The 243,793-nt window shown below is 45.1% G+C and overlaps 3 protein-coding genes and 2 long non-coding RNA genes across 32 annotated transcripts; 2 read left to right on the top strand and 3 right to left on the bottom strand.

Moving 5' to 3' along the window:
- Window positions 1-8,977: 8,977 nt before the first annotated feature.
- On the top strand, window positions 8,978-22,728 carry CEP15 (centrosomal protein 15). The gene is made up of 5 exons (XM_015875157.3): window positions 8,978-9,065; window positions 10,154-10,233; window positions 10,922-11,045; window positions 15,779-15,853; window positions 18,519-22,728. Exons 2-5 carry the CDS (start codon window positions 10,181-10,183, stop codon window positions 18,669-18,671), a joined length of 405 nt encoding a protein of 134 aa, XP_015730643.1. The 5' UTR covers window positions 8,978-9,065; window positions 10,154-10,180; the 3' UTR covers window positions 18,672-22,728.
- Window positions 22,729-28,847: 6,119 nt separating this feature from the next.
- FEZF2 (FEZ family zinc finger 2) lies at window positions 28,848-31,677 on the bottom strand. Of its 2 annotated transcripts, none has more exons than XM_015875156.3 (5): window positions 31,447-31,677; window positions 30,272-31,122; window positions 30,057-30,191; window positions 29,821-29,953; window positions 28,848-29,440 (listed from the first exon to the last, which is right to left on the bottom strand). In XM_015875156.3, the coding sequence occupies exons 2-5, from the start codon at window positions 31,064-31,066 to the stop codon at window positions 29,172-29,174; spliced, it is 1,332 nt and encodes a 443-aa protein (XP_015730642.2). In that variant the 5' UTR covers window positions 31,067-31,122; window positions 31,447-31,677; the 3' UTR covers window positions 28,848-29,171. The 2 variants fall into 2 exon arrangements, with proteins under 2 accessions (XP_015730642.2, XP_085372451.1); XM_085516325.1 differs by lacking the exon at window positions 31,447-31,677 and adding an exon at window positions 31,236-31,348.
- A 3,323-nt stretch (window positions 31,678-35,000) lies between these two features.
- On the top strand, window positions 35,001-43,119 carry LOC116654027 (uncharacterized). Its single transcript, XR_004308838.2, has 3 exons — window positions 35,001-35,127; window positions 41,580-41,679; window positions 42,996-43,119. It is a non-coding gene; the product is annotated as an uncharacterized LOC116654027 (long non-coding RNA).
- Window positions 41,918-210,975, bottom strand: CADPS (calcium dependent secretion activator). Of its 27 annotated transcripts, XM_085516302.1 has the most exons (32): window positions 210,505-210,975; window positions 184,135-184,248; window positions 181,875-182,207; window positions 158,783-158,863; window positions 155,370-155,606; window positions 153,584-153,705; window positions 140,322-140,433; window positions 136,256-136,395; window positions 133,963-134,029; window positions 126,476-126,584; window positions 125,728-125,940; window positions 115,825-115,961; window positions 110,413-110,600; window positions 109,206-109,370; window positions 100,929-101,030; window positions 100,077-100,140; window positions 99,330-99,453; window positions 96,843-96,911; window positions 95,969-95,986; window positions 87,808-87,914; window positions 83,112-83,268; window positions 82,090-82,231; window positions 75,971-76,117; window positions 72,732-72,887; window positions 69,372-69,519; window positions 66,531-66,545; window positions 65,372-65,446; window positions 64,375-64,458; window positions 60,728-60,760; window positions 58,337-58,444; window positions 44,735-44,839; window positions 41,918-43,250 (listed from the first exon to the last, which is right to left on the bottom strand). In XM_085516302.1, the coding sequence occupies exons 1-32, from the start codon at window positions 210,874-210,876 to the stop codon at window positions 43,071-43,073; spliced, it is 4,224 nt and encodes a 1,407-aa protein (XP_085372428.1). In that variant the 5' UTR covers window positions 210,877-210,975; the 3' UTR covers window positions 41,918-43,070. The 27 variants fall into 27 exon arrangements, 24 of the variants coding, with proteins under 24 accessions (XP_085372428.1, XP_085372429.1, XP_085372435.1 ...); XM_085516303.1 differs by lacking the exon at window positions 66,531-66,545; XM_085516309.1 differs by lacking the exon at window positions 75,971-76,117.
- Window positions 210,976-226,993: 16,018 nt separating this feature from the next.
- Window positions 226,994-231,048, bottom strand: LOC107319732 (uncharacterized). The gene is made up of 2 exons (XR_001557907.2): window positions 230,983-231,048; window positions 226,994-227,392 (listed from the first exon to the last, which is right to left on the bottom strand). It is a non-coding gene; the product is annotated as an uncharacterized LOC107319732 (long non-coding RNA).
- Between the last annotated feature and the right edge of the window lie 12,745 nt (window positions 231,049-243,793).

Here is a 243,793-nt window from a genome sequence, read left to right as displayed (position 1 = left end):
GGCAGAGCCATTCGTGGCATACACAGGCTTGTTAAAATTCAGTTTTCTGAATTCATGACAATAGCTTTTCTTGGAGCCTCTTCAGGCAGGAAGGTCTCTCAGGACATCCAGGTAGAGCAGCTGGTCTGGGCAGGTTCTAAGGCAAAAATCTGGACTTTGCTGAAGCCACTGGCAAAGTTCATACCGAGTTTAGTGGAGCCAAGATTTTACTGTCACCTTATCACTAAATCTCTTGGCTTTCAGCATTACTGCATTTATTTTTTCCTGAGCAATTTTAGGCATATCATTTCCAGTCTTCTGACAAAGATATTTATGATGAACAGTAATTATTCTGTTGTAGTTGGCATCTTGGGACCTTTGCTGTGGGCCCATGTGCATCATTAGAAGCAGTGTGTGGATGCATAATGAAGAGACAGGTTTGCTGTTTATTTATGTGTGATGCTCTTTACCTTATCCTCAGACGTTTACACAAATGAGTTCAAGCTGAGGAATAAACACAGAGATGTGGCCATAATGTCTGGTTTAGGATGTGCCTCATCTGCAGACTGTCAGAAATCAGTACGAATTTATGTGTGCTGCTCTTTACCATGTCCCCTGGATACCCTCTATTGTCTGCTCTTCAAAAAAATAAATAAATAAAGGATGGATATTCTCATGCTGTTGATAATGCAGATCCGATCTGTTGTGTTATATCGAGAAGATCTGTCTGGAACTTCCAGTGGTGCCATGGCAAGCAGGCCTGGATTCCACACCCTGATGGCAAATGGCTGCCTCTTTCTATAACACTTCTATAACGTGTGTTTTTTCGGTGCCTTTGCAGAGCATTTTGTCAGTTTGAAAAGAATGAAGTCATCTCTAACCGTAGTGCTTCCCATGAGGTTAATCCAGTTTTTGGGCATGTGTTTGGGCCTACAACATAGCTAGAAAACCAAATGCCTCTGTAGAAGTTTCAGTCAAAAAGTTAACAAATGATTTTCTCCAGCCTCACATGTTGTCTATCAGTTTTGTGGCTGAAACCTTTTGTTGTCTCTGTCTCTCTTCACTCCCATCTCATGCTGAGTTATTTTCTAAAACTAATCCAATTACTTTTCTAAATGCAAATAAATGAAATCTAAACACATACTACACCAGAAAGACGATGAGAAGGAAGGCGCGTTATCATATCCTCTCAGCCTTCCAAGAGTTGTATTTCTTCATGGGACTTGCAAGCATCGGCAATGAGAATAAACAACCAAAAAAAACCCCTCTCAGTAAACTACTGGGGGGGGGGGGAGGGAAAGAAAACCTTTTTTTTTCTCTCTGAACTTGTGTAGGTTTTGCAAACGCGTGATTCGTTTGAAAGTAATTCCTTCTGGGGTGTTGTGTGTCAGGCTGAGGCAGGAGCACTACTGAGGTTTGGAGGTAAAAGCAACTCCACCAGGCAGGGGGGTCAAAACAAGGTAGAGAGCACATCATTAGCTGCATCTTTCTTTTCTGCCCTGTTGTGAACACTGGCAATTAATGTTTTCTTATCTAAAAGGAGCAAATTCTGTAGTAGTTGCTGGTTCCTGTGCATGGTGAGAGCTGCTCCTCCTCCTGCAGAGCACAAAACCAGATGAAGATTAAGGGCAATACATTGCTTTTATCACACACACGCACACACCAGTGTGAGATGGTGTGGGATAAGGAAGTGTATCCACATTGCAGCTCCTGGTCAGCATGGGCAGGCCCTGGTAGGAGCATCCAGTGCTGTGTGCTTGTTCTTATCTGCTCCTACCACCCACCAGCTACGCCTGGGGGCACACGGAAAGGAGCAGTTTGCTGAAGAGCTAAAAGCAATGGAGGAGTGCTGACATCCTTCAAAAGCTGTCTCTGCCGATTCGCTTTGGTTCTCTCTCATAGTGCATCTTTAGAAAGACTCAGTGATGGAATAGCTCTTGACTTGTATGATTCCAAAGTTACCGTTCCAAACTAAATGAGTTGGTTCTTTCTTTATTAAAAATACTCACTTCTCTTACTGAACACATTTCTATAGTTTCTTTCCTTCATTTGGTCCTTTATTTTAAATGAATTCTGCTCCTAATTCTGTGCTGTATCTTCAGCAGGAGATGTGACCCAGAAAGCCCAGGAGGGCTAGATACAAAATAATCAAGATACACTGCAAATGATCCCCTGCTGCCAGGATTACATTTCAAAATACATTTTTAACCAGAGCACTTTACTAAAAAACTATGATTACACAAACAAGTAGATAACAATTGAGGATAGATTTTTGGGAGGGACCTTCAGCACTTGCTGTGCCAGCTTTGGGTCGGATCCTAACATTGTTTCTGTGATGCTTTCTCCAAGTAACATGCACAGTCTCATGCACAGACTAAAAGCCGTTTTCTTCCTTTGTGCTTCCCCTAGTGCAGAGACAGAAGTTGCTTCTAGAAATCTACAACAGTCTAAGCCAAAGTATATAAAACTTATGAACTGCATGTTTTAAGTGGAACTTGGGAAGCATAATTTTAATCAGCCCGGTTTGACTATTCCAGTTGGCACAGTGTATTAAAAGGTACCACAAATTATTTTGAGAGATTGGCCAATTATGGAGAGCCATTCCCAGAGAAGAAACTGAGGGCATCTCACTAACTGCTGGATTTATATGACAGTCCATATTTTAGCACAAGTTTGCTTGATGGCCTATATAAGCTTGTTTCATATCAGTTGCTCTAAATACAATAAGATTTTAAGTAAACATGCAGCTCTATGAATAACAGAATCTGGTTTGGTGGAGGTTTGTGTTGTTAGGAGAAATCCTACATGGAGCATTTGACATCTGTTAAGTGATAAGCTCCCTTTATGGCCTTTCTTCCTTTCTGCATAGCCATCTATTTTCACGGAACTTTTTGAACCGTGATGTCTTTGAGGCTGGTAACTCTAGAGTCCAATTTGGCTGCAGGTGATCAACTTCCAAAATTACTTAAGGAGAAGTTAAAGATGTGCACACGTGCAAAGGTATATACACATGCACAGGGAGTGAAATTTACACAGAAAAACATTTTCTTGAAAAAAACTGGTTAAAAAATGGTTATTTTCAGTAATTGAAGATCTAGCCATCAGCTGATACTCTTCTGTGATATGGTTTAATGAAGAAAATAAATGATATTCCCTAAGGAAAGTAATTTTCTCATTCCCTAGACTGCATTTCTTTTCTCATATTTCACATCAAGTTTACTGCTTCAGTTTTCCAAAGAAAATCTCCTATACTGCTTTAAGCCAAAGCACAAATGCCAGAAAACCAAACATTGACCCTTTCCATGTCAGTGGCAGCAATGACATTTTTATCCAGTTATTTTTAAGCTTGAACTCTACAGCGCTGTCCATAATTCGGATCACAAATAGAGCCCTGTTCAGCAATGCCAAAGATACTCAACTGCATAAGAAAATCTGAGAACATTGTTAGAACTTGCTGTTAATATTTTAAACTGAAACGCATTTGAAAACCAACCTGAAAGCTCAGATTTAAATTCACCTGTCTTTCTGTGCCTCAGGCTATGAAATAGGTTCAGACAAACAGCCAACGTCATGTAGGACTTTGTAATGTAAAGCTCACATTGAGATCACAGCAAATAGAAGTTTACATTAGGAAGCCTATGCAGGAAGAAAGATCTTCACAGAGATTTTAAAAAAACATTAACCTTCCAATGTCTGAATGGCAAAGCAATACTTTACACACTTATATAGCTTGGGTGAGAACTGCAAGGAGGCTGCCTTGGCAGGCAAATGAAGGCAGACTGTAAAGTTCTGCACCGCGTGGTTTCTTGCTGCTCTTCCCTCCACAATACTATTCATAGCTAGAGGCATAGCAGCAGGTGATTTGGAATTTTAGCTTCCAGATTTTCTCTCAAAACCTGCTTTCAGGTTATCATGCTGGTGACATCAGTGATGTCATCCTTGAAGGTTCACCAACACAACTCAGCATAACATTGCCACTGGAAAAGCTCTGCCGGTTGGACTTCTCTTTGGAGGCACAAGTCTCGCAGGAAGCCATGTCACAGTCTGCCAGTCACAGGTCAGTTGAGGTCCATGTTAAAATGAATCTGTTTTCCTGCACTGCATTGTTCCTCTGTAGTAGAAGTTAACTTGTCTGATGTTTAGGTGCTTTTCTCAAACTTTCAAGAGTGTGTTTACTAATTCCATTCATTTGTTCTCCTGCTAGTTCAGTATTTTTCCTAAGAAAGCTTTAGTTTGATTCTGATGTCCACTACTCATGTGTGAGTAGATGCTCTTCCTGCTTTTGTACTGATAAATAAGCCAGACTTCTTAAGCTGTTCTCACAAAGCGAACCTTCTCCGCTATCTTCATCACTGGGTTGAATTCATTTTTCTTGAACTCGGATGACCAGAAACACAGCACAACAGTTACATTTGTTCAAACAAGTAGAATGAACTCTAACTGGCCTGCAAGGAGCTCAGCTAGGAGATTCTCTCCAAAGGAAAGACAAGAGAAGCAGTCCATCTTCTCCTTCATGTGCTGATAATGGGTAGGCATGACAAGGGGGTTTGAATTGAAGGACAGAGTATATGTTGTAATTTGGGATTAGTACTGATTATTTGCGTCCCTTGGAATTTTTCATTAATTCAACTTTAATACTACTTAGATAACACTTATCTCTCTCTACTTCCTATTCACTCATACAAAGCAAATATGATGCATTCCTGTCCATTTGTTATACAGTCTTATAAAGCAAAGTTGATTCATTTTATGATACAGGGATTCAGTTATTTACATTCATTCTGCTTTTATTAGATTTGCACGATGGTGCTGCTTGCATTTCTGCTTGCAGTGTGGTTATTAACATTCTGAAGGTTTTGTTATACCTTGTTTTCATTAATATAAACTTTAAAACATGCCCTGAAGAAAAGTGTTTATCAAAATAGTATTTTATTTTCTAAAAAAAAAAAAAAATAACTTCTTTCTCCATCAACAAGACAAAAGAATGGAAAGGGAAAAGGGAAGGGAGGGAAGGAAAGAGAAAAAAAAAGGAGACTATAGAAGCAAATTAGAAGAAAGAGATTAGTCAAACCAAGGATATTTGTCTCTTTAAAAAATCTGTTATAAAAGCTACATTTGAGGATTTTCCATTCTGGTTACCTAACAAAATGCCTTTGGGCATGATTTTTTTTAGCAGTGCTAAGGAGCACCACTCAAAATGATTTAAATTGCAGTTCTGAGCACTCAGCTGCTCTGAAAATCAGGCCCTATATGGGTCAAGTTGGTCATTTCCTCTAAATCAACACCTAAGGAAACTTTAAGTGAGATGGTTCCAACTCTGAATCCACAGTGGCAGAGATGGGAGCAGAACTTGGGCTTTCTGACTGACTGATCAAATGACTAGACTGTGCCATCACCAAAAAGGAGAGTTTAAAGAATGACTCTGAAAGGTTATTTTCCCTGAATTGCTGAGTACATAAAATGAGTTGAAAGAAAGGGTAAAACTTCTTGAAAGGGTTTAGAAATGGTTATATTTATAATCTGTTGTGGTAGGATTTAGGAGTCCGGTGTTCAGCGAAGCTAGACTGACAAATGTATTACAGTTAGAAGGCTGGGAAACCTATTAGAAGAAACATAATAGAAAGCACATTTTTGTGAAGGTTTAATAGGAACTGAAACAATTCAACAAAAGACTAAATTTAGTAAAGGAGGAAAAGCCATTTAATACATCTTTCCAAAAAGATTGAGTGACCTTTCTTTAAAAAGAAGAATTTATTTCCTATGAAAAATGAAAAATTCAACTTCTGTAACAACAATCTAGTAAAAGGGTTTATTAGAAACCAGCTTTTTGTGCTATTTTCATTGTCAGTAACTGTTGGTGTTATGCAATAAGACAAGCATTGTTGCCTCTCTAATTTCTCTCAAGGGTTGAAGAAATTCACAATAAAAGCATTCAAAATCTAGACTGAAATTAAAAAATAGAACACCCTTATTCAGGTTTGCATGGCAAAAAAAATGGGAACAGCCACTAAATAGTGCAGTCAGCTGGAAGCAGTTGGACAAGTGTTTAAATAGCTGGTGCTTGCATGAGATGGCATTCACATGAACATTAGCAGGTGTTGGCTTGCTCCATGGCAATCTTGTGATGGTCTTGTTGCTCACGGGAGGAGAACACTTTCAGTGCTAAGGGAAGGAAGATGTAGTTTATATGGGTAAGTGAAGTGCTGCTTGCAAGATCAAAGCGAGCAAAGCATCTCCATTCAAAGAGGAACTGAGAACTGTGGTTCTCCAAGTGTTTGTTTTCATTGGGTTTCCTGTGTTCAGCTTAGGAAAAACAGACAACAGGAGTTGTTTGAAATAAAGCTGTAATTTACGATCCTAACATGCTGAGAAGCAATTAAATTCAAGCTAATTACTGTAAATAGTTTTTATAATTACGTGTAAAACATTCTACTACCTGTACATCTGTTAAAGTCAGTTGAGGCCCGTTGATTTCTCTTTTTCTACAGAGAAGGCTTAGTGTTATTACTCAAGAACCAAACTATTTTCTTGGAATCTTTAAAAAAAAAATAGTAGCTATACCATAAAAACTAAAGATGAAAAGTATCTGTCAGGACATGGGTTGTATCCCCTTAATAATTCTGAATGTGTACATCAGTAAATCGTCTCAGGTATTCTCTAAGCTATTTCCTATTTCATAGCTGTGTCAAGTGCTGCTGGAGATACAGTTCCAGAACCTAAAAGCTTAAAATATGTAAATAAAGAAATCAATCAATAAAATTTCAGCTGAGGGCTGATTATCTTCATTCTATATATCAGAAATCAACTGAGCTACCAAATAACAAAATGCAAGTACCGGAAGATGATGTTAGTTCTCCTACCATTTACAACATAGGAATTCTCCTACCATTTACAACATAGGAGTTTCATCGCAGCTCAAGTCTTAGTAGCGCAATGAAGCCAACTAACTAACCCTGAACAGAGAATGGTGTGGATGTGCCAAAAGTACAGTTGAGGCCAACCCCCCAAATACTGGGACATGAGAAGAGAGAGGAACTAGAAGGCACTTTAACATCTGATGCATTATTAGCTTTCTCCCTGACTGGGAGGACATATCCTTGAACACCTTTGCCTTTTTAGCTTGTTGTAACTTCAAGTAGCTTAGCAAAGGGGTTGTGCAGTTGCTTGAAATGCTGCCAACTGTCTTCCACTTTGTAGGTGATAGGAAAAAGTATCAGAACCCAAGGTGACGGCCACAAGCTACTCTGATGGGATTTCAGGGCTCTTAGGTTGTTCTGTAGGCCTGGAATATCTTGGTATCACATAAGAAATGTTTCTGAACAGATATACTTGGGACCTTCAAGCAGCTGTTAAACTATTACAGCAGTAGAGACGTGAGCAAAGAAAGAAGAGGAAAGCAAAGCAATCATAAAAAAAATTAAGTGTATGCATTTTGAAACAAGTTATTGACTCGTTTTTAAATAAAAAAGCTCTTTTCTTGTGGTTTCCCTTTTGAAATGTTCCAGTTTTAAAATCCAAATACATAAAAACATTTGTTTTTGTTTTTCTTTAAACTGACATATGGCACAAATTGGAACCAGTAAATAAAAGCACATAAAGCTAAACTATGCCCTTCTAAATGCTAGCAAAAATGACAACATAAAATACTAGCCATAAAAACTACGCACAGGTGTGTAGCGTATCACAAGCAAAAAAAACCCCACATCTTGCAATTATAAGCCTACAGTATTTATTTCACTTGTCTGTAATTACATTTCATACATGTTTGTTTAGTAATATCAATCCAAGACATCATTTTGAGGATATAATTAACTGCATGTTGTAACAGAATGTGTTTTGTCTGGTTTTCGGGCGCTGCAAGATTTAAGAGCTTTCGTTAGCTGTGTTTAAGTGCCACCTAGCGTTATAATTCACAACTTTCTCTCTGAAAACCCTTTTCCCTACATTTTCAGTCAATCCAAAGTGCGTGGGCTAAGTAAAAAAACACAGGGTCATAATGCCTCCACTTCAGTACTAACAGTATGTCCTCAATCCATATTTAGTCACTATATGGAGAAAAGCTCTTATTCATAACACTGCTGCAAAAGACTGCAGACAAGCAAGAACGAAACTGATATCAAACTACACTCTGCCCATCTGCACAGCTGGGCAGGGAAAAGCAGATCTCAGGGCCTCAGCTACAGCTAACTGGTTCTTTGCAACAGTAAATTCACACAAAGATAGGTGTATTTAATGGAGAGATGATTGTTTCTGGGGGAAAAATATATATTTTAGTAAATATATAGAGATAGATTTTGTAAGATGTGATGTGTGACTGGAAACTGAGAGGTATGGAAGCATAATAATCTGCAGAGCACATTTCAATTAGGTGCCAGCATAATGTCTTCTGTCGTGTGTGTCTGCCCTGTCCATAAATCCTTATTTCTGCAATGGAAATGGTGTCCCATTAAGTCCATTAAGACTGCTTAAGTCCATTAACTGCTCAACCCATCAGAAGTGGGGTAAATATATTTCCCTATCTCTTTTAGTCTTGTTTTCCAATCGCAACCACAAAAAGAATAAAATGAAGGTTTTATGGACTATTTATCCCGAGTGCCACAATAAGGTGGGGCGAGTTCACAAGCACCTTATATTATTTCTACATAATTACGTGTTGTATAGTGAAGAAAAAATGACTTGTATTGAACAACTGCATGGTACTTTGATGTACCGTTTCCTGGCTCGTGTTTTCTGCAGGGGTAAAACACAAAAATCGGATTAATTGTGCCTCTTTAAGAAACCTGAAGAGAAGAAATCAGCCCCAATAGCTCTTTAAACTTAGAGGCGCTGAAGCGCACCCTGAGGTGACTCCACTCCCACTGAGGGGTAACGGTCACTGCGAGACGCCACTCTGCTCGTCCCCGGATCTGATTGGCTCCTGCTTCCTCCCATCCTCCAATCACAGCTGAGGGGGCGGGCCTTATCGAGTTGACAGTTAGGCCCCGCCCTTCCGGCCGTCGCCATGGCAGCGGGCAGGGGGAGGCCGCGGCGTCGCGGAGGCCTTGGTGAGAGGTGGCTTTGGTTTTGCTAAGCCGAAAAAGCTGAAGGTAAATTAGGTTTATTTAGGGAAAATACCCATGGAGGGGATGGGGGAGATCCCGAGGGGGGAGAGGAAAGAGCTGGAAGGGTGGGGAATGTGCTGGGTGAGGTGAGAACGCGTCAGTTTCTTGCCTAAGTCACATGTATCCTGCTGCAAAGTTACGTGTGAAACTCGGGTTTCATCGTGTTTTATTTCTCCTGCCTTAAGTGTGATGGTTTGTGGTGTTGAGGCCAGTTTCTGGGATGGTTCTGAGGTGCAAATGGTGAATTGACTGCAAAACAACTCCGTGCTTCTGAGTTGTGCTGGGGGACCCTGATCTCAGCACAGCTAAAAGACCCCAAAGCCATTAAGGTGTAAATGTAACCCCCTGTTCGGTTATCTACTGAAGTGCCCCCAAATTGAAGCTGCTTCACTGACTAAATCATGTCTGTATTCACCCTTATATCTGCAATAGTGTAGGGAACCTGCTTTAGCAATCAATGGTCCTCCAAGGTCCCTTTTATGGTTAAGAGGCACCATGAGATGTAGTATAAGCTCTAATTGCAAGTGTAACTTTGTGTTGGTAGTACCATGAGGAAACCAGAAGTCACTGCTGTGAATGGTCATACACAAACTATGTGAGCCCATCTTAGAATCCTTAGAGCTGGAAGGGATGTCTGAGGGCCTTTGTGTGTGTGGCTGGAAGCAGGTGAAGCTTGAGAAAACTTTGTTAAATCTGAAGGCCTGGAAGTCAGAATCACAGAGTTATCAAGGTTGGAAAAGACCTAGAAGATCATCTAGTCCAACCATTACCCAGCTAAATCAAAGTCAAGTTCTCATTTCCAAGTAGACTGTTAGAATTCAATACGTGGAATTCATTAAGGTTTTCCTAGTGTGTATTGTGGGCACTTGTGGTCTGTGTGTGTGTGTATTCAAACCATCATGTAACAATATCTTATGGTATTAAAATTATGAGCAGGTTTGATTTACACAGCTGATAAATGATATAAATATAATGCATGCAACCATTAACTTGGAATGCTTTGCTACTGACAATTAAGCATTTTTGTATGTCTTTGGAAGACTGTAATTTCACTTGGTTTTGCTTTAATGCAGTGACAAAACCTGGACAAACAACAGAAGATGTCGTCCTATTTGGCTCAGGAAGTTCATCTGGCTAAGAGACACGAGGAGATGTAAGTAACTTCTTCAGCAGCAAGGCCTCCCCCACAGCAGTTTGTGCTGTGGTCCAGGGGGGTCTCGCCTATCCATCCTTTGAACAGTTAATCAGACCTTTAGAGAACACAGTATTTCATCGAGGGGCCTGTGATCCAGGAGGTGGCACTCTTCCTTCATGAACTGCTGAAATTAGTGTCATTGCTGGTGAGAGTATTTAGGCTGATGTGGTTTTTGACTTGTGATGATGGTACTGGTTTAAGATCTCCGTTGTTAACCTCCTGTCACATTGAACTCCTTGTTGGGAAAGGTGCCTCAGTTACTGAGCTGCATTATGGCTCAGGTTGTGAAGCAAATACAGTAATATTCAGGAAACTCTGCTTTTCTTATAACAGCTAGTTATAACAACTTGTCGGTGCGCAGGAGTAGTACTGATCAAGTCACCCCAGCCCACCCTGTCTTTCCTCTTCTGGGAGATTCAGTGCTTCTAAGCACCTTAGCATATGAGGACTGCTGATGCAATATTATAGCTTCGTTCAATCGCAGCAGGTGGTGTCTGCCTGTACCTTTTCCCTCCCCCAGCACACCCACCCTACAGCCGGCTTAATTAGCCCCATGGTTTTGAGAAAACTGGGTAAGGTAAAAAGGTTATTTTCTAGCTCCTGAGCAAAATGTTCTACCCACTTAGCAAAATGTTTTCCTTTGTAGACTGTCTCAGAGATCAGCGCTGCTACAGCAGATGGAGACTTATCTAGGAGACAAAAAGACTAAAAAGACGTGGCAAACTCAAGCAGCTGATGCAGCTCGTAGAAGGAATGCAGCACTTTTAAATGTAAGTTTCTGCAACTACCAGGAACTGAGTTGAAATGTCATGATTATGTAGCTAAGATATTTTTTTCTTTTTTAATGTTACTATCATTAGAGTTCTCCTATACTCTCTTTTCTCTTCTGGAACTTGACCAAGAGTATTGAATGACAAGTCTTTATTATCAGATGGCACTAGTACCTATTTTACGTGCCCTTCTTATTTGAGCCTTGTGGTGGCAGCTGCTGTCTCTTTTTTTTTTTCCTTTTTTCCTGAAGTACTTGTAGAGATGCAACACGTGCTATTACACGTCTGCCTAAGACAGCCTCAGTCTAACGAGACTCCAAATAACTTCACACCTTGATTCAAGAGTTGGGTGTATGTTTGGGAATAGGGGCTGCCCAGGTTATGATGCTTTTAGGCCAGGGTAAGAACTGTTGTCCAGGTATGATTGTATGAAGTTATGGAAGAAGTCCTCTGTTATTTTTCTTTAAGGAGAGGTAGAATAACTTCAAGAATATTACTTGCAAGTACTGTAAAAGCAGTGCTTGGTGTTTCTGGATCTTCTCAGTGGAAGAAGTAACAGTGCTGTTAATGTTAATAGCTGTTCTATATATCTGTAGTCATGTTTAGGTACAGCTTATGTTTCCTAGGTTAATTAAGTTTGAGAACTGGAAATTAAGATCTGAGTTTGATGACTGGAACCAGAATGCTAGAATCTCTTCTCCACCTTTAGTTTAGGCATCTGAATTTGAAAAGATGGCACTTGACCAATGGTGTGAGCATGCATTTAAAAAATGGTCATCTGTTTCTCACAGGCATTTTCTTCAACTCTTAGTTATTAAGATCCCATATTGTGTGTATTGTATCTTTTGAAATTATACATTTTTCTCTAGAAAATCAAGTTTTATTTTTACCATCAAATATTTTTTGTTTCTTCATTCAGCACCTGATTGAGGTTTAAAAACATTCACATTTTAGATGGGTATGATTCTGAAGCAAGCTCTCTTTGAATTTAAATGGAAGCTCTATTTAGGGAGTGGCAGATATGGCAGAACAGTTAATGTGTGATGCCTTCTTAATTATTGTGTAATGAAGGAGGACTTTAACTGAGACTCCGGTCAGCTGCTGCATACTGGGCTGGGGCAATCAAACGCCTCTGCAGTGGGTATGGGCTGTGTAGGCGCTTCAGTGTGAGGTTGATAGAAAGGGATGAGTTGTTTGTTTCCTTGCGTCATAGTTCATAATAGATTTATATTTCATATAGATAGTTGTCTTTTATATGTATATACATATATATATATACATATATATATATATATATACACACACACACACATACACACACACACACACACACACACCTATATATATACACACACATATATATATAACCTTTATTTTACCATGGCATTCTCGGCTAATGTACACAAGCAAGCACAAGAAATGCAGGATATATTTTCTGCATGTTGAAAACTTGCTGTATTGGAAATGTTAACAATAAGTTAGACACATACAGAGTGTAAATATTTTTGCAGCCACACAGATATTTGCTATCTTCTGTCACATCCTCAAAATTGTTCCTTTCAAGTGTCAAAAATGTTGGTGTTTGTACCAAAAAAAAAAGCAAAAACATATGTATCTAAACAAATTCTGTGGCACGATAAAGTAGCATAAATCAGTTTAAATCTATTTATTTTATACTGATTTTAACAGACGTGCACTCCTGCAGATGCTTTCTGATAACAGAATAGAAAAGAACAAAAAAAATCTCTGTAGAATAATATATGAGACGCTTGAAAACAAGACTGATTAATGTGCCAGCTTCAGAATATTGTTCCTGATACCAGGCACTGTACATTTCACAGTTACCATGTGGAGAGTTGTTGATTTGGCCTACTAAAAAATACATGGACATGATGAAGTGTTATTTTTTTTATTTGCATTTCTGTTTTTCTGCATGTAAGCAAAATCAGTTGTTTTCAGTGTGTTCACAGGGAGAGACATCTTTCTTTCTCAATGCTAGTTGATATTTATGCACAGGAAAGCATTTCAAGATTAATTTATTTTCTAATCAGCAGGAAGCAGGGAACTAAAAATGTTTTAATTGAAATTTTAGCATTATAAGCACTTGTTCAGCATTTTAACATAATTGTCAGAGTATTTTACTTAATGTCTTTAGAGGGATACTACAGATTAGAGAAATCTGTATCATCTGGTGCTTATATAATGTTTTCATAACAAAAGCAGAAATTAGACCAGTATTTACAATCTAATTTATGAGACTTGTTTGTCAGTAACATTTCTGGTTTATCAGTTCTGTTGTTATTTTGGTGCAACGTCTTAAATCATGAAAATAGGGAATATGCTCTTCAGTTTTTAGCACTGACTGTGTAAGTAATTTAGACTGAATTTGCTTTCCTGTACAGGCATGTAATTGCAGAATTACTGAAGTGGGATTCTGCCAGACTCTTATCAATAGAAGTGACAGTTGAATTTGGTCCCCTAAAAGCAATGCGTGTGTCATGCATTCCATTTTACCTCTGGGGAAGGGCCTTGAATTGTTTTTGTTCCAGTCCTTGTAGTTTCAGGGTAAAGTGCTGCAAGATGCTCTCTTTTTTTTAATCCTTTTTTTTTTTCCCCTATACTGTGACATATTAAATTTTTGGATATATTTTTTTTTTTCCCAAAGAAGCTTAAACCAATGTATTTATTTTTATATTGATGATGGAGATTTCTCTTCCCTACAAAGTTTACCGGTTGCATAGACATGAAAGAAATGCCATCTAATCTTAGTTATTTTTCTAAAGCATACTACACCTTCCAGCAAAAATTTTGTTCACTGTCTGTCATTAAATCAGTATTCTGACAATAGACTGCACAACACAAACTCGAGTGAGCAACAAAAAGACACATCCAATATCTAGGCTATGCCAAAGTGACCTTCTCCACTGAACATATATGCACAACTGCTCTCTCTTTTTTTTGCCTGGAATACATAAATTTCCTATCACCATAAACATTCTGGTGCCCTTAACTGAGTAGATAAAGAAATGATTTTTTGATGCTCTTCCTCCTTGTGAAAATTCCTATTGGAAGGGGAGAAATCCTGTAGGAAAATATGAAACAAACTTTAGTGATTGATACTTCTTCTCAATGTGGTGATATCTTCTCCAGACTTCATCAGAGCCATACTGAAATGAGCTTCATTCAGTGCGATTGATGATCTGTTCTAAGCACATGCAACAAATTGCATACTTAGTTTAGTGAATTTTTTATGTCTTCTATTGTTTTTGACATTGTGACTTCAGGTGGCTTCTGATTTTGCTCACACTCCCCCTGTGTGTTTATTCTCTTTACTCTTTTCTCACCTGAGAAGAGGCAGCCACTTGCTGCTTCCCAAGATTTGGATAAATCCAGGACTTAAGTTTGTTCTTTCTTAGGTGTCCCTTAGCTTCTAAGAGAATGTACCCTCCCTTGTATTTAGGGGGAGTTTTACTTAGATTAGATTTCTAAGAATGTGCGAGAGAATATAGTCATGGTGTAAAAGGAATTAATGAAATAGAATAAGGTTAACGCTGTGGAGTGAATGAACTGAGTGTGTTACTAAGTTGAACTCGAGCTAACAAGTTTCTGTTTTTATTAATCATACCAGCTGAATTTGAGCCATATTTCTCAAACTGAACTTAAGTTGAGCGCTGTTTATTGTTGATGTATTCAGATTGGCTATTATTCAACACGAGTAATCATGTTTGGTCTCTCTTGGGGATAGGCTTCTCCAGAATCTCACTCTTGTTTCAGCAGCAGTGATGGTGAATATTTGGGAAGTCCCTTTGGGGAATTTCCTCTCTCATTTAGTTTTTCTGTTGTACTCTTCACACCCGCTCTCTGCTCCCAACTCTGCCATCTGCTATACTTTCTTTCCCCCTCCACTCTGTTCAGCTTTGGCTTCTTCACACCCCACTCCCACGTCCCTTTCTGTCTCTCTTCATCTGCCCACCACTCAATCTCTTCAATGTTTGGGTATGGAACTAAGCCCACAAGAATGGGTCAGAACTTTAAAGGGGGAGAGGGGCCGATTTGGGGTGATGGGTTTTATTTGTTTGTCACTGCTGTTTCTGTTTTTAAAATGTATTTAGGCCTTTGTGAATCCACCACACATCCACTGGGCAAGCAGAAACCCAAATACTGTTTTTTGTAAGAAAGCTATGTGAGGTGCATTGTCATCCAAGTTTGTCTGGTGAACAGCTTGCTGCAGCTCTACATTTTTGTGCACATGTTATGCATGCATATTAGCAAGTCATCTTTGTCTTAAGAAGTAAAGATCTTGCACATAATTTGCCTAGTTACTTTACAGTTACAGTTACAGTAGCTAGAATGCATACTTCAGTTTTCATGCAGCACAGAACAAACCATTCTATTCTTCTCTATTGCTGTAAATTATAGAGAATGGAATTTAATTGTAATTTACCTTGGTGTTCAAAGAGAACAGTGGTCTTTTACAGCAACAGACCTATGCAGTAATAACATTTATTCCTCTTTCAGAAAGTTACAGTAAACATTTAGGAACTGTGGGTTCCTAGTCTTACAAGTTAGATTTCAGAATGGTTACGGAGAAAGATTTGAACCTCCAGTGTTGTTATTTGAATGCTGTTTAGGCTTAATGAGTTCATTTAATTAGTCTAAATGTCTTTATGTGAGTATATTTTCCTTTTAATATTCCCACTGTGTTTTTAAAATGTGCTTTGCCTGTGTTCTAGGACATAGAAGCAGCAGAAAAAAAGCTGCAAGAAAGAATGTATTTACTTCCACATCCCGATACTGTTAAGCTAGAAGTAAGTCCTAGAACTCTGTCTTTTTGTTTGCTGTTTACCAAATATTTTGCTCCCCATCCCCCCCAAGCATGTTCTTAAAGTGAAAATAATTGATTTTAAAATCCAGTGACTGGTATAGCCAAAGGCCTGTGTGCTGTGCAGCAAGCTGAACCGAACTTCTAGGGCAAGGTCCCTAGATTCTGGAGCATTCTGGTGGAAATGTTTTGCAGCTTTCAGATCTTTACAAACTTGTATTTAAAAATGTAAACGGATGATATTCACAATATTCAGCTTTTATAATGACTACTGTGGCTGTTATGTCAGAGCTACTTTGTTTTACACGGTCATCCTGTTTTCAGTGTGCTGCAGATTGTCATCTATACATTACAGAGTCAACGGTTTATCAACTTGAACAGAGAAGATTTCACTTCTCACAGTTATTTTATCAGGTTGTACAGGATCTCAGGAAAAGTAGTGCTAAACCTGGGATTTTTCTTCTCACTCACAGTCCCTGAAGCATTATTTAAAGATGGCAATTTTGAGGAAGTTGCTACTCTGAGAACTAAATATTGTTCTGATAAAACACACCAATTTCAGTTCCCTAATCTCAAGACCGTTTTCTCAGTATTATGCTGTGATGAATGAATAAGGACAGGAGTGTTCTTAGGAACAGAAATAGGGACACAGCTTATTCCTGATACAAACTAAACATCTAACCAACGCAGACACTAAATCATATTTCCGCTTTTGTTTCTTGGACCAGTGATTTGTGGGTTCATTATTGTGCAGTGACTTATTTTCCACAGACATAGCATGTCCCACACTATTCTGTGCCTTGTCAAAGGAGAGAAAAGGTATGAACTGTAGTGTTTTCATCTGATGGCGAGGTGTATTGTATGTTGATTTCACACCTGCTGGGCAAGTGTTGTAATACTTAGGCTGCTTCTTAAATGAGAAGCATCATTTCTTGTTTTAGTTACTGTTCAAAGATTTTGTCTGTCTTTGTAGTTCATAGATGGCTGACTCCCATCACAGTTACGAGGTACTTGCTCACAGTGCCATTTCAGTGGTGTTTTAAGGGATTTTTAGGATAAATCAAACATTCTTCATAGATCCCTATATATCTTGAATGACGCTGAGAACACTGCCAAGGTGTTTGTTTGAGCCCATTCTGACAGTGCTCAGAAGTAAGAGTTTTAGACTCTTGGAAGACTTCAAGGCACCTTTAGTTTGTCCAGACTCTCTGTTTGGATCAGTTTTGGACTAGGCGGTTTGGCTTCTGTCTTTGTCCTGAGGTGCTTAAGCTGCTTATGGGATGTAGACTGAAGTCCACGTGTACTGAAGGGTACAGAGCTGATAGCTGCAGAGATCTTTGTGCTCTTTAGCATAGTGGTTTAGTTGTAGAATTTTTGAGAGAACGATGTTACTATTTGAAGCAGAAGATCCTATTTCAGCCTTTTTTATACTTCTAAAGAAGAGCACTATAAATAGTAGAAAAAGAAAACTTTTTCGTGGTACAAAATTCTGGTGTGTGCTCTGCTCCAAAACACTTCTGAGCATATTTCACTCAGCCATATATGTGTCTGTATTAATATACTTTGAAAGTTATGGCTGTAATGGATCCCCAGCTTGCTAAGTCAGAGTAGTTTTGTGTGACAGCACATATGCTTGTCAAAGAAGATTCTTTGAGTAAATCTGTTGAAGAAAATATTTTTGTAAATCTGCAAGTGCTGTAGTTATATCTGAGTTACATGTAAGGATCAGGATGATTAGCCAGGAATCTAATACTCTGTAGAGAGATGTAGAAGAGTACCACAAAGTGAACGTTATATATTTAAACAAGTAGAGGGGGGGAAAAAAGTACGTTTGGTACAATACATGTTTTCTGCTCCAAAATTACTTCTCTACCTTGGAGAATTGGATGTGTGAGTTTCATCTGGCTCTAGATCACATTATCTTGTGGAGAAAAAAGGATGGGCATCACTAAGAATTTCATCTTCAAAGTTCTAGAAGAAGCAAAGTTCTCCTGAGAGTATTAACACCAAAAATGATGAATAATATGCCTATTCTATGAGTAGAATGGAACTTTCTTACTGAGCACTGAGTAATGATCAGAATTAGATAATCCAGTGTTCTTTTCTGACCACAACACAACTAGATGGCCTTTTTCTTTCATGATGCAAATACTGAAGCCAATCACTGTGTCACTGATTTGTCACATCTGAAATTTTACTCAAATATTCTGAACTGCATTGCTGCAAACTTTTCTAAGGAAAGCAATTTATATTGCACTTTTTGTTTATAGCATTAAACAGATTTTTTTATTATTATTTAGAATTTAAATGCTATTAATTCATGCATTTAAATACAGAAGATGCTTTAAAGAAGCTAGGATCACAGAAAATATTTTATTGAAGGGATGTTGAGGGTCTGAATTAATCTGTAGTTTACCACAAGAGGGCAGGTTCAGTCACTTCATTGCTCATGCTACAAGATGCAATCCTTCCAGCCTGGTGTTTTGTGTCCTATGAGAGACTGATAACTTTGTATGCAACTGCATTGTTCTTTTCTGAATTGCTTCCCTCGTAGGCTTTGAAAATTCATTGCGTATCTGTATTGTTTGTAAACATGCTGATTCAGTTTTTGAAATAAAGCTGATGATTATTTATTTTTATGTCTTTCTCAGACTCTCTATTGGGCCTCAGTAAAAGAATCTCTTCCTAATTGGGAAGAGTTTCTTTTAGGAAGAGCAGAATATCCCATTGGTTTTAAGAAACAGAAAACTACAAAACAGAACATAAGCAACCCAGAAGAAGATTCACAAAAACAAATACTCTGATTTTTTTTGTTTTGTAACTCTGGTTTGAGCAGAAAATATCATCCAGGTTATAGAATGTAATATTATTATATTAAATGATAATGTAAATCGTTTGAAATGAAAATGAACTGTATTGGATAATTTGTTTCCATTGTCTCAGTGTGTAAACCTTCAGTTTGAATGGTGGCATCTGCTTTTGGAGAGCTTAGGCGACAATTCCTTGCAATGAGAGAAGCAGTGCTGCTTAGAAGGAGGCTTTTTGGATCAAAAGTCAACTCACTCACCAAGGTGATTACTACTTTAGTATAACAGGAGTCTTAGGTTATTTGCAATCCTCTGCTTTTCTGTGCAAGTGTGATAACTAAAGATAGATTCATACATAATCTTTCTGCACTGTATTCATTTGTGTTGCATGCATCTCTGTGGATGAAGGAGAAGGGAAGAATTTGCCATTAGTGGGAAAGGCAGGCTCTTTGCATCAGTCTTAGTTCAGCAGCATTATCTGTGTAAAAACCATCATGATAGCAGATGTAGGGAGAACACCTTGAATTTGCACAGCTTGCTTTCCTTGATTTTTCTTTTTATTTACTTATTTATTTTGCATTGCCACTTCGTTGCTTCTACACTTCTCTCCTTTAACTGCTGCTGCTTTTCCCAGCTTCATCTTATCTAACATGTGAGTAAAGACCAGAAAATACAAACAAAACCATAGGAACTTCCTGCTACTCTTAGGCTTAATGCTATCTTCCTTATGGTGGCATCCTATAAATGAGGTCTTTAACTTTATCATGAGGAGTTTGATAAGAACAAGCAGGAAGGTCATCTGCAGCAGCTGTCATACAACCAAGAACATAGAAGCTGCAGAGATTATACATTTTGTCTCAGCCACTGAACTATTCCTCCACATCTTCTTACAGAGTTCATTGGAAAAGCCTTCTGGATTTCTAACTTCACATCCTATGTGAAGGATGCTTTTAAAGAAAGGAAGGGAGAACCTGGGCTGGAGTCAATATATTGTTAAAATCTAATCTTACATGCTACAGCGTTCTTCAGCTCCTGATCTGGAACAGGAGTAAAAAAGGTTGATTTCTACCAGTGCCTGAGGGTTTGGAAAAATTGTGATTACTGATTTTTGCTGATCTATTAATGAACTGATCTATGTATCTCCACATTACTTAGAGTTACAAATTATTTTCATGCTAGACAAGGGAAGTACTACTTATTGAAAACCAGATAGCCTCTAGTTATATTATTGATAAATATCTGCATTGGCTCAGACCCGTGGACTGAAGAACACGTGTTCTTTTCATTAAACTTAGCTCAGATGTTCACAGGTTGATTCGCTGTTCGTGGTTCAGTCTGAACGAGAGAATGGAGTAATAGCTGGGAACTGTAGGAAGCCTGGGTGAACTTGAAGGACCAACATCCGTGAGTGCTCCTTCCTGAAATTAGGCACTTGGTTTTGTCTGGATTTAAATTAGCCAAAGTATCATTTACACCCCCCCAAAAAAAAAATAAAATAAAAATTCAAACTTCACTTTTAAAAATGTATATTTCCAATGGGAATGCCAGGAGTTCATTGCAAACTTTTTTCTTTTAAAGTGTCCATTAAACTGATAAGTTTTTACAGAAACTGCCATCTTAGAAATATCCTGTTGAGTGGGTGTTGGTGTTTGTAACAATAACGTTGTTTTCATAATATGTGATGGCAGATTAGCACGCTTCTCCGCAGTGTTGTTAACAGTTGTAATTAAGGAATAAACAGTAAAGGGTGTCAGTCCGATGACAATTTCATCTATAGTGTCACAATACAAAATGTCACAAAATATTAGAACTGTTATATAACTACAAAAATATCAAATTAGGCTTTCATCTTACTAGCAGAGAGCTTAAAAAAACCTGGCAGAGAGACCATTGCAATTTTATACCTACTCAGTGTTCTGTCACAAAGACAACTTGGTAATATTTTCTTCTGTGCGATCGCAACGTGGTTCTCAGTCTGATTTAGTGGGGATGTGTCCGGATCTTAGAATCACTGAGCTCCGATTTAAAAAAGCAAATAATTGGAATCAGTTGAACACACAAGAAGGGAAAAGCTATTACATGCAATGCCTCTCTCCCAGAGAAAGGGGTGGGTGAGCTGTTGCTAACAAAGACTAGGACTCATCCTGGTCTTTGCATCCAAAGGGAAATCACTTAAACTAAAATCTGGGCCCCTAAGTACTTTATACGTGTGAATAATCTGGGTCTTTATCTCTTTGGACTCCGCCTAAACACTGGGACACAATGCAGATGCTCACCATTTCCTTGCTGCTTTTGATTTCTCATGGAAGGAAAGCTGGGTGTGCTGTGAGGGCAGAGCAGCTGGAGAGAAAAGGGTTCTGTGCCGCTGCTTAACTGCTGTAAAAATAAAGACAAAAACAATTCCCTTGGTAACAAATATAGTCTGAACTGTCATGTATTATTAGATAGTTCATTAGATACTTGGATGCTGTCTTTCTTATATTTTTCCCCCTCTTTTATCGGGCTACGAGGTGAAGATTAAAATTTGTCTTATTTTCAGAGAAGGAAATTACATTTGTTTCTGTGCTGTAGCTTCAGGAGCAACGGGACAGCTAGCGGATGGAATGGTATATAGGAACAGGTCCAGAAAATTGATTAAAATAAAAACAGAGAGGAAACTTGAATGTGTACAGGCATCTTCTGTGACAGACAGGAGCCTTTTTGTTGGCCTATGGTCTGGAAGGCAAAAATGCAGTTGCGTATGAGTGAAACAGCAAAGCAGAAGGTGCAAGGAGGCACATAGCAGGGCTGCTAGGGTAGAAGCCAAGTGTGTTCTGATATGTCACAGTGCAAGCAAGCAGTGGCAGAGCACGATTTTATGTTATCTCTCGTTATACCTGGCACCCTTTCTATATGGCTGAGCTAGATTGCCACCTGCCTTTGTGTAGATCCATGTTTGAGAAAGCACCTCTGTAATTGCTTAAGTGTATTTAAATAAAACCCAAAGCAAACTATAAACTGATTTATACTGCCGTGATTTAATACTGGCATTAAATGAGGTCTTGAATGAGTATTCTTCTCTGTCTCAAGGCTGATGCTTCAGGAAGATGAATTCAGTGTAGTCATCCCACTGTTTCATCCCAGGCTTGTTACCTGTTCTAGGGTAAATGACTTTTTTACTCTGAAAATAACCTGTTTCTCTGCATTCTTGACTTGCTGCTTGCCCCTTTGTGCTAAAGCATATGTATGTATAAGCTGCAGTGATCCTGCTTCTTGCTTCTTCTGCTTTCCTGGTGGGAACACAAGGGAGAGAAAAGCAGTAGAGAAAATAAATGGTTTTGCCTGTTTTTAAGTTGATGATCAAGAATCTTATAAGAAGAAATAATTAATCAGCCTTTTGGGGTTTGTGCCTGGATGAGTAAGTGCAGGACTAGCTTAGGAGCACAGCCTGCTCACCCATCTTGTCACCTCTACCCTCACATTCCCAAGGATTTTATTGTCTCATCCCTTCTGGCAGTGGGGGCAGTAGCAGAAGGTACATTAGTTTACCTTGGGATAGGAAGTTTCTTACTCCACAGAGTCCTTCTCAAGCTTATTGATTTCATTTGAGGGTATATATGAGATAACAGAAGGGCTTGGAGACATGATACTTGACACTGTGCTGTCCTCTCAAGTTACGTTTCTTTGGGGTCATGTTTTCATAGAAGTTGGGAGCTGGGCTCTAAGCAGAGCTTATAGTTCCTCCTCTCTATTTCATTCACATTGTGCAGTCAGGGTTATAGGTGCTCATTTTGAGTTTGCTGATAGGGAAAAATAAGGGGGAAAAAATGGAATGTAGTTTTAGAGGGTTACGTCTGAAAGAAAACATTACTTACTCCATAATGCTAAGTTTCATAATATTTTAATAGTTGTGTTCAGATACAACTTGACCTTAAATATCACCCCACATGCAAGCTGTTTTAACATATTTGTAATGCTCAGATCGTCATTACTGTAATATTCTGTTTGCTGGAGGATTGTAATCCATTGATACAATATGATACAGTTGAAATAAAGCTTTTCTCTTGTATTCACAGACTGGTGGACTTTGGTGTTGTATTGCATGGACAAACCGTGTCAGTCGGTGCCCGCTGTAGTGATGTGTCTGCAGGTGATGGATGCTTTGCTTAGGTGTGCTGCTTATTTGCCTTAATATCCCTTTAAGTCCCATCAGAAATGTTTATCTGCTGAATGAAGGTTGGAATCTCAGAAGTTTAGTGATGAAAAATCAAAATGTAATAATATCCAGGGTAGATTATTCACTCTCCCTATTGTTTCATAGAAAAGCGTGCGCTTAATTACTTCAAATATGTGATTATTTGCAAGGTGGGGATAAATTTTAAGCTCTTCCAAAGGAAATAGGTGGGAAAAGGAAGTTCTGTGGGTTTTCCTGCAGTAAATAGCGTGATTTAATTTGGGAATTTGCTGCTGCTTTTAAACATAGCTGAAATGGCTCTTCAGAACGCCTGAACTGTGTCCACTGTGCGTGTGTATGCATAGATATATCCCTGCAATTGCATCTTTTTCATCTGAGTTACTTTGCATACGTTTGTCATTGCTGCATACAAATGGGAAGTATGATCGCTTCTTCCCATAAGTTTTATCACTAGTGATGATGATCTTAAAAATAAATGTGTGGTGTTCTTTCTCCTCTCAGTCGTATCACCTACCAGCAAGCCCTAATAGGCTGCAGAATAGTGTGAGACGGTATTTACATCACACTTTTGAAACAGATTCAAGCAGAGCCAGCTGCCGTAAGATTATTTTACAAATATATTGCAAATTAATAAAAGGAAAAATTCGGTGTCCTTTAAGTAAATTACAGCCTCCTTGCCTAATGCCTAGCTTGAAGCGGCAGTAATTAGTACCTGCCTCACAGCGGGGCTGGAAACGTAATTTCAGTTTCCAGCCTTGTTTCTTTACCCGTTTAGTTTGTGTGCGTCCCCAGTAGCTTCGTGGCTGGTGCTTTAACTTGCTTAAACAGAAGCTCCGGAGGACGGTGCCGTGGAAGCCTTGCACCTGCAGCTTTGTCCCGGGCACGGAGCTGCTCGGGGTGCGGGAAGCCCAAGCTTAGACAAGGAAGAAAAGAGGGGAGACAAAGAGCTTTCCAGTTTGAAGTGAGCGCGCAGAAAGCACAACCTGGGGCGCAGACGGGCGCGGTGCGTCGTACCGGGTCGCTCGGGCTGCGCTGCGGCAGATCAGCGCGCTGCTAAGTGCGCCCGAAGCGCCGACTGCAGTGCCGGCATCCCCGAGGCAGCTCGGGGCGGCTGCTGTGATCACCGGTAACACCCGTAGTGTGAGCCGTGACGGTGGGAGCCGTGTCCGCTAATGTGCAGGGGGGAGATTTGCGTGGGAACAGACGATCTCAGCCCCCCGTCAGCTGTTTGCAGTGTTTGGGGTGAGCTGAAACAACTTGAGCTGCTTTACCCCATTGCTCGGGCGTTTCTTTTTATTTAGTTTGTGGGCACAATTGGCTTTTCCCTTATAATCAGCTTTCTTTTGCTGGATTCATTCAGTTATGCGCTAATCCAATGTTGGTAACATCTCAATTCATTAACGTAATGAATCAGAAGGAAGAGGCTGGTTATAAATCAGAAAGCTTCTATTTATGTGAAAGAGCTTGGCAACTGGCAGCACTGAGGAAGACAGTAGAAGGAGTAACAGACAGATAACGGGACGTGGGGAACGCGGTCGCAGCAGGGCTCAGGTGCTCTCTGTGTGCTCCAAAACGCCCGCTTGCTTTACACGACAAACGTACCCATTGCAGGGGGCGGCGGCGCTGATTTGGGGGCACACTCGGCTGCTACGGGCTCGGTCCTTCCGAGCGGCTGCGAGCGCTTCGCTCCGTGGGATTTAGTGGCCGGGCTTTGCCTCCCCTGTGGGTACCGGGGCTCTCGGTGGGGACGGGGCCCGGCTGCTCTGGGGCTCGGGGTGGGGACGGGCCACGGGGGCGGGGCTGCGGCGCTGCCCCACGGATGACCATGGGTACCCTCTGCGGGCCCAGCGAGGTGCTGAGTCCTTCTGCCTGCAGATCACTTCGAACGTTTCTCGCTGCCACAGCCCTGTGTGAGCACGCGAGACGGCAAAATTGCCGAAGTTGTAGGAAAAGTTTTGCGCTGTTTCGGATTTATAAGCTTGATTCTGAACTTCGGGCCCGTTTTTCTGTGCTCCACATCTGACAGCACTTTTGTCCTCATTCCTACTGGGGATAATGAAGCTTCCCCAGAACAAAACATGCTGTAATACACTTCAAAGCAGATCTTAAAGAGTGTTGGTGACTCTCAGTACCTGCACGTGTTTCCCCAGCCACAGGTGCAGAAGAGAGCAGAGGGAATCGCAGCTGTTTGGGTTTTGTTTTTTTATTGTTGTTGTTTTGTTTTTCCTACTTGAGGACACGTGTTGGGCTCACCTTTCCCTGATTAAATCAGTTAAGCACGTGCAAGCGATAAGCACGGGAATGGGAGTAATACCCGGGCAGGGTCGGACATCTGGGGAGTTGGGGTGGATGGCAGCAGCTGCTAAAGGGGTAAGTGAGGGGCTTTTCCTTTCCTCTTTATCAAATAATTCTGCGGTGGTGCTTTGCCTGTGGGATGGCTTCACCCCAAATAACCAGAGCGGGCAGGTGAATGACACGGGTTAAAACCAACTGCAGTGTGAGATCTACAACGTAGGTCTGAGCCCTCGGGAGAGGGTGTGGGGTGAGCACGTCAACCCCAGCCTGTCCCCACCGCCGTGATATACATGACATTGTGCCTGCAGGATTCCAGGGTCTACCTGTCCCTCCCCCCGGAGGAAAAGGGGGGAAGCTGAAGTTCTCGGGGTGCAAATCTGGAGAGAAAGAGATGTCAAGGAGCCGGTTCTGACTACGCCGTCGGGGAAAGCAGTGCCCTGCGGGGTGGTGGGGCTCTGCCGAGCCCCTGCCCGTGGGGACCCTCGTGGTTGACACGCAGGAGTCGCTCTCTCGGTGCTCCGCCGTCTTACTTAGAATGGTAGTAATGCTGCTCCGGGGGCTTAAAGCAGGAGGGCAGAGCTCGGCGGGCACCTGGGCGCCCGCAGGGCTCAGCAGGCTGGGCAAAGCATGTGTCAATTCAGCGGTCGTGTTGACTTAAGCGAAAGTGTTAAGCCATTCCTAAACCTAAGTCAATACAGACTTAAGCCAAAATTGTTATTAACGAGCTCTAATCTGATTTAAGAGCCTCCGAACGAATTTTGTCTACACGGGAGGAGATGAGGTGCGGGGCCCTCGGGTGCTTCGGAGGCACCGGCACCCTCAGAAAGGGCCGGGACAACATCCCGCACCGTGCCCGGCCCTGCGGCCGCCATCCCCGGGGCGTGCGGGAGGTGCCAGGATGCGAGAACAGCGCTTCGGCCGTGGCGTATCCGCCCGGGCTGTGCCGAAGCCCGGCTGTGCCGAGGCCGGGCAGCCCATCTAGCTGGGACCTGGACATGCCAGAGCATTTTTTTTTCCCGTCCCGATGGGGCAGTTGAGCCCTCCACTCCACCCCCCAGTGGGGGCCTTTCTTTTCTTCCCCACCAGCTTTGAGCAGCCCTGTTTCAGATTGGCCTTTTTATGTTTGATATAAAGAATAGTTGTTGGCCAATTCCATCTTTTCATCGCTGCTCTCCAGGCCCGGGTCCAAGCGGCTTGTCAGATGCTCATTAACTCCCCCTTTGGCTCTTTCCAGTGTGTCTCCTAAGCTCATTGTGCCAAGAACTAGCGCTTCTTTCTCTTTACACGGCTCCCTTTCTCTGCTCCATCAGGGAGACAAATTACTTTCCAAAAGGGATCGCCAGGGATGGTTTAATGAGAATTTCTCTAGGGCTGGCCGTGGAAATCAATGTAGTTAACATTCGGTGCACTTAATTGGACTTTTCTCTTCTGCCTCCTTCAAAAAAACTCTGAAGCTATCCTGTTAATCTCTCATTTGTAATCAATTGTGTTGACTAAACAAAAGTCTAGGTCGTCCTTTCTTCCTGTCCCAGACAATCCTTTGTTGCCTCTAAATGCCTCATTCTTGAGTGCTCCTGGTCTTGTAGATGGGTTCGATTGTTGACAGTTCATTATTGCGCTTTTGTCCATTTAATCTCCCTCGCTGTGTTTTGCATGTGCATGCCTTAATGAGCTCCGTTGGCAATTAACATGTTTCTAGCAGCAAACTGGTTGCTCAGACGTTTGGAGAGCGGAGTGCAGGGAAAAGGGCAACGCGGCTGCCTTTGGCTCGAGCGCTTCCCGGTGCCCGACGCGACGCACCCGGCCCGGGAGTCCGCTTTGGGCCGGGCCGGGCCGAGAGGGGAACCCGGCAGCTCCTCGTGCCGCTCCCCGCCCGGAGCCACTTCTAACCCTCCCCCCGAGGCACCGGCACCGCTCAATCTGTTGTGTGCGCGGCTGCGGCGTCGGGAGAAGGGGTTGTGTGCGGGTTTTGTGTTACCATTGAGGCTTGCTGGCAAGAGCGCTGAAGTGTGAGCAGTCGTGGACAGCAGAAACATCTTGTGAGGGAGAAGATAATTGGAGTCTCTGGCGTGTGTGCGTCTGACAGAGCCGCCCCTCCCCCGCCACCCGCCGCCTGTGTGTGCCGGGATGGGGGCGAGAGCCCGGCCGGGGGCGAGCAGCGCTCCCGGGGCTCCGCTCCTCGCCATCCGTTTCTCGGTGCGGCCGGAGCGAGGACGGGCTGGGAGCGCTGCCCGCCGCCCCCGGGAGGGACGACGTGACAAAACCCCCCCAAGGGGCGACCGGCGCGGCTCTTTGAGGTGTCCCGAGGACGTTCCGAGCCGCGACGAGGCTGCCGCTCCGACAGCTCTGCAGGCAGCGCTGCGTGTTAGCAAAACGAGGAAAAGAGCGTTTTTGCAGCCCCCTTAGCTGGGAGCGGCTCCTCGCACTGCCCTCACCCACCGGGCTTCGGGAAGAGCGCGGGGCCGAGCCCAGTTCCGGCTGTCGACGCCCCCCGGCCCCGAGGTGCGGCTTCCCCGGCACCGGCGGCAGGACCGGCTCGGGGCTGCGGGATGCCCGGCCTCGTCCCGCTGCGGTTCCTCGTCCCGCCGCCCTTCCCGGGACCCTCCTTGCCGCTCCCGTCCCGTCCCATCTGGCTGCCGAGGTGTGCTCTGCAGCCGCGATCCGCTTGCGGGGGGTTGAGCCTACAGCCCCTTCGCCTGGGGATGGATTCCCTCTCTCCTAAGGTTTCAAACAGCCGTGACTTACAGCGACGGGGATCCCAATTATTAGTAGTAATTTCTTTCTAACCCGAAACTCTCCCCAAAAGTCTTTTAAATCAAATTCTCCCCCGATCTTTTCCCCGCTACCATCATCAATGCTCATCTCTCTCCGCGCCTCACTCTCTCCAAACCATCAAAGCGATCGTTTTGGCATCGAAAAAAAAACCCCAAAATTCGAGTGAGGATGAGCTCAGTCCCGGGGGCTCAGAGCGCCGCTCCCGGCACCGCATCCCGCAAAGGCGCAGCACGGGGTCACCTCCCGGCCCCGCTCTCGGCGCAGAGCTGTGCTCGCCTTCGCCTCCCTCCTTTTAATCGCTCCATTAAGCGGGGAAAGGTGAACTCCCCATCGCGGCGTCCCCAGGCATTCGGGTGTCGCGCTCGTTCCCCGCTTCATTGGCGAACCCGGCCCGAGCGGCACGCAGAGATCAGCCTCGTTTCTCCGCTAGAATAATATTGTTCCTAACGACGTGGCCGGAATAGACACTCGCATATTAAAAGTAGGGAAAGGGGGGAGCTGAGAAAGGAATATTTAGTGTAATCCAAGTGCTTGATTATCCGTATTCTGATCAAAAAGAGTTTCTGAGGCCTGCTGGGAGTGATTAGATTAATGTAATGCGGTTTGAAGGGTCTGTGTTTTCTCTCTTAATTTGGGTCATTACTCGGAAAGCGAGCGTGAGATCACTTCATCTGCATGCGGGGAGCGGCACCGAGGAGCGGCCGAATAGCGCCGGAACGAGAGCGGCACCGGAAAGCTGCGGGCACCGGAAAACTGCGGGCCCCCTCCGAGCCCCTCTCCCGGGGGCGGCCCCGCCCGGCCCCCTCCTGCCCTGCAGCCCTCACTCGGGCTCCTCCGGGCCCCGCACACCGCATCCCTATGGGGCCGGGCAGTGCCGCTCCGCCCGGCTCAGGGCCGGAGTGGGAAATGAGACACCTACGAAGGGCCGGTTTATTGTCCCATGATAGATTATATATATATAATATATATATATTCCTCACTTATTCGAGCGTACATTTAAAATGGAGATTTACAGACACGTATAAAGAGCGCTGTCCTGGCTGGAGGGGGGGGGGAAGGGAGGGGGGCAGCCGGCCCGGCCCCTCTTGGCCCGCAGCACCGTTAAATAGGATTCCTCTTATATACAGCTGCAGCTCGGGGTCGCTTGCTACCGACGGCTGAGCTCGTTGGGGAAGAGACAGAGAAGCGAAGGCTGCAGTTGGGATGGATAGCGGCGGTCCGGGAGCCGTGCCGGCCATTAGCTGTGCTGGCCCTTAGCTCTGCCCGCTGCGCGTTGGGTCCCGGGGCGGTGGAGGAGGAGGAGGAGCACTGGAAACGCTGTCGTGCAACTTTCGGACGTGCTTCTTTAAATCAAAGTTTCTGCAAAATCCTTTGCCGCAAGTGACGCACGTGAAGGGCTTCTTGTCGTTGTGGGTGTGCATGTGGAAAGTCAAGTTATAGATCTGGTGGAAGGCTTTGTTGCAAATGGTGCACTTGTACTGCTTCTCTCCGCTGTGGGTCAGCTTGTGGTTCTTGTAGTTGCCTGCGAGGGAGGAGGAAGGTGGGAAGGGGGGTTACCGAGGGTGCCAGGTGAGGGGGGCAGGAAGTGAACCCCTGAGCCCCGTCCTGCTGTCAGAGCTGCTCCGCGTCATCGCCGGGGCACAAATGAGGGCAGGGTCAGCCCGGTGACCCGCGACAAATGAAGAGCGCCCGGGATTAGGCCCGCGGCCCCGCACCTCTCATTTAAAAAGCATTTCGGGAGCCCCGGCAGCGGTCCCCGCGCTGCGGCCGGGCTTAGGAGAGTAATTGGGAGAGGCGGCGGTGGGTCGGCCCCGCACCCCCCGTTCCCGCAGCCGGGCAGGGCCCGTTAAATCCCCGCTAATGATGACGGAGCCCCCCCCGACCCGGCCCGGCCCTGCTCACCTTTCTGGTGGAAGCCCTTGCCGCAGAACTCGCAGACGAAGGGTTTGTAGCCGGCGTGGATGCGGATGTGGGTGTTGAGCGTGGAGCTCCTGTTGAACGCCTTCCCACACTGGTTGCACTTGTGGGGCTTCTCCTGCGCGGGGAAGGGGGGGGGTGGAGGGGAAACGAGAGGCCCGTTAGGGGCTGCGGGAAGAAGCCGCCCCCTACCCCATAACGCCCCTCACCTTCCCACCTACCTGCGTGTGAATGATTTTGTGCCGGCACAGGGTGCTGGCTTGGCGGAAGCCCTTCCCGCAGACCTTACACACGAACGGCCGAGCCCCCGTGTGCACCGGCATGTGCCGGGTGAGGTTGTAGTGCGCGTTGAACACCTGCGAGGAAGCAGCGGTGAGACGCGGCGGGGCCGCTCCCGCACGCTCCGGCCCGTCCCGCAGCCCCGTTCCCCCCTTACCTTGCCGCACACCTCGCAGGTGAAGTTCTTGGGTTTGCCCTCCGCCGTTCCGCCGCCGCCCCCCCCCAGCTTCGCGTGGCCCTTGGGGGGGCCGCCGCGCTCCGCTGCCGCCGCCTCCTTCATCACCTGGTCCAGGTGACCCGGTAGCCGCTCCTTGTGCGCGAAGGGCGGCGGCGGGGGCAGCTTCTCGGCCGCCAGCCCCGCCAGCTTGGCGTTCTCCAGCAGGAAAAGCTTCTGGTGAGCCGAGAGTCCCCCCGGCGGCGGGGGACCCAGGAGGCCGGCGGGGAAGAGCTGTCCGTGCAGCAGGTCGGCCGGGTGGTAGGCGGCATCCAGGTAGTTGAAGTAATAGAGGGAGCGGGGGGCTGCCGGCACCGCTCCCGCCTGGTGGATGACCTGCGGCTTGATGAGCCGCCCGCTGGGCTGGCCCAGGGCGAGCTCTGCCTTGCAGCACACGCCACAGTTGGCTTTGCAGAGCCCCCCGGCGCCCCGCAGGCCGCTCTTCCACAGCTCCGAGTAGTTGAGGAGAGTCTTGGAGGGCACCTCGTAGCCCAGCGGAGGGATGGGGATCACGCAGGGCAGCGGCGAGCACAGGCTGAGCGGCTTCTTGCCCGCCTCCGGCTCCGGCCCCGGGCCGCTGTGCCGCTGCTCGAAGGCTGCTTTGGGCTCCGACGTCTTGGCCATGATGCGCTCGATGGAGAAGGCCAGGCTCTTGGACGGGTTAGCGGCGGCGGCCCGGCCGTCGTGCCGGGGGCAGGGGGAAGGCATGACCGTCTCCAGCGACCCCGAGCTCGCCATGGCTCTGCGCCGTGCGGGAACTTGGGCTGAGCGGCCGCTCGCTCCTGCGCTCGGCTCTGCATTCCAGAAAAGCCAGGAGACAAATCAATTTAATAAGCACCTTGTTCTCTTCCCCCCCCACACACTTACCCCCCCTCCCCCCCCCCACCGGCACCCCCTCCCTATTTACATTCAAATGAACATATCCAAGAACAATGGCACGTAGGGTACCAGATTACTGCTCATTAAGCGGAACACGCTAAAGTAACATGCGAGCTAGACCTTGTTAGTATTTAATAGGGGGGTGTAGGGGGGGGGGAAAGACAGAAGAAGCTCCCCCAGCCCCTGCCGCCCTGCCCAGCCACACCGACGGGGCGCGGAGCTGCCTCGGTACCCCTTACCTTAGCCCGGTTCCGACGAGACGCATCCAAGCAGCGCGGTGCGGCCGCAGTCACATTTTGATAGCAAACATCTTCCCGAGCGTCAGCTCACCGCCTCGTACATTTAAAGCTGACATCACATGAAGTCACTTGGAGCACGATGACATGGGGATGCCACCATGGATCTTCCCCGAGCCCAGGCGCCGGGCTGGAGCGCGGTGGGTTGGGGCAGGGAGAGGAAGAGAACCCCCCCCCCTCCTCCACGCACGATTTCCTTCCAGTTTAAGACGCTCAAATCGCTCGTGTGCGAGCTGGGTTTTTTTTCCCCCTCTCTCTCTCTCTCTCCCTTCTTAAAAAGCAACTTGCAAAGCAGAGGAATCGTTTTGCATGTGGCAAATTAGAAGGCAAGTGCGATTCACAAGTTGGGTGGAAAAGAGTGCTCCAGTTCTCGCTGGGGTTATAGAGGAGCCGCTCGGAGTGAGCGTGAGGATTTTTTGCTTTTCATTTTATTTATTTATTTTTTTAAAGAAGGGGGAGAATGATTTTTTTTTTCCCCTACAGCGACTACCACGCAACCGTGCTCGAGTTATTTTGGCAACCCATCTGCAATCAGCTCCGTTGCAACCGAGCTGGAAGATAATTAATAAATTGTCACTTATCTGCGAGCCTCCCCAGCATGTATAAATTAATAGCCAACCCATTAATTAGGACGGTGTATTAATGTTAATTAAACTAAGTTTAATTCCACTCCCCCCCCCCCCCCCACCTCCTCGCAGAGTGGCTGGTGATTAGCCTTAAATAAACGCGGAGGGGGTCGACTCCGGGGTTGGGTTTGTGCTGCTTTAAGAAAAAAAAAGAGAGAAGAAAAAAAGGGAAAAGTAAAAAGGGGCAAAAAGAGAAAAGCGGCCAAGCGCTGCGAACGGGAGCTTTGCAAACGCTCACTCCGAGAGACGCCCGCATCCCTGGGCGTGCAAGCGGGTGCATCTCCCTTTCCCTTTTAATCATTTTCTTGCCCCCCTCCCGCTCCCCCCTTTCCAAATGCACGACATTATTGCGGCCGGGTGCCGGGCTTCCTTCCTTCCCTTCTTCTCTAATTAGAAGGAGTTGGGGGCGGGAGGGGAGGGTTTGCAGAACGCCGCGGTGTGAGGAGCGGAGCTGGGGAGCCCACCTGGGGGAAGGGGCCCGGCCCTGGCGGACCCTCTCGGGGCCATTCAGCCCGAGCGATTCTCCCCCAGCGATTCACAGCGCTCCATTCTCTTTCACTGGGAGCCACTATAGCGCTGCGTGGAACCTGGTTTTGTGTGTTTCTAAAATAAAGGGGAGGATTAGCCGGGGGGAGGGATGGGGAGGGGGGGAGGTTGAGCGAGGGGTTTAGATTGAGCCTGGCTAAGGGTAAAGCAAGCAATGAAAAGACTCATATATATATATAAACTTATACATATATAAATATATATATATAATTATTTTTTTTTTCCGCCTCCCTCGCACTCCTAAGAAAGTTTGGAGGGATTCGGCAGTTTCGTGCGGCTCTGACAAAGCCGCGCCTCCTCTCCCCTCCGGGGCAGCTCGCTGGCGGCTGTTTGCAGTCGGCTTTTTCACCTGCGAACCACAACTCGCTGCAGAAACAAACTTTGAAAGCGGAGGCGGCCCGTAGGCTCCCGGCGGGTGGAGCGGAGCGTTGTGCCCCGGGCTGGGGGGGGGACCGCCGGCATCGAGGGGTCATCCCGCATCTGCAGCATCGGTTGTCTGCGTCCCCGGAGCCGACGTCCCAGCCCTAGCGGTTGTTGTAAGGGATGGAGAGAACCATCCCGCTTCTTGGGACGATCCACTCCCGATGTTTGGCTGCGGGCGAGCCCCGAGCCGGGCGGCGGGCAGGAGGCGGCGGGGCTCCGCTCGCTGCCGGGGCTCGTCGGCTTCAGCAAAGTATTTAATTAGCCTCCACAAACTTCTTTTCCTCGCCTGCAGATTATACTGAGTGGAGGGTTGGGAACTATTTTACACCTTGCCACTCACATGTTAATTAATCTCTATCTAACCCTAATTGCAGTTTATTCAAGCACCGCTCAACAGCTCACCCACACAATAAACACTGGGGCTGCTTTTATCCATATTACTCCCCGCTCACACGTTGAGTAATTAACTCCAGTACCAACTAATAGTGCAAACAAATATTTTCTGTAAACGAGATGATTTCGGGCAGGATAAAAGAGGGCTGCGGAGCCGAGGCCGGGAGCTCTCTGCCAGCTTCCCCTCGCCGCCCTCGCCCTTCCCGGGCCGTCGTTCCCCGGTGCTCTCCGGTCCGTCCCCCCGGTTCTCCGCTACGCACCCCGCCCTGCCCGGGGCAGCGGGACCCGCAGGCCTCGGGGCTCCCCGGGAGCGAGGAGCCGCGGCGGGGACCCTGAGCGGCAGCCCCGGGGCCGCCTCCTTCCCACGGCCCCGGAGGAAGCCCCAACGGAGCCCCCGCCGAGCCCGGGGCCGGCCCGGGCCGTACCTCTGCGACGTGCCCGGGTGCCGCATGCCTTGTGCGGCCGGGCTTTGGGATCGCGGTTAAGACCCAAGCATCGAAGCTCAGTATTTTAATTGAAATCGCGGGTTTAGGCACAGCTGGAGGCTGTCTCTATCGATTCGACTTCTGCTGTTCCGGCAAGCGTATTAAAAATGACTGACTTTGATACAGCTGCCCCAGTCACGGTGCCCTGCCCACCGCCGCGCCTTCGTCCTCTGCACGGCGAGCTCCGGCCGGTGTCAGCGGCTCTGGGGGGCCGGGAAGGGCCGCACGGTGGCTGGGATGCGGGGTTCAAACCTCGTTCTGCCTCTCCGTGCCGGCTGCTCCACGTCGGAGGCTTCATCCCTCACCCCGACGTTAGGAGGAGAGAAATGGTTTGAGGGGGTTTGTTTGTTGTTGTTGTTGTTGTTTTCCCTCTGGGAATGCGCCCCGCAAAGCCGTTCACAACGCACGTATTTATTTACAGTTATTATTTACGTTTATTATTGTTATTATTATTATTTTTATTTCTGTGTTTGCCTCTCGAGAAAAAACGACTCCCGGTGCCCGGCCAGACAGAGCGGCCCGACTCCGTGCCCAAACCTCTAAGCCTTTCCTTCCCTTTTTAACCCAACGCCAGTTTTCACGCTGGGAGCAGCCTCACCCCGCAGCCCCGGCCCCAAAAGCTCCTCGGGCTCTGACATCGAAATCCACCAGCCGTGTCCCCACCGCCTTCAGCAACCGAACGAAGGGATCGCGTCCCACCGCCCCCGACGGCCGCCCGGCATCCCGCGGTCCGACCCCTCCTGTACGGCCGCGTTCTGCTCCACTGGGAGATAACCTGGGATCCTCCTCGTTATTTAACGTGGCAGCTGCTTAAACTCCGCAGCGGAAGCTGCCCGAAGTTGTTAGTGTTACGTTTTGATGGCTTTCAGAAATGGTGGCTTTGATTCCTGCTCTGCATTGCTTTAGGTGTGTATATACACATAAGTGTACGTATGTTTTCAATGCTTCTTTCTTTTTTGACTTTTCTTTTTTTAATAGCAGAAGGTGAAAGGCACCCCTCTGAGATGCCAGCCCAGGCAATTAGAACAGAATCATCGGATCCTAGATTACCCCGAGGTGCAAGGAGCACTGAGTCCAACTCCAGGCCCTACATGGGATTGCCCCAGTCGCCGTGGCTGAGCACCGTGCCCAACCTCCCTGAACTCCAGCATGTTGGTGCTGTGCCCAGTGCTCTGGGAAGCCCCTTTCATGCCCACTGCCCTCTGGTGAACAACCTTTCCCTAGCCCTCACTTTACCCTCCCCTGATGCAGCTCCATGCTGTTCCCTTTGCTCTGCTGCTGTCTCCAGAGAGCAGAGCCCAGCTCCAGCTCTCCCTGCAGCCATGAGGGGGCTGCAGGCTGCCACAAGACCCCCCCCCTCAGCCCCTTCTTCTCTGGGCTGAGTGAACCAAAGGACCTCAGCCACTCATACAGTCTTACCTCCAGGCCCTTCTCCATCTCTGTAGCCCTCCACTGGGCTTTCTGTGATTGTTTGATGTTCTTATTTTGTGGTGCCCAAATGATGCATGGTGATCAAGGTGAGGCCACTCCATGCAGAGCAGTCTTTTAAAACCCACTCAGGGTCCAAATCTGCTCCTGCTGTCATCACCTTATTTTCGCTACCAGGTGAAGCCCATGTTGTGCACACAGGGCCATATTCCTACTCAAGAGTCACCTTGCCCATGTAGGTTAGATTTATAGTCACTTTGTTGTTGTTTTTTTTACGTATCTTTGCCTATTAAATGTATTGATCCTTGATCTTTTCTTCCTCTTTATCCATCTATAGAACCTTTGCTTTTTTACATCATCATTTTGCGGTACAATGGATAAAGATTACCATGTGGATCACTCCGAATTACTTTTGCTCTTTTTCTTCATTCCAATCAGGGTAGAAAATGTTCCTACTGTGGTATAGTTGTGCTCTGACAAAGTTGGTCAGTTTTCAGCTTTTCACAGCTAAGTTTTGGGATTATTCCTGTACTCTCTCTGCAAAATGCAGTCTGTCAGGGAAGATCTTTGGAAAGGTAAATTTATCTGTAGTTTCAGATCTATGGCACATCTTTGCTGTCAGTGCAAGATGTGAAGCTCAAGGAAAAGCTGAGGAGTAGCTAGTAAAAGATCCTTGAATATGAGGATTTATGGAAAATTAGTCCAAGCATTCATTCTGTGAAATCATACGGCCAGCTCTTGGTTCTCAATTAGGATGGGGCTACCTTTGCCAGTCAAGAGGCAGCTTCTGAAGTGGCTCCATGGCTTTGTAGTTCCATATCTCTGCATCTTTGTGGCTTTGAGACTTTGTGGCTTTGAGACTTGGTGGCTTTGTGCCAGGTGTAGCAGTGCAGGGCCAAGGGTGGTGCTGGGCTGCAGGGGAGCAGGGCTGTGGTGCTGCTCTCTGAGCAGTGCAGCAGCTGTAGCCTCCAGGCGCTGCCCAGGGATGGCCCAAGGTGTTTATCTGGAGTTCCTTTTGCAGTGCTTGGAGACAGACTCTTTTCGGACAAATTAGTGAGACACCAATGGGGATATGCAGAGAACAAAGGCTGAGATGGGTGTGGATGCACTTTTACCTGTTTGACTGCTTGCCCCTTTGCAACTCAGCATAGTGTAACTGGGTTTTGGGGCTTGAGTGGGTCCCAGAGCAAGCAGAATGGGATTTTGGGAGCACAGCGGCTGGTTGCCTTTGGCAGTGATGGCACAGAAGCACTGGTATTTTTAACCTGTATCTAATTGGAGGAGCTGGTACCTGACCTGCTCCTCAATCTGCGGCAGCCCCAGTGCAGAGTGATTGGTAAGACACCATGGCACCAACTGCATGTAGACTACCCTGATGGCAATCAGAGCGGCTTATGTAATTCTAAAAATGGCACCTCCCCACTTGCCACATCCCTTTCTGTGCATGCTGAGAGTCCTGCAGAGCTGCCAAACAGAAGCAGTTGAATGAACTCCTTTCTCTGCTCATTCCTCCTTCCGTAGCTCAGGGAGTGTGAGCCAGAACCTATTCTAGTTTGCTGTCAACAGGAATGGTTACGAACGGCTCAATCCTGACCGGGCTCTGTGCCCCAAACGCTGCTGTGAGGAGTGGTAGCACCGTGGGTGAAGGTCCCTCTGCTGGACTGCTGTGCTCAAGGAGTCAGTGGCATCTTCCCCATGCCAGGAGCTCACCTGGCCAACGAGGGAAGGAACAAGATGCCGTAGGGTGGTGGCCACCCTTACTGCTCCAAAGAGTCATTCCCACATTTGCAGTAGTGGGTCAATGCTCTATTTCATCTCTGAAAACTGAAACTGAAACATGTCCCTTCCCAGTGTTTTGAAATGTGGTACTTTTTCATTCTGAAAGAGTGGGAGCTTTAAAATTTTCTTTTTCTTCTTTTTTTTTTTTTCTTTTTTTTTTTCCCCCTTATTTGCTATTTAGGATAAAAGGTGGGAGGAAGTAGAGAAGAAGAATATAATGGGGGGATGGCCTTGTTCTCACTTTCCTACTGAAAACATCTCAGGAAAAAGGAGCAAGAAGCAGCGAGAATGGGTAGAAGCCCACTCCTGTTTTGTGTTTCCATTCCTTCCCCTTTTCACTTGAAAGAAGGATGGCCAAAAAAAAAAGAGATAAGTGGGACAACCCCCACGTGTTCTGAATGATTCCCTTCTTAATGAGGGAGAAAAACATCTCATTTTCAAAATTCCGTGCTTTTCAAAGGCAAAAAAAAACCCAAAGCAATTGGAGGGAGAACCTTTCCAAAGCCAATTACAGCTGCCATTCCTGCAGTCATTTTTCAGCTCCCCACTCAGTGTTGTCCAACTGGCTGTACTATGGGTCATGTTGGTCAATATCTACATTTGCCTTTGCTTAGGCTGATGGTAGCTGGGAGGTGGAGCTGTTGCTTTGCAACCCTTTGCATCAAGGATCTCTTTTTGTGTCTGTGTGATTTCAGCCCTGCAGGATGTGAGCTGAAAGAACCACTGAAATGTCCCCCCAGCAGCTCAAAATGGAGCTCCAGACCTGCTCATTGCAGGGAAGAACTTCAGCGTGTGGCCTGAGTATTTCCCAAATGCTCAAGAACACCCACAAATTCCATGAAAATGCCCAGTAGTTTATTTGTTTGATTTAATTATGAGCCAAGGTTGTGATTATGGAGTTGGGGGTGGCGGTGGGGCTAGTGATGCTGAATGTAGAGGAACATGGGTGAGCCATCAGCTGTGTGGCACCGAGAGCTGCTCCAGCTCCTAGCACAATGCAGAGCATCACAGTGCCCGGGGGGGATCTCGGACTTCTGGTGCCCACATCCCACAGCCAGAATGGCTCATCCCTCCCTACTGGCTGGTTCCACTGAAGGCAGGTGTGTCACAGTGAGCTTTAGCCACCCATCAGCGGTTCCTTCCCATTCTCTTTGGGCTGTGTGCTGGCTGGCTGTGTCCCTGTTGAAGGTGGCTGTGGCTCTTGTGCCCTATGGGAGGCTCTGACAGCCTGGACCGTACCCCTGGGATCAGCTGAACACAGTCCTAAGCAGGACAGCTTTTGTTCCCCCCCAGCTGTCGCGTCCTCCAGGATCTGCAACAAGTCCTCTCTGCTCAGACCCCTCTTGTCGGTCCCCAATCTGATCTGACCACCTGGTTTGTTTTTGAATCGAGCACTCGAGTCATAACATTTCTGTTTATTTCAACAACTGTATTCCTTGCATAGGAAATGAGCCAAGATGGTCTAAGGCGGGGAGAGCAAAGCATGTCGTGGTTGTAATTGCTTTTGCTCTCCCAATATCAAATTTTACAGTATAATCAAAATCTTTTTTTTTTTTACTGCTGGACTCTGTTATTGACTTAATCTTCTTAAGTGCTCCTATTATTCCAGTGATTTCATCGTTGCATGTTGATTTTAATCTTTTGATCTCCATATTAGCTACCGCCTGCAACTAATTTGTTGCTCAGTGTTTTTCTTTGTTTTGACCTGTGAGGCATTTTCCTCATGGCACACAACTCTGCTGGCAGATTGCATATAATCTCTGCACTTTTTTTCTCCCATATTTTGCATAGTTACAACAAATGCAGATTTACAACTTGCAATGGAATATATATCTTGTAGAACAGCTGAAGAAAATAGCACTCTGTGTTCAGCTCAGGAACCTCCGTGCACTTGGATAAAGGGAACACCGCTGAATGCAGCTCAATGGAGAGAGGTGACACACCGGCTTTATAGCCACACAAGTTCACAGTTGTAATCATAACTACTCTTGTAATTCAGTAATTGTAACTTATGCAGAGTCAGGCATCAGAAAGGTCCTGAAGGCATTAAGAGGAAGGAGGCTGAGCTTTGTGGGTGGTGTGGGGGACTCTCCTCAGCTTGACATGGAGGTGGCCGTGTTGGATCGTGGCACCATGGAGAAGTTTTCTGAGCAAAAACTGGTGATGACAGTCATAGTGTTGAACTTCACTAAGTGTGGAGGGTGGAATGTAGCTGCGTAGCGTTCTGTTTGGCCATTCTATCAGTGCTTTTATCCTTTGTGGTTTAACCTGTGCTGATTTACTGAGGGCTTTGTTTGCTTTGGCATTTTTTTTTTTCCTTAAAGCTTAGAGGAGCAATTTTTGCCTTAGGTTTGCTGTGACTTTTTAAAAAAGAACCCAGACTGAACACTGACAAAATCATCCTTGCTTTGCTGCGTGCCTATTTCTGCTTCTGAAACCAAATTGTCTTCTAATATTTTTGACGTTTTGGTCACTGGAGAGGCAGGAAAGCAATTTCTAAGATGCCTTTGGGCCAAGAGACATGCTTTACAGCAGAGGGGAAAGAATCTGTTAGTTGCTGAAATATAAAACAAATTGGATGAACAGCTGCTGACACTTGTCAGTCAAATAGTTGATAGCATTTTCAGTCTCCATGCCACATGCTTTGAGTAAGTCTGTCAAAGGATATTTTCGCTGGACTTCTCTGTAAATATGAGAGAAGTTTTGGCCTGATCTATCATTTAAAATTTTGCTGGCAGAGGAATGAAGTTTTCCTCTTTCCCCAAAACTGATTGACATAACTGTACTGGCAGATTCTTCATCGAGGTGCAGTTGTACTGGCAGAAAGTCCTTTGACTGTTGGATCTTGTTCTGTCGCAGCGATGGGTTGAAGTGAAACAAGCAGCAGACCTTTGCATTTCCTAGCTGGGTTTGCCAGAGCGCTCCCATCCATCAGCAAAGCCTTATTAGGTGCTGCCCAAGCTGCAGATTTGCCTTACAGAAGCCAGAGGCCAAACCAAAGCATAGTGATGGCCATGGGGGGCTTTAAGCCCAGGCTTACATTGTTCAGACAACACCAACCCGGTTTGGATGCTTCCTTGTTGTGGCCGTGTGATTAAGCCTCCCATATTCTCAGGGTTATTGCAGAGTCTCTGAGCTGTTGTGCTGGGGTTTGAGGACATGTGAAAAGCTGTCACAGGATCCTTTCTGATGACAGAAACCCAGAGACGTGTCCATCACCGCCGTCTCCGGGAAGCACCTATGTGGAGTGATGCACAGCAGGGAGCAGCTCCTGAAGGCTGCACCCACGCTCTTCATTCAAAAAACTGAGCAGGGCTCACTGTTTTTAAAGGTGGCAGGTGGAAGTGGGCTGTGTTTTCACCCAGTGAATATTTCATGTATTAAAAAAATGGGGGGGGGGACCTGTTCCAGAGCAGAACCAAGCTGCTTCTCTCACTCTGCTCTGTGTGACTGGGAGTGGAGCTGCAAGTTTGGATCTTCCCTGGTGCTTTTTGCTACTGCTCTGTTGACCACCCCAAGTAAGGTCTTCCCATTGCCTCCTCTTGGAGCTGAAGCCATTCATAGTATTATCTGGGGCAGGAGAAGAAAAGAAAGAGGAGGACATGAGTGTGCATACGCAAAAGGAACTTGGCTTGAGGCAGGTTTCAGAGCGTGCTTCAAGGCTCTGAGCATAGAGAGGTCAGGACAGAATCTTAGAATAATTAAGGTTGGGAAAGACCTCTAAGATCACATAGTCCAACCACCAAGTCATCACTACTGTGTCCACTAAATCATGTCCCTAACAATAGATAGATAGATATGTCTATAAGGCTGTAGTCCCCAAGGTACTTCTCCCCTCTGTCTGCACTGTGGGCAAAAATCATTAAGTGATCTGTTGGGTCACAGTAGGGGTTCATAGCTTCTCTACAATAGTGCATCACATGGCTTATCACGTGCAAGTGCTGCTAACTGTGCATGGCCAACATCCACTAGGAGCGAAGAGCCCACTGATGTCCCTGTCCCAAGGAGGTGATGCACACAGCTCACCGTGGGCAGGTGGGTGTTGGATGTGTCAGGCATGGTGATCCAGGTAGGGCAGCAGATAACCTCCAGAGCTTTGGGTAAACTCTACTACTGGAGAAGAAGGACCCAAAACCCAGCACTGTAAGGCACCGCGGCCTCAATTGGGACCCAGCAACATCCATCTCTTCGCATTGTCTGGGGTGTGTCTGTGACTCCTGGGCACTGGAAGATGCTTTGGTTTGATGCTTCCTTATGCCAGGCAGGATGCTCTCCAGCATATTCCCACTGTTTATTTGTGGGTGGTGAATTAGTGTCCTCATTCCCCAGGTTGTCACCTTTGAGGGTGAAGGACATCAGCTCTATTGCTTCTCTCTTGTCTGCTTTTCAATTCCAGCTGGGAGTCTGCCTGTGTGTCCTGTGTTTGTAAATGCCCTGCAGGCTGCTGCCATTGGCTTCTTTAGGAGAAGATACAGACTGAAGCCTATTTGTGTGAGGTAAGTGTTGGGCAAGGCTAATGACCGTGTAATTGTGTGGGCTGTACCACAGCAGACCATCAATTAGACATCCAAAGACAGGTGACAGGGTGCAGTGTGCAGATAATGGTGGAAACAACCGGGGTGGTGACAGCCAAAATGCCCGCGTACCTTGGGAATACACAGCGTGGTCCCACCCTGACCTGTGGGAATAAACTGGGAAACCATCTTCTAAATTAATAAACTGTAAAAACACCCATGAGAAAAGAAAACGCCTTTATTCTGAGAGGTGGGGGCTCTTACATCTCAGCTTATGTTATTTCTTTTTTATTTCTTTTCTAAGGCAGACATAAAAAGACTCCATAATTTATTCTTAGGACATCTGAATAGTTATTTATTGAGAAGCCACAGTTCTCACACTTTTACAACTGTCGGCTTGTATAAGGCAAAAAAAGCAAGATGGATTATCACTATTTTACACAGAAAGAAAAGCTCTGGAAGGGGGGACTGATGGACATGCAGTTACTGCTCAAAATGCAATGTACATGACATATATAAAACCCATTGTTAAACAGAGGAGTTGTAAATTATGGTTACAACCTACTGAAATAAATATTCAATATATTGTTATAAACACATTTGTATAGTCTAAGGTTGTAATTAAAGTTGTCTTTGTACATAGACGGTTATTTGAGATTTAAACAAAAGTGTAACATTTAGAGGAGCAAATGTCAACATAAAGGAACTGCTTTGGACTTGTAATGTGGCATGATATATCCATAATGATAGGATTAATCTGGTGTGGCAATTAGAATGACTAATCCTTTGGGATGTAGCCTTCATGGAGTTAACTGCATATTGAAGGGAAGAGCCTGGGATATTAACAAGGATGCAGAATGATTCAAACGGCTGTCGGGGTTTGTTTGTTTTCTGGTTTTTAAACGAACAGAGAGAACAAAAAAAAAAATCATTCGTAATCGCCTCATTTTTCTTTTAAAAACAAAGCTGGTTTTGTAATTTATTTATTAATTTTAAGCAGTTGGCATCCACAGAAGAGAAACAAAGAAATGAAAGGACTCGATTCACTCATCTTCACAACAATTTACCATCAATGTATATACAGTACGTTAATGAAGCATTGTTTAATTATAACAGGGACACACCTAGTATGTTTTCTATGTAGTTTTCCATTAACAGTATTAAACAATGGTGCTCCATATTGCTTATGAACATACAGATATGAAATCAGGAAACCAATGAATCGAAGAGAGGTGCTAACCTTATTACCACACAGCTAACATGGCATTTGTATTGGTAAACTTCTCATGGGCATTTAGAGCTGACAGAAGAATTCCTAATGTGGCTAACTGAGTTATGGACGAGGTACATGCACGGACGTCGGGACAGCTGCCCTAGTCGTCCTCTTCGTCCTCCTCATCGCTGTCCTTCATGGTGATCCCCTGCAGCCCTCCGCCCTCGCTGACCGACGCCGTGGCCTCCTCTACTGTCAGCCGGTTTCGAATGGTCTCATAGGTTTTGCTGTTCAAGGTGGAGTCCAGCACGCCTTGCAATCGGAAATCCCGGTATGTTTTCTGAAGAGGAGAGAGGTGTGAGGGGAGGAGGAGACAGCACAGAGCTCAGGCTGCCCTTGGCTCCCCAGCTTTGCCACAGGAGTGAGCCCCCCATGTCCCCGTGTCCCCATGCTTTGGGGCCACCTGTCTAAGAGGCTGGGATGGAGGTTTCCATAAGGCACATCTAAAAGCATGTAGAAGCAGTACAGTGCTACTCAGAGCAACTGTCCTGGCTTCCAGATGCATTCAGCTGCCCATAATTATTATAAAGTTATTTTTCTTCACAACACTTACTGCCCACAGCTGCAGATGTGATTACATGTTCCTGGATTGCTCTGCATTAAGTAATCTTGCCTACAATACTGAGTTTAAATAAGCTAAGTCCAGGATACCAGAGAAAACTGTTCATACACAAAGATAAGCACACGGCACGCATTCCTCAATCTCTCTTCACCTTATCCCGAAGCTGGAGTTGCATTTCCACAGTCAGCTGTACTTCCCTCATTACTGTGGTTAATTTCCTTGCATTTCTATCTATGTTTTAAAACTTCTTGACCCTGTGAGATAAAACTCTGGCCCCTGAGTGCCATTCATTATGCTCTGTGCTCTGCGTGGAAACTATTTCCTACTATGCACTTAAGTTCTTGGATGTGTTGTAGCTGCTTCTGAGAGCAATACTGGTATAAATAAAGCACAAGGAAGAAAGCCTTCCTCAGCCAGCTGACAAGGAGAAGTCATTTGCCTGTGCTGTTGTTTTCAGTTACGAAAAGCACACTAATACTGCTCAGTTTGAATTTATTCATGCCTTCAATGTGTTCACTGCACACAAGACCATAAACATTATAAAATACTAGACAAAAAAAAAAGCATTAGACAGAACCTAAAATGATCAAAAATATATTTACCCCCTTCTGTGATCTTATTATTTTATGTAAACCACTGTGATTTCACACTGAAATAATTATCCTTAGCCCAAGACACACACGTACACACACACGTGCACTCCAAGAAAAACAACGTTACTTTCAGGGTATGTTATCTCACCTTTGGGATCTCTTAAGAGTTGATTATGTACACCCATTGTAAAAGAAACAGCTTCAATTAGCTATGAGAACAATCCTCATTTGCATTCTGACGATAATCACAAGCCATAGGCGGGCTTGTGTGTTTCTAGGAAAACAGTGTTAAAAGAGGTTGGGTTGGATTTAACCCATGAGAGCACCAGAGAGCAGCGGCGTCAGTGTGCTTTTTGTACAGGTAGGGCTGAATTGCACTGTTTTCCCTCTTCTCATGCAAGCGGCTACTCTGAGCTTACTTCCACTCAAGTTGTGCATGCATGTGCACTTCAAGCTCCTGCTTATTCATCTGATAAACTTCTTCATTTTATGCATCTGAACGAAGGGCTGCATTTTCTACCTGCCACCGCTTCCCTATCAGAACTCACTGCGTACACACACGCGTCCCTTTCAGCAGCAAGGCGCTCACGAAAGCACAGCAGGTGTTACCTTCACTATCCTAATGAGTGTTTTCAGCTGGTAGATGTGCAGCTGCAGGTCCATGCGGTCCGTCAGCCAGGTGCAGACGACGTTCATGGAGCTGGTGTACCATTGCTGCAAGAGAGACAGCATTTCTCCAGCACCCGCGCCCTGCAAGCGAGCACGCAGCGGGACCAACCTTCCCCACCGCCAGCCCGTTAATGGGATGTGACAGACTTCTGGGGGAGACAGGCACCCTCTTTTACACAGATTTTCCATGCACGAGCTTTTAACTTGGAGTAACAACCACAGCAAATCTCACTTGCGGGGGCAGCGGCCACCAGCAACGCCGTGCGGTTTCTGTAATCCTATTTTGCCATTGACTTGACTTGGCAGCAGTGGTGGGAGTTTGGCCCGGTCCAGTTTTTAACCCGTTCCCTGCCCCAGCGAGCACAGCCCTGCCTTTAGGACCACACTCAGGTACTTACCGCTCACATGTCGCCTTGAGCAGCCCTGGGGAGCTGCAGGGCAAGGGTGGGATGGTGCAGCGCAGGAAATGCTTTGGTTTTGGCCTCACAGTTAAGAAAGATGGCAAAGCAGCAAGCAAATGAGCTTGCTTCAAGCTGCTGAGCTTGCAGGGCCCCTCCAAGGGCTGAAATTTTGCTGCCTGCCTGTGAGAAAGGCTTGCGGCTGCGTGGCAGCAGCCTGCCAGCCCTGCAGTGCAGGATGCAGCTCAGTGCCCCACACAGCAGGGCTGGCACAGCCCTTGAGAGGCACAGAAGCTGGGCCAGGTGTGATGGGGACCACAGCACCTCTCTGTGTGCTCATCACCACAGATGGTTCCCAAATGGGCTGCACCCAGGGACCATCACAGCTCTGTGTGCACAGCAGCCGTCCTCTTGTTTACTCTTAGACACGCATGGATCAAAACCCTGTACTGCAGCACTGTGGGAATTTATCGAGAACCAGCTAAAGAGGGAAAAAAAACATAGATCAAATTATAAAAATCCCAATCGATCCCCATTCAAGTTAGTTGGCAACGAAGCCTCTTCCTAACTAACCTAAAGCCTCACACCAGTTTGACTCAGGCATTATTTCCTCCCATCACTGCACCTTTTCCTCACTGTCAGTGTCTGCATGCCACGTGCACGAGCTGATGCAAGGCTGAGCACAGCAAATAAAAGCTAGAAGAGCACAATGCAGCCAAAATGAGGGCTTGGGTTATCAAACCAGAAGACAACACACTCAGTAGCTGCCATCCCCCACCAGGACCCGGCATCCTGCATGGGGAAGAGATTTCCCTCTTTATGGTATTTCTTGAGTTGGACTCGTTGATCCTTAATGGGTCCCTTCCAACTTGGGCTATTCTATGATTGATGGCATAGCGCTTAGACTGTGCCTCATCAGCTCAGAGCTGTACAGTGTAGGAACTGTTGCCTTGTCTGTACACGGAGCTGAATATATCGTAATAGTGAAAAAAAACAAAAAACAGCATTAACCTCCTGTTGCCACAAACACTGTTCTAACAGTACTTCTATTTCTACAGCATCCCTTAATAAAAGGGAGGAAATAAAGGGATGGAAGAGCCACCAAAGATATGCCAAGTAGTGATTTCCTGCTGGGCCAGCTTGGGGCTGAGACTTCTGTTGGCTCTTCATCTCCAGGATGGGGACCTGGCAAGCGCTGAGAGCACGAATGAAGCTAATTTGGAGAGGAAAGAGGGAGCTCTGTCGGCTGTGGCTGGCTGTCCCTAAGGTCCCGGTGCCAGATGGGGCCTCAGTTGTGACATGCAGCTCCGTGCAGCCCTGGAACGGGACAGAGGCAGGTCCTGCCACGTCTGTCCTGTGCCACACACACCTGCACAGATGGGGAACAGAACTGAATCCCACCCCATGGGGGCTCAGCCTCGCACACTGCTCAGCGGCATGAAAGGAGCTCTCCTCAGAGCTGAGTTACTCCAAAGATTTTCTGCCTTGTGAAAAAAAGACAAAGTGTAATTCATTGATCTTGATACACAAAACCGTCACGTCACTTCATAGAGCACGCACCAACTGCTGAATTTAAGCCCTGCATATTCATAAAAATAAGTTAGCCCATAAATTAAATGTTCCCTTTAGCTATCACTAGTGTTAATGCGCTACAAGAAGCACAAGCCCTCTGATTCATGACTAACCCTCCAAAGAGGATAACATTTGCATATGATTATATTATTAGAAAAAACACAACAACAACAAAGCCAAATGCTCCAGAATGGGAACGAGATCATTTCAGACAAAAGAGTGCAACACCGGGGGGCTCTGATGTCCTCCTGGACATGGGGCTCCTTGGGGCTTGTCCCTATGCATGAGGTGCAGAAGGCACAGCCCAAACGTGCCCTTCCCAGGGGGCTGCAATGCGTTCCCAGGCACCAAAGTATAAACGAGTTTCTCAGAACTCATTGTGGCTTTTAAAAAGTGATGCTTCTATGAGTCCACAGAGCCCAACTTCAACCCACAGCCACCCGCCTTGTTACAGATGGTATCTGCCATCCCTACAGATACCTGCACTCAGCCCAAGGGGCACAGGGTGAGGGATGGCTCCTGGGTAACAGCAGAGGAAATGCAAACAAATGCCCTTAGGATGGCACCAGAGCCTGGTCACAGCCAGCAGATGTCCCATTTGCACAGCCAGGAACGTAACCCTGCTTTGGGGTTGGCCCCTCCTGTTCACAGCAGCCCTTACAGCCAGGTGCATCACAGCAGCTGGGACGCTCCAGGCCAACAGCAGAAGCAGTGCAGGGCTGTGAGCTCTGCCTGTGCATCCCAACCTGCCCCAGCCATCGGATCGCTGGTTTTTTTTCTCCTTCTTTTTGGAATGCAAATGCATGATCAATAAGTTGCCGAAATAGCGAGCTTGTCTCTGAATATATAAATGGCAAAAATTGATATGAATAAATCTGCAAGTAGCACACTGAGTGTGGCACATTTCATCAAGGAAAGGAAAAAAAAGAACCCCGTGCTGGGCTCCTGCTTTCCGGGAGGTGGTGTCATTACACATAGCCGGGAACATCTGCAAACCCCCGTTCTCTTTGGTGTGAGCTGAATGGAAGCATGACCTCCTGTTCCTTGCCATGAACCTTGAGTTCACACTCATATTTTACATGTTACAGGAAGCCGCAGCTCACCCCAGGGGTGCGGCAAACAGAATCTCGTAAGCCAGATGCAACACTGCTTCTTAAGGCACCTGAAGGAGCTGTATTCTTCATTCAAAAGCTTACATACTAGTAGCTTAAGGTCACTTCAGCTTTTGTAAAGAGCGGGACAAAACCAGGAATGCTTATAGGGCTGGGCTGTCAGCAGGGTAGCAGAGGGATTACAAGGAACCTGTGACTCTGCCTCTTTCTGCCTTTACTGGTAGTTTTTTTGTGTGTGAACAAGTGCCATACAACAGATTGAGGCTGGTATAAAGGCCTGGGACTGTGCAAGAGCACCCCGCTGAGCCTCAGCTGTGCTTGCAATTAGCAATAGGCATGAAATGATTATTGTTGTGGTGGCTGATGGCAATCTGAAGTGACAAGTTTTATGGGGGAAGTTGTAGTGGGGATGTTCAGCAAGTTTCTGCAAACCATTAATCGAAGGCTGCAACACAGCGTAGTCAAAGCTATTTTATGTCATTGCAAAGGTCTCACAAGGATGCTGAAAGAATATTTTTCTGCTCCCAGTGCCTCGGAATGGAGTTTTTCTAGGTCAGGGATTCTTTACTGCCCTATTTAGTGTCAAAAATACCCATTTGCCTCAAATTAGCAGAAAGCTTGTAGTTAAGGGCTAGAGATTAGGCATACAAAATTACTCAGCAGGTGACTGCTGGGTGGATTTGGGGGTTGAGAAGTCTTTAAAACTGACTACGAGACATTATATACTTCCGACAAAAGAACATAGTAATCCTACCTGCTTGCTTTAACCACTGTTGTTTGTCTATTATTATGTGCTTTAATGCTCATAAGAGCAAAACTACTGGTGATACTACTCAATTACCATAGTAACTCTCCCCTATGACCTCTCATTTCAGTACTTGCTTTCCAACCAGAACCAATCCAAGCAGGGCAAATCTATTTAAAACTGTGACACACACAGCACAAGGAAACCCCGAACGCCGGCTGGCTCCTCTCTTTGTCTGAGACACCGGCTTGTTTTGCAATGCTGAAAGGCAGCTTTGAAATGAAGCCTTGAATTCAAGGTGTTCCAGGGGTACGGCAAGGGGAGGAGAGAGCGATGCTGGGTCTTATTTCCCCAAGGAAGAACAATTCTGCTCTCAAAGCAACTGGATCAGCCAGGAAAAAATAATATATAGATTAGAAATTCCCAACTCCTTCCCCTTGTGCCTTCTCCTTCATCCATCCCATAGGCCAGCAGCTCAGCTGACTTACAGCTGACAGTTCATGACAGCTGATCAACTGTGTGCACCCACAGCCCAGGCTGCTCAATGGCAGCAGTGGAAGGACCACACATGTCCCTCTGGGCTTGTATGACTACTGGGCCATTCCTCTCCATCCTTCTTCAGTGGCTTTTTGGCTGTTGGTCCCACTCAGTCACTGCAATGCTAAAAACTTGGTGATGACAGCAAGCAAGAAGTGCAGAGACTCACAGCCAACAGAGTTTCCTACTCTTTTCTTTATAAAAGGAAAGTTTCTGGGAAGCTGTAACACACACTGCAGTGAAGACAACCTGGGTTTGAGAACCTGCTCCAAAACCTGCTGCGATGCTGCCAGGATGGAGCGGTGGCTGGTCCAACACTCTGCCCTGTCCCAGCCCTGCACTAACAGGGTTGGAGAGCTGGTGCCACCAGCATGGCCCCACGCACATAGCCGTCATCCTTCCATATTGGCTCAAGGATGGCACAGATAGAACACAGACCTGCCCACACAGCAGTCTCCAATACATTTGTTCATAAACTTCTCTGTCCCATCCCTGGAGGTGCTCAAGGCCATGGATGGGGTCCTAGGCAGCCTAAGCTGGTGAGGGGCAGCCAGCCCATGGCACGGGGTTGGAGCTGGGTGGGTTTTAATTTCCCTTCCAACCCAATCCATTCCATGATCCTGTGATTCTCTTCTCTCTACTCAACAAAAGTCATTCTCTGTGCATCGTCGCATGCTGCTGGCAAGGGGACCCCTCTACCCACTCCTCCAGGCCAACATTTTGCCCACAGACCCTCCTCCAGCACAGAGAATCAAATTCACCCTGTCTCAGAGCATCCTGGCTTTGAGGCCACAGGCAGCACCACAAACAAAGGGGTGGCAGTGCTGCCACGCAGTTCCACCACGTCATGCAAGACGAAGGCTTGGGGACCCTGCAGGATGCTGTGGGTGCACCCAGAACCCCAGAGCAGAGCTGTTGGCTTGGCACGGCCGTGGGGCCACGAGCACACAGCCAACAGAAACCACGCAATGAGTTAATATCGCAGGCATTGATCAGCTAGTCTTACAATTAATGCTTCCAATAAAAAAAAAAAAAAAGAAAGAAAAAAAAAGCTCCCCCTTTTTTATTCAACAGAATAAGAAATTAAACACTTGTGGGCTCATTCTAAAGAATGAATGAAATTGAATAAGCTACCTAGCACTTGAGATTCCCAGCGAGTGCTTGAATAGAGCAAACCTCCTGAGTTGAATGGATTGCCTTTTGGGACCAATTTGTCTCTTTTCACTCTTTATTCCTCCTTTTTTGCTGACAGATGTACAAAGGCGGAACTGCGCTGTGCAGCTTAGCTACATGCACCCACAGCAGCTGTCACTTTTGTCGAGCAAGTTAATCAAGCAAATGCCACCATATCCCACTTTCTATAAGGAACAACATGTTATAGACAGTAGTCTTGGGAGACGGGGAGGGAGAGAGACTTTATTTTAACTTTGAGGAGCTGGGATTTTTTTTTTCCCCCTCTGTGTTAAAAAAGGGAAGAAGGGGGGGAAAAAAAAAAGCAGCCAAAGCCGGCAGCACAAGCTGACACTTTTGTTTCCCTGCAGAACAAATATTTAATATGATTTTAGCTCTAATTTGTACGGCAAGGAGGGCTGTCCGCTTTTAATTAAATTTAAGGGACCGATGGGACGCGGTTAGAAAAGGAATGGAAGCTTTTTGTTTGCGTTAGCGCTTGTTGATAATCATATATTGATTGTCAATTGCTAAGCCAAAAAGATTAGTGTAGTAAATACTATTATCTGAATGCCACAAGTGAAGTGCTCGCTTCCCTTCCCCGCTACTCCCTTTGTGAGGCGGTTTGAATCACTGGTTGTTATTTATACATTTTCTTTGATAAAACCAACTTGTGTGGCTGATTTTTTTAAGCCCTGCCTCATTAAGTGCATAATGGCATTTACGTGTGGGGCTCGCCGCTTTTTAGCCTTTCAGGCTTTAAGCTGATATTTCTCTCTCACAACCGTGTTTCAAAACTTCTGATGTTCACCAACAATTGGATACGCACCAATATTGTATAGATCAGATGCTCTCTCGCTATTGCCAAAGACCATGAAACAACACAACGGGATCTGCAAAGAGGAACCCGAGAGCTCCCTTCCTGCTGCTCAACCAGGCAGATCCTTGGGTTGCTCTTCCATCACACGGGATTCCTTATGTACACACACTATTTAGGTATGTGAAACCACACCGAAGGGCACATATTTCATATAGCTCTACAGAACACAAATGCAAAGCTCTGAGGGGTCTCTGGGCAGCCCTCTTTTTGGCATTAGAAAGGTAATTTTCCCTCAAATTCATCTGTCTTTTCTTTGAGGAGATAAATCTACATTTTGGCAACAGGCGGTGTTGTGCAAATTGAACTTCTCTGCACAGGTGAGACTTTGGGATGTGAGAATCCCCTGGGCCCCATCCGCTGCTCTCACAGTGCTCAGTAGTATTGGGGCAGTCGGTCCCCATGGGAGCATCAGCCAAAGCTCTATTAATCTCCACATTCAATCCACAGAGCTCAAGTAAAGAAGTGCCAACCAGTTGATATAAATCCCCAGAAACCTCAAAATCTTTTTTTTTTTTTTTCCCTTTTAAAAATAGTATTTCTTCTCTAAAAACCTCACTCCTGTGCGTGGGGTCCCCCCATCACAAACTCACTAAATAAGCAGCTATACACCTTTTCCAGCCCTACAGACCCCCCCTCTGCCCCAACACCCCATGACACCGCCGCTGTGGGTGCAGGGCTGCAGTTCCCACTGCCTTTCCCTCTACGCCCTATCCTTTAACAGGGAGATTTCATTCACACTGACTACGCAGCTATATGAGAGAGTTATTATTTGATTAATTAGTATTATTTAATAATGTCACAGTCCCAGCATTGCATAATAGGGTTAAGCTGCTAGCCAGAGCAACTCATCATCTGTCTAGGATGCAAATGGCATCACCGAATTTCATTACTATTATTTTTTTTCCTTCCCAAAAATAAACCACGCACATACACACACACACACACACAGAAAGAAACACACTTTGCATGATGTAAGAACTCTGCCTTCATCAGAGAGAGATTCAGAATGAAAGCAGAGCCGGGCACCCGGACTGGCACTGACCCTGGATGGGCTCTGGGTCAGACCCATGGTGGTTTCTGAGGATGGGGCATCTTTAGGGTGGGTGCTCAACACACAGCTCCTAAATGAAGGAGCATGGAAGCAGCTAAAGCAACACACAACCACTTCTGTACTGATCGCCTGTTCTCAAACACTTTTTTTTTTTTAACCTCTAAAATATTCCCTGCTTATTTCCATTTTTTTTTTTTTTCCTTTTCAAAAAAGAAATGAAGTTGACATGCTAAAATCTGAGCTCCTATATACGGAAGCTGGGTATAACGCCGTATCCACACAGTGCACTGCTTTTTTCCTGTCCCGATCGCAGCGCCTCACTGACGCAATGCAATCCTGATGCAAGGCTGATCGATGAGGTGCAGCCCAGCAATGCATGCTAAGGAATGTTTTAATTACACTTGATATTAGATTGAATTGGAAACCATCCCAAAATGGGCTGTGGGGAAATGAAGCTGAGTCCACTGCAGCCTACACAGTCTCCCTGGCAGCTCTGGGCTCCTTGTCTTTCATGCACCTCTTGCCCTATTCCTGTTAGGGCCACTCACTGCTATGGGGGAGCACACAATCCCACACCCTGAAACAAATGCTGCCCTCAAAGTGCCGCACAGATCAGGGCAGCACTGACCTTGGAGCAACAGAGCAATCAGGCTGCCTGCTTAGAATGATTAATGGAAAATCTCCTCTGGAAAAGAAATCAAATTAACTGTCTTCAACCAAATGTCTACTGGAACATGAAAAGCTGTTCTGATAAAGACATTTAGGAGGAAAAAAAACCCTTATGAGCATGTAAAATCCAGTGACAGATCTAGGACTTATTTTATTAAGAGTCTCCCTAAAATAAATTAAACATAGCCTACTTAAATGAACACTCCATGGGAGGACAAGGGCTGTCGGTGCAAGCAGATGCAAGGCCGCTCTCTGCACGTGCCCATACAGCTCAGGGGTGGGAATGGGATGGGACAGGAATCAGCTCCTCTCATCCAGGTGCATGGGATGAAAAGGGCTCCTGAAGGAAAGGGCCCATCCATTATCCATCCACATGGATAATGGGCATCACCATTTTGTCCCTTTCACTCCCAGAGGTGCAGGTATGGGTCCAAGGCTCTGCAGATCCACAGGGGACAAAAAGCACTCCTGGGGGTAGAGATGCCCAATCACCTTCATGGCACAACTCGTCCTTGGGGGAAAAAAAGACAGGCAAAAAGCAATGCAGAAGAAACAGCTCAGTGGGGGCCATATCAGGACAGGAGTGGGAGAGAGTCTGTGCCCTAATGAGCAGTCTTGCTGTGTGGGAGAGAGCGGGATGCTGTCTGTCCTGGGGAACACACTGCGTGCAGCTGCAGGCAGAGATGGGATGAGAGCTGAGCCCTGCATCCGTTCTTCCCTGATCCCGCAACCCAAACTCCTATGAGTAATTTAACGCACTGCGAGTAGCGGCACTGACTCATGGCCTGACTGCTGGGTGAGAGATGGGGAGGGAAACGGGGGGGTGAGGAGGGCTCTGTTCTGGCATTTGGTTGCACTGCGTAAGGCTGACTGGGAAGAAATGCCACGGTCCTGCAAGCGCTGCTCGAAGGAGCTGCCAGCATCCAAGAAGGAACTGCTGAAGTCCAGAGCTCTGATTTTAGGAAGACTCGCACAGTTCCCTGCATCCTTCCTGTTCACCACCCCTGGCACTCAGCAGCCAGCTCCCAGCAGACAGTCCTGAGCTGTGGCGTCAGCCTGGTGCTACTGCTGCACTCTTGGCTGGGAAAGCAAGTGTTCTTCCCCAGAAGATGTGACACCAGGACAGCACTGCTGCCTGCGGAACCAAAGAGCAAAGCTCTGCTCCTGCCTAAGCCCTGGGGATGGACCCTGGCCTAAGCCTGAGGCTGCTCCCCTGCTGGCCCTGCCTGGTCCCTCCTTTGTTGCTGCAGAGGACTCTGGTGACTGTCCCTTCTACGCTGTGCTGGGCAGAGGGCTGAGCAAGGCCCAGACCCTGCTGATGCAGAGGGAGGCTCATACTCATGTTTCAAGGGAAATGCTCTGTCTGGTGCCACAGACCTTCCAGCAAGCAGAACACGGTGACAGTGAAGTGGTAGAAGTGCCTCTGCACAGGGCAGCGCTGCCGCCTCCCGCACAGTATCACTACGTGATTAAGTGCTTACCAGACTTTTTGGTAAAGGCAACCTTCCTGATCTGATAACTGCCAAGGACAAGCCAAATATGCGGGGTCAATCCATGCACACTTAATCCCCAGAAGGCAGATTAAGTGTATAATTGACCCATATAATCCATGTATCATCTCCAGTGAAATGTTTTCCATGTCCGGTTTAGGCAGACGTGGGACCCATAAGAAAGCTATCAGAGGCACAGAATTACCATGGCAGTGGATTTCATCAAAGTCAGAGATGGCTTTTTAATCACTGATCTCAGGGACTGCTAGATTTAAGCAGATGAAGCGACGCTAAGCATATCTGCCTTAATCCTTATCTTCTACTCAGGCTGGTGTCTTCAAGAAGTACAAGGAGGAAAAAAATAAATTAATTTTTTTTTTTAGGTCCTTGCAATCTTAGAGGAGCTTCTCTGGGTGTTTTGATCTCTCATATCAAAAGCATGTTTTTGTTGGTGGGGTTTGTTGTTTTTTTTTTTTTTTGGTAAGATATTGCATTAATCATCAGAGAGAAAAATGCCATCTGCGCTATTCAGAGACTGCGGCGGGATGCTGGAAGTGGAGGATGGCGGGCGGCTCGCCGGCACTCGGAGCCTTTTGTCTATGTGATGCTCACCCGCGGCCGGGCAGGGAGTGCTCCTGCTCTGTGTCACAGCTGTGTGTACCAACTGATGAGGTTGGCACCCACACTGTCTACTTTTCAGCCATTCACCCTCTGCGTCACTTACGCTCTGGCGGGTTGAAATCTGTGTTGTGTGCACCTAAGGGCGCACAGACATGCATGCGTATAAGCAACTTCCACTGCAGCACAGCCCTTGCAAGCACAGCTCCAGCTGCCTTCAGAGAAAACCATGGGTGCATGAACTCCAGTCCTACAGAACATGAGTGCCCAGAGCCAAAGGGGAGCTGAATTCTGTGACTGGTCGAAGAATCCAAATCACCCTTAAATGCCCCCATTCTGCAGCTTCATCCCCATCTCTCTGGAAAAAAGGATGTGGTTTTGGTGCTCCATCAGCACCAAACAGAGTTTGAGATCCCCCTGTGCTGCTACAAAGCATCGCAGCGGCTCAGTCCCAAAGCACCCAGAACCTCGTGGAAGGGCTGCATGCCACAGTTCTATTCTTAAACTCCTCAGCTACCAGTGCTCTGTACCAACGGGGCCTTATTACTGTGTTTTAGCTTTAAATGTTATCAAATTAGTGAGCCAGGCCAAGTAAATAAGTCATGTTACTCTGCAGTAAACAGCACTGCCAAAAAGCTAGTTAGGTTTTGATTACCAGCAGAACTCCACGATCAATCTGTTCGTTCAATGATCCCAAGAATACAGATTTTTTAAAATTAAGACGATGACTCTATTTTGGGGGAAAAAAAAACACACCACCCAACCCTGACTAATTTGCAGAATGAAGAGGATTACTGCACAGACCACACAGAAATATTGCAATAATCTCCCACAAACACCAACATCAATATCCCCCAAACAGTACAGTCCCATACTGCAGTACAGAAGGAGTGGTGAAGGGAGAGCTGGCTTTGGAGCTAAGAAATAGTATAAAATGCCCAAAGCCATGAATAAACTCAGCTTGTGGTGGGAGATGGCACCCTGCAGCCTCTGCTAAGGGGAGAAAACAAAGAGGAAAATGAATGGAAACACTGGGCAGAGCTGCAAGGAGATGGGGCAACTGGGAACAACACAGGGTTGCAAACCCCACTGAGTGTGCAGGAGTCAACCTCACACCATGCAATGCTGCTCTTCCACTGCTCAAAGCCAAAAAAAACCCACCCAAAAGACATAGGTCTTTTCTTTAATGGCACAGACAAGCAACTGAGCCCTATACTGCAGTCAGAGGGGTCTACCCACCACTGGCACCTCACTGTTGCCTGGGAGCCCAAAGTAGGGCTCACCTGGTTGGTGCAAGCACTGAGCTCACTGAGGAGACAGCTTCCAAAGTGCTAATAATCTCACTGCTCAGAGGAACCCCCACACCAAGCATTGCTCCACAACTGCATCGGAGGGAGCAAGAACAAAACCCGGCCCAAGTCCAATTCAGCACCACAAAGACCATTTGTGGCTATCCCTCTATCTTAAGAAAAAAGACAGCTCACACCTACCACTGCTTTGGGAAACAGGACCAGCAGAACCTGAGGACCCTTTGTTTCTGCTGGGCTCCTTACTAGCTCTGTCCCTTCCCTCCGTGCCAACCTCAGCCCAAAGCACATCGCGTGGGTGTCCCACCTTGAGGTTACCACCCTCCAAAGGGAGCAGGGAGACTCGTGGGAAGAAGAGAAGGAAGGAAAGATTCTGCACTTCTTGCTTTCCACCAAGGTAGCTGCTCTTTTTAGTTGTTGTCACTGTTAATTTGTTTAAAACGCGGCTTGGTAAAACTAAGTACGAACGGATCAAACTGAAATCAATATTTGTGCTAATTACAGCTTTTGGAAAATTGGAAATAATGGCCCAAAGGGTATAAACACACCAACTGTGAATCATAGGGAAACGATGAGGGAAAAGGCAGTGTGGGCATTGAAAAGAACAGTCCAGATGAGCTCTGGAAATCTAACTGCTCGTGGAATGCATTTCCCCACAAGCGAGCAGTGCACTCGCAAGGCCTGCTGCAGATGGAAGCGACAGGCTTTTGTTTTTGTGGCTTGTTTTTTATCCTCCCCGTGCCTGCTCGATGGGCTGTGCTCTGCGCGGGGCCGGCAGCAGCGGTGTGCTCCGTGCATGAATGAGGCGTTCTCAGTGGATATGGGTCATGCTAGTAGATGTACACAGTAAGATTATTTGACTCTAATTCATGCCACTTGATATAATGTGATAAAACATTTGACATGAGAGATAAGTTCCATTTTAATCCGGGAGGGCACAGGGGAAAGAAAGAGGGGGAATTAAGAAGGAGGAAGAGGTTTCCAAGGGAAAGAAAATGCGCAGAAAGAGAGAAATCGAGTAAAGGAGGAGGTTGGCTGGAAGGAAAGCAGCTTTCCCTACACATTGAGGAAGCAAACGAGCGAGTAGAGAAAGCAAGTCAGATTGTTACAGTGCCAGAGCTGGGAGCTGGAGATGGCACTGCTGAGAGAGGGGAGGGAGGAGAGGGGAACAGAAGCTGCTTCAAACAGAAATCGCTGTATGGACAAATACCCTAGAGGAGACTGAGACACTAATGCTACAGGCTGGCCATTAGCAGAAAACCTTTGCTATAGAACAGCTAGGAGGACAGAAAGGCTGTAACACAACAGTAGCAGCAGAAACATACATTGGTTAACATGCATCCAAACCCAAAACAAATGAGCACCACAGGTCACTGTTCTCTCACAGGCCAATGCATTTATCCCGTGCAATAAGAGAAAATCCCAAACATCTGGGTCAGCCTCCTGCTATGCTGCTGAGACCACAGAAACTATGTCTGAACCTGATCTCTGTGTCAGGCACCATATAATGGAGCTTCGCAATGTCCACTCCAAACCAGCAGTGTGCTGGTTACCCTTATAAATGAAAATCTGGTACACACGATTTGCTGCCAGTTTTGGAGAGCTCGTCAGTGACAGACACTGTGAGTTGTGCACAGGAGATATAGATGGCCCTCAGCAAATGAGCTCCAATTTTCACACTGAGAACAATGACCGAAATGTGCCGTTACAGAGAGATTTTCCACAAGCTTAAATATAGTCAGGGCTCTCTTAGAAGATGCTGTTCCCTTGAAATCCAGGCACAGACAGACCAAGACACAGTACATTAGAGTAGAGATTTAAAGCAGGCAGAGAGCAGATATGAGCCTTAGTCAGAAAGAAAGGAAGGATTTATTTATTTTTTAAAGCTATAACCAATAAATTTTCTCAAAATGTGACTTATCCTCCTGTCTTATTTTGTCACATTTTGGGTCTCTCCTGCTTGGTGTCCAAGGAGGAGAAGGCATTTACTTACATCAAATAACCTTTCTATATACATCTCCTCATTGACCTTATCACGCAGGACATCCTGAGAGTGGCGGACAAATGTCACATAGGCATCAGCAACATCCATCCCCGGCTTCTGCATGGGGAGAGAAGAGAGAGAGAGAAAACCATGAATACAGCACAGGAGCCGCTCCTCCACGTACCCTCAGCACTGCCTCTCTTCCTCTGTCTCTCTCCTGCCGTCCTCGTGCAATTCACCCCTTCCTTACCTGCTGTGATGGGGATGGGGACAGCGTGCCCATGCCAGCACAGAGCCGTGCAATGACACCAGACAGGGATAAGAGCATTTCCCTAAGGAAAATGGGAACTGAGGCCAGTGGTGGGGAAAATACTTTAAGAAACAATAATCCTGAGTTCACATCGCTTGATAGATTGAAATCCAACTTACCTCAAAGGAAAGCCATTAAAATGCTGTAACACGACTCATTACAAGAGCTGCCACAAAATCTTAAATTTCCATGGCACACTGTAAGTTTGTTAATAAGTAGTGTCATTAGTTGCCATTACTGTGATTTACCTCAGATCACAGAGTATCATTTCTCTGCAAGATACGATTGTCAGCCGCTGCAAATTGAAGTTAGTTAACACATCTGTGTAATTTCCAGGGTGAAAATGAGGACAGTTTGGAAAGCAGTAGGAAGGGAGTTTTTCAATACAAAGCAAACAATTATCAAGCGAAGGGCCAGCGCTGGGCCCTTGGGAAGCTGGTAACATTTCTTAACACCTACTGAAACAATGACAAGGTATTAATTTGAAAAACAATGAGGACAAACAAATGTGGCAGTAGTCAAGTGTTACACTTTCAAGCAATTTTCAGCGGGCTGATCGTGGAAGGTGGCACTGAAGGCATTGCCTTGTGTCCAGCAATAGCAGCAGTGCCTGCCAAGCTAGATTTAACTGGAAGGTATCTGTTCAACCACGCCGTTTCCCCTCTTTCCCCTACAACAGGGACCTGAAGCAGCATGGCGGTGCTGGCTGGCAATGGGGTGGGAGTTGTGTGGGGCTGGCTGCTGATTTTGTCAGAACCAGTGTAAACATTCGAGTGAGCAAGTGGGAGAGAACCGCCGTCGGTGTGGGAGAGACCACATGGACTTGACATCATCTCCTATGTTGGGTGCCCCAGGGGAACAGTTCTATGCTCAGACTCGTGGTGACTAATATTAAAATGCGCCTGAGTGACAAGGAGTGTCAAATAAAGGATCTCCACATTTGCTAGGATATGAACAACATATTCTGGGTCCCTCCCTCCAATGCTCACAGTAACTTGTTTCTACTGCTCAAAGAGAACAAGATGCAGATGTCTGTGCTGGGACATCTCAAAGCAAACAAGAGCTCTTGGTGTTCCAGAGCTTGTCTTCTCCATGCTGGACTAAAGGTGCAGTCACTTCACTGGAAAAGACTATCTATCTTGGGAGAGAGAGCTCAAAAGATGCAGCCCAAGATGCAAAATAGATTTGTCACCTTGTCATATGAGAAATGCAGCCCAACTGCATCCACACGAGACCCCTGCCCACTACACGTGCAGGTCACCAAACTCAACCGAATCACTCCTGACATGTGCCAACCAGACGGACCGAAGCAGGATTTATGTGCTCTATTAAGGACTGATCTTCATTTGTAATCACCCCTCTGCCTATAACATACCAGTAACTCCCTATTCCATCCAACATTCACAAATGTTACTTCAACTCCAATTCAATGTTTGTTTCTGGCAAGTTAAGTGCTCCAAGAACACCAAGGTCTCTTTGCCTTACGAATCAAAGTCTAATCAGAGCTGATGATACAGAATTTTTCTATACCAATCACAGAAAAAAAAAGTAATAAATGATTTTCATTAACAATTTCCCAAACACATGTTGTTAGATCACCACCATTTCCCAAAATTAATAATAGAGTCATTTCCTTTTCTAATAGAGAGAAATAAACCAACCATTAGAAGAATACAAATAAAATAGATTAGCTAATGTGTTAGACATGTGTTGGCTCAGTTCTAACATGTCTGGACCTTTTTGTTTGGAAATTGTTCTGTATTTGCACAAGTCCAAATGAAGAATTAACAGAATGCACTGCTCCAGTTTATATTTTCTACTATTTTCTTTTTCTTTTTTTAATTATTAATGTGATTCAAGCCAATTGCATAATGGTGGTACCTTTTGGACACCACCTGCAAAGGAGCGCCTAAAGAGCCTCACAGGTCTCTGTAAGAGGGTAAGTGGAGACATTCTTTCCAGTTCAAATGTTAGAAGTGTGAGGGCCAATGGTTCAACCCTGGCTGTTAATGTGCCACATGGATTGCTACACACGCCATAAAACAAAGCACAAAGCAAATTACTATACAAGTTGTTTAAATTGTGCTTACGGGTACATCCACGTATTTGGAAGCAGCCTTCACCTGTAAAAGGAACAAGAACAGAGTCACTATTGGTACGCTTTCAGGCTTTTCCTTTGAACTGCTGCAACATGATGCAGTGCTGAGCAGGGGGAAAAGGATGACAAAAATTATGTTTCCCACCTAAAATAACAGGGAAGAGTGGTGTTTTTGTCACTGTTTGGGGCATGCACCTTCCCTGCTCTACAGGCTCTAATAGCAACAGATGAGTGTGGGCACTGTGCTTCTCCCTCCTTAAGCGAGCAGCAGAAGATGGGGTTCACCAGAACACACTGTTACTGCCCTGGGGTGGCCTTGTTCCACACTCAGCGCCATGTATCACTATGACTGTCCCCATGGGAGCTGTGCCTAAGGGTGCAGGGGTGGCCCCAATGAGCACCACATCTCTTTTGCAGGATGGCACAGCCATGGGCTCCAACACAAGCACTGTGCCCTCATGCATCCCACCTTGCAACTGGGGTGCTCTGGCACCAGAACAGCACCCTAAAGCCTCTCAGCCTCCTGATCATTGTCAGCAGCATGAGGATACCTGATGACCTTTTTTCTCCCCTTTTTAAAGATGCTATTTTCTGGAGGGTACTGCAGGGAGGACCCTGCACTCTGAGGTGTCCTTGTGAGCCTTTCAGACCCCAAATGCGGTTGCCTGTTGCCTGGCACACGTGGCAGGGTGTCCCCAAAGGTCGGGTCCAACTTTTCCAACTGAGCAGCTCCCAGCTGGCCAGAGAGACCCTTTCACCACTGCAGCATAAGGCACCGTGTCTAGAAAGTGTCTAGCTGGGATTTTCCACAACACTTCTGCTTTTAATTAGGGTAAGCGTTGCCGGCCATCTTTGTTTGGGTGTAAAAGCTCACCTGCTTTTAAATATTTCTAAAGCTACCATTAAAACAGCCTAAATATAACACGCACACAGTTGCATCTTGGGATGAATAAATTATGTGTCCCGAATGAGAGAATGAATGTATGTGTGAGACAGAATGTGAGAGTGGGTGGAAGTACTCATATGGTGTGTGTGGGGGGTGCATAATTAAGCACAATGAGGCGATACAAAAGACCAGACTGGTGGTAATTACTGAGGTGAACGCTGCAAGCACTCGCAGTGCCTGGGCAGCAGGTGCAGGGAGGGCAGGAGGGGCTATGGGGCCATCCCCAGTGCTGGCTCCTGGGGGCAGAGAGGGCTGGAGGGGCATGGGGTAAAGTCCCAGCCATGTGTTGCCAAGCAAGTGGCAAAACAGGGAGCTGGTGGTTTTCAAGTGGCACGAGGGATATGGTTTAGTGGACACGGCAGTGATGGGTTGATGGTTGAACTATCTGATCTTAGAGGTCTTTTCCAACCTAAATGATTCTATGACTCTATACAACTTGTGCCAAGCACTGGCTCCCTGAGAAGAGGTGATGCTCATCTCACTCACAGGTATGCCTGCTCCCAGCAGCTGCCTGGGCACTTCATCCTAGAGCTGCTTTTATCCCCACTGCTCCTTCCTGGGGCAGCCAGGGGAAACCTGGATCGAAGCGCTGCTGGGCCCAGTCCAGTGCCACCGCCTCTCCTTCCCCCAAGCCAAGAGGCAGCAAGAATAGCTCAGGCAGCTTCCTGCCATCCCCCCCCTCCACCCACAACAAAACTGAGCTTCTTCTCCTGCCCACTCCCCTTTAATCAGAATAATTACTTGTTTTTCTTTGAACTCAGATTTGGCTACATTCAGTGAGATTTCCAAACTGCCGGATGTTGTGTGATTTTTGCTAGGCTGCCGTTTTTCACAAATGATGTGACTTTGCCATGAAACGTCTCAGTTTACCATACAATTTTTGTGCAGAACAAAAATAAGATCTTTTACTTCTGTCTCCCTCGGGTAATATGCAGTCTTTAGTTTTAATTACCGTAGGTGTAATTCTCCGCCTACGGAGGCCATCCAGATTAAAGGGAATTTTAGCAGCTGTCATTCCTGTGACTCAGTGGAGCTTCACATGCAGACACCCATCCAGGGCCTGGGCTGCTGCTGAGATGCACTTGAATGTAGCAACACACAGAAATAAAATTAAAAAGAAAAAAAAAAGTCTGGCCAAATTTAGAAGGGTATTTTCCCCTCAAAGTGCTCCGTGAGGGGAAGTGGCTACTGAGAATTTATTAGGACAACAGATGCATTAATTTTATCTCGAATTTCGAGGCAAGAATTGGAAATGAGGAGAGCCTACTAGGTGATAAAACTGTCTGTCACAAGACCCCTGGTTACATGCCACTTGCCGAGAGCCTGGAAAACACGCGCTGAAAGAAGTCAGGAGAAGGGGGTGGGAGTCTAATGCTTCCTAGATCTCAGCGGCTTGGACCATAACACTTTGTTGTATTTGTTCAGACAGGGAAAACGTGGGAGGTGGTGCAATCATGCTGTAACAAGAGAGAATTTCTGTATTTAGCCCTGCAAAAGCTAAACACAGAGAGTTGCAGGGAGTGGAGATGCTCCGCACAGGCTTCCCAAGCACAGTGCTGAAGAGGTCAAGGCTGTCCCTCAGCCTCTCCTTAACCAGCACACACAGCAAACACTGGGACCAAGTGAGAGCTGTTCCCTGCCCAGTTGCCCTGCCCCTCTGCAGTGTCTCTTGCTCCTTGCTGGGACCCAGGGGAGACATTATGGCTCTCTACAACTCCCTTAAAGGAAGTGAAGGAGAGGTGGGGTTCAGCCTCTTCTCTCAGGTAGCTACAGAATGTGAGGTGATGGCCTTCAGTTGTGCCACGAGATGTTTCAGTTGGATATGAAGAAAAAATCAGTCTCATAAAGAGTGGTGAGACATTGGAACAGGCTGCCCAGGGAGGTGGTGGACTCACAATATAGACCTGGGGGTATATGGGAATTTCAATGCAACTTTCCAAGCAACCCCACACACTCTCCATTATCAGCCCAGATGAGAGAAAAAAAGTGCTGTTGTAAATTCTGTAGCCCTGCACTTTCAGAAGACCTTTGGAAATCAGCTACTATCTGTTTGCCTTAAAAAGCTGTCCCAAACCCTTTCTGGAATGCAGTTCAGATTGTTAAATACTTGAGGATACTGAGGCCAGTTTTGCCTAGATTCTTGTCCAGTATATTTCTAGTAAATACACAATGTGATGAGCTGTGGATTGCATCTGCAGTGCTGGGGTGAAACATGATATCAGAGGCTCCTTATCCATAACCTTATGGGTAGGGTATTTCCCCCTATCTCTTCTAGAAAGAAAAATGGCACTCCCTAAAATTCCTTTATTTAGTTTCTTAAAATGCTCACTGTTATGTATAGAAGAATAAAAGCCACAAACCTATCACATGAGATGGCAATGAAGCAACTTCTTTAACTAGGGAACTTGGATTTACAGTGCAGCTTCATATGCTTCCTCAACAGAATGAATTCCACCAACCTGAATGATAACTGATCGTATCTTTACACGATGCTACAAATGATGACCTATGCATCCAAGTACTGAACATAAGGTTTGTCTGCTCATGGGGAAATTTCAAGAGTCCAAGTATCACAGAATGGCACAATTATTATGTAGCTGACCTTGTCCTGGGAGAGCAGGAGATTAAGGAAAAAACCCTCAAAAACAACAACAAGTAAACAACAAAGAATGGAAGATACAGTCTGTACTTACAGTAAATGACAGGAAAGAAGAAAACAAAGTTCCTTCATCGTATCTAGACAGTTTGGCCAAGACTCCTTCCAAAATGGTGACAAACTACAAACACAAAAAACACAGTGATTATTTTCAATAATTGAACAAGGGTGTACAAATCAGGTTTGGCTTTAGAGAAGCCACTGGAGCTCTCAGCATTGCCAAAGGGATGGACAACGTGGCCTCGCACATGGGGCCATGGGACGTGGGGATGGGATGTGGGCACAGTGTGGCATGTGGCAACCAGCACAGCCTCTACTAGGGAAGAAGCTGGTGGTCCTTGCTCCAGTACACAGTGTCAAGCATGCAGCTAGATGGCTGTTCTTGTGGAAGAATCCAACTGGCATATGTTTAAAGGTCTCCACTGTATAATAGGGATGACTTGTTCTCAGAAAGTTTGAAACTACAGGAAAAAACACCCTGCCATCTTCCTCCCTACCTCCCAGCACCCCGTGTGTTAGCACGGCACACCAGACCTACACAACACTCCTTGGGAAATGCTGGCAGCCGATCTAGAGGAGCTGAGTCTGATAAAAAACACAATTTCCAAACAATGAAACCTGACATTTGGGAATGCATTTCCCACTACTGTTGCCTCTAAATTACTTTCTTAGGAAAGCATATGGTGATCTTGGGTCCCTATGGTGATCACAGGGGCGGTGACCAGCCTGAGTGACACCCAATGTCTACACAGCTGTGCCACCCAACTGCATGGGCTGATGCTGGTACCCCACAGATAGAAATTCCATTATTTAAGACCACTTCTGGGCTAGTACGCCAATCCTGCTAACAGTGTAATGCAACTCATGCAGTTCCTAATCATCAAAGAGTCACTATGAAAGGCTGGGGAGATTTATGATCTTTCCTGTGAAAAACAAGAAGCCAATTCAACATCTTAATGTGTTATATTTTAATGGAAACACATATTAAAAAGCATTGTTAGCAGCGAATCACTTCACCTGAAGCTGAAGGTTACCTTTGCCACTAGGAGTGTTATCATTTCTTTGACAGTTTCCTCAATTAGTTCATCTATTTTTGAATGGTACTGGTGCTAAAGAAAAATAAAAGAAAAGGTGGAGGAAAATATTAGCATTGATCATAGGCAAGAGCTTTATGGTCACCAGTCTCTTCCTGAGATAAACATTGCAGCAGTATTAGCCTGAAGAACTATGCAGCTGATTCTCATGTGCCCTACTACAGTGGCCTGTGATTATTTACAATTAGAGACCATTAGTTTGTGGAATATGGGCAACCCTTCCCTCCTCTGCATGTCTGCAGTTCCAGGAGCCACAGCCACACAAGGGAGGGGAGGCTTTGCCATGACTGGGAGTTTTCAATGGGCTGAACCACCGAGGTGGTGCTCTGCAGTCTACTTCAGCAAAGCACTCAAAGGTGTGTGATGTGTCAGGTTGAGAAGGTACGAAGTTAAAACAAAGCACTTGTCCAAATGCTGTTCTCAGTGACTCTAAACAGATTTTAAAGAAACCCAGCAAATGGAGACCATTTTTTTTTTCTCATGCAAAAGATGGCACCAAGTGCAGAGCTCTGTGCATTAGCAGCCCTGCAGCTCACCTCGGCGCTGGTGACCACAGCCACTGCTTGCAGCAGCTCTGTGTCTGTCTGCAGCCCAAATTCTGCACATGCCAAACCTTCCTCAGCTTGGGAGCTCTGCTGCAATCAGCTGCAATATGGCTAGAATAGGTACTAAAATACAGTCTTCCACTAATTTAGAAAAGACCTGTTTCCAATACAAGATTTAATTAGTGAAAACATACAGTATATTCTTATTTTCAATGGACTGAGAAAATGCTGATTATGACTGCTTTCCAACACAAAACATTTGATTTTTCAGTCAAACATTTCAAGCATTGGTGCTAGTCACTATATTCATTACCACTTGGCATTAATATTGTTTTAAAATGTTAACATCAAATCACATTGAAAGAGACAAATCTGCTTTAAATACTAATCAGACTTTGGGAACGAAGACTGTGAGGGCTTTACAAATGCTAGATGCTGGTCTCAATGTCTGTCAGCAGTCTGAACTGCTCTACTGTTCCTTTTTTTTCCTGTCTGTGACAACAACATATTAACATGGGAATTTAGAACGAAGAAAAGAAGTCGGACACACTTACCCACTCTTTAGCAAACTTTTCAGATGGTTGGGGACAGAAATAAGGAGAAAAGTGCAAAAAGACAGGAAAAAGAAAATATGAAGATAAATGACAAATAAAAATCAAATCAACAAAAAACAACAAAGGACCTTTTAGATGTGGTTATGATAACAGCGTCATGCACAGCAACAGAAACAGTTAGTGGGGAAAACAAAATGTGAACAAACCCTTCCACTGCAATGTCAGAGATTCCTGCCTGTAGTGTTTGCAGCAAGTACAACAGGACATGAACTATCTGCTGACAGTCCTCTATGGGCTGTCCAACACCAGGGCAGGGGTCTGCATTGCTGCCTACATGCCCACTGGGGCAGGGCAGGCTGCTCCCACCTAAACAGAAACCAACAAGCAGTGTTTGCATTTGGAGATTCCATTTCTACGTCGAGACATATAACGAGTCCCTTGTAGCAGTCCCAGTTGCCTATGATTCAAGTATTTAATGCAGTTAGGCCCTATCAGCTTGAAGATGGACCTGGCACAGCTGACACAGCTGGAGACCTGGCTGTAGGCTGAGAGGGACTGGTAAGAGCTGGATATGGGTGAGAGCTGCTGATGTCCTCAACACACAAGGTCAGGACTTGCTAAGGAAGATGCTAAAGGAGCTTAGTGTATATTGGGCTTATCTTCCTCACCATGTTTTCTTTCTGGAACTGTATTTTGTGTGTGTGTGGAAGACCTTTGGCTGACTTCTCAAGAAGGAAACTGCAGGTGGTCAGATTGGGAAGGTGAGCAGGAGAGAAAGAAAAGAACAAGAACAGCTGGAGGGCTGCCAGGGCTCTGGGGATGGAGGAGAAATGAAGGAGGTGTGGGAGATGGCTGGTGGAAGAAGGGCTCAGCACCAAGGTGGTCAGATGAAATGTGATGGCACCAGCCTGCACCTCTCCATCCCCAGAAAAGGATGCTTAAAAAAGCAAATAAGAGCACTGATGGAACAGAAATGCAGCTCTGAGAGCTGGAGTGGGCCCTAGGCAAATCCAGAGGCAGTGTCCAAAGGGGTTGGACCACACCTTCCCATTAGGACGCAAAATCTGGATCAGCCCCTGTGCTGGCAACTGATAAGTGACACCCAGAACAGTGTTCAGAGATAGCTGGCTCCTAAACCAGCCTTCCTAACAGCTCCCTCTGCATTACCTAGGAAAACACCTGAGGTTAAAGATCACCCAACTGGTTTGCTTTGCTCAGCTCAGCCACTGCTGCTGGCGGAGTTCACTGAGGCTTTCTATTAGCTCTATTATTACAATCCGTAATCAGTGCACTACAATGATTCAACTTGACTTTATGTGATGAGTATCTTGCCTTGTCATGTAACAGATTGTGTGTACGTTGTATTTCTCTAAGGACCATCTGACCTTAGATATTAAATAGAAACATACTAGACCAACTGAGAAACATTTAATACATACATTTATCCCCTTAGATGTATTAAAAATTCAGAGGAAAAATAAATATTTAAGATGGTAAAGTATGTTTACCAAATGTTTTAACAGCTGCCTTTAGAGACAAGGAAATGGAAATGAAATGATGGGTGTTTGTTTCACAGGGTAATGCTCTCAAAATGCATTCAAGTATCTGATAAAGTGAGCGGAATTGAAGGTGAGCTTCGGAGAAAGGCCATGGAGTGGGAGGAAGCCCCAGAATGAGGGCATAAAGTGCACCAAGTCTGCCTGCCCATGTACAGTACTAACAAGGAAAAACCAGAAGGCTGTTCCACGCCAAAATGTCATCCCGATAAAGACCCTAAAACATCTGTTCCATTGTTACCACTGAGACTGGGAGAGCAGTGGAAGCATTTTGCCCCTTTGCCCAAAAGCAGAGCTCTGTTCCTTAACCATGATCCCTGCCTTGTAGAAGCACCTCAACCTGCAGCTTCAGGAAGGGGAGGTAGCGGTAGCCAAAATGAAAAGCAAACTGATGGGGTGTAGAAACACACATTAAAAGGAAGAAAAGAAAAAGGGAGAGTGTACACCATCCTGCAGCCCTACATGGCAACTTATGCACTGCTAATTTACATCTGCTTTGCAGGTCTCTTAATTCTGCTGTTAAAACCTCTTACCCCTGCAAGTGCTGCTTGCCACAGGTTCAGTGCTGCCATGCCCAACACCTCCTGCAGCAGCTCAGGCAGATCTGTAATTACTGAGCATTACATGTGAGCAGGGGAAGATGCAGATTAAGTCCTGGTCATGCTATAATAAAGAGGCAGTTGTGCCATGCAAAAACTTCACCTGGAGATTTTATGAATGCAAGGAGCTTGCATTCAAGCTATTGGAATTAGTTTGATCTCCAAAACGTCCCCATTAACAACCAGTCATGAAAAAAAATAGAAATCCAGGATCTTGCTGGTTACAGCCTGTATTCAAGAAAGTTACAACCAATGGAATTTCAGTCTACTTAAGTAAGTTCTTATTTCTTTTTCCATTCAAGAGTCTCAGCAATGACTTGGCACTGTTGTTTTCCGTGTGTTTGTGTCCAGAAAACAGCCATACACAGAAGTCTGTTGCTGATACCTGACTCCAAAATGGGGTTAATCATTTAATACATATGGTCGTCTCACATTAAGCAAGCTTCAGAGGTACCTTATGCCCACCACAGTCCTTTCAAAAAAATCATTCCGAAGAGACTGGGATTCTGAGTGTATAAATTTATCAGATTTATCTGGTAGCAACGCCCTGCATATTCATCTGCGCCCTCTATACGGAAGGCTAAATCCACAACTGATAACACATCTCTGAACCCAGCACAACAGGAGACAGGAAATTTCATTACGTTGCCTTTAAAAGCTGTGAAAAGAAGAACCTGCATTTTTACCTCCTGGCCCATTTCCATGCTGCAAAGCTTTGTTGACTGAGCTTTGGCATCTACCATGACATTAAACATGGTGCATATTGATTGAGGGACTCGGAAATCTGTTGATCGGCTGGTTTTCTGCAGTTTTACTTCAAATGCAATCCTGGTTCTGTTAAGGAAAGCAGAAAAAGATGCTTCAGTTTCTTTTTAAAATCCTGAAGCTGGTAACAATGTGAAACACAAGGCTTAGAAGAGTTCAACAAAACAGAAAGCTGAGTGCTACTGGGAGCGTTACAGTACAATCCTTACAAATGTGCTTTTACTAAAAGTGATTTTCCAGTTTAAAAAGAAACACACTCCCCAGAATACACACTATTTATAAAGTGTGCAACGGTTTCAGAGACACCATGACTTTCTCATGCTTGATAAACAGTGTGATGATGCTACAAGCAGCAGTGTCAGCGTACACCTATCATTTGGATGCATTAGCTGATTTACAACCACAAATAGCAAGCCTGCTGCATTAAAGGAAGCTACTATTGCTTGATGATATCTACTACAATATATCTACTATCTTCTTCATTGCTTGACTGAAAGTACACTGTCGGATCATTACGGTTTTGGGTCTACATGACTTTCATTGCTTACCAAAACTTCCTAGGCAACTCAAAGTTCATCAAAGTGATCAACCCGAGAACAGAATCATAGAATCACAGAATGGGCTGGGTTGAAAAGAACCACAATGATCATCCAGTTCCAACCCCCTGCTACGTGCAGGGTCACCAACCACCAGACCAGGCTGCCCAGAGCCACATCCAGCCTGGCCTTGAATGCCTCCAGGGATGGGGCATCCACAGCCTCCTTGGGCAACCTGTTCCAATGCATCACCACCCTCTGTGTGAAAAACAGCCTCCTAATATCTACCCTGAACCTCCCCTGTCTCAGTTAACAGGCACAGCTATGTATGTATGAACATACATGAGCCCACACAGAGCTTTTTAGAAGTAAAGACTACAGAATTTGATCTGCGCTGTGTATGAAAATACCAAGTTGTTTTTGACCAGCATCGGGAAGCTCCACAGTATGGTGGGCATTGCCTCATCTTTCTCTTGAGCCCCTCTGCAGATTCCAGGGGTACTTCACTACTCTAACCTAGCACAGAACAATTATCACATCAAACAGCATCTGCCAACAAATTAACATAGGAACTTCTATTTAGAAATAACAAATAGTATCAGCTGCAGCTCAGGAATAGCTCCGATCTTGAAAGATCCCCCAAGGTTTATGCAAATGAAAACTAATTTACAAATGTGAAACTCCTGTTTCGATTCAGTATTCAGTATTCCTGAACTGGTATGGAGGTCCTGCTGCCTGGATGCATTAGCAGAAGAGCCCTGCCTTGCAAGGGCTGCTTTCCTGACAGCCCCGAAATACAACCGAGCGTGGAAGGCGGGGTGGCTCTTCCATGGCATTCAACAGTTCAGAGACAGACGCGAAGAAAAATGTTGTGTCAAACTGAAATTGCTAAAGAAACCTTAGCCAGGCCCTGTTTGCAGGTGATATAAATAGGGAAAGCAGCATATTGGTTTACATCAGCAGTGGCATTTGAACTGATTTAATTACCAGTGCCAGATTTAGCCTGGACTCGGGGACTAGAATCTTGATAATTACTGAAAGGACCAAAAGTGACTGGGATTTTCCATCTCCTCTCAGAGATGAGCGTGTTCCTACTTACTTATGCTTAGAACCATTATATATAGTTATATCATTACAAGCTGGGACAGGTTTTCACAGAGGGGCAATGTATTTGTAGAAGGGCTGGAGCAGTTGGGAAGAAAAGGCCAGCTCTCGTCCTCAGATGGACCTGGAAACGTGCTTATTTTTCCCAGTTATCTCAGTCAACCTCACCTGATCTTATTTCTGTAGATCATTACAGCTGCAACTGCACTGCAGATGCAGCAAAGTTGCCCATTGAATCACAGAATCATAGAATGACTTGGGCTGGAAACAATCTAAAATATCATCTGGTTCCAACCCTCTATCATGGGCAGGGCAGACAACCAGCAGAGTAGGCACCAGATCACATTGTCCACGACCACATCCAGCCTGGCCTTGAAGACTCCTGGGATGGGTCAAAGTCCAGTTTCAAAGGGAACAGAGACCAGGAACTGCCTTATGCTGTCTCCAGCAAAGCATTTGCTGTTTACAGGAACGAACAGCACTGTATTCACTCTTAAATAACTACCTGACAACTGAAGATCAGCTTCCATACCAGCCAAAGGACCAAAACCAGCTGCTGCAATGTAGGGTGACTTGCTCCAATCAAAAGACACCACGGCCACCTCATTGCTTTCAGAAGGGTGAGAGCAGGCCCCGAGCTGCCTGCTGCCAGCAGGCGAGCCTCCTGCCTCCATCTCAGGGACCAACCGTGCCTTCTCCTATGGTGACGTTGGATATCCAGACTGTGAGAACGTGTGAACAACAAACCCCATGCTCGCGCTTGTGGAGTGGCCAGGAAACTGTGGTACAGAACAGCCACATCACACATTGCATCTATTATTAGCAGTACCAGCTGTATTTGGCACTCGTTTTGCCTTTGGTCTGTCTCTTTGTCTATTAATTTTTGCGCGATGGAATGCAAAGTTCATTTCTTCCTCCTGCCTAATCAGCTCTGACACCAAATGAACATAAATTACTGTGGGAAGTTTGACAATTTAAGGGTAACATTTTGTTTTCAGAATGACAGCTGCCTGTGTGTTTGAAAGTTTTTAAAGAAACCTCTCTCTTTTGGAAGATCTGCAGGTGAGCATCCTGCATTGTGCTGATGATGCACTGCCTTTACTCTTTCAACAGCAGATGTGAAGCCTGTGTGCCAAGCTACGCTATCTTTTTTTTTATTATTATTATTATTTTCTTTCTTTTTTCTTTTTTTCCCCCATGGATCTGTGTTTTCTAGCTGGGATCTTACTTGGGGCTATGCCTTCAGCATTCAGCCCTGCTGACAGCAAACTGCACTGATAAAGACTCAACCCCTCGTGAGGTGCCAACAAGTTAACAGCCCATAAAGCTTGAAACTGTGGGTGATTCATTTCCTTCCTGCCTTCTTGTGAATACAGAATCATAGAATAATTAAGGTTGGAAAAGACCCCTAAGATCATCCAGTCCAATGATCTTAGGGGATCATTGATGGGATGGGATGCAACCCATCACTGCCATATGAATACACTCTCTCCAGAGTCTCAACAAGCAAACAAGTGTTTGCGGAGCCCATGGCTCACAGCAGTGGGTGCCTCTGTGCTCAGTGAGCTGGGAACACTGATAGTGAGACAAAACCAAGTGCTGCTCCCTGTGAGCTCCTGTCTAGCTCATGTGCACACGTACCTCTTCACACAGGACTCGATCATGTCACTCGCCATAAGCTTCAAACGCTGCTCCAAGTGTTTCCCAAACTCCTCCTCAGGCCAGTGCAAATCCCGGATGAAGGTCTGTAGGGCATCCAGCTTCCAGAACAGATCTTCTGAGGTGCCTGATCCATTGCTGACAGGGCAAAAGGAGAAAAAAAGTCATAGGTGGCATCGGGCTCCTTGTAACCTGATGTGGAGACCATTCCTGCAACAAGTGTGGAGCAGACAGTAGTTTCATACACAGGACAACGCTGGCAATCTCCACCATCAGGATTTTGAGTTTTACCATACAGTTGCCTAATCTACCTTGCTGTCATAACCCACAAAACTCTCCAGACCAGATGAGTGAGACAACACCGAGTTACACATATTAACAGGAAGAATGTGTGTATGGTAAAAATCAGCCTTAGTTAATAACCACATTAACATATGCGATTATTAAGAATTAAGGCCAGAAACTGTGGTAGAAAAATCCTCGGTCAATAATAACTACCATACCGGAATGTATGCAGTTATTAAGATGTGGGGTCTCATGCAATCCTCCCCCCTCCAAACCGTATCTTTAGGTGGCCTCGTCCCGCCCGCTGAGGGCCCGGCTCTTGGGATGGGGCAGTGCTAACAAGTGGTGCGCGAGGACACGCGTTAGCTCTTAACAGCTGGAGAAAAACAGGGGGTAAGTCCATTGAGCTGAGGGCACTGGGCATCTCATAGCCAGGTCTTCTGGCTGGATTGACTGCTGCAGCTCTCCACAGATCTGCCTCTTGCAAAGGCATCTAAAGGACAACAGATTTTTCTTTTTTTTTTAGTTTTCAAATTTCTTTTGCAACATCTTTGGCCTGTCACAAAACTCTACATTTCTCTCCATAGCTTGTATTCTCGAACCCCACCCTTGCCCAGATGGAAGTCTTTGGTCCTGCAGCTACACCGGCTCTTTTCACAGTATAATTATATCTCCCAAACCTCCACTGACAGAACAAAAATATAGAACTCGATGGTGCTCTGTTTGTGCAGAGGAATTTATGCATCCATAGCCCTTCTCCCTCCCTCTCTTCGTCTCCCTCACTTTTTTTCAGAGCAATTACCAAGGGAGCTTCAAGAGTTTCGACCCCCTCCTCGCATACCACTAATGCTAACACAGTAATTTATAAGATATTTAGCACACCATGCATCACCACTTGTGCTGACATCATCTATAGAAACAGATGAGGGAGGGTGTTTCTATTGTGACAGATGCCAGCTGCATTGAGTTAATGCCAGAGGAAATCGGAGCCAATGCATACATGGCTACCACCAGGTGAAAACCATGATCCCAACATGCGGGGCCCTGTGGTCCCGTTAGCACAGGGAGAACGATAGAGAGCATGGGTCATCTCCATGGCAAGAGAAACAGATCTGACACTAAGCAACAGGTAACACATCCTTGATGGAGGGGATGGGTGAGTAAAAGGAAACCAGGAAAGTGAAAAGATAAAGAATCAGGCATTTCTTTAACCAGGGGACAAGTGTGCAGAAGGCTCCAGTGCTGATCTAGCCACCGATTTTTGGATTCTCCTGGTTCATACCTCTGCCCGGGTGTAAGAAAGCTTTAACAGTCTAAATCCAGTTTTGGAAATGCATGGATTTGGATTTCTGTCTGAAATAATTAAGTATGTGCAAATGCAGTAATTGGTATTTACCACAGCAACATTATCACACCCATTTGGTCTCAGAATTTTAGAATTAGTATTTTTGGTCTTTTTCTCACTTTTGATTAGGACTACATGCGAGTTAACAATATATTAGATTTACTTCCAAGCTGCACTGTTAATATTTTGCTCGTGAGCACCGCAATTACTCCAGTCACACAGGCAGCTTGCAATATACCATTAACGTTCACATTTTCAGAGGGATTATCCAATATTCTGTCATGACATGATTCTTATCTTTTCAAGGCAATACCACACAGCATGCACAGAGAAAAAGATTAAAACTTTCAAGTACTCTTTACAGGCAACTGCCTAATCTAGCCTTTAATACAGCTCTCTTAGCATGAATATGAGTTGTATCGCTTTGAAACAAAAAATTGAAAAATCTAATAAAAAATTAAACACCAGTGTTTGCTTTACTTACGGTTCATTACCACTGCTCTGCAGCAAAGCCTGTGCATGGCAGAGGCATTTGGTGGACCCCAGGTGTAGATGTAACCTAGGGTGTTCCACTGACAGAGATGGGGGAGAACCTGGGAAGCTTCTTTGGTTTTATTCTTTAAGATTAAGGAGATGGTAGGGAAAAAGCAACTCATCTGTGTAGAGCTGGCTGAGACCATCTCATATTAGCATAACCATAGATAGCCCAGGAGAAATGGGGTGATCCAAGATCCTATGTTAGGACATCTTGAGACACCAACTGCTTCCAATGCTGAGGTCTGGGCTTAGCCCGCTTGTACTCCTCTCTGCACTGGTTGGTGGCTGGGAACTTTAGGGGAAAACTGGAGTAAGAGCAGAAGTTGCCTGATGTGTGCTCAGGTGGGGATAACCAGAGCTGCCCTCCTGAGCACCTTGAGCTCACACAGGGAGCCAGAGTAGAGCCCGAGGCTCCTGGGGAGCAACTGCATTAACACAGTGCCCATTTTCTCCATCCAAAGACAAAGGTTCATTCTGAAAATATCTCTTTAGTTGGCCAAAGGATTACCCAGGCTACCGCGGCGGACATGGAATTTCAATTGCCCTCTGGGCCCTCTCACAACCTGAATAAGAGTTGTTCCTCTATGTTAAACTGTTTCATCAAAATCAAGACAGTAATTATCATCTGGGGAATGTGGAACTTGCATTAAATAAAATTCAGTGTTAGATCTACATCTGGTCCACAGAAATTGGTTGACTGGCATTGAAGTTGGCTCATCTTATCTTTTGGACAAAACTCTTTTCTGAGACACATCATTTCCCATTATGCACTCCGTGTTTCATATGTTGGCCAGAACTTGTCCCATTGGTGACAGCTGTTTTGTAAAGCAAGATACTCGCTCAAACTCTCAGTGGGAGTAAGAAAATTTTCAAGATTTATACAAAAAACCCTCAAAATACACATGCCAGAAATTCATCAGTGTCTCATTCAGAAAACGTCTAATTAACTGTATCACTCTTTAAAGTTTTATATAATGCACAGAAACAAACAATACATATCCATGCCAAGATGACTTTAAATTTAAATGAGATCTAATTTGAACTGAATACACACTCAGAATCATAAATAGCAGCCATCCATGACGGTGCAGAAAAGCTAGGCATTTGTGGGATGCCTAGCGGGATGTTAACTGGTAGATTTGGTACTTTAGGGAGATTCACATTTGGTAGATTCACATTGGGCAGATTACTTGTTAAACTCCTGTGGAAGAAACAGACAGAAAGAAAAAATACCATAACAGTGACAATGCAGATGTAGCAGAAGCACGTGACACTTATAAACAAATCTGCAGAATTCACAGCACGACGACAGTTAGGAAACTAAAGCAAAACATTTCAGAAAGAAGCATGGGTATGGAAGCTTAACTGTACTGATTTTGCAGTCTGCAATCAAATGGAAGTTACTTAAAAAAAAAAAGAATGAAAGAAGAAGGGGAATCACAAAGTAGCAGATTAACAGAGTACTCAAACACCCACACAAAATAACTTAACCTTCAATTCCTGATACCGTTTCAAAGTGCAGGGAGCAGCCTTTACTTGGAAAAACCTATCTCGTCAGGAAGTGAGTCTCGGTTCAAGATACTCAGGTTGGATGGATACATGAAATAGCTGAAGGAAGCAAGCTCCCAGAAAAGTCAGGGTGCTTTTCTTGGCATCAGGACTCAAAATAATAAACACAGTTTGAAATTCTAACTCTGCTGAAGTTCTTCAGAGTTTTTCTTGCCACCAAATTCAACGAAGCCAGGATTCACTCCAAAAAACACTTGTTTTTCTTGTACTCTAAAAATAACAAAGCTATGCTAAAATCTGGACTAATCACTTCCTAAAGGAAGACTTGTGCCCTAAATTCAACCTTGCATTTCTGCGTCTCACAAATTGCCCAGGTCCACATATGTGCACTTTGAATGAATTGCATTTAATACATTTGGGGCTGGTATACGAACATTCCTTGGCTGGAAATGGGCCAGGGAGTGATTAAGGCAATCAAAAGTTAATTTATGAACCAAGTGTACTTGAGCATCACGACTTCAACAAGCATTTTCAGATATGCAACTGTTATGCAAAAAGAGATCTTTTAAAAATGGGCTAATGTATTAATTTAATCTGAAACATTGTTTTTCCTGAAACAATGTGTGGTATAGCAACACCACATGCCTGAAGTTTGCAAAACACCATCTTTTCTGGATCATTATTTGAGCTCGGTAAAAGTGGAATCAGGACTTCAGGCTTTCAGCTTCGTGTTGCACTGCTGAAGCTTCTCTGTTGATGTGCATGGACCCAACTTTGGCGCTCAGGCTTCCGTTGGTGGAAAAAACACAATCCAAAACCTTCTTCCAGTGGAAAAAGAATACGTCTGTTCTGGTTTTCTTATGTTTCTATGCTTCTTAGTAGATTGGATTTCACTTTATCTGCTTGCTCTCTTTGTTAGACAGTAAGCAGATAGGAGAATTCACTGATGTAACAAAGCCACCCATTGTTTCCATTCATCCTGTATCTGCCTATTAAGATGATATGATTACTGAATGAGACACAGACTTCACAGTGATTGAGAGTGTGTTGAATCTTCAGAAATGGCACTGCATGTGGTTAAATACTGCTGCGGAATAAAGAAATAGCAAGAGGTGGACAACATATAAATGTATAAGGAAAAGCAACTTAAATAACTTAGCCAGATGGTAAATACATAAATCAGAGGACCTTTGGTTTTAATATTAAAATTCAAGAAGTGACAGTGTTATATTAATAAAAACACTGTATTAATAAAATGTGACTTCTAGAGTAAACAGTATACTATATTCACACGGAAACATATTTCTTTTATACAACACATTATTTTGCTGATGCAAGGATATGCTGTGAGAATAAGTTAGTATTCCTAAAAGGAAACAGAACAGCAAAATAATGCCGTGTATTACGTTAACATACAGTAACTAATTTTAAAAATATTCTCCTGAATTGACATGCACAATTTTGCAGGTTCAACTCATCTAATTATCTGACTAACAGTTGCAGTGAGACCTGTAAAAAATGATTAATATTACCAACAAATGTTCCAGCCCGCAGTTGCTCAGACCATAAAAACCACAGGTCCAAGAAGAGAAACCATATCTAAAAGCTAGCAATGCCTATTTAATATAGATGGCTAAATATAACCTCAGCCATCAGGCAGGGAATGTGGGCATTTGGATCAACAAGATGAGTTCTGTCTCATTTAAGAAGCTTTGGGACTGGATCCTGATACGTTTGAGAAGAGACGTGCACTCTGGAGCTGTACTGCTTGTTATCCTGGTTTCTTCTGCTTCACCCCATTTGCTGGCGATGGAAATGGCTTTCACCTGTGCTGCCAGTGAGGGAATTCTCAGTGCAGACAGACTGGCAGCACACCGTGCCAGCATCCCCACGCTCGCACCGCACCGTGTGGTGGTGCTGATGGCAGGAAACACGTTGCAATGCACAGGGGACACTCCTGCAGGGCTGCCCCAGGACAGGAAGGAGGGCAGGATATCACTGTGTTTTTACCGAGGGGTCTCCTGGTTTCAGAGCAGAGCTAAATGAGAGCCCTGACCCTGTGGCAATGCTGAGGTCCTGCGTGATGGTTTATGGATTGAAGAGGCAGATTCCTGTCTCTTCCATCACCAGAAATGCTCACTACCTTCCTGTCTAGGCTGAGCAAATGCTCGAGAGCAAATCTTTTCACAAAAGCCTTGATGTGAAGCAAAGAGCTTATAGTGAAGTAAGCAGTCAGATCTGTGCTCTTCCTCTCTCTGACTGACACCCAGAATAGTAACAAAAATACTCCTTTTCACTACAGCAGTGCTTTCTTTGAAGGGGAAACATTTTTCACTAGCTCTATAGCTTTACTGTACACCCTCTTCCAATGATTAGTATAATCACACAGTTCAATTTCTTACATTTTACATGAAAGATAAATCCATAAAGTTTGCAAAGGGTCAGTAGATGTTAAAGGTAGGATGAGAGTGCAGCAAGGACAGCCTCAGGTCAGTCAGTAACCTCCTCATCAAGCAGCTCAAACTGGCTGTCCCTGCACCAGTTTTAGCATTTGCTCAGAAAGATCTTCTAACACAGACACACACACACAGAGACACACACACACACATACGTGTCTGCTGGCTGCAGATCAATCAGTGTTCCCTGGGAAGCTAGCACGAAAAACCCATTGCACAACCCTACTTTTCCAAGACCTCTCAACTCACCAGAGAACAGACCTGCTCTGTATCCTCCGTATTTGGATGACTGTGCTAGGGACAAGTGTTCCACGCTTCTCTGTGTGGATTCATACGAGCACACCAGCTGCTCTAGCTATAGGGCAAGGACCCCCTGCAAATTCAGCAGCTCTGCAGAGGCAGCTTACAGAGCCCTTATGAGCACATTACATCGATGCTTTTTCCCCCGTGTTTTCAGTACTTCACAGTATCTCCCTCACTGTTTGTGATTTCTGTACCTAACTCTTTGTAGCATAAGGTGCAGAGTATTCAGCAATGAAAATAGAAGAAATACATGCCTGCAAACTGCCATCTGGTCAGGTTATGGTGGGCTACATATTTCAGCCTTGACTGCAAGCATGAGTGTAGAGATACCCTTTCAAAAGCCTCTGTGCTGTGGAATAGTTTCCTGGCTCAGAGGAGATAATGATACTTCCTTCTTGCATTTCACTGCAGAGATCTGAAGTGGGACTGCAGGAGGCTCAGTGCAGAGGGCATTTATAACGACCTGCTTTTCCTGGCCAACCTGAAGGCCTTTCTTCAAAGCAGAGCAAAGCCATGGAGCCACATTCTCACAGCGTACCCAGTTCCAGAAAGTTTCTGCTGGACAGTCTGCAGCAGAGGGCTGAGACTTGGATGGGAATTGGCTGGCGTGAAATACTGGAGAATCACTAGCCTGAAAACTCAACTGTGCTTCAGTGGATACGTAAGGTAAAAAGGAAGTAGATACAAGAAGGCAAATGAAATCAACTTTATCTCTGATCTCAGTTTTTCCTGCAAGTTCACTGTAGATCCGCCAAAGAAGAGCAGTTGGTCTGCCCAGGAGGCAAACGATGAAGATCCTCAACAATTAGTTCTGAACGGCGCCTCAAAGCTGTCATAAGGTCTTAGGAACAGCACCCCCCTTTGCCTTCACACAGCATGTGTCACCCTCTGTTGCTTGCCGGTTCCTCTCCTTGCTGGGTCTGATTGAACAAAGGCAGCATTTGCAACTCACACCTCTGTGTGCGAGACACAAGAACAAATAGCAACTAGTGAAAAAAAAACCAACCCAGAGTTCATCCTTTCACCAGAAGGACATGAGCTTCTTGTGAAAAGCACCCACTTTCCTGCTGGAACAAAGCATTTTAATACTCAAGGCTGCACGACATGTAGATAATCCATCCCGGGCTTCTGCTCAGAACTGTGATGCTCAAAGCATTCTGCAGTTGAAGCTCCCCAAAGGGCAAAGCCGCTACAAGATAGCGAAGAAAAGACCTTTGAAAAAGTGTCAAAGATAACTTGAAAATGATAGATATTGGCATAGCCAGGGACAAAGCGTTTTGACAGGCAAGTACCACAGCCAAGTACTCATGTACATCCACAGTTATGCCACAAGTCAGAGAATGCCAAAATAATATCATCTTCTGAAAAAAAAGGAAAAAGCAGAATGAATTGCTTGTGACCACTCAAACGAGGTGGACACAGTTACACTGAATTAACTTCCTCTGTTTCATAACAGACAGGAGATACAAACAGATTCATTGCTAAAGCAGAACTCTGAAATTAAAGTTAATGCTAACTTCGAAGTGCAATTCTGCTTGAAGGAGTGGCTGTAAAAATGGCATTCTCCTACTCGAAAGATCTATTTCTTCTATGTTTTCTGGGTCACATCTGCTTATTTGAAACAAGATTTTTTAGGATTTTTAATCTTGTTAGCCTGCAGACCAAAGACGGCAAATGGAAAGTGAGAGAGACTCCTGAACGCCAGCCACTTAACCCCACTCAAAACACAGGAGATGATCAGGTGTCAAGAAAAGGCCTGTGATTTGGCAGGCAGAATCCTTATGGATGCTGAGGATGCTCACGAAAGAAAGGAAAAAACCTGGGTAATCAGATTCCAGGTTGCATATGGGAGGCTGGCTGCTGAACAAAATCTCTTTTCCTTGTAAACCGAACATATTTGGTGTGAAAAGCCCTGAAAGACCACACGTTCTTTTACACAGCAACCTCTGAGAGCACAGTGCGACTTAACTTTGCCTAGAGAATCACAAAGAAGCAGGGAAAATATGTCTGCAGAAGTCAGCTGGTCTGAGTCCCCAGCCTGGGACACTGTCAGCTTCTTGGTACTTGCACAGGGTCAATCTTTCCCTTTTAAGTCTGTTAACAGAAGGAAAAGTCCATTCTTTTCCGTCACAGGACCCAATATGAGTTTTTAGAGCAAGCACAGCAGGGTTCAGCAGTGCTTCAAAACCTGTGAAATAACAGCAGCAATCTCAAGCAAATGCCACGTTTTTACATTCACCAGCTCCTGAGTTCCATTTGGATTTCTCTCAGGCCATTCATTTTTTGCTGGCCAACTCCTACCCCTCCACATCCAATAAGTGGTTCTGCTCAATGGCTCATCACATTGCATCCCCTCTGGGCTGGTCCCTCCTGCACCCCTGCAGCTGCCTGGGGCTGGGACAAGCTGAGCTGATGGGGATGCTGCCCACAACCACTCACTATAGGGGTGATGTGCTTTACCTCCATGGGGTGGGTGGAAAAAATGAGTATTGGGAAAAATCAGTTCAGCAGTGACTCACTCAGGTTCTAGGGCTGTACTGAACATGTCAAAGCAAGGTTTTTTGTTCTGAAAAGGAGCTATCTGAGTTCCAAAGCAGCGCTGGGACAGGCATCTTAGGAAGGGATCCAAAAAGCCATGCCAGCTAAGAAAGTTTTCACATTTTCATGCTTCCAGGTCCAAAAGTACACGGTTTGAACTGAGGCAGCAATGCATTTCAAACAGCAAATATAATTTCCTTCATTAACTTCAAAACCTTGAAGAGTTCAGGCCTTCTATTCTTAGCATTCAACTAGAAAACATCAAGCACTTTCTGCATGTCCAATCTAATATTTGCTAATTCATCTCTGTATGAATCTCCATCCATTTGCACCCAAATTCCGATTGTATCAAAGGAGGTTTCCTTACTTTACTGGCTCCCATGACTCCCGCTCAAAGCCCCTGTGAATTGACTGTGCAATTGAGGACTCCATCAGATCGACATATCTAACAACAAGTGGAGCAAACAGGTCTTGGAGGTGTTTGTGGAACTTTCCATTGCACAAATTATCTAGAATAGATAAATAAAAGTATAGTAAGAAACTACTGTTACTAAAAGCTCTGTAACAAACCACAGCGTGGCACTTCATTACAACAACAAGTTTGTCAGCAAACAGAAAGAAACTCTGAGAACAGAACAGGAGCTGGCATCGAGCACCAACGCTCACGACACAGACAGCAGGAATGGCACCTTCATCAAAACAGACAGACAGACAACAAATCTTCTTTCCCATTAATGTCAAACTTACAGGTTACAAATACATTGTTATCTCCTGGGAATAAAATGGGTGTAAGAAATACCGCATGGCAAACATTATGGCTTTTGCAGGTAGGAGGATTGTTTCTTATTCAGTTACTCACTACCATGGCACTCTCAGAGGATGAGTCCCTGCTTCGTGAGTGGTGGGGTTTGAAGGCGTGAGCCTTCTCCATGCCTTGGAGAAGTGCCTTATTTCACAGAGCACCATGCTCTGTGAATTCCTCTTACTCTCATTTAATTTAAATCTTTTCCTTCCTTCAGTGAAGTGTTTTAAAGTAGGGACTGGTTAGCTCCAAGCTAAAAAAAAAATGCAGCACCCACATATAAAACAACACACACATTTAATGACGGTGTACATAATTCCCTGCTTGTCAGGCAGCCATTACAAAAGACTTGAGAAGATGAAACAAAATAGAAGTTCAACTTCTCACCTTCATCTGAGGCATTTGACTTAAGGGGTGTCTGTGTGTGCACCACAGAATTGCTTTTTTCTAGTGGAAGTGGAACCAAACCAAGCCGAGAGTCTGCACTGTGCCTCTCTACCCAGCTCAGCTCTCTGTGCAGCACAGAGAAGTATTAGCAGTAACCTGAGCCGCCCACTGAAAAGAAATGACCAAAATACAATACATACAGTCACTACGGAGGAAATCGTTTAGAAGTTGAAAGAGTGGAAAGCTGTCCCACGTGTCGGGGGGTTGCACCTCTAACGCCGCATCCATATCCACCGCAAACAGCGACAGGAAGGTCTCCGCGTGCTCAACCATTAAGTCTGACCACCAAGCAAAGGCCTTGGTAGAAAAAGATAACAGAGCAGTATGTTAGTTCCAATAAAGCACAGTCACAGATGCCAGGCCACAGATCTCCAAAAAATGTGCACCCCGTGGAAACTACCTTTATTGTAAAGAGAACAGTGCTTTCCAGTGCTGGCCTGCACGTACAGCGCTAATCACGGGAATTAGGCACTGCTGTTGTCATACAAAGGTTTCCTGCAGAAGATCTATTCAGGGCTCCACCATAAAGGCAGGCAGGTGTAACACAGCAGAGAAGGTTCTGTCTGTTCAATTTACAATAAATTACTTGATTCATCTTTAGTTATGCTAATTGTCAGAAAACAACTAATTCTTCTTCCAAATGATAGAAATCGGGGAGTTTCTTCACTGTGGGTGGGTTTTATGCTGTTTTTCAGCAGTTCAGATTTTATTCGGCTTCACTACTTCTATTTCTCTTTAAAAAACTGCCTAAGACATTAAAATCTGCCCTAAGTCCCTCTCATTCTTATTTAGAAATGATTCAAGCATCACCTGTAGAAGTTACTACAGCACTGTTCATTTTACACAGCCAGCTATACACATCATCTAAATACACTACCACCTTCATTAACGCTACTTATCAGGAATCAAAGCTCTATTATCAACATGCCAAGATTTTAAAAAATAAGAAAAAAAATAGCTCTACAAGCCTGTATTTTCAAAGAGGCAGGGAAAAAAAAAATATATATATATATATGCATATGTAATCTATCTTGAAAACCAAGAAAGATCAGTGAAGTAACTCATTCTCATGCACATGGGTCCTTCAGACTGACCGGACGGGCCCTCTGACGTGACATTCACATCATACATGGCTCAGATGTGAATGTTCCAAACGCATGCATGCGTGTTTAGTAATCACTTCTGGCTGGGAACATGCAATATGAGAAAGGCTGTCGTTAGGACCATGTGCCATAATTTGTAAGTGACAGAAAATTACTCAGTGACTTAAAGGATCTGAGAAATGGCTTTCCAGCACTTTGCAAGAGAAAGAAACCTCTAGCATAGGCAGAAGGCTAGAGATAGAGCAGAAAAGACTGGGCGTAAGGCATTCAGTTCAGAGGAACTGCCACTTAGGAAGGGGTATTTTTTGCCACCAGGTCAGTGCCATGGACCCCTATAATAGTTCCTATTTTGGACTGACTTTTCAGCAGGCAGCGACACTGTCAGGAGGTCTTTGGGACTATTTCCATTCCTTTCCTCCCTCAAAACAGTCATTCTGCTGTTATTCCATGAGTTGATATAAACTGGTGTTAAGATATGTGTAGGTTGGATGTGACATGGGGCATTATGCACCCTGAGCACATTTCAGATGTAAAATAGCCAAAATAACCAAATAAACCCCAAGCTAATCTTAGTACTGGGCCAGCCCCATGGTGGGAGCATGGGAGAGATGAACTGTGCTATGAAGTAACTCCGTCCCTGGGATGTCTGGGCAGCCCAATGTCTGCTACAGTGAAGAATCCAAGCTGGCCCCAAAGACCAGTGGCAACCACGGTCTGGGGGGTGGAAGAGAGGGGAGGCGAGAGAGCATCTTCTGCAACAAGTCCGACATAATCGCTGCAGAGTCCTGCAATATAACCTGCTTCCACAAAAAAAAAAAAAAAAAAGAAAAAAAATTGCTATTTTAAAAGAATGAGGAAGAAAAGCACATCATTTGTGGGGGGAAAAAAATAATGCCCAAACCAGTCACTGTTTCCCTTCTGCTGGAAAAGTCAACTGTTATCTCTACATGTCTCTGACTTATGTCAGGTTCCTCAACCTCCTTCTCCCTACTCTCAGAGGACAGGCCCTTTTGCAGTGGGAGCAAAACCACCATATTTTGAAGAGCTCCTTCAAGATGGTAACATTTTCTGTATTTACCATCCACTTACCTGCTTTACTCGAATGTAAAGGCAAAAAAAAAAAGAGTGTTCCTTCTAGCCAAACACACCTATTATTGTATGTTTTACACATGGATACACATGTATATATGTATGACCTCAAGGGCTTAAAATACATATATACATATACACATATGTATACATAGAGAGAGAACATGAGTTCAGAAATACGTGAAGATCACGGTCTCTGGCATGTGCCATCAGTCATCCAGGGAGACAAAAACGGAGCTGGAAGACATCTGGTGAGAGAGATGTTGCAATGGCAGAGACCTCCAGCTCTTACCCAGGACAAAGGCACCACTGTTTCTTTTGCATTTTTGTCTGTGCTTCTTTGAGATGGGTAGGACTAACCCCAATGATAAGACGTGACGCTTTTGGTCTAATGGCTTTTGAATATATTCCATGCTCTGAGTTTTCCTTTCTGGGTTCTCACTAGCATGTCTGCCTGGATGTCCATGCTTAGAAATAAAAAAAGGGGTGTATTTTAATGGAAAAAAATCATGATTATCAGAAAAGAAGGCATTCCTTCAGCAATGCCATTGATTCATGATGCCACTGAATTCTGCTGAACATCCAAAGCAGACCAAGAAATCTCACCTTGCAGGTTGAACCTTCTCACCTTCAGACAGAAGGACAAGATGGGGGGAAAAAAAACAACCTTCTCATCTGGAATAATTTGAAAAAAAACATGCAATACCTCAGCACTTCTCACTGCACAGGAACAGAATAATGGGGCTGTAACGCATAATAAAGATGGTGTGATAAATCAGCCAGCCTCTCGTCTCTCTGTTCCTTTGGGTGCAATTCCAAGTGTGCAGAGAGCTGGCCCACTGCCTGAACACCACTGAAATGCCACAGAAACCCTCGGGACAGGGATTCAATAACATACCAACAGAGTGCTGGGCTTCTGGACAGAGATAAATGTCAGTCTTTCAGGTCACCATTCAGAACAAGGGGCCAGGATGCCTCCTATCCGTGTTGGCGTTAACCTTCTGTCTCTAATCAAAGCCTTGTGACACAGAAGATGCTGAAGAGCAGTTTTGAATCTTCCTCCATGTGAGGATCAGAGCAGTGCAGCTGGCTGAACACCACGGGCCCTCTTGTTGCCTGCTGCAAAAGTCCACTATTTCCTAAACAACTGGTGCTTTAAAATCAGCTCTTTCCAGGCTGGTTGCACACACAGCCTAAGCTGGTGATGAGTGGAATAAAGCACTCATCATCCTCGGGTAAGCTCCTGCAGTTCATGTGTAAGTGCAGAGCTCTCAGGCAACCCCCTGCTTTGCAGAAGTGAAGTTCATTTCACTCTTCACCATGTATATTCTCTCTCTACATATAAATACTGTATATCCAGTACAAGGCACATACAGACAAAACCAGAGGAAGAACACTACCATTCTAGTCACTTGTGTAGAACTCAGTCCACCTCCACCACAGTGTACTATAGATCAGGTGAATGCAAAACAACAGAGGTAACAACAGGCTGAGGAGAGATTCCAGGCGGGTAGGGTTGTGTTGGGATGTAACTGCAGCGCTCGTAAAATAGACCCATTGCTACATGCATGGACTGGACTGCTACGCCACACTGACCCTCTGTGTAAGGCTACCAGCTCCACAAGCAGCCGACTGGGAGTTGCTGTTACATTCCTTGGTCAAAGTTACGGAAGCGAGGGCAAACCAGGTAAAATCCCAGTAGGAAACATGGCACTGAGAGGGCATGCACGAAATATGACAGGAGTGACTCGTGTCATTCGGTTTAGTCACATACCTCTTTCCCCTGCCAGGATCATCCAAGATTGAATGAACAGTAGAAAAACAGGGAGGAAATTTAAATATGCAAGCAGGCATTAGTTGGGTGTTGTGGATTGTTGTGTATTATCAATAAGTTAAGTTATATTGCAAATGTAATATACCCCGGAATGATTTTTAGGTGATTGTGAAATTATTTACCAAATGCTCTTAACGCAAAATATAGTCAGTATATACAAAAATGGGAAGGAAGGAAGGAAGGAAGAGTGAATGAGTGTTACAATACCTACAGTCATACACAATAACTGTTCGCTCTGATTTTCAGAATCATCAATTTCCAACACTTAGCCAAGAGCCCCAGATTTACAGCCAACACGGGGCTCGATCCTGCAGATACTTACATGGGTGGGCAACGTCGCTGCCTGGGGCAGTCCCTGTGAGCTGGCACTGTCCTGGCAGCGCTGCTGGCTGCCTCGGGGCTCAGGGTTTCCAGGGTCGAGCCTCGGGGTCCTATAACATCTATTTGCCCCTGACACGGTTACAGTGTTTTTAAAACATGAATCTTTCCATTAAAGCACTTTGAAGAGTTAAGAGGATGGGACCGCTCTGGTATGGAGCTGGTGGTGGACATATGTGGCTCTTGCTGGTGCTGCGGACTGATGTACCGGACAGCAGGATTTAATCAATTCCCCTTTTGGCCCTCCCTGCCCTATGAAAAGCAGTCTTCCCAACCTGTCCCATGTGCCTTCATCACACTTCATCCCCATTACTGCCTTCTATAAAAGATAACCCGGCACCTGTTCAGGAGACATCCCATAAGCACTCAAAGCCACCAGCAACCGACCGGACCCTGCTCAAGACCTGCAGGACACAGGGCAGCGCTGCTCACCTCTGCGTGGTGCTCTTCGTTTTGTTGGAGGACTTCAATTACCAATTCTGCCAGACGTATTGTGTCTTCTAACTTTTTAGCTGGTGTGACTAACCGGCCTACATTTTCTGTAGTACAAGAAGTTGAGTTAAAAGGCAGGCAGAGCGAAAAGCTCAATGTAAAGCAAGTAATTTTAGAGGTTTAAAAAATCCCATAATATTCTACAGCTTTAAAGATCTTTTCATGCATATGTTAAATGCTTGTATAATTAGTACTGTGCAAACCAGAAAGCCACATTCGTTATTCTACTATGAAAATACAGTGCTCCAGCTCCAAATTTCACAATATAGTCAGAGTTGTTTTGCTTTATGGTGAGGCAGTGGCACTTTAATAGCTCAAATAAGAACATTGCATTCCCTTAAAGACAGCATCTGGCCACTAATATATGAACAATATGTATCCTACAGAGTAGATGATGCACTGCGGATCATGTCTGTGCGATTTAACACACTTTTAAGATCAATTGAAACAAATCTCTCTGTACTTTTAACAAATCGTCAAACTCGAGCAATTTAAATGCCACCTGCTACTGAAAGCAAAAGCTGCAGGTCTGGCTTGCTCCAGGATTTAACTCCACAAAGGTCGAGGAGTTACGCATGCTGGAGGGAGTGGAAAGTGGTAACGCCCACCTGGCGCTCATACGTAAGATTGATATGGGAAAAGAGATGCAACTTTACAGCAAAAACCCCGCAAACAAACCAAGGAGTTTAAATCCTGGAGCCTGTGCTTTAGCTCTATTGAGTTCTTTTGCAGTATTTTCTAAAAACATTTATTAAAATAATCAAATCACATTCTCCCAGGTAACTGGTATTAACGCATTACAAATCTGAGGTGCTAACAACCTGGAACGTTTAAGGTTTTCAACTTAGAGTACTTTAACAGGACTAACAGGAAAAATAAAATCGTGACCTGTTCATCAAACAACAGCTTCCACAGGACTGGCTGAGTGCAACCAATGGGGCTTCTGTGACCTGACATGATGGTTCACCAGCACTCTTAGCTCCAAGGAGAAGAGCAGGAGCGCTGCTCCCTGTAGACATGCCTGTGCTGCTGTGGATCCCTGCAGAGGTGTTCCTCCTGCTAATGACGGGCTGCAAACCCAGCTCTGCTGTACTAACTACAGCAAGGAGCAGGATGATGCTTTGGGAGCTACATCAACCAGCTCATACCTATCCACCTACATACATTTTGGTCTCTCTGTGAGCACAACAAAGCCAAATGCTAGAGGTGTGTGAATTACAGCCCCTCCACCAGCAAGATATTCATCTTGGGGTGTCCAACATTAAGCCAGCAGATTGGGTTATGCCTAAGTGCATAAGGCAGTTGAGCATCTTGCTCCAGACCCCTGCATGCATCAGCAGTTTGCAAATACCTTACAGCTTAGATTTTCTTTGCTGACAGAACAGCAACTTGTGGTTGCACACAGGTGTCCCACTTTGCTCTGATGAGCCCCAGGTCACAAAACCCAGCCTGCTGAAGGCCTGGTGAGTTTTGAGGACACAAATCTCTACCTTAGCATCTCACCTGCTCCTTCTTTGGATTTATTCTTATGGGCAACAAATCTCCCATGAAAAGGAGAGGAATATTTCTCAGAAGGGGGCTAAGAGGGGCACATAGTACTGCTGTCAGAGGAGCTGAGCAACAAGCACTGCAGGTGCTTGGTTCAGCTGAGAGATGCATCAAGGCAAATTAATGCTACACTTTTGCTGATGGATACCACAGATAGGGGCCTTGGGGTTTCCTCTCTGGTTTTCCTTTCATTTCTTGTATCTCTGGAAACAATAACAAAAGAAACGCTCCCAGACCATCCTTAAAATACTCCATTGGGCAAACACTGAAATTGGAGAACTAGTGGTTAACTCATTGTCCTTCTTCCTATGCAATCCAACACCTCACTAGTTACAAGAAGAAAAAACTCTTCCTTTTAAGCAAAGAGAACCCAAAGAAATGTCCCTGTGGTTGCTTCTACACCTTTAAAACCAGGGAGAAGCTTTTCCATCGATCAGAGCAGCATCAGACCCATTCTCATTTGCAACACTGATCTGCTCTCAAATACAACTAAAAGACAAAAGTGTTAATAAGAACAACTGCTCAGAGATGCTGTCTTTAAAGAAAATATTGATGCTTATACAACTTTGGCAGCCAGCAGATGTCAATCTTAATTTTTTTTTCCTCTTATTTTAAATATTTCCCTGGTTAAGTTACTATACATCAGAATATTCCGCTAAGATAGCTGGAGCACTGACAGTTACATGAAACATATACGATATACTTATCAAACATTTCATCCAACATCATGTAAAGCTCATACATATTTATAGTTTTCATGCAAAATGTTATGCAACAACAATGTTATTTTGTGCTGACGTTGATATTTGAAAATGTTGCATATGTCAGACATTGCTAGACAAAAAAATGTGGACATTTTGAAATAAACGCTACCTCTAAGTCTCTACAAACCTACCACATCGCACTAGGTGGCTTATAAAGCTGCACATGACAACTAGCTTGCTAAGGCTAAACAAGCAACTGCCAGGCTAGAAAACCACTGAATAAATGGAAGGAAGACTATTACAGTACTTGGCGTCTGTTTGGCCATGCCTTTGAGCATATGATTAATCATGTTAGTCTGCGTTTGAGGAGATGCCGGTGGCCCAGCCGGTGGCTTAGGCTTGGATGGACGGGCTGCTGGTGCGTGACGGAGGGACGCCAAAAGTAAAGAGACAATGACGTCATAACAGTGACAAAAGGATGGAAACTTTGAAAGGAACATAAGCAGAAATGATCAAATAGACATGGAAAAAGCTGCAGGGTTTTGCTTCTTGGTGCTTAAGGTATTAACACGGGAACGACACCATCTGACAACAAGAATTCTAGGAGTCAGCAGATTCTAACATCCTACGGCACTGTGCAATCAGAAAGCCAAGCATCCAACACAAGTGTGGGGCTGCACCTCATGTGGAACCTCAATTTGGGAAACAGAGCTAAAACTCTGCAATTCACAGAAGGTGACCAAAAACGACCACCTTAAGGCAGTGCCCCCATACTTAGGTACATTTAGCAATAGAATAATGAGCCGCAGGAATTAATTGCTTTGTAAATATCAATTACACATTTTAGAATTAAACGTCACTGTTGGTTAAAGGGAGCTATAAAATATTCTTGTGCAATTTAAACATGTAAAAAAATCTGTCACTTAAAAATGTGTGGTTCCTGATCGTTTCCAGCTCATTTAATTATTTTCAACTTGGAATTCTAGTGGCTTTTATATTCTGGGTTGAATCATATATAAAAACTTGCCAGCTCTATCAAATATGTTACTTGCTATTCCAAATGTTAGAATACTGCAATCAGGACTTGACCCATCTGTCATATAGTTTACAATATCAGCATAGGAAAAATTCAAAGAAAATAGCCTTTCCTTTTACATGCACTCAGAGAGTGAATTATGTACCGTGAATATATTAACACAATAGTTTCTATTACATTTAATAACAGTTTTTAGCAGCACAGTGACTATTTTTAATAATTCCACTTGCAAAGGATCTGGCATATTTATCTGGACATTCTATTGCCAAAAGTCCTTGCCATTTTGATTGCATTTTCCAGCGGGAGAAAAAAAAAAAGGGTTGGCTTGTGCAAAGTAGATTTCTGATTGCTTTGAAATCTCACAGAATTACAACACTTATCAGAGCATAATAAAGAATATTTGAGTCAACCATTACTTAAAGAGTACAAGTTAGGTTTGATCCTTCTCCCCATACACAGAGGTACACACGTACATGAACACACATACAGTGCACACGTGCACACGTGCACACACACACACACGCTTTTAGTCTTTTTAGAGATGTAATTATTTAATTCAGACTCTTAGATTTGAGCTTCTGGTTTGGGGTTTTTGTTGCTGTTGTTTTTTATAGCAAGAAAAGTAAATCTATTTCCTTATCACTGGAGTCACCCTGATCTATGCTCAGTGTTTACCCAGGGTGGCTTTGTCCCTAGAAATAATACCTCCCAGCCTCATGTGACAGAAACAACTGTTCTTTGGGCACTGGCCTAATGACTTTCAGCCTAATTTAAAAGATAAGCAAGAAATCAATTTGATTACTCACTTATGGCTGCTGAGCAAACCACATAATGCTCAGGAAGGAGATTTTACTGCTGGCCTCCTGGAACTCCACACCCCATTGCACCTCTGTGCACCACAACTTGAAATTGTCCCTAAACATGAGCCCACCTCTGTGCCACCAACCACCAAAACACACATGCCGAAAAAGAGAGGTGCTACCATGGGCCCCAGTGGTGAACACATTTCAGCCCTCACTGACATCCAGGCCCCACAGTGTCAAACTGACCTGACTTGTGCAAGTGTTTTCTGCAAAAGGGAATAGTCAAGAGCAGAGAAGGATGAGGAGGAAGCAGCAAGAGCTGCTGGTGAGATCTGAATGCATCAGTCACTAAGATTAAAGGCAGGACAGGCTTATTCCTCCCTAACAGCCTGGCCAAGGGGTCCTCTAAAGCACTCCTCTGGACAAAGTCATGCATGAGACTGCATTATACACCTCTGCCTGATACTTGCAAATAAAACACTTGCAGAAACCAGAATTACTTGGCAAGTAAGAGTTTTGGGGTTGTATGTTGCGCTTCAGAGTGCAGTGAGCGTAACAGGTGTATTGTAAAATCAGTGCTACTTTGGGAAAGTGTGTTGCATAAAATTCACTGTATGCAGAGCAGAATATATTCCAGTTATGTATTATTATGTATTTCTCACTTAGTATCACAGTCTGTGTGAAGTGGAAGGACTAACACAACCACACCACTGAGAATTAAGCCTCAATAAGCAAGGACCAGTGTTGACTTTCCGCATTTCTCGCAAGCACAGCTACCAACTCTGTGATTTCCTTGTAATAATTAAAAACATGAGCCCTGCCAAAGGCTTTGGTGTGTAAGTATTGTGTGCATCCATTTGTGAGCCAATCATGGCAATGACAGAGTTGCTGTTCTCAAGATAACGATAAAGAATAATGGACACAGCCCAAAGAGAAGGCAAAACAGCCTTTCTTATCCTCATGAAATGACTTATGTGTGCCTGGAAAGGACTTCATCGATGATAACTTTTTCTCTCAAACCAAGATTCACAATTAAGAAAAACTCATCAAAAAGGTTTTTCAACTTAGAAGGAGACTCAGCTCTCAAAATTCAACATACTGAAATGAGAACTGACCTCCTGACTTTCTGGTGATTATTCAGCCTAGTCAGGAGTTCCTGCACATCCGAATTCTATCTCATGCCTCAGGCATCAAGTTGCTCTGTGGCTGGTAAGAGCCTTGAAGAAAGAATGCTGCAGAGCAGATCACTGCGACCCCTGAAGCTCTAGTAACAACTCTGATGCTGCTCCAAACAGTGTTTTATAAAGGGCAAGAGAAAAGCTAGCAATTTGCCTAACAGCTCTCTGCTAAACCCAGATAAATGCCACTTCAACAAACCAAACAAAGCAGCAGTTCAGTAAGCAGACAAATACAGGTTGCAGTTATGTCTGGACTACACGAATGGTCTATTAACAACTTCAGTCTCCATTCCTGCCTCAAAGACCAATATCTTCCTACATTTTGCATCCATATTTATTTGGGGAACTTCGTTTGGTTTCCTTGTTGAGCTTTGTGCTTTATCACAGTTGCTGGGGTGACTGCTGAGTGGTGGATGAACTGATAAATCCTATGGCACCTCCTCTTATCCCAGGTTACCTTAACAAACAGGCAGCTCAGCCCCTACAGCACCAGCACACTTGCTAAATATTGCGGGTATGTGCAGGGAGCTCCCCAGGCTGAGATCCAGAAATAGGAAACACGAGTGATGTGAAGAGAGCACGGGGACTGTGACAAGGGCCAGTGAGAGCGTTGTGACAAATACCACTGCTTGGCAGCAACCTGCTGTGTTGTGAAGTCAAATACTGGCCCCTTCTGCATGCAATTCCTCAGCCCAGGACCCTCCTGTGCCTGCTGGGCATGCATGACGCACAAGACACTCTGCAGCCAGTGCCAGTTGCTGCTGACATGGTCAGGGAACTGCATCCTTGGACTGAGGATGTTGGGAGACAAGCAAAAAAATTGCAATTTTGGCCCCCAATTGACCCCAGAGAAGCTGACTTCCCCCGAGGACAAAGTAATGAATATCACAGGTCTATCCGTTCCCAAGTCTCTTTCTCTGCCTGTAGAGCTGCCCAGATGGCAGTTCTGCCCCATGCACAAAGGCAACAACCATCCTGGCCCCACATCTCCTTTGTTTTTCATCCCCAGGGGTACAGAGGCCAAAACCAAGCCGCTAAGAGAGAAGTAGTCAAAACCTAAAAACCCAAGTCTTACACTAAACACAACAAATGGTCAAGCTGACAACTGCCACTGTGGCTGGCACCAGCTAAGGCTGCCTGCACCCAGCTCCAGCAGGGTGAAGTGGCATTCACGGAAATGGGATCCCTCACTGCCAATGAACTCCAATGCAATGCAGTGCATTCCTCAGTTCCTGTGCTTCTCCTGATGGAGAAGTCATGTTTTTTCTAAAAGAAAAATGGATTCCCATCTGACATGAATATGTGGACTAAGCACTTACTACAAGGTTGTTAGTTTTGTCTGATTAGTAGTTAAAACAAGCCATTAATCTTCAATTATTTCAGAATTATGTTCTGTTTAGTGTTCTATTTTAAATCTACATTTTTAGGTGAGGCATGAGACTACATTTTATTTCAGGTGAAAGAAGAATGAAAGGTGACATTTGTGCGTTTAAGTTGTGTTCACTACCTTATTTCTCATTCTTGCTTCTGGCAAAACAAGTAAAAAAATCAGACCGAAACCTACTCACTTTTGACTCCAGTTAATCTGAGGAACTGGTTTCAAGTTGAATCCTGCTGACAATGCCCCAGAATATTTCATTTAAGACACTGGGAGAGTTGTGGGTACAAAGCAGGGCAGCCACAACCATCTGTGTCCCTCCACTCACTCTGAGCTCCAGGAAGCAGCTGCATTTTAAACCAAACTGGGCCTAGACATGTCCTTCTCAGTTCCTAAACCTGACACATGTGACAAGCCTTAGCCATCAAGAGGGAAGCCCAGTGCAAGAATTGTGCTTAACGCACAACAGCCCACTGTGGCCACCGGAAATAGCTGTGTTTGCAATGGTTGTATTTGCAACTTGTGTACCTGTACCTCACTTAGTTGCAGAGAAGAATTAATCTTCATTTCCCAAATTGGTTTTAGTGCCATGCTCTAGATCCAGAGCCAAATTTGAGCTGCAGGGGCCTGGGGAAACTGGGGTAGAACAAACTTAGCCCCTTGTGCAGCCTTTTAAAAGCAATTTCCCTTTGATAACAGCTGAAGTCAAATCAATTCTTTTTTTTCCTCCCCCCCTCCACATAACACAACAATCTACTCACAAAAAGGGATGAACAGTTCAGGTTTCAAGGACTTTCAAAGCAGGACTGTGGCGTACAACAGAAACAAGAACAGGGGGCTACAGACCTCCAAATCCCTTCTGAAGAGACAGGCACTTCAGGCACTTTGGTTTGTGCTGAACCTTTGCCTCACCACATGTCACCACAGGTTATAAACAAGAGACAAACATGACTTCTGTCTGACCGGATCATTTGTTACACATTAACAATAAAACTGAAACAAAACAAAACAAAACCAAAACAAAACCAAAAACCAAACCGATTCTCCCAATAGGGCATAAAACAGAAGTTATGAAAACCAAAAATGAACGTTAATTTCATCAGAAATGTGCTTGTTGGGCGTGTTAAGTTAATGGCCAGCTCACCAACGTTTCTGCATCAAAAATGAGGTGCAGTTCTTTAGGAAAACAAGATACTTCCCTTTTACAGAGGCTAGGTTGTCCACTAAAACTGTCTCTTAAGAAGACACTCTATTGCTACAAGGTACTTCTAACCTACACTCTATTCTAAGGATGGAGACAAAAGAGGTTATGTAGACAGCACAAATTAACTCCTTAAGTATTAATGCATCTCCATTTTCAGCCTGAAGGAGTACATATCTTAAGGAGCTATGAAAAACAAAATAAATATAACTTAACAGTCCTAGCAATTTATAATGCATATACAATTGTTCACCTGCATCCTTTTGATTCTCTATATGAAAGAGAGAAAGCAACAAGGAGAGAAAAGAGAGAAACAAGAACAGATAGGCAGGATTAATGAGCAAGTGGATCGCACAGCCCCCCAGTAATGCGTGATATATGACATTTGAAAATAAGATAAGTCACCCCGTCTCACCCCCCGCCCAGCAGCGTGGTGTTACCAAAAGAATCTCCTTTCATAGAGATGAAAGATAAAGCTGTACCAATAGGAAATAGGAAAGCACGAGCTCTGCGGATGTACAGGGGCTCTCTGAGCGGCACCCGGGCTCCTGTGTCCCCTCCAAAGCTCAGCGGAGAGGAGCAACCCAAAAATCCATGAGGAGAGCAAGTACAGCGCTTCCGCTTGAGAGAACAGCCAGGAGACATGTAAGAGCTGATGCACGCAGGAAGGACAGCCTCACATGATCTTATACGCAGGCTTCATTACAGATTGTGTACGCGGGAGAAGGGACGGCTTTTCCCCACGTCCTTTACCTGACCGCTAGCTCGTTTCTCCCCGGTGTAGCTGCTGCCCTTTGATTGTGTACCAGTGACAAGCACTTTACAAATTGGGGTTACATGGAAGCAAAGTAAAAATGCATTCAGGTCACGGACATAAAGAGTAACTGAAAAAACTTACAAACAGTCTGAGTTTATCACAAACAAATGGCTAAATTGTCTAACCTGTTTTAGGCTGATAAAAAGTGACTGGACTTCTCACACTGGGTTTCACAGACAGAAGCAACAGACAAGCCAATGCTAAAAGACTTGAAGCAAGGAGAGTGAGTTTGTTTGGATCTGGACTTTCTTGAGGTAATGAGAACAGAGAGAGTGAGGACAGCATGGAGAGGAGGGTGGTAGGTACTCACGAATGGTTAAATCCATCACTTGAGAGGCCAAGCAGAAGACAGGATGCTCATACATTTCTCTCTTTTTCCCTATAAAAGAGGATTTGGGCATGCAAGAGGCTTAGGTCAGAGGTAAAGAGGTTATAAGGTTATAGGTCAGAGGAAAACTTCATATCAGGTTAAAAGGAAAATAGCCGTAGAGTATTTTGGGATACATACAGGATAAAAGGGGGAAAAAGAAAAAAAAGGAAAATAAAAAAGGGTTAAAATTGGAGATCGACTGGATTAACCATTCAGCATGCCCATGAGTCACAAGAGAGGCTGTGACCATGACTCTAGAGGTTTGTTCAGAATTGTTTGCAAGAATATGATCAAAACGTCATGAACAGAGGGAAATAGATATTCACTGGTTTAAGGCTCCGAGATACTAAGGATTTCAGCCTTCAGTATCTAAGGCTTTCACAGGTATTTCTTCATAAACATAGCCTCGAGCAAAGCTGCCACTGATTCTGTTTTGCATCTCTGACAAAACTCTTTTCAACACGTGGTTATTCAAACGTCAGCATTCGAAAGCAAGATTTCAGAACCACGCACGACATCCAGAGACTCACCTCGCCGAGGCAAATTTGTTCTTTGCTCTTCTAAGCAACTATTGGAACACAAAGTGGACTATGCTCATGAGAGAAAACCTGATGCATGCAGCTGGCGGATGTTGGGTTGTTTGAACTAACAAGCCCAGCATGCTTTGAAATTGGTGTTACAACCACTTTTATAGAAACGGGATAAAAAAGTGGCTGTGGCCAATCACGGATAAAGGAGGAGAAAAGCAGAAGAGAGCAGGTAGTGTGGAATGAACTATTTCCCTGAAAAGGTTGCTGGAAAAAAAAATGCGTTGCTTCAAAGTATTCCCAGACCTAAAAGTCACAGTGCAAAAAAGAGGGCAGGTAATTAACACAACCAAGAAGAATTGAGGCACAAAAGGAAAAGTACACACTAATTGTTCTACTTTGGAAATGAATGCATTTTTACTTACAGATCATAAAGTTTGTTTTTGCATAGATTTATCTGAAAGAAGAGAGCAAATCTTACCAATGAGTTAGTGATATTTACACAGAGAACCTAAGGGAGCCAGCACTGGGTAGAAGCATCCATCAACAGAAAAGCTGCTTTTGATTCTCGGTCCTTCTCCAGCCTTGTCAAGCATATTTAAACATTGCATTTTACAGAATACACCAATTAAAATATCCTGTGAAGTTGAGTACTTTGATAAATTGCCTGATAATGCAGTGCTTATGGAACCTTCATTCCTTCTCTATTTTAGTCACTCATTACCAAGTCAAGAGTTGATAAACATCCTTTTAGTGCCCAATTCTTAAGTGTTTCTCACTGGATGCATAACAATGAATTCATTACCACTGGTACACAATTTGCATCGTTAGACAGAAAAAAAATAAAAATGGAAAAAGAGAGGACATGTCATGTACAGAACCTGGACAATTTGTCATACAACAACCCAATTTTTCACGTAAACAAGAACTAAGAAAAGATCAGAGGGAGCCGTTTTTTTTTTCTCCTCTCAATATTGTCCTAGAGGCGTACAGTGATAATCTCAGCTGTAGGAAAGCTTCACATCACACATGACAGAAACCCAAAGTCTAGAGCAGAACATACCATTCATCTGGAACATACGGGTTTAAGCAATCGCAAACTCGGATACAGTTGGGTAGGAGTTTCAAGTTGGGAACAGCAGCCCACAAAGGTAGCAACATAAACTGATCAACATGTAAAGAACTATTGGATCAGAGTGCTTCAGCTGACACGTATCCTCCAGCAAGCTTTAAAATGTCTTTTTGATGGCTACATGTGTCTCTGGTCACTGGTTATTATTCTCCCATAACTTAAAAGGTCAATAATATCAGCTATGCTGGATTTAGAGTGACAAGAAAGAAATCTGATGCAAGTACGGGACCAACTGATCAATGACTGCTATGCACAGTGCAAAGACAACAAAACACTCCCAGAAAAAGACATTTTAAATTGGCTACAAATGATTAAGCACAGATTAAACAGCTTTTCAGCTTCTTATTTTTCATTTGCTTCCTGAACTCCACTGTCACAAACAATTAGCTGCACTGTACCTTCAGCTGCAAAGATGACAACCCAAGTATTTCTCAATTTGTTCTTTAAAACCACGATGCGAGTCTGAATAGTAAACCACTGGCCAAATGCACTAATGATATTTAAAAAAGAAGAAGAAGGAAAAAAAAAGCTACAGTTCCTTTTAACTGTTTCCCCTCTTTTTTTTTTTTTTTTCTTTCCCCAGAAAAAAAAGATGTTTTACATAGCTTTCACTGCTTCAAAAGCAAACATCACAAAAATGATTCATAATCACATCAGTTTTATTGACAAGTGAATAAATAGCAAATGAGTTTCTTTCAAATAGCTCCCAGCCACAGTTGCCACCTAGAAATATAACAAAAATGTAATTTCACAAAGAAAGAGCCTTACCTTCAATTTTGGCATACTCTGATAGTCGAGTATAATTGACTAGAGCTGCTTGCTCCAAGCATTTACGGATGACTGTTTTTACCTCCTCTTGAGGGACTGGAGTAACTATGTCTTTCATCAGAACCTTGACACAAGAAAATCTGATTTGTTGTGGCATCAGGCACACATAACTGTTTTTTCTCCAAGCCCAACAAACACATCCGTTTCTGCCCCAGTGCTGCGCGGCTCTCGGGGTAAGCACACAATAGGAAGAACCCACGACAGGGTCACCTTGGCCAGACTGAGATGTGGGACCTACCCTTTCCCCAGTGTTCCCTGTCTCTATCTGTATCCTATGGCATGCTCCAAAATCTGAGCTTCCCATTTCTTAGGGCAGGACATTAAGATTTATCCCAGCTTCCCCGGGGCTGGACAAAGTTTGCCCTTCTGATGACTTGGGCTCATGTCTGGGCTCGGCTGCATGGGTTAACAACAAGGCATTGCTTGTAAGGGTCTGCAGCATAGATGCTCATCACAGAGTCAGCCAGTCCTTATGCTGGCACAGTTACCACCTTCAGTGGTGGTAAGGGCAATGCTGCGCCTGGCCTCCAAGCTGAAGCAGGAGAAACCAACAGCCCCACCAATATTTCAACATTAACTACCAGAATTGGACATCCTCTACAAAACAACAGTTCCTTGAGCTCTCCTGGATGGAAAGATTTATGAACGCAGGTAATTTTAACTATTCTTTGTCATTTTTATGCTTACCCTTTCCAGCAGCGATAGAGTGGCTTTTAGTGCACCTTCTGGACGGCCAAATGGAAAGCAGTACCTAGAAAAATCACAGCATGGTGCTATGAATATGCTTTTCCACATATGTCCAAACGATTATCTGGCCCCAATCTTTGTGTTCTTTCCACTGGGTAATTTTCAGAAAGGGCTCACAGTGCAGATGGAAGAAAGCAAGATGGAATCAGAGGCAATGGGGAAGGTCAGCTAGTTTTAGTTTATTAAATCTGGGTGTCACCTGGGGAGTTTTTAGGTCTCCTAAGAGACCTAAAGAGTTAACTACCATCTCCTTGTAAAAATTAAACAAAACTCCAGCCATCTCCAGCTGGAGACCCAGGTTCAAGAGCTCTGGCACAGACCTTGTGTGCTAGTTCGTGCCACTGACCCACATGTGCAACAGAATGAAGCTGGTGTGCTACAGGGGTAGCTTATCCCTTTTAAGGGGGGTAGGCTCTGTCATTTCTGTAATATCAAAATACCCAAAGAAAGCCCTGCCCTTCTGTATGCTAGTAAATACAAATGGCTAATAACTGAGAACAGAAATAAGAGAACAGGGTATTTTGGGGGTTAAATTTTAGAAAAAAAATCACAGCATTTCTCTGCCTACCGAAGCAAGATGGTTTGAAATACCCGTTTAAAGGTTATTTCTTTCAAGTCACTCTCCAGATACAAACACGCTACAGTGCAAGCGTCACTGCCCTGCTCAGGTCTGTGCCGCTTATGCAAGATTTCTGTGTGCATTTAAAACCTGCCTTTTGGCTTTGCTGATTAAAGGAGTGAGTTTGGAGGAAATCAGTCCTCTCTCATTCAGCCTGGAGTCTCTGTCTTTACCTAAAGTGTGTGATCTGATTCTCCAGAAGCACACGCAGCCGCTCCTTGATCTCTTCAAATCGCTCTTTCTCATCGACGGTTACCGTTCCTATCCCATCCGGCCTGAAGGAGAAATGCCATGAATGACTCAGACTCCACCTCACGACCCTGGGAAATCATCTGCGCAGCAAAGCACATGCTGCAGGTTGGGACACAGATGTCACCAGCCATTAGACCCAGGACAGAGCAGGCTGAGACGCAGCAGTCACAGCAGCACAACCGAGATATCAGAAAGCAAGAAAGCAAAAAATACCCCCTCTCGGAACGATAATCTGTAAATGGACACCCCCCTACCCCCCCAACCTCCCATGTTTTTTTTCTGTGACAGAAAAGCCTGAAAAACCAGAATCCCTTCTTACATATAGGTATACAACAAGGAGCGCAACGCCAGCTTTCACAGTGGGATTGGGCTCATTGCTGGCAAAATGTAGACTTAATTTCTGCAGAAAAATTCAGCTGTTAATTTAACATAATTCACAGCATAAAGAATATCGACAACAAGCTTCGAAATGAACAGAATGTAAAATTCTGTATGACTGAATCACCTTATTACAATAATTTCTTGAAGTCAACCATATATTCAATATATTCTGCCAAAATGCACCTAGAAAGTGCTAAGTATTTTTTTTTACCTGAATGATAACAACGAACACATTTTATCACAGAATTTCAGGGAGAATTTGCTACACCTTGGCATTATACTGCGTGCACAGGACTGCATTGTAAGACCCCAGGCACTGGGTCTGCCTCGGGCGCTCCTCATCCATCCGTCACCGAGCACAGTGTGCAACGAGCGCTGCTACGGCTCTCCCAGGCTGGGATGGGTGTCCCCATGTTCCCGTCCTCCTGCCACAGACCCAGCTATAAGCAACCATGCCCTCCTCTTCCCTGCACCCAGACAGCAAATTGTGCAGTGGAGCAGCATGGGCAGAGGAGCCTAATCCATCACCAAAGGGCTCGGTGCACCAGACAATCGGCAGCACCGCTTCCCAGCCCTGATGAGCAAAGTCTGCAGACTTGTGTACTCCTGGGCAACTCCGCTGGCACAGGCGCTCTTAGGTAATGTAAGGCGTCTTAAAATTGAACAAATGTTCTTACTTAAAGGCCTCCTCCAGTGTTCGGCTTAAGCTGCATAAATCCTCAGTACTAGACTGGTTCGGCTATACAAAAGACTTGGCAAGGGATTACAAAGCTTCTAATGAACCTCCTGTCAGGGGTTAATTGGTTGGCTTTATTTTCCTCTTAAAGAATCAAAGGCCCTAAACTTAAAATAAAAAAATACACAACACCAAAAAAAAAAAACAAAAAACAAAACAAAACAAAAAACCAACAAAAAAGCTATAAAAACGAGAAGCAATAAAATCTGTACCATCTCTTCTCCTTGACCCCATATATGGAAATTTCTCAATACCACAAGTGCAAACTCTGATATTCCAGTACAAGTGAACACAATTATAACATTTCAGGAGAGTAACCAGCGAGCTTTATGTGATATTGACTGCACAGTCTCAAAGCACTATCTTAAATAAAACTTAAAACACGGAAAGAGAAAAAAAACAAAACAACTTGAATATCAAGGGATGTACTTAAATTTAAACAGCATTTCATCAGAAATTGTTGTTTGACTGTTTGCCAAATTCAGTTGTGCATTAAGGAAAAAAAAAACGCAAGGGAAAAAGATTTAGGCTAAAACTTGGATAAAATGTCTCATCTGGGGAACACATTTCATAAACATTTTTGGAAGTATGGATCTGGTCTCATTAGTACCTAATTAGGAACAGTTATTTTGAAGAAATGAGCAAGCCACAGGGGAAAAAAAAAAAGCAAAAAATTAGACATAGAGCAAAATTAATGTCTGAAGATGCTCAATACATTTTTCTTCCCAAATTCCATCTAGTTCTTAATACTCTGACAGAGATATCCCTGCCTTTTGTTGTGCTGTGCACCTTGCAGTGCCTGGTTTGCTCCCAGGCAAATGACTCGGGGCAGACGGTGATAAATGCTGTACACGAAGGGCAGGGTTGAATCTCCCGTTTGACTTTTGGCACTCCTGTACCCGTAACAACCGGCGGTGTCACTGGGTTAATTGTGTCAGCGCTGACAAACGAGGTAGTGAAAGCCGCCCACGCTGGCAGCGCTTTGCTGATGGACTGGAAATGGTCTGAAAGTTATGTTACCCTTTGCTGGGTCAACAGCCTCCAACAGGGAGACATCGCCAGGGCACCTGGGTGAGTCTAGGTGAGGTCTGCTCCCTCAGAAGACAGTGCTTACTCAAGGAAAGGCTGCTTTTAAAACTACCATTCGCTCTAAAAGACATATTGAAGGGATTTAACTGGAAGCAAAGCACAGTAATATGTGAGAACCACACCAGCGCTGCACGCAGTGATTGGGCATCCCACTGCTGGTGCTGGTCAAGGCAGGATCAGCGTATGTCTGACAGCGCAGGCAGGCTGCAGCCCTCCCACATGAATTGTACCCTCACTGTATGTGAAGGGCCCGTGTTTCATCAGAAACAAGCATGTAACAAACGGTACAAACACCTGATGTACCACCACCATCCACAACCTGCTTTCACAGGAGGCATGGTGGGTTTTGGAGAATGAAGACCAGGCACAAACAGCCCTGCCCTCACCCACGGTGCCCCTCAGCCCCCACAGCCAGCAGCCAGCAGCCAGTGTGAGGCACGAGGAAGGAGAGTCCATTCCCACCGGATGGCCCACAGAGGACCCACACATGACACAGGCAGCATGCTGCTCTCCTGGATTGTGCTCCAGCAAACTTGAGACAAGCTACAGGTCAGCCGTAGCCATTTTTGGAGCAGAGTGGATGTCTGGAAGGGCCTGCCAAGAGAGAGCCATCACCACTGCAAGGACTCCCTTTCTCACCCAGCTGTGGACTATATTGCATCTGACATGATGAGCATCTCTCGAATCTACCTTTCAAATTTTCGGCAAACCATTTTCTCACTGTCCTTCACAAAGTTGACATTTTCGGCAGCATGATAGGAAAGATGTCATGTCGGCTGCTTTTCAAGTTGTTGTCACAGTGGTTAGCACCAGTTCTGTCATCTTTGCTTTCCTCACAATCCCCCATCTTGAGCCATGTCACAAATAATAATACTTCCCATGTTTTTTGTCAAATTTCAAATACTATAACCCAGCTGCACATCTTCGGATTTACTAGTTATGTTAATCTTGTTGCTCATCTTCTCAGAAGCTGAAGCATTAGAAACTCATTAATTAGTGACAAATGCAGGATATACATAGAACTGGAAAAACACCACCGAAAGCCTTGCACTTAATTCATTAGCTGGATAATTTTAAAACCTAATTAAATATGCAAGTCAAATATACTTTGAAAATGCTATCTTTTTGAGAGAACATATTTATTTTCCCTTTGCAAGAACACAAAGGGTATGTAGCCTAGCATTTAAGATTCACTTCTGTGCTCTAAACAATTCCATTACGCAGCTGGTGGGGCTGAAAAAAATCCACAAGAGAAGTTCAGGTCTCACCAACTTATTTCTGATGCTTACTGGTGATTTCATTTTTAACAGTGATCTCCAGCTCAACTTTTACATTTGATATTTTATCTGATGGGCAGACGCGCCGACTCCTCCAGCAAGCAGCATTTCTGCAGCAAGGCTGGCTAAAACACAGCCAGAGGAAACGAATGCGCTCACAGTCTTAAACCACATCCTTGTAACACTGAGCTAAGCAGGGATGGGCAATGAGAAAACAGCAAGGTAGTGAAGAATAGTTCTGTGCGTACATGATTTGTGCAGAGCCACAGATGACAAAATGGGTCTGAACCTATGGGGTCAGGTCTGCAAACAGAACAAACACCGCTATCTAAGTGGGGACACCAGCTCATTTGATTCTCTACAGTTCATGGACACTCGAGGTGTGTGGCAGAAGTTGTGGGCAGAAAGGGAAGCAGAAGGGCAAAAAAGGCAAGAAAAATAAATAAGGAAATTTTTAATTATAAGTAAACAAGTTTTGAATCGCTCCTTCTGCTGCAGATGCACTATCTTGGCTCAAAACTAGTCAATTCCCAACGTAAATATTTCACACGGAAAGTTTTAAATGCTGCTTTCCCTATTCCCCATTGTTTTTAAGTTATAAACCATGAAAATAACAACATCAACAAAGCAGGTGGTGAAATTCAAAAAAGGGGCTGCAATTTAAACAGCGAAAACGGTAGTCCTTGTTTAGCTTGGACGGTTTGTACAAATTCCAGAGTTAATTATAAATTATAATTAGGACCTGTGATCCTAAGGCCACTGCTTTATTCTACTAGCCCCGCCTCCCCCCATGCCCTTTTCTAATTATACCCAGTGCCCCCAGGGCTAGTTATGCTGCTAAAACAAATATATCAAAATGATTTTTAACAAAGACTAATATATGAAGCAATAGCATGCATTTGTATGCAATTATAAATATACAGTATAGCTCCAGTGGGTTAATCTCTTTGACATAAGCCTGTACGAAATACCATGGCGGCTCACGAATGGAAAGACAGATCATCTTTTACACCTTTTATGTTTAACTTGTCTACACTTTTTCTACTGGGGAAAATATTGCTTACACGTAGCAAACAGATCTTTGCACGCACTGTGAGCCCTGGCATTCACAGCCAGCGAAAAAAAAACAATGTCAAAAACTGATGCAAATAATTTGATTTTTTAAGTAACAACTCAAATATAAAACACGTGCTGCCTTCAGCTCCCTTGCTGCTTGCCAGGTGCAGCACATATGAGCCATGCAGTAAACACGGATGATTAGCGCCTTGGACAGCGAGTGTCAGGATGGCTTTGGGAGGCTGCCTGGCGGGAGCTCACAGGGGGAACTGGTGCTGGGCCACGTCAGGATGCGGGACCACAGCTGGTGTCCCGATCTCCTACATCGCCCCTAGTAAAGACTACCTGAAAGAGCCCACCTGGTTATGCCCCTTCAAAAAGCTTATTCAGCCAACACCAGTTTGGCCCAGTGTCCCTTTCTTCTGGGAATTCACACCAGCTGAAAGCCCTTTGTTTGGCTTATTCTGCCGCCCACTCTCCTTCCCTCCACACCACCGCAGGTGCGAGCCTCTCCATCCTCCCAGCCCGCCTTCCTCATGCTCCCGCTCCCCTCCATGCCAGCGCCAAGTCACGGCTCATCGCTTCCCATGTGCCATCCACACCCCCGACGCCACACGGCTGAACCGAATGGCTTCTGAGCACTGCCATCCCACACCTATTGCAACGCATCACGTCAGCCCCAGCCGTGTGTCTGCCGGTCGCGGGCGATGCCGGATTGCATCCGACAGACGGCCGCCACGCACGCTGTGTCATTGCAGGGCTGGCGCGACACGGAGCCGGCACCTAACGAGGGGTTATGGTGTTACGCCCTGCAAGGTCTGCAGACAGGGCTGCTCATCTGAGCGTAGGGATGTGTTGATGTATTTAGCACTTCTCTTCGAGGACCAAAATGCCCTGTTTTGTTGGTTTGGATTTTTTTTTTTTAAAATTTAATTTAAAGTCATGGTATGGAAATCTTGCCTTTAAATGGAATAGACAGATGCACAATTAGAAAATAAAGGGAAAACATATGAAAGTGTTAACGCAGACTTTTTGAGCCTCCAAGGTCTGTGACAATAACATTATTTCTGGTTTTATGCTGTAAAACACAGCTCACAGAGGAAAGCATAGGTCAGTGACATACCAGCATACTTAGCAGAGAGACTTGGTGGCGTCGCGACTTTGGGTAAAAGCCACTGAACAGCTCACCAAGAAGGATGCTATCAGACTGCAGGAGATTCAGGCCAGCATCGTGATTTGGATAAGCTCAACGTCTGCTAACACTTAGCACACACACTATCAATATTTTACTTTTATCTGTAAAAGATTCAGATTAGCAAGGATAGAAAGAGTCCTTTTTGGTGCTAATCTGAAGAAAGTTAGGCATGGAACTCTGCTTTCTTTAAACCATGCCAGTCTATTGCCTATGGCACTTTTTGGAGGACTGTTGGTAAAGGAAAGCATGGCCTCGATGTGATACTCATCCCAGAAGCACACAGACAGTGTGTCAGTGACCAAGTGATGCGATGTGTTCCTTGCATTTCATGCATGTACAGACATCAGAAATCATAAAACCTCACATAACAGCAGAATTTCACAAAGGCATAAGCGATACCTGGTGGGTAAAACCCTGCTATGAAATTGCTGGTGGCCACAGCAGTGAAAAGCCTTCAGTTTGGGCGTGTAGCAAGTACGGAGGGAGCAGAAAGAGCTGAGTATTCAGCAGTGTGTGCTTGCCGGCTGCTGGCCCCTGCCCTTTCGACAGCACAGTACACACAGGTATCTGCAGGAGGTGAAACTCAGGACATGCAATTTACATTTAACCACGTTTCTTATTCCAAAAAGGAAGAAACTGACAGAAAAAAACCAAGGGGACTGTCATGCAAATAGCAGTGATTTACAGCCTTCTTTTGGAGAGATTATGTCGGGCTTTCAGGGCTCTGAATAAGCTACAGGAGCCCAAAGGGAGGCAAAAAAAAAAAAAAAAAAAAGAAACCCTATCAAAAGCACCAGGGCTCCAAACCAGCCCCAAAATCGCATTGTGACCGCGTCACCTGCCGTGGCGGCGGGGTCAGCCCGGAGCTGGAGGTGCAATGCCACCCGCTCCACCCGGGCACGGCGGTGCCGGACAGGCGAGGCAACGCGCCCGCACTGATGCCTGTCATCCTGTCAACCCCGAGCTCCGGGCTGTCCCCGGCATCCGAGCGCCCCGCACCTCCCCGCTGACTGCGAGCGACTGTTGTCTCGCTGCCTGACCTTACAGAAACGCGATGCAAACAGACAGCCCACCTCAGCTCCATCACTGTCTGCTGCTAATACAGGAGATTGATAGCCACATGAAATTATCTCCCCGCTCGACCTTCGGTGCTGGGTGGCATATTCTGACTGACAGCCAACCTCATTCTGAAGAAATCAAACTACCCAACTTCTCTTCTCTCTCTCTCTCTTTTTTTTCTTTTTCTGTCTAAAAAGTGAAGTAACTTCTTTTTATAAAGAAAATCAAATCAACACTTTCTCAGTTTTGACAGAGGAAATAAGCCTTTCTTAAACAGAAAGATGCCTCCTAACTTGAATCCTCCCCCTGCACTGGAGCACACAGATAGCAGTGGTACCCGGCATACAAGATGCTCCATCAAAGTGCTGTGTGCTTCACAGTCCCAAGCATGGGCGTGCTCCCATCTCTATCAAACATACATGGGAAATTTTCCTCTATAGGCTTTCTGGGCAGTGCATGGCCCCTGGCTAACCTTAGGCAATGAATGGGTATGGTACGTGGGAGGGAGGGATGCAGAAGAAAAGAGAATCCAGCCCTACGCACACCGCAGTTGCCAGTAAGCACTGTGTGGGTTAATATCAGCTTCCCTGTGCGCTCTGCCAGCCAGCTCTCAAACGCACAGTGTAAGTGGCCTAAACAGCGCTCTGAAAAGAAATCACAGCTCTTCCACTCAGCCACTAAGATTTCTATTAGTAGAAATGAAAGAAAGGGGGTCACATTTTCTCCTGCGGACCCCCTGTGGTTCTCTGACTTCCTGACAGCAGACACCACACTACTCGGTTTCTGTACCTATCTCTTCACCACACCGTGGTCCTGGCAAGAAGCATGATGCCCCAGCAGCCCTAAGACAAGAAGATGGCCACAACTGAGAGGGAATATACCCCTCAGCCATTTGGTTTGGAGTCAGCCATCAGCCAGCCATAGCTAAGATGGAGAAAAGCAAACAGTTCCCTTCTTGCAATATTTTAAACAAATCTACCAGACCAGGTTCACAAAGCTGCATGTTTGGAAGCACCCGGCTGTGTCCCAGCAAAGCGCAGCAGCCACCCACATCTCTTGGAATCCACAGAGGCACAGCATTGGAGTCTGCACAATAGGGCTTAAGGCACCATGGCACCTTCAGATGCATCCTGAGGCTCTGTTATGCTGAACCGTGAGAAGTGCTACATTAAATAGCCATGACCAGTAGCCAACTTCCTTTTCATTACACAGCTCTGGAAAACAGGATTTGTCCCAGGTCCCATCTCCAAACCAAGGGAACACACTCAGTTCCTTGAACACACCTGAATCACACTCACCCCTAACCCCTGCATGCTACAGCCCTGCAGCCTGCCCAATGTGCTCGGTGACCGAGGAGCTTGCTGCCAGCTACAACACACTGCTGTGCACTGCGTGTTTCACTTACCTTTTCGGCTCTGGATTCGGCTGGGATTTGGAATCTTTCCTTTTTTTGGACTCCTTTTTGGAATCCTTTTTTGTCTCCACTTCAGCAGCGGAGGGCTGAGACACTTTGCCCCCCTCGCCGTCTGCGCTTGGCTGTGACCCGCCAAGCAACTCTGCCATGTGGTGGCTTTGGGGAGTGATTGGGATGTGCGGGAGGGGAAGACCAGCAGCACAAGTGGAAGAAACAGAAGAAAACATGAAATAAAAACCACAAAGCAAAAGAAAAGGAAACTAAACTGAAAGCAAATAAGTGAAATCAAAGAACAATTGGCAAAAGATGGAACAAACGAGTGAAAGAAACTCATAACTGAAAAAGAAACTAAGGAAGCAAAAACTTGGTTTCCATGACAAGATGTATGGAACTAACTGCAAAGCAAGCGGCAGACTTGCAACGTGAAACCTGGGCAGTATGTGTCATAATTCAGGATGTTATTTACCAGAGCATTTATGAAAACATGTTATTATTTTATAACACTCCTTTCTTCAGCAGCACGTGCAGGAGAGATACCAATATCTCCAAGTATATAATGTAATTTAACAGGGGGGAAAAAAAAGCAGAAAAAGAAGCTGCAATACGTTACAACAAAATGAATAGAAATGGAAAAAGCACAGCTCCACTCCCTGCCATCAAAGACTTTCCACATTTGAGAGAAAGGGCTACTGCTGAAACTGAAATTCCTTTGCAATAGCAGCCAGATAAAATTCCCAATTATGCCTGAGCAATGCAAGGGCTGACGTCGTGCTGCCGATCAGACAGAGGTGCCCGAGGGCTTCGAGCACTTCTGAACACTGAAGTTTGATACTGCTGAAAATTTCATTGCTGCAACTTGTCAGATCCCCTTGTGCAGTAATTAAATCAGTGCAGGATATTGCTTACACCCATTACATTATATTTGACCCACGACTGTCACATGTACTTCAACTCTATCCTGTCCAGAAGGGCATCTAGCAGGTGTCTGGGTAAGAAAGTTACCAACCTTTTCTCTGGATCCTCTATGTGCATTTGTATTGCTTACATTAAACAAGCAATGAAACAAACAAACAAACCGACTATGCCACTAGAAGCGCTGCTGCCAAACATCCAGCGTGAAAACATATCCAAGGAAACCTATATCTGACAAAGTCATCCCTTGCTGGCAGGGAGCTGCTAGCCAAGAATAATTCCTTACCTGTTGCCATGAACATGTGATGCACAAAAGGCAAAGCTGTAGTGAAGTAAGGTGGGGTCAATCATAGCTCCGTTTTCTGCGCGCTCTAGCAAATCTCTGAGGTAGCAGAGATGTCTGTGACAGCCTCTCACTCCATTACGTGCACAATACTCATCTAGCACAAAGACCTGGCCAGGACTAAACCAGCCCTGTTTAGAAATAAAGAGACTTGATTTTAAATATAAGTTATTAAATACAAATGCTATCAGATTTGGAAGTGTAGTGGTCAACTGTTCTAATAAAAGAAATACAAACCTAAGGCTACATTAAGAAAAAAGGAGAGAGGTCATTCTTAAACAATACAGTTTGCATATCATCGCCTATCACAGCATATATTCAGTGCAACTGTTAACAAAAAGATATTACTCTACCATTAACAGGAAATGTCATTTAAAATGCTGAAAAGTGAGGCCAGTTCATGTCAGTGCCTAACAAAAAAAAAAAAAAAAAAAAAAAGAGAGAAAAAAATGAAAGAAAAGATTCACACCTTTAAAGAGATGACAAAGATTAGATTATTTAAGCAACATGAAACAGTAATCTCATTTTGGGGAAGAGACTGCACATTTGGCCAGGAGTGAGAAGAGTGATCTTAGGGAGAACATGGAGGATTGCACTGAACGACTTCTCTTGCATTTGGCAAGTAGGAACGTCCTGAAGATGGAGGAAGGCAGATCCACAGCATCAGAAGGACATTTCGTGTCGTTCTCATTGTGTACCCTTGGAGACGCGCTCAGTTCGCCCACCACCTGGCAGGCCAGCGCTCCTCAGCATCGCAGCAAGTACAGCTCTTTCAGCTTTCTTTGAGCATCCACAAACCTCCAACAATTGTTGTCCACCAGTCCTAAGGGCTTGGTGACATAGGTCCATGCTCCCGAGGAGGACTCTCTGCCCCATGAGGGGAATGCACAGCACCCAGTGAATGTCCCGGGACAGCCAAAGTGTGTCTCTGCCTTCAGCGAAGGCGCTAGCGAGAACGAGAATATTCTTTAGATTGCTTTTCAAAACGCTGCAAAACCGTCAATATTTACATGGAAATTTGGGTGCTAAACAATTGCTAAGACGCAGCTCTGGAATGCATCAAGCTGCAAAATCTTTCATCGTTTAATTGAAAAGTTCCTGCAGCGGGCGGGAGAGTAGTTGAGGCAGAGCACTGCCCCTATAGGCAACTTCTTTGCCACCCCATCTGTTACCCCAAATGCTACATCTTAGAAACAACACTGCTGTGAAAGATTAAAATATATTTTCTACCACTCAGATGACACCAAATCTTTTCTAGATGCCAAAATAGCTGCTTTGAAAAGAGTTGAAGAAATATCAATTAAGAGCTCAAAGACATAGAGAAGGATTTGCTCATCCTTATTGGGCCAACTCCAAAACAGATTGAGAAAAGAATTAAAATAATGAGGGGAAAATGATAGATATAGGGAGTAGCTACAATTCTGGGATCACTGGAAGTGCACATTTCAAAATGAAGATACAGAACAATGCAGATGGGACAGCACTCTGGAAGGCTATTTTTTGGGAGGGGTATATTTGCTTTCACTGCTTTTTACTGATATTTTTGCTCGCTTTTTGGTTAGAGGCATTGTGCTTGATTCTGGATTTCTTTATGTTGCCTGTTCGTTACATCCTCTGACCATCTCCTCACCTTGCCTCTTTTCTCTTAAGCCCCTGGTAATTAGGAACGGGAAAAATATAGAAATACCATAACTGCTCTGAAATAGATAAATGTGTGGATTTGGTTACCAGGGTAGAAATGCAGTTTAAATTGCTGCATTCACCTGATATATAGAAAAGACTCGATCCTTCCTACAGGGTGAAATCTTCGCAACACTGACATCAGTGGGAAGGACGGCACTAATTTCGCTGGAGTCAGCTATCAAGACCATGGTTTGGGGTGAAGGAAGCAAGAGGCTGGATATGGTGTGTTCCACACTGCTCCCCTGCACCAGAGCTCAAGAAGTGCTAGCACTTGATCAGACAGAAGAGATGGGGTGAACCCTCAAGATTGCCCCCCTGGTGCAACACAGGGAAGCCTGAGCAGAAGCTCAGAGGTTCAGTAATGAGCCTCATACCTTGAACCTCACAAGAGCACATGCAAGGAAGCCATGGGAGGATCCAGACCAAGGAAGACCAGAAGGTTTCCCTTTGCATGGCAGAGATATGAAATAAAAAACTCAAACCTGGATGGAGGTACAAAGGGGCAGCAAGTGCTGCTCCTCATAGACTCAGAAAAAAAAAACCCCAAAAACCTAAGGTCTGATGAAAGGCTGTATTCAGACAAATCCCCCACATCTTCAAGCTGATTCTGGCTCTTGATGAAGATTTGCCTGGCACAACCAACTGTCACCCTCCCAGCCTGGCAAACACAACTGGCAGTGACACACCGGATATTTCATCCAACATGGCTAGGTGTAGCTCAGTTTGGTCTCTCAGATGGTCTTCAGCGGCACTGAGAAAGGCACAGTGGACGCTGGAAGAAGGCTGAAGAGCACAGTGAGCTCAACTGACTGTGTCTTAGAAGCTGAATGGCACTGAGATCATGCCATGCATCCCTGGCACCAGCAGGGAGTGCAGCAGGAGCTTCTGAGCTACGGCCTGTCAGGTTTGGTGAAACGCTGGAAAACTTTCAAAATGGCAGAGTGCAGTTTCTGTGAAAATGAGGATTTTTGAGGGAAAATTTTCACTTGCCAGCACTCGTGTTTTCTCATTCACCGTGGGGAAAAAAAAACACCTGGATAATTTCATTTTGGAGGCTTGCTTTATGGGCCTTCTCATCTGACTCTTTCACCCATTATCTCTGCTAGGCTGGGCATTCTGGAAGACCACATCTTGCTATAAGCTGGGTGTTCTGATGTGAATTCCATGAATCCTGACACAACTGCTGCAGCAGGGATCCAGCTGGATGAGCTGAATGAAGGTAGTAAGTTGGGAAGTGTAGAAAGGAAGGCTCAGAAATAGCTTGTCCATGAAGATAGGAATGAAGATCCATGAATGCGTGGGGTTGATATAAGGCTGGAAGAGTTACATACTCTTTTCCTATCAGAAAGTCCAGGAAGAGCTGTGAAAGCAATTGTGCATTCAGCTTGTGGTCGATGGGCAAGAGCCTCAGTAAGCAATGCCGACAACGCTCTTCCCCTTTCCCAGCACAGTGCTCTCTGCCAGCAAACATCACTTCTGCCATAGCTGAGATTAGTCAGACAGCCTGTTTGTTTTCATAGGGACGCCTGGCTCAGCCAGCGAGTGGGCTCACATTAACATTGTTTAACCTGGTTCCATGGAAGGGAGGCAAAGCTGAGCTATTCTCCGTGTCAGGGTAAGCCACTGTGTCTGGGTAAGTCTTCCATGGTACCTCCAAGTCAACGTTGGAAAATAAGATGTAGGACAAGGCAAAACACTTTGGGACTTGCACATGAACATCCTGTAGGAAGAACGATTGCTCAGCAGCACACAGAGCAGACAGAGCAGGTTTACCAAAGGCTCACAACTCCTATAGGCAAGCCAGCACGATGAGATCATCAACTTCCCACAAACCCCTCAAGAGCAATGAGAGCTCCATGCGGTTGAACTGAAATTTTGAGGCCAGACTGATTTAACTTCACAATCAGGACAAAATCACACTAAAAGAAAGAAGCATGTGAAATCCAAGTGTAGGTGAACACAGCCCATTATTCTCTTCTTCATAACACTCTGTAATGGGTGATTTGAAAGAAGATTGTTAATTGGTGATGCTCTGCTCTGAAGAGGCACAAGTCTTGGTGCTGAAGGGGACGCCATCACTCCAGTAGCTTCTACCAAGAGACCTAAACATCTCAATAACAAGCAGATGTATGGCTGGTGGATGTCTTGAAGAGAAACATTGTTAATAATTTTCAGCCATGGCCTTGTGACTATCCTTCAGCCATGAATTTAATTAAAAGGCCACAGGTTCATCACTGGGCCCGAGGCTGCACAGAGACAAACCAGCTGCAAGCCAACCTGTCAGACATGCATGGATGGGGATGGTCTTCCTAGAGCCAGCCATGCGTGGGGAGCAGAAGCTGCATGCCAAACCTACTGCCTGCTGTAGCAAAGTCCTTGATGGAGCTGGTGAGAAACCCACTGCAGGTCACACAGTTCTCCCACCAAGCCTACTCACACCATTTGGGTACCTGGAGCCTTCCCTCAACCCATCCTTACCTCAGGGGATGTCCACAACCATTCCTCCTAGCCCTGCCTATCATTAGGAAGGTGGTAACAGCCTACTGCTAATGGCATTTACTGGATCTCAGTCTTCTTGAGATCAATGAGTGCGTGTGGTCCTGGGAGCTGGGCAGATGAGAGGAGCACCATGGTGGAGGGGCACTTGAAGGACAGGATTTGATCAGGACAGGCCTACTGGCAGCTACTCAGTTGTGTTCCCAGTTTGTTGCTGTTAAAAGAAAGTCACTCAACAGTGCCAGATCCACAGACTGCACAACTGGCTAAAGGTGGAGACTATCAGGGTGGTTCTTATGCGGGAGAAGCCAGCAATGAAACCCCAGTGTGGAGACTTGCGTGCAGCAGGTCAGGGTCTGTCTCACACCTTTCATGACAGGTCCTGCATTTCAGATCTCATCCGAACCCTCTAGAGAGGCTTCATTCTGTTGTTTTCTCAAAAACTAAGAGCCTCTTCAAATCCACTCACCAGATCACTAGAAATTGATTGTTCATGTTGTATTGCTAAAAGTTATTTGTCATATAAACTCTCGCTAAGAGCCACCAAGCACTGCACCCAGCCAAAAATTACAAGCTGTCATGGAGCATCTCCGTGCCACTGCCATACAGACGATGTTATACAGCAATGGCCTGAGAGCTGCAATCTTTGCTAATGGAACAAACATAATGGGCATGCGACTACATGAGCAAGGGCTGATTGCAGGATCCCTGCAGCTCTCCATCTGGTCCCACCTGTTACCTGCTCGGGATCCCTGCTCATACCGAGACACAGGGATGGGCAACAGTTATTCCTGGTGTGACTCCATTGACATGGGAGGTGGTACCAGACCGTCATTCTTCCCCTGCTCTTTCATCCATAACACTCTGGAAGGCAGTGTGGGAGGCTGCAAAACACTGCTTCTGTTCTCTACTGCACATCCCCACACAGGAGTTTATCTTTGCAGGAAGAAACATTTTAAACATTGCAAACAGAAATTATAAAGACAGTGCTACTGGAGAAGAACAGCAGTCAGTTCACTGGAGGTAGCCTCTCAAAAGAAAATACCTCTGGCCCAAATTCAAACCTGGTGCAAACAGAAGTGAATCTTCCAGCAATGGGGGATTAGCCCCCAGTCGTACTAGCTTTGATTTTGCTGCTTGGTGTTTATATCACTAGAGACCAAAGAATATACTTGCCAGACAAGAATAGGAATCATTAAGTCTGTGGTCCAAAGTGAGGCGCTGAACCATCTCAAAGAGTGAAGCGTGGTCAAAGTTACAGGGATTGGAAGAGATAAATTCATCCATGCCATGCTTTTGAGCTCTATCTGCATCTGTTCATTTATACATATAGAGAAAGACACCATTTAGAGAGATATAACATATTTTAGTTGACAAAAACAACAGAAAAATATACAGTATGAAGCATGAAAGCTAAATATCTCCTCTTCCCTACATTGCCATCAACTTTCCTCTTTGCAGGCTACACAGTACACTCTTCACCTCCCATTGTCAACTTGCATCATTTCTGGACAATCTTATTGCATCAGGCAAAAGATTTTAGAGTTAACATCCTGTCAATGGCTCATTACAGTGCATTTATTCTGTACTTAAAAACAGAACACAAACCCAATAACTTATTCTGTATCTTACAATAGGCTACGAATTAACAGAGTTTTGGCTCAGATAAGTAAATTAGCTCCTATTTAGTTAGCTGCAGTTAATTATAATAGATTCTGCCATTCTAATGAAGTTAGAGCTGTAGCATTTTTCTCTATATTTACTAGGTTTTCTAGGTATCAAACCAGTTACGTTGCTCTTTATTCAAATGCCAATGTTTGTCTCCCCGTGGCAATTTTTTGCTAATGGCAACGTTAAATGCTACCTCAAAGAAATAAAAAGATGCTCTTTTAAACATCGCTAATAAGTTAAATTGATGTGTAGTTTGTTAGCACTGAGAAAGTAACCTGATAGTGTGCTGGAGCTGCCAGTCATCCTGACAGGGACAGAATTCCCTCTGCTCGGATTCTGAGCTGCCATTTTTGGGTGAATTAACAGTCTCACCGTACTCACACTTCTCTGCTTTGGTGACGTTTATGGGCACTAACTCCTAGCAGCTAATTAATTAAACTCAACGTAGTTAACTAAAAGTACACCGGTTGAAATGAAGCCACTGATCCAGCCTGGGTGCGGCCAGCCAGGACCCCGCTGGGAGCAGCCTTTGTTCCACCAGTGACCGGGGAATTAAAAGACACCTTTCACTCGGTTTTGTCTGTGCTCAGCTTCCTACTATATGGGTTCTTGCCAAATCCTCGACAAATAGAATGGGATTTAAATCCTTCCCCTGTTTATAGCCTCCTAAGGGAACTGGGTGGCCTTGAAACAATGTGGTTGAAAGGACACAAAAATGCAGTTTTCCGCAGTAGTACTATAAGGTAACTGTATTTGTTTCAAAACAAAATTGCTCTTTACCAGATGAAACAAAAATCCTTAATTAAAAAGAAAAAAAGAAATAAATTAAAAGGAGCTTTAAATGATAATGAGATAGTATTCTTTTATGTATGTTTTATTTAACTATTTATATTAATCTGTGAAGGATGGCATGCATTCCTAACTGCCTCGCTCATGTCTGTGCTCTCAGATATTGCTGATCATTGGAAGCAATCTTTGCATTTTCTGTATAGTCTGTCGTTAGCTATATACAAACTATATAAATAACATCACCCACTGGAAGGAAATCAGACAAATTAAAACATGTAACATTTCAATTAGCTGCTAGCAATACTTAATTCAGCAGTAGCTGGCAATTTTCCTCACTAAAACCCTGCTGAATAAATGCTGATTTCAATTTCTTTCACCCCAGCCTCCCCCCCACCCCTTTTTTAACAGCCAATTCTATGCATTTTGCTGGTCCATTCCTCTATTCCATCCCATGCACTGACTCCTTCTAGCCCCCCCCCCCCCCCCCCGCCTCTCTCTGCTCCCAATTCCTCCCCTCTGCCTCCTGGCAGCTTTGTGCATTCAGTGCAGAGGAAACAGCACTGAGGTGGAAGCACCAGGGCTGGCTCTAAGGACAGGGACAACCTCCTCAGTCAGAGCATCACTGCCACAGCAAAGCCAGTCTCCAGCTTTCCGCCCCATCATCTGTCCCTTTGGGCCAAGATCCATCTGACAGAGCTCACTCTCAAAGAGTTCCCCCCGTGCTAGTTTTGACCTATCCCTAGCACCCACAAAATGCTCTAGCAGATATTATCAGGCTATTTTTAATGGACTGTTGCTCTCCCGGGTTCCTCGGAGTTGACTGCAAGCTGACAAATTGGCTGGAGGCCTTAATTTGCCAGCTTCACTCAGAGATTTTATTACTTTTCAATTAGGAGCCCTGATACACTGTCAATCCTCTTGCTCTGCAAGCAAGGCTCTGAGATTTGAGTAAATCAGCTGGAAATGTGAAGAGTCCTCTAGCCCTTTAGCTGGTGAACTTTCCTGAGCAGATGTGCGAGAAAGCATGTTGGAAATGATTTTTTTTACTCCAAACTAATCAAATTCCTACCACTTTGTGTTCTCTGAGCAATTTCATGGCAATTGCTGAGAACTGGCAGAGCACTTGAATGGCTCATGACCATCCATGCTCAGGGGCAACTGTATTTGTGCTTATCAATTGTGCACATTACTGCACTGGGCACCTACTGGAAGGCCCATTCCCCCAAACCTCCCCAGCTCAGAACATCTATTGGAGAAGGAGGAACTGAGCATGGCACTGCATGAGCTTACACGACCAAGATGCACTTCAAGGAAGTACGAGCACAAGTTCTGCTTGGTCGGTGATTCAAAGCATGGTTCTCTGACATGGAAAGGAAGAGGAGCAGCTCTCCATGCACCGTGCTGCAGGTCCCACACCCCAAGTCCCCTGGTGCTGGGCTGGGTGTACACCTACTGCGGGGCTGCAGCAGGTGTGGTGGAACAGGAGATGTCTGGAGGATGGTCAGACACACACAGAGTTCATTAAAATGCCACATCTGCACTGCTCTAGAGGTTTAAAAGTCTTAACAATATCCAGGAGCAGGTTGCAAAGGACAGTCGTACTCTAAACAGCTTCCTTTAATTATCAGAAAATAAATGTGAAATCTGCAATTTGTTTTTCTTTTTGATTTCTCCAGGGGACTCGATTTAAAATGGAATTTAGGAATTGAACTTTACTGAAAGCATTAAATCCCTAGAAAACACAAAAAGACAAGGAGGGATCTAAATATATTGTTCCTCCACTCCACAGAGCTGAACTGTGGTTTAAAATTATGTCGACATCTGCCTATAAAGTTTTATATATAGTCCACCCTTGTTCAAAATGCCTTGCACAGTTTAAAAGAGATTTTTTAACAAAATGGGAATGGCTAATATTTGTACCCAAACTGTACGGCTAATTTGTAAGTACTTTAAATTAATTGTTTCACTCAAATACAGCTGCTTTTTTGACCCTACTCCAATCACAAAGAAAGGAGAAACCAAAGAAAGAAAGTTATACGATGCTCCAGTAACTTACAATCCCTTTCCAAGGTGCTGTGCCAAGCTAGCTGGTGCTCCTTTGTTCGGCTCCCAGACAAAATGCTGCTGCAGGCCCACAGAAGTTATCTTACATATTTAGACAAGCTGCACACAAGTGCAGCTGAAAGGTGCTCTTTGGTGGTCTCAGAAGGGAGGCTGCGAGGAGAGGTAAATTGGCAGCACAGCCTCCGCAAACCTTTCTTCTTCCAAACTACAGACCCCGGCTTTTGTGTTACACTTGGGAGCTTACATTATTGTCTCCTCTTAACTACTGCCTTTTTCATTTTGCCTATCTTTATCCAGTTTGCATCTTACACCGAGTCCATTAACTAGCCCTCCGCCAAACACACACCCTGTGCAAGTGTTTGAAATCAGAGCCGCCAGGATTTGCCAGCGCCGGGAACACAAAGATTTAAACAACAGCAATAATGAAAAACAAAGGACTGTCCCACCATCTTGCCCTGTTAGGGCTCTCTTCTAACTGTTGTTTAAAAAGAGAGAAAATCATCAAATCTTTCAATCTTGGCTTTTCCTTTTTTTTTTTTTCTTTTTTTTTTTTTTTTTGAATGTATTTCACCGCCCTCTGCATTTTTTTGGCTGCAATGATAATTTTGGCAGATTTTGCACTTAGAGCAGTGAAGTTAATAATGGGGGACAAGCTCCATAAAAGAATTCTTGTTATAAAAGGCTGCAGGTAGCCATTTTATTGTAAGAATTTTTTCACTCGGGATTTCTTTCTTTTCATTAATGAATGACTTTTAGTACCAAAGGCAACTTAAAAATCCAGTATTTAAAACACATTCGTTGGTTAAAAAAAAAAGACAAAAAAAAAAAAAAACAACAAACAAAAACCCAAACCAAACCAAAAAAACAACAACCAAAGAACTGTAAATTAAAAGGTGACTTTGTATCTTACTCATCTGGAAAATGTGTGCTTGTCATATCTGCTTGACATTACAAGAATGAAGATGTGGTTTGGACAGTAACAAACAATGACACTAGTCAACCTCATCAGGAGACATGAAATAAAGGAATGACAATGATTGATGGCAGCTATTCATTTACAGATACGTCTGGAAAAGTCTTCACTGGCACAGTTGGGCAAGTGGAAGAAGTTCTCTGGGCTTGGGGGCTCAAGAGCAAAGATGTGCTCCTATGAGCTGCCATAGTGTGGGCTGCAACTTGGGATGGAAGCACCGAGCAGAGCAAGGGGTTTCCTTAGCCAATATCGATGTTCTGGGGGAAAATCCACATGCTGGGCTTAAAAATGCCCGGGTGCTGGTGAGGAGCCAGCTGCTGGCAGCCAGGCTGTGACTTACCCATCCCCTCTCGGCAGCACCACGGCACGGCTTCTCCAAGAGAGCCCCTGCATGCTGCACTGCTTGCAGCCTCCCTGAGCTTGCCTCCTCCTCTCACTTTATCCCGTCTCAGAAGATAGCCTGGCGTTTAATCGGCTGTTTAGTCTTTTGTTTTATGGCATCTTGCTGCAAACAAATTCTCTCCTGCTTGAGTTACGATTTTAAGAAATGATTAAGAATGCTCCTGTACATCACCAGACGCACTGTGCGCTGAATTGAAACCTACGTTACCTGCTGCTTGGTAATTAAGTGAATGGGATTTTCTACTATGCACTGATATAATTCCTTGTGCACTAAGTTAAAGACACGATTTTAGAAGAGCTATTTATAATACCAAACAATGCTTAACAGCGTTTTTATAACTATTTAAAAATATTTTGCACTGGATGACTGCAGAACCCTGTGAATTTGTATTTTATCAGTTAGAGCCTCATGCTTCTTAAAGCACATAAAAGTGATTTACAGGCTATTTTTAAATTCATGCAAGTTACGTGAGAACTGAATTAACATTTTAATTCTGCATTCCTTCAATGAAGCATCTGCAAGTTGACAATACAGAAGACACAGCAGCGTTCTCATGATATCTCTATCTATCTAACGAAAATAAAGCAATTAAAGCACAAAACTAATAAAATAATCTAATAGGATAGCAATGCATTGTAGTGCAAATACATGTAATGTTGCCAGACCCAAGTTCATTCATTCATTCACTCTTTCTTTCTTTCTTTCAAAGTGGCAAAAATCTGTATTTCAGTCAAATTGAACTTTTAGTGATAAAGTCTGGTAAGAATCCTCTTTGGAAATCCAAACATTTAGAAAAGAAAAAAGAAAGAAAAAAGAAAGTGTCTGCTGAGAAGGAATTCTGCCTGCTACCCAGGGGTATAGTTAACACACACGCACATACTCACACACAGAAAAGAAGAAGAAAAAGAAACAAAAGGAGAAAGGAGAAAAAAGGAGTCTTGCTGGATGGCCAGGAGGGATGACACCGCCTGTTCCTTCTCATAATTGCATTCAGATACTCCGGATACATATTTGCCAGCTCTCATGACCCACTGATGCTATTCCCTCCTAAGGAAAGCAGGCACTCACCAGGTATTAGAGAAGCAAGCTTTTGGCACCAGTAAAGGATTTGTATAGTGCGTACTTAAGCCTGAACAAAGACTAAGGAGAAGCTCTTTTACAGCACAACTTGGTGCTTTTATCTTTTTCAGAGCAGGTGTTCCAGTCGGAAAAGGTAACGACTGAGGATAAATTAACAATTCCCCTGGCTTATCCTTCAGCTCTGGCTGGTGGCTGAGACCCCACTAACATATCTGGTTATGATAATTTAGGGGAAGCAGCAGCCCCTCCGTGTCTGACAGGTTTAAGTCAGAGGGGGCTGGGGTCCTCGCCGAAATAATCCCCTGCTGTGTTGGCGTGGGAGGGAACTACTAAACCTGGAGGACTCGGGCTCATGCGTGGAGGTGGAGGGGTAGTTTTTGGCTCCTTGAAGTCCTGCACCTTGCCTAGAGCTCGCCAGGCTCCTGCCCTACCTTTCTAGGCTCTGAGCAGTCCGTGGTTAGCCCCACATGCTGGTGCGGTGCACCAAGCTCGGCATCGGAATGGAAAGAAAGGATATTGTCAGAGTGCAAAATTATCTGTTTTCAGGCAGTAAGCAGTCAACTAGATGTAAATTCCATGAAACAAAAGAAGGTATTATTTACAGTTTTATTGTGATGTTAATTAATATTTACATCTTGGAATGAAAAATAGAGATGTTAATGATTGGCTTTACTAAGAGGATCACTTGATGCCAATGTGAAAGCCAGGGAGAGAAGGCAATTATGCAAACATCACATGCATCCTAATTTCAGTATGGAAACTTACATTTCAAACCTAAATTCAGGAAAATAACATGGAAAGTTTGTACTACAAAATCTAAACATGAGAAAGATTTAAGAGAAAAAAAAGCACATTGCATACGTCAGATAATCTAGTCTGATTATCTGAGCTGTGCTAGCTACAGGGAAGCACTTACCCTTGAGTCCAGCTAGAAGTTAGCAGGGTAAGAAGGAACAAACCAGAATAACATAAAGACTAGCAACAAGGCTCAGGAAAGCAGACAGGAGCCCTAACCTAGCAGCTAAATATTTGGGTTCAAGCAAAGGATGAAAAAGAAACTTAAAAGAAAACCAAACCAACCAAAAAAACACTTAGAGCTGAAAATTTCTTATGAAGCTCAACAAGCCTATCTACGGATCATGGGGGAACAAATCATTACAAATTCTCAAAACAACCAACTCTTTGCATATGGCGTGATTAACAGTCATTAAATATCAACAGACATTAAAAATGAAATATAAGCACAAGTGATATGTAAGACAATTACTGACCAATCTTTCATGTGGAAAAGAAAAGGGGTCTGAAAAAAGTGAACGCTGAGCATGTTTGGGAATATTGATCAATGCATCACTAACACAGAACGAACAAAGATTGGTGCTTTCAGACAAGTGACCACTTTTATGAAGCTTAAATATTACCAAAAGGTATAATATGTATGGGCAGCATTATTGACTATAATACTGTGCATGATTTCAACATTAAACAAGAACAGCTTTGTTTTCTTTCTTTTGTAATGCGACTACTGGAGAAAAGCACAGCTTTGCGGTAATGGATTTTTTCTTTTAAATTATAGCAAAATAAAAAAAAGCAAAACTTTTCACTCTAATGGGCATTGTTCACCCACATAAAAGGGACTGTAGAGTCATACAAAAATTAATGAATAGCAGGATCTATTTTTTCAGTACTTAAAATGCAAATAAAACATATTCCACCCTTGTTTGGAGCTGTCTGTTTGCTTCCAAGTCAAGTGCCGCTACCGAATGGCGGATAAGAATTTAAGTAGTGCTCTAAGTTTGTATTTACTCACTTAAATGAGGCGGGAACCAAATGAATTCACTATAGCTCCCAAGTTTTCCCAACAGCAAAATGTGTTCCTCCCGGGTTTCTGCTTAACAGACAGCTCCGGCACAGGAGCGGAGGGCTGGATTTTCTCTGCATGTGCATGCATGTGCATGTGCCATTTTGGACTGCTACAACATGAACGCTACGACAACAGTTACTCATCAAACTGCTTAACATTTACTTCTTTGCAAATCCTTCATTTACCATAGACTTAATAAGCACAAAAACATGACAGGTATAAAGATAAATGTATAAGAATAAAATGTCTTGCAAAAGTCCTTACCTTTCTGCAGGCCAAAAAAAACCACACCAAACAAACCAAAAACAACTGATAACAAACCAAGACCCTTTTAAAAATGCAGTACTTGATACAATTGAATTTAAAGACTGAAGGAGCTGAGGTATGTATTTGTGTATTTAAGACTCGTGATAAGCCATCATGTATGGCATGCATGATTCACTTCTGCCTCTCATTAGTAAACTGCTGCACCCATTGACTATTCCAACAAGCGCTGCTGCATACAAACATTGAAATATGAAAACTGAGCAGATCTTGCTCTTGAGATGAAGGACTTCTATCATGCTTCCTTCCTCCTCCTGAAAACTGAAGACGCTATGCACAAAAATGTTTGAAAGGGACCCACGTCCAAAGTGGGAGGAGGAAGGAATATTGAGGAGCAAAGGAACGGTATGCCCAGCCCAGAGGATGCTGAAGAAGCAAGTTATCACTGCAGTGAGTAGCTGACTGGATCCTATGCCTTGGCACAACACAATATAACACAGCATGGGAGAGCCTGAATGGTATGGGTTTGGAGCTGGTACAATTGAGGGAGGCTGAGGTTGGACTCTGCAGGTCCAGGAGTGAGATCTCTCATGAACCCAAGCAGGGTTTTGGCTTTCCTCACATGGCTATGAATGGGGACAACGGATCCAAAGGCTCATGCCCACGAGCGTCTTCCCTCCCATCCCAAGAACTTGTAGACTAAATGCTCAGGGTAGAGGTAAATGCAACCCACTTGTAGGAGGCCAACTCCCACCTCCCATCTCATCATTCTGAGATCCTTCTCAATCCCAACCCTTTAAACCTTTTGCCTCTGAAATTATTTAAATGAATTGGCTGAACAGGATGAGGGGCATTGAGATGAAAATACTGCCTGTGTTTACCAAGCTGCATCATGCTATGTCCTCATTCACGGCAGCAGCAATGCCAGACAGTAGGGAGTCCAAAATGTACAGGCACATGGAGAGGACACACATAAGAAAAGGCAAGCAGCGGTTTTCTGCTGTAAAATGAATCACTGAAACATATATATTGCACTACTGCTTTCTATAAATACTGACACAAAGTTAAAATGATATAAAAGATGCCCAAATAAATAAGCAAGGGGTAGATTTTCTGAGTTGCTTATAAAGACATATTCAAAATCTTAAAAGCCTTGCAATTTTAACTGCTAAAATCTGGTGTAATTGGGTAAATTTGCTAATATTTACTGCTTTTCCTTGTTTTACTTGGTCTTAGTTTGATGAAATGAGCAAGAAGTGCTGCATGTTATACAACAAAGGGATTCAAGACACACTACTGAGGGACCCTCCAGAAAAATGAGCAAGGAGGGATTTGTCTGGTTTATAATCAAATGTCATTTGGAAGACAAAAGAAATTGCTCTAAATTTCAAATTAACTCAATTGGGTATAACGGCACAGGACGTACTGTGTAGCTACCACTTAAAAGATGATTGCTTTAAATTCACATCTAACTGGCCTGCAAAGCAACCTGTTAAAAATACCATATGTTTTCCTACAGTTGAATATTCAACAGGAGACCTCTTTTTGTGTGTGCATTTCATACTTGCAAGATTTGCACCTGTAGTTCTGAGCACGTGATACATTTCACAGACAGCTAATGGCACTAATGAATTGCTCTGATCTGGGTCTGCAGTTTATTGTGCAGGGATAAGATGGGTGTGTGCAGAAAGCAAGCTGGGTTGCAGGCTCTCAGATCCCAGTCTCTTCTCCATCAAGTACTGCACTTTCAAATACTCATTGACAATTTCCCCAAGGAATTTGGTTTCTTGGGCTTGGTTGTGTTAAACAGACAGGTTAAGTGGCTCTGGATCCACTGATGTAAAAAGCAGCTTAATGATAATGAAAAAGATTTGTTTTGGAGTCAGAAACATGTGTGTGAATATTGATTTACATCAGTGCAGAAAAATCTTTCCTTCAAAGACTTCTGCTGTCTAAGAGAACTTATTTACTTACAAAATTGAGAGATTGGGGCGTCTAGCTGGGGGACGTTTCCTCCTTTAGCATTTAGCTTTTGCACTTGGGTAGGCGGCACAGGTTTGTGAGACTGGCCGGTGGCTCGGTACATGGCTTGGACCCACAGGATGCGGTCCTGCTCATCGTCACTTGCAAAAATCACTGTGTCTCCTTCCTTCACAGCGTTGAAGAATGCTCTGCCACCTTCCAAACCTGGCAGGAGAGGAAGGCAGGCATTGAAAATGGCAACAGGCAGCTTAAGAATTTGAGGCTGATGACAGGCTCCCCCTTGCCACCCCCAGCCCTGATGCACTGGGTTCCCCCAGCAAAGCCAGAACTCCCCGTGAACAAGAATTGCTTGGTTGGATGCTTGCTTCTAATTGTGCTCTGATTCAGTGCCCATTGTCCCAACTCCCCACCAGCAAAATAAGCCTGGAAGCAAGGTCTTGACTACAAACCTACTGTGTCTTTTGTCATCTCATCTGAGGGACATTTATCCATGGCATGAGGAGGGTAAGCATATAATTCACTTAGGCTCCCCAGAAAAGATGAATCTCGCTCTCCTCTTGTGCAACTCTGCTCAACTCCTTCCCATCTATTTATAGTAAAGTCATGCATAGCTAATGATCAGCCTAAACACAAACATATTTACAATGATGCTGATCACAGTTCAGCTGCAAGCAGGGGGAGAGTTAGGGGGCTGTTAGGCATCAAAAGCACCCACAGCAGGGAGAGGCTGGTGCCGTACCTGGCTGCGGGTCAGTGTAGTCCACAGTGTATCCGTCGAGCTGCAGCAGCTCTTGAGGTTCGGCTTTTTTCTCCCGGTAGCTGCACATAGCAAAGGTATATTGACTAACCTGAAGAAAATCACAAAGATAAGATGGCATCAGGTGATGGTGACAAGGAATCCAAATTGTGCATTTATACGTTGAGAGGGATTGGGGTGTCAGGGGATCACTGCTCATGAGGCTGAACTTTTATCATACATTTTCAAAGCACTCTCCTAACACATCCTTGTTCTCCATGCTGGTATACGCAGTGGTTTGATTTCCTCCCAGTGAGGAAGAACCATGCGTTAGGAAGCTCTATCACTCATCCCCAGACAAGTGTAAGAGTGACACCCTGTCACAAACAATGTGAGCTAAATTGCTAGGTGCCAGTCATATTAAAGCAATCTTAAGATCCCACTGATCTCGGCAGTTGTTGTCATCAGTGCTGTAAATGGCAGCTCTCACTCCTCTGAGGTACCATCTGCATGACACGATACATTCAATGTCAAGCTCTTGACGGAAGCCGACTCAGCTGCAGGGCTCGGCCGGGCTCTCCCATCGCCGCTGGGGGGCCATCAGCCTGCATCAAGGCCCCGCGCGTGCTCCCCGCATCACGATCTGGATGGGCAGCAAGGAGCCCGGCCAGAGAGGAGAGGATTCTCCGTGCTCCAGGCTAAGAACTCAAGGGGAAATTTACTGTCAAATGATTTCAAATGACTTTGGTAAGGTTGTGTCATATCCTGGACGCCTTACGTAATTTTATTAGTGTGGACGTCTTCTTGACCTCTGAAGGAAACTTTGACTTCTGAGGGATCTTTCAAACTCTGGTGGGCAGCTACAGATCACGCTCGTCATTTATGGGGCAGCTGGGAGAGATCCCAAAAGATGGGCTCCACGTAAGTGGTTGCACTCTCTGCATCACCCAAGCAGCTGGCGGACTTTGCTTCTGAACCGTTCTGTTACAAATCTACAAACGGCATATATTTCAGTGGCACCCTTCACTAATAAATGCCATTTATTTAAGTCATGGGACCTGGCTGAGCATCCCCAGCCGGCGCTCGGTGTCTTGCTGCCCTCTGCGGGCTCTGCTAGCTGCCAGCCTGCCTGCACCATGCCTTCCTCCAGGAACAGCTCCAGCATCCACCTAAGAATAAACCCTATCATTAACACATTTGTGGGAGGAAGGCTGAAAGTGATGCTTTAAGCATCTTGCAACTTCCTTAAAGCTACCAGCACCGAGGAAAGATTGACAAGTAACAGACCAATAGCAGGAGCACACCAGTGCATATTATATGCTGTGAACTTTGAATGCGTACCGTCGTAGCGGCAACCACGAAAATTAAAAAGATTAACACGAAGAAATCTAAAAATAACCCAGTGCCCCTCAGCGCAACATTCAGACGACTCCTGCAGCGTTCATTCAGATCGAATAGCAGGATATTGCTGCCATCTCCTGGACAAACTCCCGCATGTGCTTTATGCACAGTACGATCCCGGGGACTTCATCTGAATGGTGAGGAATTGGTTCCTCTGCTGCAGACAGCCTGTACTTCAACTCCTGAATTGGGGCAAATTCAACTCCTGAAATGCACTGCTGCTAATCTACACTGATATGACTGAAAACATTTTATCCTGTAAAGCTCTAAGCAACAGGTAAAAGCCATTCAGCAGTTGGTGTTTCTTCTGTTCTGACCCTGAACTTGAGGTCTGAATGTCAAGCTCTTCCTCACATTCAATTAATCCACTTCAACTTTGGTCTCAGCAAATACTGTTAATGTCTATCGATAAAGCAATCGTACCAACACAACCAAAAAAAATGGAAACATATACAGGCACTTCCAAGCTTATACCTTCCATGTTAAAAGTTACAGAAGAGAGATTATAGAACCACAGAATGGCATAGGTTGGATAGGACCTTAAATATCATCTGGCTCCAACCTGTGCTGTGGGCAGGTGTGGACAAAAGATTTGGTGGATCCATTCTGGGAGGCAAACTGTTCTCTTGTTCGTATCCACATGGTTTCCTTAGAAGCTGCTCTACATCATTATTACAAGAGATCTCTTAGAGAAACCTACAAGTCACTCTACAACATGCAACCAGCCAGGACTGCTACTAATGTCCTCTGGAAAAGGAGCCAATGGTGCCATGCAGAGTGCCTGTACAAACACAACTCCAGCCAGCACCTTGTGTGCAAAGATGTGGTATGCCAATTTACTGCTTGGGGTCAGAATCAAGCTGTGCCCTGGCTACCAGCAAGATGTGGCTCCTTCCATTTATGAGTAGCAATAAAGAAAAATCTTACAAAATGAGATTCTAGAAAGCTTGATATGACACTGTCATGTTTCACTGCTGAACAGCGCTGCAGGGTCAAGTGGAGATTGCAGTTAGCCTCTCGTCAGCCCTCTAAAATACAGTGCACAGTCCTCTAAAATACAGAGCCTGCCATCTGCAGAAGCTCCAAAGTGGCCAGACCAGAGAAACAGTTAATAGCAGAAATTAATCTTGCAGCCTGCTGAGTTCACACTGAACCATAGCTGAGTATGAGAGTGAGCGAGCAGATGGGATGGGCGAGATGAATGGTTTGAGTAATTGAAAAAAGCATGGATACAGAGGAAACTGAAGGAAGACTGAGGGGAAATCTCTGCCCAGTAAGGGACAAACTCTCAAAGCAACTGGGATTTGATCCAGGGACCAGATGAGGGCCAGGAAAGGAGCAGCTAAGGAAGCTGAATTGAGTGAAGCTCAAAGAAGAGAAATAATCCAAGGCTGTTCTGGCTGGTTCCTTATGAAAAAAAGGAAAATGGTTTAGAAAATAATTTGAGACAGAAGAACAGAAGGAACACAATGGGGGAAAAAAAAAAGAGAAAGGCAAAGAAATTGAGAGAAGAAGAAAGAGACAGCGGGAGACAAATGCCAAAGTTCACTATTCCCAGGCTGCTAAATTAGATCTGACTTTCTTGGCACTTGACCATATTCTGTCACCAGCTATATAATCCCAGTGATTAATAAATATAGTAGGTATGTATTAACCAGTACTGACTTCACCCTTGTTTTTCCACCAAATACTCCTGCTCTAGCCAGCAACGCTTGCCTGAGAATCCAGCTCAAACCTGTTAATTGTCGTCCCTTGCACTCTGAGCACAACACAGCTCAGTCATCTGCTTCCCTCTTTCCCAGTGTTGACATAACACTGCCCCACTTGGGTTAAATTCTTAAACGGACCTTTCCTGGATTAACAGCATGTATTTTGTCCCAAGGGAGAGAAACTGTGCTAAGATACTGCCAGTTGTAATACAGCTTTCTACTTTGATGGGAGACTCTTGTCCTCTGGTTGCAGCTGTATGTTGCCTCCCAAGCCCTTTACTGACACAAATGAGCAGAGGAAATGATCTAGCTTAAAGAAACAAATGTGAAAACAACAGTTTTCACATCTCAGCACATCCATTCATCCCTAAACAATTGCACATAGCAGTTGTCTTAGCTTCTTCATCCAAACATGCATGTTTTCTTTGGGTGGGTCTGCCTGATGGGAAGTCGTGCCCACACCATCAGCTCACCTGTGTACAGGCATCCAGGTGCAAGCAGACATGCAGCTGCTTAACCAGCAGCTTCCAAATGTCTTGTATCAATCACCAACACTCAAGGGTTTCTCAGCATTCACTGCCTATGCCCAGTTCCCAGTGAGGGTCTGACCGAAAACATGATTTAATATGGCTGCAGGGACCAGCTCTAGGTCATTCTCCTCAATTTGAGGACCACAGGCTAGGACTGCAGTGTGGTACACCGCAATGCTGTGGAATTATTTCCCAGTTCAGTTGGTTATGCAGAGTTACTGAACACTTACTTCATTTCATTCCGAGCTGAGTTTTGCTAAAAGCAGGAGCTGTCACCATTACTCTAAGTTATAACGAGTGCGGGGAGTCTGTCACTAGAACAATAGATCCAGGCGCAGACACTGCAACTGGTTTTAATCTGCAGAGAGTTGATCTGCATCCAACAACGTTCTGCAAACACCATGAGACACAATCAGACAAAAACTGCTTCCAGCTACTCAGCAGACATGTCATCCAGGTACCATGGAGTGTTACTTCCCATATGCTGCCAGCGCACAGAAATGGGGTTATGACAAGAGGAAAACAGATTCAGTCTGAAATCTCAATGTAATTAATTCACTTGCCCTTACGAATCATTAGAGGAAATTTCCTATTGCAGAACTGGCAAGCCCACCAGAACCAGCAGCAGCGTTATTGCCAATGGAGCACATTAGACCACGTGAAGAATTAATGCAAGCTCTGTCAGCTACCAAAAATCCCAGCTTCTGCGTGATCAAGGGTCCAATTGACAAACCGGCTGAAATTTGTATGCTGTGCTCAGTTAGCTGATATAGCAACTTATGAAACACAACATCTGTGCTGGATAGACATTTTCTCTCCCAACCAGTCACAGAGAATGTTGCCCTAAATCATCCCATTGCTTTCTCTTACCACTGCCATTGGCATGACTGCTGCCTTTACGAAGCATTTTCCTCACTTGCGATGCTGCGGACCATTTCCATCCAAGCTCAGGGCCATATTCTGCCATCACTTTCACACTGCATATCTCAGGATTTAAAATTAGGCAAGTAACGAGTCTCTGCCATGTAATTTACATCTAATCAGTATTCTGCTCTTCTGCTGCTCATCTCAAAGGGTGTCTACGAGAAGGGTGGGCAGTGTGCAGAGAGGACTGCGATTCATTTGGAAAAGAAAACTCTCCCCTGTGTTATACAGGTGCCTGCAGTAATAATGCACCTGAGCTCCCTGGACCACATCACATTGCTCACCCTCACCAAGGGGGGAATGAGGACTGCCCAGCAATGCATGTGCTGAAGGGGTGAGGCCCAGCTACAGAAGCAGCACAAAGGAGCTGCTCTCACCCACTGAACCCAAACAAACCATCTCCTGTACAGCTTTCACAGACACAGAAGGTGCGAGGGATTATTCCGCCCAAATTACAAGAGAGTTATTGCTCCTTTCCCCTTCTTTGCAGGGCTTTCAGGATCCAACTATCAGTGGGAACACTCCCTGTAGAGCTCCCTTATCTCCATACATGTGCAAATCCTCCGTTCATACTGGTGAGGCATTACTGACAGGAAAGAGCCAAACTGCCATCAACACCTTCCTCCACAGTGCTGCCTATGCAGCTTGGCACCTTTGTGCCTTGTTTAGATGGGGAAGAGGAGTCTGAGTATTTATTACCATGAATTTCTTAACCTCTGGTACCAGACACCACAGCAGGGCACTGAAGGAACTGGGGCTGGGCCAGCTGCCTCCATCTGAATGAGGACATGGGAGTGGGGAGAAGAGGCTACTCTGCAAGAGAGGGGAGAGGTGTGGCAGAAGATGTTACAGGTAAGGGACAAAGATGAAGGATGAGAAAGGAAATATTTATTCACACACACTTACAGCCCTGCTGACCACACTGCAATATCCCAAAGGGATTTTAAGCTTTGGACTCTAGCTCTTGGCACTGGTGCCAACAGGAGCCTGGTGTGGCTGACTAAGCCCCTAAAACACAGCCTGATCCTTGTCCATTCTTCCTGCAGCCAGGCCAGCCCACCATCCTGCTGGGGCTACTCCCTGTCTGTGCTCAGCAGAGTTCAGAGCATTCTGGACATCAACACCTTTACTGCCAATCCCTGTTCGTATCAGCACCCATCCTTTGCATTGCATGAAAAGCAAACGACAAACATACGGACAGCAAAGTATTTTTATTCCATCTTTATTGCCTGCTGACATGTTCAATATGCTCAAACTACATCTGAGGGACTGCATAGAGAGTGTTTCTTGTTTATATTTGATGTACGGCAGAACACTTTACATTGCACCAAATGTTGAGCAAACGGTAACGTAACAGAGGAGCTGCAGCGGCAGCTGGAATTTCTGAGGTGGGCTACAGAGACTCTCTGGGGGCAAAAGTCTGCTCATCTTATTCAAATGAACTGCTTTTCTGGCCAAATTCTACTTGCATATGCCAACTGACGAATACAGACCTAGTAACAGAAGAAAACATGGAATAACTGAGCGCTTCAGTTCCACTGCAAGCTGAGAAATATATAGCAACTGAAGATGAGAGAAAGAACTGCAACCCCACAGAAAGGCCAGATGAAGGCTCCTAAGAGAAAAGTGGGGATTAGCGGCCGTACCTGCAGAGCCTCGAACACAGAAGTACTGATAAACTCTGGTATGGGAGAAGCTATTTTAGGAAAGAGGAATTGTCCTGTTATACACAGACGCTCTCTGAAAAAGGATCCTGCCTTGGAAAACTCCTGCTCACAAGGAAAACGCTCCTGAGAATTCTGCAGTAATGAGCTGCCCCTCAAAGACAAGCTGCTTTACAGGTGATCACGCATTGCCCCGGCACTTTTAACTTCAACACAGAAAACAGACAAGAAAACACAGAGAAAAGCAGTCCCTGAACCCCCACATAAAAACAGGCTCGTTGTGCAGCACTCCCCAAAGGTACTTCCTTAATCATGGCCTCTTCTGTCTCTTATGGGACCCCCATTCAGTTGTGGAATCCCCTTCCACCTGGCCAGTCCCTGCATGGAGGGTGCATTTGCAAATGAGATGTTGCTGAGAATGGTTTACAAATGCCCTAAACCCATCATTTTTAACCTAAATCTAAATACGCTGCTTGGACAGATATAGGCAACTGTTTAATTTTTTATTTCTCATAGCTGTAGACAGCACAGCCTGGGGAAGTTAGACAGGGCAGAGGGAGAGATGGATCCCAGTGCACTGTTTGACAGTGCTGGTCAGGCTGGGGTGAAGATGCAGCCACCCAGACCAGGGCCCCATGTCTCTTGGTTTAGTGCCTTCAGCTGCCATCAGGAAGGTAAGGGAAGATCTAATATGTCAAGTACTGACCATATCCTCTTAGCTCATGTGAGACACCTTCTGTCTGTTTACTTGAAATCATTAAACAACCACATACAGGTCTACTGAAACCAGGAAGGCAGAAAGTAGAAAAGAAAAAGAAAAAAGAATGAGAATGTGCAATGAACTTGAAGATTAGAGAAGCATCAGGACTGAAATACTGACTCTGATGCTGCCAAGGACAAAACTTTTGTAGATTTTAAGGGCCTTGAAACTTTACCTGAAAAGGGAGCATCTGCACTCAAGTACCTCCAGCCAACACAGACTGAGCTTCCTTCCCATCTCACTGAATTCCTCCCTAAAACTGTTTCTCCATTTCACCATGCATTCAGTTGCACTGCAGAACTCCTAGATAATGATTTGCAATGGGGTTGTGCCTGAGAAGATATCCACAATTGGAAAAAAAAAAAAAAAAAAAAAAAAGACCCAGGGCTTAACAAAGAACCAACACAGAACCACAGCTTTGCAGTAGTTACACAGCACTGTAAAAGGTCAGAACAAATACTTCACATTGTAATTGAAAGTCACTTCTAGGTAAATCTGTTACCTGCACCAGGACAAAGAATCGTTTCTTCCATCTCTTCCAAACATTTTTACCAATGGCCCATAAATATCTAGGAGAAAAGAATAAATGAATTCAGTACACAAATGACAAGCTGTTGTTTACAGTATCTTTTCTTCACAGCTAGAAACCAAAGTTAATGCAGAAGAAGGAGTAATTACAAGACTCTCAAGTTTGGCAGCATTACTGAATGTGATTATTTCTAGCCTGAACGAATAACCTGCAAAGAAAGAGACACAAAAAGCTCCCAGAGTCTCGATGTTACACAGTATTATTCCTTTCTTCCTTTTTGTTTTTTACAGCTTGCTCAGAATCCTGAAGCCCTTTAATGCCAGTGAATAGCTGCTATGTGGTCAGATGGGTGAATACATTTGCAATGGCAGAATTAAGAGAAAGGAACCCTAAGTGTTGCTTTAAGCCTTCACAAAACCATTTGGCTGAGGGGAAGTGTCAATGAGAGGGCACCTTACTGCATCAAAGGCAGAGCCAGGGAGCTCACCATACACTGGACTGACTAAACCAGGTCACTTTGCTGAACAGCTGAAGATGAATTCCTTGAAATCTTTTGGCTATGAGCAGACTGAATAATTTCTAAGAAGGAGTGAACTTACTGCATTCCACAAAGGAAGAATTAACTTTTAAAATTAATGTCAAAATTAGCATTTAATCTCTGTGATGAAGCAGCTGCTGTGACACCGCAATATAAACACTGGCAAAAATAGCAGCAGCACCAGACTAGGAGTAATTACAAAGACATTGTTCAGCGCTAATATGTTTTACGTATCATTATAATTACTTTGATTCTGGCTCTATAAATAGAAAACAAATCCTTTTTGGTTACGCTGGTGGCTTTTTATGCTAGAAGAGATTCAACGTATGTACACTGTGAATGTTTAACAAAACTCCAAGTATTGTGCTAATATGGGCTTTGAGCTTGAGAACAGGGAAATAATTGTCTTGTTTACTGCTGCAACTAAAATGAGCAGAAAGAGAACCTCGGTTATGATAGCAAGCTAATATTACAAATCACACTGTTTCCAGCACCATCTTGTATATGAAATACTAGTTGTAAAGAGCATGAGAAAAGCCAGGACTGCTCAGCCCTGTTGCCATCAGACCTGATCAAGGAAACAAGCATGACAGGAGAATTGTTCTTTTTTTGCTTTTGGTGCCATGTTCACAGTGGAAAAATTAAACTTCACATCTGGCTATTGGCTCTGATCTCATTAACAGAAAAGACAGGAAGATGAGGAAAAGAAATTATAAGAAAGATGCATGATTTAATCCATCTAATGGATTGAACCTAAGAGAACATTAACAAAAATGAGGCAATGTTACTTCTACAGCTCCCAAAAAGATACTAGATAAAGAGTTAATCAAAGTAGTGATTTTCCTAAATAATTTCTACTTTTTATCACATCCTCAGCTCTGAAGAGCAAAGAGAGGAAAGCCTTGGCAATGACCTTAGCTAGATCTTCCCAAAGATTATCTAATTTGTAACTGCATTACTAGTGAAAAAGCATGTATCAGTGTTTGCTTCTGGGCACCAGGAAAAGATAAGAACTATTCCCTTTTGGCCAGCTCAGGTCAGGTCACAGCGCACAGGAATTAAATAATCTTGAACTAAAAAAATTCCTTCCTGCCCTACAGCGTCACAGCCTCTTCTGTCCCTGTCTGGGACACAAGGAAGCCTGGGGAGGAAGATGGGGATCCCCTTGTCCCCAAATCCTCTGATAATGATGCACAGAGGGGAGAGACTCCCCTTTTAACACCCCACTATATCAGTCCTACTTAGACTCTCTCGTTTCCCTCCAGGCAACTGCTGTTTAGTTGCACTGTGCATCTCTGTATAAATAATGAGGATCACATTGGAGTTCATTTCAAGTGGAAGGTGCACTGGTTTTTAGGTTGTGAGAAGTCAGCATGGGGAAATACAGAATAACTTAGGAAACTTATACAACATACCAGTAAGAGGTAGGCAGTTCGCTTCTTATTTCCTTATAGGAAGAAAACAATCCAGCAATTTGCCAGGGAATACCATTTAAAATTTAAATTGTTTAGTTGATATGTATTAACCCTAACCCTATGTATTAAGAATGAGTACCTATGCTAAGAGTATGGAAAGCTCCTTATAAATGACCAAACTAATGTCATTTCTATATTTACATTTCTTTTGATCTGTGAACCTGAGAAAAAAAGATTAACTTCCAGAATCTTAAGGAAGAGAAATTTTCTAATGCTCATGCAAAACAAATGGAGTTCAGATAAGGACACTTACCCAGAGTGCTTCATGTTTTGGGGCTTATCCATTCGTACAGCAAGCTTGATCTTCAGGTCTTGATCTGGGCAGTTTTTGGAAACTGTCATTTTGTGCCACTCTGACTGCTTTGGGCTGTTGGGAGTGGGATGGAGAACAACCTGCAAGCATCAAAAGCAAGAATGTTCAACACTGTTCTCAATGTGAGTTTTACAACAGCACAACAGAAGAGCTCAGAAAGTCAGTGTGGAAATTCCCATCACTAAGACTTACTTTTCGTTGTTGTTTTAACATGCAGCTTATTATTTTGAGGTTATTTTATATATTCTCTGAGTCCTCAATGTGACATATTTTATAGGGTTGGGCAGAACAGAACTGCATGTATCGGTTCCCATCTTGCAGCTGTTTAAGGAAGGTGGAGAGTAAGCAAGCTTGCAGCTACCGAGGCAAATCAGTCTAGAAGTGATAATGGACTGATGTGATCAGCAGACCACCAATAAGTTGTTGCTGAGGTTGCCTGTCCTCTACTTTTAGAGCCATACAACTTTGACAGCCTCTAAACTTCCTGATGTTTCCATGGGAGGTTCGCCACGGAACATTATACCTAAAATGGCTTATCAATCACTACAATCAAACTGATGAAGTTGCTCTGATATTTTGCTTACTGGCAAGACTGTACACAGTAGACAACCTTGTAGATAGGTCAGTGTGTCTGACTGTGCTATAACAACAGATCAAATATGCAGCACATCATGACAGCAGTGGCTGCGGCACTTTCTGCTTTCATTTCATGCAGAGAGGAAATGATGGGGCAATCTCCAGCTGGGGTAAATCAGTGCAACACCAGGAATTTCAGTGGAGCTGTGCAGATGAATACCAGTGGCAGTGCTTGGCTAATCAAAGAAACTGGAAGGCTCCAAGTAATCCCTTCTGATCATAGCTGTGCTTTTCCACTCATTCACTAAGCATCTCACTCCATCAGCAAGCCACAGAATATTCTTCAAGAACTACACAGCATTCACAGTTTTGTCCTCATGCTTCCACGTGTCCTCTAAAGTGGCTTAACCCTGTGACTGTAAAATGTCTATCTGCAAAGTGAATGGGAGCAGAGCAAAGCTATAGCTGTCTTCACATTGGAATGATGTCCTCGCTGATGCTCTCTGCCTCCTACGCCCCTTTCTCTTCCAACGTTTTCTCTCTTGGAGGTACCTGTGCTGGATGCAAATTCATTACAGTGTCCACTGTACTGCATTACATTATGCAGTATCTAAATCCATTAACATTTATGCAAGCTCCTTTACAAATGGCAGCATTCACCCTTGTTATTTGCTGTGATCCATCACTCATTACTCACTCACACTTTGTCCAGGCTCCTGCCAAACTCCAGCCAAACTATACTCACATTCCGGTGAAACTCACCTTTACTGCTGAGCCAACAAAGCAGGCTTTTTCCTCCCACTAATATACATACACCTGAGGCTATTAACCTCTGATAATCGACTTTAAAAATTATTTGTTTCTTCCAAAGCCTAAGGTTAACATCAGTAGATTTTTAAGTTCACCATTTTTTCATAAACATTATCTCACACCTTCTTTACTGAATTAAATTTATGCTTTCTCTGGCAGGAATCCATTATTAGTCACCTAGATTAACTGAGCAACATCAGTTTCTGATTTACCTCTCTTGGAAAAAGTACCTGTATTTCAGCAAAACCTGAAGAAAAGCAGTGAGTCCTGCACATGGGTGTTGTCAGAAACATGGATGGGCTCAAGCTCTGAGCATCACCTAATACACCACCCAAGGCCTTGCATTAAACTGCACCTCCCCACAAGGCAGGAGCCACTCGGGGTGTTTGGGATAAACTCTGCTTCAATTTCTAACTCTTTTCCATCAGACGGTGCACAAACTTTGTGCAGCGTTGTTGCAATTCATGCCTCTTCTCCTCCTTACTCTCAGTGGATGAAGCCTTGGCTGAGGTCTGCAGGCACTTTGCAGCTGGCTTCAATAGGGCCAGGATGGATTCCCATGGCTTCAGCTGCCCATCCAGCAGCTCGGGGCTTGGGAGCTCTTTCCAGCTCTCCCTCCAACACAAGCAGTGCAGTGAGGAGTGCCGGCCAGCTGCCAGCTCAATGCTTGCAATAGAAAGTGAGCATTGTGCCGGCCTGGCAGAGCACAAAGCCTCTTCTCAAAGGACAGCTAAGCATGGGTGTTTTTGTGTATAAAACTGCTCCACGGAGACTTTGCTTCCCTTCTCTCTCCACAGACAGGTTTATGCCCATTCAAACAGCTAAATCAGGGGCTTAGCACGCTCCTGGTTTCATTATTTCGTTAAAAAGAAATCCTGACGCGGTCCAATCGGACACGCGTCATCTCGGCCGCTGCAGGCACCCGCGCGGCCCTTTGAAGTTCGGCCTGCTCAAAGCACCGGTGGCCGCCGGCCAGAGGAAATCGCCCTGTGCCCGCTGCTGCTGGCCCACATTCTTGGGATTTCAGGAGCTCACCAGGGGCAATGGCTTCCCACCGGATCAGGATTCACGTGTGTTGGCACGGCCAGTTCTTCCGTACCTCGGGGCAACAGGGCCGTGCTGGGACCTGACATCTTTCTCACAACAAGGCGCAGGGCTAATTGCTTCCTGAGAGCTGCAAAGTCAGCGCTGCTCATGGCTGCCAGGGGAAACAAGGCCTACAAAGCAAGCGGGTCCGCAGCGAGTGTAACCACTCGGGGGATGAAAAACCCTCAGCGGCATTGCAGGGTCTGGAGAGGCTGCGACCATCCTCGAAGAGAAAAATGAGATGAGGAAAGCAGGAATAACTCTGCTTTTTTCTCTCTCAAGTGCAAGAACAAAGGGGCGTTATGAGAATGTGAAAAGACAAATAGTCAAAATGGACACAAATTATACAAGACAAAATCATTTGTGGTGCTCTCCGCTGTAAAGATATAAATTAGAGCAACAACTCACTCAGACCTAAGAGAACTTTTGGCATTTGTATGAACGGCATTAGTGAAAAATCTTGTTAGTGTTCTGAAGACACAATGTGGCTGTGAAGCATCCTTGGTGATACCAGTGCACCAGGCTCAGTGAGGTTCCTACCATCTGTGACTTCAAGGTGGGATCACTCTGGATTGAGATTTTCTCTCTGAGTAGGATTAAAAGGCTGCACCTGCATGTGTAGTACAGGCTCTTCAATGTTGCTTTCTTCTCCCCAACTCTGAGTGCAGCTAAGGAGCATGAGAGACCAGCCCACGTCACCAAGGAGGCCTCCCTTGCTGAGGGAGCTGAGGAAGGGGGTGGCAGAGTTTGCTTAGGCATGGGACTGTGACAAATGTAAATGCAAAACGCAAAAAATCCATGGAGATGAACTGAACTGTCTGAAAACCCCAGAGTATTGTCTGCAGATAGAGTGCACTGTGGTGTGTTGGAGGGACATCAGTCCCAGGGTCTGGTGTAGGGACCACAGGTGAGGGGCAGGGATGGGGTGAGAAGGGCGGTTTTGATATCCCATGTCTGGTGCCAGGGCAATGCAAGCTCTTTGCTATTAACACCACTGACAGGAGCAGTGGACCCTCACTTTCACTCCTTACCCAGCCCCACTGAAGCCAGTGGCTGAGCCACGGTCCCTGGGGGAGCCAGGATTTCAAGCCTTTTGCCATAAGTACTGCCAACAGTGCTTTCAGATGCTCAAGCTGTGCACTGGCTGTTCAGTAGATATGAGAGTAGCTTAACACACTCCTGCCAAACTTAAATCCTCTCTTTTTGCTACAGCATAATCCCTTTTTCTGCCTCAGGAATGTCCATTTCCGTAAGCAACTTCTAAAGCTTTCCGGACTGCCAATATCACACACAAGATCCTTCGCTTTTGCTCAGCGCAGGCACAGCCAACTGAAATGCTGCCATTAAAAACTAACAACAAAGACAGCATGCGAGGTGCATTACTTTCCAGCAGTGGAGAGCTTGCTTTCTTTCCCTCCTGAAGCTTGGCAAAGAAGCAGAGCATGTTGTCCTCCAAAGATATTTCCGTACAGGAGAGATTTCTCTAGAAAAGCAGGGCCAGAAGGAAAAATTGTTATACTCAAAATGTCCTTACCCTCCCAAGCTCTTTGTCCTCCAGTGCCAGCACACCCGTGCTCTCTGTGAACAGCTTCACCTTCACTGCAGGAAGCGCGTGGGTTGTCGTGAAGTCTCCTTGGGTGCCCCAGCTGTAAAAACAGAGACACGCTCAGCTCTAGTGACAGGCCAGTAGCACTGCTGCTTGGGTGGGCAATGGTTAACCACAAACATCGTGCCTGGCATAAGCTGAAGTGGTTGGGCTGACTGAGTGACAAGGGCATTAATTATCTTCTTATGGAACTGGGGGACAGATGTTTGGAAAAACCATGATGGTTCTTTTGGGAGAAAAGATGGTTATTTGGAAGCAGCATGAAACCAAAATTAAGAGAACGGATTTAGAAAGAGAGAACAATATGTCTCTGACACTGTCAGCCTGTATAGTTAGAACAGAATCTGAGGATGGAGAACACCTGCACCTAGGACATCTGTAATCACTCATTGCCTCTGCTCTTCTCTTGGCTAATTAACCTCATTTCCAGGTTCACAGTGAAGTTTTCTTTTTCTGAAGAAACATCACATTTAACCTGGGTCCTCTTCTGAGGCTCAACCCAGCCCTCTAGTCCAGACTTAGGCTCAAGTTGTGACACACAGTGTAAGCCCTTAGGTGGGACTGCAGAACAGGACACGAGATGCATGAGCAGGGGATGGCAAGGGCAGGGGTATGGTCACCTTTCAAGCACACAATGAACCCTAAGCACTATATATTATTTGTACTCCAAGAGTTATCTTCTTGGCAGGTACTGAGGCTTAAAAAGCAGTGCTAGGGAAGCTGAATGAACCACAGGATAGTGCATAATAGTGCATCCTAAGACCTGCCTAGTACAGTTAAGGCTTAAACTGCACTATGGTAGAAAAACATGTGCAACTAGCAGTTCTTTGAGGAATACAACACCATGAGCTCCAGGCACAGGGTTGGACCCATAGCCTGCTGACATGGATTGCAAAAGTTGCCATTTTGAGCCTTGCAATTGGAACTCTCCCTGCAGCTGACCTTCCTTACACAAGTCTATGGAGGCTTGCTAGGGAAGGCTCAGTGACAGGCATGAGAATATCTTCCAATCAGTCACAGAAGAGGTTTCCTCTGAACCAGGACATCAGAGAACACATGGAGACCAGATCATTGCATTCAGCTGCAGACACTTTCCCCCTGGGCCTTATGCTTACCCCAGCTTAGACAGGACTGCACAGCCATTTGGGCCAGCACAGAGAAAGCTGACCCTGACTTGTCCTTGTCCTGCTGCAGAGATTTGGGAAAGCAGTGCGTCAAATCCCCAGTGAGCAGCTTGCAGCTGGAGCTGCTGCCTGGTGAGCCAGGAGGGCCCATCTGCACTCTGGTGGTGAGCATCCTCGCGGGATGCAGGAGGTGGCAGCAGCTGCACACTGGTACCTGTCAAAGCCATGCATTCCCACGGGTACTGCTTTGTCTTCCCCACTGCACTCACCACCCTGTGCTCCTCGCTCACACCCCAGCATAGCCAGCACAAGGCAACACTAGTCTCAGGCCAAGCACCTGGATAAGGGGATGCTGCTGTGCTGGGAAATGAGAGCACAGAGCTCTCTGTGCTTGTAATCACAACGTGTGGCAGGGAAAGGTCGTCTCTTTCTGCCCTGCCCGGATTAACAGCTTTCCTGCTATGTTTTCTAAATGGATCCTTCTAGTTCACTTACTTCCTTTCTTCAGCTAATCAGTGGTGACAACCTGCCGGTCTCTAGGGAGCATTGCCAATCCCTGGGACCCACTGCTAATCCTTGTTGCAGCTTCTGGAGATCTCATATGCCCAGCAAACCCCTCCAAACTTGCAGAACCCCGTGCATGAACTTCAGTGGCCTCTTCTCAATAATCAATATATTAATTTCATCTTGGGTTGCTTCTACTCATTACCACACCCAGCTGAGCTCTACTTCAGTTACAGGAAGACTACTCTTTCAAAGCTACCCAGAACTTACACAACAGTCAGCTTTGATTCAGAAAGATCATAGACAAAGGAGAACTGTGAAATACCAAGTCAGCTCAACATCCCAAAGGCCAAAGCTTTTTCAAACAGTGATATTCACATCAACACCTCAAATCATTCACCGGCATAGGGTTCTTCAGATTCAGGAAACATCTCCCTCTGGCAAACAAGAACAAACTGAACAGCATCTTGGAACAAAAATTAAGTGAAACTTGAACTAATGCCTGTTTGGAAGCTTTAAACAAGTTCAAAAGTAGCAGAGAAAGGAAAAAAATATGCCTTCTATGCTAAGAGGTAAGAAACCACGGTGCTTTTGTGCTTCAGATTTGCAGACACGTTTCAAGATTTCTACATCTTAGAAAGTAGGATGTAATTAGAATAAAGCAAGACACAAACTTTCAGGCAGGGCTAAGCAAAGCACCCCTGACTCAAAGCACTCCTTGTTAGAAGAGAACAGCTCAGCTGAAGGCGAAAGGCATAGGGATGGCTGGGAGGATGGCTCTGCTGCAAAGAGGATGCTCCTTAACGCCTGACCATGCCAAAGCCCAGCAAGAAGTTAGCAGATAAGAACTGCTCTCTCTGGTCTTTTAATTCATCATGAGCTAAATTTCCACATTGTTCCCAGAGACTTTGAATATTCACTGCACTTTGAAACTCATGCAAAGTGTACAAGCAAGCTTGAAGGCGAATTGCAAAGGTGTTTTTTACAGACCAAAATAAACAGACAATATGTCACGAGCAACAGACTGATGTGAAGGAGTACGTGACGCAACCTAAAATAGTGCAAGTTAGATGAGAGCTACAGCATCTCATGAACCACTCCCATTCATCCTCATCCTGTTAATGACTTACATTTCCTCCCGTCCTCAAAATTAGGTCCTCTGCTGAAGGGCAGTTCCCTTGAAATGACTGGGAAAACACTAAGATTATATGTTCTTCAGACAGAAAAACCAAACAGCAGCTTCTGTATTTGAGAAGTTATTGGGAAAAATAATTGTTTTCTTATGTGCAGAAGGAATATGGCTTAATGCTCTGTTCTCCAAGCCTATCTAGTCCAACTGAGTTCAGCAGATGAGCTGATCAACAAACTTAGTTCCCTCAACTTTGCTCTGATGTTTTCTTTTCCAGCATCCTGTTCTATGTTTCATCTCATGGGAGGATGCATCAAAGTGCCAGGGAGCAGGAGCAGGGGTTTGGCAGAAATTACCTCCAGCACCGCAGTTCGAGTCAGATGCCAATATTACACCTCATTCATATGTGATGCATCAGCTTCCAAATGTACGTTTGAAACATGAGAACCAAGAAATAGTCTTATTTTCTAATTGGAGATTATGATTTCTCTCTTAAAAACAACCACGCTGTCACTAGCAAGGAAAAATTGGGAGGATAATCTCAATTTGGATAAGAGGAGAAAGTAATAAAATATCCAACCTTACGCTGCGAATTTTGACAGCAGCTGCTTTATAGAACTCATAGCTCTGTTTACTATTAAAAAGCTCTTATTTGCTGAAGCACTCCCAGACCATATGCTATCAACAAATGTTACTAACCAAATACAAACAGTAATTTTCATTAGGTTTCCTTCACAAGAACAACAGTAACCACAAAGGGAATAAATCTTTCCAATGGCAGTAAATACACATAGCAACCCTTGACAACACTGTGGTGCTCACATATTTATACCCTCAATCACCGTGAAAAAACCCATGCCAGCAAATAGAGACCCTCAGAAGTTGGGTTTTGTGCAGGTTGAAGCCTGCAGTGATGTCATTAGTTGCCATAGTGATGCTCAGCATAAGGCCATAATTCATACCACCGAAATATGATTTGTATTCAATCTGAGTATGCAGTTTATCTGTGCTGTGTATTAAGTTATTGTACACAAAATTAGTTCTGGACAATAGTTAGGTATTAGGATACTTCTGAGGGAATAACAGTGTAGTGCTTTTGTTTTCACATGTTATACTTAAGCAAGTTATTACTGCAGAAATTGATTTGTTAGGAAAGTGCCTTTGGACCCATTCTGGGCAAATTCTATCAAGAAATAGCCACACTATCTCTTCCCTTATGTCAGAATCCATGCTTACACTGGAAAGCAACAATACATCTGCAAAGCAAAAGGATACAAGAATTATCCAGAAAGTATGCAAGCATCAAAATCCTGACAATACCTTCTCAGGTAGGACCATATTAATTTCCTGAATTCCACCTGAAACCTCCAGCCCAGCATGTCTTCCTGCATAATGTATCCCAAGACCCGAAGTTAGCCAGGAATTAATGCTACGCATAAGGACTGTGCAAGAATTATAGCCCTATTTGTGCCACCTGCTGTATTCCACTGATATCATTTGGATCTACTTGGGTCTCCAGTTAGGCATCAAACTTCATATAAGCAGCTAAACTCATATGGCTGAAAAAGGCCAGAGGGTGAGATGTACCCCAGGTGCTAACCTGACAACCTGTTTTACCTTTTATGAGCTGAACTTGCTTTACTTTTTACAAGCAAAATAAGCAGATCATCAGGGTATGGAAGCATGGAAGCTTTAAGAACAAACATTTCCCTAAAGGTGCTATCAACATTATTAACAAGACTGCCTAAAAGATTGTGAGTATTTTTGTGAATGAAACAGATGATGTGTAACCAGAAGGGAAGGTACTACTAAAACAAAATCATTCCAAGACCATGATGCTGATAATTGCACACCGCTCAGTACGTATGAGAAAACTATTTGGGATATAAATGAGGCTTCTGGGGTCTTGTCCCTACTGTATTGCATAGTAGACCAGGAAGCAGATATCTGAGTCTGGTTGTTTCTCTTCACAGCAGCCCACTTACATGAGTCAGAATTTTCTCAGCTGTCCTTGAGAGACAATTCATCATTTCTATTCACCTCTAGTGCCTACCTGCCTCTAAGGGAAACTTTCATATCAATGACCTTACAAGCACTGACCTTACATATTAATACCCAGGTGAATGAATTAAATCCTATCATTCATATCGTGTTGTCTCCAGCAAGTCTACACAGCCCCTGACTAATTTTACAATTGAGAGCCTTCTTCTATCCACAGTCCTGTAACTTCATCCAGCTACAGCAATGATGCCTGTGATTTCTGTAAATAATGAACAAGTGCAACTGAATTATATCACCGGGCCATGAATCAGCCCTGCTAACCAGCTCGGCCTGTCAGTAGGCTACCGTGGGAGCAGCTGGAGAGTGATTTGCTTTAGATGGGGTTGACATTAAAAAGTGATCTATGATCAGTTTTCATGGGCTTCAGAACTGCCGGAGGACACCTTTCCTCTCTCTCCAGATACATTTATTGAAAGAAGTTTGCCCGGCAGCTTGCATGAAACAAACCGGGAACAGACAGAAAATAGAAGGAAAAAGTATTAGAGGAGAGCTTCACTCTTCCCTACGTGTGTTCACTGCAGAGGTACATTACAGCCAACTCACACAGCAGCAGTCAGGGACACGGCACCTCACTGTGGGGGACAGCACGTGCATGTGGTCCTGTCTGGGGCAAAACTGGTAAGGCTGCTTGGTGCAGGAAGGTGCCTGCACTGTTACAGGCTGTCTACATTTACTTTCTCCCAAAAACTTGCCTAAGAAATGATGGTTTCCTTCCTCAGCCCGCTCTCCACCTCCCAGAAGAGACCTTTCCGGGGAGCAGCCTTAGCTTCTGGAGCAGAAATCACAGATGCCTGAAGCTCAAACAATGTTAGAGAAGGCACAGAGCAAACCTGCCCGCCTGCAGCCAATGGAATAGGCAACACCCTGTCCTCCAAGAGCCCACATCCATCCACTGCTGCAGGTGCACAGAAAGATTAGAAATGAAAACCGCAATGGCTACAGTTAGAAGCAGAGAATACACTGGTTTCATCCATGCAAAAGTGTCCTCGCCTAGGAAATCAAATTCGGGCGTGAAGACAGGTATCTTTCTTCTCCACCTACAGAAATGGATTAAGGATGGTTTGTATTCATCACACAGCCTGGCTCCCAAGACCTGCTCAGCCTCCTCTGAGATTCCTCCTGCTGTAAGAAGGTGGCTGCTCACCTTCAGAACAGGATAACCAAGGTGATGAGACACAGAAGGACAACATGTCCTATTTTTGCTCACATTTGTTGCTTCACCTCTCTTATTGCTGGTAGAACAGCATTTCGGCCCCATTCCCCAAGGAATAAGCTGATGTGGGAGTGACAGCACAAACGAATCAGGCACCTTCAAGGCTTTCCTAGAAGGTAAGACCAGCTGGCTCTGACACAGGCAGCATGCAGATGGCAGAGAAGTCATTGCCCTGGTAGGCACACAGGCTGTGGATGCCTTCCTGCTGTGCACAGAGCACTGATACCTGCACTGATGGGCAACTCAACAGCTTTCTGAGAGATTCCATGCTTTCCTGGGATAACATAATTCCTTCCCATGGAGGGTGCATCACTCAAATGCCAAAAAAATCCCAACTATCATCTAAAATTCTCGTGTTTATGGAAAGTGTGCTTATTTACCCCAAAACACCACTGCAGATAGTTCTAAATGTGTTATGGAGAAGGTGAGCAGATAAGGATGGAGCAGCTCCTACCACAGCCAGGGATTGCTCCAAACCTCCTGTTCAAGTTTTGTCGCTACTGCTCTGAGACACCATCCCAGTGTCACACATGGACCCCATCCTGCTGAGCACCCTGCAGCCAGCACATAAGGAAGCTGCTGAAATAAAGGATGGGAGACAGATTACGTCACATAATAGCTATTCACGGCCACGAGATGGCATTCCTGCCCCAGCGATGTCCCTCTGACATGCCTGTATAGCCAGCACGGTGGCACCAGGTGCACACAGGAATGCACACCCAGGCTCTGCTTTTTACTGCAGAAATGGGTCTGATTTGGAGGAGAATTTATGGCAAAGCCACAATCTTCAGAGCATTTATGGGAGAAATAAGCACCGTGATTACTTGGTGTGATTTAAATGATGACTGCTTTTAAAATGCCCTGTGCTCACGCTTAATACTATGATTTTACAATTAGAGGCAAACAGCTCAGCAGGAGGACACGGAAATGGAATCCCAGCTACCTTTTATTAGGAGGTCTGAACTGAAAGAATAATTGCTTTTACAAGGGTTGCCTACCCTGTGTGCCTGACAATACTTTATCAGTGTTCCTGCTATGGATACGGCAGGAATCAAAGATTCATTCATGAAATCGATCTGCGTGCATTTACTACCTGCGGCTGTTAGCACTTCTTGCATAAGCTCACTGCAATACCATGCACGTTCTCACTGCTATGCCATGTAGGAACAGACTCCTACTGCTGAATCAGTGCAAAGATGTCCCACCGAGCCAGACACAAAGCCAGATGTTTTACATAAACAACTATTTAACCTCAGATGTGGTTAATCATTTCTATTAAATCTTACCAGCCTGAAAGAAATCCAAACTAAGGAAAACTCAGAATATGGAAAAGAAGAGAGAAGTCCTCTCTCTGAACATACAGACTACTGGCATATAGCAGAGACTCTCCCTTATAAAGTTAAGTAGAAGAAAGCAGCAAAGTAGCTCCTGGATGTAAACTGAGCTGAAAACTGCAATAAAGCCTTTGCCCATGCAGTGCCAACAGTACACAGCTCCCTTCGTGCTCATACACAGTGCTGCTGCTCACTAGGAGACCTCAGCATGTTCACAAAGGAAACAGGTCTCCACCTTCATCCTCACAAAATACAGCTGAAACATTGACAAATGACAGTCAAGGTCCATCATCCCATTAAACCATTCCTCCATCCAGAGCTCTGTCTGGGCAGGAATGAGCAGAGTAGCACTTCTTTAAAGCTGTTCTTTAAACCACGCTCTGTATCTTCCTACAATGCTCTGCAACAGCAATAGCAGTACCCTTCATTAAATAGTAATGTGCTCTACTTGTACACAGCACTTGATAAATAAACCAACAACTTGGCACTTTTCATGTCTGGTCCCCTGCCTTGCACTTGGCGGGTGACGTGCAGAACTTGGATGGAGGCATGGCTTGTGGTTTTTTCTTAAACACCAATTATGGATATTAACTAAGAAGACTGAACGTACCCCAGGACTTTTGTTATGCAGCTCTCTTCTTAATTTAGCAAATATTTTAGCACACTGGATCCTAGGCTCATTTCCATGTCCTTTTGGTCTTTGCTAGCCCATCTTAACATTGGTTGCATGCAAGGGAGTGATGCAGCAGACGGGTGTAGATGAAAATTGCCTTGGGCATCATCACACCTTCTGGACTACTTAAATTTGAATGTATGCGCTATCACAGGAATACATAATTCCCAAATACATAGGAACAGTCAAGAATTTAGACAGCTGGCTAGAAAAGAGAGTGAAAGAAAGGTGCATGAGCTCAATCCTTACTAGACACCAAAAAATCCATGCAAAAGCAATGCTATGTACACTCCAAAGGTCAAAAAAAAACACAGCCAGAGCTTGCATTTACTTGCTATCAGAGGCAAGACTACAGGGAAAACTACAAGAGCTAAGTCTATTGAAACAAGATTTCATTACTCTTCAACACCACTTCTAGTGTAACACTTATCGATAGCACTGGTGAGCAGTAGGACCATATATGAGTTCATTTTGCAGATAACAGCCAAGGAAAAGAGATGTTTTATGGACAGAATGCCTGGTATGGGAATGACTTCCCTTTGCTGCTCCAAAATGAACGACAACAAAAAAATGGCCAAGGTAGGCACTGCTCAGAGCTTCACCCATGGGACCAGCTTGGTATCCCAAAGGTGTTGGCCTCACATGAGCTGTACCAGGGCTCCATCACCTGCTCTTATACAATCATAAGGTTCCTGTAGGTTTCCTGAGGAAAAAGAGCTCTAAACATCTGCACAGTTGTGAATCAAAACTATGCACAAGGGAAGGGAAGCCAATCAGTCTGGGTAATTATGGCAGCTTATCATTATGCTGAAGCAAATCCAAAGGGGGGGGTTGGAGGGGGGGGGGGAGGGGACGTGGAAAAGCCTCCTTCTAAAATGGCCTATTGCTTTGCTTTTTATCATGAGCTGTACCCATTGGAAAGGCACCACAAGCACCCACTGTACCCAGTGGGATACACAGTGGGAGCTAGGAGCTATGCTGCTTCTGCTCATGTTAGTATAAACCCCTTTACAAGTTTATTGGAGTTAAATTTGTACTACAGTGCATGGAGCATTTATTTGTAATTCATACGTGTGAGCTCATCTCTAAAGGACCTTTGCTTTTTTACTCTAGGGAATGCTTACAGCAACTCCCAGCTAACTGTGCCAACAAAACACTGAGTGCAACAAAACACTCTTAGCATGCTCCTACTCCATGCAAAGCCACTAAGCATCACTTCAAACTGCAGAGTCTGAGGTAGGGGTTTCCCAGATGAAAAGACCAGAGTTTCCCTTGCTGCAAAGAGGGAGGACGTCCCTGCCCTGCAGCTGCCTCTCCTGCAATATTTTGCACTTTGATGCCCGTATCTCAGAAGGAGACACTCACAGGGCACTGCAGGAGGATGCAGTACAGCTCCTGTTGGGCTCATGGTCAGTAGTACACCGCATACCAATCCGAAGCTAAGACCCTCGTCAGGTGATAAGCTTGTAGAGAGGGTTTGGTGTGAGGACCCGAACAAGCCTGTTAGGGCAGAGCTAAGCAACCTACCCATCAGAGCACCCTGAAAGTCAATAGGAGAGCAGCATCTGGAGCAATGACAAGGATAATGCAGGGCATCTGTCTCCTGGCACAACATCAAAGGGAACAGAAGGGGCAGAGACAGAGAAGTTTAAAAGTTTACCAAAGACACTGTTCAATGGAGACTGAGTTTCTGGAGGGAGCGCAAGGCTCAAGCCCTTGATTGTAATGAGCAACATAAGACCTGATGTGGACTCAGGTGAGAGTTGAGTCTCTTCACTCCAGTACTACCTTGTGCACATTCTCCAGCAATCAGCTGCTTACTGCTTTTAACCCAGATAGTTCATCTGAGCTCAGCGCAGTGATTTTCACTACTATAAATAAGGGGAGAATGAGACTCATTTCCATGATGAAGTATGTCCAGGTGGATATACAGTGTTTATTTACAAGTCACGCAGGATCTTGTTGTTCAGGTCTCCTTCCTTTCTTTTGCTCACATCAAAGAATTGCAGTGTTATGAGAAGGTGAATCACTGGTACAGGCCCATGAGCACTGCTACAGGCATAGGTCAACGTTCAAATACATCCCACAGCCTTTCTGCACACTGTAGGACAGGGATGCTGTCACTGGACCTTTTATGCTGTTCCCAGACTCGGTGGCCACCTTGTTCTCCAGACACATCAGAAACGCAGCTCCTGGCAGGGCACAACTAGAGATGTGCAGAAGCCACTGCACCCTCTGAGTTCTGCAGAAAGCAGATATCAAGACAACTGGCAGGGAAATAAAACCCTCCAGGGCCTGCAAGAATACTGTTCTGGTGCAAAAAGCAATAAAATCCTGCCTGGACTGGGATTTGGGATATTATGTAGAGGCATTTGTGGGTTAGGGCACAACACAAAAGCTTTTTCTTACACAACTTATTAAAAGCACTACTAATAATACACTACAAGCCTGATCTGAAATAACCCTTGCTATTTCAGGTCTGCCTTTCTCTAGAGCTGTGCCATCCTCAGTACCCGTGCTGAGACAGATAATCCTTACATGAGGGGATTGTGCTTCAAATGTCAGGAATCCAACATGGAGCCTTAAGAAGAAAAAAGAAGAAGTATTTACCATCATCCTGAGAGCCAAACCCCTTGTACAGGACTGATCTGTCTGTTTGGTACATCCCGCTGCTCATCCTACCTCTTCCAGGTTCCACTAACAGGATTCAGGCACCAAAATCACTAGGAAGCTTCTGAACATCTGATTCTCAAAAACTGCTCACAGTTCAAAGAAATTCAATTTAATCTGAAAGAATACAGCCTCTTTTCAGAACTGTACTTTGTGTTAATCTACCCACAGATAATGAAGCTGCATTCCTATTTTTTGAGTATCTGAGATACAGATGATTTGGGATGTGTAAACTCCCCTGCTTCAATGCTCATGCATTGGTAGAACTGATGCTGAATATCCCCCAAAGTTGCCCCACATCACCCAGGCCATGCAGCACCCAGGGCAAAAACACAGAAATCTTCAGGTTTGGGGAACACGATGGGACTCCATGGGGTAGCTCAGCATGCTTTGCTTGACGATAAAATGTACATGAGCAGATGTGGTGTGAATGACCTCAGTGAAAATGATGCTGGCATCCAAGGGACACTTCAGAAGTCTATTTCGGCTCAGCACAGATCTTTTGTCTGCAACACAGCAGACAAAACACGCCAAGGACTTTTCTGAGCAGTTCCTATCACTGCGTGCATTACCAAAATACCTGAGGGCATTCAAGTCGTGTATTAAGCAAAATGACAAACATGTCACATCTGGTTCATTCTCTCTTTTCTTCTTGTCTAAAGAGGAGAAGGTAAGTGCAATAAACTGCTTTCACTCAGCTTCAGTGTTCCCTGAGTAAGGAAGCAAGGTGAATGAACAATGTACTTCTTACACACAGAAGGAAAAAGGCAACATCTTCTGTGATGGCCTCTGGTTTCTGTGGAACGTTACCATACCAAGGCTTGCCTTAGGTGGCCTTTGGTTTTGGATGTAAGCCCCAGGGCCCTCAAGAAATGGAACTGCCAAGCCCTAAAAAGGCTTTTTCATACATATTGGCCCAAATGATGGACCAATGCGTAAGACTTCCAACCTGACTTGCACCTCTGTATGAAGTCAGCACAGAGAGGATGAGGGTGATGGACTTATATAACCTGTACCATGCTGTAGCATTCAGTGTTGGCTGCATGTTCCTGAGGGCTGATGGCTTTCTGCCCAGACACTGTACATTTCATTACGATAAAAAGACCCATTCAATTAAAGAGCACACTCCTGCATCCCTTATTTCCAAAACAACACTTGTATAAACGGACCCATTGCTGACAGCAAGAAGGCTTGCATAAGGAAGGACAGATTATTTGAGCAAAAGCAGAAAGAACATACCAAGACAAAAGAGCACATGCAAACCAGCAAAAGTCTGCTATTCAATATGGGGCGCAGTAATTTCATCCAGATAAAGCTCAAGTTTCCTCACTGAAGCAACAAGAAAACCTAAAATAGTGATAAATGCAGGTTCTTATGGAGATTTTCTTCCACATGCAGCTCTCCTACTTCCTTATCTGAAGCAGATTTTAATGCGTTTTGAGAAGTACACCAGGCTGCAGCACTTTCCCTGATTGGGAATATTGTGTTTAAATCACTTACTGCAGATTCGTATTCTTCTGGCACAGCACAGGATGCAAAGCATCAGCATTTTCTGTACCTCCATGGGAGGATGGCAGCTGATGAAAGATGTTAGCTGATACCTCCATAAGAGCACTGGTCCTGAACCATCTGCCTGCAGTGTTCATACATTTGCATGTGATGCAACTGCATGGTTTCAGCTGCTTCCAAGCTTCCTTTCTTCCATGAGCTTTGAAAGCTCCTGGTGAAATGCCACTAGGGATTGATCCATCATAGGAAATGGGAAATGGAATCAGAGAGGGAACATCCCAACAACAGCCTTTCCTGCACCACCTGGCATCTCTGGAAGAGCTTTATTTCATCTTAGAAATTATATGAGGATGTGCATACAAAATGTTATTAAAGAGTGAAATCTCCGTGGTGATCAAGAGGAAAACAGTCTCAAAGCCACATGAAGGAAAATAAACCATTCATCGTGTTTTCCTTCCAAATTAACAAAGATTAGTTACTACTTGCAGGTTAATACAACATCTGGAGAAAACAGGAAAAGCAAAGTATATGGCTGAGGTGAGGGTTGTTGAGATTGGGTCAAAGAGAACAGAACAAAACTCTGACCTTGAATTTAACCTGAGCACTATGGCCTCAGACACAACTTTAACCAAGGGAGTTGAAGCCTTCCCCTCCTCTACTGTTCCACCACTGGCTGTGGCTGCTGTTTCCCTTCCTCAAAGGGTCGCCAAAACCCTGCCAGTAAGGATGAGATTATGTACCTACACCTGATGGCACCAGTTCAGACGGACACTCAGACAAGCACTTATTTAAGCACCTGCTTAACTCCAACCCTATTTAGCACAGTACTTACGTACAGGCACAAAGTTACATGCTACAAGGAGACATAAGCCTGTCATTAACACCCTTTTTTTTTCCCCTCAGTCAGGGCTTATGTGCCATTATTAGTCACAGGGTGATGCTCTGCATACGTGAAAAGAAAAGCAAGACTCACGTTGGCTTTGACGCTTCAGCCTGGTCAGTCTGCAGTTTCTCACCACCTTCCACTTCCATGGTGCAGTACACGATGCGGTTGGGGGCCAACGACTTCAGACCCTGCACCTCCATGATGACGACCTGCAGGCAAAGGAAGGCAGTGTGAGAGGAGAATCTTCCCTCAGACCTCACTGTGGCTGCTGATCCCATGGGTCAGGCAGAGCTGGGGGCCTCACTGCTGCTGGGTGGGCAAGGAGCAGGGGCAATAGGGAGGCCTGCAAGGAGATTGGCAGGCCTGTCTTGGCTCCCCTCTGATGAGCAAGAGTTTGGTGTGCAGAGCAACAAACAGACCTGCCACCTCCTGAAGTCAGTGCTTCACTCAGCTCCTGCTTCCCACTGGAAGGGTTCAGCTGGAGCAAAGCATTTTTGACATCCCATTGTAAGGATGAGTCTTTTCATAGCTATACACGTTACACGAGCTTCTCCGACAGAGAGGTCCAGGGCTTTGTGATAGTTCTCTGCTCCTCTGTACAGTAACACTCAGAAGTCAGGCTTTATTTGATGCTGCCACTGAAGGCACTGTCTCTGGGTCCTATTTTAAGAAAGACTGAACTGAATATTAGAGATGGATTCAGACCTCTAACCAGTTAAACTCTGAGACTCGACAGCCAGTACTGTACATTTTGCATTGGCACAGCATATCAAACAAGAGACTCCTTAGGGTGAGAAATAAACAGGAAACTACACAAAACCAGGATTTTCTTATTTTTCTGCAGCCTACATTTTTGACCCCATCCTGGTACTTGTTTTGACACTGTAACATAAACCCATTGACAATCAACATCTCTGTATTGGTGCATGGAAGATGCTGATAATTCCACGGAGTAAATGCTTCGCCTAGACCACAGGTATGTTTGCACAGAACAATTAACTCAACTAAAACCAGCACTACAGCAGCACTGCTTTCAGGACAGAGGCAGCCTATTTTGGAGCAAAGCGTGTGTCCCTGCAGCACCGTATAGACCAACAGCTCAACCCACAGCAGAAACTCAGAGCTCAACACAAAGCAAATGGCAAGCCAGCAAACTACAGTATTTCCACACAAACTGCACACCAATCTGCTGGGTACATTCAAACATCAGCAATTTTTAATGATTTTCCAAAGAGGAAGCAAGGCTTGCAGAGAAAGTGGCACCTCTAACTGGCAATAATCAAACACTGACATTTACAGTGTGTTTCAGTACACTGAGAACTAGAACAGCCAACAAGGAACTCCTGTAGCATTATACACATAGAGCAGTCAGCCCAAAGTTCTGTTTTTTTCCCTTAGTGCTGCAGAAAACAAACTGTGCAGTAGCCAGGCTAGTGTGCGCATCTCAGGGGTACTGAAAAGCATAGAGGCCCAATCAATCCTTGCATTTATTGCAGTGGATTTAGAAACAATACAGGGAAATGGATTTTGGTTGGGGGTTGCTGCTGTGTAGTCAAAAACAAGCCTTATGAAGCAGTCAGAAAAACAGGCAGATTTCTGAGCCAGTAGGTAGACATCAACAGGAAATTTCAGACATTTATCTTTGACAGTTATTTCCAGTGAGATGATGAGAAACCAGAAAGGACAGTATGTGACTACAGGCAAAGCTTCTGGTAACTCAGAGAGGAGCTGATCCTCATGGAGATCAGAAAACGACTCCTACTGATCTCCCTCCACCTCACTGTTAAGACTGAACTCTGCAGAAGCTGGCTGCTGAAATCTCTGTTCCACACAGTTTTGCAGGCTGCCTGCTGGAGCACAGCATCAAACTCACCTCCAGGGAGAATGACAACACAACATCTGACTTGGACAGCTGGTTCTCATTTTCTTCTCCCATGTCAATTATCGAGGTGTTATGACTACGCTTCAGCTTCTGCAGCTTGAACTCGGAGCCTCCTTTAGACACAGGCATGCTCTCTAAGTTGGCCATCAGGAGATTGACAGACGACTTCAGCTCCTCGATGTACATGTTTTCCATTTCTTTGGACACGAACTTGGGAAACTTGCGCTCCTTGGATTTAAAAACAGAAACAACAGAATGAATTGTGTTGATAATAATCAGCACTGGGAGAATCCCGCGGGAGCATCTGCAGAGAGGTGGGAACGCCCACCAACCAGATGACAAATTACAGCTTCCCCCTGTGTAATGCAGAGCCATTATCATTAGCTTCCCATAGAATTACTACTTGGTCCCTATCCAACATTGCTGTTTCTTGCATGCACTTGCACTTCATTTGTTTCCTGTCTACAAATGGCTTCCCTCATACGTATTAACTCCCAACTGCAGAAACACCAGGTCAGTTCACGGCTGAACTTTGCAACCGACAGCGATTTACTAATGAGTAAACACTTCTGAGCCCTACCTGTGAGAGGGGCCCAGGGAGGCGAAACCAGCAACGCATGGGCAGGACTGCTTGGACCCAACTGCAAGCAGGGGTAGGACACCCTCTTCACTACTTGTCAGGGCCAGTGTCTCCTGAGACAACCCTGATGCCAGCAGTTCTCTGCCTGTGGTTCCTGGGGACTTCACTGGGAGATCCCCTCATGCTGCCTGCTATTAACAAGACTATGAGAACTAATGTGACACTACAAGCAAAATGTGATGTTCTCCAGAGCACGAACTCTACTCTGAACTGCTGCCCATGCTCCAGCTCTTGCTAGGACCCCTGATCTATGCCCTATACCTTCAGATATGTCTACCCACCCCCTGAATGTGCTCAGGCTTTGAACATCTGTATGAGGTGTACAACAGCAAAGCAGCATCTGCAGTCAGAGAACTTGAAGCTGACATGCAAAGCATCTTCTCAGTGGCAATTCATAACATAATAAAAAGCAGTTTGTAAAACATACGCTGGAAAAGAAAACAAGGTCACGTTCACTCTACAAGACTGTCATAAGGCTGCTGGAAAAATACTGCACTCAACAGCCTACCCATTACAAGCATGGGTCACGGCTGCATTTACACTGCACAATCTTCTGTTTCAAGTCTCAATCTTGGGAAGCAATTCTCTCAAGTAAATTAGAGCTGGTATAAGACAAACTACCTAATCAGTCTGTGTTACTGCATAGGCATTACGAAAGTTGCAAACCACCTCTAGAGAAAGAAAAGAACACACTGTGGCTTCAGATGTTGAGAACTGCTGCTGAAGCAACGATGCTCAAACAGGATTGCTTTTCCACCCTGCTGCTGCCACTCTCTCCAGGGACTCGACTTTGGTGCTGCCCCCCTAAAACCTCTTCACAAACACAGCAAAGCCTGAGACAGTCCACCACGTGTCACCAGCAGCTTCTTATAACAAGGCTAAAATCAGGCAGCTTGTTTCACTGCGATTGGGTGTGATGATGGAAATGCAGAGACGCAGCTGCAGTCCCAAGTTACCCAGCATGGTCCTGCAGCACCATGATATGAGGTCCTTTTAGAATCCACTGCCTCTGTTGCCTCTTACCTATAAATGTCCTCCTAATGAGGAGTTAACTTGCCTTTAGCAAAGTGTTGGTTCAATGAGCACCGCGAGTCTCCCTGTGCAGCAAAACTGTGTTAAAAGCAGCAAATTGGAGATAAAATTGGAAACACTGTCCTCTTACAGAATTGAATTGTGTGCCTACTCTGTGCTACAGGGAAAGCAGCCCTGCCCAGAAAGGAAGATACAGAGAAGGACTCAAAAGGTCATTTGGATGCCTCTAAAAGGCAGCATTCATGGGTGTGAAAGAACAAGCATTCCTGCAGACAGGTGCTGGTGGGATCTGACATTCAGGAGAGAAGGCCTCCAGGAGCCGTGCGAACGAGATTAAATATCAATACCTGCCAAATGGATAACAGGTAAGTCATGTTTACTGCTAACCTCCCTCCAAGCTGCACTGCTGTGTTTGAAGGTTGAATTCTGCACTAGGAAATGTCAGCTTGTGTTTGGGACCTTGGTGTGACTGTCTCACACAGGTCCAGCAGTGGCACGGCTTGTTTGCAGTATCCTTGGGGGTGAGTGGAAAAGGCAAATTGTTGTTTGCAAAAATAGCTCGTGAAGCTGCAGCCTCTGCTGGCTGCTGCTGAGCTATGCACATGCCATAAAGAGAAAATGAAGCAACAAAACCAGACAGTCTCAATCTGCCTGGTACCCAGCGCCTGGCTACCCATATCAGAGCAGCAGTGCACCACACAGGGGCGTACATCTCACTGCAAAGAAAAAACATTGTAGATTGTCCTGAAAATAAAACGGCAGAAGGCCAAGTGCTGAACAAAGGAAAGAAGCTGCAGCCAGTTTGCTCCTGGTATTACCTTTCTCATAAAGGCCTCAGCACTTGGGCACAGCTCCTTGTGCACACAGGGGGGGACACGGGTCCCCAGTGTGAGCTAAGTCTCTCTGATTAGACCTTTTCCATCTGATAATAGTTCCCAGATTATCAAGAAGCCAGACAGATCATTCCCAATGTCCTCAACCCCTTTAAGGCTTTATCTATGGCTCAGAGCATCCAATCAGAAGCAAAGATAAAATCTTGGCTGTGCTGATGTCAACAGGGTCCAGAATTTCTTTCCACAAGTGGTCAATCGGAGACCAAATAAATCTGTACTGAGAGAGGTGTGATTTGCTCCTAGGGAGATGTTTCGTTACAGAAGGATCCCCAGGGCACTTTGCTGAGTGTGTCATTACAAAACCTGTTTTAAACTCCCACGTCTGCTGCCCTGGATGGCAGCAATGCCCACAGGGGTGCAATGCTGGCCTGCCTGTCTTCATGCCAAGTGTGAACATGTTTGAGACAGCAAATGTGCAGCATCCTTACTGAGGCAGAAGGTACCTACAGGCAGGGAACTGTGGCTCACAGCAGCCCAGTGTGTTGCACAAACACTGTAGGGCAATTCCTGTCTTCCTGTTACATGCTATACCTTACTGCCCAGCATGGAAATGTGAGGAGGGTTCAGATGTACATATACAGATCCAGCTGCTTCAGTTCAGGACATTTTCTTCCCCAGTTCTGAGGACTCATAATGCACCTAAATATTTTGAAAGCTCCTAAACCAACTCAACTCATTAGGGACACAATAGTTGCTTTCTTCATAGCTGAAGAACTGCTCATTTTTTACTGTGATTACTGGGAGGAGAAATCTGTGAGGGAAGTTCAAGGCTTGGGAAGAGCAACAAACTACTCGCACACTTATCAGTGCAGAAGATATGTAAAGTTGTGGTTTTTTACCTTGGCGATTTGCTCTGCCATTTGAAGACGCCCATCCAACTCACGTCTGATCTGTGCTGCTTGCTCATCCGGGTTGTCCAGCTATATAAAACCAAACAAAAATATTAAAGTTCAAAGTCAACCGATGCACAGCCTTCAGAAGCCATTCAGTTTTCCAGGGTGACCACTCAAAGTATGTGTATCACGTCCCCAAGAGGGACAAGAGCAGTGGAATGTGCTAACCCTGCGTTAGATGCCTGCACAGCCCCTGCACACAAGGTCCCCATCACCAAACACCCTCCTGCTCCTGCTTGGCACCCAGAAACAGACTGCAGCCTTCACCTCACCATTTTGGTTCACTTTTGGTAAACATGACCCCACAGGTGAGGGCTGGCTCTCCCATCCACGTGCCCTCTTCTGGTTATTCTGGAATCCAAGGTTAGCCCCCACAAACCACTTTCTGAAAGCCTCAAGCCCATTGTTGCCCCTTTTTGAAATACAGCCTATAGACAGTGACCTCCCGACCTGTACTTTAACCAGCCAGGGTTCAAGGACTGATCCCTCTGGCTACCAGCTGCAGTACGTTAGCTCTGCCATGACAGCCACACATAAATGAGGTTTATCTGCTGGTCTGGGGTTGCTTTCACCACCTCCCTGTGTTTTATCCTCCTCTAGAGACAAAGTGCTTTACAGAACAGAGCAGGGCTGGTGCAGTGCAGTCTGGAAAGTTACAGCTGTGGCAATGACAAAAGTTTCAGTTCTCAGGCTGATGAGTTACGAGTAATTCTGTCAGAGCTTCCCAGGTGTGCTGAAAAGTCTTGCTTTCCTCCCAAACCAGCATCTGCCCATGTAACCTGTGTCCTCTTGCAGACACGCTCACTCCTGCATGGAGGGAGCACTGTGCATGCAGGAGGATAGCTACAAATTGCTTCAGTGCAGATTTTCCAAAGAGATGACATTCATTATGGCTGAGATTGAGGGAAAATACATTTTTGATTAGGCTTTGAAAGCCTTTATTACAGCTTTAATTAAACAGGAAAATGACATGGCTTAGGACCCTGATCCGAATTCCATGTTGCTTCAATGATCTCTCGCGTGGCCACTTTGGTTTCACCCACGGCAGCTGCACCAGTGCACCCTTCACAACATGCTGCTCTCACCTGTATATTCCTCATCCCCAAACCAGCATGGAGCCATGAAGTATCCCTCAGTAATTATCCCCCAAACAAAAGCATTGCGCTACTGATGCTCGTACATCAGTAATGTGATGAGCTGCTCAATTAAAGGGAGGAAATGCACAATTCCAGACTTCCACAGCTTTGCAGCTCTAAAAAAAGGGGGCATTACTTGAATTCCATCCGAGCTGCAGTAATTGAGGCTAATCATCACATCACCCAAAATAGCTCAGACGCCAAATTTAGAAACCAAGGATGCCTCTTTGGAGGAGAGATGTTTTGTGGTATGGTAACGAGCCAGCAAACTGTCTCACACTTTCTGCACTCTCTTGATTTTGCAGAGGTTTTGCAGTGATGCTACAGGTGATGTCGTGGGGAGATCAGACCACAGGTTACTCCTCTTAGGAGGCAACAAACACCCACCAGCACCCTGCAGCAGCAGCTGGGTGGGCACTGCCCTCCTCCCCAGAGCTATGGGCTGCCAAGCTGGTAACCCAGACTTCAAGGAAACAAAGTATATTTCCAGGCTATATTTTCAATGACTCTGCAAAACAGCCCCACAGCAAGAACTCGTCTGTTGGAAAGAGATGACAAAGAAGCTCACCGACAGCCTGCGACAGCCAACAGAACATCTCCCACTTGTTGTGCAAGGAGCGGGGCGAGGCTGCAGTCTGTGAGTGCTCCCACAGCTCAGTCACTGCTTCTGCTGACATCAAAGCACACCGCGTGCGTTTTACACAGCCATAACACTGTAAAGGGCTATTAAGAGTGCGGTGCTGGTGCCCATAAAACATACTCTGCTCGTGAAACAAGGTACAGGGTGAACGTAATCCATGCTATCTAAGCAATATCAAACAGCCAAGGAAGGCAATGTAGACCCGAACGTCATTACAACCTGACTTCTTAACTAGAGAACGAGCTGTTTATCTCCTGCCATATGTATGCCCACTTTATATTCAAATATTTGACAGGCAAATACGTAAACGATATACAAAGCCAAGGAGCAAATGAATTAGTTTCGTTCTGCATTACAACTATGTTATGGGTATGCTATGAATAAAGCAAGGAAATAAATCATAAGGTTGCCCCAGTCAATTAAATGGGAAAAGCATTATAAATATCAGGACGTATATGATTTGTCATACGCGCTGGGCTTTTCTTCAGCAGCACACCACAAATAGATGACGTACATAATTTGCAATTCTCAACTGATCATTACCCAACTGCCTGCTGGTAAATTAGATGTTTTCATATGTCTGCCCGCATACAACATTACTTCTCTCTGCCTGCCCTGCAGAGATTATCAACGTCGGTGTAACAGTTGTTAAAGTAAAACAATAACAATAAAATAAAATGATGCAGATTCGATTTTGAGTGGAGCCCAAAATCTTCCAGAATCACAGCCTGTCTGTCACTGAAGGCATCGCGGGGTGAACGCCCACTTTAAACCACATGGTGACGGTTAACCGCGAGGAAAATATATTGCAAAAGACCTGGGTTTTTTTGCATATAAACTGCTAATTGTGAACACATTTTAATGAGTGCTTATAATATGAAAGAAAAGAGGTTGAAGACCTTCATGATGGAGATGTGGCACTCGGGGACGTGGCTTAATGGCCACGGTGGGGATGGGCTGGGGTTGGATGTGGTGATCCCAGAGGTCCAACCTTAATGGTTCTATGACTCTGGGATGTGACTCTGAGCACGTGAAACAAACGTGCTGCAGAGCTTTGCCTTGTAGTATCCCAAGGGATGGCAGGTAGTCTCACTGCTCCTATCAAAGTGGAGGAGAAGGGAAACAAACCAATCTAACAGAGCCCTAAGATTTGCAGTGAGATGAACAAACTCCTCCCAGTCCATGCTGAAATCGTTTGCTTCCTCTGGGAAACACCTCCCTGCACAAACCGGGCTGAGCCCTGTGATTTTTAAAGGCACAGCCCTGCCTCACCTCCACTCACCCCAGAAAAAGCCAGGAAGGCATTAACAGCGTTAATGGAGACTTTACATTCCAGCGGTTTTAGAGCAAAGCGCTATATATTTAAAGCCCCTCTTAAGGCTTCAGTTTATCACAGCTTAAAGCCTAACAATTACGATCACAGCCATGGCTCCAAAAGCTGCCCTGCTCCCTCCTTTATCCATCCCTATACCCGGAGCCATTTCGCTGGTCTCTCTGCAGCGCATAATGCTGCAGAGGAAAGGCTGAGCCTGGGGGACCTCAGCTCTGCCAGCAGCACGACCCAATGCCATCCAGAGCCGTGCCACCAAGCACTGATGGGGCTCTCCGCCCACAGACACATGCAATTTTAACACAACGCCGAATGCTTATAAACATTAAGGGAGCAGACCAACCTATCGCGCTTCCAGCACTTTGAAGCTCCTGCTACAAATAACTCTGTAGTATGCTACAAGGATGTGTAAGGACAGGAAGCAACACACAGACACGAGGCGCAGCCATCAGCCTGGCATTTATAGCACGTCGCACTAGTGACAGGTATTGTCGGCATAATTGTCATCAGCCACAGGAGAGGAGCCAGAAACCACTGGGACCATTTAACAGCGTAACCCACCCCTGCCAGTCACTGTTAATGCTAACATCCTCCCAGAAAGAGAAGCAAATGGCATCAAGTTGCGACGACTGGGGCTTGCTGAAGTGTACTGCCTCTGAAGAAGGTTGTACTGTGGCTATGAGCACAGCCATCCCCCTGCACCACGCACTGCTGCAGAGCACAATGCAGCACTGGAAAACCACATTCTAAACATGCTGGCAATGCAGAGGCATGGGGATGTGCTTTGTGCCGCGTGAGGAATAAAGACACTTTGATTTCTAGGTTCCTTACCTTTGCTCTGTTGAACCCCAAGCAGCCACGACTTAGGAAGGAAGGTTACTGACACCAAGTGGCTGAACCTACGGTCCTCATAAAATAATGAACTAAAACCAGCTCAGTGGTTGCACCGATTTTCCAACACATTGATTTAATGAAATGCTTCTCCCATGACAGCACGTCAAGCTCCTGGAAACCCACTGAACACTGGGCTGGCCACTCAGCTACCCGACATGCAGCCAGATCACTGTGTCATGTATGGTTACTGGTGCCAAAAGCCACCAAGAGGAAGTCCCAGGGCTCCCATCGTTTGGCACGCTAGGAGCTATGTAGCTCAGCAAATGGTAGATTAGGTATTTCAAAGCAAACATGCTGGATGTGAAGGCTGAACAAGAACACAATATGGGTGACAATTTTGCAGCTTTGATGTAGGGCTTTAGGAGAGATCTTTGTCTAGGAAAGGGAGGTTTCGCTTTGTAATGCACAGTGAGAGAAAATGCTGAAAAATTCATAAGTCCCCTTCGATTAATAATTAATCAATCAGTCAAGGCTCACTAGTAACCGAGGTGTCTGGCACCATGGAGTGCTCCAGCTGAAGAACACATGGCCCCAAAGTGACTCACTGCATGGAGGCCCTCTGCTGCTTAACAGAAATCCACTGCTCTAGCAGATACAGTGACATGAACCAGGACAAACCCCACCTGGAACACAGTCCCAATTGACCTGCAGCATCCTTTCCCATGAACAGCTCCAATAATTGAGGAAATATTCTTTTCCACCAGGGCTATGAAGCCCTCAGCTCAGCTGATACCTCACAACTAGACTGCAGGAGGTGCTGCAGGCTCCCTCCCTGCATGCAGGTGGGAGTATGAGGGATGTTAAATTATCTTGTAGCTTACGTCACTAATACCCTGGGGAACATGCTAATCCTTTGTGGAGCAAATTGCAACCCAAAGCCTGCCAGCTGCCTTGGGATTTGAAATGAGAGAGGGAAAGGGACAATGTCCCAGGTGTTGCCCACCTCTTGGGTCAGCTTAGAAGGGGCTGGGCATCAGCACAGCCAGAACGTGGATCTGAGCACATCTTCCTTCTTTTTCCAACTCATGAAGGGGCTGGGGCTTACTACAGGCCTGCGTCCTATTTGGAAGGGCTCTGCAATGACTTGGTCTGCCCGACTCATCACTTTTACTGCTGAGAGGGTCACTTGATGCACACAGACAATCCCTTCTTTCAGGGACTGCAGCCAAAAAATAGATTGTCAGAAAGCAGCTGAGCCTCATTTACCCACTCCAGGCCAATGGATTAAAATGAAAGGGGATATTTTTGGGATGGGGCTTCTCTGAAACCCTCTGGATACACCAATCTAACAGCAAAGGGAATGCCTGCAGCTTGCTTGGGAAGGATGCTCCAGAAGGGTGCTCAGGCAGCAGCCTTGCTCCAACCTGTCCAAACCCTAACTGGCACACTGGGCCAGCTCCACAGATGTCAAATGATCTCTAGCCAGAAAGAAAGATATCTGAGGGCTGTGCCTTGCTCCTGCAGGAGAAGGATGTCCCTCTAATACCACCTTCCCCTATAGAAAAACCCTTCCCTGAAACCAGCAGCAAAGTTGCAAGAAATGTGTGATGAGGGGTTTCTTTTCAAATTGACCCTTGTAACCCTGACTGTTAACACGGACAGAAGAATACAGACACAGTTGCTGCCAAGGGGAGAGGCTTTTAAGACAGCACCAGCCTGCTGCAAGCTGTTTTAAGACTGATGTGATTAAACACCAACACACCCCTGCACCTCTGTGCTACAGTGATGCTCCAGGCTACCTCTCCTCTGACTTCTTAAAACCACTTCTTTAACCCAAGAGAAGTGCTGAATTTTTCTAACACAGTATAAACTTCCATTAACCCAAGTAATGACAATCTGCATCTATTACTTTGCCAACATTTGCTCCCAGGGCACAATATTTTTGACCAGAAACAGTAGTAGAAACAAGATCTGAAGCAGGAGAACTTCAGAGTTTCCAGCTGAAACCAATTCTCAAAAACTTTGGGAAAAGTTAAAAGAAATCCATCAACCCAGTGAAAAAAAATCCGATAACTCGTTACATACTTGAGAATGGGAGAGGTTTAACACTGGTTTAATTCTTGGCCAGGTTGTTTGGCAGTGTAAGTGCCACATGCCCAGATGGTTTAACACTGGGCAAAAGCTGGTCAGTGTGGGGTTTTTCTGTTGTTTGTAAATGTTATGGAACTCATTAAGCAATCCACCACGCAAGGTGACAAATTCCCTCCCCTTGCTGGAGCAGAGCCCTGCACCATTTGGCTCTTACACACACAAATCCTGACCTTCTGCAGGATGCCCATCATTTCCAAATTCCCAGCCATTTGCTAAGCAGCTGCAGATCAGTGCCTGCTCCCTTTATCCCAGCAAGCTCTTGTGTTACTCAATGAACCACCGCTGCTGTAAGGAAGCGAAGGGTCCTGGGGGGGAATTGATTTAAAACAGCACAAAGGATTTGCACCATTTGGTTAGGGCTGGTGCTTTCCCTTCTAAGAGAAATCTCATTTCACAGCTCATAAGCTTTGGGGCTGTGCTAGAAATGCGAGTGAAAATAATACACTGGGATGTACCAGCTGCCCCTCCCTGCCTGAGTGCTGACTCCAATAGCAGAGCCAGAAGTCACTGCATTCCACAGCTGGTTGGGCTCTCACACTTCATGTAAGCACACAACAGCCAGGCCCAAACCCTTCATCTAAATGCTGCCTTGTTGAGAAATGCTTACCCCATCAGCTGAGCGGGATTCCAACACGTTTTGGTGGAGCACAACATCTCTGCAAGCACACACATGGAGAAGTGTAGAGGTTCCTCATGCCCTCCTTCATGCTGGTGGCTCTTTAAGCAGGTGTCAGCCAGGCTCCTTGTGTGGAAAGGCTTTGAAAAGGGAAATTCCCCCCACCAGCTATCTCAGTTCCTGACCCCTGTACCAGCAGACCTCGACCTCAGCTTTGCAAGGATGCGCTGTGCTGCAGGGCTGGGGAAGGCTGAGGCAAACAAACCCAGCATGCAGCTAGTGCAGAGATACCTACAGATTTATGAGTGCTGATAAAACAAAATACATGAAAAACAGAGGCAGAAAAACAGAGAGGGGGAAGAAAAAGCATCATCTGCTTTTGCAAACATTTATCAGGCCATTAAAAAAACCAAAGGGATGGGAAAATATTTCCACTCAAAAGGCATATCCTCCCAATCTGTCTCTAGAGAACTTCTGAACCCCACAAATCCCTCTGCAAGATCATCCATGAGAGGTGTACAATGCTGAAAGGGCTTAAAAACTAAGCTGTCCAGAATCTCTTGACCTCTGAGCACGCCTTAATACTCACTGCTTATGTGTTGCGTAAGGATGCTTTTAGGCCTGCCTGGGGCAAATGCTGAGCTACGGCACCATGAAAGAAATCGGAGCTCCAAATCAGGAGTCAGAGCTCATGCAGCCCAAGGTAGATTGCCATGCATAGTCTGCTTGTGTTTCTTTATAGCTTATCATCTCCAAATCAATTAATATGAAGGAAATAATCTAGATTTCTGACACGTGACAATAAAGCACTACTGTTCAGTTCCAAATATTTTGTTATAGGCAGAATTATCTGCAATTAACTCATTGCAAACTACAAGGAATAAAGATCTGTGTATTCTCAGATCCCAATCCCTTGATTAGAATCTTAATTAACAGTAAATACAATGGCCACATCACTCAAAATGGGCTTTAGCCTCCACAGTCAGAAGCAAAGCTGCAGCACATTGTCACTCAGTGGGGTTATGAGTGACACAGTAAGGATGTGGGAACACCTCCAGAGGTGTCTGTGTAACCTGTAAGGTCAGGTTAAGAACCTCACATAAGAATTCACACCACCTTAATAAGCTTCACCGAACAGGCTAATAAAAAGGTCAGTTCTTTGCCCTAACACATTGTGCTATTCATTATAAGACTTCAGAGAAAATTATATCTGAGGGAAATTCCTGTTTTTAAATGGAAGGAACGCTGTTAGCCATGCAATAATCTCTGATTTATCACTGTATTTTGGAAAAGCCACCTCTCTTTAAAATAATTAGCATTCATCTGATGGCCTCCCTCCAGCTCCACCACGGCACAAGGCCTTAGTTCCTGGTCCATCAGCAAGAGACTGCGAGATAAGGAGGGCTGGGGCTGCTCCTGCCTGACAGCACCAACCTTGTGTCTGGCGTAATAGAAAATATTAACTCCTGCTGCAAATATTTATACGAAGTGAGATGTAATTAAGTGATCTGCAATTGAAAATTAGCCACCTAAAAATTCAGCCGTGCAGACGGTGTTAAATTATAACTGCAGTTACCGCAAGCTAATTCAAATAGAGATAATACAGTAGCAACAGCAAATGGCAGTCGATCACATCCCATCATTAACACCCTTCTCCACAGGGAAAACCAGCAGGTGAAGCTCCTGCGCTGCTCTGCAGCACTGGGGCTGTGGGGCTGGGACAGTGCCACATCTCTGCTGTTGTTGAACACCACAAGGGACAGTGACTGCACCACCCCCTGAGCAGCCCATGCCAATGCATCATCACCCTTTCTGAGAAGAAGCTTCTCCAAATACCCAACCTGAACCTCCCCTGGTACAACTTCAGCCTGTTGCCTCTTGTGGCTGAGAGCTGGTTTTCACACTGTTAAGCTAACTGTGCTTTGTAACCCAAAAACCCCCACAGCTCCCAAAGCCACTGGTTGCTCAGTACCTTCTTCATCACACATCCTGGGTTTACAGAGCATTGCCACCCCAAATGACACACCTCTGCAGACAGAGGAAGCCTTACCAGACCCGCTCCTCACCTGAGAGAGCTTCTTGAACAAAAGATGGATTGATTTAGGGAGGGAACATGAGCTGGGTTATGTGTCAGGCCTCACTGTAACTCTTCCAGGTATCTCATCTGCAAGGAGCTCTCTGACCTCCTGCTTTTTGAGGAAATGCTGCTTACTCTGAGCTACATTCAGCACGGTGTGACCTCCTTCCTTTGAAAATGTTACCAGGGCAGGAGGCTTTTGCTTACAGAGTTAAGGAAAATATATTAGACGCTGACAGTACAGCATTACATTCTCTGCTGCTATTGAAGTCTCCTGACGCTTTCTGAACAGCAGTGCATTGCAAAAACCAGGTGAAAATCTCCTCCCTGAACACATCTCATCTGGATTCCATCCTCCGCCTTCTCCTTTAAGCTCCTGTGGAGGGCAATGCACTTCACATGCAGGAAGGACACATAAGGGAGTGCAGAATATGCAGCTGGAATCTGGATGCAGAGTGCAAATGTGCCCGCTGATCTGCAGCATTCATGCCGCCCATCTCCAATGGCAGCCTCAGCTCTCCTTAGAAAGAGAAAAAAAAATCACCGATGAAGAGATCAAAGGGAAGAGAAACGCTTGGAGCACCCTCACAGGATTCGGTGCTTTTTGCATTTTGCACTGCAACCATGTCAAAGCTGTGCTGCTATAGTCAACCTGTTCCTTCAAATGAAGGGACCAGCAGATGCTACAGGCTATAAAACTGTGTCGTCGTGCACAAACGGAACCTACATCTCACATCCCCTTCCTTCGCTTCTCTCTATTAATCAAGTTGCTTGCTAAAGCAGATTTATGGAAACCAAGGGGCTGCAGCCAGCACCCAGGGCATAGAAAGAAATATTGAGCGCATGCAACCATCCACGGGGTCAGATTGCTCTCCTTGCTGCATCTCCATGCTGAAAAGCAGCTTCGTCTGTGTCCTTCTCTCCCTCCAGCTGCAGCTGTGGGGAGAAACAACAGAAAAAAGCACCCCTGAGGGGACTGCACCCCAAACACTGCGAGATGTTGAGAATGGTGGAGTGAGAGAACTCCACTGGGAGAGGCACAGGGACCTGCCTTATGCTTTGCAGGTGCAAAAGAACGAACTGCAGACCATGCCACAGCCCTAGGTGGAAGCAAAGGGACGAACTGAATCATTCTGCTTGCAGGCTGAGCAAAACCCAAAAACGCCCCCACCTCCTCAAAATGCATTCATTTTCAGACAGTTTTCCTTACTATATTTTCTGTGATCTATCTATATATATACATATATATATTTCATTCTGTTTCTAAAAAGTTTAGACCTGTCCCCAGTTTTTCTTTTTTAAGCTTGAGAGTGGAGATGAAGCATTCCTGAAACAATTCAGCTGATTCCTTGAGTACCTCCGAAGCACTTAATTCATCCCAGATTTGCATGAGCTGCTACAAAGCAGCTGCTCCCTGCATCTTAATGTTTAAGGATATTGGGGCCAGGCTTGGCCACAGCTTACAAAAAGCTTTGTGGCAGCCCTGCACACAGCTGAAATGGCCTCCCCAAGACACAGCACCGCAGAACTGCTCAGGTGCACACTGCTGGCTGCTCTCTTGCCTGCACAATGACACACGCTAGGAACATGTGTAGTCTGGACTAGATTTCCCGTCTAGTCCAAAACATATAACAAATAACTATTTGCACAGCACAAACCTCGTAACTTCTGCTTCTGTGCAGAATCCGTAACAAGTTCCATCTGGCAAAGCAGTATCCTCTCCTGCATAACGCCCATTAAACAGCCTGTGGTTGCTACATAAAGGCTGTATCTTGCAATCGAACTTGAGCTTATCTGCTACAGAAACACATGGCGTGTGCTTCAGGAAACAGATACACGGCGGCAACCTTTGTTCCTCCAGCACTGCCTGCCCAGGAGCACAGCTGGTACCTGCCCACCTGCACCCTGCAGGATGTCCCTGTGCTTGTATATGCATAGTTCCAGGCTGCTATGAGCCTTGAGCCATTTCCCCAGGCAAGCTAAGCTGTCTTCTTGCCTTTCCACACGACTCTTAAACCTTTTCATTACACTTCTATAGCACAGATCTCATGTTCTGATGTAGTAGAGGTCTTTTCTACCACATTATAGTAAGACAACACGCCCCTCAGTGTTACCTAGGGAGCCCATGCTGGGGGCAGGCCGACTCATATCTAACAGTCTGTCCCTATTGACTTCCAGTTACATCTGACTTAATGCCATTTACACCTTTTCCAGCAGGGCATCATCTGACCCCATTTTTTCCTCTGCTCACCAGCACTTCCTGCAAGCTGCAGCCTCCAGTCTGCAAAGCACTAACCCAGACAGAAAGCGTTTCGTTATTAATGATTCTTATGAACTCTCTGCCTTTGAAAAGCAGCGATTTACTTCTGATCCATGTCTGGCATCCAGTAATTTCATGCAACAGTGGAGAGAGCTCCCGTTCTGCTTTTTTTCCCGTGCATATTGGTGCAGCATGGAGCCGTGCTGAGGCAGGCTGCCCGCTCCCCTGCCCTTGCATCCCACACTGCTCTGACTCTGCCCAACCACAATAAGACACAATCTGAGGGATACAGCTGGAAGGTCCCTTCCAACCCAAGACACTCTGTGATTCCCCAGACCACTAACTGAAATGCTACAGCCTCACAGTGGGCCACACTCTGACATGACAAACTCAATGTTTTTGCTGGTATGTTTGGGAGAAAAAAAAATAGATATTTGACATTGCTTATATTTTTAGACTTACGAGGAATGAAACTGCAACCACCATTATGATAAGAAAGTTGAATGATCCCAATTATCCCTTTGAACGTATCTTTGCCTCTTTTCATCCGCACAAATAAAATTTCTACCAGCTGCCAGGCACTCTCAGCTGTTTTGCAGTCTCTATACGTAACTGCAGAACAGATTGACCAGGCAACGACCCTGAACAACTGCCTACGTTAAGTGGCAATAAAGAAGACCAGGAGTTGCAGGGCTGACAACAGAGAAGCCCAGAAAGGGGCAGGGCTGTGTGCTGGATGGGCTCCAGCAGCACCTATGGGAGAGCCCCAAAGCATCCATCAGCATCCTCCACTTTTGAGGACCATGCTGTCAGTGGGGGCTCCCCAAGGGAAGCTGTTGTAGCAGCCTCAAAGAAACCATGCAGGTTTCTTTGTATTACCTCCTTGTAATACTGTAGATGTTAATGGGAGCACGTGCTGCTGTACACTTGCAAGCCATCGCCATAATTTATTACAGATCCTTGATAGCACATAACTTATTATTTATAGCATCCTGCTCTTCGCTAATCTAACCTGTGTTATCCCTTCCAGCTTCATTCACCCCAAACAGATCCAAAACAAGCTGCTTCCCTTGACCCGACAGCCACTCTCCTCCACAAAGTTATTTTGGAATCATTTAGGCAGTGGCAGTCACAGCTCTTTCAGCTAATTTACCCTCAATTGCTATTTAACCATCTGAGCACAACCGTTCCCAGCCAAAATCTACTGTGAGGGAGGAAAAGGCCAATTGAAGAGAAAATACACGAGCAGAAAGGTGAATGAAGAACTGAGTTGGAAAACGATGGAAACGGCTATTTTCTGTATTTCTGAGAATTTGGGTATGCACAGAGAGGGAAGAGACTCCAAGCCATAAGGAGACAGCAGGGACAGTGATGAAGAAGAGTTGCTGATAAGCTCCATGTGAAAGAAACAAAGAAGGTTGGGTTTTAAAACCATTTTAGAACAAAACAAAACGGTGTGGTTGGCCAACGATGTTCTCGTCAGACATAACAGGCCTCACCAATTTAATTAATGCGCCAATAACTTCACCATGTAACCGCATCTTGGTTTCATGGCTATTTTTATCAGCTCAGTTCTCAGCTCTGCACACTGGCACATAAGACTCCTGGAAGTCAAGCACATGCCTGCAGTTATTTCACCAGTGTTACACTACACCAGCTCGGCAGCAAACCAGCAGAAATATCAGCAGGACAAATGACTGGTGTTAAGAACAAGTAAGAGACCGTTTAATTACTCTGCTATTACAATGTTATACTTCAAACCGCCCACAAGACTTTCTCATTGCCTTCTCTGAACTTAGCAAGGTGACTAATGAAGCTACTTAGGTTTAAAAACCTTCCACAAAAGCCAATGGCTCAGGGTCAGGTATAGAGCCCTGTTGCAAGGCAAAGCTCACTTCTTTACTGTAACTCAGAAGCAAATGTCTACAGTACCCAGATCTACAGCATCCATGTCACGGGCAAAGTACACAGGTCCCCCAAGTCCAACCTAATGCTGGCTGCTTAACCCCTAGAGCTGCATGCATCTATCTCAACTTCTGTGTTGTGTGAACATCAGCTCAATATTACCTTTAATATCAAAATACTCTTTGGAAAGCAATGTTGTTATGCCATCATACCCTCATTGAAACAAAGGGATGCGACTGCTTTCTCCCTTTCATTGCTGACTGCAACGGCTTTTATACAAAGGCTATACAAATGAATGATGAAGATGATGGTGCCATCACTATGTACCTCCCAGATTCTTATTGCCATGTTTTCCAGAGGTAAAAGAACTGGGCAAAGGCTACAAGACACAAAGACCCATGATCACACCTGCCAAGAGACATCACTTCCTCATTACACAGCGAAGTCTCTTTGATGGAGGCCTGCAGTTTTATAGGACATTATCAGAGCTGCCTTTTAAACACATGAGAGGCTGTATTTTAATGTCTTGCATTGAATTCCCCATTGAGCTTGCGCTCTAATTTCTCACAAAACGAGCAGGATCAGATGATCCAGAAAAACACAGGATATTGAATACGAAAACTCAACACTGAAAGAGCAGTAAAGAACAGCTTATGTAAGCTGCATTCCCTGTAGGTAGGGATATTGACACTGAGCCTTTGAAACACAGGAAATCTACTTTGTTGTTAACTTCCCCATTTGTAGCCAGTTTGGTGGGAACAAATATGTGTCTGTTTAGGCATCTGTCTGAAGAAATCCTTGACCTCTCATATACCTACTCTCTATTTTTATTTTGGTCCCTTTTAAGATGCAGACTAGATGATTAACCTAGTGGTGTTTCGTATTCATGTGGTGCTTTCTAAGGCCAGATCCATCCGATTTCCAAAGTACTTTTGAATTCAAAGGACACTGTCTATCACTTCCCAAGCTGTGGCATGAAATGTTTGTCATGTAGCACAGCAACACCTGAAGAATGAAATGCAGAGAGTGGAGGAAAGGACTGGTGAATAACTTTTTGGTTTTAAATAATTCTCTTTTCTGCAATACTGAACACCATATGGGTTGCAAAGGGGAAGAGGTAGCCCTGGAGAAACCATTTCTTTCAGAAATGAAGATTAGAGAAAACTCAGTAAAACATTAATAAGGAACTTTCAAAATATTCACTTAGTAGATGATGTGTGTCACAAGGATGATCGCTCTATTTCAGACAATGAAAAGAAAGAGAAGTGCGAGGCATTAGGCTGCAGCAGCTCAGAGACAAGCAGCGCTGATGCTCAGATAAGATATTCCTGGTGGGAATAAAGACCACAGAGTTCTGGCACCAGCCTCCAGCAGAGCCACAAAGAGCCACTGCTACACATCACCGCTGCCCACGTGAAAGGCATTGAGAGTCCCCCGGGAAAGCAACAGGATTTCTGTGATAAAATACACATGTGAGGACTGAAAGAGCTGTAAAGCACTAAGATTTTCATGGGGAATTCAAATTAAAGACCTATGTGCAAAATTAAATTCTAGCCTCTGCATTGTTTTTCTACTTAGAAGGAAGAGAGAGGCCTTAATGTAGTGCAGGGTCATGCACCAGTTATGTCTTATTAAGTATTCCAGCCTTCCTCAAGTTAAGCATCCCATATGGGTTCTTTTGCAGTTAGCAGTTAGTTGCTTAAAGAGAGAGAGAGGTCTGGATAACACCCCTTCTGTCTCTGAAGGCCTCCTGGGCTGATTGACAGGAACATGTACTGCAGGGAACAAATGCTGCTGAAATAAAATACAAGATTGCTTTCTCAGAAGGGGGCCAATGGGGTCATTTCTTTGTCACGTCTTCTGCTCGCCATCTCTGGTTGAGGGAAAGACAAAGAGGAGGGGTGGCATTTTCCTTTCCTAATAAAAAGACAAGGCATGTTGAGGAACTGCTTCTTACTTCTGATGGCTTCTATTGAGTTCAAAGCCAGAACAGTGAGGGAGGCCTGAAATAAAGGTGGTATTTTGAGAGATGAGTCCCACCTCCAGGAACCAGGCCACGTGGAAGCCCAACTCAACATCCTCCTTACAACTCACTGCAGTTAAATTCTAGGCTGCTTTCTGGGAAATTAGCAATAAAATGTCTACTTTTTACTTATTGCCTTTTGCTACCATACCCAACCATTTCTGAGAGGGTTTGGCTTGGCTTTGCCCTGGGCAGACCTAATGTGTGTTGTGAGGACATGGAGTGGCAACGTGTGCCATGAGATCAATAGGGCTGTCAGTGCAAAGAGGTTCCCCTGAACTCAGCAACTTCTCCATTTGCTCCCCAACTTTTCACCAGTAGTTTTCTCTCTGCAAACACAAAGGGAAACACCTTTGCAATGTCTATTTTGTGCCATCCCAAATCTCCTCTCCAATGAAATGCTTTCAAGATACATTTCCCTTATGTTGTCACATCTAATGATGCTCAAGAACTTTTCCTATTTCTCTAGCTTCTGCAAAACCCTCCCCAGTGCCTCAGCTTCTCCCTCTGTACAGCTGTAACAGGGAACATCCACCTTCCTGCCCTTGCACGGGCTCTGATCTGCTCCTGGGCGCTGGAAGCTGCCAGGCACCAGCACAGGCAGAAGGCACTGGCACAGCTCTCCCAATTAAATATCTGAGGACAAAAGTGCTGCCCTTTCCAGAGCCCTCTGCCAGCCTGCAAGTGTCAGCATCAACAGATCAGCTCACAACTCAGTCCTTAGGATTTTTTTCCCCAACTGGTCCTACTAGTTGTCAGGAATGGGTTGCTCAGCTTAGTCTTTCCCAAATGCAAGGTGGTGGCAAGGAATCAGAATGGTATTAATAAATGTCCATTTGAAATGAGGCTCCTGATTCGATGAAAGAAAGTCAGTCTGGCTAAGAAGCAGGAAAGTCATGCCAACAAATAGATTGTTGGTGAAAGAAGAGAATTAGCAGTCCCTAAATAGAGAGGTTAAGGTAGACTGGAAATGTCAAGTCATTGATATTTCATAAGGTAACTACGGTTATTTTATGCATTCCTTTGCTGCATGAATGCAGTTGATGAGAAGTATTCATGGGGCCAATTGAAACAAAAATAAAACTGAAGAGATATCTCAATGGTAATCAGTCCACAAAGACAACAAAGAACATTCTGCTGACATCACACCACAGTAAGAACCTCACTAAATAGGAGAATAAAAAAACCACTATCACAAAAGGATGAACATCTTGAAAATCACCCTCACTTCAGCCCTAATGTACCTGCAGGGATCAATAATGCTGAGTAGGACAGATCTGGTGTGATGCATGAAGCTGTCCACGTGGCCCTCTGGATAAAGCACAACTGTTTGAGATTGGATTTGTATGAGCTGTTGGAAATGCAGAGGGATGCTGCAGCCCCTCAATGCTGCCCATTGACAGTGTCAGTAACGGGCTGTGTATGTCAGTCCTCCCTGCTGCAGCTTGAGATAATTTGTGTGTTTCTTCCATTAGATCAGCAAGCTCTTGGTCACACCTGCCTTGCTGGCTGAGGTCACCAGTCACTGTGATGATGGGAGAGGGCATCAGGGAGATCCGAAGGGATATGGGACAGGAAATGGTAAAGATGCCCACTTGTGACAAACAACCACGTGCCCCATTAAGCAAACAAAAAAGAACTTTGGCTTGAACGAACCCTGTGGGTTTCTGCAGCAAATCAGGAATTAAACCAATCTCCAGAACCACACAGTGAAGTGATTCCCAGCAGCCAAAACATTTTATGCACCAGAAGAGAGCAGAAATGAGAAGCTGATTTTCCATCCTAGAGCCTGTCTGGAAACTGAAACCTGCCCCTGCCCCTTGAATAACTCACTACAGCAAGACACCAGTGATCGCTGACCTTTTGGTGGAACAAATGACATCTGGCTTTGCTGCAGAGAGCATCCACACCCATCTGCCAAGGGGTGGCATGGGAAAGACTCAGCACAGAAGACTTCTCCAGTCCCATAAATATCTCTGGTGAGCATCAGAAGCAAGTGAATGCTTTCACTATTGTTGCATGATGTTATAATTTCCCTGCTAAACACCTGCTCTATGGATGTACCCTAGTCTGGTTTCTGTAAAGGGGCTGTAATACCAGAAGATGTCCATAGTGGGGCCAGAACTTGAAGTTCCCAGTGCACAAAAACATACATCCCAACTGGCAGCTAACAGGGTTAAAACACCCTCTGATTAAATGAAAGCATCTTTAATTAGTTTAATTGACCATGCCTCAGCCAAGACCATCTGCTCAGCAGCATTTGCCTTCTCTTCGCAGGAGCGATTGATCAGCCATAGCTGGAGAATACAGCATTAGGCTGCATCAGATTTATTTTGTTTAATAGAAGAGCTAATTTGCTTTAAATTTAATTACAGGGGCCAAGATTGCTCTCTCAGTCCATAACAGCACAGAACATGGGCTGACCCTACTGCTAACAAACCCACACAGGCGTCCATACACATCCTGCACAAACCCAATGCCCAGTGCTGCACAGACTGCCCTGACACAGACTGACTGATGCATTTTCCTCCCCAGAACACAGCAGCAATGTGACACACTGGGCCAGCAGCACTGCCCTCTGCCACCACATCTCTCCATTACCTGCCTTACCCCCACCTCCTCCCTCCCATGCAAACGCAGCTCTTCAAAGCAAAAGAAGGGCAGCTCCCCATCTTGAGTCCCTGTGCGTATCCACACAGCACTATTACAAAGGGGGAAATTCCATTCGCTTCCCAACGCTTATTCCTTTTTCAATTTCCCATCCAGTTCTAAATCACGGCCGTCCTTCGGAGTGGCTGCAGCTGACAGGCACACTGCGGCTGCCATGGGCTGCTACAAGAGTAATTACAACCCTGCAGAAGGCTCTGGGCTGCCATTTCCGTTTCCATGGAAATAAATACTGAATTACTGAAAACAGTGTATGATGCTTTATGGATTTTGAGGCTTTTGATCGTCTTGAAAGCCCCTCAGCCCGTTTTTGTTGGCAGTGGCTTTGTTCTAAGGGAGGCAGGGGATGATGCTGTTGGTGCAGAGATTGGTGGGGTGAGCAAAAGGTGCTTCATAGGAGTGAAAGGAGATAGGAAAAAAGGAAATGGACTCAGGCCAACACTCTGGGCCTTGGTACAGAACATGGGCAGCCCTTTGCTCTGTGCTACCATCTGCTGTGCCCTTTGCAGGGGTCAATGAAGCCAGCACTAAACATCCAGCACTCTATTAATGGCCATTTCATAGACTTTGAGCTCCAGAAGGAAGCTAAGATGTAAAGGAATTGCTTTCTGTTCTCCAGAATTCACACAGGGAGCAGAGAAGAGTGATCTAATGCTAAAAAACGTCCCTGAAATGAAGACACAGATGACCACGGACAGGTAACCCCATGCTGTGTACAATGACCCTGGGCTCAGCTCTCATTGCAAGGTGCAGCTGGGTATTTTTCACCAGAAAAAAAGATAAACACTTGGTTCTGCGAGGAGACACAAATCAAACTTCAATTTTGAGGTCAGCCTAACCTTCATCCTGCTGTCCGTGCTGCTGAAGGCCTCCTGTGTTCTGCCCCGATGTGTTCCAGCCCTGGACCAAAGCAGACCACATCCTCCAAGCGCTACCACAGCATCTCTGCTAACTATTACAGCCTTCAGGTCTCAACACACCACACTGAAAATCAGGTTTGGGAAAACCAACTGAATGGAAGAGACGAATCTTAGAATCACAGAAGCATCAAGGTTGGAAATGATCTCTATGGCCATCGAGTCTATTCACTTACCATCAAAACTGCCCACTGACCACATCCGTCAGTGCCACATCTCCACGGCTCTGGAACATCCCCAGGGACAGACTCCACCACTATGGGGGGGCTGCCTGTGCCAATGCATCACCACTCTTTTGGATGAGAAGATTTTCCTAATATCCAGCCCAAAAGGATGAAGGATGGGTGGAAGGAGAGATACCACCATAGCGGATTATGTATAATACTGAATTGAGATGAACTCAAATATTTTATCTGGGACAGAAATTCTAAATATCTTTTCTATTGGTTGCTCTGGAACCAGTTTCTTTTTGATTTTGTTTTCTGGCAAGGGAGCTTTTCCTGCTTTGTGAGAGATGTCAGCCTTTGGACATAGCATCCTAATTCAGCTGGATAAATAAACGTCATAACAGTGCATTCCAATTTTGAGCCCGCTCTGGCTGGTAAGATTTGGGTTGAAAAGCTTCCTAGCTGAGATCACAGGTCCTTTTAAAGCATGCAAAATAACTGCAGAGAAGAGTGGTGTTGATCCCTCTGGGTGATATAGGGTCTTGGTACGTGCTCTGTGCTGTACCACACACACGTGCATGCAACTTACATCTACAACCCAGATGGACAGGAACAGATGTTGAAAGAACATGACCTTCAACCATGCATTACTATGTATTACTCAGCAGGTCTGACATGCCTATATTTAGCTGCTTGTTTCTCATTCTAAGGGAATTAGGTGAAATTGGAAGCTTAGCACAGACATTTTTCAGATGGAACAGAAATGCCATGGAACGCTCCAGGCCTTGGGAGGAAGAGAAAGGCTGATTTTGCAGCCTGTGAATTCAGGCAATGCTGCAGGGACAGCCTGAGAGCCCAGTGCAGGCGGACAGAAGCACAGAGCTTATCAGAGATTGGCTCTGGATGGGATCACTGCAGCTGGATTAACTGAACAGCACTCGACTGCATCTCCTCTTCAGAGTGTGCTAAAAATGACTTTCAGACACAGTGTGAGATAGAGAAGTAAATCACTGCCCTACAGATGGGGAATAACAAGACCACATCCTGATTTCCAGAGATGCTGTTGCAATTCAGCCATCAAAGTCAGTGCAAAATAGAGAGCTGGGCCAAAGGAAAAGCTGATTGCAGCAAAAAGCCAAGTTTGGAAATGCCCAACGTATTATAATAATGTATGTTTCTCCTGCGTGACTCCACCACAGCTCATTGCAAAGCAGGACAGCCAGGCCCAAGCTCTGGAGCAGAACAGGAAACCTCCAACACCTCTCCTTCAGCAGAGACACCAACCCCGATGGAGCAGCAACACCAATCCACACTGCGTGTATTATGCAAAACCAAAGAGCACAACAACTTTAGTGTCTCTGTATTATTTAAAACGCTTTAGTCAGAGGCTGTGCTTAACAACCCTTCCCTCCAAACCCATTCTGCTACAGCACCGCTTCCCATCTTTGTTTCCTAAATACGTTTCCAGCCACATCAGTCCCTTTCACTGTCTCAGATCCTGCTGTATCATCTCTATCACATTAAGAACGCACTCATCTCATACCACCTGGGGATATTGCATTGAAAAAAATCCCTTTAGAAATCCTCCTCCTACACAAACAAAGTAATATTTCATATGTGAACAGAAACACGGTCCCAGTGCTCCAATCTTTATGTAATTAGTGATTTGATGTAATAGGAGGGCACGTAAGAGAAATGTTCCTTGCTCCACAAGCAACTTTTTGGGGCTCCTAGCACCATTCCTGCTCACGCTTTACCCCACCAATGTCTTCCTTTTGCTTGAAGTTTATCCACAAACAGAACATACAACATGTCTTGCTCTTAGGAAACATGGGATGGGAGCTTCAATCAGGTTATTAAGAAAAGGATTCAAGTTTTACTCCCAATTAACTCCGATGAAACAAGTCATACCACAGTAATTTAACTCAGTACCCAATCATTTTAGGCAGCCCAAGTCAGGGAAGCAAAATAATTGCACTGACTGAAATAAATCGGGACTGAAGTAAAACACTGAATGAAAAGCAATGACCATTTTCAAGTGTCAGTGGCCACAAAGCTCGCAGGGTGGGCTCTGAGCTGCAGCTCCTGCTGTTTGTGCGGGGTGAGAGCTGCACAGGGAGCTCACTGCTGATCTGCAGCACAGGCTGACAGACCAAGAGAGGTGCTTGCAAAACAGCACTTGTCGGGCAGATACAGATACAGCAAATGAGAATTGATGAAAATTTAAAGTCGGGGAGGGGAGAAGAAGCTGGAATGAAATCATGCAGAAGCATCACCCAGCCCTGCCATGGCCACAGCACATCTGAAAGTAAAGAACCTGCCTCCATTCCCCCATAAACAGCAGCCCCTGGTGTTCTCCACCACCCATAGGTGCTCCAGGGAATCTGTTCCACAACTGACATAAGCATTTTGTCATAAGAGATGAAGAGGAAAAGGGGCAGGTTACCAAACCACTGCTCAATGCACATCAGTCGCTGCACCCAGCAGCTCTGCTGCAAAAAATAATCCAGATGAGTGATGTGCAGCTTTGGATTGTGCTGGGAGCTTCAGGTTGATAAGTTCTAATTCTATCTCCTGCAACAGACTAACTAGGAGAATGCAAGAAGGAGTAAAGGTCCACAGCAATTTTGGTGCTCCAGGGCAGGATCGAAGTGCTCAGCTCATCCTTGCTATGCAGGTACTAAGAACTGAGCAAATCCCATGCTGATACTCACTTCCAGCAGAAATTATATCATTCTTTGGAAGCTCAAATTACAAGAGATTCTTGGCTTCCGGAGTACAGCTATGGCCTACAGCAGGAAATGGGTTGCTGCATACAGGAAGGCAATTTGCAGGGAGCAGCCAGCACAAATTGCCACTGGGTTCAAGGTGCCAGCCAGAGAGGCTCTCAAAAGCAGAGATCATCTACAGAGCAGTGCAGCAGCGATCAAATACTGCTTTCTGCATCCCTGGGAGCCACAAAGCAAGAGAGTAAGATTACAGGCTTACACAAAGCCATCCAAGTTCCTGAGCTGCGAGCAGGCCAGGGAGGATGGGAGACTGAGGGCCTGAGTGAGTACAGGTTAGAAAAAACAACTGCAAAACTGACTCAGCTCTCAACACACCACTGACAACATTGTGGATCTGATATTACAGAAGTTCTCCATCAGGAGATGGAGGCATGAAATCTAGTTTGCAAACATAATTTATGAGGACTGATGCAGTCCTTGCTAACGCTTTTGCTGTGAACAAGCCTTAGTCAGGGACGTTTATCCTCTCCCTACTCTGCCATAAAGGACTGAGATGAAGAACAAATGCGAGATAATTAAGCTCCTTACAGATAAAAAAAAAAACATCCAAAAGAATTTTGCACGTCTTGAACAAACTTGGAAATGTCTAGACACAAGACAAAATTGGTCTCAAATGTATTCATTCCAATTAGAAGCCGAACCCCATCATTACAGGGTTTACTCCTCAGAAAACTCTCCCTAGCATTACCATGCCCCTCCTGTGACTGTCATCCCTCATCCTGCTGAGATATTGATATCTGATGGAAGGACCACACTCTGGGGCACAGGCTGGTGTGAGAAGCTCTGCAGCACCCAGCCCAGCATCCCTGGGGTACCAGATCTCACTGAGGGGGGAAAAAGAGGCATGGGAAAGGTTTGCATTCACCCGGGAACTGGGTGCAACCAGAGCAGCCCCGAGGCAGTAGAGATTTGGGATTCTTTCTGCTTTGGGAAGCAACAGTCATGGAAAATGAGGCACTGGTCTGCAGGCGCACAGCCCTGCCTTGCAGCGTGCTGCTTCCCCTCTCCCCTAAACAAGAGAGTTTGCATAAGACGTTCACCCTCAGGGCAGCTGAGCTTCCAACACTAATAAGGTTATTGCAGGCTGCAATAAAATGCTTCTGTCATTTAGGTGGGTGATGTGACAGTATAAAGGCAACCAAGTCACAGCAAAACAGCCCTCTTGGGCCCCATGAAAGACCTGCTCAACCAGAAGCAGAGCTCAGGAACGAAATTTTCCCATCTCAGCAATTCTATGGGGTTTCAGGAAAGAAAACTTTTATAAAGACTATGTAAAACAACCACATAAATCCCTAAGAAACCAACTAAGAGAAAAAACACATGCAAGAGAAGGAGGCCTTCTTGGACTGTCAGAACAGAACTGGCAGTGCACAAATCCCACTATGAACCAAAATGCTTTTCCTTCTGGAAATTCTCTCATCTAGTCATACCCAGAGTCTCCAGTCTATAACAGCAGTATTTCCACCAGCAACCACTTGCCCTTGAACACCTTCCATCTTCCCCCTGCACGAAGAGGAGGACCTTACCTGACAAGCGTTGTACAGCAGCTGATGCTCAAATTTCTTGATCCCCAAAATGTTCTGGAACATCTCGTAGAGCTGCTCCTTGCTGAGGATGAGCTCAGAGGCAGCGCTCGCCGTCATCCTGGCCTGCTGCTTGCGGGGATCCTCCTCGCCGCGGTAAATAGCATCAAACTTTGCCATCCAGGAGCTCAGGACCGTCTCCTTGCTGAGGCCGTCGATTTCAGGCAGGCTGCGCACCCTCTTCTCAATGTGCTTCTTGAAGACCTCTCGGGAGTCATTGGCCGAGCACCCCCCGCTCTGCACCATCCTTGCAACGCGGTCACTTTTCAAAAACACCTGTGAAGAAAGGATAAGTTCAGATGGTGTAAGTTAAGAACAATCCCCCCTCACTCCTGAAGGCAGCTGATGAAGGTGTTCTTGCCACTGCAAGGGTCCAGATGTAACAGGGCCCAGCACAGCAGGAGATTCCATGGGAGCCATAGAGAGCCAATGAGTGAGAGGGTGACAGGGGGATGCTGTGCTGGCTCTCCCCCTCCAAGCCCTGAATGCAGCAGGGCGATCAATGCCTAGCAAGAAGTGCTGTTTTATTAATGCTGCTGAGAACTGATGAATGTGGCAGGTTGGGAAGAAGCTGCGCCAGCACAGGGGTGTATCTGTCAGCTCTCAATAATTAAAAAGCTCAAGGATGACCTGAGAACATGGTAGATTTTTGTATCGCTCAGCAACACGGTACTCTGTGTTCCCAGATGCTCAGTAACATGGGTGTCCATGGGGAATGGAAGTGGGCCTTCTTCCAGGACCAGCACAACTCTGGGGACAGCCTGTGCAGCAACAGTACCAGTATGCCTTTCTTATCCTTATGGAGCTTGAACACTAGTGATAACATCCTGGGTGTGCACAGTGGTTTTCAGGTTAGATAACAGATGAGAGCTATCAGAATCTGAGCTCCCAGCACAGCCTGAAGCTGAGAAATTGCTCAGCATGACGACTGTAGGAGATGGCAGGAGGTCACGGCCAATATCCCTGCTGCACACAGCTTCGTCTTGCAACACTGGAACCAAGTCTTGAAGGTTGCTGTAAAGCTCTTGAAAGTTGCATCATGCTTTTCGTGGCCCAAGTTATGTAGGGCAATGGTCCAGTTGAACTGCAAATATATAGTTGTTGTCTGAAAGTTTGATTTCTTGATGTAATTATACAGCACAGGACTCAGGAGATGGTCAGGAGACACTTTCAGACAGAGTCACAGGATGTATTTTGTTTGTTTATAAGCAGTTTCATTTTCTTGCCCAATCATCTAAACAGATTATGCTGCTCTTACATCCTAAAATGCAGCTCACGCCATCTTGAAAATTTTCTCTAAAAGCATCTGTTTGGCAAAGCTGTGATAAACTGAGGATCTATTGGCAATTTCTTTCCTGATAAGAAATTTAAATTACTCTGAGCTTCCTTCCTGTATGGAGAATGATGGAGAAGTAACTCTTAGGCCAGTTTAATAGAGTTAATCCAGGGATAATTTGTGCTTTCCTACCACAGAAGCAGCTGCTGTCATTTCTTTTATAGAGTTAAAATTCTCTTCAGTTTCAGTATCTGATTTTGGATCTCTCAGATTCCACTTCCAGAGAAATATTTTATGTAGGCAATTCAAGATCTTCACCTTTTATGACAGTACGGCTCTAGGGAGGAAGACAAACGGTCTGCAGAAAGGCTAGAAAAAAAAACACAAGCAACTCTCCTCATACAAATCACAAGCTCTGATTTCCTGCAGAAACAGAACCTTCTTCCTTCTGAGAAAAGATTATTTAAAAGACTGCATGCAAAGAGGTGAAAAAAAGAAAGACACACACAATCATTCTTTAGCACAATTATGAGAGATGCTCCACATTCTTTAGTGCCATCTAGTTCTGGTAAGGTATACCTCCCCCCACTCCTCCTTTGTTTTAGAGCACTTGTGTTTTACAACAGGTTGATTGGAAGATCAGGAAGACCTCTCTCAATGCAAAAGAAGGATGAGCTGCTCCACAATCCAGTTATGGGATATGCCATGGAGCATGAGAGAGCCACTGCTGAGTTACAGACAACACATCTGCACACCCTCAGCTTCACAAATCTTTTGATGTGTTAAAAAAGGAAAAACTCTGTCAACAAAGCACCAAAAAAAGAGCAAGTGCGAAGTACAAAGAGTCCGTTTGTTCAAAATTTGACCCTGTCCATAAAAGAGGTGAGAACAGTGATTCATATGAGCAGTGAAATCACCTCTGCTTACCTCATAGTAGCTCTGGACAGCATTTATAAATGCTTCATCTGCCACAATCTGGGTTTCTCCATTGAGAAAGGCCTGGAAACGATCTTTGATTGTCTGGAGCTGCTGCTTACTAATCTGCAAAACATACCAAAAGGATGACATTAGTCAAGAAAGGTTTATATACGAGGGAAAAAAAACCCAACATGTATTCTTCTACAGTACCTGTTCTTTTAAGAATCACGAGCATCTAAAATTACCCTGAACATCATTTCTACACAACCCCACCACCACAAAACACACTTTTATTGCTTTTAGTACAACAGACTCTTACCACTTCAGGACACCAAAGTCAAAAGCAGACTGCTGTGTGTACGGTTGGCAGACACAGTATTTTCTCTCCCCAGAGAACCTCGACTTGCCTTCCAGAAGATGAGGACTCATCTCCTGGGTGTTTTTCATTTATTTCTTTATGTATTCAGGCTTGTTGGCTTCTATTGGTTTGTCACAGATGAAACCTTAGCCAGCACCAGCAGCAAAAGAATTTGATGCCATCTGATGTGAATTCAAGGGCAAACCTGTTCACCTTATCCAAGCAAAGACTTTGCTGTCCCTTCACTGCTCAAAACAGTTTCTGCCCAGCATGCAGCCGGTACAACTTACAAGACAACTCTAATTTTGGCACTGTGACACCAATAAAAGTTCCATAGGGCTTTATTTCAGCCTTGTAATATAACACACCATTATTCTGCCAATTTATCTGTCAATTTAAAAACAGATATAGCTAAAAAAAAAGAAAACCACCACCACCTTTTCAGCTCATTGCACAACGTCACAGCAGGTTCGTAAGTAACGCACCAGCAGTGGCAGTAAAATACTTTAAGATGCGGGTAACACTCATCTGTAGGGATTTCAGTGCTGTTGTATCTGGTTTGCTACGTGCCTACTTCAAGTTTGAGGATAAGAATTAATTTAGACAAAAGAGAAGGAGCAAAACAAGATGCATACATGACAACTTCAAACTGAAAGGGAAAAGAGCAGTAAAAAATAGGATAATTATTTACTTATGACCAGAAGGTTTAGGGAAGGGTAAGAGGAGCTTTTTTTTTCCCTTTCTCATATGCCAGCAGAAGGAGCAAGTCCATTAGAATGGATGAAAGAAATAAAAGTAATGTCTCTAAAGGTCTAAATGGCTTTGAATAAAGCATCAAAAACCACAGATATCCAAACGACTAAAGTATAATGAAGCCTGGTAAACATGGCTAGAGATAAAAAGCAGGAGAGGGACCACTTGGAAAATGTGACGATAAATATCAGTACGTCTGGATGATGCACCATGTGCAGTGAGTGTTCAGGGACTGCGGTAACGAACACCACAAATACTGGTAATTAATTCTGCAACACTGTGCTGAGGAGGGTTAGTGAGCAACAGCCATTTAATGTGATAATCTGGTATTAGTTTATCCTGGTGCTTATGGAGAAGTGTTCATAAAGCAAGACTGGCTATCTCTGCTTCAGAAAGCACACAACAGCCTTTGCTAACAGAGCAGGTGCCAGGAAGAATGGTCATTCTCGCTCCCAAAACATCAGCCCAGGAAGAAACCAGACTTCAGAGAGTCTGACACACACAACAAAGCTCAGAATCACTAGGGTGGAGCAAGAACCATCCCTCTAAGTGAGCCACCTCAACTTGGTCATTCTGAAGCAAGCCCTGCAGAAAAGCACTGCCAAGCTCCTGCCCTTAATGCTGGCAGGATTCAATTTTTTGACAGAAAAGCCTACCTGCCTTCTTAGATACCTAAAACCCTCCGTGGCATTCGCTAATAGCACTACAGATAGCACAAACCCTTGGGCAATATACACGGCATCAGATGCAAAACAGGCTCCAGACTTATCTGAAGTGATGGAAGCTCCTGATGGAATTGGAAAGAAAACTGGGTCAGCAACAAGACGAGACAGAGACAATGTAGTGATCAAGTGGGAGATACCTGTGGGAAGGTGCTAGGTCTGTTTTTATTAAGCATTTAATTATCTGGAAGAGGAGAAAATCAGGACATTAATTAAATGTATTGATGATATTGCATTAGCAACCACTGTGAATGTCAAGCAGAAACAGTGAAAGAATTAAAGCCATAAGAAAACCAAGAAAAGAAACAGGAAAACTGCAGGCAACGTTGAAATCAGTGTGCCAGGGTACAAGACAAACTAGTAGCACGGATCTCCTGAGCTAAGGAGGCTTTTCATTAGGGATTTTATCAATGTGCATGACATTTTTATTATTTTTCCCAGGTTATTTCTTAGTACAATCTCCACAAGTCTTTGCTTGTTCAATTCCTGTAATACTACCTAGCAGCAATACTTTCTGCTACTTCCTCAATATTGAATGGGCTACCTTCAAAACAAATGATGCTTCTTGAAATACATAGAAGCTCCCAATACTCATCTGGCACACGAACTCCCGGGGGCTGTGGAAATGAATCACTGGGTTTTTTTCTCTACTGGAGCATCAGTTGCCTCCTCCTCACCCCAAGCTCTAGACACATTTTCACATCCACAGCAAAGGAGAGACACACAGTAGACACGCAGTATGGACCATTCCATGGCTAACGGGACCCCGGGTCTTCCACCAGGCTGTGAAACAGCACTGCTATATTGATCTGTGTCCATATAACAGTTACAGAGGTAATCGAGAAAGCCAATTTTAGCCAGAATTAATTGCTTTTATATTAAACTTAGTTTCAACAGTGCTCTCTGTTGTAAACATAAAGATGAAAAGTGCCGGGAGGAAACAGGAGTGCTGTGTTGGCTCACAGAGGTTTATTCTAACAACCTTCCCTTCATTTTCCAGCCCTTGCTGCTCTTCCCACAACCACCAGCAAGGCCCAGCAGCCTTTACACATGAAATAACATTCTGCATTTGACAGAATCTAGAGAATACCCTGCTGGCACATATTGGACCCAAGTGAACATCCCACGTCACCGTCACGGTCTGTTTGTACAGCAAAGCATTTCACAGCCTTTATCTATCTAAAACACATGCATGCTTTGGCTGCCAGATAAACATGTGCCTGTTAAAATCGTAATTAATTGACCCACGGATGGTGAACTACTAGTGCTGGTACCAGGCAGGGCACCCTCAGCACTCGGCATCAGCAGGGAACTGCAGGGTATTTTGGCAAACACTTGGCAGAGACGTTCCCTGTAGCAGAACACATTCTTGGGTAGAGTTCACCAGCAGCTGGGTCATCTGGGCATCCAAACATTTCCTGCCTTCTTGGCCTGACAATAAAGAAACTGTGTGCCCAGAACAAGCTGGTGACCTCAGAAACGGGGCAGAACAAACTCTGGTGTGTGCCATCTCCCCACCGTGGTTCTAATCATGGAACATCAGCACCAACTTCAATTAGCCTCTGACGAACCAGCAGTCGATGCATTTACACAGGGATATCAGAGCCAGGAGCCTGGAAGCCCTTTGCTCTGCAGGCACCATGTCAGCATCAGCAGCACCTGTGTCTGGCAAGAAGCAGCTCAGTGGAAGACCGCAGGGAATTCCCAGAGGGAGCATCTCTCTTTTGTCTCAGAGCGATCAGCTTGCAGCACACAACCGGGAGCAGATAAAGCTCCATTTCCTTAGGACACCTGCTGTTCCAGTACCACCTCAAGGAGGAATATTTAACTGCTCAGCAGGCTGTTGTTCTGGGCTTGGTTTTGTAACATCTAATAAATATTTTACTGCTCCTCAGCACCAGGTAATTCAGGAGAAAGCTAAAGCAAGCTTTCAAACGAGCATCCATCACCATCAGTGATTACACAGCCAGAAGGTTGGCTATGGAAGGGATGTGCTAGGGGCCAGAGCAGCAGAGCACTGGTGCTGGGGGGCACAGACCCCCAAGGGAAAGCCATCTGGGGGATAACCCTGTACTCCTGGCCCAAAGGAGCTGGAGCAGCTGCTTCAGGGAAGATGCTCGAGAACATACCTGCCACTGCTCTTTTATCACCTTCACATGCAGCACTAAATCTCTGACCACCTCCGCCAACACATCACCTCCAGCCCTGCACCTGTCCCACACTCCCAGCTATGGGCATGACACTACAAACCAGGCTGTCCTGCAGCTGGGAACTGCAGCATGTTCCCCCTGTGCTGGTTCTGCTCCTCCCAACAGGAGAGGGGACACCAGGGGGTGGCTTATGTCCCCAGCATTTGTCTTTTTAATTGCAATCTCTCCCAGCTCCCATGGCTGCTTTGCAGACTGCTGAGTGTCACTGGCTTGTTGCTATCAACACAAGTGATAGTATCTCAGGGAAGTCCTCCCAGCTGCCTAACAGCATATTTTCTGGTTGTTTCAGAGAAGTTTAATATTTGTTACCAGCGAGCTCCTTGTGCTTTGGCTCCTGACAGCCGCAATGCATCATTCCAGGCACAGCAGGCAGGCACGTGCCCTTCCCTCCTTCTCTCTACACTCACAGACAGGAGCCAGTGTGTGATTTGCTGACTCCCGACATCACTGCTCCCAGGGGACACACACATAGCACATCCCTTACTCCAGGATGAGTGCTTGGAGCCTGCTGTGGTGCAGGCTGCTTCCAGAAGGAATGTGTTACCTCGCTTCTCTCAGCGCCCAAGTGATGCTGCTCATTGCTTCTCAAACAGCAGAAAACACTCTCCTGCAGGAGCTTAAATTCTCACTATTTTTCGTTCTCTCAAAGCCATTTATTTTCTGTGATTCACCACGCCACTCTTTAGACACATATGAACGACATAAAACGTTATTATGGTTGCTCCCACTTTCTGAAATGCAACAGTGTGTGCTGCTGCAAGAACAAAGCAAAGTCAGGATTTAGGGCTTCCCATGACCACCTTCCCCTGACATCTTCCATCTGCAACCTGCTACTGCATAGGAAACCTGGACATGGACACCAAAAGATGCCTACTGTCCTTACCACTTACCTGCTTCACTTGCCACCTGTGTTTCTATCAGGTGTGTCCATCCAGCTCTGCATCTCCCCTTGTAAACAGTTCCTTTCTTTCATTCAGATCAAATATTTCCCCAAAGAGGAAGGTATCAGTAGATCTCGGGCACAACCCAAGGACTGTTCATTATCCAAAACCTAAATCAACCCAGGAAGAGGGTGAAGGATGGGATGGGAACACAGGTTGACTGTACTGGTGTGTCCCTTAGAGAGCAGAACCCGGGCAATTCCTCACCCTCCAACAGCCCTACTGTCCACTTCTATTGTGTCTCATCTCCCTCTGAGAAAGGAGAACAGCAGCACTTTGCTTCTCTTCAGAAGCAGCTACACGCATGAGAAGACTGAGAACCTCTCACAGACTGGGATGGTGGGCTGTGTGAGAAGAAAGCAAGCTACTTTTTAAAGGGACACTTTCAAATCACCATTTGAACTATTTTCATCTCAACGTTCCCACTCCAGGCAGATCTTACATACTGCAGAACTAATCATCCTTGCTGGTTAACATATACAGCAGCTCATGCTGACTTGAAAGTGTTAATGTGATCCAAAGATTTTTGGACTGACACTTCAGATCTGCAAACAACAATCAGTCCTGTCTCTGAACAAAAAGGCACGTGTGCCCACCATCACTCAAGTTATTTTCATACCCTTTTCATCATTAAGCTCTGACTTTCTCCTCCATTTCACAAGCTATTTTAAGAACACTTCTCACTGAGCAGAAGAGATGGACAAATGAATGGGGACTAAAGGACTCCTGGTGTGTCCCAGCCTCTATGAAAAGTGCCATTTTCAGCCTGGCAAAGTTACCAGGGGAGGTAATACCTTTGATGCTACTGAACAATACAGCAAGAACTGGTGAGAGCTTCCAGGCACACAGGGCTGAAGTGCAGAGCCCTGCTTGCACCCACACACTGCTCTGCTCCAAGAAAAAACTCTCAGCCCCCCAGAAGAGAGGGCTGCCATCTAAAGCAGCTTGAGATGGGCTTAGTGGGATGGAAGGGGAAGAACAGGTAAGTCAGAGCAATGGGTCTTGCCCAAAGGCAGTTGCTTTACAAAGCATCCCAGCAAGAGATCTAAGCTATTACACACCAGGGCTATGGCTAAGAGCAACTTGCCAGGCTTGACGTTTTCCCTTATTCTGTGCATGTGCTATGACTTCCAGGAAACAAACTCTAAGAAAGAAAACATTCTCAGTTTTAAGAAAATTTAAGAGCCAAATATATCTGTGATCCAGTAGAAGATCAGTTGTCTCCTTCAGACAGCACTTGAAAAGGGTTCAATCAATCACTCAAGCCAGAACAGAACTCATTTCTAGATGAGAAACAAGAGAAAAGGTGTGAAACTTCAGCGTACCTCCTCCTCATATTTCCTGCTGAAGTGAGTAATCTCAGATTTTACAAGGGCACGTTGCTTGGTGCTGGAAGAAAAAGTTTGATAGAAGGCAGTTTGGTCCAAGGCAGCAAACTGTTGCTAGAAAACAGCAATGCATTCGCAGCCCATCGCTGTGCAGAGACGTGAGGTGTGGGAACTGGCATTGACGTGGTGGCAGGTACGTACATAGATCGTTGAGAAAGGGATCAGGATACATTATTTGCTATGATGATGAATTCCAATGGAAAGGCTTATTATTACAGTTGTTCTTACCTACCTTATGGAAATATGCACTGTTAAAGTTATCCACATTTTCCAAGCCCCTGTACTCAACCGGAATGTTACAGGAGGCTGAAAATGAAAGAAGCAAACCTGGGGACTTTTCTCAGGCATCACAGAGATGGGGTGAGAGCCCCATGGGGATATACCTTCAGGTCTAGGTTACCTCAGACAAGTTCCTAGATTTCCAAGCTCAGAATCCACTCGCCCAGCAGGGGAAGCTGGAGGAAGCACTGCCCATTTCTCAGTTTCACGCTGTAAATAAAAATGAAATGCAGCCATGGCAAATTGTGTTCACCAGGATGCACATGAAGCACGTGTGCAGTGCATGCAGGTCATGCACTGGTGCCTCCAAAGAGGGCAATTAGCTGCCTGCACGAAATTAGGCGTACAGCTTGATAATGGTTTTTGAGATAAGAGAAAGGCCATCTGCTGGCTGGCTTTGCAGCAAGTGGTCTGAGCTCTGCTACAACCCTCAGGAGCATTTGGTAAGGACAGGTGGGATATCACAGCTTCCTGGGAGAATATCCCTCTTCCTTTGATGCCTCTGGCAGGCATGCTGGTTTCTTTTCACCTTTCACCTCCTGCTCGGTTTAATTAGAGACAAATAACACCTCTCAATGCTGCTTTCCATGTTCCAGAACCCTAGAGAAGTAAAAGTAGACAGATTGGGTCTGCTGCAACCAGGTACCCTAGCGTCCATCCATAACTTTTCTGGACAAAAGTAAGATACCAGTTTTTTAACAAACCTAGCAAAAAGCAAGTTTGGTATAATCATTATACACCTATAGCCCAGCAGTTTTCAGCCATCAGTTGCATGTGGCCCCGCATAAAGATCCTTTACAAAAAACACAGCTACACGTAAAAGACTTTCTGTTACAGGAGTAAGAGCTGTTTTAAGGAATCCTCTGCAATGGAATATAATGAAGGCTGTCCCTAAAAGAGAAGGGTGTCATTCTTCTTCTTCAGGCCGGATGCAGGGTAATTTTAAGGGCTTTAAGTTCCAGTCACTTCTGAGAGGTTCACTGTTCCCTGCTATCACTGTGCTACTGGCTGGAAAAGCCCTGAAGGAGTGATGGGAGTGGGCTGTGGGCAGAGCCCCATCCTGCAGGTCAGGAGGAAGAAGTGACTCTTGTTGCATCTGGTAGCAAGTGCCTGTGTGTTGAGAGCACAAGCCAAAACCCCCACAAAAAGCAACGGAGACAGAGCAGATGTCAAGCATATAATTTCAATGTTGGTAGGAGCAGAAAATATGTGGGCACAGAGAAGGAGGAAAAAAACAAAATCAGATTATTCTTTGTGAAAGCCAGTTGTGCTAGAATTTGCCTAAGGCATTCTGCATCCTGGAGCTGCCCTTCTGTTCCCAGGTGCCCTAGAAGAGATGATGGAAACTGTAAGAGTCAAAAAAACATGAAAAAAGGGGAAAATAAGCCCTAAAGAATGAGCACAACACATCAAATCACTGCCTTCTTGTTTTCCTCCTCCAGCAAGCATGTGGAAGCGGCTATGTCACGGCAGCAGGCTTGTGCAGGCAGCAGAACACAGAGCAGGATATAGCTCCTGGGGCAGGACCCCGCATGCTGTGATCCCATCACTGGCAAAACAGATCCCACATCACGTGTGTGCACACAGGTTCCAGCAGCTCAGCTCGAATCAGCCCCGCTTCACACCGGAGCAGTCCTATTAAAATCTCAGCCTACACCAAACCATTAGAGACAACTGTTACCCATGGAGATTGAAAGGGAAAACACTAATCTTAAATGTTCCTCAACACAGTTATGTACCTGAGAGCACCCAAAACATTTGATCAAGCTGGGTGCTTCACTTGGGGTGCTGGGTGCTCAGCCAACATTGCAGCCAGCCTGTGCCATATTGCAGAGGGACCCACACACCGGTGCTTGAGGAGGCGTTGCTGATTGACGCTGTCTCCAAGACAAATGCCTTCTCACATCCCAGCACCAAGCTGCCTGGTTGCTGCCCCAAAGGACCCAGCACAACTGTGGCCATGTGGCTGGGTCCATAAACCCAGCACAAGGAATGCCAGAACCACCCCCCCCCGCTGCAGCAGCTTCATGTGGGGAAGCATCCATGCTCTTGTCCCTGACACTAGTGTTATTTTCCTCTTCAGCCCCTTCTGCAGCCCCCGAACCCTGGAGATCTGCACAAGACGGTTACTTGAGTGGGCAAGTAGCCTACCCACACTAACAGAACAGGGATAAACTGGTGTGAAACTTTGTTCCACCTCCGGTTCGTTCCCAGTCAGCCTTCAGTGCTTGGATTGATGTGTGCAGGAGACAGAAAGCTGTCTGCTCCAACCAGAACCCTGCCTGCAGGCTCAGAAAGCCAGAAATCACTTGCCAGAGCACGCATAACAATCAGCAATGATTTTTCCCCCAATTCCAGGAAATCTTGGAAAGAATAAGCCTGGAAAGTTGAAAATATGAGGTACCTGAGGACTTCAGTGCCACTGCCAGTTAGGAAGAGAACAGCCAGCACCAGTCTTGGCTAAGAGACTTCTTCCTTGGCTGGTGCAGAAGCCCAAGTCTTTGCCATGAACCAGCACCCAGCTGCCTCCCCCTGCTGCAGGCACCAGGCAAAGCTGCCAAGCCCAGGTGCAGAGCTGCTGGGCAACCTCACTCAGCAGCAGTGGCTGAGCATCTGTCCACTAAACTTTGCTTTTTTCCACCTACTATCTTCTGGGGTACACCTAAGCTCTCCATACATTTAAGGAGCAAAGACAATTTCTCACTTCTAGTATTCTACACTACGATCATTTCTTCCCAAACCATGTACTATTTCATCGAGCTTTGTGGTTTATTTCTAAGGCAACTTTCTCAGAAATGGGATTTAAATGAGCAAAACAAATTCCAACTCATCCAGATACAACTGGGAACCAAAAAAAGACTGAAGATGGCACTAGGGAAAAAAACAAACCAAAACAAAACTAACTGGCATCATAAGGATAACCTGTGATGTGGCAAATGAACCACACAGCAAGCAGACATAGGCAGAAAATGCACAATAACGTACAGATATCAATCCTGAGCCACCAGCAGCCTCTTTGCAGCCAGAGCAAAACTCAGGAGCAGCCTGGGGGCTGAGCTTCCCGATAAGCCTGTGTGCAGCTCTGCTGCTCGTGGGCTGACAGAAGGGTGGGCGACACCAGCTGCCTCCCCTGCTCTAGTGCTGCTGCTGCACTCCTGGGAGGAGACTGGTGTTCCATGCTGCTACTGAAAGCCACAGAGAAACCCTTGAAGCACCAAGCCAATTCAACAGAGGTAAGACTTCTCTTCTTATTTGTGGTGACTGAAGAACAAGGACCAACCCCTGCCATGCTCCTCAATGTTATGGGCTCTGCCCAGGACAGAAAATAACAGAGCATCAAGCCAGCGCAGCAAGCATGACATTATAGCAGGACCACTGGCAGCAAAGCTCTGTGTCACACACAAGGAATTACCTCCACGCTGCCTATCCTGCAGCATCACAGGGCGTGCTGTGTTGCTGACACCAGATTGTGATTTCCATTAGTGTTAATAGGAACCACTGACAGCAGTGGCAGTCAGGAAGCCAAAAAGCCTCCCATCTTGATGACCGCCTTCAATAAGTACAGAACTGCATTAAGTCTGCCCCAGCAGCTGTGATATGCAAACGAAGGCTGCTGTGTGCATGAGGAAAGACCCAGGGCCCCCAGGAGAGCTCAGCTGCTTCTAAAGAAGTGCTGGGATGGGCAATAGCTGGCAGAGAAATGGATACAGTGAAGACTGGCTGCAGTCCTTGGGAAGGTGGATGGAAGGAGCAGGATACTCCAGTGCTGTTTTCACCTTTTAAATTGAATATAAAGAGTTTTCACTGTGTTTCAGCAGACAGCAATTCTACGATCAATCACTGTACCTTAGCAGAAACAAACCCTGCATTAAATGCAGTAATTTACAACTTCCACCGTGGTCTAGCACTTAGGACAGGAGGAAAGGTCTAGCACTACAACCATAACTTCAAGACATTTGGCACCCCTGCCCCTACAAAAACACTTGCTCAAAAGCAGGGTTCTGACCCCATAGCCAGTGTGATTTTGGTCCATTCAAGGAAACAGACAGGTCTCAACATACACTTTTCTGGTCTCCATATGGGAAGAGAATGAGGTGGTGAGACCATGCTTGCAGCTTTTGGCAGGCATGGGGGCTGGCTGAGAGCAAGGATAAATGAACTGGGTTTGCAGCAGACATGAGAGACATCTTGAGTTTGCTACTGACACTGTAGGGTAAAGCTTCACCTCAGAAGCAGTCATGTATCATGTTGATCTTTGCCATTTGTGGGATTTATTTCCATTCACTTGATCTTTCTGAATTAAAAAGTTAAGGAATAGCTTTGGAGAGGAGGCTGCAGTAATTCATGACACTGCAACGCAAGCACACGGATCCAAGGCTGACCAGCATGCACAAAAGTAAGTGTGGGCTGCTCCAGCACTGTCTCCATTTCATACATTTCAGGGCATCAACCGACTGTGACTGGGGTCAGGTAGAATTTTCCATCTTTGGATACAGCACAGCATGATTTCTCAGCTCTGCAGTGAAAACATTTCCTTCTCCAAGGCTAGATTCCTCACAGCCATAGGCTTCTGCAGGTTTCAAGCATCCTTAAAGATAAGACTGCTCTTCCTGCAGCACTGGAATTTGCCACACACACTACCAGCATCTCCACCTTCTTAAATCTCATAAGTTAGCCACACATAGAAGCACTCAGCACTTCTCTGCAAGCCTGTTTGTACCAGGGGAAAGATTCTGGATATGCAAAAGCGCAGATAAAACCCAGCCTGAGATGTAAATACAGATTTTTTCCTTTAGAGAAAGCCAGATACAAAACAGAAGTCCTATGAGAGTACAACAACCGTCAAAACACTGAAAAACCAGGGGGAACTTCACCTCATTTCAGCACCGAGGTCAGCTCCAGGTTTGCTGATCTGAAGCCGCTGTGATTCTGCAGTCGATAAGCCGACTATCAGAACCCAGCAGCTCACACCACAAGGTGCTCATAGCTCAAATAAAGTCCCATGAGGGTCTGTAAGAGCCATCAGCAGCCCCAACCCCAAGGCCATGTCAAGCAGAGGGAAGCACACAGCACTGTGCAGCCCCTGGCCCAGCCCACAACAAATCTGCTTTTACTACACTGAACCCAACTGCCTTTTTCACTGCCTTTTTTTTCCCCTCTCTTGAAAGGAGCTAATTACAATGGAAAAGGTTCTCTGTGGCTCTCACGTGCATGAATTCTGCACTTCAGAAATTTATAATTTGCTATGTGGTTACAGTGCACACACTGTATTTGGAATTACACAGCACATAACCCAATCAAAACAGCACTAACAACACCGGGTAGTTAAATCATGCTGTGATAAAGAAGGAAAATGATTTTGTGTAGGCATGGCAAAGTCTCCCATGTACCTCGGTCAAAGTGGCACCTACTGCCAATTATCAGGTTGGCACAAACCACCCGTTACCGAGGGTAATGGTTTAACTTAACACTTGGAGCACATAGCTGGGGGTACATTAAGTCATTTGCACAGTGTTACTCAGCTGTCAGCAGAGTGCAATACAGCTGAACACATATACAGTTGTACTGTGCAGTAAGGGAAAAAGAGAAAGAGAAAAGCATCAGATGCACGAGGGTACAAGAGAGCAGGAGAGGGGCATCAGGATGGGGAGCAGCGACAGCAGAAGGAATGCAGAGCAGGGGGAGCCTGGGAACACCCACAGAAGTCCTTCAAGCACTGGAGAAATCTGCTGCAAAGAGGAGAACAACGCATTCCCCATGTCCACAATAAGAAATAACAGGTGTACACTGCAGTGAGGAAATTAAAAGCGACCTGAGTGCCTTCAGGCCTGCACTGATCTCAAACAGATCCTACCCAGCCTATTTTAACAGGACTCCTTCTCTGGACTCCATCTGGATCAGGCAAACTCTGGCTGCATCCTCAGCTCCAAAACTGCTTCCTTCCCCAGGTGTCTGAGGATGGTTTATTTTCCAAGTGAGCATGCGGCTGCGCTGCAAGCAAAGCTGCTTTGAAAAGGCCCTATGCAAGTCAAAATATTATACTGGCATTCCCAGCCTGCTGACATTGCAAACCTTTACCCCGTAGCCACATCATGATACCACAGACCAGCGGTCGTCAGCCTGGGCATGCCACCAACACAAGTTCTCCCTGCAAGGAGCTGGGCACAGCACCCAGAGCCACCCTGCATGCAGTACCCACAGCACACAGCCACCACTATATTTATTCTGGTACATTACAGTGGGAAGCTTTAATCTGCATAATCGCCTCAGAGAAGATTTCATTCAGTGAGGGGAAAGCAATCACCATTTCATTTGCAGCCAGTTGCCTTCCCAGGGTCTTCAGTTATCAAAGCCAGAGGGTCCTTGCAGCACGTGCACCTGCCTGGATGATTCTGAGACAGGTTCATGCTTGTAACAAAAGCATCTGCAGATGCTCGAGGTTTTCAGCCTCTTTTTCAGAGCCATTTCTCCCCTCCCAGCTGCTCCCACTTTTATCTCACAGACTACATCCCACATGAAGAAAACAACTGGATATAATCCTAGATTAAAGGGATTGTAACACAATTAAATACAAGTCATACCCTTGATAGAGCCTGCTGTCGTCATTCACAGAGCGCAACGCTCGGACGTTGGGAGGTGTGCAGATGGTGGCATTTGGGATACTCCCTACAGCTGCTGGTTTTCCTACGTAGGCATTTATGCCTCCCCACATAGGAGCAAGGAAGAAAAATCAATCATGTTCTCATGTGATGCTATGTTATAATCCCATGAAGACTTCACTCTGAAAACTAGAAATTGATATCCTGGTGGCTCCAGACCCTCAGCAGGACACTGCCAGCTGTAGCCTGAGGGGTCCTCAGACCCCAGCATGTTGACTGTGCCTTGGGACAGCCAGGTACAATGCAAGGACAGGACACACAAAGCCTGCTGCAGCAAGGACCACAAAAGCTGAGCAATAGCAAGAACCCACCAGGAAATCTTTATGACTTGATCCTACCTCTGGAAAGCCACAATATTCTTACACACACAGCCGCATATTAAGAGGAAAAAGGCTCTTGAATCTTCTGCTCTTTCCAGTCTGGTAGCTATAGCAGCTTGACTCGATTAGGAAACTTGAGAGCTATGAAAACTACTTATTAAAGGAGAAAATTTCCAACTGTCTCTCTCCTGTGAATTGTGGCAGCCAAAAAATTCAACCCTAACATAAAGACGTGCCTGAAGGTAGCAATTTTACTATCAGCAACATAATGACTCGTATCACTGCTGTCATCTTTGTTGGGGAAAAGTAAGCCAGGTATTGTGATGATTAGCTTTTTGATACAGACGATCACTTTAAATGAGGATAAACACGTGCATTTTAATAAGGAATGGAAGGAAACAGCCCTGAAATACAAGCAGAAGAACCCACACCTCATGCCAAACCTGCATGCTCCTTGGGGAGAACTGTGGGAGCATGAGGTAAGAGGCTGCTGCTGCTGTCAAAGGATTAAAAATCAGCAGAACTTGACCTTTAATGCTGAAATTTTAAAGCAACGACTTGGCTTCTCATGCTTCCATTCCCTAATGTAACCATAATCAGATTTGTGGCTGAGATCAGAAAACTGTTTGCAAAGAGCAATTTACATGCAGCCTTCAACAAGCCCGTGTGACACAATACAAAGGACATGAACACAGGCTTTTGCAAGTCCTGACTGAGCAAGTTCGAAGCTGAGATGCATATTAAGGTCACAGAACAAGGTCTTGGCTGCAGGTGACAGCAGCAGTACATCATGCTGCTGAATGCTTGTAAGGAAAAACAGCACCAGAGTTAGCGAGTGCTTGGCTGGGAAGCTCTTGTATGAAAACTCACACCAGACAGCACACCTGCTCACAAAGCTGCCAAAATATCCAGCCCTTAAAACAGACAACAGGGAGATCAAGCCTAAAAAGCTGTCCCCCCACGGCTATGTTAATGGGATATGGGAAAAGCTAAGAGCACGCTGGAGTAAACTCTTTATAAATGCCGTATGAGTGCAAAAACACCTAACCCTGGAGTTTATCCTGCTCTGTGCAAGGCTGTTAGTGACCAAAGGGAGCAGCAAAACCTCCAGTGAGGCAAAGAGAATCGAAACACAGCCCCAAATCATTCATCACTGCAAACACATGGAAGCTGAACTCACTTGGGACACATTTTAATTTACCGTTCTCTAATTATGAACAAATGCGTCTTTATCTGGTGTTTATCCCAGAACAACAAACAGAAGCAGAATGACACATCTCTGCCAAAGAGACATCAGCAGTGCATATCTACTTGAGACCAGCCACTGGAGGAGGTTCCAAACAAGCAAGGACACTTCTGAAAGCCAGGGGCTGACATCATCCATGTACCAGCAGGAGAGTTTTCCTTATGTGCTGCTGCGTGGACTCTCAGGAGATGCCTGAATAAATCATCTTCATTTACTTATTCCTTTATGCAACTTATTTATTAAACCAGATGCTGAAAAGAAAGAATAAGGAACCTCAACCTGGTGCAAGAAAGGACTGCCTGAATTCACCAATACAGACCACAGCTGTCACTCTGCTCTTGTGTTATAGTTAACCAACTTTAAACACACAGTACTGGCAAGGCATCAGAGAAGGGAAAGAGCTTTAGTGGAAAGGTATGGGAGCAGATCCCAAAAGCAGCTCTTCAAAAGATGACCCGAAGTTCCTGTTCTGAACTGGAGATCATGTTTTCCTGTTCACACTGGGCAGAAGGGCAGAACAACATCACTAGAGCCCACATTGCATCTCGAAGCCCTCAGAGGGAAGGGAAAGTGGTACTTCATATTTCTATAAAACAATTAGTATTGACAGAACAGACTATAATACAGCACTCAGCCCAGAAGAGTAATTAACTATGGCTGTAGCTTGCTTACTGGATGCAGATAGGAGGCCAGGAGGAGGCAATTAGGGAGCAAAGAAGCATGCCAGGCACAGGGATCTGCTGCGACTGACTATTGACCCACAAGCTCTGTGTGAAGAGAGCATCAGCAGTCAAAAAACACCCTACATGAGCCATGTAAGGGAGTGCCTGGGAAACAAGCTGAAAACATCCTACACCTTTGTAACACACATTTGTAATAGCCCCCTAAGTCTGTTCCCCCGAGGAGGCATTAATAAAATCAGTGGGGAAGACGATCCCTGTCCTATAGGGACACGAGGAGATATCCCTGTCAGAAGGGTGAGGGAGGAAGATTTCACAAGGACACAGAGTTCTCCTGGAACTGCAATGACGAAGGATAGCAAAGGAAGCCAGGAGACATCAGGCCTCGCTGGACCAGAACAAGTACCAGAATGACTCAGTCATTCTTTCTGGGCAGACCAGACTCTCACAGCACAGTTAATGATTATCTGGGAAACGGAGCTGAATTCGAAGGCAACACCAGTGTCTTGAAACATGCTCTGAGCAGGGTGGGTAAGGAGAAGTGATAAAAGTTATTGGGAACTTGCAAGGTGTGGGGAGTGAGACTGCCCTGAGATCAGTGCTGCAGGGAGCTCAGGGCCAGAAATGGGGTTCTGGCAACACAGGGTCTCTCCTCTTGGGCCTGTCTGCTCAGCCTTCAGGGATAGAGCAGAATATGCTCTGCCTGGCTTTAGGGCACTTTCAGGGCATTGGCTTCCCAGCCCCACTGGGAAACACCTGTGGCTACAGATGTGGGAAGGGCCAGGCAATGTTATTTAAAGGATGCATTAAGTCAAATAATCTTATCAGCCCCAGGGAATCACAGCTGAGTTCTGAAGTCGCAGCAGTGAGTGCAGGCAGTGCCACAGAGCTGCTGTCATGCAGATCAGGAAACCATTCAAAAGCAGAGTACTTATTTTTCATTTTTTCTCCTTCCCAAATGCTATTTTTAATCCCAGTACAGTCAGATGAGAAAGCCTTGCTTTCACTGGAATATTCCACATGACACCCCCAATCCCTTGTCTTTTTCCACCCCAAACTTAAGCAGGGAAATCTCTAATTTATGGTTTACTACATTTAGCAAATATGCCAGAATCCCTCACCTCCTCAGTTGTAGGGATGTTTTCATGCAGCATGTCTCCTATAGGAAGGCACAGAGGCTGTGCAGCCCAAGATAAAGGCACCACGACTTGCCTTCTTGGAGCTGGCCAAGTCACAGCAGCAATGCTGGACCCCAGTAATGACTTTCTACATCATTGGTCCCCCTCCCCCTTTTTTCAGCATCCCATTCTGCCTGGATCAGTCCTACTGCAGCAACTCCTCTGACCCGACGTGGGCAGCACATCAGAACACAAGCAGCCTGCAGGATATGGTGCTCAGCCCCACGCTGCCTTACTCCCACACAAACACTGCTCCTCGTGCAGGTGAGATGGGAGAACTGCTGCTGTGCCGTAACTCTGAAGTATTCTGCATGTGGGCACAATGCTACTCCCATCACTGAAAGTCTAATTTCAGTGCAAGTATCTGCATGAATGCACAAGGTAAGAACTAAAAATAGAAGTATCCTATTTTCATGCATCAAGTCAGCAGGTACAGAAACAGCGTAAACAGTGATTCAGCAGCAGCCCGTGTGATGCGGGTTGTTTCTTTGCCTCTGTCTCCCTGTGCTTGCAGCCCTGCCCTCCCTCCCATCCCCCTTACAGAGGGTGGTCAGAGTGCCTGAGAATCCCCCAGGCAAGGTCTGACCTCCAAGGCACACGGACATTTATAGAGCTGCTCTATTTCCATCATTTATTCTAGTGCCGAGTACATCTGAAACCATAATTAAGTGTTCTGCTGTGAAAATAGCTACATAATTCACATTTTGCTATTTTTTTTCCCCCCATTCAACTTACGAGCCTTGTATCTACAAACCTGAGTCATCCAACCCGGGGAAAAAAAGGAGGCTTGATGTATAACCACAGCGTATGGTTGCCATCTCTGGTGCAAAGTAGTGCTGTGAGTCCATAAACACCACTGACAAATTGCATAGGATGACACCAAGGACATTTTTCAAGTCCTGTGAGATTTGCTACACAAACAGCTACGACCTTGTACACACGATTTCAACAGAGAAAAGTCTGCTTTTTTTTCCTGGTTCACACCCTCTACTTTTTCATTAAAGTTTGCTGAGAAGCCAGAAAAAGATGCATGAAAAGCAGAGAGACTGGAGAGCAGAAATAGCATCTTCCATTCACCTCATGTTTTCTAAAACTCCAACTTTAGCTCTTTGAGCAGAGGGTATGAAAATATTTCCCAGCCTTCTCACCACGCCAGCTCTTCAGTTCAAACTTCCGAAGCCAAAGGGAAGAAAAGCCTCCCAAGCACATACCCACTCTGCTCCAAGTGCCTGCATGAGCAATTCCTCCCTCCATCCCCCACAGTCTCAAGGCTAGCAGTCCCCTTTCTGATTCAGCAAGCTGCACTCCAGCTCTAGGCTCTGCCTCCCAAAGGCACCAGGGCCATAGGAAACCCCTTGGACCTGCTATTTAGTGATGCTCAGAAGCCTCTGGCTGTGCCCTGCTCCATACAGCACAGTGCACTGGCCCCTACTTCACCCTGCCCAGGGCACCCATGGGGTGGGAGCACTGATGGTACACAGCATCCTCAGCAGCCTGCCCATCACCCAGAGGCCCATGGAGCAGGGATAGAGGGCAGACCTTCTTGCTTAGCATCCCTGCATCACAGCGAGGCAGCGCACACCACAGGCCAGCTCAGGGCTAAGACACCCAAAAATACAAATAATCATCAAGCCATTAAAATCATGAGAGCTGTCACTGCAGCTGCAACTTTCTGAGTCATTTTTCTATTGTTTGAAGGGGAATAGCCCTTGGAGGAAATGAGTTCTACATGCGGACAGCAAGCATCTGAACAAGTGACAAAAATATCATGGGAGGATTTTCCTGTACAGCTTTACTTGCCAACACACATTTTCTAGCAAGCATAATTGACTGGGGATAACTAAAGCACACAAGGATTTCAACTTTATCTCAGAATGGATTAAAGTTCTTCCTAGTCTCACCTTGATGTGCACTGAAGTCTGAATGATTTGCATTTTCACGTCTAATTGAAATGTGTGTTGCTGTCTGACAGGCCCTAATCTCCTCCAAAACATGCTCGTGTGCCTCCCTTCCCAAAGCAAACACTTATCAGAAGTTTCACCTTGAATATAGGTCACAGCATTGCAAGGCAAGTAATCAGAGCTGAAAACAAAAGAAAAAAAGAAAAAAGAGATTCTAGGTAGAAATATATATATATTTCCAAAAGGCACACCTGTTCTCTTGAACCACAGCAAGGAAAGATGACCATTAACACAAAGGGTCTGTGGCAAAAGAAACAATTGGTTAAGGAAGAAAAATATCACCTGACGTTATCTTTCATCATTAAGTTTTCATGGAAAAAACGCTGTGATTGGCTTAGTCTGAATATACACAAAATGTAAAGAAACCATCTGACATCGCTGAGGCATAACAGCACAAGATAAATGGAGATGATTTGCCACACTACTGGAGCAGCTGTAACTCCCTCCCAGACCTGCAGTAATAAAATGAAAGGACACAGAAATAGCAAGCCATCTGCTTCTGGCTGGCCACTGAATCTTGTGCTTTCAGCGGACAGAATGGAACTGGGGGCCTTGCTCTTCTGCTCGCATGGGTTTAAGCAGCTGAGCTGCTCTACCAGTTTGACAGCCCCTCTGTGGCTGGTCTCACATGGGCTGTCCCGCAGGCGCTGAGCCACAGGACAAACATCTGGAGGCCGGGATGGGGGTGCAGCTCACGCCAAGAGCCCAAAACAAGGACAGCCAGCACGTGTATCCACACACAGAGAAGCACAGCCCCATCATGCAGCCTCCTAGCACTGCAAAGCCAGGAGAGAGCAGCAGCCAGGACCTGCCCTTCACACCTCGCTGCCATCTCACCTTCCATCTCAGCACGGCTCATGCAGGCAGGTCTACATGACACCCCACGTGTGTAAATTAAACATCGGCTCTTTTTATCAGCAAGTGTGTACAAGTTGTAAGCATGAATTATGCAAGGCTATTAACTGCCTTATTATAAGAGGGAGCAGCTGTGCAGGCTGCGGGGAGGACACACACATAGTTGCAGAAGGGGCAGCACATGGATGTTCAGCGCCTGAACTGCAGCAATGGGTCGGGTCCTGGTGCTCTCTCACATCCTGCCCTAAACAATTAATGCAGCACCCCGTGAGCCCACAGCACTTGACACAGGAGGAAAATAAAACCATTGATGGCAGACCAAGAAACAGCACCTTGCTGAGCAGCTCAGCCCAGGGAAGCACCACACAGTTTGAGCCACCATACTGATGAGCTGCAGAGGGCCACAGGCTGGTAAGCCAAGCAAATCTTTGCAGAGATGACATCATGCTTAATAGGTGTGCTGGGGGCACAACGTACCTATAGGCTGAGAAAGCTTTTGGTACAATTTCACATGAAATATTAATCTCTCTAGTCAATAGGAATGCTATTAGGATGGAGTGGCTGGTCTGTACCCAGCTGGGAACAAAGTAGGTGCCTATAGGGGAGGCACAGATTGGTATTAAGGCCAGGTTTATTTATTGTATATATCACGGAGCAAGCATCAAACACAACAATTACGTTTACTGATGATTCAGAGTCGTGTGGGCTCCTCAATACACAAGAGGAGGTCAACAAAGTCCTGGACAACTGTGAGCAAGCAAGCACCTCGGGGGATAATTAAATTAATTCAAGCTATGGAAATGCCACACAACAAGGCTAAATCATAGAGCAAATAACATTAGAAAGGACTTTGAACTCTGAGACAACATGAGACAAATCCAGGCTGCTGCTGGCTCCCAGTTACAGATGCAGTGTGCCAGGTGCTGTACAAGCACAAGGCCCACATCTATCTTGGCCATCAGAGGGAAAGTCACTAATAGAGAAACCACAGTGACAGTAGTTGTGTGTTCCCAGCCCAACACTCATGGCGCTGGAGAGGCCACATTGCACTGGGACAGCTCATGATGCAGCAGCCCTGTGTATGTGTGGGTGCAAAGCTCCCAGGAGAGCACAGCTGATTCCCAGCACCTGCGCCACCAACAAACCAGCACCATAGGGACAGGGCTGATATCATCACAACATGGTACCCTGCAGCACTAAAAGTGGTTTGGAGGAACATAATTTCCCACCATAGCTCAAAAAGAACAGGCAGCTTGCATCACTTACTTGCCACTAATTGCCAGAGCTGCACTGAGGAGCCCTGCCTGATGCAAGGCAGCTCCCATAGCACACGCCAGCACATCTTATCCAAGCTAACCTACCCAACAAAGGAGCCCATTGCAGGGTACAGCCCCAACACTGCTATAGCAAGACCATGGAACATCTAGAGCAGCAACTTGAGACAGGACACAGGAGAACAAGTGAGAAGTGGCAGTCACACAAGGCCCTGAAGGCGAGGAGAAGATGCTATATTTGATGAGGTTGAGGAAGGGAGCCAAAGGAGGAATAAATAGAGCTAATGAGAAAACAAGGCATGAGCATTCAAAAACCTTTAACACACTGCTAAACAGCAATAAAAAGGCAATTAGAATTCCAAGATGCATGGAGGGTAATTGCATGCATTGTAAATAGGGGATGGGAACACTGTCCCACGCAGCAGGATCCGATTTACTTTTGGGGTGACTCCTGTACAGACAGGAATATTCTGGTGCGAGACAAAAGCTGACAAAGAAGAGTCTACAGAGAGGAGATTACAGAAAAAATATCTACCACGTATCCCTCTGCATGAAACACACCAAGAATGAGCTTTGCAATGGGAGGCTCCAGAGGTCCAAGCTTAAGGAACTGGAAATAAAAGTCCAGCAACAGAGATACAGAATAACCTGAGAAACTGAGGTGTAAAATGCTATTTTCTCTCTGCTTATTCTCCCCCAGCCCCCCTCAGCCTTCCACACCAGCTCCCACCTGGGAGCCCACACGCTATCTGCACAGCCCTAACTCCAGCTAGGCCTTGGCCACACATCAAAACAACCCCTCACCGCTCCAGCAGCTGCACATCCCCAGCTACCAGCAGCAGATGGGCCCTGCCTGGAGGTCTGGCTGGCAGAGGATGGGCCAGGGACACCCCACACTGCTGAGCCCCTCAGCACAGCTCCAGCTGAAGCAGAGCTCAGTGTCCTTCCTTCATCCTTGCATCGTCACCATGCAGGTAGTGAGGCAGCTGGTTCCTGCTGCGTCACCCCATTAGCTTCCTTCCGAAGCAGCGATGAGTCTGTAATCTCTGATTACAAGGGTGGGAGCAGTCAGCTAAGATGGAAGGTAAAGCTTGAGGCCTTGACAGCTCCGTGTCGGCAATACGCAGAGCTGAACCAGGAAAGGATATTTAGCATCTTAGGGAAATTTCCCTTTGGCTTGATTTTCAGCTTGCATGATTCTCACATCACCCCCCAGTGCCTATACCTCGTCTATCCAGATGCAAGAGCAGCAGACCCTTCCTACTGCAGATGCAATCAGCTGGTGGGACCCTCAGCTGGGAGAGGGGCATGCTTCCAAGCTCAGGTAATGCCAACTAGCATCACCTGGGCCTGGAACATGGTAAATTCCCCAGAGAATCACCCTGCAGGCATAAGCACACCCTGTATGCCTAATCAATTGAAAACATGTCTCACAACTAACAAACTTCTGCACTGACTTACAGAATACACACGCTCCCAGAGCAGTCCAATCCAGCTCAGTGTGCACTCAGGATGCTTGTCCTAGAGCATGACTGAATCGAGGTTTCACTAAGTTAAGCTGCTAACACCTGGGTGTGTGCAGACCACACTGAACAGCCATGGCTGCAGGATTGGAGCAAAGAGTTTGAGAGTCACGACTTGTGTGTTGGGGCAGCGTTCCACCCACTTGTGTGTCAGCTGAATTACACAGCTCATGGTGCACCCCATAGTGATGGGTCACGAGCCAGTGGTGTGTATTTGTTACAGAGATGGAAGTCCAAGCTCCCCATCCTGCTCTGAGACAGGCAGGTTATGAACCATGGTAACTGTGAGCACTGCATGGCTTACCCTAAGCTGAATAAACATTTGGAAGACATTTTGACTCAGGTGTTTAAATTTGAGGAAAGGTCTGACTTGCTTATTAGCCTGAATCACAAGCAGAGTATGGTCACTAAAAGCACTTTTTCAACCAAAAACTGTGCACTCAAAGTGACAGCACTTACAGGCGGTGCTCATAACCATGTCCACCCAACACAGAAGAACAGCCAGGCAAAGCAGAGGCAGCCTCCCAAGCTCTGCTTTCCCTCCCATGTGCTCCACGCTGTCCCAGAGCAGGAAATGAGGCCACCTGCTTTTCTGCCTCCATTCCCAGCAGGGAACAAAACCCACCTGGCAGGGGTCCACCCGCCCCCTTGGGTGACAGGTCCCTTCTCCTGAACTCATTGTTCTAATTAACCTAGATTTTTGGAGACGTACTACAGCAGAGACCACTCTGAGGCTGAAATCCTGGTGCTGCCAAAGCCACTGGCAGAACTGACGTTGACAGCAACTGAGCAACAGCTTTATTGATCATACTGTATCTGTTAAACTCCACATATTAATCACATGTACATAACTAAATGTAAGCATGATGTTAATCCTCTGGATTAAAGTACTGGCAGCAGCTAACAAGGGGTAGCATACATACTTTGCTAGTACCAGCACCGTGATGCCTGGGTTCCTACTGCTAAACTGCACTAAAAATTAATTACTTCTTCAGCTAACAAAAGAATTACATATGGAAATGACTTGTAGACCACTTCCCACTTAGGTGAGCGGAGCACGAGTGACTCATAACTCATCAGAAGGAATTACAAACTGTGCAGAAGGCAACGAGCTTCAGGGAGAGTAGAGCGTCTAGACTATGCAGAGCAAGGCTGTAAATTAGACTCTCTGCAAACGATGGGCTTTTAGCCGGGGTTGCATGATCAGATGAGTCCTCCCCACTCATAACATCTCTGGCCTGAGAGGTGCCACCCATGATAATTGAATCATTGGTCCAGATCAGGAGCTGCAAAGTTTTACAACAGCCAAAGAACAAGCTTCCAGACTATTTAATTACCTGCTTCCCGATTCAATCAGCTGCAAGCATATAAATAGCCAAACTATGGCAAATATTTAATATCGGCTGGAATTAAATTAAGATAAGGCACTGGCAAAATAAATGATAGGCGTTTTAACTGAAAATCATCATTTTCTGTGGATTACAGACAATTTGTTGAGCACAACACTCGTCTTCTGTTCTCTGTGCTGCTAAGGAGCAAGGAAAGAACAGACAGAAAGCAAGAACCATCTGCTTTCCTCTCCTGGCTGCAGAGCTGCAAACCCCACATCTCTGAGGGCTCCTTGGGTCCAGCAGAGCAGCACCTGACCACACAACCCCAATTTCCCCTACAAATCCCACCACCACCACCTGAGTCACAGCAGTCCCAGGATGACATGTCAGAGGTTTGTAGATAAGAACTTGTGCAAAAATAGGATGAGAGCAACAACTCGACCCAGGAGAATAAAGAAACCACAACTATTTAGAAGGCTGTGTTAGATTTACCACGTTCCTAACTGTTGCAGCACCTACATGCATGCCAAAATGGCAGAAAGGCTATACTTTAAGATGCAATGCCACAGGTTTAAGAGAGTTTGATCCCACACACCTGCTCTGCACTGAGCACAGTGCTTAAATTGATCACTTTAAGCTTAAGCTCTTTGCTGAGTTTTGCTGGTACACCCGACACCACCTGCAGGCTCTCACAAGGACCCAAATGAGCTCCAGTGACATGCAGCAGAACTGCTATTTCCATCCTACAACAAAACCAATTGCCCTCTCTTCCATCACTAATATGGAAGTTACAAAGTGGACTCAGCAGCACCGGGCAGCTCAGCAGGACGCAGCAATCTGTGATTTGCGGTGCTATTGGATATGCAGCAACACACAAAGTTCTCATTATGAAGACTAAACCCATCAGAACCTCCCCAGCAAAATTCCATGCCCAAAGAGGAACGAGTCACAAACATGTCACCCTGGGGCCTCCTGCAGCTGGGAAAGGAGGGATGGGGTTTTGGCAGTGATCTGAGAAGAAAACAGCAATCACATGGAGCCCATACGGAGCTCGGGCAGTGCTCTGAACTACTTCAGCAGGAGTCAGGCTTAGGAACATGGACAAGGATTTACTCCCAGGAACCTCTGTGACAGCTGAATATGGGAACATACAGGAGAAAAAACCCAGAGTGAAATCACCTTTAAAAGGTTGAATTCAGTTTGACACGTGTTGTCAAGTTAAATTTAGCTTCCCAAACTCCATTTAAGGACCAAGTTTGTGTGGAGATGCTAAACCCCTGCGAGATGCCTATTTGAGCCGTGTTTATAGAGAAGCCAGGCATATTTCCCATATATCACACAGAACAGATGATTTTCTCCCCAGGTCCCACACACCTTCCCTATTCCTTTGAGTCCTGCTGCCAGGTCATTGATTTTTCCATTTCTTTGTTCCACCTGCACGTCCCTCCTGCCTCCCACCCCTGCCTTTCCCTTCACAGCACAGCACTGACCACACAGCTGTGTCTCGTCCTCCTTCCCAACCTCACATCCCCACACCAACAGATGCTGCTCTTGGAAATACTCCTTTCTGTCCTCAGTTCACTTTCACGTGAGGAACAGCTACTCTGTTTGCTCACGTTCCTCCAAGACAAGGAATAACATAAACTCCATTATTCTCCTAACACGAAGTTAGTTAGGAAACAAAAAATCAAGACGACTTTGAAAACCCGCTACTTGCTGGGGAAAAGAAAGAGTTGCGAGCAAAAAACCTGTATCAAAAACTCTCTAAACCTTGTCTTATCTTCAGCCACAAGCTTCACGCTCACAAAGCAGATCACCAACCTTCCAGCAAGCACCAGATTGTCCTATACTGCCTTTACGTGCAGAACGGATACACTTCCCTACCTCCGTATGTTGCAATGACTAATAATAGTCCTCTGGTGTAGCAGAGCTGAATGAATGTCATTCCCATCGATACATCCAGGAGTCTCCCTGAGTATAAAGGTCATTTGTGGAGGCAGGATGCTACCAAGGCTACAAAGGCCATCTATGAAACTCAGCTATAACCAGGAATAAACAACAGCCGTCCATCAGCTGTGCCCCACCATGAAAGAGTGTGGGCTGTGTTTGCTGGGATCTGTCTGCATCCCTGTGCTGCAGAAACTTCACATCTACGCTGCTGAGCGCAGCCAGCCCCGTGTCAGCTCCAGTGCCCAGATGAGGGGCACCTGGCACAGCTCAGTGCCACCTGACACACGCAGGAAGGACATCGTGGTACTATCAGCTGTTCTATGGCAAAGCTCTGCTGTCACGCTTTGCCAAGGAACGGGGGAGCACACGCTGGGAGAAGTTGGAAGGAGGCTCTGCAACTCCTTAAGTCAACTCCCAGAGAAAGGAACTTTGCAGTAAGATCAAACTTGCAGACTCCTCTTGCAGGATGACAAGGTACAATACCATAAACGCTATTTCTCTCCTTTCAACAACCTCCAGCCGGCCAAAATCCCGGACATCCCCAATTCCCATATTGCATAACCAGGTGCCTGGGCGGCAGCGGAGCCACACACCGGGACGGGGCCCTCATGGGTCAAGGTGCCCCGAGCCGGGACTGCCCTTGGGGCGCCCGGGAGCGGGCAGGGGGCGGCGCGGGGATACGGGGGGCAGGAGGGCAACAGGGGCACGGCACCGCGATGGAGGAGGGGAGGGCAGGGCAGCACGGCGGTACCTTCTGCTGCCGGCGGGCCATGTCGGTGGGCTGCTTGGCGTTGAAGGGGTAGGCGATGCAGCGCATGACGAAGACGTAGAGCTGCAGCTTCCTCTTCCTCTCCTCCTCCTCTCGCTGCAGCCGCTCCAGCTCATCCTTCTCCTTCTCGCTGGCTACAGACGGGCTGGGGCTGGCGGGCCGAGCCGCTCCCCCTGCACGCCCGCCCGGCTGCAGCCCCCCGCTACCGCCACCACCGCCACCGGGGCCGGGGCCGGGACTATCGCCGGGGCGGCTGGGCGAGAGGCGGGCGGCGGCGGGAGCCAGCGGCTCTTTACCGCTCTCCTCCTCCACCAGCTCCTCCGACTCCTCCTCGCTGGACGACGGGTCCAGCATCGCGGCGGTTGAGGCCGGAGCTGGGTTTCGCTCGGCACAACGCGGCTCTACCCGGCTCCGCTCGACACCGCGCCCGAGCGCGCTCCCGCGCCGCCCCGCCCTCGGCTGGCCCCGCCCCTAACGGGGGGCGCTGTCCGTGGTGCTGAAGAGGGAGACAGCGCGCCGGCGGCCCTATTGCGCATGCCCGCTGGGGGCCGGTAGGCGCAGCTGCCGCCATGGTGGTTAATAGGGGATGGGAGGAGGACGAGTTCTGCTCGTCCCCACGGCCTCTCGCTGACACCACGGTGTCGTCGTGGCCATACACCGGCACCACAGTATCTCCACAGCCATATCCTGTAAGCCCGCAAGGCCAGCACACAAGGTCGTGCAGATCGTACACTCACAAATGAAGCTGAAGGTCTTTATCAAGCCTCAGTGCTTCCATGTTTCTATGATTGGGTTGGAAGACCTTGCAGAGCAAGTTACACCCTCCTACATCAGACTTCCCAAGGCCCCATCCAACCTTAGTCACTAATTAGCACCAAGGGACGTGGTTAATGGGCATGGTGAGGGGTCTTTTCCCCTTTTCCCGAGGTCTTTTCCAACCCTTATTATTCTATATTTGATGAGCTAGACAGATTTCCAGGAGCAGCTTTTGGGGATGAATCAGTGAAAATGCTGTGTGTGTTTGATACTTTAATTTTTGGTGCTTTCCAGATCTGATTGAGGCTTTGTTTGCTTCCACATGCGTCTTTGTGGTGGGTGGCTGCTTTCAAAGTTTATTTCTTTTTCTGCTTAATTAGTGGTGCTTCCACTGGAAACGTCAAAACAGCCACCACCTGTTACACATGTTGGTAAATGGCTGTCACTTCTCAAAGGAGGCAAACGCTGATTCCTGGCCATGGGGCATTTTGCCTGGCCCCTGGGCTCGTATATCACTAATGTGATGACAAGAACATCTCAGAAAGTTCTTTTAATTTTTTAATTATCCTTTTATAAATATATATACACACTATCCATCAAGTAATCTCTTAGTGTTTTGATTCCAGTTGTGCCAACAGAAAAAACAAACAAATACAAAAACAGAAGAAATGACACAGTGTATAATGGTAAATGTAATTCCAAAGCAAGACTTGCTTTGTGATTTTCAAGAAAGAAAAGCTGTTTCTTATACTGGAGAATGAAGACATTTCTTCCCGTGCATGCTCACCCTTGTAGTTTAGGGAGTAAATGTTTGAGAGCTGCATCTCCATGTCTTCCCTGTCTTGGACATTGCAGCAATGAAACTACGATGATCAGTGGAAAACTGGACTATTTTTTTAATGAAAGGTTTTCTTTCAGTGGTGAGTTTTGATCTGGTTCAGTGGCTGGAAGTATTGAGAAGAGATGGAATCACTGGGAATAAAAGCAGCTGGGGGTGACAGAAGCAACTTTTGCTGGTAGGAACATCACAGACATTGCCTATCTTTCTGCAGAGACAGATTGACTCTTCTGACAGATTGTCAGAAATGATTTCTTAAATTAATTGATGCGAAATAGATACACACAATTGCTTCCCTCCGCCCTTCCAAAAATGTTCTTCTTTGGGAGCTTTCAGAATTATATTTATCCTTCAGTGGGTGAGATTTTGCTCGCTGGATAATTTTGAAATTGGATATGCTTGGCAGGGTCTGGCTAGACATCAGGCAAGGATTAGGTAAGGTTCATGGGAGGTTCTGCTGGTCCAGCAAAGCAGGGACACATGCCCCTTACAGCATTTGTCCTGGTTGTTGTATCTGAGCATTCAGCATCAATGTTTTGGGTTTTTTTTTCCCCTGTATAAAGGAAAGAACAAAGTCAGAAAGTCTCAGACCTCTTACTTTCTGTATCCAAATGCCATCAGGCATTGTTGTCCGGAGATCTGTACGTGCCCAGCTCTCCTTGGAACACCTCCCAGTCACAGCTGTTGGCATCCTGCTAAAAGCAGCACTAATGTAGCAGTGCCAGCTGCAGGAGATGTCCCCTCTGACACTTCTGCAGGAGCTAAGGTGGATTTGGGACTTTGGGAGATCCTAATCTGCACCCTGTCTCCAGCTCTATTGCTGCAAGGGTGGCATGAGGAGCATTTCCCTCAAAAGGATCTCTAAGGTCCCCTGTTAAAAATACAAATAGCATGAAAACCCCGAATTTTGCATCAAAAATCATGGCTGAAGCCATGATGATAAAGCGGCCTCACAATAGGCACTGTTGTCTGCATCACATGGGAAGAGAACAGCACGAGTGGAGCCATTGTGGAAATTATGTGTGTGTAACTTCCATTGGAAATATTTCATTGTGGGTAATTGTGTAATTACCCATTATGAGTGGGTTAATGTAAACAAATGAGAGCATTAGCTAAGCCATTTCTGATACTATACTGGCGAGCATTTCTGTTTGCCCAGGATATGGTTTGGGTTAAAAGGATGCAGAATGTTGGGTTGTTTGCTTTCAAGATACAACAGAGCTGCAAAAACCATGGGCCTTTCTGGCCTCTAATTTCACAGCAGGCTCCAGATCTGCCTCTGTCTATTTGTTCCCAGCATCATGAATTAATTGCTTCTTCTACACTTTCCAGAACAATTACTTAATGATTTCCAGCGTGCCTACATTTCCATCTCTCTTGCATCTTCCAGTAAGAGGAAATGCACCCTGTGTGGAAATGTCTGAACTCTGTGCCTGCTCCTGATTACAGGATGAACAGGGAGCAGCACAAGCGAATGCACCCAGAAGTACCTGCATCATCCCAGGAGGAAATAACACTGCACACCTCTCCTGGCTGGAGCCTGGAGATATCAAGTGGCCTCCGATATTGGAAGCAGCACAGGCTTAAGGATATTTAAAGTATTTATTTCCATTTTATACAGCGTAAAATGGCAAAGCCTGGTGATACCAGAAGAAATCACTGCTGTAGCATTTGTATTCCTCTCCATTTATTCCCATTAGACGGAGGGAATCTGTGTAGGTAAGGATTTGTGGAAAGGAATGTGAAGAAAAGCAGAGCTGAAACTGAGGCCTCAGCATTGCAAAGGCTGTGCCTGTGTACGAGGCACTGCCACATATTGCCTTTGCACTCAGGCTGGCAGGACCAAACTGTGTGGAAGAAACCCTCCAAAAGAGTAAACTTCATTTATAGCTGCCGCTTGGGAGAGCTTAACTGAATGTCTCCCAGTGGGAGGCTCATATTTGCATAAAAAACAAACAGACCTGCTCTCCTTTTATTAATCTCTGGTACAGGGCTAAGCCTGCCTGTTTATGAATGCTGGAAGTAGTTAGCACCTTTGTAAAACATGCATGTGCCAAAGGCAGCAAGTTATGGAGATGGTCTAGAAGAGAAAAGAGAGGAAAGTGCATCCCTTGCGCTGTTTATCACCTCAACTGTAGTCCCCCTTGGGCACATGAACTCCCTTGCTCTGCACGTAACAGTAGGACTGGAAAGCAAGGCATTCTGCTGCTGCTGAGCACACCCAATGGCTGCAGCTCTGCACCTAATGCACTGCTGCCTCCTGCCCAGCCCCAGTATTTCAGACACGTGCCTTATACCTGCAGGATGCCAATCTGAAAGTGCTGCAAGGTGTGAGGGGCCTTGGTGGGGTGCAGGATCAACTGATTTCAAGTGATGAAGACATGGGCACGGTGCTGCACAGTGCCAGCCCCTGAGCAGTCAGACATTGCCTGCAGGCTGCTGCTCATGGCAAGTCCAGGAGTCACACATCTGTGAGCGTTTGTTCTGGCTGTAGCTCACCATGGCCCCATCCTTTTAGCAGTGTGCCTTCAAAACACGGAATAAATGTTTGCTCAGCTGAGCCTCTCGTTTTGAAATTGCAGGTTTGTGATGCAAGCCTGGATTTTGTATAGTAGCAGGTGACATGGAAGGGAAAGCAAAGAGCCAAAAGCGGTGGCAAAAAGTCTGCCTAAATACAGAAGGATCTCCCAGTTGATTCCAATGGGAAATTTCAGCAGCAACTGAAGGAGTCGCTGAGGGCCAGCCTTACTTATGCTGTGCTACAGGTAGTAAATGAGGACTTTGTTTACTATTTCTTCCTGAGGACTTGCTGCTGTGTCCTTGGATGCTCACAGTGAGGACCTGGATGATGTGCTCCTTGCAGCTGGGTAGGTTACAGAGCAGTGTGAGCAGGAGGTTTCATCAGCACGTCCTTGGTTCAGGCATAAATAGAGTCTGGTCTGCAGCTACAGAATGCCACAGTGAAATGTTGCTGCTTTGGTGCTAATGCTAATTTACAGGAGGGAAAGAGAAATCCTGGTATGACTGAGGCTCCGGTTGTTTCACGGTTTCCTAAAATAGAAGAGAAAACAATCCCCGTTTCTTGGTAACAGTGTTATATAGATTACTGCGCCTCCTAAACAGAAGGGCTTAAAACGGTGTGCTCTTTTCACCCCTTCATGCACACTCAGCTAATATTTACACTGGGCTGCTGGCTGCCGCAGGAGCAGGTGAGGGCAGGGAGGATGCTGGTCTTGTTCAAGCCCTCAACACAGTGACATGGGATGGGGAAGGAAGCACATCAGACTGGCTGTGGCAGTGGCATGCCTGGCTCTTGCACTGGCCCCAGCTGCATCTCAGCATTCCTCATGCTGTTGCATTCTCTCAGCCCCTCCCTGCCCTGTGCATGGATCATTACGGCGAAGGGCTCCCTGACTTACAACACAAGCTGTGTATTTTGCTTGTCTTTTGCAAGTTGCTATCTCAAAGAGTAGCCTCCCAACTCCTTCTCGATGAAGCAGGATACAACTACTTCACTGCAGACTTGTGCTGATAGTGAACCTTGTGGACAGCACTCATGGCTTTGGTAGCCAGGGAGTTGCTGCTACAAGACACCTGTCCTCTTTGCAAGGCTTCTGGCCTAGCTAGTGCAGAACACCCTTAGTATGTTGCAGCATCTCTGCAGCCTAAAAGCTCTTGAGTGACTTCATAAATTGTCCTTACAAAGCCTCTGGATGTGAGGGCAGGCAGCAGCAGCAGGGATTAGCAAATCCATTTCCTCAGATCACAAGGCAGGTGAGTTATCTGCATCCTCCTTCGTGCATCTGCCTGCTGGGGAGGAGAGTGGTGTGTCCCACACCGTGCTGCCAGGAAACTGGGGCTTGCAATGAGGTCACCTCCTAATCTATTTATGGGTCATGTGTTTGAAGATGCTTTGGGAAAGCGTGCCAGCCTCTCAAAATGTCTCCTGAGACGCTGTTTGCTTGTGTTTCTCCTCCCAGAAACCTTCCCCTCTGAGGATGCTGTGTGCTGCTCTCCAGACCTGAGAAGCACCTGCAAGGAAATGAGTGCTCCTGCTGCAGCCAGCACCAGGGAGAGAAGGGATAAAGGGCGATGAGAGGCACATCAGGGCAGAGGAGAAGAGGTTGAATTGCATTCTCTGATAGCATGAAGCAGAAGGAGGTAGAGATGTGCTGCATGTCCTGGCCCTGGCCCTGCTGCTGAGGCTGGGGCAGAACCTGTCCCACTTGGGACACAGCACATCCAGGCACTTGGCCCTGGCACTGACTTGGGTTTTTGCACCCACTTCAGAGATTTATTACACCTGGTGTTAAAATAAGTAACACCAAATTAGCCTCACCCAGCAGGTCCTGAAAGAGGGCAGACTCGACGTCTGTAGCTACTCAGCAAAATCCACCAGTGAGCTGCTTATCTCCACTTTCTTGCCAGACTGACAGCATCACATCCATGACAGGTTCAGCACCAAAATCCTTTCCAAACACCAGTGAACAGATTGTAACAATATTTTGCTGCCCAGTCAGCGCTGGCTCCCAGCTTTTGAGGCATCCGTAATTAAAAATGACTGAGTCTTATTGCAATAGGAGGAACAAGGAGCTCTATTAAATGCACTCTACTCTGCTAGCCCAGAGCCTGGAAATAATTGCAGCTGATCTATTCCAGCATGCATAGGGCTCCTGCAAAACCTGGGGTGGATTGCTGCTGCCATTCAGTGCTTGATTGCAATCCCCAGGGTGGCTGCAAGTCAATGTGTATTTGCTTAGTTTTAACTTTCCTGCAGTAGTTTATCTGCTGGTCTTCACCTTTCAGGAAAGCAACCAGAGAAGGTAGTAACCCATTTGTAGCAATTATGCTCTGGATGACTGATTGCTTCTCTGAATGCACATCCTCCCACCGTTAAGGAAATAACTCATCATTTCTGATAGGCTTTGGGGTGTTTTTATTCTGGAAGGGCTGATTTTACTGGTTTGCTGTGTATTACTGAGAACTTCCAGCTGAAGCTTTTTTTCTCCCCCAGTAATTATGAGCCCTTGAATCTCACTTTGCACGAGTCACTTCCTCAGGTTTACAGAACTGACGAGATGGAGCTCCTATGGGGGCACGGATCTCACTTCTCATTAAACAGCACAATCGTAATGAATGCCTCAGAGTCACCACTTTTAAATAAACGCATTATCAGTGCCTGCAAAATCTATGTGAATTAATATGTAACATCAGTAAGTAGGACGCTCGAGCTGTATTTTAGGCACGCAATAAATATTTAATGATTTCTGTTCCAAATTTAGTGTGAAAGTGATTTAAATGCACAGCATGCTCCCTGCTTACATATCAACAATTCGACAACAAATACCAGCCGGCTGCTCTCGTGCTTCCTGGAGATACCACTCCCGTGCTGCAGAGCATCCACGCTGGTGGCACGGCTGTGGCTCACAGCGCTTGGAAAGTTATCTGCTATTAATTCAGCAAAGGACCGGCTCAGACTTGGCAGGCAGACCGGATGCTGCTCATAAGGACTTTGCTGTTGCCATCAGATGAGTTGCAAATAACATCCAGCTCCATCCAGGAGCTCGGCTGGTGCTGGCAAGAGCAAAAGAGAATGTAGAGCAAAAGAGGTTTTAGCTTTTCCAACTGAAAGTTCACACATCTTGAAAGAGGTGGTGACTCCTTCCTATTTCCAAAATGTTAGTGAGCATCTCGACCCACCAGGCCATACTGTGAGAGTGCTCAGATCCTCTCTGGTGCTGTTCAGGAACTGGGGGATTTGGTTGAGTTTTCACAGAGAAATTCCTCTTTGCCAGCTCTAAAAGGGTGTTTTTCAGTTATTCACACCTCACTCCTCCCACCGTGGGCTTCCCAGGCAGAAGGAAGCAGAAGGCTTTGTCTTATTAAATATCCCTTTGCAGCCACCCGCGCCCAGAGCTGGGGATGTGCCTGCCAGGATGAGATGCAGCTGCTCCAGGCTCATTGGCAGATGCAGCCCAAAGCAGCACAGAGCCCTGATAACATCAGAGACTGATAGAGCTGCTGAAGTCTGCATAGAGCAAGAGAATATTGTGTGCAGGTCTGTGCTGCAAGTGTGCCTGTTGTGCTCATTCTGCACATTTGCAGGCTGGGAAAGAAAAATCTGGATGAATTTGTTTCTTAAAAGCCTATTAACAGAGGGAAATGTTCCTCTTTATGCCACGGAAATCTCCTTTAAGAGGTTGATTTCGCTTTGATTCTCTAATTTACTGACAGGAAAGGTGCTGAGCTGCTTAGATTTCAGCCTTCTAAGTAATTCAGCATCTCTGTGCATGATATCACACAGCAGCAGCAGCAACAGGACTGCAAGTTTTGATGTAGGTTTTTGAAGCACTGACTTGGATCTCCTCCAAGCTTTTGTGCAATGTTAGCATTTCCCGTTACTCCCCAAATACTTCTGTTGTAAGCAGCATCTTTCAGGTGAGATGCAATTTTTTTCTCTCTCCGTAAGTAACTCAGTGCTGGGATGGTGTCAAGCACTGTGCATATACACATCCATATGCACATAAATGAATATCTCTGCATGCCCACCAGATTCCCATCATCTTAATGGGAGTTTCACCCCTCAGGACCTTGTTGCCCTCAACATATCAATCCAACACACTGCTTCAGGACACATCCTAAACTTCAGGAGCAGTTTTGCAGATCCAGGCTTCATTTCTCCAGTAGGATTGTGCCTATCGAGACAGAGCTTGTTTCTTCTGAACAGCAGGTTTCAAAGAGCAGGGCTGTACGACAGCCTGTTTGAACAGGCGTTGCTTTATTGGCCTCTCTGGAATAACCTCTGGCAAGCTGATTTACTGCAGCCATTTTACTGTGTGCAGATTGGAGGGAGCAGGTCTGTGTGCTTCTTCCCCTGGCAGCTGTTTGTGCTGTAGGTGAGGATGAATGGGATGACATGGTCACAGGTGGGCTGGGAGCAAGGTGAAAACATCAGCACTGGGTCTGTAGGGATCTCTGCTCCTTCACAGTCTCTCCGTGTCATCTTACCTGGCTTTTGGGGGGCTGCTGGTGGCAGCAATGGCATAAAGGAGAAGCAAAGCAGAACTGCTTGCTGAATTTCAAATGATGGGAAGAATAAAATCAGCTAATGTCAGCTATAGCCCTATAGGGCCATGTGTAGGGGGAGACAAGGAGCTGGAAAAAAAAAACAAACATAAATAGCAGAAATTTGTCAGTGGATTCCCCAGTCCCCATAGAAGCCAGAGCTCTTGTCACCTGTGCAGGTTTCGTTCTGTGATCACGCAGGAGTGTCAGGGCAGGTGGGCAAGGACACCCTGCCACAAAGGAGGAGGAAGCTGCCTGGCTTTCCCTGCCCTGTGCTGGCTCTGCCCAAGCTGAAAACAGAAGGTGCAATCAGATATTTTTTGGCGGCAAGTGATGGGAATGGATTTTCAAGATTGACTGCAGCTTATCTCTGAATCTTTCCCGATAATTCCTGATTGAACACGCCTGCACTTCAACAGTGCCTTGGTTCACAATCCCCAGCCCTGATACAAAGCTCTCCAGCACAGGGGAGGCTGGTGTATGTACACAGCTTATTAAATATGGTCTCTATTAAATCTTTTCTGCTGTCTTTTCAGCTTTCCATCTGGGTTTAGCTCCCATTTCATTGCACCACTTTCTGTGAGGTGACAAAGCATACACTCCCCCTGCACAGACTCATGTAGGCTTTGGTCGAGCCACCTCTTAAGAGGCAATGAATTATACTGAGGTACCTGAGGAGCTCAGCTCAAGATTGTTCACTGAATGCTCACCTGACTTCCTCGCCCTGTTTTGTGTGAAGCACTACAGCACTGCAAGTGCACCTTTCTTTTATGTAATTTTTCCTACCTCTGGGATGGCATGTTTCTTTATCTAAAAATATATAAGCCAATAAAGGCATCGTGTTTATTTCTAGCTATCTGTCCCTCATTCCTTAAAATTCTTGTGACTGTAGATCAGTGAGAGATAGAAAGCTCTCACAGGGCTACTTTCCTTAACATTTGCTGCCCTTTTCCCCTCTGAGACAGAAAGTGGGTGACTAGGTAAATATTGCTGCAGTTGAGCAAGTCCTCTGAGAGCGTACAGAGCAGCATCCATACGCTGACTGCCTCATGCTGTCTGATATCCCCTGATAATTCCTGTCTGAGGAGAGCTGCTCCTAGTCCTGGTGGCAGAGCTTCATTCTGGCTTCCTTCCCAGGGAGCTCCTCTTTAATATATTCCCTGTAACACTGATATTTACAATCTCTGTCTCACTCTTTTTTTTTTATCACAAAACATGTATCTTCCCCATGTATCATCTCCTATTTCTGAGAGCTTCTGTTTCGTTCTGAGCCATTTTTCTTGTCATTTCTATATATATATATATGTATTCGTTGTTCTTCTTTTTTCCTGCACATCACAGTGAGTGCCACTTGCTGAGCCTTACTACACCGTGCTCAGACAGCTGGCCTTGCTGCTCAGGACTGGACATGGGACTTGGAGATGGTGACTCGGCTCTTCATGGAAATAGCTGAGACCACAAACGTTTCTGAGCCCTGAAGGGGAAAAAAAGTAATTGCGGCTGACTGTGATTTACAGGTAGAGAGGGGCACACTTACCCAGCCTGTAGGGATAATCTGTGGATCAACTAGCAAGCCAGCCTCCGGAAACGCAACACAATACATATTCTTTAAAGATCTGACCCTACTCTTCTTTTGTTGTCTTTAAAAGTAAATCCAAGCACTTCTCTGTATTAACAAAAGTGTTTGATTGCAGCCTGTTAGAGGCTTCGTTAGTGTTCTTGGTGCATGAAAGCTTTAGCTAATTAACTTATGAAAAACTGGTGCTAAAAAGTGTGAGATACAAGTTTAATAATGCTACCCACATAATAAATCTTGCCTTGGTGAGCTACTTAATTTTTCCAGCATTTTTAGATCGTTTGGAGGCATAATTTAATCTGATGGGGATGAATGTAAGTAAACGAAACATAAAATGTTAGGAGCAGTTGCCAGTCACAAAAACACAGTAGTAGCTTTGTGTCTCAGTTGTTTCTCTGCTTGCCTCAGGTACTCGAGCTGTCTGGGGATGCACAGGCTCAGATTCACACTGCCTGCACAATGCTGGTGCATCAGAGGACTGCACCACTGACACATGCACCTCTTCCTTCTACTTTCCACCTTTTTCCATAACACCATGATATTTGAAGTTATGCATTTGAACACATTCTGTGTCCTTAATAAACTGCACAAGCTTTAAAGTCTCCTGGAGGTTTAAGGTTTTGCAGTAGGTGTGGAATTCAATTTATAGGTTTGGGGCACTAAAGCAGAGCAGAAGAAACCCCCGAGCTACCGTACTTCCCTGTCTCCAGCCCATGTGCACTGATGGAAAACCTCAATGTCAGCAACTGGGCATTTCTCTAATGCTGCTGCAAACACCCTATGAGCCACCTGTCACCTAAATTGTTCAGCCCTTCTGAATGAGGACCATCTCTTGCAGAGATCACAGCACAACAAAAACTTGCAGGCTGTGGTCCCTCTCATTTTACAGCAGGTGTCTGAAATGTGTCTATCATCTCATGTCTGAACAGTGCTGAGTGCTGTCTATGCCTGTAAGAGATTATAGGATGGCCTGGGTTGAAGAGGACCTCAAAGATCATCTAATTTATACCCCCATGAGATCATGCCCTTAATGGAGACGGAGCTGTTTAGAATAAGGTCTTCAGCATCAGCGGGTATGGATTGCATTCCAGTACCTACTGCATTTCACTTGTTTCTGTGCTGCACTCAGATACTTCATCTGATCAAACATTTCTCCCAGCCATACAGCAAATCCTATATTGTATCCATAGCATGATGTGAGTCGATGGAAAAAGCTTTGTCAGACCACAAGATCTGACCCATTTATGTTTCAGCAGCTCTTTACATTTCTGGACTGCAGCCATGCTGACATTTATTTCTGCAAGAAATCTCCAATAAAATAGAGTATCTGATATTAATATAATTGACCTGCTGGCCTTGCTGAAGCTGCAGGGAAGTAAGTGTACATTTAATCAATTTTTCTGTGTATCATAGAGGTCATCACTGTGAGTGGGCTCCTGGAGATGCTTTCACTTACTCTTTCTCTACAGAGAAGCAAATTTTAGATCCCAAGATGATCTGAAGAATGAAAAATGTCCAACAGATGTCTTCGAACAAAAGCCTGTCAGAAAGAAACTTGATGCCACAAATGTGTGCAGTACCGTGTGAATTGGAATTGTGACTGCTTCCCTGCCCTGGGTACCACGAGCATCTGGGTTCCATGAGCATCCATTCACCCGGCAGCCAGGCACTGGAGAGAGCATAGTCAGCACTGCTGGCTGCAGAGCAGCCATGGTTGGCCATAGCAGAGATTTTGGTCTAAGCAGGGAGGAGCAGCATTGCCAAGAATCAAAACGGTTGACAAATGCATGGACTGCTGTAAAAGAAGAGGAATATACTAGCAAGGTTTTACTTCAACAGAACCCCTTCTTGTATTTAGCAGTAAAGTAAAATTAGCACAAACTATGCTTTTTCTTACTTAACTAAATATGTATTTCTGCAACAATTTTAATATAAACAGACTTGCTACTTGAGAATTAATTATATTTTATCTACTGTCAGCCTGATCTGATAGATAGCCATGGATGGTTAAGGCCTGCCGCTGTCCTGCGTCATTCCTATGGCTCTACTTTCTGTGTCATTTGAACTGCAAGTTCCCAGAAAAGGGGCTATTTTTACATTCTGTATTTATACGGAGCTTTGCACGAGAGAATTACTAGAAACTAATTACAACCAAGTGACGTAAATTAGCAGAGAACTACTTCTTTGTCTGCTGCATGGAACATGCAGTTATCAAAGTAGGTAGCCAGCATCTGGAAGCCTGAAGCTTTTCAGGAGTATGACAATTTACTCTCCATTTACTCATACTCCCAATGTGTGAGTGTGTGCCTTTGTCTCCCGAAGATTCAAATCGTGAAGGAAATTGATACAATTTGTTTGAAACAATCTGAGCAAAATACAAGGAAATGCACCACCATCGAAGAGGAGGGAGTTGTCTTCATAGCTTGGTGACCTTCATCTTCTGATGAAATCACCGACAGGGTGTGTGACCAACTCACATGCTGTCCACTCGTGCTGAATTTTACATTGAGACCTCCTTATCTGAGAAAAGCACAGAAACCAACTCAGCTGACCATAGTGGCCAAAGGGATACCCCATACCATATAGTGTCGTGCTCAGCACTGAAAGTCAGAATAAAGGAGGAGGTAGGGAAATCGAGTGAGGAGCTCCTTGCCTGGAAGTGGATAAAGAAGCAAACACAAACTGGTGTTATTGGAGAGCTGGGTTAGTGCCAGTAGCTAATTGCCAGGAGCGATTAATCTAATTCACTTTGGTAGGAGTTTCCACAGAATTTAAAGGCAGATGCTGGCAGACTGCTGTGTCTTGAGAAGGCTGAGGCTATGCATTTGGCATGAGATTTCATCATATGAATTTCACCATTACCTACCTGCAGCTCATGCCTCCAGCAGCCAAACCTGAGCAACAATTTGCAGGCTTGAAAGAGATGAGTGCAAGCACCCAGTGGCACTGAATGGTCCTCCATCCTCCTGGAAGGGCTGGTAAGAAGCAGCCTCAGCCTGGAGGCACTGAGATTTCCAGTGCTGAGTAGATGAGGGCTGAGACAACGTGTCTTAGAATCATACAATTATTTGAGTTGAAAGAGACCTTTAAAGGTCATCTGGTCTGACTCCCCTGCAATGAACAGGGACATGGTCAGAAAGTCTCTGGGTGAAATAGTTTTGCAGTATTTCCTCACTAAAATCACTGGAGATCATAGTAAGGTAGGTTCTGTCAGACAGCAGGGACTGGACTTGACAGGCCTGGAGGTTCCCTGGGGCAAATCTCTAAGCTATGTGTATGGATGACATAAGTGGGTCCATAGGGCTGTCATGTAAAATGTGGCTGGCTCAGTGCTGTGATCATGAATGCCGCAGCATGTCACATCCCTACATACCTGTCAGCACCCACTGAAGCTCGAGAGCTGATTTCAGTCACCTAATGCAAAAACACGTGATATCCAACAAGACAGTCTTTGCTCTCAGACCTCATGCTGACAGGTAGAGTAGAATCAACTCTGAGACAGAGAAGTCGCCATTCCTTTGGGAGTGCAAGATCAAGTGATAATAGTGGAAAGCTGAAAAAACCCTCAGGTAGTCACATGTCCATTGGGTACCGAATAATTACCTGGCATGGCAAACTGGGAGACAGAACTCAGGAAAATCCAGAAATGCTTCTATATGATATCACACTTGTGCACCTGAGAGCCCTGGATGCTCTGTTGATGAGGGTTTGCTAAGAAGGATACAGAGATCAGTTGAGTCTCAAACGAACAAAGAAAGGAGCAATGTTTGCATCCAAACAGAAGACAAACAGAGAAGGGGAAAGTTGCAATTAATGTAATTTGGAAATTAGAACTGGGATAAATTAGATAAGGGAAGCAAAAGAATACAAGGGATGGGCTACAGAGGAAAGGGCAATAAAATCTTTAAAATATATTAGGAATGAAGAGAAGTCAACTAATGTCTTTGGACTATTACCAAATTGAAATTATAGAAATGGCTATAATTATGCAGAAAGGCAAATGTTTTTAATGAGCAAATATTCCTGTTCTGAACCTGGGGAAAAAAAAACAACCACAAATGATGCATTCCCATCAGATGATGATGAAACAACAATCTGCATAACAGCAGAAGTACAGAGGGGCAGTAAGCGATGGTTATAACTGCTGAAGCATCTCCAAATCAGCCATCTAAATAATTTGCATAGAAAGGTTTTGAAGAGAACTTGTTTTTTCATCGACTGCTAATGCTGTTTTAACACGGGTTGTGGAGCACATGTAAAATTACAGCAGGAGAAGAAAAACTGCTATTGAAGGGAAAGCTGAATGATTTGGATATCTATAGGCCTGCTGAGCTTTGGTGCTGGGGAGATAATGGATCCCAGGCAATGAGGAACAATTGCAGAAATTAAAAAATAGTAAGCGATAATACCATTAATCCCATCAACGGGGGCTGATGAGGAATAGGTCTCCTAAAACTAACTGCATTTTTTTTATAACAAGATTACAATTTTGCTTAATAAAGGAAATAGTGTTGATTTTAGCTTCTGTAAAATATTTGACTTGGTATTCCACAATGTAACGTTCAAGAAGACAGATCAGTGCCAAATCAACACAGCACACAAAATGAATTAAATATGAGCTTAAAGAATTAGCTGCCAAAGACTGGATGATGTGGGTATGTTTCAAGCGGTTCTGCAGAAATCACTCCTTGGGGCTGCACCAGGCAATGCTTTGCTGGCCAACGGGAATGAAATTGTGAAATCCCAATCGATCCAGCTTGCTGCTGACCCATGCTTGAGCCTGATGCAGGGCGAGCATCCTGCTGAGCTGAACGTGATGAAACAGCACACGTTTTCTTTTAGTTACAGGCATGTGTTGAAAGAGATTGTATCACTTGCGCTTGCAAGAATGGGTACGCGGTGGAGCCCTGACCTGAAGACAGCCTCCAAGAGAGCTCTGGGTATGAGAATGAGTAATTAGTCATTATTTCTGAAAGACTGTGCAGTTGGACACTTGTAAGTGCTGAGGTGGATCCCCTTACTGTGGAAATGTGGGAATCAGGCTTTGCAGTGAAAAGCAGCATCTTTTAATAGAGTGATGACACAGCTGGAGACTGCATTTACTGCTATAAGAGTGGTGCCTATTGAACCAAGGTCTCTGCTTTCCTAGAGTTCAAATCCAATGGTTTTCAATGTTTTCCACTCAGGCAGATGCTGAGTTGGTGGTTGTTGAAGCACCAGCCCAATCAGCAGATACTACAGGTTACTGGATCCCAGGTAGCTGCTTTGACTTACTGTTACACTTTTCTATTATCCTTTGTCACACAGATTTGTTAAGAAACAAGCACCAACCACAGTTTTTGCTTGCAAGAAGAACAGCCTGCTCTCCTTACCCACAGGGGTCCTCATTTCTATGGGTTAAATCTTTTCTCTTAATCTACTGAGAGCTGATAGAAATCAAGTATTCTGAACTCAGATCTCGTGAAAGTCTGGTTGTTGCATACCTGCCCTGAAGCCAGAAGGTCATGTAACTGAGGTGGTGCTGGCCAGCTATTTTCTGAACAGATCAACCACAGTGTGAAAGTTTTCTCCATCCTCTTGCTGCTCCTCCAACAAAGCCAAAATACCCAAGGTGTTCTGCTGTACTTTAATTGGCCAGAAGCAATTGAGCTCTGATGGGGTTAAACCACCCCATAAAGAATGCTGGACCTTCCATATTGCAGCTTGTCAAGAGAAGCAACAGCCTTGGTCCTTGACTTTGATCTAGTAGCTGGCAACCTGCCCACGGCAGGAGATTGGAACTGGATGATTTTTAAGCTCCTACCTAAGCCATTCTATGATTCTACCACATGAAGGCTGCATTATTCTTTTGTTGTGCTGCCTGCTGCCATGCAGGGAACCTTCCAACTCACTTTGCAGTCGACTGCTTCATTCAGGAGCCCAAATGTCCAACTGCAGATATTCATTACGTTTCTCGTGGATTCACATAGCCTTAATGCCAGCATAGATCTTTTGGGGGTAAGGTTCTGTTAATTAAAATTGAATTAAAATTGAGTTCAAGAATAATCAAGATCAACCCGCACCACTGTAAATGAAGGAAATTGGTACTGGACAGCAACCTACATCTCTCAAAGACCTTAAGGTACTTCTCTCCACCTGGCAGTGGGGGGACAAGATGCACATGCCCTGAAGAGCTTGTGACAGACCTGAGCGGATGCTTCTGCCAGCAGGAGGGCAGAGGAGAAGAAATGCAATCAGAACCGTTATTAATTGCTTGTGAACTGGCTGATTGCACAGTGTTAACAAGGAGGGAGTAGCAGTGGGAAACACTCAGGGGTGCAAGGATGGCAGCCCTCGTGCAGCCTGAATTCTTCACATCTGTGGAATTAGAGATGCAGCAAAGGAAACCGAGGATGCCACTACATTCCCATAATAATCAGTCTCCTCAGAGAGATGAAGAATTGCTTTTCTCCAATTTTTTTCAATTTTTCAGGTTTTTACTCCCAGCTGAAGGTAGCAGAGAGATCAGAGCCTAAAAGCAGAGAGCTTTTAAACAGCAGGTTTCTTGATGACAGGGAGGGTTGCAAAGTGTTTGATAGTTGTTTTGACTGAAGATTAAAGCTCTGTGTTGCTGAGCCACACAGGAGGCCACGATCCTGCAATGGAAACAGTTACTTCAGAAAAGAGGAAAACCTAAATATTTGATATTGTCTCTTGGAAGTAACGATCAGAGATTATATTTATGTTTTTAAAGACGCTGAATTATTTATTTTGCAAGAAATATTACTTTAAAAAAAATAAAACAAAAAAACTGGCAAGACAAACATAAAACAAATGACTTAAAGGGCCCCAAAAGCCTTCCTGCGTTTTTATTACTCTATAACTTCTTTGTGATGAGACGCTTCTTAAAGTTTCTAATTAAGATAGTATTGAGGTGGCTTTATCCGGGCACACGCATTTCTTGGTGCCGTTTGTCAATGCCTGCCACTGAAATCAAAGTCTTCACCAGGGGCCCAACCTGTTGTGCTGCTGCGTTATGCATTACTCATCCCTAATGCTCTTCAACAGCTGAAGATCACAGTGTGACTTGTACCCAGTAAAGCACAGCGCTGTGCTGCTCCTCCCACGCCTTGCCAGAGGGGGATTTCCTTTTGATTAGATATTAGCTGAAAGCTGCTGTCTGTGGGCTCCTCCTAAGCACTGCCCACGTTGAACTAATGCAGCAGCAGCAGGCGGCTGTCCCTGGGATGGGGAGAGCACCCAGCTCTGCTCCTCTGGGCAGTGCATGCACAGCACAAGGTCTCCAACAGCATCTCAGTAGGTGTCCAGTACATATGGAATAAGAAATATGTATAGTTTGCTGCTAGCTCAGCAGTGCTCAGGGCATCCCCTGGAGGTGCTTGTCTCAAAGTTAATTTCACTTTCTGATCTTGCTCTTCCGTCTTTATGCTGCTGAGTGTTTTCTACGTGACCAATTGTCACCCTCTTGCAGGGCCACATCCCTAGGGAGGGACCTGCTGCCACCTCCTGCTGCTGACAGCGTGAGCTGGGAACACACATCAACCTACAAGCTTCACTCTCCCACTGTTTCAGTTAATGTAACTCATTTCATTATTCCACACAACCACACATGTAGTGCCATTCCTGGGGATGATAGGACAAGAGGGAATGGCCTCAAGTTGCACCAGGGGAGATTTAGGTTGTATATTAAGAAAAATTTAGTCTCTGAAAGAATGGTGATGCACTGGCACAGGCTGCCCAGGGTGTGAGTGGAGCTGCAGTCCCTGGAGGTGCTCAAGAAGAAGATAGATGTGGGACTTCAGGACATGGTTTAGTGGGCAATATTTTTGGGAGCTGGAACATTGGACTAGATGAACTTTGAGGTCTTTTTCAGTCTTAGTTTTATGATTCTTTGATGAAGACTGCTGCCAACTCAAATGGAAATCAGAAATGTTGTGGTGTCCCAGAGGAGCCCAGATGTCAGATACTACACCAATACAGTGGCCAGCACTGGATTTACTGGTCATCAGTAATACGGAAGCAGCATTGCAGATGTCCATCTGCATCTAAGATTTGAGATAGACTGGAGCATATGAAGGGACACACATTTTCTGTCTGTGCTTGTCTATAATTAAAGGTTTTGTCATTATATACATATATTTTTTTAAGTTGTTTCTTCTTCAACAACGTGCGGAAAGATTTGTGTAAACACGCATTTCATTTTCTAGAGGGATGAAGATGTTACGTCTCCGCTCTGTTTGTTGCCCTGCAGGGGAAAATATGAATGCAAAAAAGAAAAAACAAACCAAAAACAAACACCAAAAGGGATTTTGAACCCACATTTTTGGAGTTATTCAGAGTAATTGTGGTGCTTCAAATTTTCAAGAGCGCTTTGGGTTTCTGGGCTTGTGCAGTTCAGAGCAATTTAAAATTAATGGAGTACTTAAAGTTTTTAAGAGCACTTCAGTTTGAAAGTGATCAGGGGATGCAGAGAATAAAGCAATTTAAAATAACTGGCAGTGCTTTTCAGAGTGTTTATCGTAACTCTAATATAAGTGGCCCCATGTTCTAGGGCTGCCAGCACTTCCATTGTGTCCTGCCTGCCATGGAGGTTTGTGGCAGCCTCTGTGACAATGAGCTCCTTGTGAAAAGTCACCTGGCTGATCATGATCGCTTACGAAAAGCATCAATCTGTTATTAAACAGTTTATGGGTACCACATGGGTGTAAACCCTGTGTTAAAGGTTTCTCCCCATTTGGCTGAAAGTACAGCTGCAAATCTATGGAAAGCCTCAAGGTTCAAACTGAAATACACCCTGCAGCAGAAATACAGCCCTAACAGCAGTTTCTCATTTGAACAAGTATTTCTATAGTTAACCCAGCTGGTCTTACAGTCGATCCTACAGTTAAATGCAGACTGAAAAACTGTTTCAAAATACGTTGATTTCGCCTAGGAGCAGAACAAATGTTGCAGTACTTAAACTAAACAAGATCCTTTGAGCTTTCCTGGAAGAAGCGTGCTTGTGCAGGCACCTTTTCATTCTGTAAGGAAGGCAGACAGACAACTGAGAACCCTTCCAAAAATCATGTATAATATAGCCCTTCAATGGACTACCAGGGCATTTCCTCTTGTATCTATTGAAAATTGTGACTAAGAAATTACTTCTCAGTTGTTCCATTCATCTGCAATAAATCTCATGACTGCAAAGGGAAAGATGCCATCCTGAAATTACAGCTTTCCTGTCAACGTGCATGAACAGGTTACCCAGAAATTGTCATTTTTCATCTGAAAGCAGACATCAGAGTTCCTTTTTCAAAGCGTTATTTGAAGTAGTAAATGATGTGGAGAAGGGAGCTGACAGCAGGAAAGAAAATAGCATTTGCACGCCTTGCACAGCACTCAGACAATGTGGTAGGGAGGGAGATACAGGAAGGGAGCTACCCAGGGTTGAACTCCAATTTGACATCTCTCTGAAGGTTCAAAGCTAATGCTGGATGTTCTCTTTAAGCAGGCACTCAACAAATCTTGTCACCAAGAGCCAATACCCTCATTAATATCAGAAATAACTCTGATCTCAGAAAGTGCCCACCTAGCTCAACACACTGAGTCCTACTGCCCATGGCTGGTGCCTGAGCTCTGTGAGAAGGGAGGGGGAACGTGCAGAGAGGATTTTTCTGCTAAAAGAGCCTTAGAGAGGCAGGAAGGACCAGCTGGAAAAAGGAAAGGGTTAAACAGGTCTACTTGATTTCGGAAATACGGAGAGGGAAAGGTGATATAGAAAGATGCAGTAGAATGTTTTATACAGATTCTCATCACCAGATCATACAGGGACTGGCTGTTAAGAGAAACAAAAAGCATAGCATGTAATGCAGAGAGGGCCTCCAGGACTAAGAGGTACATTACTACAGTTTTTTCCACTCCCGCAGATCAACACTATCAATCTACCATTACACCCTGTCTTTGAGACGGAGCCTGATTTATAGTAAAGCAACCACCTGAATTTTTCCAGAACACCTAATTGAATGAGACAAGTGCAAGCTTCCTTTCTCCAAAGGAAAACAAGCCCACCAAACAAAGGCATCTGGAGAATTAGATTAAAGCCAGTTAGTTCTTTCTTGAGTAGTTTGTACAGCCTGCCTACAAGTGAACCCCCATTTCCCCCCAGCTGGGTTAAAGCAGAGCCTCCCACCACATAGCACCAGAGCCATCAGACTCTGTTTGGACCCCAGTCTCATAGAGCACATACCTGAAAGCTGATGGCCTTGAAAATCTTATCCCAAGAGCTGAGAGGAAGAGGTTGGCTGATCTTCTAATGGCTCCAACATCCCTCCTCCACCCCTTCTTAATTTGTACCCGATTATCAAGCTAATCACTCAATCAAGATTACCAAGTTAATCACTCATTGCAAAACTCTGTGCAACATCAGGTGGGGAAAAAGTGTGTTTTGTTAATTAGTATTTCTCATAGATGGATGGGTGATGTGTGAGTACTTGCAGGGAACTGCTGCTTGCTGGAAAGTGTTATCAGACCTTTTTATTCCCCATCACCTTAGGAAATAGTTTAAATTCAGTGGTGTTTCCCCTAGAGGCATAAAGGTAACTCTAATAAAATCTATCTAGACCTACACTGATAGCTTACTACGTTATTGGAGCCTGTATATTGGGTCAAAAAACATGAGATAGAAAGGATGTTAATTGTCAAGTATGATACATACATCTACACACCTGAGTTAAAGTCTTCTATAGATGGAATTTAGAAAAAAAGAAAAGTGTGCTTGAAATGCAAATACTTAGTGGGATTTTATGAGTTGCCTGCATATCTGGAAGTCTGGAGCAAGAAGAAATGATGCAAATAACTGCTTCATACTCACACTGTTGCAATTAACAAGTACCTTCTGCTTTAAATACTCAATGGAAAGCCTCTATAGGATAAACAATGCAATTATGTGTGGAAAAAGCAGTCACATCTGCGGAATGATTTATAAGGTTATTAACTCAATAGGCAAATCATAATTAATTAAGAAGCTTAATGTGTTGACTTTTCAGTGTCTCATTATACCTCTGTTTATATCATTTGCAGGTAGGACTCAGAGAAGAGGAGGCAGTTTGTTTTTTTCAGAGAATTTTCCTAATCTGGATAAAAGAAATAACATACAACAAAAGTATTTCTCAGAGGAATGTGAAATGAAAGCTTGATTTATGGAAAGGGGAAAAAAATGATTAGGTGGTGAAGCAAGAGCTTCATAAAGCAACATTTAAGCGTGCTATGTAATAAAATATTCTTATCATTCAAGTTTTTGAACGTACTTCACTTAGCTATTGAAATAAAGGACTTTCAGTACATGAACCCGGTGTTTTGTTTTGAGTTTAACGTAGTAAAAGGCCTTTTGCTCCATAATTATCACCCAGCTCCTGCATGTTGATGCCGGGCCATTAACACCGGGATCACAGAGTGCAGCTGTGTGTGCATGCTGGCATGTCTGTGTGCATGGGGATCCTGCTAGCTACTCTGCTCTACTTTTCAATAGAACTTCGTTGTTCTTTGTTTGTTTATTTTTCTTCAAATGCAACCATGATGAAGAGTTTCCTCAAAGCCTGAGAAACAAAGGGTTTTTTACCAGGTACAATTTCCTATTTGCAGTGAATTTTTGCTCCAGCTTTATTCCGTGGCCCACACAGATTCATAAAGCTGCTTGCCATCATAAAACACTGCAAAGTGTGAACTTTTTATCTGCGGGATAAAAAATTATAACAAACTGTAAGAAGAGGTGCTGCGTTTCTTCAGCCAGTGCAGCTTTATATCTATTTAATGAAGGGCTGCACAGAGCAGGAAAAAGGAAAGGAGGGAGAAAAGAGAGAAAATATGTTGAAGGAAATTAAAAAGAGAAAAAAAAAAAAAAAAGAAAAAAAAAAGAAAGAGAGAAAATGAAACAAGATTTGCTGAATAGAATATGGAGTATTGGAGCTACATCCCAGCTGGCTTTGCTTTCCCACCAGGAGTTGCTGTCCCACCTTCACTCTTAACATTGGGCTTCCCATGCAGTAGGAAGGCACAGAAATACCTGCCCATCCCAACTGCTGCTGATGTTCCTGCAGTGCTCAGGACAGCCCTGCTCTCATCTGCAGGCCTTGTTGGGTTTAGCTGTGGCCACCCCATCCCTCCTCACCATTGCAGACAGGCAGGCTGGCTGAGGGGTGTATGACACTGCCAGCCTCACTATGAATAAATGTTCTGGATGTTACAAATTCTCCACTTTACCAAGGACTGAACTGCTCCGGAGTTCACACTATAAATCTGAGTTCTTCTTCATGAATTCTGTTTGGGAAGTGCTGATGGAAGCTCCCTTTTGCAGACCCGATGAGACATCTCTCGTAGCTCGAGTTCCCCGTGTACTCAGCATCGGTAAAAATGACAGCAATACAAATGCTTCCCAGAAAGCCATAAAAACCCTCTCCACGTTCAGCTGGAGCCTTTGCCTGCAGGAACCATGCCGGCTTCCCCTTCCCCTGCTCGCGGAGGCGGTGATTCATAGCGACACAAATAATGCTCTGCTCAAAAATGGAAGAATGTGAACAGTTTTATCATCACTCCCACCAAGATATTTTTTGGAGAATGAGTAAGTCTTCATCTATTAAACTACGTGTGTTTTATTAGCCCTAGTAAGAATGTATTAGGCCGACAAGGATCTTGGAGGTATTTGTCTTTTTTTAATACCCAGGCTGCTATTGTAATGAGAGCTCTCCGGAGCCAGGCGGGCCAGAAACCATTGTGCTTCATCTGGTTAGGAAATGAGGTGATCAACGTGGGGTGCATTCCAATGAGGAGTGCTGCAGGAGGCCTGGAGACCAGGGGGGAAGATTAGCTGTCGCTTATTCCCATTTCAGAGCTTCATCCAGCCAGCCTGACTTGGAAAAGGATCTCACGAAAGAAGGCTCCCCTTAAAATTGCTGGGTGTTGCAAGAAAATCTGTCTAAATATGTGAGACTATAATAACAATGTTGATTATTTCCAATAAGGTCACCTAAGCAAATGGCTTGCATTCCTCCAGGAAGGATTTTGTTCATTGTTTTAGAAGTGTTCCTTTAATCGATGACTCCTGAAGGCTATCTGCAATCCAGCCATAAACATTCTCGCTGTTGGCAATGTGGCCATAGCACTCAGCAGCTTGTTTTCCTCACTGCTGAGAGATATCCTTCATGCATATGAACTCTCTGTGTTTGAAGAAAGCTGGTTAGGATAAATGGGCTTAATCATCAAGTAGAATGAACTGGAACAAAGATGATTAATTAAATGAACCCAGAAACCTTGATGAAAGGAAAAGGGCTGTAAAACATGTGAAGGTGGCCCGGTCTGTCAGTGGCAGCAGCCCCTCACAAGTGCTTTTACAAACGTTGAAGGAGGGCAATGTTTTTGCTCAGTCAAGCCTGCAGGGAACAAAATTCACTGAGCTGAAAAGCCAGCCTGGGATGGTCCTACGTGGCCATCCATTTCCAAGCAAAACTTTCATCAAGCCCTGCCAGTAGTTTGCGATGACCGGTTAGTGAACACCTCCAGTTAAAGGAGATCCTAATGTCAGATGAAAGCTGGCTCACTGTGTAACTCACCCAGTAGCTCAGAGCTGAATCCTGCTGCTGGAAGGAGGGCCAGGCAGGAAGTGTGCACTGGATGGTTATTAGAATATAGCAGCAGGATGCAATGTAGGTAAGAAATTCTTAACTATGGTTTCAGAAAGAAGTTGGGGAGCTTTTATCGTTTTGAAAAATTGGCTGAATAATCATTTATAGGGAAGAAGCTGATCAATGCAGTCTGTTGTCCCCCAGCACTTGTCTCTCTCAAGGAAAAGGAGATTTCTGGGTTGGACGTCTCAAACCCTGCCATTCTGAGGAGCTTTGTGTCTGCTGCTCCACCCTGCTGCTAATGTTGCTGCTGTCAGCTCTATCTCTCCCCACTGAATGAATATGCATCTCAGAACTTAGCTTATTTTCCAAAAGCAATCCCACTAATTATTCATGCCGAGTGAAAAGCGGAGACCTCTACATTTTTTACTGCCCCTCCGTAGCTGGCAAATTGGTTACTGGTTCAGCTCCATTGAAAGCACCAGCCAAGGACAGCCAAATTACTTCTACAGCATGAGAAGCAGAAAACAAAAAGTCCCTGTTAATTTAATTGGGTCCTTTCAAGTGCTTCAGAGATTTTGTTAGCAGAGGTGCTAACATTATCATCTTGTGCTACTTAAAACCCAACACATTTCTCACTTTGTTTTCAAACATAACACTTGGTTTTATTTTTAAATATTGATGTGGCCTGTGAAAATTTCTTAGAAATGTTTTATAGAAAGGGCAGTTCTGTGCAATTCTAGTTTTTAACTTGAAGGAACCTTTCGAGCACTGTGTGTGTTTTTCTCTTCTGGGAGAATGATGGGCAAACACTTCTCTTAATTAGCAAACGCTTATATAACTTGCCTAAATATAAAATTAGACTTTATTTTCAAGCCGCTGACCTACTAGATTTCCTCGTGTCATGTGGAGCTCTGCCACAATAGTAACTGTGAAAATACTGCTAAAATTGGAGCTGTGAGAACTGACTGCTTCATTTCTTTGCTTTTTTATGTACAAGGTCTGGCGATGGTGACAGCTCAGAGGAAAGTGAGGAGCTGAGCAAGAGGGTTTGGGCCTTCTCTAAACAGTCTGAAATCTGCCTCTGTAACAGCATGGAGTGTTTGGCACTGTGCTCTTGGGGCAGGAGATAAAGTCTCTTTAATGTTCATTGGACATCCAGTCCAGAAAATCTTAGACTGCAGCTCTCCACAGCCCGGGTCACAGTCCCTGAAAAGGAGAGTTTAACTGGGGTTTTCAGGAGGCTAAATTCACTGCGGTTCAAGCTTTGCTTTGAATAACTTGCTGCCCTGTGAAGTATGTGACCAGCATGTACAATTTGATATGCCAGTCAAAGAAATCAAATGAAAGAAGCCCCGCACATATATTCCAATCTGGTTTAGAACGTGCTGTAATTTTAATTTGTCTTCTAACCAGTGTTGTGTAAAAATCATACACCTTCACTATCCCAACAGCCTCAGGGTAGGAAAGGCGCTGGAACAGAATGTTTTCCACTCAGAAATTAAATGAAAAATCTATTTATTCTTCCAAGTATTGATTGTAGAAAAGATACTTAGACCGCTCCAGAAGTACTGCCTTCCATTTCTTGTCATGGAAAGTACAACAGCACTGTTTCATAACGAAAATTCACAGCTACAAATCACTATTTTTCAGGATAGTCACCACCACTGACTATGCATTTTCACCAGCAAAGAACAAAGCAAAGCCTGCATGCTCTACATCAGTGCAGTTGAGCCACTGGTAGAATGCAGACCATGGCCATCCTAATGAAACAGTCCGCAAATAGCCCCAAACCAGACTCAACCTATCTGAAAAAAGAATAAGGGAAAAAGAAGACAAATGACAGAACACAGTTCTGTCAGTCTCCTCATAAAGAAATTTAATTTGCTATTCTAATATGCTTTGCTTGACCTAGCTCTCAGTAAGTTTGAGTGACAGTGTCAAGATTATTTATTGCAACAAAGACTGGAAAATCATAGTTGAAAGCCATCAAACACTCCATTATTTATTTATTTATTTGTGACTGGATATTTCTATGTTTTTCTTGTAAGACACTAACATACAAAGAAACAGTGAATGGTCTTCACGGTGTTGCTTTGGTAGCTTACAACATGGATATGTCAATATAACCACTTCCAAATATTGAGATAGCCACATGCAACTGAGAGATATAAGTCATAAATCAAAATGCTGAACTGTCACCCATCTCCTAAAGCAGTTTTCCATCCCCCTTCCCAGCACCCTGGGTTCCCCCTGGCTTTGAAGTAGGCTTTGAATCTGCTTGGGCATTGCTTGAAGCCAGAGATACACAGAAATTGGGCAGCTCTTGCTGATCAGCATCCAGGCTCCTTCAGCAGCATCTTAAAACATCTTTTTGGTTACTTTCGAAAGGAGCATACACCAGGAAAGCACCAAGCATGCAGAGCCTCCCTGGCAAACATAGAGAACAGGTGTTTAAAAGGAAATTATTTAAAAATGAAGCTGGTGTTAAAAAAATAATTGCAAAGTGAGGCTGCCATTTTGCTGGGCCTGCTCCCAACCTGGAGGCTGGACATCAGTGGGTGGCGGTCAGCTCAGCACCGTGGTTCTACAGCAAGTGGTGCTGAAGCAGCAGTGAGCCAAGAGCCAAGAATCAATTAGGAGATGCTAATTGATTGGCAGTCCACCGTGATGCATTACATTTCAGATGGGCGGATGGAGATTGGAATTGCTCTGAATAATATAGCCATGAATGGTTACCTCTGTGCTGCTTTTATTAATGCTGACATTCTCCTTGCAAGGAGCCTGACCCCAGGGCCAGTCTGAGGGCATCCTCTGCCCACCCCAGGACTCAGCATCTGTCAAAATGAAACACTTTGCCTCTGGACAGTCAGCGTGTGGAAAACCCATTTCATGCCAGGCCTTGCCAGTTGGTACCGCAGGGACTGATGTACTGAAGTTCATGATACACAGAATAAACACAATATACATAACCATTAGAATGATAATAAACACAGCAATAACTGTAAATATTAATCCAGAGAAGTACCTAATAAAAGACAGCATTGCAGAGATATTAGGTAACCTAGTGCACAACTAATGGCTTCTCTTGGTAACAAAATTACACATAAATTACAGACTATTAGAGCCCAATCTGTGCTGCTGTAGTGTTGGGAGCTCTGGGAGATGCTCTCTTGGGCAGTGCTGGGTCACCATGGTTCCAACCTGAGAGCATTTTCTATACAAGGTGCTTTCAGAAATTCATGGTGCTGGGTCTGCCTCTTTGTGTGTGTGTGTACATTTAGCACAATATTTATTAGATGAGAAACTGTGTGAGTGCAAATGAGAGAGGTGTGCCTACACTCTCACAAAGCTCCGTGTAGTTAAAGGCAGCATTTAGGGGGATTTTGTTGCAGGGGGAGTTGGGCCATTTCCCGTTGAAGAAATGGTGCTACAGCAAGGCTGAGGCTAACAGGCAGGCTGGTAGAATAAAGACCTCAGCATCGTACCTAGAGCAAAACATCACTTGGAACAATTGGATGTTAATGACAGAGCGACAACAACAGCCTGATTCATACACTTCTGGTTTGTAAATGTTTACATTGTAATTAAATAGCTGAAATATGCTGCTTATCCCAGACATAAGCAATGCCTCAAAAACTTAAACATGAGCTAGGCATTACAATACTTACATTTCTCATTTTCATCAGCAACTTTTACTTTCTAATTTCTCTGTGTTGAGACTGCTTAGGAGTCCTGTTGCAAAAATGTCTCATTGGTTGCTCAAGATTGCCTCCTTGGTGCAATATTGAATGGGAAACAAAATCCCTCCCTTGCTGGGGCTACTCAGGCAGTGATCCATTTGGGTGTTCTTTGACAGATCTTTCTTTAAGGGCCCAGTTACAAATAAATGAACAGTTTTAAACCTACATAATGAACTGTTTGTTCTTTAAGAGCTTTACATTATTTAAGGTCTTTCAGACAGCTGAGGTCCGCAGTTTCTTTCAAAGCATTTTCTTTTGGACACAATGGTATCTCAAGATGGATGTAAAGGTTAAAATGCAAAATATTAATCTGCTGAGCTGCTGGAAATTGCATGGACCGAAGGTGCCAAAAGTGAAATAATTCCTCCCTGGAATTATTAGTCACTCTGCTTTTTCCACAGAAGTAATTTAAAGCATATTGCGGCAGTGTCAAGCCAACGCATTAGCATGGCAGCATGGATAAAGTGGCTACTGAACTTTGCATGGAGCTGCAGATCCATCGTGGGGCTGGTGCTCAGCAGTGCTGCTGTGGGGCCAAGCCCTTCTCTCTTCTGTAAGCTGAGGAGAGATGCAGAACTCTGTCATGGCCATTAGCACTCCCCAGAGCACATTGGACTCAACAGGTCCCGTGGGGATATAACAGCTCCTCAGTGAAAATAGAAAGGATGAATGGGAAAGACCCCATGAAATCCACATGGACTCGACAAGACTGCAGTTTTCTCACTTTAATGGTCAGAAATGCTGTCTTGTTCCTTCATTCATGTAGCACTGGTTATAAGGCCAGAATTAAAATCGAGATTTCTTCTCAAATAGAGTGGGGAGGCACTGGAATGGGCTGCCCAGGGGGTGTTGGAGTCACTGTCCCTGGAGGTGTTCAAGAATAGGTTAGACGTGGCACTGAGGGACATGGCTTAGTGAGCATGGTGGGTGTGGGTTGGTGGTTGTACTTGATGATCTTAGTGTTCTTTTCCAACCTTAGTCATCGTATGATTCTGTAATCCTACTTCTGCTGTAGTGCAGTTATATAGGCTGCACAGGCACTCACATGGTACATTGTAAAGCTGTAAGTAATGGTAATAATTTTGGTAACAGTGCAAGATTACCCTCTTGTTAACGAGGAATACTCAAATGGTTATCTTAACATGAAAAAAAAAAAAATGAAAAAAAAGATTTGTTGCTGTTTTTCCATCCCAAGCCTGGAGCAATGATTGATTAAGCTGTAAGGAAATCTAATTAATACACCAGCTTTCCTTGAACTCCCTTGTGACAAGATGAGACACAGTTTTTTAGCTTTTCAAGGAGTAAAAAAAAAAAAAGAAAAAAGGGCCCTTCAGAACTGATGGCAAAGAGTAAAAGTGACACCACTGAATTATCACCAGGGAGTGTCAGACAATGTTTCAAACACGTCTGGCTGATTCTCTGATTCCTGGAGTTTCTGGATTGAGTCCTAGATGTGGTGCAGAGGCCACAGAGCCCCATGCAGTGCCAGTGCTGACTGGCATCCCACCACCCCGATGAGTTATTCCATGGTCCAATGTTGTGCCAGGACCAATGATACTGAGCGCCCTCTTCCACTGACACCCAGATGTCATAGCATATGCTGGTACCAGAGAATTTGAAGATTCCAATCAACTTCCTCCCATATTCTTCAAAAAGTCTGTTTCTGGGAATGGAAATGTTGCACTTCACACACTGGTTATTTTCTTTTTTCTCTTGCTGGAGTTGTCAAGCTCCAACCCAGAGGCTTGAAGGAAGGTTATCTCCTCTGTCCAAAGCCTTTTTTAATATCACAGGCCTCTGGAATTCTTTACCCTGGTGAAAACCAAATTCTCATTTATTTTTGTCATGCGCTCTATGACTCCGGGTCCTGAGAGAAGGAAGAATTTCATAATGGATGCCTGCAAAACCTCAGGACAAAGGCACAAACTGTGCTTCACCTTTCCTCAAAACAAGTGTGGCCAGCAAGTCAGAGAGGTGATCCTGGCCCTCTGCTCTGTACTGTGAGACCTTGCCTGGAATACTGCAACTATATTTGGAGTCCTCAGTACAGGAGAGACATGGACCTGTTGGAGCACGAAAAGAGAAAGGCCACAAAAATGATCCAAGGGATGGAACACATCTCCTGCAAGGACAGGCTGAGGGAGCTGGGACTTTTCTATACAAGAACTGAATGAAGTTGTGTTTCTTTGCATGGAAATTCACAGTGACACCATTTATTATGATATCAGGAAACAAGAAGCTGAAAGAATGTGTTGCTGGTAATCTAATTATGCAAAAAGAATAATAGCTACTAATACTTATCTGCACTGTGAATGTCACCAACTAACAGACCTGAGTATGACCTCAGCAGTGGAACAATATGTGGTCATTCAAACTAGAAGTCTCTGCTGTGCAAGGTAGGGATTTCCCTTCTACATATGAGAGTCAGAACTCTTGTATTTTTAATTTATTTTTAAGAAGATCTGTCCTAAGGGTATGGACTGTCTGTTACACTCATAACAGGATCAGAAGTCATTTTTTAGGATGAGAAATAACTCACAATGAGATGAGGAACTGGAGCCGGTGATAATGTCATTTCCTTAAAAGTCATTTGTACCTTCAGCTATGCCAGAGACTTAATAAACAGCAAAAATACTTGTTTGCATTATACAGTGGCATGGGGGAGTTAATCATGGGAGGATATTTTCAAGCTAGATTTATTTTTCTTCTAACATTGTCATTAACATTATTCTGATATCCATCTAGTTTTCCACAGAGGTTTATTTATGGTCTGATTCAAAGCCTGTTTGGTGAATCAGTGAGAGGACTCATTGATTTCAAATAAGTTTGGGTCTGACTTTCAATTTTATTGGTTCATGTGGCAATTCATCCTAACGTTTCTTCTGCTAAGGCATTGTGCTTCAAAGATTATTTCTTCCAGGATCATTCATTGCACTGTTTATCTAATGCCTGAATTGCCCAGTGCCTCAGGATATGCCTGCTCATTGCACGGGAGATGGGCTAGATGACCTTTAAGGGTCCCTTCCAATTCAAACAGTGCTATGATTCTATGACATGCATGTCAGAACTGCTGATATTTTCTTCTATTATTTCCAGTTTGCTTTGGATACAAGGATCAGTTGCCATAATCAGTGACACAAGCAATAGTCCTCCCTCATATGGGAAATAAAGAGTGAGCCCTGCAAACGCTTTGATATGGTCTTCATGGGGAGAACCCAGCTGAAACTATTTTGATTCAATGGTTTTGAGCAATTTTACTGACCAATTCATGGTGACTGCCCCTGCACGGGTGTATCTTCAGTCATTCCAAAGTTGTAGCTTCCAGCTCTCATCTTAATTACCCAGGCACCATTTGGAAAGCACCAGCAATGAGAATTCTTTCCATCCACCCACTCCGAACTCTGTGCAGGGATTGCTCTCAGGATGGAACCACAAAGGTTTTTTTAAGAAGTAAGCAAAAGCATTTCCGACTGTCATCAGAACAACTTCTTTCATGTGACACATCTGGGTTACGGTGAGCCTTCCCAAGGCAGACGGCTGGCGGAGGTTGTGTAACACAACAGCTCACAGCCTGGTGCCAGGCACAGAGCAAAGGGAAACAGGGAAGAAAAAAATAATGTAGCGATTAAAAAATAATGACGCCAAGGATGGTGAGGATGAAGAGTACCTGCAATAAGGAAAGGGAAATAACCACTGCTGCCTTCTCTTTGCAGCCTCATGGCTTCGCCATGATACGTTCATGCCCTTGGAAGGAATCTGTGTTTATATTCTCTGCATTGGGCAATTCCCTGTCACCCAGATCTCTGCTCTGCACCTTCCCTGCACATTACCCCTGCAGGTGCTCTTCTCTCTGTAAGGACCAGACCATGAAGGGCAGTGTGTTTGCAGAGTGGTCCATGCGGTCATGCACAATCAGGCTGTGACAGCATTAAACCAAGGTGATGTTTTTCCCTGCTTAGAAATGTCATGCCCTAATATCACATTCACTTTCTGCGCTTTTATCCATGCAAAGAAAGAACACGAGTTACTTTTCTGTTTAAACAGTCTCCTCTGGTAACTATTAAAATGCAAACTGAAGAACAACGGAGTGGACAAATGCTAAATATGACTGGAAATGCCAGTTAGCTTAGAAGCAGTCACTGCTTTCATGAAAGGCAAAATTAAATAGGAAAATCATTCTGGTACTGCTTACGATTTCACATAAAACAACATGCAGAAAATACACAGTCATTTCCCACATCCAGTCTCCTCTTGGCCCATAATGTCATTGACTTAAACATCAAATCTTTCACTGCAATGCTATTCATAAAGTCCTGTAAAGGGAACAACACTTCCGTCACCAAAAGCTGAGAAATGAAACTGCAGGCATGGATTAGCAATTCTCTGCGAGGTTCTTTACAGCCTTCATCCCTAGTCTGATAGAGCCGCAGCTATTTTTAACCAGTTCTTGAAGAATTGCCACCAAACGTCCCTGTCTGTGGCCATTAGGGATATCAATAAAAGTGCTATCATTAGATAACCTTGGGAAGGGCAGGTGACGAACGGCGTCACTGGGATGTGGGACAAAATGACTGACTGCAATGCAACCTCTACAGTGCCTCTGGAGGATGCAAGCTCTGCCTCATCCCTGCTGCTGCTGGTTTGTTGCTGTCAGTCTCGAGGCTCTCCAGCCAACCCAACAGTTCCCATCCCCCTCAGCAAAGGGGTTGCTCCATCACTCACTGCCTGTGCTTTATCAGCAATAAATATGCAGCACTCCAAAAGAGACAGCCCAACATGTCTAGGATCACTCAGGAAATGTGAAAATGTTTGCATTTCGAGCCAGAAAAGCAATTTCCATGCTACAGAACACTGTTTGTATGAATTTATTCATATTACAATGTCCCAGAGAGAGAGAAAATTCCTCTGAGCATTCCCTGCTACTGAAAAACACCGGAGATAGTCTACCATCACCTGCCTGGACTAATTGCTTTTATCTTCATAGGTTTCATGGAGTACCAAGTTATTTTGTGTTTCAAATGCTCTGGTGAGTTTTTGGGTGAGTCTTACGAAGAACCATGATTTTGGAAAGGGAGGTAAACAGAGAGAGGGGAATTTGGGGGCGTTCTCAGGCTTGGTAGAGGAAAGAGGGCTGTGGTTTCATAACAAGACAGTAAAAACATAAAAACACATGAATTTAATAGGTCCTTGGGGAAGCCATGGATGGGGACAAACACCCCCAAACCACTTCCTCCCTGTGCTTACCTCTGCAGCGTATTTCCCATGCAGCTCAAAGGCAGCAGGTACCATGCTTCGGATGACTTATTTTAATGCAAATTGATCATTCAAATGCTTTTTGCAGTATAAAAATTACAGCCAAGATTAAAGTGCCTTTTAATGATGCCTGCTCTGGTTTACAGCCCTGAGACAGCCAGGAGCCTGAGCTTCAGAGAGTATGCCTGGGATCCGCAGAGTCTGCTGTGCTGGGAGGGATATAGGGCTGACAGGGACAAAGCTCTTTGCTGGCTGTGCACCCCAATACTTCCTGAAGCATCCAAGAGGATGAAAAATCAAGAAATCAATTTTATTAAGCTTTTCTTTAATCTCAGGGAGGTTTACGTATTGAGTTTTTTTACACTCCCAAGGTGTGCATTTATTGATGAAAACCAAGGAAAAGGATTATATGGGGATTCTGCCTGGCTGGGCATGGCCAGGGCAG

The sequence above is a fragment of the Coturnix japonica genome, chromosome 15, assembly GCF_054131305.1.
Source record: "Coturnix japonica strain WE chromosome 15, WE-NBRP24, whole genome shotgun sequence".
Taxonomy (NCBI): domain Eukaryota; kingdom Metazoa; phylum Chordata; class Aves; order Galliformes; family Phasianidae; genus Coturnix; species Coturnix japonica.
This window is presented reverse-complemented; position numbering and strand designations above follow the sequence as displayed.

What these genes read in the sequence shown, in the direction of transcription:
- CEP15 (XM_015875157.3), top strand. Translation starts at nt 10,181, where the DNA reads ATGTCGTCCTATTTGGCTCAGGAAGTTCATCTGGCTAAGAGACACGAG. An exon ending in GCTAAGAGACACGAGGAGAT is followed by an intron (nt 10,234 to 10,921) that starts GTAAGTAACTTC and finishes TTTCCTTTGTAG; the next exon opens with ACTGTCTCAGAGATCAGCGC. An exon ending in CCGATACTGTTAAGCTAGAA is followed by an intron (nt 15,854 to 18,518) that starts GTAAGTCCTAGA and finishes TGTCTTTCTCAG; the next exon opens with ACTCTCTATTGGGCCTCAGT.
- FEZF2 (XM_015875156.3), bottom strand. Translation starts at nt 31,066, where the DNA reads ATGGCGAGCTCGGGGTCGCTGGAGACGGTCATGCCTTCCCCCTGCCCC. An exon ending in CCTGCGAGGTGTGCGGCAAG is followed by an intron (nt 30,192 to 30,271) that starts GTAAGGGGGGAA and finishes GCTTCCTCGCAG; the next exon opens with GTGTTCAACGCGCACTACAA. An exon ending in ACAAAATCATTCACACGCAG is followed by an intron (nt 29,954 to 30,056) that starts GTAGGTGGGAAG and finishes TTCCCCGCGCAG; the next exon opens with GAGAAGCCCCACAAGTGCAA.
- CADPS (XM_085516302.1), bottom strand. Translation starts at nt 210,876, where the DNA reads ATGCTGGACCCGTCGTCCAGCGAGGAGGAGTCGGAGGAGCTGGTGGAG. An exon ending in AGGACAAAGAGCTTGGGAGG is followed by an intron (nt 136,396 to 140,321) that starts GTAAGGACATTT and finishes TGATGCTTGCAG; the next exon opens with GTTGTTCTCCATCCCACTCC. An exon ending in ATATAGAAAGGTTATTTGAT is followed by an intron (nt 44,840 to 58,336) that starts GTAAGTAAATGC and finishes TCTCTCTTGCAG; the next exon opens with CAATGGTACACCAGCTCCAT.